Genomic DNA, 288,358 nt, shown 5'->3' with positions numbered 1-288,358 from the left:
TGAGAAGAACATGCAGCCAAGAATACTTTATCTGGCAAGTCAGTCATTTAGAATGGATGGAAAGATGCAGAGCTTCCAAGAGTGGCAGAAACTGAAAGAATATGTGAACACTAAGCCAGCCCTGCAAGAAATATTAAGGAGGGAGAAAAGAGGAGAAAGACCCCAAGAGTGATATAGAACAGAAATTTACAGACAAAATCTATAGAAACAAGGACTTCACAGGCAACATGATGACAATAAGTTCATATCTTTCAATAATCACTCTCAATGTGAACAGCCTAAATGCTCCCATAAAATGGCACAGGGTTGCAGATTGGGTAAAAAGACAGGACCCATCCATATGCTGTCTACAAGAGACTCAGTATGAACTTAAAGATACATCCAGACTGAAAGTGAAGGGATGGAGATCCATCCTCCATGTCAACTGACCTCAAAAGAAAGCTGGGGTACTAATTCTCATATCAGACAAATTAGATTTTAAGCTAAAGACTATAGTTAGAGACACAGAAGGACACTATATCATTCTTAAAGGGTCTATCCAACAAGAAGATCTAACAATTGTAAATATCTATGCCCCCAACATGGGAACAGCCAACTACATATCCTTTCATTCATCTCCAAATCTCACAGAAGACATAGTTTTTTTGTTGCAAAAGCAAATCCTGCCTCATGATAAATTTTGCTTCCACACACCCTCTTTCCCTCTTTTGGCATCTGTAATATAAACATAGCAAGAAATAAAGGGGTGAAAGAATGCTTTAAATGTTTAAAAACTTGGGTGTATTTCTGCATCCTAAGATTATACATCAGGGGAAATTTGCTATTGTACTTGGAAGGAATGGGACTGTAACATGCTTGCAAGACTGGCAAGCTCCCACAGCCATTCAACTTACAAGTTTAGAAGGGTGAACTTGAAACAAAGGGGCAGAATAAATGTTCTGTAAAACTAAATAACAGGAACTTTTAGTTTTCCTCTTGGCATACTGAGGAATAGAATGTCAGTGTTCTGGAATCCATGGGAAAATGAAGATGAGATAGCAACAAGTGGCTGACCAGGGCTTGGGAAAGATATGATTGTGATAGAGTTCCCTGTGGAAAAAAACAACTGAAGAACTGAGGAACACTGAGATCTGTTACCCAGTTTAAAGCTGTTTCCTATTCTGTGTAATAATGCCCTTCTAACATGCCCAAACCTGAGCAATTGTCTGCTACAAGCCAGTGTTGTGTTTGTGAAGAATGAAGGAAGAAGGCTGTGTTTCCTCTTGGGATAAAGCAGTATAGAAAGAAGGCAAACAATCAGGAAGCCAAGATGACCAGTTCTGATCAGGAAATAAAGGAGGAAGAGGTGACAACAACCGAAAGAATGTTAGCTTGCTCTACCCTGGGAATTCTTGCAAATACTGAGATTACAAGGGATAAATAGTGTGGCCTTTTGATTGCTGAATTCTTCATTATTACAAAATGTTCCCTTATATATTTATTTATGTAAGAAGTGTTATAAGAAGTATATCTTTTTTTAAAAATGAGTTTATCATTTGTCTTTGAAATGAAATATTTACTCTATATTTATTATAATTACTGATATATTTGGATGTATTTGTACTATCTTGCTTTATTTTTCTTTATTTTGTGCCTCCATTAATGCTTTATTTTTCTTTCTTTTCTTGCTTCTTTTGGATTAATCCATTTTAAAAAATTATTAAATTTTCCCCTAGAGGTCAGGCACTATAACTTGTCTCATCAGTATAGTAAGACTGAAAAAAACTACAGCTTTGCTCTTAAGAGGCTTTATGATTTTTCTTTTTCTTTTTTTTTTTTTTTTTTTTTTTGCCTCTGCCCCATGCAACTACATAATTTGGCAAATGTTTTGAGGAGAAAACTCTTTGTATGTCAGGCTCAGTTCTCCACTCCCCTCTTTTCACTGAGTTCTTGGCCCTTTAGCACTCTGATTTTGTCTCTCGAGTTCCATAAGACAACCAAAGGCTTTGCTGATTCCTCTATCTCCTAGCCATAACCTTCTGCTTAAAGTTCAGATTCCCTGCATCCTGCACAGACAATTGGCAAATTCCACTGGAGAAAAAGCAGCTATAACTACCAGCTCATCTTTCCTGGGAATGTTGACTTCTCATCTTCAGTGTTTCAACTGCTTTCTCCTACCTTTAAACATTTTTGGGGGGTACATTATCTGTCCTTTCTGGTTATTCTCAGTGGCAACAGTGGACTGCCACAAGCTACTTCATTGCATCATAAGTGGATGTCCCTAACTATTTAAGTTAAATACAAATGAAAGCATGGCTTTCTTTAGGAGGACTAGATATCATTTGGGCTTTATTCAAGTGACCATAGAATTTATTATCCAAACCATAAAACCTTTAAAAATGGAAAAAGTATTATTAATAATTAGGTCAGAGTAATAGATGAACACTGAGATATGGTCACCCTAATGATTCACTGGTTCTTTGGGCTGCATTTATGACTTTTTAAAAAGATTTTATTATTTATTTATTTATTTATTTATTTATTTATTTATTTGATAGAGAGAGAGAGACTGGGAGCACAAGCAGGGGGAGCAACAGGCAGAGCGAGAGGGAGAAGCAGACTCCCCATTGAACAGAGAGCCTGATGAGGGGCTCAATCCCAGGACCCTGGGATCATGACGTGAACTGAAGGCAGATGCTTAACAGACTGAACCATCCAGGTGCCCCTGCACTTACGACTTTTATATAGTTTTTTTCCTTCTCTATTCCTTCTCAAATATTAAATCTGCCCTACCAGCTACCTCCTTTCAAGGTAGATGTGTGGTATATGCAAGATCTGGTGATGTTATTTTGTTTCTAAAAACAGAAAGAAAGCTAAAACTTAGGGTGTGCTTTAAATAGACTTTAAAAAGTTAAACTGTAAAGGACATACTTTAGGCAGAGGAAGTCGTCCCCAAATAGTAAGTCTGAGATTCAAGTGGAATTGAAGAACAAAAGATATAATAAATATGGAAGGAATGCTAAACAAATATTAACTGTAAATGATAATAACAATATCTTGTAATGTTAAGAAAAATAAGCCAGAACTAAATACATAAGAACTATAGCCCATAGGTCTGGAAGTTAATGATAAGAATGAGAGTTTGTAAAGTCCATGTGTTGATCGGGGAGGGGATAAAAATATTGTTGAATTTTAGGTTCTGATGCTTTTTTTCAAAATTTTATTTAAATTCTAGTTAGCTAACATACAATGCAATATTGGTTTCAGGAGAATTCAGTGATTTATCGCTTACATATAACACCTAGTGTTTATCATAACAAGTGCCTTCCTTAATACCCATCACCCATCTAGCACATCTCCCACCTACCTCACTCCATCAGTTTGTTCTCTATGGTTAAGAGTATCTTATGGTTTGTTTCCCTTCTCTTCCCCCCCCCAATATGTTCTTAAATTCCATATATGAGTGAAGTCATATGGTATTTGTAATTCTCTGACTGACTTATTTCACTTAGCATAATACACTCTAGCTCCATCCACATCATTGCGAATGACAAGATTTCATTCTTTTTTTTTTTTTTTTTTTTTAAACTTTTTGAGGAGATGGATATATTTATTGCCTTGCTTGTAGTGATAGTTTCACAGGCATATTCATGTCTAAATTAGTCAAATTATATATATATTAAATATGTGCAGTTTTGTATGTCAAGTATATCTCAATAAAGCTGTTTTTATTTTTTTTTTTATTTTTTTTTTTTTGCTGTTGAAAATTCTTTTTTTTTTTTTTTTTTTTTAATTTTTTTTATTCTTATGTTAATCCCCTTACATTACAACATTAGTTTTAGATGAAGTGTTCCATGATTCATTGTTTGTGCACAACACCCAGTGCTCCATGCAGAATGTGCCCTCCTAAATACCCACCACCAGGCTAACCCATCCTCCCACCCCCCTCCCCTCTAGAACCCTGTTTGTTTTTCAGAGTCCATCGTCTCTCATGGTTCGTCTACCCCTCCGATTTCCCCCGCTTCATTCTTCCCCTCCCGCTACCTTCTTCTTCTTCTTCTTTTTTTTTTTTTTCTTAACATATATTGCATTATTTGTTTCAGAGGTACAGATCTGAGATTCAACAGTCTTGCACAATTCACAGCGCTTACCAGAGCACATACACTCCCCAGTGTCTATCACCCAGTCCCCCCATCCCTCCCACCCCACCCCCCACTCCAACAACACTCAGTTTGTTTCCTGCGATTAAGAATTCCTCATATCAGTGAGATCATATGATACATGTCTTTCTCTGTTTGACTTATTTCACTCAACATAATACCCTCCAGTTCCATCCACGTCGTTGCAAATGGCAAGATCTCATTCCTTTTGATGGCTGCATAATATTCCATTGTATATATATACCACATCTTCTTTATCCATTCATCTGTCGATGGACATCTTGGCTCTTTCCACAGTTTGGCTATTGTGGACATTGCTGCTATAAACATCGGGGTGCACGTAGCCCTTCGGATCCCTACTTTTGTATCTTTGGGGTAAATACCCAGTAGTGCAATTGCTGGATCATATGGTAGCTCTATTTTCAACTTTTTGAGGAACCTCCATACAGTTTTCCAGAGTGGCTGCACCAGCTTGCATTCCCACCAACAGTGTAGGAGGGTTCCCCTTTCTCCGCATCCCCGCCAACATCTGTCGTTTCCTGACTTGTTAATTTTAGCCATTCTGACTGGTGTGAGGTGATATCTCATTGAGGTTTTGATTTGGATTTCCCTGATGCCGAGCGATATTGAGCACTTTTTCATGTGTCTGTTGGCCATTTGGATGTCTTCTTTGGAAAAATGTCTGTTCATGTCTTCTGCCCATTTCTTAATTGGATTCTTTGTTCTTTGGGTGTTGAGTTTGATGAGTTCTTTATAGATTTTGGATACTAGCCCTTTATCTGATATGTCATTTGCAAATATCTTCTCCCATTCTGTCGGTTGTCTTTTGGTTTTGTTAACTGTTTCCTTTGCTTTGCAAAAGCTTCTTATCTTGATGAAGTCCCAATAGTTCATTTTTGCCCTTGCTTCCCTTGCCTTTGGCGATGTTTCTAGGAAGAAGTTGCTTCGGCTGAGGTCAAAGAGGTTGTTGCCTGTGTTCTCCTTTAGGATTTTGATGGACTCCTGTCTCACATTGAGGTCTTTCAACCATTTGGAGTCTATTTTTGTGTGTGGTGTAAGGAAGTGGTCCAGTTTCATTCTTCTGCATGTGTCTATCCAATTTTCCCAACACCATTTGTTGAAGAGACTGTCTTTGTTCCATTGGACATTCTTTCCCGCTTTGTCGAAGATTAGTTGACCATAGAGTTGAGGGTCCATTTCTGGGCTCTCTATTCTGTTCCATTGATCGATGTGTCTGTTTTTGTGCCAGTACCATGCTGTCTTGATGATGACAGCTTTGTAATAGAGCTTGAAGTCCGGAATTGTGATGCCACCGGCTTTGCTTTTCTTTTTCAATATTCCTCTGGCTATGCGGGGTCTTTTCTGGTTCCATACAAATTTTAGGATTATTTGTTCCATTTCTTTGAAAAAAGTGGATGGTATTTTGATGGGGATTGCATTGAATGTGTAGATTGCTCTAGGTAGCATTGACATCTTCACAATATTTGTTCTTCCAATCCATGAGCATGGAACGTTTTTCCATTTCTTTGTGTCTTCCTCAATTTCTTTCATGAGTATTTTATAGTTTTCTGAGTACAGATCCTTTGTCTCTTTGGTTAGATTTATTCCTAGGTATCTTATGGTTTTGGGTGCAATTGTAAATGGGATCGACTCCTTAATTTCTCTTTCTTCTGTCTTGTTGTTGGTGTATAGGAATGCCACTGACTTCTGTGCATTGATTTTATATCCTGCCACTTTACTGAATTCCTGTATGAGTTCTAGCAGTTTTGGGGTGGAGTCTTTTGGGTTTTCCACATAAAGTATCATATCATCTGCAAAGAGTGAGAGTTTGACTTCTTCTTTGCCAATTTGGATGCCTTTGATTTCTTTTTGTTGTCTGATTGCTGTGGCTAGGACTTCCAATACTATGTTGAATAGCAGTGGTGATAGTGGACATCCCTGCCGCGTTCCTGACCTTAGGGGGAAAGCTCTCAGTTTTTCCCCATTGAGAATAATATTTGCTGTAGGTTTTTCATAGATGGCTTTTATGATATTGAGGTATGTACCCTCTATCCCTATACTCTGAAGAGTTTTGATCAAGAAAGGATGCTGTACTTTGTCAAAAGCTTTTTCGGCATCTATCGAGAGGATCATATGATTCTTGTTCTTTCCTTTGTTAATGTACTGTATCACATTGATTGATTTGCGGATGTTGAACCAACCTTGCAGCCCAGGGATAAATCGCACTTGGTCATGGTGAATAATCCTTTTAATGTACTGTTGGATCCTATTGGCTAGTATTTTGGTGAGAATTTTTGCATCCATGTTCATCAGGGATATTGGTCTGTAATTCTCCTTTTTGATGGGGTCTTTGTCTGGTTTGGGGATCAAGGTAATGCTGGCCTCATAAAATGAGTTTGGAAGTTTTCCTTCCGTTTCAATTTTTTGGAACAGTTTCAGAAGAATAGGTATTAATTCTTCTTGAAATGTTTGGTAGAATTCCCCTGGGAAGCCATCTGGCCCTGGGCTTTTGTTTTTTGGGAGATTTTTGATGACTGCTTCAATTTCCTTAGTGGTTATAGGTCTGTTCAGGTTTTCTATTTCATCCTGGTTCAGTTTGGGTAGTTGATACAGCTCTAGGAATGCATCCATCTCTTCCAGGTTATCTAATTTGCTGGCATAGAGTTGCTCATAATATGTTCTTATAATTGTTTGTATTTCTTTGGTGTTGGTTGTGATCTCTCCTCTTTCATTCATGATTTTGTTGATTTGGGTCATTTCTCTTCTCTTTTTGATAAGTCTGGCCAGGGGTTTATCAATCTTGTTAATTCTTTCAAAGAACCAGCTCCTAGTTTCGTTGATCTGTTCTACTGTTCTTTTAGTTTCTATTTCATTGATTTCTGCTCTGATCTTTATGATTTCTCTTCTCCTGCTGGGTTTAGGCTTTATTTGCTGTTCTTTCTCCAGCTCCTTTAGGTGTAGGGTTAGGTTGTGTACTTGAGACCTTTCTTGTTTCTTGAGAAAGGCTTGTATTGCTATATACTTTCCTCTTAGGACTGCCTTTGCTGCATCCCAAAGATTTTGAACAGTTGTGTTTTCATTTTCATTAGTTTCCATGTATTTTTTTAATTCTTCTTTAATTTCCTGGTTGACCCATTCATTCTTCAGTAGGATGCTCTTTAGCCTCCATGTATTTGAGTTCTTTCCGACTTTCCTCTTGGGATTGAGTTCTAGTTTCAAAGCATTGTGGTCTGAAAATAGGCAGGGAATGATCCCAATCTTTTGGTACCGGTTGAGACCTGATTTATGACCTAGGATGTGGTCGATTCTGGAGAATGTTCCATGGGCAGTAGAGAAGAATGTGTATTCCGTTGCTTTGGGGTGGAATGTTCTGAATATGTCTGTGAAGTCCATTTGGTCCAGTGTGTCATTTAAAGTCTTTATTTCCTTGTTGATCTTTTGCTTAGATGATCTGTCCATTTCAGTGAGGGGGATATTAAAGTCCCCCACTATTATTGTATTGTTGTTGATGTGTTTCTTTGCTTTTGTTATTAATTGCCTTATATAATTGGCTGCTCCCATGTTAGGGGCATAGATATTTACAATTGTTAGATCTTCTTGTTGGATAGATCCTTTAAGTATGATATAGTGTCCTTCCTCATCTCTTATTACAGTCTTTGGTTTAAAATCTAATTTGTCTGATATAAGGATTGCCACCCCAGCTTTCTTTTGGTGTCCATTAGCATGGTAAATGGTTTTCCACCCCCTCACTTTCAATCTGGGGGTGTCTTTGGGTCTAAAATGAGTCTCTTGCAGACAGCATATCGATGGATCTTGTTTTTTAATCCAGTCTGTTAGCCTGTGTCTTTTGATTGGGGCATTTAGCCCATTTACATTCAAGGTAACTATTGAAAGATAGGAATTTAGTGCCATTGTATTGCCTGTAAGGTGACTGTTACCATATATTGTCTGTGTTCCTTTCTGGTCTATGTTGCTTTTAGGGTCTCTCTTTGCTTAGAGGACCCCTTTCAAGATTTCCTGTAGGGCTGGTTTTGTGTTTGCAAATTCCTTTAGTTTTTTTTTGTCCTGGAAACTTTTTATCTCTCCTTCAATTTTCAATGACAGCCTAGCTGGATAGAGTATTCTTGGCTGCATATTTTTCTCATTTAGTGCTCTGAATATATCCTGCCAGTCCTTTCTGGCCTGCCAGGTCTCTGTGGATAGGTCTGTTGCCAATCTAATGTTTCTACCATTGTAGGTTACATATCTCTTCTCCCGAGCTGCTTTCAGGATTTTCTCTTTGTCTGTGAGACTTGTAAGTTTTACTATTAGATGTCGGGGAGTTGACCTATTTTTATTGATTTTGAGAGGGGTTCTCTGTGCTTCCTGGATTTTCATGCCTGTTTCTTTCCCCAAATTAGGGAAGTTCTCTGCTATAATTTGCTCCATTATACCTTCTGCCCCCCTCTCTCTTTCTTCTTCTTCTGGGATCCCAATTATTCTAATGTTGTTTCGTCTTATGGTATCACTTATCTCTCGAATTCTGCCCTCATGATCCAGTAGTTGTTTATCTCTCTTTTTCTCAGCTTCTTTATTTTCCAGCATTTCATCTTCTATATTACTGATTCTCTCTTCTGCCTCATTTATTCTAGCAGTTAGTGCCCCCATTTTTGATTGCACCTCATTAATAGCCTTTTTGATTTCTACTTGGTTGGATTTTAGCTCTTTTACTTCTCCAGAAAGAGTTTCTCTAATAACTTCCATATTTTTTTCAAGCCCAGCTAGTATCTTTAAAGTGATGATTCTGAACTCTAGATCTGACATCGTACTAATGTCCGTATTGAGTAGGTCCCTGGCAGTCGGTACTGCCTCTTGTTCTTTTTGTTGAGGTGATTTTTTCCGTCTCGTCATTTTGTGCAGAGGAGAATAGATTAATGAGAGAACAAAATGCTAGCAGAGTAACCACGTCCCCAGAAAATATACTCTAAACAAATCAGAAAAGACCTGAAGCAGTGGGATAAGAAGGGGAAAGAGAGAAAAAAAAAAAAAGAAAAAAAAAGAAAAAGATAAAGATAAAAACAACAACAAACAAAACAAAAGAACAACAACAAAAGAAAAACCAGAATGTGATCAAATATGATCTATATGGTATATAGATCAGTGCCACACACTAGATTTGGGGTGTGTTTTGGTCTTTTAAAAGAAAGTGTCTCCCAAAATTTTAAAGAAAGAAAAACTTATATATGTACAAAAATAAGGGTTGATATGATGAAGGGATGGAAAATGACTGTAAAAATGGAAATTATAAAAAATTTTATAAAAGGAATTGATAAGAAGTTGTTTGAAAAAAGAAAGAGGATTTAAAAAAAGAAAAAAGAAAAAGAAAAAAAAAGGGAGAGGATGTGATCAGGCAGGGGAATAGAGAACACCATATACTAGAGATTTAGGGTATATTTTAATCTGTTAGAAGAAACTATCTCAAAATTTTAAAGAGAGAACAACTTATATATATAAGCCAAAAATATGAGTAACTACTATGAAGGGATAGAATATGACTCTAAAAATGAAAAATAAAAATGTTTTTTTTAAAAAAAGGGATTGATAAGATGTTGTTTGAAAAAGGGAAAAAGAAAAATTCAAAAAGAAATAAAAAGACAAAAAGACAGTTAAAAAAAAAAATTAACTTTAAAAGACTAAGGAATCATGGTAAAAAAGCCGTGAATTCTATGTGCAGTAGTCCCTTAGCGCTGGAGTTCTGCTGTTCTCATTGATCGGTAAACTTGGTCTTGGCTGGCTGTTCTCGCTGATCTTCTGGGGAGGGGCCTGTTGCCGTGGTTTCCAAATGTCTCTGCCGGAGGTGGAATAGCCCCGCCCTTGCCCCCTCCCGGCTAAGTAATCTGCTCGGGTTTGCTCTCCGGGGCTTTTGTTCCCTGCGAGCTTTCCGTACAGCTTTGGAGGCGGAGAGTGAAAATGGCGGCCTCCCAATCTCCGCCCCGGAGGAGCCGAGAACTCGGGCCCGCTCCTCAGTGAGCCCCCAGAGAAAAGCCGTCAGTCACTCCCGTCTCCCCGGTCTGCAGCTGCACTCCGTGCTCAACCGGCCTGTGACCACGCGTTTCTATCTCTGGCACCGGACCCGGTCTGGAGTCTCCAAACCCAGCAGATCCCTGCGGTGCACTCCCGCGCGGCTCCTCCCGGGGGAGGAAGGTGAGTCTCCCCGGATCGGCCGCTTGTTGGGTCCCTGCTGGAGGAGCAGGGGCCTGACTGGGCCGCGGATCGCGGTTAATGGCAACCCCAGCTGAGAGCCCGCGCCTGGGCTCCGCCTCTGCAGCCGGCTTCCCTGCTCCGTTACCTGGGAGCTCTGCCACACTCAGGCACCCCCGGTCTTTCTGTGACCCCGAGGGTCCTGAGACCACACTGTCCCGGAGGGTTCCACCCCCCGCTGAGCCACCAGAGTGACGTCCCTCGGCGGAGCTGACTTTTAAAAGTTCCGATTTTGTGCTCCGTGGTTCTATCACTTGCCAGAAGCGGCCGACGGAGGCCCCTCCCCCGCCGTCTATCCTCCCGAATATCGCCTCGGATTCACTTCTCCGCACGTCCTACCTTCCAGAAAGTGGTCGCTTTTCTGCTGAGACAGTTGTTGCTCTTCTTTTCTTCGATCTCCTGTTGAGTTTGTAGGTGTTCAGAATGGTTTGATCCCTATCCAGCTGAATTCCTGAGAGGAGACGAAATCCAGGTCTCCTACTCCTCCGCCATCTTGCTCCGCCCCTCGATTTCATTCTTTCTGATGGCTGAGTAATATTTCATCACATCTTCTTTATCCATTCATCAGTCAATGAACATTTGGGCTCTTCCTATAGTTTGGCTATTGTTGACAATGCTGCTATAAACATCAGGATGCATGTACCCCTTTGAATAAGTATCCTTTGGGTAAATTAGCAGTAGGTAATTGCTGGATCATAGTTGGTTCTGATACCTTAAGGCTATGTATTACATTTTCCAGGAAGATTTTCAAAATATTAGATATTGGGCACATAACTAACTTCCAAACTATTAGAAGAGAAAAATAAAATGAGAAAAAAAAGTAGTCTATATACTGTACAATAGAAATCAAGAAAGGAGAGAGAGCAAAACATAGGAAAGGCAGGACAAAGTACAGCAGATTTAACACAAAAATATCAATTATTTTAATACATGAATCAAAAACTCCAAAGAACTTATATTAGTAGACTTGAAAAGATCTATCTATGCTGTTTTTAAGAGACATATACAAAAATCTATAAATTGAAATTAAAGTATAGGAAAATATAAGAAAGTATATGAGGCAAATCCTGATCATTAGAAAGCTAATATTACTTTGTGTATGCTATGTTTTAAGGTAAAAAGTATACCCAAATAAGGTTATTGAATAATGACAAAACCCTGGGAATGGGGAGAAATGAATTTCCAGAGTTGCCACATTATAATATTTAACATGTCCACTTTTCTATACAAATATGAGACACAAAATGAAAAAACACATGGCCCACTCACAGATAAAAAGAAAATTAGAGAAACCATCCTTTACAAAGACTTTAAATCAACTGTCTTAAATATGTTCAAAGAGCTAAAGAAAACCGGGATAATGATGTCATACCAAAGAGAGAATATCAATACAGAGAAAGAAATTATGAAAAGGAACCAACTAGAAATTCTGGAGTTGAAAAGTATAACTGAGGTGAAAAATTCACTAGAGGAGTTTAGTAGTAGATTTGAGCAGTGAAAAGGAACATGATCAATTTAGATTGTTCAGTCTGAGGACCAAAAAGAGAAAAAAAAAAAAAACAGAACAAGAATGAGCAGAGTCTAAAAGACCCGTGAGACACCATCAAGCATACCAACATATGCATAGTAGAAGTCTCAGAGGGTAAGAAGAGAGAAAAAGGGACAGAGAAAATATTTGAAAAAATAATGGTTAAATATGTCATTAAGTTTGGTGAAAGACAAGCATCTATACATCTATGTGCAGATACTTGCTCTTAAATGTAGTTAATCCCAAAGAATCCATAAAAAACTCCCAAAACAATTAGAGCTAATAAATGAATGTAGCAAAGTTGCAACAAAGTTCTCTGTCACAACATCAGTCATAAAAATCAGTTGTATTTCTATACAATAGTAGTGAATCAAAAAAAAATCAAGAAAACAATTCCATTTACAATAATGTCAAAAAGAATAAAATACTTTGGGATAAATTTGACTAAGGAAGTGTAAAAATTGTACACTGAAAACTACAAAACATCATTGAAAGGAATTAAAGACCTAGATGTCCCATATTCATGAATCAAAGGGCTTAATATTAAGATGGCAATACTCCCCAGATTTATCTACAGAGTCAATACAATCCCTTTCAGAATTCTAGGTGGCTCCTTGGTAGAAATTGACAAACTGATTTTAAAGTCTATATAGAACTGCAAAAGACCCAGAGTAGCCAAAGTAATCGTGAAAAAGAAGAACAAAATTGGAGGACTCATACTTCCTGGTTTCAAAACTTACTACAAACCTAAAATAATCAAGAGTGTGGCACTAGCATAAAGCTATACATATAGAACAATGGAATAGAATAGAACCCAGAAGTAATTCCTCACATATATAATCAAATGGGTTTTGACAAGAGTGCCAAGGCCATTCAGTGGGGGAAAGGAATAGTCTTTCTCAGATTATGTTGTGACAAAGGGATATCTTCATTGAGTAAACTGAAGTTGGACGCTGCCTCATACCATATACACAGTACAGCCAAATGGATTAAAGACCTAAATGTGAGGATTAAAACTATAAAAACCTTAGACAAAAATATAGGGATAAATCTTCATGACCTTATAGTAGATTTTTAGATTAGTCCTTGTGTAACATGAGACAGAAATATTTATTGTAATAATGTGAAGTTGTTGATTATGCAGCATTACTCAGTGAATGCTTATTAGAAGACTGAAAGCAGTGGAGCCAAGTGGGATAGCCCACAGAGTCAGCCTCTGTGGTCACAGAGCAGGGATGTAGGATGTCAAGTGTGGGCCTGAAAGTCATCCAGCCAAAAAGACTAGGGGTTTTCCTTCTTTAGGCTTTTGCCTTCATCATTTATCTCTCTCTGAGGGCCAGGAAACTAGCCTGAGTCAGAGCTGGTGGCATGATCCTTGAGACAGTGTGTTTCCTCCCAGACTGATAATAACAGGTTTCCTGGAGGAAGCCTCTTAATAGTGCCTCATTTTTCTTTGTACCTGCTGTGCTCAGCACTTGCTTATGGGAGATTTAATGAAAGATATAGGTGTTAACCCAGTGCATGTAGAAACAATTATTTGTGACCCACTAGTTTCATAGGATCATTTTACACAATTTTCCTCTTCCTCTGCCAACCCATATAGATCCTCTGGGATTAATCTCTTTAAAATTTTAAAATTTTTAATTTGAAAAGGCTTTCTTCACCAGAGTGTGGTATGATGACTTGAACAATGTGCTACTCAGATATTTACTATAAATGCTTTCTCTTGAGTCTCCAGCTCTAAGACTTCCTATTCTCCTAGTCTAATTTTACAGAATCCAGGTCAGTCTTCCTTTAGTGAAAAACAATAGAAACCAAATATTCTGGGTTCAGTTAGAAGAATCTAAAGTTGAATCCTGACAACCTGAATCAGGTATCACTTATTATTTTCCACAATATTCTCTTGACTTGAAGCTATTGTTAGGTAATCTGACTCTGCATAGGGGCTCAAAGATATAATTGTAGGAGTGGTAAAATGTATATAATTACAGGTGTGTCCTCTTGAAAGACATTTTAACAAATGAATGTGGCAGCTTTTATGTCTCATTGTTATTGCTGCTGGGCATTCCTGCTCCCATTGGTACTTTAATGATGTGCAGTGTTTGGTTTCCATTCTATCCATATGCTGCTGTGAGCTCCTTGATGAGGCTCATTATACTCAAATATGTTTTCTCCCTGCCTAACTTAGGGCCTGGTACACAGGAAGACTCAATAAGTGTTTTCTGAATGAATGATCTCCCCAGATTGTAATAGTAAGACTAATTGCTAAGTGTACTGATTGCATACTCTGAGTCATGTGCTATGCTAAACACCTTAGATGAACTATCTCATTTAAATCCACAATGACTCAATGAGGTTAATACTGTTTATCCTCATTTTACTGATTTATAACCAATGTTTTGTGATGTTAAATGACTTTCTCAAGTCAGTCTTTAAAATATATCTAGAATTTGATCACTTGTCACCACTTCACTGCTCCTCACCTGGTCCAAGTCACCATAATTTCTTACCTGGATGCAGTGTTCCCTAAATATCGATTAGCTCAAGGTGACTTATAGTGCTGTAATGGTCTTTTATGTCTTCACAGAACTTTTCATCTATCTAATTCTAATCAGTTGTCAAAAAAGGAGTGTAAAATCTACAACCATATTATGGAATTGTCTACTTCTCTCTTTAATTCTGTCAATTTTGACATCATATACTTAGAAACTCTGTTATTAGGTACAGGGATATTCATTATTTTTTTAAGATTTATTTATTTATTTAGAGAGAGAGCAAGAGTGAGCTCAAGTGGGAGGATAGGCAGAGGGAGAGGGAGAGATTCCAACTCAGAGATCTATCTCACAACCCTGAGATCATGACCTAATCCAAAATCAAGAGTCGCATGCTTAACTGACTGAGCCACACAGATGCCCCTCATTTCCGTTTTGTCTTCCTTTTACTATTTTGAAACGTCCCTCTGTTATTCCTCATAATATCTTACCCTCAAGTTTATTTGATATTAATAGACCTACTGCAGTCTGTTCTTGTGGAAAAATAATCAGACTGGCGAGAAACCAAGTGACACTCGGAGAAGTAGGAGAACTCGGGTTTATTTTAAGCTGGTGGACCCAGAGAAGCTCACACTAGAAATTCTGGGTCCTGGGCAGCGGGGTTATAGAGCTTTTTATAGGGGGGTGCAGGAGGTCAGGTTCCAAGGGCTGTGCTGACTGCTGGTAGGTGGGTTTAAACTGGGGGAGCAGGGGGCTGCTTTAGGTGAAAGCCTGTTTACAGAAGCAGAAACAGCTGGTTATCTCTCGTTCCCAGCAGGGCTTTGGTTATCTCTAGCTTGCTGTTAGTAACTTCCCATCTACTGGGGCCTGTTGGCCTGGGCCTGCTCCGGGTAATTTTCCTCTTCATTCTTACTGTTTTTATATCTTTTTCATCCACTTGCGTTCAAGCTATCTGTGTCTTTATATTGAAAGTACATCTCTTGTAGACAGCATATTGTTGGATTTCTCTTTTTATTCCATTCTGACAACCTCTGCCTTTTAATTTGAGTATTTAGTCTGTTAACACTTTATGTAATTATTGATATGATTGAATTCAGGTCTACCTTTCTACTATTTGTTTCACTTTGACTCCTATGTTTTTTATTTATCTCTTTCCTCTTTCTTATTTTCTTTTGGATTAATTGAATATATTTTAGAATTCCATTTTAATTTACCTACTGGCTTTTTACTTTATTTTATTTTTTAAGTTCTGAGTTTATTAGTCCTCTCATGAAAAATCTGCATAATCACTACAGATAAAGTCACTGCAGGGTCTTCATGCCTTCTGTTGTCCAATCTCCAGCTCACTGCTAGACACTGTATTTCTTTTTGCCAGCACCTCCATTAGCTTTTGCAACCCCCTGACTTTCTTCGTTCTCTTCTTGTGTTCCTTTCACTTTTTCTTGAGGTCTTTTCCTGCTCATACAGGCCATGTCTTGCAATTCTATATTTAGGTTTATTTTTCTTGGAATAATCCAAGGAATCATAAATCATGCCAAAGCCAGTTTTCTTGCCACCACCAAAATGGGTTCTGAATCCAAATACAAAGATGACGTCTGGTGTGATCTTATACATTTTGGTTAGTTTTTCCAGAATTTCAATCTTACTTTCTGTTGTCTTTCCGGAGTGAAGACCATTGATGACCATTTGTTTCTGCTGAAGTAGTCAGTTGGTCATGAACTTCCTGGTCCAAATAGTTGCCATGTCATTCACGATGGTGGCTGAGCTTCAAGCATCCAGGGAAGAAAAGAGTTACCTACTTACTGGCTTTTTAGCTATACTTCTTGTTTTTGTTTTTGTTTGCATTCTTTAGGCTTTTCTGGGGATTTCAGTTCACATCCCTAGCTTTTAGCAGTCTGCTTTGAATTAATTTTGTACCACTTCACATAAAATGTGGAAACCTTGTAAGTATACAGGTACATTTACCACTCCCTCATGCTATAGTTATCATATATATAGCATCTACATATTCCCTACAATACAATTTTATAGTTTTTGGTCTAAATAGTTATGTGAATTTTAAAGAAATTAAGGAGAAAACAGTCTTTTGTATTTATATACATCATCTTTTTTTTTCCTTCCTGAAGATCTGAATTTCCATCTACTATTATTTCTCTTCAGACTGAAGAACTTACTTCAGCATTATTTATTTATTTATTTATTTTACTGCAGATGTGGTGGTGATGAATTCTCTTAGTCTTCTGTTATCTGAAAATCATATTTCACATATTTTAGTTGGATATAGAATTCTGAGTTAACAGTTCCCCACCCCTGCCCAACCAGTGCTTTAAAGACATCATTTTACTGTCTTCTGGCCCCCAATTCTTATTATGAGAAAGCAGCTGTCATTTATATTGTTGTTACCCTATATACAAAGTGTCATTTTTCTCTGGTTGCTTTCAAACATTTTTCTTTCATTTTATTGGCTTGACTATGATGTAAATGGGAAGTGTTTTTTTTCCTACTTATGTATCCTTTATAGACTTCACTAGGCTTTTAAAATTTGTGAATCTATGTCTTATGCTAAATTTGGGAATTTTGGCCATTTTCCCCTCTCAATTCTCTCCACTCCTTTCAGATATCCAATCACATACATGTTAGAACTTTTGATATTGTCCCATTGTCCTACAAGGCTCTGTTAACTAAAAAAAATTTTTTTTCTATGCTCTTCAAATTGGATAATTTCCATTGCTCTATTTTCAAGTCCATTGCTTCTTTTCTCTGCTATTCTAGTCTGTTCTAAGCCCAACGAGTGAATTTTTTATTTCAGCTATTTTGTTTTTCAGTTTGAGAAATCCAGTTCAGCTTGTAAAATATAGTCTCATTTCTTCTGCTGGAATTTCCCATCTTTTTATTAATTGTGAGTATATTTCCCTTTATATCACTGAGCACAGCTTTAATATAAGCTTCAAAATAATTGTCAGCTAATTCCAACATCAGGGCAATCCTAGATGATTTTTTTCTGTTGATATTTTCTCTTATAAATTAATCATATTTTCCCTGTTTTGTTGAATGTTGTATAATTTTGGATTACATCCTCAATATTGTGAATGATATATTGTAGGAGCTTTGGAATCTGAATATTCCTATGAAGAATATTGAGTTTTAAAAGAATATAGTTAACTTTCCCTCTTCAATGGGTGTAGATCAAATTTTAGTTCAGTTCTTGTAGCCTTAACTGATCTGCTTTGAGTCTTTCCCCAATATGCATGTTCAAGGGTCAGTCAGAGATTTGGGCAAATTTTATACCCAGAATTTTGGATTTTCACTTTTTGGCTTTCTTCTTTCTGGGATCTCCTCTCTCACTTTCCAGTGGATATGTTGCCTTAAACTCAAACCTTCTTTTCTGTTTCTTAAGACAGTAAGACTTTGGTTTTCTATTGGAGTGTTAGCTACTGCACATAGCTAAAATCCACACTAACAAAAGGGGAAATTGACTTTTGTTCTCTTCGGCCAGTGTTGACCCCCTACAGTTCATGATTCAATTTCCTTCAAGTATTTGTACTTATATTTTGTTCAGAGTTGATAGTTAACTACAAGAGTATTGGCTTGGTAATTGACCTTATTGGGAGTGGTTCTTTGCTTTCCATTGCTATTTTTTTGGTTAATCTTTTATTGTAAAATAAAACACAGATACAGAAAACCACCCAAAATAAATGTATAGCTGAATGAATCATTATAAAGTGAATACCCTTGTAACAGTCTCCCAGGTTAAGAAACAGAATCCTGTCACTCACCTCAGAAGCCCCTTCCATTTGCCCCATCCTATTACAATTCTGGCACTCCTCTCATAATTAACAACTACCTTGACCTTTATAGCAATCATTTTCTTGCACTTTTTATTTTTGTCTTCCAAATATTCATTTCTAGACACCATAGTCTAGAAATTTTAAAGTATTTTTCATGTATTGGTTCTCCCTTGATTTCTTACAATGAATCTATTAAATTCTGGGTGTTTAACCTGTAGTGTTTCTTTCCCTTTTTACCCCTTGAGCTATCACAGCTTAACATAATATATAACTTACTCATTGATCCTGTTCATTTCCTCATTCTCCTACTTAAATATAAACCCCATGAGTATATGGGGTTTTGTGTGTTTTGTTTACTATTTTATTCTCAGTACCTAGGCCCAGAGTAGGCACTCAATAACTATTTGTTGAATGAAAGAATGAGAAGCATAATTTTTGCATTGTGTTGCTTTCTTTCCTCATATTCTCAATACTGAATACTTAAGATCTGAAAATTACTCTGGCAACATTGTTATTCCTGTATATTACTTAAAGAAAATGTCCCTTCTCTGGAAAAAGTTACAAGTTGTAATAGCCTCTCTTCTTTTTACAACTCAATGCACTTATTCAATCAATAAATATTTACTGAACACCTATGAATATATAGAACATGAATATATAGACACTAGTCTATACACAGAACATACATCAGTAAAAGTGACAGAAAAAGCCCCTGACCATGGGGAGCTTATATTCTAGTGAGGGAGAAATAATATAAGCAAATAAACAAATAGATGTATCATGTATCAGGTTGTGGTAAATGCTATAATGAAAAATAAAGCTGGATAAGAGCACAGATTATGTCAAAGCCTGCTATTTTAGAAAGAGTGATCAGGGAAGCCTTCTTTAGGTAAGTAGCATTTATTTATTTATTTATTTATTTATTTATTTATTTATTTATTTATTATGTTAAATTAGCCAACATATAATACATATTTGGTTTTTGGTATAGTATTCAATGATTCATTAGTTGTGTATAACACTCAGTGCTCATCACCACAGGTACCCTCCTTAATACCCATCACCCTATAAGTAACATTTAAACAGAGATTTTAATTGCATGAGGAGAAATTTGCTTATATATCTGGGAGAAAATCTCATATCCATTATTTCAAAAAGGAAGGCAGGTTATATGGCACAGATGGGTGTGGGAAGATATGAAAGGTCTCTTTTATTTTCTTCAAGGGAAAACAAGAAAGGTCATGGAAAAGAGTGAGGAAGGTAAAGAAGTTGTTCAATATTAATAGAATAGAATAGAAGAAATACTGGATAATCTCACTTCATTAGGGGGTCTTACATTTAAAGTGAGACCTATAGCTAGCTGACTGTTTTTCTTGGACTATTGTCTAGGATGATGATGATGATGATAATATGGCTGAAATAAGACATAGGAGATTTTGTGGGTGGGATAGTCTGATAGCATGTGTTTCTTTTTTTCATTTTTTTAAAATTCAAGGAGCCAACATATAGTATGTCATTAGTTTCAGATGTAGAGTTCAATAATTCATCAGTTGTGTATAATACCCAGTGCTCATCACATCACATGCCCTCCTTAATGCCCATCACCGAATTACCCCATGCCCCCACCCACCTCCCCTCCAGCAACCCTCACTTTCTTTCCTATAGTTAAGAGTCTCTCATGGTTTGTCTCCCTCTCTGATGATTTCCCATTCAGTTTTCCCTCCCTTCCCCAATGACCCCTGCACTGTTTCTTATATTCCACATATGAGTGAAACCATATAATTGTCTTTCTCTGATTGACTTATTTCACCCAGCATAATACGTTTAAGGTGTAGAATTTAGTGATTCATCACTTCATACAACAACCAGTGCTCATCACAAGTGCCCTCCTTAACACCCATCACCCATTTAACCCATCCCCCCACCAACCTCCTCTCCAGCAACCCTCAGTTTATATTCTATACTTAAGAGTCTGCTTTATGGGAGGAGGAGGCAAGATGGTGAAGGAGTAGAGGACCAACCCCATTTCAACAGGTCCCCTGGATTTAGCTGGATATCTACCAAACCATTCTGAACACCCACAAAATCAGCCTGAGATATAAGAAGATAAGCAGAAAAACACTGCCTGTCTCGAAGTAGGAAGGGCAGAATCATGAATCTGCGGGGAGATATCAGAAGATAAACAGATGGGGGAGGGAGTATTCATTCATAAGCTGGCTCCTGGAGTGCAGAAGTGTCTTGTGCCAGGGACAGGGCAAAAACTCACAGAGCAGTAGCAGCAGGGAAAGGGCTTTAGAGCAGTGCTCAGGCAGGATCCAGGAGTTGCAGGCACGTATTTGTGCATGCATGAGACCCCAGGAGCCTGTCGCAGCTTGCAATTTCAGAAGCACAAAGAGCAGGGACATACCCAGGCCCCTGGGAGGACCTTTGAGAGAGTCACTGGGTGCACACCGTGGGTGGCTGCGGTTTTCAGTGGTGCATAGAGAAATGGAGTCTGTGTGTTCTGGAGGGTTTAGTGAAGAGAACAGACTGCAAGTTCTCTGCTCTGTAACAGAGGTTTGGGTGTGGCCATTTTTGTTCTGACCCTCAGAAGAGGCACGGAAAGCCACCAGAGAACAAAAGCTCAAAAAACCGGTTTCCATGGAGCCCAGCCTCCCCCCACCCCCCGACAGGGGGCAGGGCAACTCTGCCCAAGCAGGGTTGCCTGAGAAACAGCATGGCAGGCCCCTCCCCCAGAAGACAGGCTGGAAGAACAAAAAGACAACAACCCCCTATGGTCCCCATAAGACTGTAAAATCACAACACCAGGAGAAAATATTATATTGAGCTCCAGGCGTTGCCTCACAGCTTGTTTATTTTTCAGATACAACTCTCTTATTCTTTTTACTCTTTCTCTTATGCTTCTTCTATGTTTTTTCTTTTTACCTTTTTCTCATTTCAACTAGATGTTTAATATATCAACCTATATTTCACAGTAGCTTTTTAACTTGTACTTTTTCACACCTATACTTTTTTATAGATATAAGCTTCAATGTAGTCCTTTTTTCCTTATTCAATATTACCTTTATATATATACAAGTTTTATATTCCCTGTAATTTTGGGAAGTAGCGTCCTCTAACAAACAGAACAAAATACACCCAGGAGCAACTGAAACACCCTACTTTGTCCACACTGAGGGATTATACCCCCCTTCCCCTCACCCCTCCCTTTTTTAAATTTTTTTTAAGATTTTATTTATTTATTTGACAGAGAGAGACACCATGAGAGAGGGAACACAGCAGGGGTAGCGGGAGAGGGAGAAGCAGGCTTCCTGTGGAGCAGGGAGCCCAGTGTAGGGCTTGATCCCAGGACCCTCAAATCTCGACCTGAGCCAAAAGCAGATGCTTAACAACTGAGCCACCAGGCGCCCCCCCCTTTTTAATTTTTAATTTTTTTCTAATTTTTTTAAATTTTATTCTTGTGTTTCGTTTTGGCTTTGTTTTTTTGGCAGTGGCTTCCAACTCTCTGGGTTTTCCTAGGGTGCATTCTACTTGGGTCATGGTTGATATTTTGGACTCTGTTCATTCCCTCAACCAGCACTCAACAGAATGACTAGGAGAAGGAACTCCCAACAAAGAAAAGAACAAGAGAATATGGCCTCTACCACAGACTTAATGGATATGGATATAAGCAAGATGTCAGAGATAGACTTCAGGGTAGCAATTATGAAGTCAATAGCTAGGCTTCAGAAAACCATTGGTGACAGTATAGAATCTCTAAGGGCAGAAATGAGATCCAATCAGGTCAAACTTAAAAATGCTATGAATGAGATGTAGTCTAAACTGGATACTCTAACAGCTAGGGTAAATGAGGCAAAAGAAAAAATTAGTGATCTAGAAGATAAGCTGATAGAAAGAAAGAGAGCTGAGGAGGATAGGGATAAACAACTAAAAGCCCATTAGACCAGACTTAGAGAGATCAATGATGCCATGAAACATTCCAATGTCAGATTATTGGGATCCCCGAGAGGGTGAAAGAGTGAGAGGACTAGAAGGTACATTTGAGCAAATCATGGCTTAGAACTTCCCTAATATGGGGAAGGAAACAAGCATTCATGTTCAAGAGGCAGAGATGACCCCTCCCAAGATCAATAAAAATAGATCAATACCCAAGCATGTAATAGTAAAACTTGCATATCTTAGAACCAAGGAAGCTATACTGAGAGCAGCTAGGGGGAAAATATTTCTTTCATACAGAGGGAGGAACATCAGAATAACATCAGACATATCCACAGAGACCTGGCAAGCCAGAAAGGGCTGGCAAGACATATTCAGGGTACTAAATGAGAAGAACATGCAGTTAAGGATGCTTTATCCAGCAAGGCTGTCATTCAGAATGGATGGAGAGATGAGGAGCTTCCAGGACCAACTGAAACTGAAAGAATATGTGACCACCAAGCTGGCCCTGCAATAAATATTAAGGTGGATTCTATAAAAGAAGACAGACCCCCAAGAGGAACATAGAACAGAAATTCACAGAAACAATCTATAGAAACAGGGGCTTTACAGGCAATATGATGGCACTAAATTCATATCTTTCAATAGCCATCATCAGGGAACAATCTAAATGCTCCCATTAAATGACACAGGGTTGCAGATTGGATAAAAAGACAGGACCCATCCATATGCTTCTACAAGAGACTCATTTTGACCTCCAGATTGAAAGTGAGGGGATGGGGAACCATTTATCATGCCAACAGACCTCAAAAGAAAGCAGGGGTAGTGATTCTCATATCAGACAAATTAGATTTTAAACAATAGACTGTAGTAAGAGATCTAGAGGGACACTATATCATACTTAAAGGGTCTATCCAACAAGAAGATCTAACAATTGTAAATATCTATGCCCCCAACATGGGAGCAGCCAACTACATAAGCCAATTGTTAACCAAAATAATCATATTGATAATAATACATTAATAGTAGGAGACCTCAACACTCCACTCTCAGCAATGGACAAATCATCTAAACAGAAGATCAACAAAGAAACAAGAGCTTTGAATGACACATTGAACCAGATGGACCTCATAGATATATACAGAACATTCCACCATAAAACAACAGAATACTCATTCTTCTCAAGTGCACATGGAACTTTCTCCAGAATAGAGCACATACTGGGTCACAAATCAGGTCTCAGCTGATACCAAAAGATTAATATTATTCCCTGCATATTTTCAGACCACAATGTGGTTATCTGGAACTCAATCACAAGAAAATATTTGGAAGGAATTCAAGCACTTGGAAGTTAAAAAGCATCCTGTGAAAGAATGATTGGGTCAACCAGGAAATTAAAGAAGAACTTAAGCAATTCATGGAAACCAATAAGAACAAAAACACATTGGTCCAAAACCTATGGGATACTGCATTATCAACAATAGCCAAATTATGGAAAGATCCCAAATGTCCATTGACTGATGAATGGATAAAGAAGATGTGATATATATATATAATGGAATATTACTCAGCCAAAAAAAAAAGAATGAAATTTTGCCCTTTGGATGACATGGATGGAACTAGACAGGATTATACTATGTGAAATTAGTCAGAGAAAGACAAATACCATATTATTTCACTCATATGTGGAATTGAAGAAAGAAAACAGAGAGAATCAAACCATAAAACAGACTCTTTTTTTTTTATGGCCAGTTAGCCACCATATAGTACATCATTAGTTTTTGATGTAGTGATCAATGATTCAATAGTTGCATATAACAACCAGTGCTCGTCACAACACGTGCCTTCCTTAATACCCATCACCTGGCTACCCCATCCTCCCACCTCCCTCCACTATGAAACCCTCAAATTGTTTCCCAGGGTCCAGAGTCTCTCATGGTTTGTCTCCCTCTCTGATTTCCCCCCCTTCAGTTTTTCCTCCCTTTCCTTATGGTCCTCCGTGCTATTCTGTGAGTTCCACATGTGAGTGAAACCATAAGATAATTGTCTTACTCTGCTTGACTTATTTCACTTAGCATAAGCCCCTACAGTTGTATCCATGTTGATGCAAATGGTGGGTATTCATCCTTTCTGATGGCTGAGTAATATCCCATTGTACATATGTACTATAACTTCTTTATCCATTCATCTGTTGAAGGACATCTCAGCTCCTTCCACAGTTTGGCTATTGCGGACATTGCTGCTATGAACATTGGGGTGCATGTGGCCCTTCTTTTCACTACGTCTATATCTTTGGGGTAAATACCCAGTAGTCCAATTGCTGGGTTGTAGAGTAGCTCTATTTTAACTTTTTGAGGAACCTCCACACTGTTTTCCAATGTGGCTGGACCAGCTTGCATTCCCACCAACAGTGTAAGAGGGTTTCCCTTTCTCCACATCCTTGCCAACATTTGTTGTGTACTGCCTTGTTAATTTTTGCCATTCTAACTGGTGTAAGGTGGTATCTCATTGTGGTTTTGACTTGTATTTCCCTGATGGCTAGTGATGTTGAACATCTTTTCATGTGTCTGTTAAACATTTGTGTGTCTTCTTTGGTGAAGTGTCTGTGCAGGTCTTCTGCCCATGCCAATTTTTTACTGGATTTTTTGTTTTTTAGGTGTTGAGTTTGAGAAGGTCTTTGTAGATCTTGGATACCAGCCCTTTATGTGTAATGTCATTTGCAATATCTTCTCCCCTTCTGTGGGTTGCCTCTTAGTTTTGTTGACTGTTTCCTTGCTGTGCAGAAGCTTTTTATCTTGATGAAGTCCCAAAAGTTCATTTTTGCTTTTGTTTCCTTTGCCTTTGGAGATGTGTCTTGAAAGAAGTTCCTGTGGCTGATGTCGATGAGGTTACTGCCTATGGCCTCCTCTAGGATTTTGAAGGATTCCTGTCTCACATTGAGGTCTTTCATCCATTTTAAGTTTATCTTTGTGTATGGTATAAGAGAATGGTCTAGTTTCATTTTTCTGCATGCGGTTGTCCAGTTTTCCCAGAACCATTTATTGAAGAGACTGTCTTTTTTCCACTGGATATTCTTTCCTGTCTCATTGAAAAATAGTTGACCATAGAGTTGAGGGCCCATTTCTGGGGATTCTATTCTGTTCCATTGATCTATGTGTTTGTTTTTGTGCCAGTACCATGCTGTCTTGATGATTATGGCTTTGTAATATAGCTTGAGGTCAGGCATTGTGATAACTCCAGCTTTGGTTTTCTTCTTCAACATTCCTTTGGCTATTCTGTCTTTTCTGGTTCCATACAAATTTTAGGATTGTCTTTCCAGCTCTGTGAAAAAAATGTCAATGGTATTTTGATAGGGATTGCATTGAAAGTGTAAATTGCTCTTGGTAGCATAGACATTTTAATTATGTTTATTCTTCCAGTCCATGCTGAGGGACTGTTTTTCCAATTCTTTGTGTCTTCCTCAATTTCTTTTGTAAGTGTTCTGTAGTTTCTATAGTATAGACCTTTTACCTCTTTGGTTAGGTTTATTCCTAGGTATCTAATGGTTTTTAGAGCTGTTGTAAATGGAATTGATTCCTTAATTTCTCTTTCTTCCATCACATTGTTAATGTATAGAAATGCAACTAATTTTTGTGCATCGATGTTGTATCCTGCCACATTGCTGAATTGCTGTATGAGTTCTAACTTGGGGTTTAAGTCTTTTGTGTTTTCCACATAGAGTATCATGTCATCTGTGAAGAGAGAGAGTTTGGCTTCTTCTTTGTCAATTTGAAAGCCTTTTATTTATTTTTGTTGTCTGATTTCTGAGGCTAGGACTTCTAGTACTATGCTGAACAATACTGGTGAGAGTGGGCATCCTTTTCATGTTCCTGACCTTAAGGGAAAAGCTCTCAGCTTTTCCCCACTGAGAATGATATTCACTGTGGTCTTTTCATAGATGGCTTTTATCCCTGTACTTTGAAGAGTTTTAATCAGGAAAGGATTTTGTATAATAAAGATTAGAGCAGAAATCAATGAAATAGAAACCAGAAAAAGAGTAGAACAGATCAATGAAACTAGAAGCTGGTTCTTTGAAAGAATTAATAAGATTGATAAAACTGCTGGCCAGACTTTATTCAAAAGAAAAGGGAAAGGACCCAAATTAATAAAACCATGAATGAAATGGGAGAAATCACTACTAACACCAAAACAGTTATTAAAAAATATTACCAGCAACTCCATGCCAACAAATTTAGCAATCTAGAAGAAATGGACACATTCCTGGAAACTTATAAACTACCAGCCTGAAACAGGAAGAAATAGACAGTCTAAATAGACCAATAACCAGCAAGGAAATTGAAGCAATAATCAAAAACCTCCCAAAAAACAAGAGTCCAGGGCCAGATGGCTTCCCAGGGGAATTCTACCAAACATTTAAAGAAGAAATAATACCTATTCTACTGAAGCTGTTTCAAAAAATAGAAATAGAAGGAAAACTTCCAAACTCATTCTCTGAGGCCAACATTACCCTGATCCCAAAACCAGACAAAGACACCATCAAAAAGGAGAAGTACAGACCAATATCCCTGATGAACATGGTTGCCAAAATACTCAAAAGATTCTAGCCAATAGCATCCAATGGTACATTAAAGGGATTATTCACCAGGACCAGGTGGGATTTATTACTGGGTTGCACAGGTGGTTCAGCATTCAGAAATCAAAAAACGTGATAGAGCACATCAATAAAAGGAAAGACAAGAACCATATGATCCTCTCAATTGATGCAGAGAAAGCATTTGACAAAATATGGCATCCATTCCTGATTTTATTTATTTATTTATATTTATTTATTTGACAGAGAGACAGAGGGAGAGAGAGGGAGGGAGATGGCACAAGCAGGGGAGTGGCAGGCAGAGGGAGAAGCAGGCTCCCTGCCGAGCAAGGAGCCCAGTGCGGGACCAAATCCCAGGACCCTGGAATCATGACCTGAGCCAAAGGCAGAGGCTTGACTGACTGAGCCACCCAGGCGCCCATGAGTGATCTTTTGTGTAAATCCACTTACATAAAAGGTCTAGAATAGGCAACTCCATAGAGACAAAAGTTAGATTGGTGGTTTCCAGGTTCTGGAATGGGATGAGGGAAGAGTGACTACTAATTGGTACTAGGTTTCATTTGCGATCATGAAAATGTTCTAAAACTAAGTGTAGTGATAGTCCCATAACTATGAATATATCATAAACCATTGATTTTTACACTTTTGGGGTGCAAATTATATGTATGTGCATATATTTCAATAAAGCTATTAGTTTAAAAAATCTGGTGGTTAAAAACAATAATAGCAACCCCTCAAAAGGTCTGATTTCTTAAGTTAATGGCCAGTGTTGTTTTTCCTCTTCCATTCCTCTTGGCCTAGGTCCTGTGGAGGGACTTTTCAGCATCATTTGTCATTGCATTCAAAGAACAGTGGGAGCCAAAGTTATTTTCTGGCTATCTTTTCATCCCTTAAATAGTCAAGTTTATTCTTCAAGCTCTCCAAAAGTAGTGATTCTATAATAATCCTTAATAATCATTATTGTAAAATTAAAATATTTACCTTAAATCCTTCTGCTGTACATGCTGGAAATTTAGACCTCTTATTACAACTCTCTTTTTAAGGAAAAATAGTGTCTGCTAATCAAACTCAGGAAGGACATACATCCTTGAACAATTTGGAGGTTAGGAGCACCAATTTTCTGTGCAGTCAAAAATCCATGTATTACTTTTCACTTTCCCCAAACTGAACTACTAATAACCTACTGTTGAAAGGCAGCTTTACCAATGACATAAACAGTTGATTCATACATATTTTTATGTTACATGTATTATATACAATAAAGTAAGCTAGAGAAAGGAAAATGTTATTAAGAAAATCATAAGGAAAGAAAATATATTTATAGCACTCTAGTGTATTTATTTAAAAAAAAAAACCCATAAACAAATGGACCCATGTAGTTCTAACCCATGTTATTCAAGTGTTACCTGTATTTCAATAGTTTTCAATACTATCAATAGATATTTTGGAGAAACTGGAAAGAACAGTGGACTGAATATCAGGAGATGTGTTTTTTAGGTCAGTTCCTCTTGCTAGGACAGAGGGGAACAATCACTTCATTTTATGTGCATTCTTCAGGAGTAGGACTTTTTGATCATTTTTAGTTGTGTAAGTTGTGAATATTATGATGAAAATATGTTGGAAGGTGTATGTGAAAGCAAGGGCCTGTTTATTCAATACTAGACTGAAACATCAGTGGTTGGGCTCAAAGAGTGGCATATTTTTATGTAGGGGTGACCCCACCAGCCAATGGCACAGGCCCACAAATGGTCTAGCTTCATTCTTTAGCCCCACCCTTAGAGGCTAAAGGCTCTTGCCAAGACCATCCCAGAAGACAGGCAATAGATAGCAACTTTTTGGAGCCTCCCTCCCAGATATAAGGAATCTGGTTACATTTCTGCTGCCAAATCTATGTGAGACTAGGAGTAAGTATGTTCCTCCTCCTCTGAGCTTAGATTTTTTCATCTAAAAAATAAGAGGGTTGAAGGAGAGAATCTTTAGAGCATTATTGAATACTAGTATCCTATAATTCTATTCTAGCCTAAACATCTTTAATTGCTAATCTTTTCTCATGAACGCTCTGTCATGATCTTTTAGTCACCTGTTCATCTCTTTTGGATTAATTCAAATACTTCACTCTAGGGATCGAGTGATCCAAAGGACTAAAGGGGCCCTTATGAAAAGACATATTTTCTCTGTTAACATCTATGTGACTCTTCAAATAATAGGAATGTGAAATTTCTGTAGATAGGTCAAAAAATAATTGATTCAATCTTCCAAATGAAATTATGCAAATATCCACAATAGGATCTGTAGCCAATTTTCCTTTTCCAGATGAATATCTTATTCCCATACTAATGTAGGAACATCATTTTTCTGAGTACAGGTCTATATTTATGATTTGAATTAGGTTGTTATGAAATGAAAGTTTAAAATTTTTTTGCATTATATTTTTCTTCTGAGAAGCATCTTTTCTGAGAATCCCACTTAACACTCCATGTCAGCAACTACTTAATTTCCTCTCCATATCTGACTTCCTCTTATAATCCATTTCTACTGTATCCTAGTTCCTGAGATAAGTTTGAAGCAAAACCTCTGGAATGTGTCTATGCTTGTGCACACAAACCATGCTCAAACAAGTGCTGGGAGAGGGATACATAGGAAACTTAAGTTTGCTGAGTGCCTATTAAATACAAGGAACTTTATGGGGCGCCTGGGTGGCTCAGTCGGTTAAGCGCTGCTTTCAGCTCAGGTCATGATCCCAGGGTCCTGGGATTGAACCCCGCATAGGGCCCCCTGCTCAGCAGGGAGTCTGCTTCTCCCTCTGCCCCTCACCCTGTCCTCATGCTCTCTCTCTCAAATAAATAAATAAAATCTTTAAAAAAAGTACAAGGTACTTTACATACATTATATCGTTATATATGCAACATTATATCATTTAATCTGCATAATGTCCCTATGAATGATCCTGTCATCTCCATTTTACAGATAAGGAAGCTGAGGCATGGTTAAGTTACTTGTCCAAAATAACACTGCTAAATAGGTGGTGGAGCCAGGTTTAAACACAGGTCTGTCTGACTGCACTATACCTTACCAATTATACTCATTTGTTAATATTCCTTCCAAAAGTTTAATATGAAATCACTCTGTTATTGGTCAGTGTGCAGTCAGAAAGGCAAAATTGCTCCAGGCATTTCAAATGGAATAAAATCCAAAAGGGCCAAAGGGGACCAGTGATGATACCCAAAGCTCACAAGAGCTGTACTGCTGACTCCCCTCTGTGGTTGCTAGAAAATCTAGTTTGCAGATTTCCAGCACCCTGCAATATAGAAAATGCTGAAGGACAAGAATGAAACTAAAAATCGGTTTTCCCAGGGAGTAGTATCACAGTATTGACTCCCATCATCCCTTTAGTTTTAGAGCCTCTTTTCTCATAAACTGTGTTTTGATTTAGTGTCATGGCTGAGAAACTGAGTTTCTCTGACTTAAGCAGAAAAGGGATTTATTGGAAGGATATTAGATGACTCACAGAATTTAAGGGAAACCTGTAGAATCCAGTTTAGCAAACAACAGGATCTGGGAACCAGGAACTGGTGTGGGTAGGGTGAATGTAGGGGCTCTGCAAGGTACTCCTGCTTAAGAGGAATTCACTCTATTTTTAATTTTTAAATCTCCACTGAAGATTCAAAGTCCAAGGGAAGAGAATCAAATTGGGCAATCTTAAAAAGGATGGCAACTTCACTGGGAAAAGATATTTTCCTAAAGTAAAATAGTGATCTGTCATTCAAAGATATAGAAATAGTTTGGGGGCAGAAAACAAACCAAACATACAAACCAACAAACAAAACCAGCTATCTTTGCAGTTTCTATTGCCAGGTACTATCTCTATGTCTTCCTTCCACCCTGAGTCAATTCTGGATTTCTCTGGGATAATAGTATCTCTTCCTCCTCCCTGAGAATTGCAGCCCCATCTCTAAATGGAATTTTTTTCCTTAGGAAGTTTTGCTTGAATGCAAAGAAGTTTTAATGAACTTTTAACTCCTTTCTTTGACCTGATTAACTTTTCTTGGAATTTTCTGCATCCAGGACAGCTCCCCAAGTGAACCACACAAGTTCATGGTCCCTTCCAATTTCCCTGAGAAGTGAATAAAAAGTCACAACATTATCTTCCCACCCTGTCTCCTTCTTTCCCTTATTTTTTCCTCTCAGGGAATATTTTCTGGGCCCACTCCATTCTCCTCACTGGTCTAAGCTCCATAATAAATATCATGACTGCCATTCATTGGGCACATTACACATTAAATGAGATAATATAGATAAATTGAAGCACCCAGGGGGCTTTATACATATTACTTAATTTAATCCAAACCAGAACTCCAGTGAAGTTCTCATCACAGAAAAATTAAGGCTCAGAGAGGTTAAGTAACTAATCCAAGGTTGCTTATCTGGTTAGTAGAAAAGCTCCTATTTGAACCCATTTCTGCTTGATTCCAAAACCTCTATTCTTTCCATAGAATTGTGGGATCTCTACTGCCTCCCAAAATGGGGAGACAAGAGATGGAAGAGAGATCAGAGAGTCTAGTCAGGCTTCTTGCCAGGTCTTTATTTTGAAAGAGCATTTTAGATAAGACAAAGGGATGTGACAACATAAATAAAACTAGAAAATCAGGAAATCCCCATCTTTATCAGATTGTTTTAATCTCAACCTTTTAGGATGAGTTATACACCGTGACCCCCATATTTATGGCTACTTGGGAATTTAGGTTTCTACTTGATTCAGTTTGACAATAGAAAACGTAAAAAGAACATTTTAAAGTTTTAAGAAATTATTCTGCAATTTTATGTAGAGGCATGATGCCTCTTCCGTGTAAAGGGCCTAGTCAGGTTTGGTTTAGAGATAGTACCCTTTGATGTTTAGGAGAGATAATCTGTGAACCAAAAGAAAGAATCCTTTACACAATTGATATAAATATACAAACATTATTTCAAGGAATATACCATCTACAATTATGATGACAGATGTAGTTTGCAAGAGTGTTCACATATACTGAGTATCTACAATGTTCCAAGCTCTGTCATGGGTGCTTTAATGTATCTATATCTTCTCATTTAACACAGGATATTATGAAGAAAATGCTATTATTATCCCTGTTTTCAAATAAAGAAAAACTCAGAGTTGAACTCTAAATTTTAGGTGTTCCCTTGCGGTTTGGAGAAGCCCAAAAGGAAGGGAGGTTGGTATTGTGTGATTCCATGAGAAGGTAAGAGAAGAGATAACTTGGTTGGTCCACCATCCTCCAGCTTGGCAGTGGTTGGGAAATGGAGAGAGGGCAATGTGGAGACCAAAGGAGAGTAGGATGATGGGGCTAACTCTAAATTTTGGTTCTCCATTATAACCTGCTATCTCTCTGTTTTATTGAGTAAGTTTAAGAAGGGTTTCAATAGCGTAACAGGACCTATATTATTAGAGACTTATGTAGAGACCTCAAAAGGTGACCTTTAAGAAGAGACTATCGTGGGCCTTAATCTCAGGCCATCTTTTCTTCACATAGTATATATTCTCCCAGGGCCATTTTATCCATGTCTGTAATTACCTTTTATAAATCAATGACTCTCAAATCTATGTCACAATCCAGACCTTTCCCCTAAATTCCTTTTCACATATCCAACTGTCTTCTGAACATCTCACTTGGATGACCCAAATGGAAGTGTTCCCCGTACTCTGCTCCGACTCCTTGTTTCATGTTCCAATGAATGGGAACACCATCCACTCACTTGTCCAAATAAGAAACCTAGACAGCGTTCCTGGCTTCTTATTTTTTCTCACTTTTCTCCACTCCTCCTAACACAAATATAATCAATAGTCAAACTTATCAACTATCTACCAATTATCTCTGGAATCACATATTTCTCTCTGCCAGGAGTTCAAATGACCTGGAGAAAGCTGAGCTTTCAGGTGTTGGAGTAGCTGGTTAAAAATGAGCCAAAATCTGGGGGGCAGAGCAAGATAGCGGAGGAGTAGGAGACCTGGATTTCGTCAGGTCCCAGGAATTCAGCTGGATAGGGATCAAACCATTCTGAACACCTACAAACTCAACAGGAGATCAAAGAAAAGAATAGCAACAACTCTCTCATCAGAAAAGTGACCACTTTCTGGAAGGTAGGATGTGCGGAGAAGTGAATCCGAGGTGATATTCGGGAGGATAGACGGCGTGGGGAGAGGGCCTCCGTCGTCAGCTTCTGGCAAGTGATAGAGCCCTGGAGCACAAAATCAGACCTTTTAAAAGGTGGCTCTGCTGAGGGACGTCGCTCCAGTGACTAAGTGGGGGGTGGAACCCTCGCGGGACAGTGTGGTCTCAGGACCCTCAGGGTCACAGAAAGACCAGGGGTGCCTGAGTGCAGCAGAGCTCCTAGGTATTGGAGAGGGGAAGTTGGATGCAGAGATGGAGCCGAGAAGTGGGCTCTCAGCTTGAGGTTGCCATAAACCGTGATCCGTGGCACAGTCAGGCCCCTGCTCCTCCAGCAGGGACCCAACAAGTGGCAGATCTGGGGAGATTCCCCTTCCTCCCCCAGGAAAAGCAGCACAGGAGTGCACCGCAGGGATCTGCTGGGTTTCAAGACTCCACACGGGGTCGTGCTCCAGAGATAGAAATGTTCGGTCACAGGCCAGGTGAGCACGGAGTGCAGCCGGAGACTGGGGAGACAGGAGTGATTGACTGCTTTTCTCTGGGGGGGGGCTGAGTTCTCAGCTACTCCCAGGTGGAGATTTGGGAGGCTGTCATTTCCGCTCTCGGCCTCCAAAGCCAAGGAGAAAGCTTGCAGGGAACAAAAGCTCCCGAGAGCAAACCCGAGCAGATTACTTAGCCCGGACTGGCAAGGGCGGGGCAATTCCACCTCCGGCAAAGACATTTGGGAACCACACGACAGGCCCGTCCCCCAGAAGATCAGCAAGAACCACCAGCCAAGACCAAGTTTATGGATCAATGAGAACTGCAGAACTCCAGCGCTAGGGGAATACTGCACATAGAATTCATGGCTTTTTTCCCATGATTCTTTAGTCTTTCAAAGTTAAATTTTTTTAACTGTCTTTTTTTTTTAATTTTTCTTTTTCCCTTTTTCAACAAACATCTTATTAATCCCTTTTTAAAAAACATTATTTTTCATTTTTAGAGTCATATTCTATCCCTTCATAGTAGTTACCTATATTTTTGGCATATGTATATAAGTTGTTCTCTCTTTAAAATTTTGAGATAAGAGTTTCTTCTAACAGATCAAAATATACCCTAACTCTCTAGTGTATGGCTTTGTTCTAGTCTCTTGCCTGATCACATTCTCTCCCTTTTTTTTTTCTTTTTTTAAAATCCTCTTCTTTCTTTTTTAAAACAAGTTCTTATTAATTCCTTTTATAAAATCTTTTATAATTTTCATCTTTACAGTCATATTCCATCCCTTCATCATATCAACCCTTATTTTTGTACATATATAAGTTTTTCTTTCTTTAAAATTTTGGGAGGCACGGGGTGGGGGAGCAAGATGGCAGAGGAGTAGGAGACCTGGATTTCGTCTCCTCTCAGGAATTCAGCTGGATAGGGACCAAACCATTCTGAACACCTACAAACTCAACAGGAGATCCAAGAAAAGAATAGCAACAACTCTCTCATCAGAAAAGCGACCACTTTCTGGAAGGTAGGACGTGCGGAGAAGTGAATCCGAGGCGATATTCGGGAGGATAGAAGGCGGGGGAGGGGCCTCCGTCGGCCGCTGCTGGCAAGTGATAGAACCACGGAGCACAAAATTGGAACTTTTAAAAGTCTGCTCTGCTGAGGGACGTCAATCTGGTGGCTAAGCGGGGGGTGGAACCCTCCGAGACAGTGTGGTCTCAGGACCCTTGGGGTCACAGAAAGACCAGAGGTGCCTGAGTGTGGCAGAGCTCCCAGGTAACGGAGCAGGGAAGCCGCCTGCAGAGGCGCAGCCCAGGCGCGGGCTCTCAGCTCGGGGTTGCCATAAACCGTGATCCGCGGCACAGTCGGGCCACTGCTCCTCCAGCAGGGACCCAACAAGCAGCAGATCCGGGGAGACTCACCTTCCTCCCCCAGGAGGAGCGCAGGAGTGCACCGCAGGGATCTGCTGGGTTTGGAGACTCCACCTGGGGTCGGGTGCCAGAGATACAAACATGTGGTCATAAGCTGGGTGAGCACAGAGTGTGGCCGGAGACTGGGGAGATGGGAGTGACTGACGGCTTTTCTCTGAGGGCTCACTGAGGAGCGGGGCCCCGAGTTCTCGGTTCCTCTGGGGCAGAGATTGGGAGGCTGCCATTTTCACTCTCCGCCTCCAAAGCTGTAAGGAAAGCTCGCAGGGAACAAAAGCTCTGGAGAGCAAACCTGAGCAGATTACTTAGCCGGGAGGGGGCAAGGGCGGGGCAATTCCGCCTCCGGCAAAGACATTTGGAAACCAGGGCAACAGGCCCCTCCCCAGAAGATCAGCGAGAACAGCCATCCAAGACCAAGTTTACCGATCAATGAGAATGGCAGAACTCCAGCGCTAGGGGAATACTGCACATAGAATTCATGGCTTTTTTACCATGATTCTTTAGTCTTTCAAAGTTAATTTTTTTTAACTGTCTTTTGTTCTTTTCTTTTTTTTTTAATTTTTCTTTTTCCCTTTTTCAAGCAACATCTTATCAATCCCTTTTTTTAGAAAACATTTTTATTTTTCATTTTTAGAGTCATATTCTATCCCTTCATAGTAGTTACCCGTATTTTTGGCATATATATATAAGTTGTTCTCTCTTTAAAATTTTGAGATAGTTTCTTCTAACAGATTAAAATATACCCTAAATCTCTAGTATATGGTTTTTTCTACTCCCCTGCCTGATCACATTCTCTCCCTTTTTTTTCCTTTTTTCTTTTTTTAAATCCTCTTTTTTTTTCAAACAACTTCTTATCAATTCCTTTTATAAAATTTTTTATAATTTCCATCTTTACAGTCATATTCCATCCCTTCATCATATCAACCCTTATTTTTGTACATATATAAGTTTTTCTTTCTTTAAAATTTTGGGAGGCACTTTCTTCTAAAAGACCAAAATACACCCCAAATCTAGTGTGTGGCACTGATCTATATACCAGCCTGATCATATTTGATCACAATCTGGGTTTTGTTGTTGTTGTTGTTTTGTTTTGTTTGTTTTGTTTGTTTTTATCTTTATCTTTTTCTTTTTTTTCCTTTTCTTTTTTCTCTCTTTCCGTTTCTTTTTCCACTGCTTCTGGTCTTTTCTGATTTGTTTAGAGTATATTTTCTGGGGACATTGTTACTCTGCTAGCATTTTGTTCTCTCATTAATCTATTCTCCTCTGCACAAAATGACAAGACGGAAATCACCTCAACAAAAAGAACAAGAGGAAGTACCGACTGCCAGGGACCTACTCAATACGGACATTAGTACGATGTCAGGTCTAGAGTTCAGAATCATCACTTTAAAGATACTAGCTGGGCTTGAAAAAAGCATGGAAGTTATTAGAGAAACCCTTTCTGGAGAAATAAAAGAACTAAAATCTAACCAAGTCGAAATCAAAAAGGCTATTAATGAGGTGCAATAAAAAATGGGGGCGCTAACTGCTAGGATAAATGAGGCAGAAGAGAGAATCAGTGATATAGAAGACCAAATGATGGAAAATAAAGAAGCTGAGAAAAAGAGAGAGAAACAACTACTGGATCACGAGAGCAGAATTCGAGAAATAAGCGATACCATAAGACGAAACAACATTAGAATAATTGGGATCCCAGAAGAAGAAGAAAGAGAGAGAGGGGCAGAAGGTATAATGGAGCAAATTATAGCAGAGAACTTCCCTAATTTGGGGCAGGAAACAGGCATCAAAATCCAGGAAGCACAGAGAATGCCTCTCAAAATCAATAAAAATAAGTCAACACCCCGACATCTAATAGTAAAACTTACGAGTCTCATAGACAAAGAGAAAATCCTGAAAGCAGCTCGGGAGAAGAGATATGTAACCTACAATGGTAAAAACATTAGATTGGCAACAGACCTATCCACAGAGACCTGGCAGGCCAGAAAGGACTGGCAGGATATATTCAGAGCACTAAATGAGAAAAATATGCAGCCAAGAATACTATATCCAGCTAGGCTGTCATTGAAAATTGAAGGAGAGATAAAAAGCTTCCAGGACAAACAAAAACTAAAGGAATTTGCAAACACAAAACCAGCCCTACAGGAAATCTTGAAAGGGGTCCTCTAAGCAAAGAGAGACCCTAAAAGCAACATAGACCGGAAAGGAACACAGACAATATACCGTAACAGTCACCTTACAGGCAATACAGTGGCACTAAATTCATATCTTTCAATAGTTACCCTGAATGTAAATGGGCTAAATGCCCAATCAAAAGACACAGGCCATCAGACTGGATTAAAAAACAAGACCCATTGATATGCTGTCTGCAAGAGACTCATTTTAGACCCAAAGACACCCCCAGATTGAAAGTGAGGGGGTGAAAAACCATCTACCATGCTAATGGACACCAAAAGAAAGCTGGGGTGGCAATCCTTATATCAGACAAATTAGATTTTAAACCAAAGACTGTAATAAGAGATGAGGAAGGACACTATATCCTCCTTAAAGGTTCTATCCAACAAGAAGATCTAACAATTGTAAATATCTATGCCCCTAACATGGGAGCAGCCAATTATATAAGGCAATTAATAACAAAAGCAAAGAAACACATCGACAACAATACAATAATAGTGGGGGACTTTAACACCCCCCTCACTGAAATGGACAGATCGTCTAAGCAAAAGATCAACAAGGAAATAAAGACTTTAAATGACACACTGGACCAAATGGACTTCACAGACATATTCAGAACATTCCATTCCAAAGCAACGGAATACACATTCTTCTCTAGTTCTCATGGAACATTCTGCAGAATAGATCACATCCTAGATCATAAATCAGGTCTCAACCGGTACCAAAAGATTGGGATCATTCCCTGCATATTTTCAGACCACAATGCTTTGAAACTAGAACTCGATCACAAGAAGAAAGTCAGAAAGAACTCAAATACATGGAGGCTAAAGAGCATCCTACTAAAGAATGAATGGGTCAACCAGGAAATTAAAGAAGAATTTAAAAAATTCATGGAAACCAATGAAATTGAAAACACAACTGTTCAAAATCTTTGGGATGCAGCAAAGGCAGTCCTAAGAGGAAAGTATATAGCAATACAAGCCTTTTTCAAGAAACAAGAAAGGTCTCAAGTACACAACCTAACCCTACACCTAAAGGAGCTGGAGAAAGAACAGCAAGTAAAGCCTCAACCCAGCAGGACAAGAGAAATAATAAAGGTCAGAGAAGAAATCAATGAAATAGAAACCAGAAGAACAGTAGAACAGATCAACGAAACTAGGAGCTGGTTCTTTGAAAGAATTAACAAATTGATAAACCCCTGGCCAGACTTATCAAAAAGAAAAGAGAAATGACCCAAATAAGCAAAATCATGAATGAAAGAGGAGAGATCACAACCAACACCAAAGAAATACAAACAATGATAAGAACATATTATGAGCAACTTTATGCCAGCAAATTAGATAACCTGGAAGAAATGGATGCATTCCTAGAGATGTATCAACTACCAAAACTGAACCAGGAAGAAATAGAGAACCTGAGCAGATGTATAAGCACTAAGGAAATTGAGGCAGTCATCAAAAATCTCCCAAAAAACAAAAGCCCAGGGCCAGCTGGCTTCCCAGGGGAATTCTATCAAACATTTAAAGAAGAATTAATACCTATTCTTCTGAAACTCTTCCATAAAAGAGAAATGGAAGGACAACTTCCAACCTATTTTAAGAGGCCAACATTACCTTGATCCCAAAACCAAAGACCCCATCAAAAAGGAAAACTATAGACCAATATCCCTGATGAACATGGATGCAAAAATTCTCACCAAAATACTAGCCAATAGGATCCAACAGTACATTAAAAGGATTATTCACCACGACCAAGTGGGATTTATCCCTGGGCTGCAAGGTTGGTTCAACAACCGCGAATCAATCAATGTGATACAATACATTAACAAAAGAAAGAACAAGAACCATATGATCCTCTCAATAGAAGCAGAAAAAGCATTTGACCAAGTACAGCATCCTTTCTTGATCAAAACTCTTCAGAGTATAGCCATAGAGGGTACATACCTCAATATCATAAAAGCCATCTATGTCTGTGTCCAGTCCTGGGCATATGCCCTCCTTCTCCCCAGGGGCACGTTGCCCATCTGGCTTGACTCTGGCGAATGGCATGGACTTCTAAAACCTCAAAATTTGGCTCCAGTGTTTGTAAAAACTTGCAATATATTGTTAGTTCCTCTCAATTCCCCAAACAATGGTTTGTGCCAACCCAACGTGCTGCTCTCTCCCTCTCTCTCTCTCTCAGTCCTCTTGATGTGGGAAAAAAAAGGCAAAAGAAATGTAGCTTAAATTAAAATTTCCTTACAGCTTTCAGCCCACTGATAGATACCTAAGACTTGCAGAAAATGACCTTCCTCAAGGACCTCATGGTTGCCTTAGTGCCTTACTGTTTAAAAGTAAACTTACCTTGGCAGCAGCTGGCCCCTCAAGGTCCTGAAAGCCTTGCTTCCAGATTCCTTGGATACTTGTGATGTCCCTAACCCCTACTGATTAAAAAGTATACAGTGAGTTACTCCTTACAATCCCAGTATAGTTCTTTCTGCCCATAGGTTCTGTCCCATGAGTAAAGAAGAAGTTAAGGTATAGGCAGGCCCCTGACTCCTTTGACTGGGCTCTGAAACTATTCCTGGCAGGTGGAGATGCTGAGACAGAACTGAAACTGAACAAGACATAAGAGAACAAACCAAGACAGCACAAGAATCTCAAGGCCACAAGCTTCCCAGTCAGTTCTCAATAAAAGACTGCCACTAAAAGCCCTCAGTGGTGACCCATTGAGGATCCCTCTCACTCTAGAGAGCTTTTTTCCTTTCCTTTCTGCTCTCACCTTCACTTAATAAATTTTCACTTCACTTCACCCCCTTTTTTGTTTTCCTTTGACTGCATAGTAATTTCAAAGTTCCTGTCTTCTTTCTCACATATTCTTCCTTTTGCTTGATCCATTCTTTTGCTGATGTTCTCTATTTTATTTTTAATTTTATTCATTATATTCCTCAGCTCTAGAATTTTTGTTTGTTTGGACTTTTAGGGTTTCTATGTCTTTGTTAAACGTCTCATCTTATTTGTGTATTTTTTTATTTCATTGAATTGTCTTCCTGTGGTTTCTTGTAGCTTATTAAATTCTTGAAATAGCTATTTTTAATTCTTTAAATTGCAGACTTCCATGTCTTTGGGGTTGGTACCTGGAAGATTATTGTGATCCTTTGGCGATGTCAGGTTTCTTTAATTTCTCGTGTTGCATTGCTGTCTTTGCATTTGAAGTAGCAGTCACCTTCTCCATCTTTACTAACTGCCTTCAAGTGAGAAACACCTTTCTTTAACCCTGCTGGGGATTCTGAGGCTTTCTCAAACTTTCTATGGATACAACTGCTCCATGTTTCTTGCTCCCTCTTGTGGCAGCATTTAAAGTTTATATAACTTCTTTCCATCAGGCTGAGTGCTGATAGCCTCTCTTTTGTGTTCCCAAAGGTGGCACTAATGCTCAAATTTGTGGTCTCTGCCTAGTCCTCAAATTCAGGCCAGCTTTCCCCCACATGCTCACCAGTTATCTGTCAAAGCTTATTCCCACCACTGCTATCAGGAGTGCCCACAGGGTGCTGGTCATGGGGTAGGGTAGTCAAGGCTCATGAGATGCTGGGGATGCCTCTAGGCTAGTTGGGGGCATCCACAGGTGTGGCGTTCTCAGTGGCTCATAAGCAGGTTTCTTGATGGGGTCTATGATGCAGTTAGGATCTGTGCCCCCTTAATGCCCCCTGAGAGTCTTATCTGTCACTCTCCCAGTCTCTTCCCACCCCTAGGTTTTTTTCTCATGATTTAGTACTCTGGATGGGTGAGGGAGAAGTGAACGCCTTTTGCAGTGTCCTGCACAACTGGGGAAGTAAGTATGCACATGCTCTCCCTTTCTCCCACAGGATAAATCACAGGTTGAGAAAGATCTTTCCTGACCCTTTTCTGGGCTGTGTTGCCTGGGGGAAGGGGTGATGTGGGTAAAGTCAAGTTATTTCTCTTACTCAATCCAGTATGTCCAAACCCATATATATATATGGGTTTGTTATATATGTATAAAAATATAATATATTTTTATATACATATATAATATTTATATATATAAAATATATTTATATATTTGTTATATTTGTATTTGTTATATGTGTGTATATATATATATATATATATTTTTTTTTTTTTTTTCCTCCTTCAGCAATGTGCTAGAATTTCTCCTCTGGAAACCTGGACATTCACAAAGTCTCTTTCACCTGTGGGCGATTGTCTAAGACAAAGTTTTTCAGGGGGCCCCAGACAGTGGCTAAGATGGGCTGGAGCAGGTTCATGGGCCACTGCAGAGAACACAGACAGGACTTAGGTTTGTATATCTATTGCTCAATACACATGTGGGTGAGACTCCTTCTGGGTCTCTTGTCATATGGCACTTGATCCCACAGTTTTCATAAAAGCACCTTTGTCTGTGGGCAAATGCCAAATTATTATTGTTGAGTGGGGGGACAAAAACAAGTGATGTCTTATTATTCTACCATGATGCTGATGTTATTCTCTTTGAGCTACTTTGCATTTGGTTTTACAATACAGCTTAGTATACAAAGAAGCCCTCTGTAAGGACAACTCTGTTAAGAAAAAAAAAAGAAATATAGATTTGGACATAGATATTGATATAAATAAACATTTCTCTGAGAATTTTTGTAGACAAGAGAAAAGCTGATGAAAAGTGTCAGTGCTAGAAACCTTGTAAATGGGAATGAAGGAGAGATGGAGATAACAGGGCCTAAGTGAGTAAGTCTTTATCATTCCCCCCCGCCCCCCCTACACACAGCTGCTTAAGGAAAACTGGTCTTGCTTGAAGGGAGAAAATGGATTGCAGAAGAAATATATATATATATATATATATTTTAGAGAGAGCAAGAACATGAGTGGGGATGGGAGGAGGGGCAGAGGGAGAGGGTGAGAGAAGCCCAAGCAGGCTCCACTTCTAGTGTGAAGCCTGCTGTGGGGCTGAATCTAAACCAAAATCAAGAGTCAGATGCTGGGCGCCTGGGTGGCTCAGATGGTTAAGCGTCTGCCTTCGGCTCATGCCCTCTCATGCTGTTTCTCTCTCGCTCGCTCTCTAAAAAAATAAATAAAATGTTTTTTAAAAAAAAAGAGTCAGATGCTTAACGGACTGAGCCTCCCAGGCACCCCAAGAAGTACAATTTTTTTTTTAAGATTTTATTTATTTATTTGACAGAGAGATAGAGAGAGAACACAAGTAGGCAGAGTGGCAGGCAGAGGGAGAGGGAGAAGCAGACTCCCTGCTGAGCAGGGAGCTGGATGTGGGGCTTGATCCCAGAACCCCAGGATCATGACCTGAGCCAAAGGCAGCTTAACCGACTGAGCCCCAAGAAGTACAATTTTTTAATCTATGATTTATTCCACCTCTTCAGTTTGCCTAGGTCAGTGATTCTTGGTAAACCTGATTTTATGACTAATTTTATACTAATATAGATGAGATAGAGTAGAGGAAGGGGCAGGCCAATACTATGATGCAAGCAATAATTTATTACTTTTCCCAGAAAAGATTATTTTATTGCCAATTTAATTTCTGTTAAGCCCAATCCCTGCCTCAGGAAGCCAGCATGAGACAAGATTTTTGAAATAAAGTTTATCCTCAACATTCTTTTCTGCCATTTCTCTGCTCCTTCCTCTTTTTTAGGCAGCCATTGCCGTCAGGCTGCTTCCTGGCTATGAGGTCACCACACACAGACATTTCCTCCTGTCCTAAACCAAGTCTTCCCACCTCAATTGCCCCATGCATTTGACACATACTCCTTGAGGGCATTGTCACCAAGAGGGTCCAGAGGATACAGAAGGACATGGAAGACAGAGTTCATAGGTTAGTTATGAAGATGTATAATGTTCTGTGTTCCAATATGATCCATTAATCTATGTTATGATATAAATGACACCATACCCTACCCTCTAAGGAGTATTTGCATTTTAAAAGGATCTCCAGGGATGCAAAACTCATCACTCATCAAAAGGATGATTCCCCTGATAGTGGAAATTTTAATAGGCCACAAGCTAATGAAAGAGATATGCTGGGGTCAGAAGTTATATTTCAAACCACACCACAAAGAGAACTGTTTACCCCAAGTCAGACTGACAAGTGGCCTCCACAGAATGTAAAATTCTTGATAAAAATGTACTTACTAGCTAAATAGATAAAAAGAAAGGCAGATTGATAATAAATAAGTGAGCAGATGGTCTTGGAAGTTTACTGATGATGACTTACATGACATCTTGGCACATATTTAATATAAATCATTACTAACAGGTATTGGAAAACTGACAAGGCAAACAAGGAATACTGAAGCTATTGTGGAAATAGATATTGAAGAAAGCAGCTATCACTGCTAGGGATGTAGAATAAAGAGAAGCATTTGGAAATTAAATCTAAGAAGCTTGAAGAAAGAGACTCTTCAGGCTAATACTCAGACCTCTGAAGAGGGGCTGCTGCTCAGCAGCTAGTGGAGCTCCAGGTGTTTGGAAGAGGGACCAGAGAGCAAGACAGACCTCTAAGAAAGGGACATGAGCTACTTGGGGCTGATGTCTCTGGAGTGGTGCAGTGGAGCTGGTTCTAGGATTATTGGGATCATTGCAAACTAGGATCAACTGTGGTTAGTGGAAGTCACTGCACTCAAGGTGAAGAGCTTTGTTGGGGTGATGAGAGAGGAATGGGAAAGAGACAGGAAGGAGCCAGGTTCTTCTGCTTCCTCCAGCCTTCCAGTCTCCTTCCAGCACCCACTATTGACTGGGCCTAACAGGGGGGCCAGCAGGCAAAGGAATAATGGGATTTGTAGAATTCCAGCCCCAGCTTCATAAAGGTGAACAGAGGATGGGTTTGAAGCTAAGAGATATTGGTTTAATTGTCTACACACATATTATCTTAGATGTTAGTGTTTTCCACTTCTGTTTTACAGGAATATCCTTTGCTTTTAAGTAAGTGATTTAAATTTTAAAATTATATTTTTAATTATACTTTTTAAAAGTTAATTCTGACTGACATAAGAATTCAGTTTGTCAGTCATCATCTTTTCATGTGGAAATTAAACCTTCATTGATTGAGAAAATATATCCACTTATAAGGAAATGTCTTTTCCTCAAGGAAAGTAAATATCATGTCTAAGGGGTTTTCACTTCATCATAAGATTTGGAAGAGATCTTTTTTTCCCCCAGAGGGACATGAGCAGGATTTGAATTGTATAATAAAAATATGGAAGTTCTCAAAAATAGACAATCAAAGCACTCAGAACATATCAAAGCAAAGTTTCAAAAGGAAATGTCTCTGCCAGAAAGTTTTGAGGACTCCTGTGTACATATTCAGGTCTGGGAGATAAATATATTTGTATTTATATATTGTAAAACATTCCTTCAACAACATAGGTAACAGTATCAACAAAAACCTACTGAGGTTACCACATGTTGGGCACTTCTCTAAGTACTTAGCACAATTTAACACATCTAATCCTAGAAAGCATCTTTATTATACAGGCTAATTAACTTGCCCAGGGTCACACAGTTAGTGACACAGCCAGAATTTGAATTCTGAAGTCTGGTTCCAGGACCCATACATTTTATTTCTAAAAATTGTGGTCCTAAATCTAAAGCTATAAAGCTATCAAATGTCTATTCTTAAAGAAAGAGTTATAAGAATAAAGAAAACTCGCCAAGGAACAACACTGCCACAATTAACCATTTAGTGAAAGAATCATATTCAGTCCCTCTCTCAGTCATACACCATCTAACTAGAGGACACTGAGAGGTGGACTCAGAACTCTAAAGTGGGTTCTGTGTAGTGGGCTGGTGCCACCATCTGGTTTCTACAATAACACTGCAGGAAACTGGGAACAGGAACACTAGGCATAGGAACATCCAGTACAAGCCTAAACTGTGGGGAGAATACTCGCAAGTCATACCATGACATGGAGACAACAAAACTCATATAAAACTCAATAAAAACTTATTACAAATCATTATCTCTAAAACATTACACAGAGCAAAAAAAATAGACTAAAAGAAGTACATATTTTGTGGTCCCATTTATATGGAACTTTAGAAAAGGCAAATCGAATCTGTACTAATAGTACATCAGTGGTTGCCTGGGCCTGGATTTATTGACTGAGAAAGAGTACAAGGGAACTTTTGAAGTGATGAAATTGTTCTATATCTTGATTATAATGGTAGTTACATGAGCATAATGATTTGTCAAAACTCAGAACTATGCACTGAGAATAGATACATTTTACTCTACGTGTATCAATAAAGTTGATAAGAAAACATTGCTGCACATTATTCCCAGAGAAGGGAGTTTATTCATTCAATGAATATTTATTGAGTGCTTACTATGTCCTAGTTCTCTTCTGTAAGTTTTATATCATCAGTGAACAAAACAGATGAAGATCCCTGTCATCATGGAACTTACATTCTAACAAGGGACAAGAGAAAAGAAACACAAATTGGGGGTTGGGGGGGGGAGAAAGCCTGAATGGTTCAAAATTGAGCATTTAGCAATACTAACTCTAATTAAAAAATTGTTAAGTTGTGACCTTGGGTAAAATACCTAACTCATTCACTCAATAAATATTTAATGAGAACCTATCATGTGCAAAAGCTTTTTTATCTTGATGAAGTCCCAATAGTTCATTTTTGCTTTTGTTTCCCTTGCCTTTGGAGACATGTCTTGAAAGAAGTTGCCATGGCTGATGTTGATGAGGTTACTGCCTAGCTCTCCTCTAGAATTTTGAAGGATTCCTGTCTCACATTGAGGTCTTTTATCCATTTTGTTTATCTTCATGTATGGTGTAAGAGAATGGTCTAGTTTCATTCTTCTGCATGTGGTCATCCAGTTTCCCAGAACCATTTATTGAAGAGACTGTCTTTTTTCCATTGGATATTCTTTCCTGTCTTGTTGAGGAATAGTTGACCATAGAGTTGAGGGTCCATTTCTGGGTTTTCTTTTCTGTTCCATTGATCTATGTGTCTGTTTTTGTGCCAAGACCATGCTGTCTTGATGATTACAGCTTTGTAATATAGCTTGAGGTCAGGCATTGTGATGCCCCTGGCTTTGGTTTTCTTCTTCAACATTCCTCTGGCTATTCTGGGTCTTTTCTGGTTCCATACAAATTTTAGCAGCAATGTCCACAATAGCCAAACTGTGGGAGGGGTTGAGATGTCCTTCAACAGATGAATGAATAAAGAAGATGTGGTTTATATATACAATGGAATATTACTCAGCCATCAGAAAGGATGAATACTTACCATTTACATTGACATGCATGGAACTGGAGGGGATTATGCTAAGTGAAATAAGTCAAGCAGAGAAAGGCAATTCTCATATGGTTTCACTAATATGTGGAATATAAGGAATAGCACAGAGGACCAAAGGGGAAGGGAGGGAAAACTACATGGGAAGAAATCAGAGAGGGAGACAAACCATGAGAGACTCTTGACTATGGAAAACAAATTGAGGGTTTGTGGAGGGGATGTGGGTGGCAGGATGGGGTAATTGGCTGGTGGGCATTAAGGAGGGCACGTGATGTAACGAGCACTGGGTGTTATATGCAACTGATGAATCATTGAACACTACATCAAAAACTAATGATGTCTATATGTTGGCTAATTGAACATAATAAATTAAAAAAATAAAAAATAAATAATTAAAAAGGAAAAAGGAACCTATCAGTATCAGACATTTCTAAGAGCAACCACAATTACAAAAATTATAAGATATAATCCTTATTCAAAAAGGGTTTCCAGAGAACTATGTATGAACTGACAGTTGAATTCCAGCATAATAAGGGCTGTGACAGCTGTAAGTACAAGAATGCTCTAGGACCTGCAACTGAATCTTAGGTTAGGGAAAGCTTTTTAGAGGAAGTGACTCCTAACCTAAAGCTAAACAATGATCACCACATCAAAAACTAATGATGTATTGTATGGTGACTAACATAACATAATAAAATTTAAAAAAATAAAATGAAAAATAAAGCTAAACAATGAGTAGACGTCACAGGTAAAAGAGGAGGGGGAAACCATCAGGTAGGGGAACAGCTTATGCAAAGACTCACTGAAGATGAAGGTTATGGCTTATTCTGGAAACTGAAAGGGAATCAGTGTGATTGTAGTGGGAGAGCTGTAAAGATGAGCGTTAGAACAAAAGAAAGAGAAGAGTCAACACCTGCTTGAAGAACTTCCAAGAATCTTGGAAATCCTATAGAAGAGGTTGGACATTTTCCTGGAGGCTGAGAGAAATGATTGAAGGGTTTTCAGCAGAGAAAATATATACAAAGATTTATACTTTTTAAAAAAGTAAGCTTTCGGGCGCCTGGGTGGCTCAGTTGGTTAAGCGACTGCCTTCGGCTCAGGTCATGATCCTGGAGTCCCTGGATCGAGTCCCGCATCGGGCTCCCTGCTCGGCAGGGAGTCTGCTTCTCCCACTGACACTCCCCCCTCTCATGTGCTCTCTCTCATTCTCTCTCTCTCAAATAAATAAATAAATAAAATCTTTTAAAAATAAAAAAATAAAATAAATAAATAAAAAAGTAAGCTTTCTGTAATACCAACAAGTATTGGTATATAGTCCCACCACCTAGACAAGCCCTAATGATATACTAGTGGTTACAAATAATATATGGTTTAAAAATGGTTAAAAAATTCAAACTATATAGATTTATATAAAGTGAAAAATTAAACATCATTACCAAATTGTTAGAGTAAGAGAATTTTAGAGATACATCAATTCAACTATAAAGTATTTGGATTGAGATACAAACAAGTTAAGCATAAAAAAGATACTTCTGCATATCTGGGGAAATTTGAGCCCTAGAATTGAAAATTTGATGATATTAAGGATATAATATTTAATAAATTAATTTTTTAGATGTGATAGTTATTTTGTTTTAAAAAAGAGCCCTTATACCTAAGAGCTGTGTTTTTTTTAATTAATAAACTTTACTTCTTAGAGCAGTTTCATGTTCATAGCAAAATTGAGCCGAAAATACAGAAATTTCCCATATACCCCCTGTTCCCACACATGGAGTCTCCTTCACTATCAACATCCTTGGTTGCACTAAAATGGTACATTTGTTACAATTGATGAACCTCCTTTAGTACATCATTATCACCCCAAATCCATAGTTTACATTAGGGTTTACTCTTGGTGTTGTACATTCTTTGGTTTTGATAAGTATATAATGACATGTATACATCATTATAATATCATAGAGAATAGTTTCAGTGCTCAAAAAATTCTCTGTGCTCTGCCTATTCTTTCCTCCCTCTCCTCAATCCCCTAGAAACCACCAATATTTTCACTATTTCCATAGTTTTTCTTTTTCCAGAATGTAATAACTTGTAATCATACAGTATGTAGCCTTTTCAGATCCATTTTATCACTTATTAATATGCATTTCAGTTTCCTATATGTCTTTGTCAAAATTTTAGTTCCGTAGACTTAACATACAGTGTTATATCAGTTTCAGGTGTACAATATAGTGATTCAAAAATCATTGCCCAGTGCTCCTCACAATAAGCACCCTCCTTAATCCCCATCACCTGTTTCATCCATCTCTCCCCACCCACTTCTTCCCTGGTAACCATCAGTTTGCTCTCTGCAGTTAAGAGTCTGTTTCTTGGTTTCTCTCTCTCTCTTTCTTTTTTCCTTTTCTTGGTATGTTTTATTAAATTCCACATATGAGGGGCACCTGGGTGGCTCAGTCATTAAGCGTCTGCCTTCGGCTCAGGTCATGATCCCAGGGTCCTGGGATCGAGCCCCGCATCAGGCTCCCTGCTCGGCGGGAAGCCTGCTTCTCCCTCTCCCACTCCCCCTGCTTGTGTTCCCTCTCTCGCTGTATCTCTCTCTGTCAAATAAATAAAAATCTTTAAAAAAAAATAAATTCCACATATGAGTGAAATCATATGGTATTTGTTTTTCTCTTACTGACTTATTTCACTTAGTATAATACTCCTTAGCTCCATCCACATCATTGCAAATGGCAATTTTCATTCTTTTTATGGCTGAATAATATTCCACTGTGTATACATACCACATCATCTTTATCTATTCATCTGTCTATAGACACTTAGGTTGCTTCCATAATTTGGATATTGTAAATACTGCTGCTATAAACATAGGGGTGCATTTATCCCTTTGAATTAGTGTTCTTATATTTTGGAGGTATATACTCCAAAGTAGTGTGATTACTGGGTCATAGGGTAGTTCTGTTTTTAAAATATGAGAAACCTCTGTACAGTACTGTATTTTGCACAGTGGCTGCACCAGTTTGCATTCCCACCAACACTGCAAGAGGGTTCCTTTCTCTCCATATCTCACCAACACTTGTTGTTTCTTGTGTTGTTGATTTTAGCCATTCTGACAGGTGTGAAGTGATATCTCATTGTAGTTTTGATTTTCATTTCCCTGATGATCAGTGATGTTGAGGATCTTTTCATGTGTTTGTTGGCCATCTTGATGTCTCCTTTGGAGAAATTCTGTTCATTTCTTCTGCCAATTTTTAAATTGGATTATTTGGGGGTTTTGGGTGTTGAGTTTGAAAAGTTCTTTATAGATCTTGGATCTTTATCTGTAATGTCATTTGCAAATATCTTCTCCCATTCTGTTGGTTGTCTTTTAGTTTTGTTGACTGTTTGCTGTGCAGAAAATTTTACCTTGATGGAGTCTCAACAGTTCCTTTTCACTTTTGTTCCCCTTACCTTTAGAGACATGTCTACCAAGAAGTTGCTGTGGCCGATGTCAAAGAGGTTACTACCTGTGTTCTCCTCCAGAATTTTGATAGATTCCCATCTTACATTTAGGTCTTTCATCCATTTTGAGTTTAGCTTTGTGTATGTTATAAGAAAATGGTCCAGTTTCGTTCTTCTACATGGGGCTATCCAATTGTCCCAACACCTTTTATTGAAGAGACTATCTTTTTTTCCATTGAATAGTCTTTCCTGCTTTGTCAAAGATTAGTTGACCATACATAGAGTTGAGGGTCTATTTCTGTTGTTCTCTTTTCTGTTCCATTGATCTATGTGTCTGTTTTTGAGCCACTACCATACTGTCAAGCTTTGTAATAGAGCTTGAAGTCTGGGATTGTGATGCCACCAGTTTTTGGTTTTCTTTTTCGTCATTCCTTTGGCTATTCAGGGTCTTTTCTGGTTCCATACAAATTTTAAGATTATTTGTTCCAGTTCTGTAAAAAAGCTGACTGTATTTTGATAGGGATTGCATGGAATGTGTAGATTGCTTTGGGTAGCATAGAAATTTTAACAATATTTATTCTTTCATGAGTGTTCTATCATTTTTAGAGTACAGATCCTTTGCCTTTTTGGTTAGGTACCTCTTTATTCCTAGGTATCTTATGGGTTTTGGTGCAATTGTAAATGGGATCAATTCCTTAATTTCTCTTTCTTCTATCTCATTGTTATTGTATAGAAATGCAAGTGATTTCTGTGCATTAATTTTGTATCCTGTCACGTTGCTGAATTGCTGTATGAATTCTAGAAATTTTGGGGTGGAGTCGTTTGGATTTTCCACATAAAGTATCAAGTCATCTGCGAAGAGAGAGTTTGACTTCTTTGCCAATTTGGATGCCTTTTATTTCTTTTTGTTGTCTGATTGCTGAAGCTAGGACTTCTAGGACTATGTAGAACAACAGTGGTGATAATGGACATCCCTGTCATGTTTCTGACCTTAGGGGAAAAGCTCTCAGTTTTTCCCCATTGAGAATGATATTTGCTGTGGGCTTTTCATATATAGCTTTTATGCTATTAGGTATAAGCTCTTTATCCCTACACTGTGGAGAATTTTAATCAAGAAAGGATGCTGTATTTTGTCAAATGCTTTTTCTGCATCAATTGAGAGGATCTTATGGTTCTTGTCCTGTCTTTTATTAATGTATTGTATCACTTTGGTTGATTTGTGGATTTTGAACCACCCTTGCATCCCAGGAATAAATCCCACCTGCTTGTGGTGGATAATCCTTTTAATGTACTGTTGGATCCTATTGGCTAGGATCATGTTGGGTATTTTGGCATCCATGTTCATCAGGGATATCGATCTGTAATTCTCCTTTATGGTGAGGTCTTTGTTTGGTTTTGGGATCAAGGTAATGCTGGCCTCATAAAAATGGTTTGGAAGTTTTCCTTCCATTTCTCTTTTTTGAAACAGCTTCAGTAGACTAGGCATTAGGTTTTTTTTTTTAATGTTTGGTAGAATTCCTCTGGGAAGCCATTCAGACCTGGACCCTTGCTTGTTGGGAGATTTTTGATTACTGCTTCAATTTCCTTACTGGTTATGGGTCTTTCAGGTTTACTATTTCTTCCTGTTTCTGTTTTGGTAGTTTATAAGTTTCTAGGAATGCATCCATTTCTCCCAGATTGCCTAATCTGTTGGCATATAGGAGCTCATAATATGTTCTTAAAATTGTTTGTATTTCCTTGGTGTTGGTTGTGATTTCTCCCCTTTCATTCATGATTTTATTAAATTGGATCCTTTCTCTTTCCTTTTGATTAGTCTGGCCAGGGGCTAATCAATTTTATTAATTCTTTCACAGAACCAGCTTCTAGTTTCATTGACCTGTTCTACTGTTCTTTTGGTTTCTATTTCATTGGTTTCTGTTCTTATCTTTATTATTTCTTTTCTCTGGATAGATTTAGGCTTTATTTGGTGTTATTTCTCCAACTCCTTTAGGTGTAAGGTTAGCTTGTGTATTTGAGACTTTTACAATTTCTTGAGAAAGGCTTGTATTGCTATGTACTTCCCTCTTAGAACCTCCTTTGTTGCATCCCAAAGGGTTTGAACAGTTGTGTTTTCTTTTTGTTTCCATGAATTTTTAAAATTCTTCTTTAGTTTCCTGATTGACCCATTGATTTTCTTTTTCAAATATTTTATTTTATTTTATTTAAGATTTTATTTATTTATTTGAGAGAGAGAGAATGAGAGAGAGCACATGAGAAGGGGGAGGGTCAGTGGGAGAAGCAGACTCCCTGCCAAGCAGGGAGCCGGATGCGGGACTCAATCCAGGGACTCCAGGATCATGACCTGAGCCGAAGGCAGTTGCTTAGCCAACTGAGCCACCCAGGTGCCCCAAATATTTTATTTATGTATTTGAGAGAGAGAGAGAGACAGAGAGTTCACAAGCAGGGGGGAGTGATAGAGGATGAGGGAGAAGCAGCTCCCTGCCAAGCAAGGAGCCCAGTGTGGGGCTCAATCCCAGGACCCAGGGACCATGACCTGAGCTGAAGACAGACACTTAACCTACTGAGCCACCTAGGTGCCCCAGACCCATTCATTTTTTAGTAGGATGCTATTTAACCTCCAAATATTTGAGTTCTCTCCAACTTTCCTCTTGTGATGGAGTTCAAGTTTCAAAGCACTGTGGTCTGCAAATAGGCAGGGAATATTCACAATCTTTTGGTACCAGTTGAAACCTGATTTGTGACCCAGTCTGTGATCTATTCTGGAGAATGTTCCATGTGCACTCCAGAAGAATGTGTATTCTGTTGCTCTAGGATGGAATACTCTATATATCTATGAAGTCCATCTGGTCCAGTGTGTCATTCAAAGCCCTTGTTTCCTTGTTGATCTGCTTAGATGATCTGTCCATTGCTCTTAGTGGGGTGTTAAAGTCTCCTACTATTATTGTATTAGTGTCACTGTGTTTCTTTAATTTTGTTATTAATTGGTTTATATAATTGGCTGCTCCCAAGTTAAGAGCATAAATATTTACAATTGTTAGATCTTCTTGTCAGATAGACCTTTTCAGTATGATATAGTGTTATCTGCATCTCTTATTACAGTCTCTGGTTTACAATCTAATTTGTCTGATATAAGGATTGCTACACCAGCTTTCTCTTCATGTCCATTAGCATGATAAACTGTTCTCCACCCCCTTTACTTTCAATCTGGAGGTGTCTTTGGGTCTAAAATGAGTCCTTTGTAGACGGCATATAGATGAGTCTTGCTTTTTTATCCAATCTGATACCCTCTGTCTTTTGATTGGAACATTTAGCCCATTTACATTCAGAGTAACTATTGAAAGGCATGAATTAATACCATTATATTATCTGTAAAGTCCCCGTTTCTGTAGATTGTCTCTGTTTCTTCTGGTCTATGTTACCCTTGGGCTTTCTCTTTGCTTACAGGATCAACGTTAATATTTCTTGCAGGGCTAGTTTAATAATCACAAATTCTTTTTTTTTTTTTTTAAGATTTTATTTATTTATTCATTAGAGACAGAGAGAGAGAGGCAGAGGGAGAAGCAGGCTCCCAAGGAGCAGGGAGCCTGATGCGGGACTCGATCCCAGGACCCTGAGATCATGACCTGAGCCGAAGGCAGACGCTTAACCATCTGAGCCACCCAGGCGCCCTATGATCACAAATTCTTTTAGTTTCTGTTTGTCTTGGAAGCTATTTATCTCTCCTTCCATTGTGAATGACAGCCTGGCTGGATAAAGTATTCTTGGCTGCATGTTTTTCTAGTATCCTGAATATATCATGCCAGCCCTTTCTGGCCTGTCAGGTCTCTGTGGATAGTTCTGCTGACAGTCTAATGTTCCTACCCTTGTACATTAAGGACCTGTTGTCTCAAGGTGCTTTTAGGATTTTCTCTTTGCCTCTGAAATTTGCAAGCTTCAGTAGTATATGTTGAGGTGTTGATCTATTTTTATTGATTTTGAGGGAGTTCTCTGTGCCTCCTGGATTTGAATGCCTCTTTCCTTCTCCAGATTAAGGAAGTTCTCAGCTATGGTTTGCTCCAATATACCTTCTGTCCCTCTCTCTCTCTTTCTTCTTCCACTAGGACCCCAATAATTCTAATATGTTTCACTTTATGGTATCATTGATATCTCGAAGTCTCCCGTCATGGTCCATTAGTTGTTTTTCTGTCCTTTCCTCAGCTTCCTTCCTTTCCATCATTTTGTCTTCTATGTCACTGATTCTCTCTTCTGCCTCATTTAACCTAGCTGTTAGAGCATCCATTTTAGACTGCATCTCAGTTAAAGCATTTTTAAATTCAGCCTGATTAGATTTTATTTCTGCACTCAGAGATTCTCTAGTGTCTTTTATGCTTTTTTCAAGCCTACCTACTAGCTTCATAATAATTACTCTGAATTCTAGGTCTGGCATTTTATTTATATCCATATCAATTAAATCTATGGCAGAGAGAATTACCTCTGGTTCTTTCTTTTGTTGTGAATTTCTCCTTCTACTCATTTTAATGAGAGAAGAATAGGTGAATGAGAGAACAAATCAAAAATATCAACCACAACCCCAGCAAAATACACACTAGAGAAATCTGACAGCTCAGAAACCAAAAAAGAAAAGAAAAGAAAGGGAAAAAAGAGAATATAATCTCACAAGTGGACAAAACAGAGAGATCCACTTGGTCCTGGGTGCATTTTGGTCCATTTATTAAGAGACACTAAATCCTAAAATTGTAAAAAAGAAAAACTTGGGGGGGGGAGGCAAAATGGCAGAAGAGTAGGGGACCTCATTTCATCTGGTCCCTCAAATTTAGCTGGATATCTATCAAACCATTCTGAACACACACGAATTCAGTCTGAGATGTAAGAAAATATATCTGGAACTCTACAAGCAGAAAAATGACTGCTTTTTGCAAGGTGCTGAATTGAAACTGCAGGAAATATCAGAAGATAACTGGCAGGGGTAGGGAGCCTCCATAACCCAGCTACCAGAATGTGTTTAAACACCAGAGCACAAAATCAGAACCCTTAGAAATTTGCTCCAGTGAGAGACATCCCTTTCTGAAAGGGGCACAGGAGATGAAAAAAGCAGAATTCTAGGTGGGTCACTGTGGTCTCAGGATCCCAGGAAACACAAAAAGAATGATAGAATGCCCAAGCATTCTTGGGCATGGAGCAGGGAAACTGGTTATGGTCAGGGAGCCCAGCAGGGACTCTCAGACCCAATGGTCATTAACCATGAGCCAGGCTGGTAGGGAGATAGCTCTTTGCCTGAGCACCCTGAGAAATACTGGAACATGCAAGCCACTTACCATACCCTGGGAAGGATGAAACAGGTGCCCTCATGGCTGGGCAACAATTCTGAGGGCAGCGTTGGCCCTGGAAAGGACAGTAGGACAGCACCCAGCCATGACCTGGGAGCAGCGGAGCAGGGTGTGTGCTGGAGCCCACAACTGCTCACAATTGCAAAGACACAAAGTACAGCAACATTAGGGGCCCCCTGAGACTCCCCTGGGGAGAATTGCAATGGGGGTGAACTATGGGAGTCTGGGAGTTTGGTGCACACAAAAGTGAAGTTTTGACCAGAAGGATTTATTGAAGAAGGCAGGCCGAGATCTTGCAGCTCTGGGCTGGAAATCCCAGGATGGCCATTTTGCTCTGACTCTGAAGAGGCACAGAAAGCTGCTAAGGAACAAAAGGCACACAGAGGACCAATTCACATTGAGGCCATCCCCCTGAGAAGGGGTGGGGCAACCCTGCCCAGGAAAGACACCTGATAAGCAGAACAGCAGGTACTGCCCCCAGAAGACAGACTTGAAAAAAAGGTGAATGACATCTTATGGATCCCACAAGAGTGTAAAACCCCAGCACCAGGGGAAAATAGTATAATGAGCTCCAGGTGTTTCTTTATGACTCATTTATCCTTCAGTCTAAAGTGTTCCATTTATTTTTATTTATTTTTTCTTTTTTTACCTTTTTCCCATTTCAAGTAGATTCTTATTTTACCAATTTATGTTTTTAAGTTGCTTTCTAACTTTCATTTTTTCACATCTACATTTTATAGATTTTTGCCTCATTCTAGTCTTTTTTCCACTCTATTTAATTTTATTTTTGTATATATATAAGTTTTACTTTCTTTGTGATTTTGGGATGCAGTGGTTTCTAACACAGAGACCAAAATTCAATCAGGAACAAAAAGATCACCCTGCTTTGTCCACCTTGTGAAATTATAGTCTCTCTTCCCCGCCCCCCCCCCCCCTTTTTTTTTTACTGTTTTGGTTCATCTTGGCTTTGTTTGCTTCTCTGTGGTGTCTTCTGACCACTTCAGATTTTTTCTAGGGTGCATTTTGCTTGGGTCATGGTTGACATTTTGGGCTCTGTTTATTCACTCACCCATCCTTCCCTGGAAAGAATGACTAGAAGGAGGAACTCACAACAAAAGAAAGAACCAGAGGAAATAATTTCTGCCACAGAGCTAATTGATATGGATATAAGTAAGATATCAGAGATGGAATTCAGGATAGCAATTAAAAAGTTAATAGCTAGGCTTGAAAAAAGCATAAATGACAATACAGAATCCCTAAGGGCAGAAATGAGATCTATTCAAGTTGAACTTAAAAATGTTATGAATGAGATGCAGTCTAAATTGGATGTTCTAACAGCTAGGGTCATGAGGCAGAAGAGAGAATAAGTGATCTAGAGGATAGGCTGTTGGAAAGGAAGGAAGTTGAGGAAAAGTGAGAAAGACAACTAATTGTCCATGAAGAAAGGCTTCAAGAATTTAATGATGCAGTGGAAAGAACGAATGTCAGAAAAACCAGGAGGGGGTGGGAAGAGGGAGAGGGCTAGAAGGTATATTTGAGCAAATCATGGCTGAGAACTTCCCTAATCTGGGGAAGGAAAGCAAGCATTCATGTCCAAGAGGTAGAGAGGACCCCTCCCCAAATCAATAAAAATAGATCAACAGCCCAACATATAATAGTGAAGCTTGCAAATCTCAGAGCCAAAGAAGCTATCCTGAGAGCAACTAGGGAGAGCAGATTCCTTACTTATGGAGGCAGGAACCTCAGAATAACATTGGACCTATCCACAGAAACCTGGCAGGCCAGAAAGGGCTGGCAAGATATATTCAGGGTACTAAATGAGAAGAACATGCAGCAAAGAATACTTTACCCAGCAAGGCTGTCATTCAGAATGGAAGGAGAGATAAAGAGCTTCCAGGACAGACAGAAACTGAAAGAATATGTGACCACCAAGCCAGCCCTGCAAGAAATATTAAGGGGGGTTCTGTAAGGGAAGAGATACCCCAAGAGTCACATAGACCAGAAAGTAAAAGAGACAATCTATAGAAACAGGGACTTTGCATGCAATACAATGGCACTAAATTCATATCTTTCAATACTTACTCTGAATGTAAATGGACTGAAAGCTCCAACCAAAAGACACAGGTTATCAGATAGGATAAAAAAGCAGAACCCAGGGCGCCTGGGTGGCTCAGTTGTTAAGCATCAGCCTTCGGCTCAGGTCACAATCCCAGGGCCCTGGGATTGGAGCCCTGCATCGGGCTCCCTGCTCAGCGGGAAAGCCTGCTTCTCCCTCTCCCACTCCCCCTGCTTGTGTTCCCTCTCTTGCTGTGTCTCTCTCCCTGTCAATAAATAAATAAAATCCTTAAAAAATAAAAACAGAATCCATCCATATGCTATCCACAAGAGACTCATTTTGAACCTAAAGACACCTCCAGACTGAAAGTGAGGGAATGGAGAACAATTTATCATGCTAGTTGACCTCAAAAGAAAGCTGGGGTAGCAATCCTCATATCATGCAAATTAGGTTTTAAACCAAAGACTGTAGTAAGAGATGTAGAGGGACACTATGTATGTCACACTTAAAGGGTCTATCCAACAAGAAGATCTAACAACTGTAAATATCTATGCCCCCAACGTGGGAGAAACCAATTATATAAACCAATTAATAACCAAAGTAAAGAAATGTATGGGACTTCCACACTCCACTCACTGCAATGGACAGATCACCTAAGCAGAAGATCAACAAAGAAACAAGGGCTTTGCATGGCACACTGGACCAGATGGACTTCAAGGATATATACAGGAACATTCCGTCCTAAAAGAACAGAATACTCATTCTTCTCAAGTGCACATGCAACTTTCTCCGGAATAGATCACATACTGGGTCACAAATCAGGTGTCAACCGATACCAAAAGATTGAGCTTATTCTCTGCATGTTATCAGACCACAATGCTTTGAAACTGGAACTCAATCACAAGAAGAAATTTGGAAGGAACTCAAACACTTGGAGGTTAAAGAACATCCTGCTAAAGAATGAATGGGTCAACCAAGAAATTAAGAAGAACTCAAACAATTCATGCAAACTAGTGAAAATGAAAACACATTGATTCAAAACTTATGGGATCCTGCAAAGGCATTCCTAAGTGGGAAGTACATAGCAGTCTAAGCCAATCTGAAAAAATTAGAACAATCCCAAATGCACAAGCTAACCTTACACCTAAAGGACCTGGGGAAAGAACAGCAAATAAAGCCTAAACCAAGCAGAAGAAAAGAAATAATAAAGATTCAAGTAGATATCAATGAAATAGAAACCAGAAGTAGAGTAGAACAGATCAATGAAACTAGAAGCTGATTCTTTGAAAGAATTAATAAGATCGATAAACCTCTGGCCAGACATATCAAAAAAAAAAAAAGAGAGAGAGAAAGGACTCAAATTAATAAAATCATGAATGAAGGGGGAGAGATCTCAACCAATATCAAGGAAATACAGGCAGTTGTTAGAACATATTATGAGCAATTATATGCCAAAAAATTGGGCAATCTGGAAGAAATGGATGCATTCCTGGAAATTTATACACTACCAAGACTGAAATAGGAAGTGGTAGAACATCTGAACAGACCAATAATCAGCAAGGAAATTGAAGCAGTAAATCCAAAAGCTCCCAATAAACAAGAGTCCAGGGCCAGATGGCTTCTCAGGGGAATTCTACCAAACAGTTAAAGAGGAAATTATACCCATTCTACTGAAGCTGTTTCAAAAAAGAGAAATGAAAGGAAAACTTCCAAATTTGTTCTATGAGGCCAGCATTACCCTGATCCCCAAACCAGGCAAAGACTCTACCAAAAAGGAGAATTACAGACCAATATCCCTGATGAACATGGATGCCAAAATACTCACCAAGATCCTAGCTAATAGGATCCAACAGTACATTAAAGGGGTTATTCACCACGAGCAGGTGGGATTTATTCCTGGGATGTAAGGGCATTTCAACATTCACAAATCAAACAACATGATAGAGCACATTAATAAAAGAAAAGTCAAGAACCATATGACCCTCTTAATTGATGTAGAAAAAGCATTTGACAAAAAGAGCATCCATTCTTGATTAAAATTATCCACAGTGTAGAGATAGAGGGAACATATCTCAATATCATAAAAGCCATCTATGAAAAGCCCACAGCAAATATCATTCTCAATGGGGAAAAACTGAGAGCTTTTCCCCTAATTTGAGGAAAACAACAAGGATGCCCACACTCAGTGCTTTGTTCAACATAGTACTAGAAGTCTAGCCTCATCCACCAGAAAACAAAATGAAATAAAAGGCATCTAAACTGGCAGAGAAGAGGTCAAACTCTCTCTCTTCGCAGATGACATGCTTCTTTATGTGCAATACCTAAAAGACTCCATTCCCAAATTACTAGAACTCTTACAACAATTCAACAACGTGGCAGAATATAACAACAATGCACAGAATTCAGTTGCATTTCTATATACTGACAATGTGACTAAAGAAAGAGAAATTAAGGAATTGATCCCATTTACAATTGTACCAAAAACTGTTAAGATACCTATGAATAAACCTAACCAAAGAATAAAGGATCTGTACTCTAGAAACTAGAGAACATTTATCAGAGAAATTGAGGAAGTCACAAAGAGGTGGAAAAGCATTCCATGCTCATGGAGGGAAGAATAAACATTGTTAAAATGTCTATGATATCCAGATCAATCTACACATTCAATGCAATCCCTATCAAAATACCATTGACATCTTTCACAGAGTTGGAACAAACAATCCTAAAATTTGTATGGGACCAGAAAAGACCCCAAAACACCAGAGGATTGTTGGAAAATAAAACTAAAGCTGGGGGCACCACAATGCCTGACTTCGAGCTATATTACAAAGCTGTGATCATCAAGAAAGTATGGTACTGGCACAAAAACAGGCACATAGATCAGTGGAACAGAATAGAGAGCCCAGAAATGGGCCCTCAAGTCTATGGTCAATTAATTTTCAACAAAGCAGGAAAGAATATGCAATGGAAAAAAGACAGTCTCTTCAGTAAATGGTGCTGGGAAATTGGACAGCCACATGCAGAAGAATGAAACTGGACAATTCTCTTACACCCTATATAATGATAAACTCAAAATGGATGAAAGACCTCAATGTGAGACAAGAATCCATCAAAATTCTAGAGGAGAACATAGGCAGTAACCTCCTCGACCTTGGTCACAGAAACTTCTTCCAAGACATGTCTCTAAAGGCAAGGGAAGCAAAAGCAAAAATGAACTATTGGGACGTCATCAAGATAAAAATCTTCTGCACAACAAAGGAAACAGTGAACAAAACTAAAAGGCAACATATGCAATGGGAGAAGATATTTGCAAATGATATTACAGATAAAGGGCTGGTATCCAAGATCTATCAAGAACTTCTCAAACTCAACACCCAAAAAACAAATAATCAAGTCAAGAAATGGGCAGAAGACACGAGCAGACACTTCTCCAAAGAAGACATACAAATGGGCAATCAACACATGAAGAAATGCTCAACATCACTTGCCATCAGCATAATACAAATCAAAACCTCAATGAGATACCACCTTATACCAGTTAGAATGGCCAAAAATAAGAAGACATGGAACAACAAGTGTTCGTGAGGATGCAGAGAAAGGGGAACCCTTTTACACTGTTGGTGGGATTGCAAGCTGGTGCAGCCACTCTGGAAAACAGTATGGAGGTTCCTTAAGATGTTAAAAATAGAGCTACCTTACAACTGAGCAACTGCACTACTGGGTATTTACCCCAGTGATATAGATGTAGTGGAGAAAGGGGCACCTGCACCCAAATGTTCCTAACAGCAATGTCCACAATAGCCAAAATGTGGAAGGAGCTGAGATGTCCTTCAGTAGCTGAATGGATAAAGAAGATGTGGTTCATGTATACAATGGAATATTACTCAGCCATCAGAAAGGATGAATACCTACCATTTGTATCGACATGGATGGAACTGGAGGGGATTATGCTAGTGAAATAAGTCAAGCTGAGAACAATTCTCATATGGTTTCACTCATGTGGAATTTAAGGAATAGCACAGAGGACCATAGGGGAAGGGAGGGAAAACTGGAGGGGAAGAAATCAGAGAGGGAGACAAACCATGAGAGACTCTGGACTCTGGGTATCAAACTGAGGGTTGCAGAAGGTAGGGGGTTAGGGGTGGAGTAACTCGGTGATAGGCATTAAGGAGGGCACGTGGTGTGATGAGCACTGGGTGTTATAAGCAACTAATGAATCATTGAACACTCCATCGAGAACTAATGATGTACTAACTGAACTTAATAATAAAAAAATGGGCAAAAGAGGTGCACCTGGCTGGCTCAATCAGTAGAGCATATGACTCTTGATCTCAGAGTCATGAGTTCATGCACCTTGTTGGGCATAGAGATTACTTAATAATAGAAATAAAAATGGGAAAAATTTGAATAAATAACTCACCAAAGAAGATATACAACTGGCAAATAAGCCCATGAATAGATGCTCAACTGTGTTTGGTCTTAGGAAAATGCAAGCTAAAATCACAGTAAGATTCCACTGCATACTCACTGGAATCACTAAAATTTAAAAGACTGACAATCCCTTCTGATGGCTGAGTAATAGTCCATTGTATATATGAACCACATCTTCTTTATCTATTCCCCACCAACAGTGTAAGAGGTTTTCCCTTTCTCCGCCATTTGCATCAACATGGATGGAACTGGAGGGGATTATGCTAAGTGAAATTAAGTCAAGCTGAGAAAGACAATTATTGTATGGTTTCACTCATATGTGGAACATAGGAATAGCACGGAGGACCACAGGGGAAGGGAGGGAAAATTGAATGGGAAGAAATCAGAGAGGGAGACAAACCATGAGAGACTCTGTTCTCCAGGAAACAAACTGAAGGTTACAGAAGTGGTGGGGGTGAGGGGATAGGGTAACTGGGTGATGGGTGTTAAGGAAGGCACATGTGGTGATGAGCACCGGGTGTTATGCGCAACTAATGAATTGTTGAACACTACATCAAAAACTAATGATGTACTCTATGTTGGCTATTTGAAAATAATAATAAAAAATAAAAAATAAATAAAAGACCGACAATCCCAAGTGCTGACAATGATGTCAGCAACTGGCACTTTAATATGTTGTTCTTTAAATACAAAATAGTACAACTAATTTGAAGAGCAGTTGGCAGTTTTTTATAAACCTACACTTACCATTAAACCAAACCATTCCACTCCTAGTACTTTCAAGAGAAATGAAAACATATTTTCACAAAAACATCTTGCTCTCATATGTTCATAGGAGCTTTATTCATAATAGCCTAAAATTTGGAATAATCCAAATGTCTCTCAGTTGGTGAATGCACAAATTGTGGTAAATTCATATGATGGAATAAAAAGAAACAAATATGTAACAGAATGGATGAGTGTCAGAAGCATTGTGCTAAGAGAAAGCAAGCAGTGAGACACAAAAAGCCACATACTAAATGATTCTATTTCTCTGAAATTCTGGAAGAGATAAATCCATAGCAACAGAAATCAGATCAATAGTGACTTGGAGCCAGGAGTGGGGAAAGGAGATTTTCTACTGAGGGACCCAAGGGAACTTTCTGGGGTAATGAAAATGTTCTATATATAATTGTGGTCATGGTTACTGGACTGTAATCTAATTATACAATTATAATTGGTGAATTTTATTGCATATAAATTATATCTCAATAACCTGATTTAAAATAAAAATGCTTCATATGTGGTGCAGTATACTTCTTATTGTATCACTTAATGCCTGGTATACGAGTCAAGGTCCAGTTGGTAAAACAAATCACACTAAGTACTTCAAGAGGAAATTTTATTTAATGGATTGATTACGCAGGTGTGGGAGATTTGTAAGAGTAAATAAATAGCACTGAGGTAATCAAAAGATGATAGCTGAAGACTGTTAACATTTCTATAATTGAGGGAACAAAATGGAACTGGTATTTTTAAGCTCAGAGGAGGGATCTCCCAGAGCTGAGGGTGGAACCTCTGAGGAAGGGGTGCCCCCAGACTACTGGTAGTATTTCTGCAGAGATGAGAGAGATTAGATTTTTTGAGGGTTGCATGAGAGAGGAAACCGTTGCCACCAGGAGGAGGGGCCACTCTGGGACAATCCAGACAAGAAAAGGAAAAACAGGAAGGATTAATCCCTTTTCCATCCTTTTTTAATCCTCCAAATCTCTAGTGGCTCCTCTTGGTGAAATCATCAGGGACTCAGGTATGGAAAGAGAATATTTTTTTCCAGAGCCTAACCTCAGGATCAGAGAACAAATTACAGGAAGTATGGATGTGGAGCTAAAAGACAATAGGTAAATGACACCTCTGGTTTATCCCACTTTTAATAATATTAAGATTAATCAGTAATTTCAGGTGGTTTCAGCTTAATCTCTCTATTATTAAATTCCCAATCATTGTTTCATTTAATGGTTTTAACATCCATTGTTTATTATTACCTAGATTCATGATTTCATTTAGGGTTACAACACAGAAATTCTCTGATTTTAGCATTCTTTGTGCACTCATTAGCTGGAATTCTGTAAAGAAAAATGTACTCTCATGAACTATTTGGTTATCCTAAAATACAGTTTGTACAGGAAAGACAGGAAAAATCTTGATTATTTATCTCTATCAATTTCATAGTTGGTGACCTAGCAACCTCCAAAAATGATCAGTGAGTTAGTGGCTTTTGTTAGTATTAGAAACTCATCACTTTTGTTTATATACTTGATGTTTTTAAATCCATTATAGGCATTATTCTTTTTGACATTCAGATTGTCCCGTCTTAGGCCAGTGGAAGACTTCCTGGTATTTTTTGTTTCTTGTATTTTTATTCTGGATTATTCTTGTAAAAATGTCAAATATGTCCAATTTAATTCTGTCCCCCTCATTTGACTCTAAATCTATCAGATCTTGGAAGAAATTTGCAACTTATTTTGCACTTTTCCCACTCAGTAATTTGCTAATAAATACTTGAATTGTCTGGTATTGAGCTACCTTATGCAAACATTCTTAAATGACATTTCAACAGCGAAAACAATTTTAAAAGCCAATTTTAATCATAAAATTTAATAAAGGTTTTCAACTCTAATCAAATCTGCAGGTCCAGTCTTGAAATCTTGGCTATTATATGTGTTCCTGGGGTGGGGGTGGGGGAAGGAAATAACAGTGCAAAAAGTAAATAGAAGAGAATTATACAATATAGAGAGGAAGTACTTTAATATTTTAAGTCAGTGTGTGTTTTTCTTTTTTTTTTTTTAAGTTTTATTTATTTATTTATTTGAGAGAGAGAGAATGAGAGACAGAGAGCATGAGAGGGAGGAGGGTCAGAGGGAAAAGCAGACTCCCTGCTGAGCAGGGAGCCCAATGCGGGACTCGATCCCGGGACTCCAGGATCATGACCTGAGCCGAAGGCAGTCGCTTAACCAACTGAGCCACCCAGGCGCCTCGTCAGTGTGTGTTTTTCTAAAACAAAAGATCATAAATAATTTTCCTAAAATGGATTCAGTTTAGCTCCTACTGTTGAAATGATGACTGTCACTATAACATGTGGGAGCAACTAGAAGAACTAAATATAGATTCTAGGACTCACTTTTTAGGGAAGACTCTTTTTCCTTTAGAAAGAGTTAGCAGTCTTTTGGTCCACATTAACACTGCTATTTATCCATATATAGGTAAATAAATAGATAAATTGCAGTATTCCAGCCAGATGCCCAGACTCACTAGGGGAAATTTCTTAAGCTTCTCCTTCTCCTCTGAGTGCCACTGACACTTTTTCTTAAAACCTCTCGAATATTTACCCTCTTTTTTCCCCTTCCATTGTTGTTATGGTTTAGACTTTCAGCTTAACTGAACTATGTTATTGGCCTCCTATTTGCCTCCAATCTTCACACTATTATCAAAGTAATCTTTTTGTAAATTGATTATATCGCAGTCCTTGATTAAAATCCTTAAACAGCTTGATGCCTGTTATAGAAAAAAAATCCACATTTCTTAACACGGAATATAAGACCCTTCGTGATTTGGCCTTATTTAATTTTCTGTCTTCCTCCTTCCTGACTCCTGTGGCATCTCAGGCCCCCTCAAGTCCTGTCCTCAATGCTCCAGCAATTCTGAAATACTGGCAGAACTCTTACCACACTAGGCTCTAATGTCTCTTTACCCTTGAACAAAGCCGTTCCCTCTATTTAGAAAAACTTCTCCTTTTTTCAAATAGTTAATGAAGATTCGTCCTTCAAAAGTCAGCCCTGGGGTGCCTGGGTGGCTCAGTCAGTTAAGCGTCTGCCTTCGGCTCAGGTCATGATCCCAGGGTTCTGGGATAGAGTTCCACATTGGGTTCTCTGCTCAGCGGGGAGCCTGCCTCTCCCTCTGCCTGCCACTCCCCCTGCTTATGCTCTCTCTCTCTCTGTCAAATAAGTAAATAAAAATCTTTAAAAAAAAAAGTCAGTCCTGATCTCACCTTCTCTAGGAGCCTTACCTTATCTCCCTCATACCCAGAGTAGATTAGCTGCCTCCACAACCCCATTTGTTTCCATGGCAGACTTACTATCACCACAGTGATAACTATGCTATGTGACATTTATTGTCTCTCATGAGCATCCTCACATATTTAATCTTTACCCCCAGCAGCCAACACCATGCTTGAGTTTACCCCCAATGAATGTTTGCTGAGAGAATGAATGGTTACATAATGTTAGCCCAGCATTTTCCAAACATTTTTTCAAAGTGGTTGTACCAATTTACTTATACTACTACCAAAAATATAACTGAGTTCCCTGTTGCTCCACATCCTCAGCAACCATTGCTATTGTCAAACTTTTAAATTTAAAACATTGTGGTAGGTCTGTGGTGCTATCTTATTCTAGTTTTTAATAAGTCTTCAATATACTAATAGATACAGTGTTAGGAGAAGCCTCCTCTCCTTCCCCTGAACCTCGTATAATCATTAACATTTCCTGAAATAGCAAATGCAAGGCCCTTCAGTTAAGCTTATTTAAGAAACAGTAGGAAAACCAGTGATCTGGAGCAATATGCAAAACTGTAGTCAAGATCTTGGAATCAGAACCAGAACTGATCTAATCAGTGTTTCTCAAATTTTCGTATTTATATGAAAACCCAGTGTGTTTGTTAAAATTAAACATTCTCAGGTTGCATTCCCAGAAATTCTGATTCATTATTTTAGACCCTGGGTCCTAATACCTAAGTCCACAGAATGAGAAACTGTTTAGAGAGTAATGCTTTTTCCTAAATGAGTATAGTATTGCATATTACAATGTAATTTATGAGACTGTTTTGTCTATCATCTGGTTAATCCTAAAGCTGGATTTTCTATCTTTGTTGGTATATGCAGTAACATTTTACAAAATTAAAATTTAAGCCCACTTGGAGAAGTTTAAGACAGACTTTGCAATAAGTGAAGACCTCTGATCATGTTGCAAAACCAAGAGTAATTATGGGGAATTGGTATGGTGAAAGATCATTGGTGTTGCTTTCAGAAGAAGTGGATTTGAGACTCAGCTGTGTCATCTCAGGCAGATCACTTAACCTCCCCGAGTTTCTAGTACTTACCTAAAATTAGTATTATACCAAGCCCACCAAATTTGTCAAACCTGATTAAGGTTAAAAATGAGAGTGGCAAAGTGCTAACACAAAAGTAAGATTTAATCATTGTTAGAGGAATGATCATTGTTTTTGATTGCACACCTGCTTGAATTTAAAGAAATAATACTTAGCTTCAGGGATATTTGTTTCTTGGAATAATTTCAGCATTTTCCTTCTAAAAGGAAAACTGTAAAAGCATTTTACAGTTTAGGTTACATGCAAAGAAAACCTTGAGTGACATGATCAAGGATACAAAATTAATTTACAAATAAGACTAGGATTCAAGTCTTCTGATTACTAGCCCAGGTCACTTTCCACTATGCTTTACTTAGTTGTCTTTCTCATTCTTTATTATAGTCCACAGACAAGGTGATTTTGACACACCAGAATTTGAGCACCACTGTTTTTGCTGCATTACATGTGGTAGTGGGATGATAATCAGTGTCTTTACCTTTTATTGCACTTATTTGATAAACAGATTTATTGAGATATTATTATTCACATGCCATACAATTCACCAATCTCAGTTGTACAATGCAGTGGTTTTTAGTATAATTAGAATTGTGCAACCGTCACCACAATTAATTTTAGAACATTTCATCACTCCAAGAGAAACTATCTGACAAGTCGTTTTTTTTTTAAGATTATTTATTTATTTATTTGACAGAGAGAGAGACAGCGAGAGAGGGAACACAAGAAGGGGGAGTGGGAGAGGGAGCAGAAGGGGGAGTGGGAGTGGGAGAAGCAGGCTTCCCGCAGAGCAGGGAGCCCAGTAAGGGGCTCAATCCCAGGATCCTGGAATCATGACCTGAGCCAAAGGCAGAAGCTTAACGACTGAGCCACCCAGGCGCCCCACTGACAGCAGTCATTTTACATTCTCTCCTTCCCACTGCCTCTGGCAACCACTAATCTACTTTCTGTATAGATTTGCCTTTTCAAGACCTTTACTATAAATTTTGCCATTTGTAATGATGTGGATGGAACTAGAGGGTATAATGCTAAGCAATTAAGTCAGTCAGAAAAAGAAATACCATATGATTTTGCTTATTTGTGGAATTTAAGAAACAGAACAGATGAACGTGGGAGAGCACAAAAAGAGAGAGAGAGAAGTAAACCATAAAAAAGACTATTATACAGAACAAAAGGAGCGTTGATGGAGGGAGGTGGACAGGAGATGGGCTAGATGGGTGATGGGTATTAAGCAGGGCACTTCTGATGAATACTGAGTGTCGCATCTAAATGATGCATCACTAAATTCTACTTCTGAAACTAATATTACACTATCTGTTAACTAACTAGAATTTAAATAAAAACTTGAAAAAAATTAATAAAATGAAATTGCTCGAGGGGAAAATAAAAAGACCTTTACTATAAACGAAATCATACAATATGTGGCCTTTTGTGGCTGGCTTCTTTCACCTGGCGGGTTTTCAAGATGTAATTATCGTTTAAAATTATCAGGGTAACAAAAGTTTAGAAATAAAGGGTGGGAAATCATCCATACTCCCATTCTAATACAGTCACTAACATAATTTTCTTTCTTTTTTTTCTTTCTCTGCAGGTGCTTTTTTTTTAATCGGATTGGAAAACAAATGGAGGATGCCCCTCACCCCCACCATAACCTACCTATCCCCAGACACCCAGCTGCCCACCCCTTCCAGGGCACAGCCAAACCACCGGGCCAGCGGAGGATAAGCGGCCCCTCCCATCCCCGCTGGCGCCTCGCTTACGTCACTGTTTCTAGGCGCAGTCCCCCTCCCTCCTTCCCGGTCGCGATTCCTTTGACATAGCGCGATGGCGGCGGCTGGGTCTGCAGGGGTACCGGCCGCTGTGTCGGGAAAGCAAGAGTTTTATCAGCTTCTGAAGAACCTGATCAATCCAAGCTGTATGGTGCGGAGACAGGCAGAGGAAATCTATGAAAATATCCCAGGTCTGTGTAAGACTACATTCCTCTTAGATGCTGTCAGAAATAGAAGAGCAGGTTATGAGGTGAGACAAATGGCTGCCGCACTGCTACGACGGCTTTTGTCCTCTGGGTTTGAGGAAGTCTATCCAAATCTGCCTTCTGGTGTTCAGAGGGACGTCAAGATTGAACTTATACTGGCTGTTAAGTTAGAAACACATGCTAGCATGAGGAAAAAACTTTGTGATATTTTTGCAGTGCTGGCCAGGAATTTGATAGATGAGGATGGCACTAATCACTGGCCCGAAGGTCTGAAATTCCTTATTGATTCTATCTACTCTAAAAATGTAGTTCTATGGGAAGTTGCACTTCATGTTTTCTGGCACTTCCCTGGGATTTTTGGGAACCAAGAGCGGCATGATTTGGATATCATCAAACGGTTGTTGGACCAGTGCATTCAAGATCAAGAACATCCAGCAATCAGGACATTGTCTGCTAGAGCTGCAGCTGCATTTGTACTTGCTAATGAGAATAATATTGCTCTTTTCAAAGACTTTGCAGACTTGCTTCCTGGAATCTTACAGGCTGTGAATGACTCATGCTACCAGGATGATGATTCAGTGCTAGAATCCCTTGTTGAGATTGCAGATACTGTACCTAAATATCTGGGTCCTTATTTAGAAGATACTCTGCAGTTGAGTCTGAAGTTATGTGGAGACTCTAGACTTAGTAATCTGCAACGCCAGCTGGCCCTTGAAATAATAGTGACCTTGTCTGAAACTGCAACCCCAATGTTGAAAAAACATACAAATATAATTGCACAGGCAGTTCCTCATATATTAGCAATGATGGTTGATCTACAAGATGATGAGGACTGGGTAAATGCTGATGAAATGGAAGAAGATGATTTTGACAGCAATGCAGTTGCTGCTGAGAGTGCACTAGACAGACTGGCTTGTGGGCTCGGTGGAAAACTTGTTTTACCAATGACTAAGGAGCACATCATGCAGATGCTTCAGAGCCCTGACTGGAAATATCGACATGCTGGATTAATGGCCTTATCTGCCATTGGAGAAGGATGCCATCAGCAAATGGAATCAATTCTAGATGAAACAGTTAACTCTGTTTTGCTTTTTCTTCAGGATCCTCACCCAAGAGTGAGGGCTGCAGCATGTACTACGCTTGGACAGATGGCTACAGATTTTGCACCTAACTTCCAAAAGAAATTCCATGAAACAGTGATTGCAGCTCTGTTGCGTACCATGGAAAATCAAGGTAATCAGCGTGTGCAATCACATGCGGCTTCTGCACTTATTATTTTTATTGAAGACTGCCCCAAAGCATTGCTAGTTCTGTATTTGGATAGTATGGTGAGAAATCTACATTCCATCTTGGTGATTAAACTTCAAGAGTTGATTCGGAATGGAACTAAATTGGCCTTGGAACAGCTTGTGACGACCATTGCCTCAGTTGCAGATACAATAGAAGAAAAATTTGTTCCATATTATGATATATTTATGCCATCACTAAAGCACATTGTTGAGCTTGCTGTTCAAAAGGAACTCAAGCTTCTGAAAGGAAAAACTATTGAATGCATTAGCCATGTTGGTCTTGCTGTTGGGAAGGAAAAATTTATGCAAGATGCATCAAATGTGATGCAGCTATTGTTAAAGACACAATCAGACTTAAGTAATATGGAAGATGATGACCCTCAGACATCTTACATGGTTTCAGCATGGGCTAGAATGTGTAAAATTCTTGGAAATGATTTTCAACAGTACCTTCCACTAGTTATTGAGCCTCTTATTAAGACTGCTTCAGCTAAACCTGATGTTGCTCTCTTAGACACACAAGATGTGGAAAATATGAGTGATGATGATGGATGGCAATTTGTAAATCTTGGAGACCAACAAAGTTTTGGAATTAAGACTTCAGGACTTGAAGCAAAAGCAACTGCTTGCCAGATGTTGGTTTACTATGCTAAGGAGTTAAGGGAAGGATTTGTGGAATATACAGAACAAGTTGTAAAGCTTATGGTTCCTTTATTGAAATTTTATTTCCATGACAGTGTCCGAGTGGCAGCAGCAGAGTCTATGCCTTTTCTCCTGGAATGTGCAAGAATTCATGGCCCAGAGTATCTTGCACAGATGTGGCAATTCATATGTGATCCCTTAATCAAGGCTATTGGGACTGAACCTGATACAGATGTACTCTCAGAAATAATGAATTCTTTTGCAAAGTCCATTGAAGTAATGGGAGATGGGTGCCTTACTGATGAACACTTGGAAGAACTAGGGGAAATATTGAAAGCAAAACTTGAAGGGCACTTTAAAAACCAAGAATTGAGACAGGTTAAAAGACAGGAAGAAAACTATGATCAACAGGTTGAAATGTCTCTGCAAGATGAGGATGAATGTGATGTTTATATTCTGACCAAAGTATCAGATATTTTGCACTCATTATTTAGTACTTATAAGGAAAAGATTTTACCATGGTTTGAACAGCTGCTTCCATTAATTGTAAATCTGATTTGTTCGAGTAGGCCATGGCCAGACAGACAATGGGGATTGTGCATTTTTGATGATATTATAGAGCACTGCAGTCCAACCTCATTTAAATATGTAGAATATTTTCGGTGGCCAATGCTACTAAATATGCGAGACAATAACCCTGAAGTCAGGCAAGCTGCTGCTTATGGCCTGGGTGTTATGGCACAGTTTGGTGGAGATGATTATCATTCTTTATGTTCAGAAGCTGTTCCACTGCTGGTAAAAGTTATTAAGTGTGCAAATTCCAAAACCAAAAAAAATGTCATTGCTACAGAGAACTGTATCTCAGCAGTAGGGAAGATTTTGAGGTTTAAGCCTAACTGTGTAAATGTAGATGAAGTTCTTCCACATTGGTTATCATGGCTTCCACTACATGAGGATAAAGAGGAAGCTATTCAGACTTTGAGTTTTCTCTGTGACTTAGTTGAAAGTAAACATCCAGTTGTACTTGGTCCAAATAATTCCAATCTTCCCAAAATCATCAGTATAATTGCAGAAGGAAAAATTAATGAGACTATTAACTATGAAGATCCTTGTGCCAAACGCCTAGCTAATGTTGTGCGTCAGGTACAGACTTCTGAAGAGTTATGGTTGGAATGCATAGCCCAACTTGATGATGAGCAGCAGGAAGCTTTACAGGAGTTGTTAAATTTTGCTTGATGCAGTTAATGTCACTTGAACATCTTTTACCATAAAAGTAATTCCAAATAACTATTGTGATTATATTCCATTATAATTGAGAGAACTGTTCTTTCCCTGACAGTTAATATTTCTTCCCTATATGTTTTTCCAGTACTAGTGTTCTAGCCTTGTGTTCACCTTGCATGTTTTATCTCTTAAACACAGAACTTGGTGATAACTGTGCTTCCGTTGTCTTAGAATGTTTGTCACCTTTTCCCTAGTTGATGTGAAGTATATAAATTTTTGCTACTTGTCTGAATTATTGATGCTGGGCAAACAATATACTTGTGTCAAGATGTCATGCTGCCTATCACAAGTTGCTGAGAGCTAACAAAGATAGGAGAACTTCCAGGACAAATATCTTTGGAATTGTGGATGAAAAATAGTGGCAAGCTTATTCCTCTTTGATAATATAGTATTAATATTATGTGTTTGAACGGAATATTGCATTGTGTATGTATGCCATTTCCCCCCTGCAAAGCAGCCCAACAAAAAGAGAAACCCTGGTTCGAAATGGGGCTTAAATAGATTTATTTCAAAGAAGTTCTTAATAGATTCTATAGTAGCACTGAAGAGTATTCTATTATGAAAATGAAAGGGAAGCAAAATTAATTTTATCTTTAAACATGAAAAATAACAGCGTTGAGACCAATCATTTAGCAGATGTGCATTTTAAGAAAACAGTTCTATAAATCTAGAGTTAATTTTATTAATTTTATTAATTGGAAAGTTGATCTTTAATGTCAAGCTTTTTGTAGGGTAGAAAAAAGCTTTCTAGTCAGCAAATCATTGATCCAAAATTTAAGAACAAATATATCTGTCATTTCCTGGGGTTATTGTTGAGTACTGTGTATGTAAAGTATTTAGCAAATATTTAAGAACAAGTGTTTAATAAATGGTACCTGTTAGTGCTGTTGTTTGTACCTCTACTGTGTTTTTTATGGTTTAGAATTCCTTTTACATTGGAATTTTCCTGATTCACTCCCAGCCAGTTCAGAAGAACAGACCATCTAGGCTGCTGTGGACAGAGATATGAAGTTGAGATTTTAGATATGGAATTCCTATCCATTACCTGCAATGATTTATTATTAATAAGGGAAAAAAGGAAAGGACATTAAGTATGGTATAGTCACAGTTTTACTTAAGATGAATAAAAATATACATGAATAAATAGAAAAATCCTACCACAAAATATTAATAGAAGTTTTCTCTGGGTGGTGGGATTAAATGGCATTTTTTCTTCTCACTAATCTATATTTTATAATTTACCTACAACCAACATATTTCTTGTATAATAGTTTTTTTTTTTTTTAATTTAAGGACCCAATCGTACTTTCGTAATAGCTAAGATCACAATCATCTTGGCCTCTCCATGACCTATAGCTGATGTTCCTTCAACTCATACCTATTTATCTTAATATCCCTTCTAGAAGCCCTTGATGAAATTTCTAGCAATTCCCTACACTCTTGTTCACGAGGAACTGGAAATTCTGCCAGATGACTTGGAATTAGGCACCATAGAGAATTTTGAAGTATGACAGACCTAGATTTGAATTTTGGCAAACTACTTTCTTAACCTAAGCATCAGTTTCTACATCTGTAAAATAGGCATAATAATACCTAGGATTGTTGTGAGAATTAAAGGAGATAATATAAAGTGCTTGGTGGCACAGGGTTCAATAAATGCAATCTATATTATCAGAGTCATGAAATAGGGTTGGTGGCTAAAGATGAAGAGGGGATATTTGCTGGAGGGGAGGGTAGGTCCAGATTCTTGGGCTTTGTCAAAGGAAATGAGGGATGTCCAGTTAGACACATTTTTCCTTGCCAGTTGCTGAAATTAGACTGGTTCCTGGCTTTGTTCCTGTGAGGTACATCTAAGGGATCTGAGGAGAAAGAGAATGTTGTAAATGCCTAATAAGTTACAAATGTCTGATGAAAGGAGACCTTGAAAACTGGATAATGGATGTGTATGTGTTCCCATTTAACTATTACCTAATACTGCTATTTAACTTACTGCCCCCCCCAAGCTTTGAAGTTTTGACTTTTATCAGTGCTCTAAAGGTTCATAATAATCAAGAATTAAATATCCCAACCATTTGGTTAGATGGCTTGTATTTTTAAAATGCTTGATTTCTAGGACGGTAATTGCAGGTTTCAAGCTAGAACATTCTGTGTTAAGTAGAATGATATGTGCATCTTTCTTACAGAACATGAGAAAATAATAGCTGCTTTATGGAACCATTAGCTCCTTTCTCCCCACTTACTTTAAGCAATAATTAAAGTGAACGAGTCCACTTTTTAGACATTCTTTAAACTAATTTTTAAATGTGTAGTGACATTTTAAGGCTAACAACTATTCAATGCTTTTCAGCTTAGACTTGAATTATTTGAAGATTGTTTTTAATCCCAAGGATTTTTAATAAGGTTCCATTCCCTTTATTTGTCCTTAGCAGTTCTCAAGAACCGAGGTGGAAATACGTTAATTTTAATGCATAACATGAGACTACTTAAAATAGGAATTGATCTTAAGAACCGGGGACCGGAGTTTTAGAAATTTGAGTTCTACAAATTATATTTTTCTTTTTGCATGTGAACGTATGTTTCAGTTGGTTGAGTCCTTGAACCTCCTTTCTAAACTTTTCCAAATTCTAGTTTTATATTAAAAAGCCGGCAGTCACAAAGGGGAAGGTGGGTGCAGAGAAGAAAATTTATAACAAGAAGGATCTACATTTTGTGCCTTCTCACTATTCATTTGCCATTAATGAGGGTTATCTAGCAAGCTCCTTCAGAATTAATCTTAGTTTTTAGGGCTAATTAGGATCTCGCAAAAGAACCTCCAGTAGACGCTTTTAAATGCTCTTCGGCCTCTCTGGCATTGGCGAGTAAGTTGCGCAGGCGCCTTGCTTCCGTCTCCACTCCGCCCTTTAACAGCCATCTACAAGCTGATGACATCATTGAGCCGCGCAACCTACCAGGCCTCGGGGCCCGTGGCGGAGCCAAAGTCTATGCTTTCGCGTAGCTGAGCGGAACGCAAAAGAGGTGGGTGGGGCTGTCCTACCACGCATGCGCACCGTGGATGGCGACGGTGTCTTTCTTTGCCTCTTTCCACAGCTCGCTTCAGAGCCTGGGGGTAGCTTGAGTGCCCTCCCCCTTCTGTCCCTGCCCCTCCCCTTCCTCTCCCCGCCCCCGGCCCAGCGGGACTTCTAACTGACAGTTGTCGCCGGGCCAGTCCGCGCGCCGCCTCCTCCTGCCCGGGTACCCCGCAGGTAGAGAGGGGCGGGAGCGGGTGTGAGGAAGAGGAGGAGCGCCAGACGCCGCAGCCCAGTGCTGCGGCCCCCTCTGGGGCGGCAAGAGAAGAATCCCCACTTCCTCTTCGCCCTCTCCCAGCACCCCCACAGCCGGCCCGGAGGGGGTGGGGCGCCGAGGCCGCGGCAGCCAGGCCCGGCCAGGCCTGGCCTGGCCGGTGAAGAGCCGGCAGGCAGGCGGCCGGGCGGCCGGGCGGGGCGCGGAGGGGTGAGGCAAAGGAGGGCCTGGCGCGCGCCGCCGCCGGGGGGAGGGGAGAGGAGGGCACCTAAGCTCTCCTCTTCTCTCCCCCCTCCCTCGCGAGCCATGTAACCCCGCCCCGCCGGCTGCGAGCTCGAGACCCCCGCGCGTAGCGAGCGGAGCGGGCGGCTGAGAGTGAAGCCTGATGCGGCTGGTGCTGCGCGGCACGGCCGAGCCCTGAGGAAGCGGCCCGCGCTCACGCGTCCCCCTGCCCCTCGAGCGGCCGCTCCACACGGCCCAACCTGATCCTGCCGGGGCCATGAGCGTGCCCGAGACGCCGGGGGAGATGGAGCCGGCCGGGGAGGAGGAGTGGCAGCCACCGGCGCCCGAGGAAGAGGACGAGGAGGAGATGGCAGCGGCGGTCCCGGCCTCAGGGCCGGCCCAAGGGAGGAGTTCCTCCTCGCGGGAGGATGAGAATTACCAGGAGGAGGAGGAGGAGGAACAGGAGATGGTGGTCGGGGGCGGAGGCTGCAAGGAGCAGGAGCTGACCTATGAGCTGCAGCAGGGCTACCGCATCCTGGGCGAGTTCCTGCAGGAGAAGCACCGGGGCCTCACCGCCCCCTTCCTGCAGCCCTTGGGGGGCGTTGCCACCGGGGAGGATGAAGTGGCCGAGGGGCCGCGCAGCGGGGGCCGGGGCTGTCGCGGCCTCCCGCCACAGCTCGGGCAGGGCATGTGTCTGCTGAAGATGGAGGAGAAGTTCGCCAGCGGCCAGTATGGGGGCATAACCGAGTTCGTGGCGGACTTCAGGTTGATGTTGGAGACGTGCTACCGCCTGCATGGGGTGGACCACTGGATTTCCAAACAGGGCCAGAAGCTGGAGATGATGCTGGAGCAAAAGTTGGCGCTTCTGTCTCGGTAAGTGAACCCCGTCCCCTGTGGGACTGATGGAGTGACACAAACAGCCTCGCACGTGTCCGAAGATGGGTTGGGCCAGGGGCCGGGGGGCGTAGCTGATAGGTGCTGAGTTGGTGCTGGAGAACCCGGGGAGGAGGAGCAGCCTTGCATGGGGGCCCGCAAGGGTGTGGTGGATGTGGGCACCCACCTGAAAAGCTGAAGGGGAGCTGAGTCCTGAGCGCCGAAGAACAGGTAAAGTTTGTAGATATAAAGTAAAATGATGCCCATGGGAAGAATTACGGGGATAGGGTAGAGGAAAAGTTTTAGCGGGATGGAAGATGGACCACAACTTTTAGACAGTTTTAACATGACATTAAAAAAAAGTTTTTAGGATGAAATATCGTGAGAAAAATGTGTTTGGCTCATGTGAAAAGGTCGTTTCAAACCAAAAAAATTATTGTTTCACTACCCATGTTGGCCATCGTAAATTTATGGATTGTTTTTAAATGATTAATAATTACTCTGGCATGTTCCTGATCTTTTCTGAGATCTCAGCTTTGTGTGAGCTGACTGAATTTTTGCGATAATAGTGGATGCATCAACACAAAATTTTGAAAACGTTTAGATATTTGTGTTTATTCTATTAGAGATCATAGTCAATTCAGATGGCATTGTGCTCTTGGTATACTATACCCATATATTCAGAGTCAGTTATTTTTCTTTAGTGAGAGGAAGTAATGTAACACAAGAGTTACTAAAATAAACAGATTTATAATCATATATTTGATGTGAGCCAAATTAATTTCTCAAGTGAAATTCTTTAGGAATAGAAAAATAATTGAATGTTGGAAATGGTAGTTGAAGTGGAATACTAGTTTGATTTTTTAAGAGCTGAGTGAACTTGAACACGTCACTTTACCTTTTTGGCTTCGTTTCCTCATCTGTAAAATGGGGATAATAATAATACCTCTTGGTGTTACTGTAGGATTAAATGAGTTAATAAATGTAAAGTCAACAGTGTCGGTTCCATAATTAGTCTGATATAAATTATAACCGTTACAGTATTAGTAATAGTTGAATAAAAATATTTTCCTCATATCTGAAATTGGGCATTATACTAAGTGCTTTTATGAATAGCACCTGAGAAGTTTTAAGTTTTTGCTCCTTGATTTATAATGGTAATTTAAAAATAATGTGTACACTGGCTTCCCATTTATTTTCAAGACTACCAGTGACTTCTTTCACTGAAAACAGTAGTTAACATAGAGCTTGACTCATTAGGGGGCTCATCCCTTCTTGAATCTTTCATAAAGTAGAGTTATTTTGTAATAGTTATTCACAGGTTTACTTTTAATACTTTATTTAGTGATATTTTGTGTAGTGTGTTTATTATTCTTGTCTCCACAGAGTCATTATAGTTATGACTCATAAAAAACAATCCATTCACATGTCATTATTTTTAAGTAGTAAAGTATACTCCAAATTGATGTCACAAGATTTTAGATCTGGAAGGTACCACAGAATTCATCTAGTCCAAGCATCCAGTTTTATAGATGTGGAAATAGGGATTTAGAATGGGATGAGAGAATGGTTGCATGAAAGTGCTAAGGAGTATAGTAGTGGTTTGGATGAATTACAGGTGTTTTCAGAAGCATTATGTGTATAAGAAATACTTCTTGAGTCCTACAAAAAAGCAGGGACATTATTTCTGTTCTTCATAAAGTTAATTTCTGAATGCTTAGAATGATTCCTGGTGGCTAATGCTCAGAATACTGTATTCCCATATGATCTAATAGCATCCATATTTAGAAATTAAAGATAGTCTTGCATTTTACTAGCAAAAAATAATATGATAGGCTCAGATAGTTTTGAGTCCCTTGCTTTTACTGTATTTGATGTATGTAAACATCTTGTAAATAATAGGTTTGCCAGATCACACTTGTAGGTATTAAGAATTCATTTCTTTTTCTGCAATAGCCTAAAATCTGAGTTATTACTAAATAAATACTTGGGCATAACTTTGAGAAAAGCGTTGGTTATAACTGTTTGGTATACAATTAAGATACATAGAGATACATGTTCCAGAACAAGATTCCATAGACTGGCCACATGAGTATGATTTTCTGCAGTTGACTCAAATACCTTATTTATAAATACGTATTATGTGGTATTTTAGTAATAAAAAAATCACCTAGATATAATTTAAGTTTTCTTTTGTTTTATATATATTTGTAATAAATTAATTCTTAGTTTTAGATTATTGTAAAGAGAACTTTACAGCTGTTCCAATACTGCTGAGCTTTTATAAGTATTTTATGAGCAAGAAATGAGGTACATTAGAGAAGATGCCACATTATCATAGAGTAGCCCAATGGCATTAGTACCTTGGACTGTGGACACAGTGTTTAATTTGAATATCAGTCCAGTCATTTGTACTATGAGAGTGTTAGGCTAGATTAGTTGATTGTACAAATATGTGAGTATCTGCCAAAGTTAGACATTCAAGTCCCTGAGATAAAAAAATAAGTCCATTACCCCTAAGTGGTTTATAGTTGAGTAGGGAAACAGAAACTTAAAAAGATAATGATTCTATAGTGGACATATAAACAGGTACAAGGGGAACTTAAGAGGGAGACCTAAGTCTGAAGGTGGGGAGATCGTAAGTGAAAGGAGGAAATGAGAAGGGGTAAAGAGATTAGGTAAAAGATGTCATAAAGAAGTTTATACTTGAACTTCTTGATTATTGAAGGAGGTGAAGATTGCTGCTGGATATTTTTTGGAGGTTTTGCTCAACTCCAGTGAATGCAAGGTATGAAACAGCATAGTGTTTCCGGGAACTACAGGTACTTCTGTTTGGCTACAGTGTGGTCTCCAGAGTAGTGTTTGCACCATGGCAGGTATGCAGGATGATTGATTGGGGTGAGGGAAGAAAATATTACAACTTCAGTATACTCTTTTTTTTTTTTTTTTTTAATTCTTTATAAATCTCTATTTTTGGTTTGCTTTTTGTGGTGTATACAATAGCATTGCATGTATAAAGTCTATGAATTTATAAATATAATTTTATTGTATATAAATATATAATAGCAATATGTTTTATATGTATAATAGTTGTGATAGAACTATGACTAAGACTTAGGAAACATATCTATTCTCAAAGTTATATTTTAGAAGGGATCTCACTCATTTATTTGAAGCAACTGAGAAATAGCAATTAGCATTAGAAATACGGAGAAGCTCATCTAAGTGAAAAGGAATAAAAAATAATAGGAAGTTATGTGCAGAGCTGTAGAAACTGTCAAATATGAATAAGAATTTTTGACTCCTCCACATTTTAAATAATGTTATATTTGAAAGCTTTTAAATTTTAAAATATTGTTGAAAGCTTTAAGAATACTGCTTTGAAGCCAGAAAATGGCTTTTCATAGTTTAAAAGATTGTAGCTGTCAAAGAGTTATCACCTGTGACCCCAACAGAGCTGAACTTAAATTTTTAATTTTAGCCATTTAAAATAATGTTTTGGCAAAACAAGCAAAGGAAAAAAAGAGACAAACCAAGAAACAGACTCTTAACTGTACAGAATAAACTGATAGTTACTAGAGGAGAGGGAAGTGGAGGGGAATGGGTTAAATAGGTGATGGGGATTAAAAAGGATACTTAAGATTAGTACTAAGCAATGTAGAATTGTTGAATCACTATATTGTACATCTGATCCTAATAGAATACTGTATGTTAACTATACTGGAATTAAAATTAGAAACTTAATAAAAAATGTTTTGGTGAAAATCATCTGTAACATTTCCTTGTTAAAATTATTTTTGATTTCTGAACTGACATGTTGTTAAAGGGTACATGTAATGGGCTTAAAAAAATGCTTTCTTAAAATACAGCTGAAGGTTATTTAGTTTTGTGATTGCTTTTTTGGCAGAATGTCTTTCTTGGGGATGAGAGTACAACAGCGTCATCATGAAGCCTCAAAAATGTAAAAACACTAGTGGCTTCCAAATACAAGTACTGAAATACAAATAAATTTTACAGACCAATTTTAATCACTTTCTAAGTTAAATTTTGAATTTTTTTGACTTATTTCCAGTTAAGATCAAAATCCAGAAATTAATTGGGAATTTAGACAGAATGCTTCTTTCTCCCTAGTAGTCTGACTTCCCCCATCTCTACTGGATTCTGTAATTCTATCTTCTTAATGTAAATCTTTAAAAATTGGGGACCTTTGGTAACAGAATTTGGATTTACCTCTTGTTCAGTACTATAGAATGTTAGACCTTGATACTCCATGTAGTTCTGTTTATTGTAGTTGCCATTCTAAAAAAATAGTTCTGTTAAAGAAGAGTCAGAAAATGTTTAGGTGCACTGATGAAAGAATGAAGGATTTCAATTAACAAGACATTTATTGAGCACCTGCTTTGTGTTAGAATGTGTTTATAATAAAAGGTAAGTATGTTAAAACTGATTCTCTAACTTGTGCCATTGTCAGACATCTGGAAGTCATGGTACTATTTGTAGAACATTGAGAAATACTGATAAATTTTGTTTAATTATATCATATGATTTTTTTGTTGGGGGTCCAAAAAGCTTAAAACAAATTGTGGGAGGAAATCCTTAATTGAAGATATTCTATCTAGTACATTAGCTTTTTTTCTTCTACAAATGGGGAGAACATAATCACTTTTGGATTTTTGATGATACATCTTGGTTCACTCATGAAATAACTGTTTCAAGGGTGTATAGTTTGAAGACTACTCTGATGAGCTTTATAATAGAGTGTTAGGGGAGTACACAGGAGGGATAACTACTGGGGAAGTGGGGAGCTATGATTGAAAAATATTAGATTTTATTCCAGAGGTCATCATTTTGGAGGGTGGGTAGCATATTGATATGTGGAATTGAGTTCATTAAACAGTTATTTGCCTATTCTATGATAGTAGGTGGTAGGTAAAGACCTGTAGGTACAGTGATAAACATGACTTCATCTCTTACTTCAAGGTAGTAGGTAAATTGAACAATTGAAGGTATGGAGGTAGGAGAGTACAGAATATTCCAGAGGAATAGTTTATACTCAGCAGATGGAGTGTAGGATGATGAGGGTTTATAGTGTCAGATAAGTCTAGAAAGATAGGCTGGGGTAATTAAGGAGGACCTAGAATGCTTGCTAAGGAATTTAGAATGTAAGCAGTGTAGATCCATTACAGGTTTTAGCTAAGGGAGTGACATGATTTTACTAGTATTTTGAGGGTTGAAGGCTAAAATGGAAAGAGATGAAGAAAGGAAACTAGTTAAAAGGTTATTGAGTTAATCCATCATGAGATGATAAGCAATAGGAATGAAAAAGTGGATGAGGATATAAAAGAGGTAAATTCAGGAGGTAAAAGTGGTCAAATGGCAAGCTCTTGGATGTGGCGTATGAAGGAGAGGATGATGTACAAAATGAACTTGAGCGCAGGTGATGGTGATGCTTAGAGAACATGAGGCATTCGTTTGAAGATATGCAACTGAGAGTTATTAGAAGGCTGCCAATAGAGCTCAGCAGTGTGACTAGGGTTAAATTAGAGATATTTAATTAGGAATTAATCTGTAGAAGGATGATGGTTGAAGAAATGGGAATGAGATTGCTGAAGACAGAGTCTTCTAGTGAAAGGGGACCAAAGGCAGAACTTTGTGTGAGGATTGACTGTCTTCAAACTGGAAAGACAAAACATTAAAGATGATTAAAATCTGTATAATGTGTGCTAAAAGCTGAAATAATTAAGGAGAGGCAATTAATAAAACTGAAGAGAGTTCGTCTGGAATAAGTAAAAGGTATTTTATGGAATATAGTAAATTACTTTATTAATAAAGTATTAAAGTATAAAGTAAAAAGTATTTAAAAAAACTATTATTTTAGGAGATTTGTTCCACTTGTTAATTTGAGAATGATTTAGATTTAATACAGTAAAAATGTCCTAATAGATTCAAATATGTTTTACCTTATTGCAATAAGAAATTGTAAATAAATACAATTCTCATTGTATTTATTTGTGCCCTTGTATTTATTTTTATTTCTAAGGAAAAAAACTAGAGCGGGGGCATGTTTCAGAGAGATTGGGTCCCTTCCATAGTTGAATTTTAACTTTCAGATCATTTCTAGGCTATCTTCATAAAATTAGAGGTGCCCATAACAAATAATAGCCGTTTTCATTTCCAAGGAACTTGCATAGTAATATGAATCTTTAAAATACTTGAGGCTCTTCTTTTAATTGGGAAAGACTAATAAAAAACCGAATGGTAGTATTATCTATCACCATGCCCTTTGTTTTATCATCTTCCACTTGGGACCTGTGAGTGTTCTTAATTGTGCTTAAAAGTTAGTATATTAAGTATGTTCACTTTGAAAAAAGACTTAGAACACCAACAAAGTGTTAATAGTGGTTATTGTTAAGTAGCAAGATTCTGGGTATTTTTCATTTTCTTCTTTTAACTTTTCTGTATGTCCTAGATTTTTTACAGTAAACATATTACTTTCTGGTTAAAAAAGATTTTATTTAAAGGAAATTAGTATTTACGACTTTGAATAAACTGTATAGGTAAGAAATTGTATTAAAAATTTGTATCACCAAAGTTGTAAGATAGTATATTTAGGTAAATTGTCATAACTGGGTAGTGGAACTGTGGGTGTTTTTAATTTTCCCTTCCACTCCTAATTTCTTTTGTTTATGATGACCGTGAATTACTGTTGTTATTTTTGTGGTACCATTCAAAATATAAAATATATAGATTTTGTAGGTGCACTTTTAAGGACTTGGAATAATTAATGGTAAGAACTCATCCCAACACTTTATATTTAAAGCTTTGAGTACAGCCATCTATCTGAAAATAACTTCACAAAAATAACTCTTCTGATAGCTCTTTTATATTTCTTTAAGTGTTTTAATATGTCTGGAAATTCCCACTTGTTCATTTCTGTGTAGCCATCCTATTATAAGATAAAAAGATAATACAATTGATTATAAACCTCTTGCTACAATTTTGTAAGTACTTTACTAATACTGCTCTTCTGTGAGTACTTTACTGATAATTGATTTTATGTTTATAAACTGCTTTTCAATTTCAATCTTAACAAATATACTAAGGAACCCTAAAATTCTGCTAACTGTATACTTCCCTGTGAATTCAGGGGCTTTTCTCATGTTTGTTCTAAAAATAAGAACAGAGGCTGCTTCATTTGCTTTGAAGGATAGAAACAGACCATCTGAAAAACTTACTACATAGAAATGTTTTCTCATAGAAACAGTTATAAATATAGATTGTTTCCATGATAGCCTATAAGCTTAATTTTTATTTTATTTTATTTATTTATTTATTTATTTATTTATTTATTTATTTTAAAGATTTTATTTATTTATTTGACAGAGAGACACAGCGAGAGAGGGAACACAAGCAGGGAGAGTGGGAGAGGGAGAAGCAGGCTTCCCGTGGAGTAGGGAGCCCAATGTGGGGCTCAATCCCAGGACCCTGGGATCATGACCTGAGCCGAAGGCAGACACTTAATGACTGAGCCACCCGAGGTGCCCCTATTTATTTATTTTTTTAAGATTTTATTTATTTATTTGAGAGAGAGAGGAAAAGCACAAGCAGGGGGAGTAGCAGAGGGAGAGGGAGAAGTAGGCTCCTGGCTGAGCGGGGAGCCCAATGCAGGGATCAGTCTCAGGACCCTGGTATCATGACCTGAGCTGAAGGCAGATGCTTAACTGACTGAGCCACCCAGGCACCCCTAAGCTTAATTTTTTAAAATCTGATTTACTATAATTGGAAGATAAAAATATTAGAATATAATCAATATACAGAATTGAAGATATATTTTGTATTTGTCTTGAATACTTGTGCTTGAGGAAAAGCAGGTTTAAATTTGACTCTTCCTACATATAAACTCATTTCCTGATTTGCTCACTTTCTTCTCTGATGCTGTCTTATTTACAAGTCTTTCCTAAGCATCATATCTAAGGTAATATTCCTCTCCCTGGTCATTCATTATCTATCCCCCTTAACCTCCTTGTTTTTCTTCATAGCATTTATTTTATTTTATTTTATTTTTTTAAGATTTTATTTATTTATTTGAGAGAGAGACTGAGAGAGAGAGAGAGCATGAGAGGGGGGAGGGTTGGGAGGGTCAGAGGGAGAAGCAGACTCCCTGCCGAGCAGGGAGCCCGATGCGGGACTTGATCCAGGGACTCCAGGATCATGACCTGAGCCGAAGGCAGTTGCCTAACCAACTGAGCCACCCAGGCGCCCCTTCATAGCATTTATTGCAACCTAACATATATGATTTAATTACATATATCTTTTTTCAGATTTTTTAATTTAAATTCAATTTAGTTAACATAGGCTATTACTAGTTTCATGGGTAATTACGTATATCTTTTTCTCCTCTCTTGCTAGAGTGTAAAATCTCTGAGGACAGGGACTTTTTCTGCTGCCATTTGACTTCTGTAAATGTTGACTTGCAGTTAAGCAGTACATGGTTATAAATTCTAAAGGTCGTTTTTAAAGGCTTTGGGGACCTATCTCTCAAAGGGTGTTTCCTAGATCCCCAACATTAGAATGGTGTTAAAAAGCAGATTCCCTAGCTCCAGAATAGCATATTTAAATCTGTTAACTTAGAATCTCAGAGTGGAGATAAGAAATCTACCTTTTTAGTAAGCTCCCTAAATGATTTTTATGCACAATAAAGTTTGAGGACTGTTGCTTCAGGATATAGTAACACTGTGTCATGTTTTGATTTCTCCTCAGAATTTAGAGTTTTTATTGAGATATTTAGCACTGCTTTTACACAACCTTTATTTGCATTGCAGTTTGGGTTGGTTATAGTTGAAATGAAGGGAAGGCAGGAGAGAAGTGAGAGGAGAGTCCCATACTCATGTTTTCATGTGGAATAGTTTGCAGAACTAACTGGTAAAAAGTGAGTGTGTTGGGGATGGGGTGAGGAGATGATATTAGGTGTATTACTCCTCTGAAGAAGAACAGAGAGACTTTGAAAGTCATGAGTTTGTCGCAGAATATTACACAAAGCAATTTCTATTTTTAGATTTTTTTACATTGTTTTAAAACCTTTTATTAGAGTATTTCTAATATGCATGAAAGCAAAACAATATTTGAACCCTCACATGCCTATTACTCATTCCCCTATAATATTTATTCATAGCTGGTTCTACCCCATCCATACTTTCCGTATACCTCCCTTCTATATTATTTTGAAGTAAGTCATTGACAACAGATTTTTCTGTAAATGCTTCAGTTTGTAACTCTGAGAGATGAGAACTCTTTCATTTAAAATGTAACTACAGTACCATAAAAAAACAAATTTCTTAATAACAAAAATCCACTGTTCACATTTCCAATTGTTTCAAAAATTACAATTTTTAAATTTTTATATTGTTTGAACATGATCCAAATAAGTCCACACATAGTGATTGGTTCATATGTCTCTTAATTTATAGATTCCTCTTTCTTACTTCTCTCTCTCCTTCTCTCCCACTCCTGCACTTCATTCTTGCATTTATTTTGTTGAAGAAACTAGGTTATTTGGAGTCTTCTAGTCTTGGGTTTTACTGATAGCGTTCCATTCTTTTGTCCTCTGTATTTCCTGTAAATTGGTAGTTCTGGAAGCTCTATCAAATTTAGAATCAATGTTTTTTGGAGGCGAGGGTCAAGAGGTAATCTATGAGTTTATCAGTGTCTAGTTTTGCCTTTTAAATCAATTATGAATTATTAGATTTAGCATGATGGCATAATGTAATTTTGCTGAATTTGTTAAAGGAGTAATGAGTAGTGATTTTATAAGGTTTTTGGGGTTTTTTTCTTCAGTTAAAATTTGTCTATTGAACTTTATATAAGTAATTTTTTCTCAGTTTCTTCCTCTAGTGGAGTTTAGAACATGAAAGTAATTTCCAGAGCAAACTACTTTATATATAATTGGAGAAAATTGATTTTAACTTAGAATTATATTAAAGGATTAATTCTAGGAGTACTTCCTTTTACTACATTGGGCTAATATTATGATATGTTAATATAAAGTAACATCAATATTTTTATTATTCTCATCTGTTTGCATCCATTTAAACCTGTTTGTATGATCTTATATATCAGCTTTGGACATGAATGCTATTCTTTGTGTTTCTCATTTGATCTTAGGGAGCAATTGCTCTGCACTATATCAGATAAAGTATTATATTAGTTGACCTTGTATCCTTTTGGTTAATTTTTAAATTTTGTGTTTCTCCTTTTGTAATTCAGTATGAGTTCCAAGTCTTTATAAAATTTGAAATTTTTTAACTGGAATTCTGCACACCCCCCTCCCTCCATACAGTATACAAAAGAGTATGTGTGTTTGTGTGGATATTTTAGTTTTTCTAGGGAGGTGTATATTTTAGTTTTTCTGAAGCCTGATACAGAATTAATTGCTTTTTTCCCTGTACTTTGTGATTCTTAGTTTTGCATCTGTTTATAGCATGTAAGAAAATTATGTTAGGGTGTATCTGGCTCTCTATCTTATTGTGCTTTCCAAGAGGGCAGAAAATATGTTTTATCTACCATTGCATCTTCAGGGTCTAGGGCATACATAATAGTTGTTTAGTAATTCTTGAATTAATGAAATAGATGAGCATATGAAAAAAAGATCGAATGAAATACTCCGTTACATCAAGTCAAAATTCCTGCTTGTTTTTATTTTTATTTTTTATTATTATTATTTTTTAAGATTTTATTTATTTATTTGAGAGAGAGAGAATGAGAGAGAGCACATGAGAGGGGGTAGGGTCAGAGGGAGAAGCAGACTCCCCGCCGAGCAGGGAGCCCGATGCGGGACTCGATCCCGGGACTCCAGGATCATGACCTGAGCCGAAGGCAGTCGCTTAACCAACTGAGCCACCCAGGCGCCCTCCTGCTTGTTTTTAAAGACACAACACAGTTGTCATCTCAAGAAAACTTCTTTGCCCATCTCTTCCTTCCTCTTCTTTTCAGCATGGGTTAGGTGTACTTCTCTATTCTTACAGGATACACCTTTCAGATTCATATGGTTTGTATTGAAGTTCTTGAATACCATGATATTGAAGTTGTCTGTTTGCATATATATATTTGACTCATTAAATTTTAAGATTGTCTTACACATTTTTGTATAGCTAGAAGTTGGCTCTTCAAGTGCGGAGAAGCTCAATAGATAATGGTTAAGTTTAATGCAGATAACCATATCTTCCCTTAAAGGATGGATACAGTATTTAAAAGCATAATAGAAAGTAGTGTGTGGTTTATGTAATAAGACAGTTAATTATATTCAGCATGTATTTACATTGCTTGTTATTTGATAAGGCACGGTAGAGGGATTCAAAGATGAATATGGAAAGATAGGAATTGATAAACTAAGTTGATGTAAAGGTCATTCAGGCAACAAGAATAGAATATTCAAAAGTGCAAAGGCAAAAAAACCACTGTATATAGCTAAAGAGTAGTTTGGCTAGAGTGTAGTCATATATAGAAAAGTAGTGACCGGTGTTACGGGGCGGGGAGCAGATCATGGAGCCAGATCACATAGGGCCTAATATGCTATGCTAATAAAGAGTTTGATATTCCAAATTAGTTATTAAAAGCTTTTAAGCTAGAGAATTACAAGGGACATTTATATGACATGAATTAGAAAAGAAAATTTATATCAATTTGATCTTTTTCTGTACCTTTATTTTCAGCTTCTCTTAATTTTAATTTTGCATTTGACTTTATTTCTCTTAAGTCGCAGATTTGGTGGAGGATTATATAGAAATATATCTGGAAAAAATTGTTTTACATTAAGCAGAAATCCAAGAGTAATGCTAGAAAGAAGAGAAAGACAGCACTCTTTTTGCCAAATAATTTAGATAAGATGCTATATTTAAATATCTGAATAATGTTAGGTTGGACGTGGGTGGTTTCTTTAATTGAATAATTTCAGTCTTCTCCCACTTCACAAGAGAAAAAAAAATTATGTACAATACAGAATTCTACCAATTTAAGTTATTCTATCTACCAAGATATTTTTAACAATTTTGTTTGCCAGTAAGCAAAGAAAAAAAAAGAATATGGCAAATATAATTAATAAATTGCAAACACATATTGACAGTATTAGCTGGTTATGGTTATTTTGACAATTTGGTTTTTATACCAAATCTGTATGTATAATGTAATTATAAGAACATAATCACAAATAACAGTTTAAATAAAAGACTTTAAGAAACAATTAAATATGACAATATTCATGATGATCCACAGAATACTGAACAAGTGGGAGAACCATTGATATCCTCCAGTTTATCTGAATCCCTGATTATGGTGCAATTGCCAGTACTTTAGTAATTTCCTCTAATTACTAATTCCACGATAGGGAATTTGGTTGGTGGTGAGATTTAAGCCAAAGGTTATTAGTTATATTTAAGTCTTATTTTAAAACAGGTATCATGGCGGGTGCCTGGGTGGCTCAGTCGGTTAAGCATCTGCCTTTGGCTCAGGTCATGATCCCAGGGTCCTGGGATGGAGCCCCACATCAGGCTCCCTGCTCAGAGGGGAGCCTACTTCTCCCTTTCCCTCCGCCTGCCATTCCCCCTGCTTGTGTGCTCTCTCTCTCTCTCTCTCCCCCTCCCTCTTTGTCCAGTAAATAATCTTAAAAAAAAAACAAGTATCATGGCAAGAATGTATAGACTATAGAATAACTGAGATCTATTTTAATTTTTTAATAGCAGTTAAATCTTTTTTCTACTAATTAAAATTTATTAATTTCTTTCCATATGATATAAATCTGCCTAACATGCTCTTTGAAGAAGATTTGGATAAAATAGAAAATTGTCAGAAAATTAAAATAAAAAACCACCCATCCCATCAGACAGAGATAATCATTTGGTAGCATTCTTATCTACATCATATATATTATTTACTCACACATTAAATTTCAATACAAAATTTGGATTTGCCATATCTACAGTTTTATATCCCTCTTATCACCTATTAGATTTGATTTTACTTGTTAATCAAATGTTACATGTGAATGTTGTTACATATGAGACTACACTAACAGGATAACAACAGTAAGATCTTGTAATGTGGTTTTTGGTTTGGTTTGGTTTGGTTTTTGACCCTGTAGTTTTTTCTTCTAAACAATTTTTTTTTTGCCATATAGATTAGCTGTCTTTTGTTTTGTTTGGCTACCAACAGAAAATGACAGACCACCTTCAGTAAATTTAGCCTAACTCGTTAACAAGTAGGTTAAAGCCATCAGAAATATATTTTTAAGATCTATTCTTACTATAAATCTCACAAACTCCCCATGGCATCACTGATGGCTTCTTAATAGTAGAGGAGCAAGGGACAGGTGAGAGGAGACATTTTTTTAGTGTATGTATTACCTACATACAGTAAAATTTTTGCCACCAGATGTACATATTTTTTAAATTAATAAACTACTAAAACATACACTAATCACTGTATAGCTAAACAAAGTCCATGTATAGTCTAGTTATACTTACTTAAGAAACTACTGCTGTTACTATTTTCTTTTCTTCAACTGGGTGTCTAATAGCCATCTCAAATTTTAACATGTGCAAAACTGAACTTGTAGTTTGTTTTGTTTTGCTTTTCTAAGCCTATTCTTACCTTCTGAATAAATTACTCCACTGTCTACCAAGTTGTTCTGGCCAAAAAACTAGCTTTTTTCATTGATTCTTCCTTTTCATTTATTTCTCATATTAAGCATATTAACCAGTTGTGAGCCCTCTTCCTTAAAAGTATATTTTAACTCTTGCCTATCTCTCTCCTCTGTTTCTCACTACTTAATTACAAGTATTATCATCTCTTGCCTGGAATACTGTTGTAGTTTCCTGACATTTGTTTTCTTTATTCTGCTTTTTCCTCCTAGAGTCGCATTTTCTACTTAGCAGCCAGAGTGAACTTTTAAAAATGTACATACATTAAGAGAAATCATTATCCTGCTTAAAGTGCTTCATTGGCACTTAAGCTATAGTAAGGAGTTTGGCTTACCATTTTATGTACCTGAAAAGCCATTTCTCACCTTAGAGCCTTGATACTTGTTCTTTTTTTGAATCTAGAAAACTCTATCCCCAAGATTTTTTTGGTTTGTGGGTTTGTTTTTGTCATGGCTGGCTCCTCCTATCAGTTCCTCAGAGAAATTTTTGACTGTCTTTCCCAGAGCTTGTAGTGTGTAACTTATAGTTAGAACTGATGTTTGTATATATGTAGTTGTTTACTCACTTTTTGTATCTTACTCATTTTGTGTATTTTCGGTGAGGATAGGAATCTTGCCTGTGTTGATCTTGTTAACAGTTGTTGCCAACACCAAACCCAGTACCTATAAGTAATTAATATTGAATGAAGGAATAAATGAATGAGTGAACAAATGAATGGATCTGTTTGGAATTTGTTTTGATCAAGGAGTAAGGTTGAAATCCACCTTTATTTTTTTTCACATTCAGCCAGTTGTTGCAGCATTATTTTTTTCCATTGTTTTGTTATACCATTTTTATAATACATTAAATTCTTGGTATGTTTGGATTGATTTTTTTTTAAAGTTTTTATTTAAATTCCAGTTAACATACAGTGTAATATTAGTTTCAGGTGTACAATATAGTAATTCAACACTTCCATACATCACCTGGTGCTCATTACAAGTGTACTCCTTAATCCCTATCACCTATTCAATCCATCCTCCCTGCCCATCTCCTCTCTGATACCATCAGTTTGTTCTCTACAGTGAAGAGTCTGTTTCTTGGTTTGCTTCTCTTTTTTTTCTCTTTGCTTGCTTGTATTGTTTCTTAAATCCCACATATGAGTGAAATCATACGGTATTTGTCTTTTTTTGGCTTAGTTCGCTTGGCATAATACTATCTCCATATATGTTTGTGCAAATGGCAAGATTTCATTCTTTTTTATGTCTGAGTAATATTCCCCTGTATGTATATCCCACATCAGTTCATTCATCAGTTGATGGACACTTGGACTATTTCCGTAATTTGGCTATTGTAGATGATGCTGGTATAAACATAGGGGTGTGTGTATCCTTTTGAATTAGTATTTTTGTATTCTTTGGGTAAATCCGTAGTAGTGTAATTGCTGGGTTGTAGGGTAGTTCTATTTTTAACTTTTTGAGGAACCTCCATACTGTTTTCTAGAGTGGCTACACCAGTTTGCTTTCCCACCAACAGTGCAAGAGGGTTCCCCTTTCTCCACATTCTCGCCAACACTCATTGTTTCTTGTGTTGTTGATTTTAGCCATTTTGACAAGTGTGAGGTGATCTCTGATTGTAGTTTATGATTTGTATTTCCCTGATGATCAGTGACATTGAGCTTATAAAACAACACCCATAAAACGATTAATCCAATTAAAAATAGGCAGATGTCATGAATAGACATTTTTCCAAAGAGAGCTTTTTGCCTAAGGTCAGGAAGAAGACATGGATGTCTAACTCTTAACTCTCAGGACTTCTTTTTATTTTGTTTTGTTTTGTTTTGTTTGTCACCATACGGTATATCTCTCTCAGGACTTCTATTCAACATAGTACTGGAAGTCCTAGCCACAGCAATCAGACAATGAAAAGAAATTAAAGGAATTCAGATCAGCAAGGAATAAGTCAAACTTTCACTATTTGCAGATAAATGATACTACATATAGAAAACCCAAAAGACTCACTGAAAAACTACTAGAACTGATAGACCAATTCAGTAAAGTCACAGGACACAAAATCAACATACAGAAATCTGTTGCATTTCTATATGCCAGTAATGCAGCAGCAGAAAGAGAAATTAAGGCATCAGTTCCATTTACCATTTCACCAAAAACCATAAGATACCTAGGAATAAACCTAACCAAAGAAGTAAAAACCTGTACTCTGCAAACTATAAAACAATGGTGAAAGAAAGTGGAGATGAACATTCAGGCTCATGGATTGGAAGTACAAATACTGTTAAAATGTCTATACTACCCAAAACTATCTACAGATTCAGCGCAATCCCTATCAAAATAACACTGACATTTTTCACAGAGCTGGAACAAAGAATCCTAAAATTTGTATGGAATGACAAAAGACCTTGAATAGCCAAAGCAACCTTGAAAAAGAAAAGGAATGCTGGAGGCATCACAATTCTGGATTTCAAGTTATATCAGAAAGCTATAGTGATCAAAACAGTATGGTACTGTCATGAAAGTAAACACATAGATCAAACAGAACAGACTAGGCAACCCAGAAAGGGACCCAAACTTACATGGTCAATTAATCCTCGATAAAGCAGGAAAGAATATCCAGTGGGAAAAAGTGCAATCTCTTCAACAAATGGTGTTGGGAAAACTGGACAGCAACATGCAAAAGAATGAAGCTGGACCACTTTCTTATACCATATGCAAAACTAAATCTAAATTCAAAATACCTAAATGTAAGATCTTAGACATCAGCTGTAGCAACTTTTTCCTGGATATGTCTCTTCAGGCAAATGAAACAAAAGCAAAAATACACTTTTGGGACTATATCAAAATAAAAAGCTCTGCACAGCAAAGAAACTTCATCAATAAAACTGAAAGGCAACCTACAGAATGGGAGAAGATATTTGGAAATGAAATATCTGATAAAAGGTCTGTATCAGAAATATATAAAAAATTTATGAAACTTGACACCAAAAAAATAAATAATGCAGTTTAAAAACTGGGGAAGACATGAGCAGACATTTCTCCAAAGAAGACATCAAGATGGCCAACAGACACATGAAAAGATGCTCAACATCACCAATCATCAGGGAAATACGAATCAAAACTATGATGAGATATCTCATACCTGTCAGAATGGCTAAAATCAGTAATGCAAGAAAGTGTTGGTGAGGATGTGTAAATAAAGGAACACTTGTGCACTGTTGATGGGAATGCAAACTGGTGCAGCCACTCTGGAAAACAGTATGGAGTTTCCTCAAAAAGTTAAAAATATAATGACTGTGATCCAGTAATTGCACTATTGGGTATTTACCCAAAGACTACAAGAACACTAATTCAAAGGGATACATGCATCCCGATGTTTATACTAGTATTATCTACAATAGCCAAATTATGGAAGAAACCCAACTATCCATCAACTGAAGGATGGATAAATAAATAGTGGTATAGATCTACAATGGAATATTATTCAGCCATAAAAACGAATGAAATCTTGTCATTTGCAATGACATGGATGAAGCTAGAGAGTACAATGGTAAGCAAAATAAGTCAGAAAAAGATAAATACTGTGATTTCACTCATGTGGAATTTAAGAAACAAAACAAGCAAAGGGAAAAAAAAAGACAAACTAAGAAACAGAGTCTTAACTATAGAGAAGAAACTGATGGTTATCATGAGGAATGGGGGTGGGGGAATGGGTGAAACATGTGATGGGGATTATAGAGTGCACTTATGATAATGAGCACTGAGTAATATATGGAATTGTTGAATCACTATTTTGTACACCTGAAACTAATAGAATAGTGTATGTTAACTAGAGTGGAATTCAAATAAAATACTTAATAAAAATATTATTTGGAGTTTAGGAGATCATTTGGGACTTGTGATTTCAGTAGTGTAAGTGCAAGCAAATGCCAGATTGGGGTGTGGATGAAACATGAAATGGGCCAGGAATTTAGATGTCACTCCTTACAAGGGGAATTTTTTTTTTATTTAAAGATTTTATTTATTTATTTATTATTTATTTATTTATTTATTTATTTTTTAAGATTTTATTTATTTGACAGACACAGCGAGATAGGGAACACAAGCAGGGGGAGCGGGAGAGGGAGAAGCAGGCCTCCCGGGGAGCAGGGAGCCCGATGCGGGGCTCGATCCCAGGACCCTGGGATCATGACCTGAGCTGAAGGCAGACGCTTAACGACTGAGCCACCCAGGCGCCCCTATTAATTTTATTTTAGAGAGCGCGCATGTGCAAGCGGGGAGTGCCAGTGAGGGAGAGAATCTCAGTCTTGGGGCTCCATCTCGTACCCTGAGATCATGACCTGAGCTAAAACCAAGCCTCAGAAAATTAAAAATAGAGCTACTCTATGACCCAGCAATTGCACTACTGGGTATTTACCCCAAAGACACAGATGTAGTGAAAAGAAGGGCCATATGCACCCCAGTGTTCATAGCAGCAATGTCTGCAATAGCCAAACTGTGGAAAGAGCTGAGATGCCCTTCAACAGATGAATGGATAAAGAAGATGTGGTCCATATATACAATGAAATATTACTCAGCCATCAGAAAGGATGAATACCCAACTTTTACATCAGCATGGATGGGACTGGAGGAAATTATGCTAAGTGAAATAAGTCAAGCAGAGAATGTCAATTATCATATGGTTTCACTTACTTGTGGATCATAAAGAATAGCATAGAGGGCATTAGGAGAAGGAAGGGAAAAATGAAGGGGGGGAATCGGAGGGAGAGATGAACCATGAGAGACTATGGACTCTGAGAAACAAACTGAGGGTTTTACAGGGGAGGGGGCTGGGGTGATTGGTTAGCCCGGTGATGGGTATTAAGGAGGGCACGTACTGCATGGAGCACTGGGTGGTATATGAAAACAGTGAATCGTGGATCACTACATCAAAAACTAATGATGTGTTTTATGGTGACTAATATAACATAATAAAATAAAATTTAAAAAAATAAAACCAAGAGTCTGATGCTTAACTGACTGAGCCACCTAGGGTTATGGTTTGTTTTTAAGATAAACTTTTACATGTTTGTATGATAAAGACAACTAGCATGTAGAGGTTGAAATTGCAGAAGATAATAAATGAAATATGAATTCTGAAAACCAGTGGTGGGATTAGCTTTTGGTAAGAGAATGAGAAGCACATTTTTCACTGCAGTTTAAAGTAGCATTTAGATAATTTTGTTCTGTGAGAAACAGGAAATGGGAGCTCTTCCATAAAACAACTCATGGAGTTCTTCCATAAAAACTACCAGTTTTTCTGGGCACCTGGGTGGCTGAGTTGGTTAAGTGTCTGACTCTTGATATCAGTTCAGGTCTTGATCTCAGGGTTGTGAGTTCAAGCCCTGCGTTGAGCTCCATGCGGGGTGTGGAGCCTAATTAAAGGAAAAAAAAAAAAAACACAAGCACAAGTGGTGGGGAAAGTCAGCTACTAAGTTATGATGGGTAGTGGGGTGAAGTGTTTGAATAATGATTATGTTTTGAAATTGCTGTTGTGGAGTACCATTGAGAGAATTGACCTCCTTTAAAAAGTCCTCTGAGGAATTCTTAATCTCAGGAAACAAACTGAGGGTTGCTGGAGTGGTGGAAGGTGGGAGGGGCTAGGTGATAGACATTGGCGAGGGTATGTGCTATGGTGAGCGCTGTGAATTGTGTAAGACTGATGAACCACAGACCTGTACCTCTGAAACAAATAATACATTATATGTTTTTAAAAAAAAAAAAAAAAAGGAAGGGAAAAATGAAGGGGGTGGAATTGGAGGGGAGACGAGCCCTGAGAGACTATGGACTCTGAGAAACAAACTGAGGGTTCTAGAGGGGAGGGGTCAGGGGGATGGGTTAGCCTGGTGATGGGTATTAAAGAGGGTACGTATTGAATGGAGCACTGGGTGTTATATGCAAACAATGAATCATGGAACACTACATCAAAAACTAATGATGTAATGTATGGTGATTAACAGATCATAATAAAAACAACAACAAAAAGTCCTCTTAGATGGGGTTGAACTCAGTTTAGGTTACATAGGCAACAGTACAAGGTGGTGATTTTTCCTGCCATATTTAGTGGTGGAGGTATTAGGAATGAAAGTTTTTGGCTGAGATGCAAGAAAGAAATGGAATGCCTGAGACAGATAATTGGTCAAGAGAGAAGAGAGATAAGAGAAATTTCAATTTCATCATGGGTCCCAACTCCTTGTCTATGTGAATAGCTAGAAGAGACTGAATTTTGTTAGAGCAAATGAAGCAATCAAATAAGGGATTGGAGGTTTGGATGACGGCGGTGAGTTAAAAATGTTGGAGGGGTAGGAGGGGCTGCCTAGGTGGCACAGATGGTTAAGCGTGGGACTCTTGGTTTTGGTGAGGTTGTGATCTCGGGGCTGTGAGATGGAGCCTCGTGTGGCCTCTGAGCTCAGTGCGGAGTCTGCTTGAGACTCTCCCTCTGCCCCTTCCCCCACGCTTAATCTCTTTCTCTAAAATAAATAATCTTTTTTAAAAAAATGCAGAGGGAATAAGTAACAACTGGGAGAATAGAACGTAAAGAATATCAAGTGAGAAATAAATTTCAGTCTGATAAATGCAAAAATACTTTTTGTAGGCATGAAGACTTTTTTTTTCTGAAATTTTTTTTGGGTATTTGATACAGCTGAATCTGAGAGCAGTGGTTTCCAAACTTTTGTGATCTGTTTTCCCAAACATAAAGTATTTTGAATATGTGCCCTCAATGTATCTATATTTATTTATCATTTAATCATATTCTATACCTATTAGTTTTATTTATTGTAAAATGTTATAATCTACTTAAACACGAGATAAGCGTATTTTAAAAATAAGTTTTAACATTAACGATACAAAACATTAGTGTGGGTGAGGGCATTGTGATACTTCATTCGTTTTGAAAATCTTGCTTTAATACTTCGCTATAGAGCTATTTGAAAGGTTTGTTTTAAGTTTATTTTGGTACTTGGTTTTAATGACTTGTAATTCAGAGCTCATAAAGATGCATAAATCCAGATGGAAGGGCATTGTAAACTGGGCTGACTACATCGTGATGTTTATCAAACAGGCAAAAAAAAATTTTTTTTAGAGATTTATTTTAAATAATATTTGAGTGAGAGCATGCAAGGGAGAGAGAGAGTGCATGAGCAGGGTGAGGGGCAGCAGACTCCCCACTGAGCAGGGAGCCCAATGTGGGGCTCAATGTGGGGGGCTCAATCCCAGGACCCTGAGATCATGACCTGAGCCAAAGGCAGATGCTTAACTGACTGAGCCACCCAGGCGCCCCTCAAAACAGGTAAAAATTTTTGTTGAAATTCACCAGTAAGAGTTGTCTTCCCTAATTTCAATTAGTTGCTCTTGAAGACTGATATGAAGGTTCTATTTTGCTGGATAATTTTCATTTACTCCTCCAAATCTACTCTCCACCTTTGTGCAATGTGCTCTGTGCCCTAGGAGGTTGATTTCTAGGGACTGCATCAACTGGTCTGCCTTGTGTTCTGGCTTCTGATTGGGTTCGGTCAGGGGGAGGCACTGACAGGAGGACAGTTGGGATATTCTAACAGTTTTTTCTTTGCTGGGCTACAGATTGTCAGTAACTGTGCTCCTTCATTCTGTGACCCCCTTTATAATTATAGCTTTCTTTGTTCCAGTAACTATCCCTTCTCTTTCCCCTTTTGGGCATAGAGTGATGACAGCTCCCTAGCTAGCCCAAGAGTGCTTCACTGTCCCTTTCTAGTTTTCCTTTAACCCTGGCTACACATTTGTGAATAGTCTCTTCATTAAACATCACCTTCTTTTTAGTTATCTTGCTGGGATCCTGAGGGCTGTAGTTGCACTTAAAATTTTTTTAAGTAAATGGGTTAAAAAAAAAGACTGAAACTCTTCATTTAGAATATTTTTAAACAGATTAGATAAATGTTTCCAAGTTTTAATTGTGCAGATATAATTTTTATAGGTGAACATTTATATTGTTTTGATAACAAAAACAAAAAAATCACATAATGGAAACCTTTTCAAACATCTGTTTTTAGTGGGGGGGGCGGTGTTAGTGCATATATTAACCATAAATAAAGCTTTATATCAATTCACTTTTTCTTTACTACTTACTCTAATAATTTGAAACAGAATTAAGCCTATGAATTCTGAAATTTGGAATGTATTAACACAGAAAAGACCTTTCGTGCTTTTTTTTTTTTTAAGAAAAAGGATAACTAAAACTCAACCAGTCAGCTGTAACTATTGCTTAGCTTTTGCTTATAGTTAGCAATCTGTTACTTTCAAACTGTTGTCAGACTGATTTTATAAAATAATTTTCTGAGTAGGCAGGGAAAAAAGCTTGAATTTTAGAAAGGGAGTTATTTTAGTGTATTTTATTGTTTATTGATTATCTGACAATTCTTATTTGGAGGTGAGACTTACTTATTTTTATCTTTTTGCATTTTATTCTCTGATACATAAAGCCCAACTAGTTAGTAACACATGTTATAGAGAAAATCGATGACTGGAATTTTTCAGCCTAAATTTTATGTATGTAAAGTTAAAATGAAAAATAAATAGCTTGGTCTGTATCCTTACAAATATCGCTCTCTCTCGCGCGCGCGTGTTTGTGTGTGTGTGTGTGTGTGTGTTTGAGGCTCTGAAGTTACATCCATTAACAAAACAAAATCCTTATCTTCCTGGAGCTCTCATTCTGGTGAGACCAAACAAATAGATAATTATACAATATAATTTAGTGATAAACTGGAAGAAAAAGAAGTGGGTAAGGGAACAAAGAGTGATAGGGGATCCTTTACTAGTATGATGGTCAGGGAAATCCTATCAGGTATGCTGGCATTTGAACAGATTTGGATGAAGTGATAATGCCTAGCCGTACAGATATTGGGGGGAAGAGTTCCTTATATGAGGACAAGGATGATCAAGGGCAAAGTTGATGTTGGTGTGACTGAGAATAATACAAAGACTTTAGTGGCCAGAACACAAGGAGCTATGATGAGCAAAGTAGTAGAAAATGAGGTCTGGAGAGGTAGATACTTTGGATTTTAAGTGTAACTAAAAGGCTCTGGAGGAGACAGAGCAGGGGAATGATATGATCTGATTACTGTTAAAAGAATGCTGCAAGGAGATCAGAATAGAAGCCAGGATGCCTGTCATGAAGAGATTGCAGTAGTCTAGGTGAGAGTTTGCACTTGTACACAAATACACATACTACTTGGTGCCATATGTATGTTTACATATACATATACTTATATATAATTACTTTTGGGTTAAAAGATATATTCAGAAACTTTTACATTCAGCAGTGTAATATGGACGTCTTTTACAGTGAGCACATACAGACTTCCTAATTCCTTTTGATGGATGGATGTTATTCCATGTTGTGGTATACATTGTTTAATCTATGTATAAAAGGGCATTTATGTTTACAGGTTTTTTTTTTTAAATAACAATACTCTGTGTGTGTGTGAGAGAGAGAGAGATTGCTCACAGTTGTGGAGATATGTCTTTAGGGTAAATTCCTAGGGCCATGATGGGTCAAAGGATATGCGCACATTAAATCTTAATGATTATTACCAAATTGACTTCCAAAAATGCTGTGCCTATTTTACATATCCAATAATGTTTTGTGAAAATTTTTCTTTTCTAGATTTTCCCCAACACTGAGTGTAATCTTTACACTTTTTAATCTTTACACCTTGAAATGAAAGAGACATCATAGTTTTCCTTCTTGTATTTTAATTATGAATGATAAATATCAAAGTATATACATTTTTTTTTGGATGAGTAATAAAGGATACTAATTTCTGTTTGGTCTTTATTCTGAGAAATACTGTTTAAAAAAGTAGTTTATATAACTTCATCTTCTCTACTTGTAAGAGGAAATTAAAAGATAAAATTTAGTGTCTTACTTGCTTACATAATAATTTAGCCATGTGACTTACTATTTCCCTCAACTTTTATCCCTAGTGCTCTGCACATACTGTGACCTTTGAGATGTCATCACGTTTCAATGCGATATTGTTCATTAATGTTCTCTTCCATCAGTATTGATGAGGAAGTAATTAAAATTATAGAACTAGTTAGTTCACCAGTAAAATGAACCCAGGTATACCCATTCAGTATCTGTTATTGCCAGTCATTTTATTATCTTTTGGCCCACATTCTTTTTGGCCTAATTAGCCATCATACAGATCTATGCTATTATGCATAAAATAATCACAGCCTGAACAGTATGGTTAGATTAGCCCAAATTCTTCAGGATTACTTGAAAACTAATTTAAAAGTTCATGCCCTACTTAAAGCTGAATCAGTTACAACATTATCTCCTTATAACAAAGAAAACATAATAGTGCCATAGTTCAGTAGAATCTTGCTCCAGATGGCCTGAGACTAAGATTGTTATAAAAGTTCTTAGAGTAATTATGAACAAAGTCCAGGATGGAAAGGCATTTGATTGTATTTCATACCATAAAAGTTTGTCTTATTGAACCGTAGCCTATTTTGTATTAAAGAAAGCCTATAGGAAAGCAGGAAAATTTGATTACAGGGTCAACTTTTAATTTACATAAAATTCATCCAGCATATTGAATGCTTATATGGCGTATTGACTTGATTTTGTCATTGTAGAAACATGTTTAAACCTCCAGAGGCTCTGGCATATTTTACAGAGGTAGAAGAGCAGATATTTTCCCTAATGCTTTTTATAATTAGCCTTTTTTTTTTTTTTTTCAGATAAAAGTTCAGAAGTCAGGTTTTAATTTAGACTTAAAAACTTGATAAGATTAATGTTTCTTTTTCCAGTGTAAATGGTTTTAATCAATTATTTCAAATTCATTAAGGGGATTTATAGGTAATCAAACTGCTGAGAAACTTTTTTTAAATCAGTATTTTCAAGTATTAGATTAGTATCTTAGTGCATTAATAGAATATTATAGGGTAGGGAGACATTTGTGTGACATTGAAAAGGGAATCTTGATTCCTAGATTCTTTTTATACGTTAGTCAGGTTTCCAAATTTGCACTTCTATATCATAGTACTTAATATATTGTAATGTTTCATTTGTTTATAATTTCTTTAAGTGTTCATGTACCATGAATTTTCTCTTCCCAAATGTTTTTGTAGTAGTGTGCATTTTCCTATACCAACGATAGGTAGTATGAAATATATGAAGAAATGTAAAAATAAGCTGCATTTAATTTTACAAATAATAAACTTTTTTTTTCCATTAAAGAGATAGTGTTTTAATCCTTAATTTTAATGTGAAAGACTCATATATTTCTTTTTTCTTTAATTTATTTATTTGACAGAAAGAGGGAGCATGAGCAGGGGGACGGACAGAGAGAGAGGTAGAGGGAAGAGCAGACTCCCTGCTGAGTGGGGAGCCTGACCTGGGGCTTGATCCCAGGATCCCAAGATCATGACTTGAGCTGAAGTTAAATGCCCAACCGACTGAGCCACCCAGACACCCCAAGATTTATATATTTTTTAAATGTAGGGAAGGGCCTGTCATTCAGACTGATTTTATGATATGGGTAAGGAAAATTAGAAATTAATGTAGGGCAGATAAAATTCTGGAGCATAGCTAAGTAAGGTTTAACTATATACTTTTTATATAGTTAGCAAAAGAGATTATTCTTAAGATGCTGGTTAAGAGGGTTTATTGCTTACCCAGAAGATTTGACCTTATGAATTGACTTATTCTTCTCCAAGGCACTTGAGAGAAAAGACAACGATAGCAGTTACATCTAGAGGCTATTATGGATTGGAGGATGAGAAGGGAACTGCATGTACCTCAACAAGGCGTCGGTCAACACCACGAAGTTTGGCAGGCTTGACAAGTGGAGTTTTTGAATCTATAATGGTTCAAGTTTTGAGACAGGAAGAACAGCTGAGAGCAAAAGAAGAAAAAAGGTAAATGTTAAAAAAAAAAGTCATTTTCAAATTTCTAGGAACTACTTTTCAAAGAGTAGCTGTATAATTTTTGTATGCCTATATCAAAATTTGGGCCCATTTTAGTAGTGTTATAAAATGCATTGTCACTCAAGTTTGAATTCATAATGAAACATCACAGTGAAATTTGTTTAAAAATGCAGTTTTAAATTTCAAACCAAATTACTTTGAAGCTAAACACAAATTTTTACAAAAGATTTCAGAATGCTTTCTAGATTTCTAGAAGTATTATCAAATGAATTGTAAATGAAAATAGAAGTATTATCAAATTTTAAGTTAGAAGAGTTTTATATAGATTTGTATAGCTTTAGAATAGATTCACAGACCTTTAAAGTTAGGAGAAACTCCAGAGATTATGTAGTTCAAAATGACACATAGGTTCACCTCTGCCAGTTCCTCCATTGGTATTAATTTTCTGGATAACTCACCCTACCCTGGGCTCATCAGGAAAGAATGTTGTGCTTAATTAGTGTTACCTTCCTAGGGCCTGGGAGCATAGATTAATGGCATTTGTATAACATTTTATTTATAACAAAAGAGAGAGGTGATTACTCAAAAAAGACTGGTGATTTTCATAATAAATCAAATCTCAAACTCAAACTCTATTAGGAGTGATTGCTGATGTAATAGGGAACTGCTAATGCTTCTCAGAGACAATTTATAATATGTCTTTGTTACTTTCATAGTAGTAAATTTAGCTTGCTTTGATGTTTGTATGATTAAAACTCAACCTTGAGACTTCCTCCTACCATACTTTTTATTCTAGTGATTAATTCAGAACCCACTGTGAAATACTTTTTTTTTCCTTCTACAAAACCTTATAGAGCTATTCCTGCTAAAGGAAAGGGGATTTTATGAAAAGGGATAAAGATTAATCTGACAGTAGTATATAATAGATTGGAATGGAGAGAAAATGAAGAAAAGGAAGGCCTGTATGAAAACTTATAGTAGTCTAGATCTTCACTACTGATGACCAGAAATAGGGAGAGAGAGGTCAGATTGTTCTGGGAACAAGTAACAAGACTAAGTACTTCCTTGATACTAAGGAGTAACAAAGGAAGAGACAAAGATAAGTCAGGACATAGTTGTAATAATAGTTATAGCATCAATAAGAAGATAAAAAAGAATGGTTAACATTTATTGAACATGATTATTTGCCAAGTTTAGCTCAAAGTACCTTATATGTATTTAACATTTATCCTGAAGCACAGAGAGATTAATTAACTTGCCCAAGGTCAGGCAATTTTTGAGTGGTAGTCAAGATTTAAAGGCGGGCATTTTGGCTCTAGAGCTTGTGCTCCTAACTAACATGCTGTCCTTTTGACTTATAAAATTATGGAACTAAGAAAGAAAACAGAAGAGCCTGAATCCATGCTATGAGGAAAGATCAATGAACTCGTTTTAGTAAGTTGTTTAAAGTTGATGAGGGAAACATTTAAGCATCCAAGTAGGAATGGATAGTAGGAAACTAGAAATCTAACGGAATCTTTTTCTTTTCTTCAATTTTACATGTTTGTGTGTCCATGTGTTTAATGTCAAATAAACATAGGTGAATAAGATATGGGCAAAAATCCACCCTAAATGTCTTAGTGACTATGATAATTTCATGGAGTAATATGAATTAAACTTTCTCTTTGGGTTTAGTGTTAACTTTTAATTTTTAAATTATAAATATTTTAAACATGAAGCAAAGAATAAAATTGTAATAAAAGTCTCAACGTACTCACTACTCAGCAATTTTTAAAGAAATTAACATATTTAAAACAGGATTCCCTAGATTTCTCTATTGTCCCCAGAAGAAACCACTATCCTCACTTTCTCATTCCCACGCATCTTATTATTGAATTTTAAGAATTCTGTTGTATATTATGGATGCCAGTACTTTGTCAGATATATATGTATTGCAAATATTTTCTCCTGGTCTTTTGCCTGACTTTTCATTTTCAGTGTTTTTTAAGAAATATAACATTTTAACTTCAGGTTTATTCTTTGTTTTAATGTTTTGTGCTTTTTATGACCTAAGAAATCTTAACTTACCCAAGATTATGAATTTTCTCCCTTTTTTCCCAGAAATTTCTAAATTTTGTTCTATTTATTTATTAATTTAGAGAGGGAGAGAGAGAGTGGGGGCAGAGGGAGAGGAGAGAGAGAATCCTAAACAGGTGGTGTGCGCAACACAGAGCCCACATGGGCTTGATCTCACAACCCTGAGATCATGACCTGAGCCAAAATCAAGAGTTGGACACATAACTGACTGAGCCACCCAGGCACTCCTCTAAATTTTATTTTTTATGGTTAGGTCTGTGATTCATTTGAAGTTAATTTTTGTGTGTGGTTTGAAGTAAAGGTGAAAGTTTATTTTTTCCATATAGACAGTCCGTTGTCCCGGTATCATTTGTTGAAAAAAACCTGTTCTTTCCCTACTAAATTAGATTTGCATCTTTATTGAAAGTCAGTTGAACATATCATATATTTATGAGTCTGTTTCATTTATCTATAGGTCTGTCCTTAGGCTAATAATACATTGATTTGATTACTATAGCTTTATAGTAAGCTTTGAAATTTGGTAATATGAGTCTTCCAGCTTTGTGTTTTGTTTTTTGTTTTCAAAATTGTTAGGCTATACTAGCATCTTCACATATCTGTGTGATTTAGATCGTATTATAAACACCCACAAAAAAAAAATCTGAGGAAATTTTGATTGAAATTGCATGGAATATATCAATCAGTTTCTGGATAATTGTAAATTCCTTTCAGTCCATTTTTTACTTTTCATTGATTACATTTTCCATATATTTGGTTAACTGTACCCATACATATTTTCATGTTTTTGATGCAACTGTAAGTCATTTTTTAAATTCAATTTACAATTTTTTCTTGCTAATACATAGAAATACAATTAATTTTAGTGTAGAGACCTTTGTCTCTATACTCTGAGTTCTGATTTTGCTTCATGTGGTTTGAAAGTCTGCTATTGCATGTGTATGTGTGTATTTATTTATTTTCTATTGTTATGTTAATCACCATACATTACATCATTAGTTTTTGATGTAGTGTTCCATAATTCATTGTTTGTGCACAATACCCAGTGCTCCATGCAGAATGTGCCCTCTTTAATACCCATCACCAGGCTAACCCATCCTCCCACCCCCCTCCCCTCTAGAACCCTCAGTTTGTTTTTCAGAGTCCATCCATCGTCTCTCATGGTTCGTCTCCCCCTCCGATCTCCCCCCCTTCATTCTTCCCATCCTGCTATCTTCTTTTTTTTTTTCTTAACATATATTGCATTATTTGTTTCAGAGGTACAGATCTGTGATTCAACAGTCTTGCACAATTCACAGTGCTCACCATAGCACATACCCTCCCCAGTGTCTATCAACCAGCCACCCCATCCCTCCCACCCCACCCTCCACTCCAGCAACCCTCAGTTTGTTTCCTGAGATTAAGAATTCCTCATGTCAGTGAGGTCATATGATACGTCTTTCTCTGATTGACTTATTTCGCTCAGCATAACAGCCTCCAGTTCTATCCACGTCGTTGCAAATGGCAAGATCTCATTCTTTTTGATGGCTGCATACTATTCCATTGTGTGTGTGTGTGTGTGTGTGTGTGTGTGTATATATATATATACACACACACACACACACCACTTCTTCTTTATCTATTCATCTGTCAGTGGACATCTTGGCTCTTTCCACAGTTTGGCTACTATGGACATTGCTGCTATAAACATCGGGGTACACGTACCCCTTCGGATCCCTAATCTTTGGGGTAAATACCCAGGAGTGCAGTTGCTGGGTCAGAGGGTATCTCTATTTTCAACTTTTTGAGGAACCTCCATACTGTTTTCCAGAGTGGTTGCACCAGCTTGCATTCCCACCAACAGTGTAGGAGGGTTCCCCTTTCTCCACATCCCCGCCAAAATCTGTCGTTTCCTGACTTGTTAACTTTAGCCATTCTGACTGGTGTGATGTGGTATCTCATTGAGGTTTTGCTTTGGATTTCCCTGATTCCGAGCGCTGTTGAGCACTTTTTCATGTGTCTGTTGGCCATTTGGATGTCTTTGGAAAAATGTCTGTACATGTGTTCTGCCCATTTCTTGATTGGATTCTTTGTTCTTTGGGTGTTGAGTTTGATAAATTCTTTATAGATTTTGGATACTAGCCCTTTATCTGATATGTCATTTGCAAATATCTTCTCCCATTCTGTCAGTTGTCTTTTGGTTTTGTTGACTGTTTCTTTTGCTGTGCAAAAGCTTTTTATCTTGATGAAGTCCCAATAGTTCATTTTTGACTGTTTCTTTTGCTGTGCAAAAGCTTTTTGTCTTGATGAAGTCCCAGTAGTTCAGTTTTGCCCAAAGGCTTCCCTTGCCTTTGGCGATGTTTCTAGGAAGAAATTGCTGCGGCTGAGGTCGAAGAGGTGGCTGCCTGTGTTCTCCTTTAGGATGTTAATGGACTCCTGTGTCACATTTAGGTCTTTCAACGATTTTGAGTCTATTTTTGCGTGTGGTGTAAGGAAATGGCCCAGTTTCATCCTTCTGCACGTGGCTGTCCAATTTTCCCAACACCATTTGTTGAAGGGGCTGTCTTTTTGCATTGAATATTATTTCCTGCTTTGTCAAAGATTAGTTGACCATAGAGTTGAGGGTCCATTTCTGGGCTCTCTATTCTGTTCCATTGATCTATGTGTCTGTTTTTTTGCCAGTACCATACTGTCTTGATGATGACAGCTTTGTAATAGAGCTGAGGTCCGGAATTGTGATGCTGCCAGCTTTGCTTTTCTTTTGCAACATTCCTCTGGCTATTCGGGGTCTTTTCAGGTTCCATACAAATTTTAGGATTGTTTGGTCCATTTCTTTAAAAAAGTGGATAGTATTTTGATGGGGATTGCATTGAATGTAATCTTCACAATATTCTTCCAATCCATGAGCATGGAATGTTTTTCCATTTCTTTGTGTCTTGCTCAATTTCTTTCATGAGTATTTTACAGTTTTCTGAGTACAGATCCTTTGCCTCTTTGGTTAGATTTATTCCTAGGCATCATGTGGTTTTGGGTGCAATTGTAAATGGGATTGACTCCTTAATTTCTCTTTCTTCTGTCTTGTTGTTGGTGTATAGGAATGCCACTGATTTCTGTGCATTGATTTTATATCCTGCCACTTTACTGAATTCCTGTATGAGTTCTAGCAGTTTTGAGGTGGAGTCTTTTGGGTTTTGCACATAAAGTATCATATCATGTGCAAAGAGTGAGAGTTTGACTTCTTTGCTGATTTGGATGCCTTTTATTTCTTTTTGTTGTCTGATTGCTGTGGCTAGGACTTTTAATACTATGTTGAATAGCAGTGGTGATATTGGACATCCCTGCTGCGTTCCTGACCTTAGGGGGAAAGCTCTCAGTTTTTCCCCATTGAGAATGATATTCACTGTAGGTTTTTAATACATGGCTTTTATGATATTGAGGTATGGACCCTCTGTCCCTACACTCTGAAGAGGTTTGATCAAGAAAGGATGCTGTACTTTGTCAAATGCTTTTTCTGCATCTATTGAGAGGATCATATGATTCTTGTTCTTTCTTTTGTTAATGTACTGTAACACGTTGATTGATTTGGGGATGTTGAACCAACCTTGCAGCCCAGGGCTAAATCCCACTTGGTCGTGGTGAATAATCCTTTTAATGTACTGTTGGATCCTATTGGCTAGTATTTTGGGGAGAATTTTTGCATCCATGTTCATCAAGGATATTGGTCTTTAATTCTCCTTTTTGCTGGGGTCTTTGTCTGGTTTGGGGATCAAGGTAATGGTTGCCTCATAAAACGAGTTTGGAAGTTTTCCTTCTATTTCTAATTTTTGGAACAGTTTCAGAAGAATAGGTATTCATTCTTCTTGAAATGTTTGGTAGAATTCCTTTGGGAAGCCATCTGGCCCTGGGCTCTTGTTTGTTGGGAGATTTTTGATGACTGCTTCAATTTCCTTAGTGGTATAGGTCTGTTCAGGTTTTCTATTTCTTCCTGGTTCAGTTTTGGTAGTTGATACATCTCTAGGAATGCATCCATTTCTTCCAGGTTATCTAATTTGCTGGCATAGAGTTGCTCATAATATGTTCTTTTAATTGTTTGTAGTTCTTTGGTGTTGGTTGTGATCTCTCCTCTTTCGTTCATGATATCATTTATTTGAGACCTTTCTCTTTTCTTTTTGAGAAGTCTGACCAGGGGTTTATCAATCTTTTTACTTCTTTCAAAGAACCAGCTCCTAGTTTTCTTGATCTGTTCTACTGTTCTTTTGGTTTCAATTTCATTGATTTCTGCTCTGATCTTTATTATTCTCTTCTCCTGCTGGGTTTAGGCTTTATTTGCTGTACTTACTTCAGCTCCTTTAGGTGTAGGGTTAGGTTGTGTACTTGAGACCTTTCTTGTTTCTTGAGAAAGGCTTGTATTGCTATATACTTTCCTCTTAGGACTGCCTTTGCTGCATCCCAAGGATTGAACAGTTGTGTTTTCATTTTCATTGGTTTCCATGAATTTTTTTAATTCTTCTTTAATTTCCTGGTTGACCCATTCATTCTTTAGTAGGATGCTCTTTAGCCTCCATGTATTTGAGTTCTTTCCGACTTTCGTCTTGTGATTGAGTTCTAGTTTCAAAGTATTGTGGTCTGAAAATAGGCAGGGAATGATCCCAATCTTTTGGTACAGGTTGAGACCTGATTTATGACTAGGATGTGATCGATTCTGGAAAATGTTCCATGGGCACTAGAGAAGAATGTGTATTCCGTTGCTTTGTGGTGGAATGTTCTGAATATGTCTGTGAAGTCCATTTTATCCAGTGTGTCATTTAAAGTCTTTATTTCCTTGTTGATCTTTTGCTTAGATGATCTGTCCATTTCAGTGAGGGGAGTGTTAAAATCCCCCACTATTATTGTATTGTTGTCAATGTGTTTCTTTGATTTTGTTATTAATTGCCTCATATAATTGGCTGCTCCCATGTTAGGGGCATAGATATTTACAGTTGTTAGGTCTTGTTGGCTAGACCCTTTAAGTAGGATATAGTGTCCTTCCTCATCTCTTATTACAGTCTTTGGTTTAAAATCTAATTTGTGTGATATAAGGATTGCCACCCCAGGTTTCTTTTGGTGTCCATTAGCATGGTAAATGGTTTTCCACCCCCTCACTTTCAATCTGGGGGTGTCTGGGTCTAAAATGAGTCTCTTGCAGACAGCATATCAATGGGTCTTGTTTTTTAATCCAATCTGATAGCCTGTGTCTTTTGATTGGGGCATTTAGCCCATTTTGCATGTGTATGTATTTAATGATGCTTATGGTTTTTTGATGCATTGTCATCCTTCTGATTATGAGTGTCTCTTTTTATCCCTGATAATATTTCTGACATTGTTTAATATTGCATTTTATCTCAACTGTTGGCTTATGAGCTATCATTATTTGAATTTTTTTTTTAGTGGCTTCTCTAGGTTTTACAAGTTGTGCTTAACTCATTTAACTTCAAATGTTATACTATTTCACAGTGTACTACTGTTTACCTCTTCTCATACTTTGTGCTGTTGTTGTCATTTTACTTCTACAATGTGTTGTAAACCCCAATAGTCTGTTTTTGTATGTGCTTTAAATAGTTATCTTTTGAAGAAATTTAAGAATGAGTAGAAAAATGTATTTTTTTTTTATTTGAGAGAGAAGGGGCATGGGGAGGGGCAGAGGGAAAGGGAGAAGCAGACTCCCCACTGAGCAAGGAGCTTGATGGGGGGCTCGATCCTAGGACCTTGAGATAACGACCTGAGCCAAAGATGCTTAACCAGCTGAGCCACCCAGGCACCCGAGAGAAATGTATTTTAAATTTATCTGTACATTTACTCATCCCAACAGTCTGCCTTCCTTTGTATTGATCCATGACTCCATCTGGTGTTATTTTTCTACTGCCTAAAAAACTTCCTTTAGCATTTCTAATAATATAGGTCTTTCAGAACTTTTATTTTTTGCTTTGAAAAAAGTTTTACTTTTCCTTACATTTTGAAGGAGAAAAATCTAGGTTGATTTTATTTTTTCCCCCCATCAATAATTAAAGCATGGCATAGCTTAATCATAATTTTTTTAAAGTTTTAATTTAAATTCCAGTTACACATACAGTGTAATATTAGTTTCAGGTGTACAATATAGTGATTGAACACTTTCATACATCACCCAGCGCTCATCACAACAAGTGCACTCCTAATCCCCATCACCTATTTAACCCACCCCCACTTCACCTCCCTTCTAGTAACTATCAGTTTGTTCTCTGTAGTTGACAGTCTGTTTCTTGGTTTGTCTCTCTCTCTCTTTTTCTTTTCCCTTTGCTTGTTAGTTTTGTTTCTTAAATTCCACATATGAGTAAAATCATAAGGTATTTGTCTTTTTTTGACTGACTTCGTTTACCATAATACTGTCTAGCTCTATCCATGTCCTTGTGAATGGCAAGATTTCTTTCTTATTTATGTCTGAGCAATAATCCCTTGTATGTATACCCCACATCTTAATCCATAAATTAGTCAGTGGACACTTAGGCGCTGTTTCCATAATTTGGCTAGTGTAGATAATGCTGGTATAAACATCAGTGTGCATGTATCCCTTTGAATTAATTAGTATTTTTGTATACTTTGGGTAAATACCTACTAGAATAATTGCTGGATCATAGGGTATTCCTATTTTTAACTTTTTGAGGAACCTCCATACTGTTTTCCAGAGTGTCTGCACCAGTTTGCATTCCCATCAACAGTGCAAGAGGGTTCCCTTTTCTCCACATCCTTACCAAAACCCGTTGTTTCTTGTGTTGTTGATTTTAGTCATTCTGACAGGTGTGAGGTGATATCTCATTGTAGTTTTGATTTGCATTTCCCTAATGATCAGATGCTGAGCATCTTTTCATGTGTCTGTTGGCCATCTTGATGTCTTCTTTGGAAAAATGTCTTACTCATGTCTTCTGCCTATTTTTTAAATTGGATTATTTGTTTTTTGGGTGTTGAGTTTCATAAGTGCTTTATATATTTTGGATACTAACCCTTTATTAGCTATGTTGTTTCCAAATATCTTCTCCCATTCTGTAGGTTGCCTTTCAGTTTTGTTGATGGTTTCCTTCACTGTTCAGAGCTTTTTATTTTGAGGTAATCCTAACAGTATATTTTTCCTTTTGTTTACTTTTCCTCAGGAGACATATCTAGAAAGAAGTTGCTATGGCTGATGTCAAAGACGTTACTGCCTGTGTTCTCTACTAGCAGTTTTATGGTTTCAGATCTTACATTTAGGTATTTTGAATTTAGATTTAGTTTTGCATATGGTATAAGAAAGTGGTCCAGCTTCATTCTTTTGCATGTTGCTGTCCAGTTTTCCCAACACCATTTGTTGAAGAGATTGCACTTTTTCCCACTGGATATTCTTTCCTGCTTTATCGAGGATTAATTGACCATGTAAGTTTGGGTCCCTTTCTGGGTTGCCTAGTCTGTTCTGTTTGATCTATGTGTTTACTTTCATGACAGTACCATACTGTTTTGATCACTATAGCTTTCTGATATAACTTGAAATCCAGAATTGTGATGCCTCCAGCATTCCTTTTCTTTTTCAAGGTTGCTTTGGCTATTCAAGGTCTTTTGTCATTCCATACAAATTTTAGGATTCTTTGTTCCAGCTCTGTGAAAAATGTCAGTGTTATTTTGATAGGGATTGCGCTGAATCTGTAGATAGTTTTGGGTAGTATAGACATTTTTAACAATATTTGTACTTCCAATCCATGAGCCTGAATGTCTCTCCATCTCTTTGTGTCATCTCCACTTTCTTTCACCATTGTTTTATAGTTTGCAGAGTACAGGTTTTTACTTCTTTGGTTAGGTTTATTCCTAGGTATCTTATGGTTTTTGGTGCAATGGTAAATGGAACTGATGCCTTAATTTCTCTTTCTGCTGCTGCATTACTGGCATATAGAAATGCAACAGATTTCTGTATGTTGATTTTGTGTCCTGTGACTTTACTGAATTGGTCTATCAGTTCTAGTAGTTTTTCAGTGAGTCTTTTGGGTTTTCTATATGTAGTATCATTTATCTGCAAATAGTGAAAGTTTGACTTATTCCTTGCTGATCTGAATTCCTTTAATTTCTTTTCATTGTCTGATTGCTGTGGCTAGGACTTCCAGTACTATGTTGAATAGAAGTGGTGAGATTGGACATCCCTGTCTTGTTCCTGAGAGTAGAGGAAAAGTTCTCCATTTTTCCGCAGTTAGGATGATATTAGCTGTGGGCTTTTCATGTATAGCCTTTGTTATGTTGGGTATGTTCCCTCTAAACTTACTTTATTGAGGTCTTTTTATCATGAATGGATGTTGTACTTTGTCAAATGCTTTTTCTACATCTATTGAAATGATCATATGGTTCTTATTCTTTGTTTTATTGGTGTGTTGTATGAAGTTGATTGACTTGTGAATATAGAACCACCCTTGCAACCCTGGAATATATCCCACTTGATCATGGTGGATGATTTTTTAAATGTATTGTTGAATTTGGTTCAGTAGTATTTTGTTGATAATTTTTACATCTGCCTTCATCAACGATATTGGCTTGTAGTTCTCTTTTTTAATGATACCTATCTGGTTTTGGAATCAGGGTAATGCCTCAGAGAATGAATTTGAAAGTTTTCCTTCCTTCCTTCTCTTTTTGGAATTGTTTGAGAAGAATAGGTATTAACTCTTCTTTAAATGTTCGGTAGAATTCCCTCTGGAAGCCATCTGGCCCTGGACTTTTGTTTATTGGGACTTGTTTCAGTAATGATTCGATTTCTTTGCTGGCTACTGGTCTATTCAAGCTTTCTCTTTCTTCCTGTTTCACTTTTCGTAGTTTATACATTTCTAGGAATTTATCCACTTCTGTTTTTGTCTAATTTGTTGGCATATAGTTTTTCATAACATTTTCTTAGAATTGTATTTCTCTGTTGTTGGTTGTTATATCTCCTCTCTCATTGGTGATTTTATTTATTTGGGTCCTTTCACTTTTCTTTTTGATAAGTCTGGCTAGAGGTTTATCAGTTTTATTAATTTTTGCAAAGAAGCATCTCCTGGTTTTATAGATCCATTCAATTTTTTTTTTTTTTTTAGTTTCTATACTATTTATTTCTGCCCTAATCTTTATTATTTTCCTTTCTTCTGCTGGCTTTAGGCTTCATTTGTTGTTCTTTTTATAGCTCCTTTCAGTGTAAGGTTAGGTTGTTTGGGATTTTTCCTTCTTCTTGAGGTAGACCTGTATTGCTATATATATATATATATATATACTTTTCTCTTAGGACTGCTTTTGTTGCATCCGAATGATTCTGGACTTTTCTGTTTTGATTTTCATTTATTTCCATGTATTTTTTTTTTCTTTGATGTCCTTGTTGACCCATTCATTGTTTAGTAACATGTTGTTTAACCTCCATGTATTTGTGGTCTCTCTAGATTTTTTTTTATTAACATATAATGTATTATTTGTTTCAGGGGTACAGACCTGTGATTCATCAGTCTTACACAATTAACGGCACTCACCATAGCACGTACCCGCCCCAGTGGCCATCACCCAGCCACCCCATCCTCCCACCCCATCCCTTCCAGCAACCCTCTCAGTTTGTTTCCTGAGATTAAGAGTCCCTTATGGTTTGTCTCCCTCCCTGGTTTCATCTTGTTTTATTTCTCCCTCCCTTCCCCTATGATCCTCTGTCTTGTTTCTCAAATTCCTCACATCAGTGAGATCATATGATAATTGTCTTTCTCTGATTGACTTATTTCGCTTAGCATGATACCCTGTAGTTCCATCTATGCAAATGGCCAGATTTCATTTTTTTTGATGGCTGCATATACTCCATTGTACCACATCTTCTTTATCCATTCATCTCTTGGTAGACATCTGGCCTCTTTCCATAGTTTGGCTATTGTGGACATTGCTGCTATAAATATTGGGGTGCACGTGCCCCTTCGGATCACTACATTTGTGTCTTTGGAGTAAATAGCCAGTAGGGCAATTGCTGGGTCATAGGGTAACTCTATTTTTAACTTTTCGAGGAGCCTCCATACTGTTTTCCAGAGTGGCTGCACCAGCTTGCATTCCCACCAACAGTGTAGTAGGATGCTTTCTCCACATCCTTGCCAACATCTGTCATTTCCTTACATGTTAATTTTAGCCATTCTGACTGGTGTGAAGTGGTATCTAATTGAGGTTTTGATTTGTATTTCCCTGATGCTGAGTGATGTTGAACACTTCTTTATGTGTCTGTTGGCCATTTGGATGTCTTCTTTGCAGAAATGTCTGTTCATGACTACTGCCCATTTCTTGATTGCATTAATTATTCTCTGGGTGTTGAGTTTGATAAGTTTCTTCACAAATTTTGGATACTAGCCCTTTATCTGATATTTCATTTGTAAGTATCTTTTCCCGTTTTGTTGGATGTCTTTTGGTTTTGTTGACTGTTTCCTTTGCTGTGCAAAGGCTTTTAATCTTGATAAAGTCCCAGTAGTTCATTTTTGCCCTTGCTTCCCTTGCCTTTGGTGATGTTTCCAGGAAGAAGTTGCTGCAGCTGAGATCGAAGATGTTGCTGCCTGTGTTCTCCTCTAGGATTTTGATGGACTCCTGTCTCACATTTAGGTCTTTCATCCATTTTGAGTCTTTGTTTGTGTGTGGTGTAAGGAAATGGTCCAGTTTCATTCTTCTTCATGTGGCTGTCCAATTTTCCCAACACCATTTGTTGAAGAGCCTGTCTTTTTTCCATCGGACGTTCTTTCCTGCTTATCGAAGATTAGTTGACCATAGAGTTGAGGGTCCATTTCTGGGTTCTCTATTCTGTTGCATTGATCGATGTGTCTGTTTTTGTGCCAGTACCATCCTGTCTTGATGACTACAGCTTTGTAATAGAGCTTGAAGTCTGCGACTGTGATGACACCAGCTTTGGTTTTCTTTTACAACATTTCTCTATTTCCCTGAAGATCAGGAACACGTCAAGGATGCCCACTCTCGCCACTGTTGTTCAACATAGTACTAGAAGTCCTAACAACAGCAATCAGACAACAACAAGAAATAAAAGGTATTCAAATTGGCAAAGAAGAAGTCAAACTCTCTCTCTTCGCAGATGACATGATACTTTATGTGGAAAATACAAAAGACTCCACCCCCAAATTACTAGAATGCATATAGCAATTCAGTAATGTGGCAAGAAACAAAATCAGTGCACAGAAATCAATTTGCTTTCTTACACACTAACAATGCAACTGTAGAAAAAGAAATTAGAGAAACAATTCCATTTACAATAGCACCAAAAACCATAAGATACTTCGGAATAAACCTAACCAAAGAGGTAAAGGATCTATACTCTAGGAATGACAGAACACTCATGAAAAAATTGAAGAAAGCACAAAAAGATGGAAAACATCCCATTCTCATGGATTAGAAGAATAAACATTGTTAAAATTTCTATGCTACCCAGAGCAGTCTATATCTTCAGTGCCATCTGGATCAAAATTCCAATGACATTTTTCAAAGTGCTGGAAGAAACAATCCTAAAATTTTTATGGAATCAGAAAAGACTCCGATTCGCCAAGGAAATGAAAAAGAAAAACAAAGCTTGGGGCATCACGTTGCCTGATTTCAAACCATATTACAGAGCTGTGATCATCAAGACAGCATACTACTGGCACAAAAACAGACATATAGACCAATGGAAGAGAATAGACAGCCCAGATATGGACCCTCAACTCTATTGTCAAATAATCTTATACAAAGCAGGAAAAAATGCAAATGCAATGGAAAAAAGTCTTTTCAATAAATGGTGCTGGGAAAATGGGGTAGATATATACAGAAGAATGAAACTCGACCATTCTCTAACACCATACACAAAGATAAACTCAAAATGGATGAAAGACCTTCAGTGTGAGACAGGAATCCATCTTCTAGAGGAGAACACAGGCAGTAACCTCTTCGACCTCAGCTGCAGCAACTTCTGTTAAGATACATCTCCAAAGGCAAGTGAAACAAAGGCAAAAATGAACTTTTGGGACTTCATCAAGATAAAGAGCTTCTGCACAGCAAAGGAAACAGTCAACAAAAGAAGGAGGCAGATATTTACAAATGACACTACAGATAAAGAGCTGGTATCCAAGATCTATAAAGAACTTCTCAAACTCAACCCCCCCCCCCCCAAAAAAATAATCAAGTCCAAAAATGGGCAGAAGACATGAACAGACACTTCTCCAAAGAAGACAGAAATGGCTAACAGACACAGGAAAAAATGTTCATCATCATTAGCCATCAGTGAAAATCAAATTAAAACCACATTGAGATACCACCTTACACCAATTAGAATGCCAAAAATAGGGCAAGAAAAAACAAATGTTGGAGAGGTTGTGGAGAAAGGGGAACCCTCTTACACTGTTGGTGGGAATGCAAGTTGGTACAGCCACTTGGGAAAACAGTGTGGAAGTTCCTCAAGAAATTAAAAATAGAACTACCCTATGACCCAGCAATTGCACTCCTGGGTATTTATCCTAACAACCCAGATGTAGTGAAAAGAAGGGTGATATGCACCCCAATGTTCATAGCAGCAATGTCCACAATAGCCAAACTTTGGAAAGAGCCAAGATGCCCTTCAACAGACGAATAGATAAAGAAGATGTGGTCCATATATACAATGGCATATTACTCAGCCATCAGAAAGGATGAATACCCAGCTTTTGCATCAACATGGATGGGACTGGAGGAGATTATGCTAAGTGAAATAAGTCAACCAGAGAAAGTCAGTTGTCATATGGTTTCACTTATTTGTGGAACATAAGGAATAGCATGGAGGACATTAGGAGAAGGAAGGGAAAAATGAAGGGGGGAAATCGGAGGGGGAGACGAAACATGAGAGACTCTGAGAAACAAACTGCGGGTTTTAGAGAGGTGAGGGGTGGGGGGGATGGGTTAACCCAGTGATGGGTATTAAGGAGGGTATGTATTACATGGAGCATTAGGTATTATAAGCAAACAATAAATCATGAAACACTACATCAAAAACTAATGATGTACTGTATGGTGACTAACATAACATAATAAAATGAAATTTAAATAAAAAGCAAAAATGAACTTTTGGGACTTCTTCAAGATAAAAAGCTTCTGTACAGCAAAGGAAACAGTCAACAAAAACAAAGAGGCAACCCACAGAATGGGAGAAGATTTTTGCAAATGACACTACAAACCAAGGGCTGATATCCAGGATCTATAAAGAACTTCTCAAACTCAACACCCAAAAAACAAATAATCAAGTCAAAAAATGGGCAGAAGACATGAACAGAATTCTCTGAAGAAGACATACAAACAGCTACCAGACACATGAAAAAAAATTCATCATTAGCCATCAGTGAAATTCAAATCAAAACCACATTGAGATACCACCTTACACCAGTTAGAATGGCAAAAATTGACAAGGAAGAAACAATAAATGTTGGAGAGGTTGTGGAGAAAGGGGAACCCTCTTACACTGTTGGTGGGAATGTGAGTTGGTACAGCTACTTTGGAAAACAGTGTAGAGTTTCCTCAAAAAATTAAAAATAGAGCTACCCTATGACCCAGCAATTGCACTCCTGGGTATTTATCCCAAAGACACAGATGTAGTGAAAAGAAGGGCCATATACACCCCAGTGTTCATAGCAGCAATGTCTGCAATAGCCAAACTGTGGAAAGAGCCAAGATGCCCTTCAACAGTTGAACAGATAAGGAAGATGTGGTCCATATATACAATGGCATGTTACTCAGCCATCAGAAAGGATGAATACCCAACTTTTACATCAACATGGATGGGACTGGAGGAGATTATGCTAAGTGAATTAAGTCAAGCAGAGAAAGTCAATTATCATATGGTTTCACTTATTTGTGGAACATAAGGAATAGCATGGAGACATTAGGAGAAGGAAGAGAAAAATGAAGGGAGGAAATAGGAGGGGGAGACGAACCATGAGAGACTATGGACTCTTGAGAAATAACTGAGGGTTCTAGAGGGGAGGCGAGGTGCGGGGATGGGTTATCCTGGTGATGGATATTGAAGAGGGCAGGTACTGCATGTAGCACTGGGTGTTATACGAAAACAATGAATCATGGAACACTAAGTTGAAAACTAACGATGTACTGTATGGTGACAAAATAAAATTAAAAAACGAAAGTAAAACCATTCCTCTGGGTATTCGGGGTCTTTTCTGTTTTCATAGAAATTTTAGGATTATTTGTTCCATTTCTTTGAAAAAAGTTGATGGAATTTTTATAAGGATTGCATTGAATGTGTAGATTGCTTTTGGCAGCATAGACATTTAACAATGTTTATTCTTCCAATCCATGAGCATGGAAAGTTTTTCCATCTTTTTGTGTCTTCAATTTCTTTCATAAGTGCTGTAGTTTCTAGAGTATAGATCCTTTACCTCTTTGGTTAGGTTTATTTCTAGGTATCTTATGGTCTTTGGTGCTATTGTAAATGGAATTGATTCCTTAATTTCTCTTTCTTCAGTCATTGTTAGTGTATAGAAATGCCACTGATTTCTGTACATTGATTTTCTATCCTTCCACATTGCTGAATTGTTGTATGAGTTCTAGTAACTTGGGGGTGGAGTCTTTTGTGTTTTCCACATAAGGTATCATATCATCTGCAAAGAGTGAGAGTTTGACTTCATCTTTGCTGGTTGGGAGGCCTTTTATTTCTTTTTGTTTTCTGATTGCTGAGGCTAGGACTTCTACTATTATGTTGAATAGCAGTGGTGATAGCGGACATCCCTGTTGTGTTCCTCACCTTAGGGGTAAAGCTCTCAGTTTTCCCCCATTGAGCATGATATTGGCTGTGGGTTTTTCATAGATGGCTTTTATGCCTGGTCCAGTGTGTCATTCAATATCATAAACTATCCCTACACTGTGAAGAGTTTTCATCAAAAAAGGATGCTGTACTTTGTGAAATCCTTTTTCTGTATCTATTGAGAGTATCATACAGTTCTTGTTCTTTCTTTTATTAATGTATTGTATCACATTGATTGATTTGCGGTTGTTGAACCAACCTTGCAGCCTAGGAATAAATTCCACTTGATCGTGGTGTATAATCCTTTCAATGTACTGTTGGATCCTATTGGCTAGTATTTTAGTGAGGATTTTTGCATCCATGTTCATCAAGGATATTGGTCTGTAATTCTCCTTTTTGATGGGGTCTTTAACTGGTTTAGGGATCAAGGTAATGCTGGCCCCAAAAATGACTTTGGAAGTTTTCCTTCCATTTCTGTTTTTTGGAACAGTTTCCGAAGAATTGGTATTAATTCTTTAAATATTTGGTAGAATTGCTCTGGGAAGCCATCTGGCCCTGGGCTCTTGTTTGTTGTGAGATTTTTGATGACTGCTTCAATTTCCTTACTGTTTATGGGTCTGTTCAGGTTTTCTATTTCTTCCTGATTGCATCCATTTCTTCCATATTGTCTAATTTGCTGGCATATAGCTGCTCATAATATGTTCTTATAATTGTTTGTAGTTCTTTGGTGTTGGTTGTGATCTCTCTGCTTTCTTTCATGATTTATATGGGTCCTCTTTTCTTTTTGATAAGTCCGGCCAGGGGGTTATCGGTCTTATTAATTTTCTCAAGGAACCAGCTCCTAGTTTCGTTGATCTGTTCTAGTGTTCTTTTGGTTTCTATTTGATTGATTTCTACTCTGATGTTTATTATTTCTCTTCTGCTGGTTTTAGGCTTTATTTGCTGTTCTTTCTCCAGCTCCTTTAGGTGTAGAGTAGGTTGTGTATTTGAGACCTTTCTTGTTGCTTGAGAAAGACTTGTATTTCTATATACTTTCCTCTTAGGACTGCCTTTGCTCCTCCCAAAGATTTTGAGCAGTTATGTTTTCATTTTCATTTTTTTCCATGAATTTTTTTAAATTCTTTGATTTCCTGGTTGACCCATTCATTCTTAAATAGGATGCTCTTTAGCCTCCATGTATTTGAGTTCTTTCCAACTTTCCTCTTGTGATTGAGTTTGAGTTTCAAAGCACTGTGGTCCAAAAGTATGCAGGGAATGATCCCAGCGTTTTGGTACCAGTTGATACCTGATTTGTGACCCAGGATGTGATATATTTTGGAGAATGTTCCATGTGCACTAGGGAAGAATGTGTATTCTCTTGCTTTGGGATGGAATGTTCTGAATATGTCTGTGAAGTCCATCTGGTCCGGTGTGTCATTCAAAGCCCTTCTTGTTGTTCTGCCTAGATGATCTGTCCATTTCAGTGAAAGGGGTGTCAAAGTCCTTGAATTTGTTATTAATTGGCTTATATAATTGGCTGCTCCCATGTTGGGGGCATAAATATTTACAATTGTTAGATCTTGTTGCTGGATAGATCCTTTAAGTACGATATATATAGTGTCCTTCCTCATCTCTTATTATAGTCTTTGCTTTAAAATCTAATTTGTCTGATATAAGGATTGCCACCCCAGCTTTCTTTTGATGTCCCTTAGCATGATAAATGGTTTTTCTCCCCCTCACTTTCAATCTGGAGGTGTTTTGGGTCTAAAAATGAGTCTCTTGCAGACAGCTTATTGATGGGTCTTGTTTTGTTATCCAATCTGATACCCTGTGTCTTTTGATTGGGCCATTTTGCCCTTTTACATTCAGGGTAACTATTGAAAGATATTAATTTAGTGGCACTGTATTGCCTGTAAGGTGACTGTGACTGTATATTGTCTGTGTTCCTTTCTGGCCTATGTTCCTTTTAGGCTCTCTCTTTCTTAGATGGCCCCTTTCAATATTTCTTGTAGTGCTGGTTTGGTGTTCTCAAATTCTTTTAGTTTTTGTTTGTCCTGGAAGCTTTTTATCTCTCCCTCTATTTTCAATGACAGCCTAGCTGAATATAGTATTCTTGGCTGCATATTTTTCTCATTTAGTGTTCTGAGTATATCATGCCAGTCCTTTCTGGCCTGCCAGGTCTCTGTGGATAGGTCTGTTGCCAATCTAATGTTTCTGTCATTGTAGGTTACAGACCTCTTCTCCCGAGCTGCTTTCAGGATTTTCTCTTTATCTCTGAAATTTGCAAACTTTGCTATTATATATCAAGCTGTTTACCTATTTGTATTGTTTTTGAGGGTGTTTATTTGTGCCTCCTGCACTTGAATTCCTGTTTTCTTCACCAGGTTAGGGACGTTCTCAGCAGTAGTTTGCTCAAATATACCTTCTGCCCCTCTCTCTTTCCTCTTTCTGTGGGACCCTAATTATTCTAATATTGTTTTGCTTTATTCTATCATTTACCTGTCAGATTCTCCCCTCGTGATCCAGTAGTTGTTTATCTTTCTTTTTCTAACTTTCTTTATTCTCCACCATTTTGTCTTTTACATCACTGATTTTCTCTTATGCTTCATTTATCCTAGTAGTTAGAGCCTCCCATTTTGATTGCATCTCAGTAATAGCCTTTTTGTTTTCCACTTGATTGGATTTTAGTTCTTTTATTTCTACAGTAAGGGGTTCTTTAGTGTCTTTTATGCTTTTTTAAGCCTAGGTAGTACCTTTATAATCATTATTCTGAATTCTAGTGTTGATGTCTTACTTACTATTCATATTAAGTCCTTGGCAGCTAATACTGCCTCTTGTTCTCTTTTCTGGGGTGAATTTCTATCTTTTCATTCTGTCCAGAGAATAATAGATGACTGAGAGAACATACAAAAATAGCAACTATGACCCCAGCAAAATATACACTAAGTAAATGAGAAGAAGTCAGAAACCAAAGAAGAACAAAAAGCAATAAAACAGAGAATATAGTCAAACAGGTGGACAGAAAAGAGCAATACATTAGGTTCTGGGTGTATTTTGGTCTGTTAGAGGAAACTAGATCCCAAAATTGTAAAGATATACATACATACATACTCAAAAATTGAAATTGAATATAATGAAAGGAATCCAAAAATGAATAAAAAATATATAAAATGTAAGTATAAAATTGAGAACTATAAAAGACTTAAAAAAAAAAAGAGTCAATAAAATAAGAAAGTAGTTGAAAAGAGAAAAAAGAAATGAAACTGAAAGACTAAGGAATCATGAGAGAAAACCCCAAATTCTATATACTATTTTCCCCTAGTGCTGGAGTTTTGCAGTTCTTTATGATTGGTAAACTTAGTATTAGCTGGATGGTCCTGCTGATCTTCAGGGGGAGGGGTCTGTTGTGCGGATTCTGAGGTGTCTTTGCGGAGGTGGAATTGCTCCCTCCTTGCAAAGGGCCCGGGTTTAGTGGAAGTGGCTTTGAATTGCTCTTTGTGGCTTTTGTGCCCTGAAGGCTCTCCGTACCATTAGAGGATGAAAATGGCTGTGATCTGTTCTCCAACCCTGGAGCCAAAAATTCGCGCACACACCCCCACACACACTTTTCAGGGAGCCCTTACAGAAAAGCAGTCAATTACTCTTGTCTCTCTGGTTTCTGTCTGCACTCTGTGTTCACCCAGCCCGTGACTGAGCATTTTTATCTCAGGCACGTGACCTCGATTTGAGTCTCTAAACTTTACAGGCTCCTGTGTTGGGCACCCATGCTGCTCCTCCCAGGGCAGGGAGGGGGGTCTCACTTTGGTTTTACCTCTTGCTGGGCCTCTGCTTGGAGAGCAGTAGCCCAATCCTGCCATGGTTTGCAGTTTATGGCAACGCCATGCTGAATGCCCACTCCTGAGCTCACTGTTTGCAGCCGTCTTCCTTGCTTTCATGCTTGGGAACTCTGATGCACTCAGGTACCCCTGTTTTTTGTGACCCAGGGGATCCTGACACCACACTGTCCTACTAGGATTCTGCCCTGCTTTGCCACCGGAGCACCTTTCAGTCAGGGGCATCCCTCACCAGAGCAGATTTCCACAAGCAGGGGGAGTGGGAGAGGGAGAAGCAGGCCTCCCATGGAGCAGGGAGTCCGATGTGGGGCCCGATCCCAGGACCCCGGGATCACGACACAAGCCGAAGGCAGACGCTCAATGACTGAGCCACCCAGGCACCCCCGTAGCAGATTTCTAAAAGTTCTGATTTTGTGCTCTGCTTCTGTATCACTTTCCATTAGCCAGCTTAGGGAGGCTCCTCGGATTCACTTCTCTGCACCTCCTACTTTGCAAAAAGTGGTTGCTTTTCTATTTGTAGAATTGCAGCAATTCTTTTCTTGGCTCTCCAGTTGAGTTTGCTAGTGTTCAGAATGATTTGATAGCTACCTAGCTGAATTCCAGGCCCCAGACAAATTAGGGTTCCCTACTCCTCTGCCATTTTCCTCCTCCTCCTTTTTTTTTTTTAAGTTGAAACTTATGGCGTAAAAAGTGAGAAGATAAATTTTACATACTGTTAAGTAGGTTAAAAACAGCTTTTATATCAGGAATTCAAGTTGGCAGCAACGTGAACAATTTAGTGCAGATTTTCATATGGTAGTACTTCAGTTGTCTCATGGGCATTTGATAATTTTTAGCTGATCACTTGGGAAGATATAAACATAAAAATAAATTATTTTTGAAACTTTTGTAAGTTTCACAGTTAGTCTCTGTTTTGTGATCTATTCCAGTTAAAGAAGAGAAGGGAGTCTCCATTCTGTATTTTAATTTTTATACAGTCGGTGGTTTCTCTTTCTTGTATAATATATGCCATAAAAATTATGGTCTCTCAAATCACATTGCAAAAATCCAAAATCTTGGCATTCCTCTGTTACTTTCTTTCTTTATTTGGACAGCATTGGAAGCCAATGCAAAGGAGATGACAGATTATATGTGTTGAACAGAAAGGAATAAAGATTGAGTAAAGCTTAGTAGTCCGGCCATCTTCAGGTAAATGGAGATAGGACAGTAGACAGTCTTGGAACTGATCAGTGAAAGAGAGCTACAGCCCAAAATTTTGGGAAAATTGAGTGAAAGGGCTGGTATAGTCCTTCAGTCAGTCAAGATCATTGCATTCTGGTTATAATGGCGACCTTGAACCGGTAGGGGAAGATTAAATTACATTTCATATACCTTATTTATTAAGCATGAATGTTATATAATACATTTTAGATAGGTATTTTTTAAAAAATGAAATTGGTTAAAATTGGAAGTTAGCTCTTCTCAAGGAAATTTCTGTTAATTTGTTATAACATGTTAATCATATAATTAGGTGGCAGTTTGGATTATTAAAGTCTATTATAGCTCTATTAAAAATATTGGACCTGTTCACCATTCTTTTTTTGCAAAACTGTTTGGATTCCAGAAATAGTGTGTATGTTTTTTATCCTCTTGTTTCAAATATTTTTATAAGCTTAGTGGTATTTTATTGATTTGGAAATCACTGGAGTTAAAAATATTTTCTACATTTTTTTGTGAAATAAAAACTATGACTTATGAATAAGTGACTTATTTTCAGATTCTTTGCACCATAAATTAACAATGAATTAATGCAGTAGACATTCATTATTTGTGACCACCCAACATTTTGGATAGTTTCCCTCCATTTTGGCAATTTCCTATATTACAAGTCCTGACTTCCCAATATAGATGCCAGAAAATATATATTCTCATTCCCACTCACAGCTAAGATAGAGGCATATGACCAGTCATACACTTTCACACTTGAAATTGTGTGGGAGCAACATGAGTTGGCAATCTTGGGCAGGGGAATGTATCTTTTGGCAAAGATGATGGTAGGAGCTTCTGGTTTTCTAGGTTCTTAGTATTAGAGGTGTCAAATAGTGGTGGCAGTCTAGTTTTTCCTGTAGAAGCTCTCAAAATATGGTTGGGATTCATATTTTCATACCTTCTCTAAGTTTGGATCCTTGGCCCTTAATAGGGCTTTTGTAAACTTCTGCTCATCGTTAAGTAGATTCCTTTTCTGCTTTAGCCAGAAGTGATTCTTTTGTTGGCAGCTAAGTAGGAAGCTTGACTGAACACCTAATATGAATGGTTGGTTTTCCAAACATAATATTATTTATTATTTATTTTAGAAAGTATAAATAAATGCCTTACTTTCCTTTTTCATGCCATCAATTTGCATACATTGTATTGTTTCCTTAATTGATAGATTATTTTGGATTAAAGCATCTATATATTTTTTTACTAGATTGTAACTTCTTAAAGAATGGGGTCCATGCTTTCATCTCTTTGTGTCCTCACACATGGTAAGCATTCAATAAACATTTATAAAACTAGTAAATTTAAGATACTTTATTTTTTAATAAAGTTAGGATACTTTAAAACATTTTTTTTTTTGTAAAGCTGTTTACTTATTAGCAATGTTCCTGCTAAGTTATACATGACTGAAATAACCTTGGGTGTAGCTTCTGTTATTATTTCACACAGGTAAACACTCTGTAAGCCAATAAAGAAGAACATCAAAAATGAGAGCCTGTCCAGGCAAAAAAAAATTTTAGACCACCTTTTTTGTTCATTTGGTGTTGTTTACCTTTGCTTTTCTTTTTAATTAGCCAGTGTGGTTTCTGTAACTATCCTCAGACAGTCTTTTAGCATCTCCCCGACACTGAAGGCTTAATTTTTTTTTTACATTTTTTTCAGCTTTACTGAAGTATAATTGACAAAATTGTAAGATATTTAAAGTATATAATGTGCTGATTTGATATATGTAAACATTGTGAAAAGAGCACAAACTTTTAATAGCTATATTGGAGTGAAGGGATAATGTTTTGAACTAACATTTTAGAAGAATGCACTACTGGATCTGACTTTAGTATTGTACTTTTGGACACATTTTTAAATTGAAAATAACTTTGAAAGCTGGTAAATTTTATCTGTCCTTGTCAGCAAAATGTGGTTTGCTTCAGCATTTCATAATACAGCATTAAAATAAATTTTTAGTTATATTTTAAGTGTTTGACAAAGGTTTTAAAAATTAGTAGATTGTAAACATTAACTCTAGAGCTCTTCAATAAGCTCCCATTTCCTGTATACCGCACTATTAAGGATCAGGAGAGAGACTCACAGTTCTAGTTCTAAGGAACTATTCTGTGGCGTGCTGGCCTATACTAACTGGACTTTGTTTCTCTATCTCATGTCTTTTCAGTACTCATTCCATCAAAAGATAAAATTTATAGGGAACAGAAGTGTGAGTAGCAGCCCTTGAGTAACTGCAGGCAATCCCCACAATTGGCAGTATCATACCCCAACTATGTCAAAATTGTCATATCATACCCCAACTACGTCATATTGCAGGCACTTGAGCCAGTAGAATGTGTATATTACACCATTGCCTAATTTTCTTCTTCTTCCAAGAGTAAGCCAATTGATGCTCCGTTTGGTGCTACCAATGGCAAACTATGTATTTCTGGCACTTACACTAATCCAGTATATGCCTGAGGAAGTTTTCCTACCCTTCTATGTCCTTAGTGTCCCTATCGATAAGTTGAATAAGTAATTTCAGAAATTACTGTATCACTAACCTGTATTGGCCAAAGGTTGCCTATCTCTATTTTAGGTAAAAATAAGTTCATAAAAGTGTTTTGATCTTTTCCAATTTCCCCTTTGATTTTCTTTCTCAAGCACTAAGTTGTTATTCTTTCACTTCTGCAGAAACATAATTGATTGTGACAAGGTTGAGCAAAATCAGTTTTAATGCTAAGAGTATTAGATGAATCTGCATTTTGATAGGTTGATATTCCAACAGATACAGTTTTCTATGCCAAACTTTTAAACGAACTCTGAGTTATAGTCCATGAGAAATAATTCAAAAACCTTTTCAGTAGTCAAGAGCAGAATATTAAAGAAGAAATGACACTCTTCTCAGCATCTAGAGTGTAGAGAAACTTGTTTTCATGGTAAGAAACACAGTATCTATAAATTTAATATAAACAGGCTCTTTAATAGTACCTGGTGTATATTCTTTAGCTTTCGAAAAGTTGATTTGAGAATTTTTTTTCATTTTACAAGCTTTTTAGTTTAAAAGTCAGATAGTACCCTTAAGGCTTCTATGAAAGACAGCAGCCTTCAGCTCAACTTCGAGGCCATGAGTCAGAAACATGCTCCTTTAACTTTTAGGTATTTCTTCTAGTAATTATTTCCACATTTCTAACTACATGCTTATATTGCTATTTCTTTTTTTTTCTTTCTTTTATTTTTTAAAAGATTTTTATTTATTTATTGAGAGAGAATGATAGAGAGCATGAGAGGGGGGAGAGGCAGAGGGAGAAGCAGACTCCCTGCTGAGCAGGGAGCCCAATGTGGAACTCAATCCCAGGACTCCAGGATCATGACCTGAGCTAAAGGCAGTTGCTTAAGCAACTGAGCCACCCAGGCGCCCTATATTGCTATTTCTTGATATTTCACTTTGGCATTATCTGTTGACATCCATGTGGAAGATGAAAATTTAGTTCTCTTACAACTAACATTTCTACTGATTTGGAAGTTACATGTTCTATGTCTGTTCTTAATTTTGATCTCTTCTACTTCATCAGTCTTAAATATTACTGTTGAATAATAATTTAGCTCTTTAAGCTCTGTCTCATTTTTTATCCCCAAACTAGACATTATTACTATTTTTTGTGATATAATATTTATTTACCCACATGATTAACAGTTGATTTGTTCTCTAATCCTTACATCTTAGAACTTCTTTCTGTGATCATTTTTCTCTTCCTGAAATATATACTATAGAAGTATTTTCTCTATATCTTTAAATTGGGATAGTTTCTATTACTGTCTTCCAAGTTCACTAATCTTTTCTTCTGCCGTGTGTAATTTGCCATTAGTACCACTGGGTAAATTTTCATCTCAGACATAATAGTTTCGTCTTACAGAGTTTGATTGGTGTCTATTTTATATCTTCTATGTCTCTACTTAATTTGTTGACTATATGGATTATGGTTTCAATAACTACTCTAATGGTCTTCTTTGTTAATTCTAACATTTGTTTCATTTCTGGACCAGTTTTGGTGGATCGATTTTTCTTCTCATATGGATCATGTGTTTCTGCTTCATTGCATGCCTGTCAGTTTTGATTTAGATGCTAAACATTTTTTTATCTTGGAGGGTGCTAGATATTTTTATTCCTATATTTTATTCCTATAAATCTTCTTGAGCTTTTTTCTAGAATGCAGTTAAATTACTTGGAAACAGATTTTGGAATTTTTAGGGTTTGTTATCTGGGTCCAGAGGAATGCTCAATTTAGGGCTAATTATTCTCTACTGCCAAGCATTCTATTAGATGTTCCATGAATTGTGAGTTCTTTGAGTATGGCTGCTGGAAATAGCTACTGTTTTCTAATCTTTTGGATGTTTCCCTCCTACCCAGCCTTGGCTTGTTTCCTTATATGCATGCACTAGTTAGTGCTTTGAATGTTCAAGGGGGGGACCCTCTGTACATCTTTGGTATTCTCACTTTATTCAGCTCTCTCTCCTCTTTGGTATTATGCCCTGCAGACTCTAGGTTCCTTGATATCTCTGAACTCTTGGCCCTTCTCAACTCCTGGCGTTTGCTGGGCTATGCCTGGGTTTTCCCTCCCTGCATCATGACTTGGAAACTCTCTGCAGGCAATAAACTGCCACAGTTGTTGGGCTCACCTTGTCTGTTTCCCATTTCTCAGAGGTCACGGTCCTTTGCTTGATGCTTAGGTTCCTGAAAACTGTTCTTTTATCTATTTTGTCAGAATTTTTTTGGTTTGTTAGGTGGAAGAGTAAATCTGATTCCTTATTACTTCATCTTAGGTGCAAGCAGAAGACACTTTAGAAGTTTTTACTTTAGTTAGAAGCAGTTTTGCTTTTTTCATCTAATTGAAAAGGACATTAATTCATCCTCATTCATGAATGATACTGCTTCTGGTTTACTTTGTTGCTATTCAAAAATCTTTCAACTCTTTTGTTATTTCTGTATATGTAATCTTTATTTTTCCTTCTCTGCTTGTAGGATTTTCTTTTTGCCTTTGATAATTTATTGTTTTATTATGATGTACCCAAGTATGGCTTTCTTAATTTATTTTCTTGGGCTTCCTGAATTGAGGATTTGTGTCCTTCATTAATTCTGGGAAATAGCCATTATGTCTTCAAATAGTGCCATCATCACTGTTGTCCTACCCCTCTTCTGTATTCTTATTTTCTAAAACTCCAGTTGGTTGTTAGATTGTCTGTCTTCCATTGGTCTTTAAACTCTCTTTTTCCTCTCTTCCATACATTTTGTACTTTTATCTTTTTGAACTGAGTTCTTTGAAATTTCCTCAGCTCTGCCTTTTCCTATGTACAGTTAACTATTTAAGCTATTCATTGAGTATTTTATTTTTGTGTTTATACTTTTTTATTTCAAAAAGTTCCTTTGTTTCATTTTCAAATTTCCCTAGACAAAATCTGAATTTAAAAGATGGTTCTTTGAAATTCTCTGATAATTTCTTGTTGCTTATTTTAATTCCTACTTTTACTTCTTTAAGTAAAGGAGCAAGGAGCCCAATGCAGGACTTGATCCTAGGACCTTGGGATCATGACCTGAGCTGAAGGCAGATGCTTAACTGACTGAGCCACCCAGGCATCTCTCATTCACTGAAGTTTTTACATTTCTTTTTCTCTTATTTTTCAATTATCTTTTTTCGTTTTTCTTTTTTTTATTATGTTAGTCACCATACAGTACATCATTAGTTTTTGATGTAGTGATCCATGATTCATTGTTTGCGTATAACATCCCAGTGCTCCATGCAATACATGATTTTTTTTTTTTTAAGATTTTTTATTTTTATTAGAGTACAAGCAGGGGGAGCAGCAGGTAGAGGGAGAGGGAGAAGCAGGCTCCCCGCTCAGCAGGGAGCCTGATGTGGGACTCAATCCCAGGACCCCGGAATCACGACCTGGGCCAAAGGCAGCGGCCTAATCGACTGAGCCACCCAGGCGCCCCGGTTTTTTTTAAATAGGCTCCACGCCCAGTGTGGAGCTCAGTATGGGACTTGAACTCATGATCCTGAGATCAAGACCTGAGCTGAGATGAAGTGTCAGATGCTTAACTGACTGAGCCACCTGAGTGGCCCTCATTCACTGAAAGTTTTGAGGTGAATTTTTTTTTTAAGACTTTATGTATTTATCAGAAAGAGAGAGCACAGCAGGGGGAGTGGTAGGCAGAGGGAGAAGCAGGCTCGCTGATGAGCAAGGAGCCCAATGTGAGACATAATCCCAGGACCTTGAGATCATGACCTGAGCTGAAGGCAGACACTTAACTAACTGAGCCACCCAGGCCTCTCTTGAGGTGAATTCTTGAAGTGCAGGCTTTAGGATCCCAATTTCTCTGTGAAGGGAAGATTTTAAATTAGGTTTCTTTAAGAGAGAAACATTCAGATTTTCATTCTTCTGTCAGTTTTGTTACTTTGTGTTTTTCAGAACACTTGGCTATTTCATTTAAATTGTCTCCTGGCCAAAGACCCAACTTTTGAATTTGATGATTTTTCTCTTGTATATTTGTTTTCTGTCTTAATGGTTTCTACTCTATTACTTCCTTCTTTCAACTTTGGGGGTTTGATTTGCTGTCCTTTTTTTCCCCTCTAATGAACATTTGATTTTCAACTTTTCTAAATGTATATTCCTGTGTGTGTGTGTGCGTGCGTGTGCAAGAATGTTCATACTAACATTATTTGAAATAGCCAAAAACTGAAAACAAGACGGATGTTCATCATTAGATGAATGGATAAATGTATGGTCGTATGTTCATAAAAAGAAATACTACTCAGCAATCAAAAGAAACACACCTCTATTATATGCAACATGATATCTTGAATTTCATCTAAATGGGATAATACAGTGTATACTGTGGTTTCTTTTGCTCAACATAATGATTTTGAGATCTCTACAGAGATAGCTAAAGTTAGTTTGCAACAGTTCATAACAGCCAATTGTGTATATCTCTTCCCAACCCTACATTCAGTAATGTTACACTGGTAGCTGGAAATGGCCTGTGGTGGCAGTATTTATACAATGGAAATTAACAAATGCTACACAAACTAGATTTTATTTTGTTTTATTTTTAGATAATCAAAAAAATTAATATTTTACTTCAGGTTTTTTTATTTCCTTTCTTTTGTTATGTTATGTTAGTCACCATACAGTACATCATTAGTTTTGATGCGGTGTTCCATTTTTCAGTGTTTGCACATAACACCCAGTGCTCCATGCAATATATACCCTCCTTAATACCCATCACTGGGCTACCCCATCCACCCATCCCTCTCCCCTCTAAAACTGTTTTTTTCTCAGAGTCCATAGTCTGTCATGCTTTGTCTCCCCCTCCAATTTCCCCCTGTTCATTTTTCCCTTCCTTCTCCTAATATCCTCTATGCTATTCCTTATGTTCCACAAATAAGTGAAACCATACGATAATTGACTTTTTCTGCTTGACTTAATTCACTTAGCATAATCTCCTCCAGTCCCATCCATGTTGATGCAAAAGTTGGGTATTCATCCTTTCTGGCTGAGTAATACTCCTTTGTATATATGGACCACATCTTCTTTGTCCATTCGTCTCTTGAAAGGCATCTTGGCTTTTTCCACAGTTTGGCTATTGTGGACATTGCTGCTATGAACATTGGGGTGCATATGGCCCTTCTTTTCACTACATCTGTGTCTTTGGGGTCAATACCCAGGAGTGCAATTGCTGGGTCATAGGGTAGCTCTATTTTTAATTTTCTGAGGCCAAAAACACCTCCACACTGTTTTCCAAAGTGGCTGTACCAACTTGCATTCCCACCAGCAGTGTAAGAGGGTTCCCCTTTCTCCACAACCTCTCCAGCATTTGTTGTTTCTTGCCTTCTCAATTTTTGCCTACTGGTATAAGGTAGAATCTCAATGTGGTTTCAATTTGAATTTCCCTGAGGGCTAATGATGAACATTTTTCCATGTGCCTGTTAGCCATTTGTATGTCTTCTTTGGAGAAGTGTCTGTTCCTGTCTTCTGCCCATTTTCTGACTTGATTATTTGTTTTTTGGGTGTTGAGTTTGAGAAGTTCTTTATAGATCTTGGATACCAGCCCTTTATCTGTAGTGTCATGTGCAAAAATCTTCTCCCATTCAGTGGGTCGCCTCTTGGTTTTGTTGACTGTTGCGTCTGCTATGGAGAAGCTTTTTATCTTGATGAAGTCCCCAAAGTTCATTTTCACTTTTGTTTCCCTTGCCTTTGGAGATGTGTCTTGAAAGAAGTTGCTTCAGCTGAGGTCGAAGACGTTACTGCCTGTGTTCTCCTCTAGGATTTTGAAGGATTCCTGTCTCACATTGAGGTCTTTCATCCATTTTGAGTTTATCTTTGTGTATGGCGTAAGAGAATGGTCAAGTTTCATTCTTCTGTATATATCTGCCCCATTTTCCCAGCACCATTTATTGAAGAGACTTTTTTTCCATTGCATATTCTTTCCTGCTTTGTCGAAGATTAGTTGACCATAGAATCGAGGGTCCATATCTGGGCTCTCTGTTCCTTTCCATTGGTCTATGTGTCTGTTTATGTGTCAGTACCATGCTGTTTTGGTGATCACAGCTTTTTTTTTTAAATTTTTTTTTTTTTTTTTAAGATTTTTTTATTTATTTGCAAGAGAGAGAATGAGAGACAGAGAGCATGAGAGGGAGGAGGGTCAGAGGGAGAAGCAGACTCCCCGCTGAGCAGGGAGCCCGATGCGGGACTCGATCCCGGGACTCCAGGATCATGACCTGAGCCGAAGGCAGTTGCTCAACCAACTGAGCCACCCAGGCGCCCCACAGCTTTTTAATATAGCTTGAAATCAGGCAACATGATGCCCCCAGCTTTGTTTCTCTTTTTCAACATTTCCTTGGCGATACAGGGTCTTTTCTGATTCCATACAAATTTTCAGATTGTTTGTTCCAACACTTTGAAAAATGCCATTGGTATTTTGATTGGGATGGCATTGAAGGTATAGATAGCTCTGGGCAGCATAGACATTTTAACAATGTTTATTCTTCCAATCCATGAGCATGGAATGTTTTTGCATCTTTTTGTGTCTCCTTCAATTTCTTTCATGAGTGTTCTGTAGTTCCTAGAGTATAGATTCTTTACCTCTTTGGTTAGGTTTATTCCAAGGTATCTTATGGTTTTTGGTGCTCTTGTAAATGGAATCTATGGTTTCTCTAATTTCTCTTTCTACAGTTACATTGTTGGTGTGTAAGGAAATAGCTGATTTCTGTGCATTGATTTTGTATCCTGCCACATTACTGAATTGCTGTATGAGTTCTAATAATTTGGGGGTGGAGTCTTTTGGATTTTCCACATAAAGTATCATATCATCTGCGAAGAGAGAGAGTTTCACTTCTTCTTTGTCAAATTGCATACAACCTCTTTTTGTTGTCTGATTGCTGTTGCTAGGTCTTCTAGTACTATGTTGAACAGTAGTGGCGAGAGTGGGCATCCTTGACGTGTTCCTGATCTTAAGGGAAAGGCTCTCAGCTTTTCCCCATTGAGAATGATATTCGCTTGGGTTTTTCATAAATTTATTTTATGAACTTGAGGAATGTTCCCTCTATCCCTATACTCTGAAGAGTTTTAATCAGGAAAGCATGCTGTATTTTGTCGAATGCTTTTTCTGCATCAATTGAGAGGACCATATGGTTCTTCTCCCTCCTCTTATTAATGTGTTCTATCACACTGATTGATTTGCGAATGTTGAACCACCCTTGCATCCCGGGGATAAATCCCACTTGGTCGTGGTGGATGATCCTTTTAATGTACTGTTGGATCCTATTAGCTAGGAGCTTTTTGAGAATTTTGGAATCCATATTCATCAGGGATATTGGTCTGAAATTCTCCTTTTTGATAAAGTCATTGCCTGGTTTGAGGATCAAGGTAATTTTGGCCTCATAGAATGAGTCTGGAAGCTCTCCTCTTTCTATTTTTTGAAACAACTTAAGGAGAACAGTTATTATTTTTTCTTTGAATGTTTGATAGAATTCCCCAGGGAATCCATCAAACAGGCCCTGGACTCTCATTTTTTGGGAGGTTTTTGATCTCTGCTTCAATCTCATTACCAGTTATTGGTCGATTCAGGTTGTCAGTTTCTTCCTGTTTCAGCGTTGGTAGTTAATAGGTTTCCCGGAAGGCATCCATTTCTTCCAGATTGCTTAATTTATTGGCATATAGTTGTTGATAATAATTTCTGATAATTGTTTCTGTTTCCTTGGTGTTAGTCGTGATCTCTCCCCTTTCATTCTTAATTTTATTAATTTGGGTTCTTTTTTCTTTTGGATAAGTCTGGCCAGTGGTTTAGCGATTTTATTAATTCTTTCAAAGAACCAGTGTCTAGCTTCGTTGATCTGTTCTATTGTATTTCTGGTTTCTAATTCATTGATCTCTGCTCTAATCTTAATTATTTCTCTTCTGATGCATGGCTTAGGCATCATTTGTTGTTTTTTCTCAAATTCTATAAGGTGTAAAGTTAGTTGGTGAATTTGGGATTTTTCTGTTTTTTTGAGTGAGGCTTGGATGGCTATGTATTTCCCCCTTAGGACCACCTTTGCAGTCTCCCATAGGTTTTGGACCGATGTGTTTTCATTCTCATTGGTTTCTGTGAATTGTTTTAAGTTCTTCTTTGATTTCCTGGTTAACCCAAACATTCTTCAGCAGAGTGGTCTTTAGCTTCCAAGTGTTTGAATTTTTCCAAATTTTTTCTTGTGATTGAGTTCCAAGAACTCAATTAAAGCATTCTGGTCTGAGAATATGCAAGGAATAATGTCAGTCTTTTGAATTGGTTGAGACCTGATTTGTGACCCAGTATGTGGTCTATTCTGGAGAAAATATGTTCGAGAAAAACGTATTTTGAAGAATGTATTCTGCTGTTTTAGGGTGGAATGTTCTGTATATATCTGTGAGGTCCATCTGGTCCAATGTGTGATTCAAAGCTCTTGTTTCTTTGTTGATTTTCTGCTTAGGTGATCTGTCTATTGCTGAGAGTGGAGTATTGAGGGCTCCTACAATTAACGTATTATTGTCAGTATGACTCTTTATTTTGGTTAACAGTTGGCTTATGTAGTTGGCTGCTCCTATGTTGGGGGCGTAGATATTTAAATTTTTAGATCTTATTGTTGGATAGACCCTTTAAGAATGATATAGTGTCCTTCTGTGTCTCTAACTACAGTCTTTAGCTTAAAATCTAATTTGTCTCATATGAGAATTGCTACCCCAGCTTTCTTTTGAGGTCCGTTGGCATGAAAGATGGTTCTCCATCCCTTCACGTTCAGTCTGGATGTATCTTTAGGTTCAAAATGAGTCTCTTGTAGACAGCATATGGATGAGTCCTGTCTTTTTATCCAGTCTGCAACCCTGTGCCGTTTTATGGGAGCATCTAGGCCGTTCACATTGAGAGTGATTATTGAAAGATAGGATTTTATTGTCGTCATGTTGCCTGTGAAGTCCTTGTTCTTCTAGATTGTCTCTGTAAATTTCTGTTGTATATCACTCTTGTGGTCTTTCTCCTTTTATAGAACTCCCCTTAATATTTCTTACAGGGCCGTCTTAGTGGTCACATATTCTTTCAGTTTCTGGCAGTCCTGGAAGCTCTGTATCTCTGTATGTCTCCATCCATTCTAAATGACAGCCTTGCCAGATAAAGTATTCTTGGCTCCATGTTCTACTCATTTAGTACCCTGAATATGTCTTGCTAGCCCTTTCTGGCTTGCCAGGTCTCTGTGGATAGGTTTGATGTTTTTCTGATGTTCCGCCCTCTGTACGTAAGAACTCTCTTCCCTTTAACTGCCCTTAAGATGGTTTCCTTGGTTCTAAGATTTGTGTGTTTTACTATTACATGCCAGGGCATTGGTTTGTTTTCCTTGATCTTGGGAGGGGTCATCTCTGCCTCTAGGACACAAATGGTTGTTTCATTCCCCAGGTTAGGGAAGTTCTCAGCTACAATTTGCTCAGATATATCTTTAGTCCTTCCTCTGTTTCCACCCTGTCATGGATCCCGGTAATTCTGACACTGGAACGTTTCATGGCATGACTTATTTCTTTCTGTTTTTTTTTCTTATTTTATCTTCACTTATTTTCTTTCTGGATTTTGAGCTGTTTTTTCCAGACCTCCTCCTGTTCCTTCTTTTCTATCAGTTTGTCTTCTAGATCACTAATACATTCTTCTGCCTTGTTTACCCTAGCTGTTAGAGTATCTAGATTAGATTGGACCTCATTGATAGCAGTTTTAAAGTTCTGCCAGATCAGCTCTCATTTCTGCCCTTAGAGACTATGTTGCCATTAATCTTTTTGTCCATCCTATCCATTGTCTTCATAACTGTTTCGTTGAAGTCTATTTCTGACATCTTGCTTATATCCATATCCATTTGTTCTGTGGCAGAAGTCACAGTCTCTGAATCTTTCCTATTTTGAGAGTTCCTCCTCCTAGTCATTTTGTTGAGGGGTGGTTGAGGGTATGTACAGAGTCCAAATTATTGACCACAATCGAAGCAGGATGCACCTATTTTATAGGGACCTTAGGGTTGTTGGCCTCTTGTTCTCCCAGCCTGTCTTCTGGGGGAGAAGCCTGCCATGCTGTTATTTAGGCAACCCTGTTTGGGCAGAGTTGCCCTGCCCCACCTGTGTGGGTGGGATTGGGTCAGTGAAAACTGTTTTTTGGGGGGCTTTTGTTCTCTGGCCGCTTTCCCTGGCGGCTTTCTGCATCTCTTCTGAGAGTCAGAGCAGAAATAACCGTTTCCAGACCTCTGCCTCAGAACAGAGAGATTGCAGTCTGTTCTTCAGTGGGCTTTCCAGGCCACACTGTCTCTGTTTCTGTCTTTGCTGCTAAAACTGCAGCATCTTGGGTTGTGTGCCCCACAGCAGCACTCCAGCCCTCGCTTACAGCACCAGGCACGTCTCTGCCCTTTGTGCTTCAAAAACCACCAGCCACCCTCAGTTTGCACCTGGGTGCTTCCCTAAAGTCCTTTCCCCTCTGCTACTGTTGTGCGAGTCTGTGCCCTGTCCCCAGCATATGACGCTTTCGCACTCCGGTGGTGCAGGATCCTGGAGGCTCCCTCCCCCTTCTGTTTATCTTACTATATATGCCCGCAGAATCATGGTTCCCTGCTTCATACCTTGAAACCAACCTCCAGGGATATTCTGTTTGTAGAGATCCAGATATATCTTCTTACATCTCAGGCTGATATTGTGGGTGTTCAGAGTGGTCTGGTAGGTATCCAGCTCAGTTCAGGGGACCGGTTGAAATAGGGTCCCCTACTCCTCCACCATCTTTGTCCAAGCCTAGTTTTGTATTTTTTTTTAAAGATTTTATTTATTTATTTGATAGACAGTGGGAGAGGGAACACAAGCAGGGGGAGTGGGAGAGGGAGAAGCAGGCTTCTCGCTGACCAGAGAGCCCAATGCGGGACTCGATCCCATGACCCTGGGATCATGACCTGAGCCTAAGGCAGACACTTAACGACTGACCACTCAGGCACCCCAAAGCCCAGTTTTTCAAATTATAAAAGATGCAGAAATCCTAAATCATCTACTAGTTTACCCTTGGATGTTTGCACATTCAAGTCATCACTAAAAATATAATAACTCATGATTGAACAAGTACCTTTTACCTACTGGACTTACAGTCCATACAAACCCTCAGCTCAGCCAACCTGCCTATCTGGAATGAGTGGCTGGTTTGACACTACCATGCTCCTAAAGACACAAATGCTTCAGACACTAGTTCCTAATTGTGAGAGCCAGTCCTTTTAGAAGCGACTTTTTTATTATGCCATTGGGACTCCCAGTGGAAATTTTTTGTTGATGAAAGAAATCAATTCCCACACTCATCCCCTACTACTTTGCCTTATTTGCTTTCTCTTTGATAGTTTCCTTTTTTCAATTTTATTTTATGTCAAGTCAATTAATTAACATATAGTGTATTATCAGTTTCAGAGATAGAGGTCAGTCTTTCATCAGTTGCATGTAACACCCAGTGCTCCTTACATCATGTGCCCTACTTAATGCTTATTACCCCGTTACCCCATCACTCAATTCACCTCCCCTCCAGCAACCCTCAGTCTGTTTCCTGTGGTTAAAGAGTCTCTCATGGTTTGTCTCCCTCTCTAATTTTGTCTTATTATATTTTTCCCTCCCTTCCCCTGTGATCCTGTTTTGTTTCTTAAATTTCATATACGAATGAAATCATATGATTGTCTTACTCTGATTGACTTACTTTGCTTAGCATAATACTCTCTAGTTCCATCCATGTCATTGCAAATGTAGATTTCATTTTTTTTGAGGATTGAGTAATATTCCACTATATAAATATGTAACACATCTTTATCCATTCATCCTGTCGATGGACATTTGGGTTTTTTTCCATGCTTTGCCTATTATGGATAATGTTGCTATGAACATTGGGGTGCAGGTGTCCTTCAGATCACTATGTTTGTATCCTTTCGGTAAATACCTAGTAGTGCAATTGCTGGGCCATAGGATACCTCTATTTATAACTTTTTGTGGAAACTCCATATTGTTTTCCAGAGTGGCTGTACCAGGTTTCATTCCCACCAGCAGTGTAAGTGGGTTCCCCTTTCTCTACATCCTCGCCACCATTTGTTTCCTGACTTGTTAATTTTAGCCGTTCTACCTGGTGTTCTACCTGGCATATCATTATGGTTTTGATTGTATTTCCCTGATGCCAAGTGCTGTTGAGCATTTTTGCATGTGTCTGTTGGCCATTTAGATGTCTTCTTTGGAGGAGTATCTGTTAATGTCTTCTCCTCATTTCTTGACTGAATCATTTTTTTGGGGGGTGTTGAGTTTGATAAGTTTTTAATAGATTTTCGATTCTAGCTCTTTATCTCATAAGACATTTGAAAAGATCTTCTCTCATTCTGTCCATTATTTTGGTTTTCTTGGCTGTTTCCTTTGCTCTGTAAAAGCTTTTTATCTTGATGAAGTCACAATACTTCATTTTTACCTTTGTTTCCCTTGCCATTGGAGACGTATCTAACAAGAAGCTCCTGTGGGTGAGGTCAAAGAGGTTGCTCCTTTGTTCTCCTCTAGGATTTTGATGGATTCCTCTCTCACATTTCTATCTTTCATCCATTTTTGAGTTTATTTTTGTGTATAGTTTAAGAAAATGGTCCAGTTTCATTTTTCTGTATGTGGCTGTCCAATTTTCCCAACACCATTTGTTGAAGGGGCTGTCTTTTTGCATTGAATATTACTTCCTGTTTTGTTGAAGATTAGTTGACCATAGAATTGAGGGTCCATTTCTGGGTTCTCTGTTCTGTTCCATTGATCTGTGTGTCTGTTTTTGTCCCAGTATCATACTGTCTTGATGATGACAGCTTTGTCATAGAGCTGGAAGTCCGGAATTGTGATGCCATCAGCTTTGCTTTTCTTTTTCAACATTCTTTGACTATTCAGGAACTTTCTCTTTCCGTACAAATTTTAAGATTTTTTTTGTTCCAGCTCCATTAAAAAAAGTTGGTATTTTGATAAGGACTCCACTAAATGATGTATAGATTGCTCTAGGTAACATAGACATTTTAACAATATTTATTTTTCGAATACATGAGCATGGAATGTTTTTCCATTTCTTTGTCTTTCTCAATTTATTTATTTATTTTATTCTGTTATGTTAATTGCCATACATTACATCATTAGTTTTTGATGTAGTGTTCCATGATTCATTGTTTGCGTATAACACCCAGTGCTCCATTGAGTACGTGCCCTCTGTAATACCCATCACCAGGCTACCCCATCCCCCCACCTCCCTCCCTTCCAGAACCCTCAGTTTGTTTCTCTGACTCCCTAGTCTCTCATGGTTCATTTCCCCCTTGGATTCCCTCCCACCCTTCATTTTACCCTTCCTGCTATCTTCTTTTTCCTTTTCTTAGCATATAATGTATTATTTGTTTCAGAGGTACAAATCTGTGATTCAACAGTCTTGCACAGTTCTCAGCACTCACCAAGCACATACCATCCCCAATGTCTATCATCCAGCCACCCCATCTGTCCCAACCCCCACCACTCCAGCAACCCTCAGTTTGTTTCCTCAGATTAAGAATTCGTCATATCAGTGAGGTCGTCATATGATACATGTCTTTCTCTGATTGACTTATGTCACTCAGCATAATACCCTCCAGTTCCAACCACGTTGTTGCAAATGGCAAGATTTCATTCCTTTTGACGGCTGCTTAGTATTCCATTGTATATATATACCACATCTTCTTTATGCATTCATCTGTCGGACGTCTTGGCTCTTTCCATAGTTTGGCTATTGTGGATATTGCTGCTATATACATCAGGGTGTACATACCCGTTCGGATCCCTACATTTGTATCGCTGGGGTAAATACCCAGTAGTGCAATTGCTGGGTCATAAGGTAGCTCTACTTTCAATTTTTGAGGAACCTCCATACTGTTTTCCAGAGTGGCTGCACCAGCTTGCATTTCCACCAACAGTATAGGAGGGTTCCCCTTTCTCCGAATCCCTGCCAACATCTGTCATTTCCTGACTTGTTAATTTTAGCCATTCTGACTGGTGAGAGATGGTATCTCATTGAGGTTTTGATTTGGATTTCCCTGATGCCAAGCAATGTTGAACACTTTTTCATGTGTCTGTTGGCCGTTTGGATGTCTTCTTTGGAAAAATGTCTGTTCCTGTCTCCTGCCCATTTCTTGATTGGATCATTTGTTCTTTGGGTATTGAGTTTGATAAGTTCTTTATAGATTTTGGATACTAGCCCTTTATCTGATATGTCATTTGCAAATATCTTCTCCCATCCTGTCGGTTGCCTTTTGGTTTTATTGGCTGTTTCTTTTGCTCTCCAAAAGCTTTTTATCTTGATGAAGTCCCAATAGTTCATTTTTGCCCTTGCTTCGCTTGCCTTTGGCGATATTTCTAGGAAGAAATTGCTGCGGCTGAGGTCGAATAGGTGGCTGCCTGTGTTCTCCTTTAGGATTTTGATGGACTCCTGTCTCACATTGAGGTCTTTCAACCATTTTGAGTCTACTTTTGTGTGTGGTGTAAGGAAATGGTCCAGTTTCATCCTTCTGCATGTGGCTGTCCAATTTCCCCAACACCATTTGTTGAAGAGACTGTCTTTTTTCCATTGGACATTCTTTCCTACTTTGTCAAAGATTATTTGACCATAGAGGTGAGGGTCCATTTCTGGGCTCTCTGTTATGTTCCATTGATCGTTGTGTCTGCTTTTGTGCCAGTATCATACTGTCTTGATGATTACAGCTTTGTAATAGAGCTTGAAGTCTGGAATTGTGATGCCACCAGCTTGGCTTTTCTTTTTCAATATTCCTCTGGCTATTTGTGGTCTTTCTTGGTTGCATACAAATTTTAGGATTATTTATTCCATTTCTTTGAAAAAGGTGGATGGTATTTTGATAGGGATTGCATTAAATGTGTAGATCGCACTAGGTAGCATTGACATCTCACAATATTTGTTCTTCCAATCCATGAGCATGGAACGTTTTTCCATTTCTTTGTGTCTTCCTCAATTTCTTTCATGAGTACTTTATAGCTTTCTGAGTACAGATTCTTTACCTCTGGTTAGATTTATTCCTAGGTATCTTATGGTTTTGAGTGCAATTGTAAATGGAATGGACTCCTTAATTTCTCTTTCTTCTGTCTTGTTGGTGTTTAGGAATGCCACTGATTTCTATGCATTGATTTTATATCCTGCCACTTTACTGAATTCTTGTATGAGTTCTAGCAGTTTTGGGGTGGTGTCTTTTGGGTTTTCCACATAAAGTATCATATCATCTGCAAAGAGTGAGAGTTTGACTTCTTTGCCGACTCAGATGCCTTTTATTTCTTTTTGTTGTCTGATTGCTGTGGCTAGGACTTGTAATACTATTTTGAATAGCAGTGGTGTTAGTGGACTTCCCTGCCGTGTTCCTGACCTTAGGGGGAAAGCTCTCAGTTTTTCCCCATTAAGAATGATATTCGCTATGGGTTTTTCATAGATGGCTTTTATGATATTGAGGTATGTACCCTCTATGCCTATACTCTGAAGAGTTTTGATCAAGAAAGAATGCTGTACTTTGTTAAATGCCTTTTCTGCATCTACTGAGAGGATCATATGGTTCTTGTTCTTTCTTTTATTAATGTATTGTATCACATTGATTTGCAGTTGTTGAACCAACCTTGCAGCCCAGGGATAAATCCCATTTGGTCGTGGTGAATAATCCTTTTAATGTACTGTTGGATCCTATTGGCTAGTATTTTGGGGAGAATTTTTGCATCCGTGTTCATCAAGGATATTGGTCTGTAACTCTCCTTTTTGATGGGGTCTTTGTCTGGTTTATGGATGAAAGTAATGGTGGCCTCATAAAACGAGTTTGGAAGTTTTCCCTCCATTTCTATTTTTTGGAACAGTTTCAGAATAGGTATTCTTCTTGAAATGTTTGGTAGAATTCTCCTGGGAAGCCATCTGGCCCTGGGCTCTTGTTTGTTGGGAGAGTTTTGAGGACTGCTTCAATTTCCTTAGTGTGTATAGGTCTGTTCAGGTTTTCTATTTCTTCCTGGTTCATTTTGGGTAGTTGATACATCTCTAGGAATGCATCCATTTCTTCCAGATTTTCTAATTTGCTGGCCTGTAGTTGCTCATAATATGTTCTTATCATTGTTTGTATTTCTTTGGTGTTGGTTGTGATCTCTCCTCTTTCATTTATGATTTTGTTGGTATGGGTTATTTCTCTTTTCTTTTTGAGAAGTATGGCCAGGGGTTTATCAATCTTTTTACTTCTTTCAAAGAACCAGCTCCTAGTTTCGTTGATCTGTTCTACTGTTCTTTTGGTTTCGATCTCATTGATTTCTGCTCTGATCTTTATTATTTCTCTTCTCCTGCTGGGTTTAGGCTTTATTTGCTGTTCTTTCCTCAGCTCCTTTAGGTGTAGGATTAGGTTATCTCTTTGAGACCTTTCTTAGTACGTGAGAAAGACTTGTATTGCTGTCCGCTTTCTTCTTAGAACTGCCTTTGCTGCATCCCAAAGATTTTGAACAGTTGTGTTTTCATTTTCATTTGTTTCCATGAATTTTTTTTTAATTCTTCTTTAATTTCCTGGTTGACCCATTCATTCTTCAGTAGCGTGCTCTTCGCCTCTATGTATTTGAGTTCTTTCCGACTTTCGTCTTGTGATTGAGGGTTTTTTTAATTAAATTTTTTTTTATTCTTATGTTAATCCCCATACATTACATCATTACTTCTAGATGAAGTGTTCCATGATTCATTGTTTGTGCATAACACCCAGTGCTCCATGCAGAATGTGCCCTCCTCAGTACCCACCACCAGGCTAACCCATCCTCCCACCCCCTCCCCTCTAGAACCCTCAGTTTGTTTTTCAGAGTCCATTCTCTCTCATGGTTTGTCTACCCCTCCGATTTCCCCCACTTCATTCTTCCCCTCCCGCTACCTTCTTCTTTTTTTTCATAACATATATTGCATTATTTGTTTCAGAGGTACAGATCTGAGATTCAACAGTCTTGCACAATTCACAGCGCTTACCAGAGCACAAACCCTCCCCAGTGTCTATCACCCAGTCACCCCATCCCTCCCACCCCACCCCCCACTCCAACAACACTCAGTTTGTTTCCTGTGATTAAGAATTCCTCATATTAGTGAGATCATATGATACATGTCTTTCTCTGTTTGACTTATTTCACTCAAAATAATACCCTCCAGTTCCATCCACGTCGTTGCAAATGGCAAGATCTCATTCCTTTTGATGGCTGCATAATATTCCATTGTATATATATACCACATCTTTTTTGTACAGTCATCTGTCGATGGACATCTTGGCTCTTTCCACAGTTTGTCTATTGTGGAAATTGCTGCTATAAACATCGGGGTGCACGTACCCCTTCGGATCCCTACTTTTGTATCTTTGGGGTAAATACCCACTAATGCAATTACTGGATCGTAGGGTAGCTCTATTTTCAACTTTGAGGAACCTCCATACTGTTTTCCAGAGTGGCTGCACCAGCTTGCATTCCCACCAACAGTGTAGGAGGGTTCCCCTTTCTCCGCATCCCCAACATCTGTCGTTTCCTGACTTGTTAATTTTAGCCATTCTGACTGGTGTGAGGTGGTATCTTATTGAGGTTTTGATTTGGATTTCCCTGATGCCGAGCGATATTGAGCACTTTTTCATGTGTCTGTTGGCCATTTGGATGTCTTCTTTGGAAAAATGCCTGTTCATGTCTTCTGCCCATTTCTTGATTGGATTCTTTGTTCTTTGGGTGTTGAGTTTGATGAGTTCTTTATAGATTTTGGATACTAGCCCTTTATCTGATATGTCATTTGCAAATATCTTCTCCCATTCTGTTGGTTGTCTTTTGGTTTTGTGGACTGTTTGCTTTGCAAAAGCTTTTTATCTTGATGAAGTCCCAATAGTTCATTTTTGCCCTTGCTTCCCTTGCCTTTGGCGATGTTTCTAGGAAGAAGTTGCTTCCGCTGAGGTCAAAGAGGTTGCTGCCTGTGTTCTCCTTTAGGATTTGGATGGACTCCTGTCTCACATTGAGGTCTTTCAACCACTTGGAGTCTATTTTTGTGTGTGGTGTAAGGAAATGGTCCAGTTTCATTCTTCTGCATATGGCTGTCCAACACCATTTGTTGAAGAGACTGTCTTTGTTCCATTGGACGTTGTTTCCTGCTTGTCGAAGATGAGTTGACCATTGAGTTGAGGGTCCATTTCTGGGCTCTCTATTCTGTTCCTTTGATCTATGTGTCTGTTTTTGTGCCAGTACCATGCTGTCTTGATGATGACAGCTTTGTAATAGAGCTGGAAGTCCGGAATTGTGATGCCGCCAGCTTTGCTTTTCTTTTTCAACATTCCTCTGGCTATGCGGGGTCTTTTCTGGTTCCATACAAATTTTAGGATTCTTTGTTCCATTTCTTTGAAAAAAGTGGATGGTATTTTGATGGGGATTGCATTGAATGTGTAGATTACTCTAGGTAGCATTGACATCTTCACAATATTTGTTCTTCCAATCCATGCGCATGGAACGTTTTTCCATTTCTTTGTGTCTTCCTCAATTTCTTTCATGAGTATTTTATAGTTTTCTGAGTACAGATCCTTTGTCTCTTTGGTTAGATGTATTCCTAGGTATCTTATGGTTTTGGGTGCAATTGTAAATGGGATCGACTCCTTAATTTCTCCTTTTCTGTCTTGTTGTTGGTGTATAGGAATGCCACTGACTTCTGTGCATTGATTTTATATCCTGCCACTTTACTGAAATCCTGTATGAGTTCTAGCAGTTTTGGGGTGGAGTCTTTTGGGTTTTCCACATAAAGTATCATATCATCTGCAAAGAGTGAGAGTTTGACTTCTTCTTTGCCAATTTGGATGCCTTTGATTTCTTTTTGTTGTCTGATTGCTGTGGCTAGGACTTCCAATACTATGTTGAATAGCAGTGGTGAGAGTGGACATTCCTGCCGTGTTCCTGACCTTAGGGGGAAAGCTCTCAGTTTTTCCCCATTGAGAATAATATTTGCTGTAGGTTTTTCATAGATGGCGTTTATGATATTGAGGTATTTACCCTCTATCCCTATACTCTGAAGAGTTTTGATCAAGAAAGTATGCTGTACTTTGTCAAAAGCTTTTTCTGCATCTGTTGAGAGGACCATATCATTCTTCTTCTTTCTTTTGTTAATGTATTTTATCACATTGATTGATTTGCAGATGGTGAACCAACCTTGCAGCCCAGGGATAAATCCCACTTGGTCATGGTGAATAATCCTTTTAATGTACTGTTGGATCCTATTGGCTAGTATTTTGGGGAGAATTTTTGTATCCATGTTCATCAGGGATATTGGTCTGTAATTCTCCTTTTTGATGGGGTCTTTGTCTGGTTTTGGGATCAAGGTAATGCTGGCCTCATAAAATGAGTTTGGAAGTTTTCCTTCCGTTTTTATTTTTTGGAACAGTTTCAGAAGAATAGGTATTAATTCTTCTTGAAATGTTTGGTAGAATTCCCCTGGGAAGCCATCTGGCCCTGGGCTTTTGTTTTTTGGGAGATTTTTGATGACTGCTTCAATTTCCTTAGTGGTTATAGGTTTGTTCAGGTTTTCTATTTCTTCCTGGTTCAGTTTTGGTAGTTGATACATCTCTAGGAATGCATCCATCTCTTCCAGGTTATCTAATTTGCTGGCATAGAGATGCTCATAATATGTTCTTATATTTGTTTGTATTTCTTTGGTTTTGGTTGTGATCTCTCCTCTTTCATTCATGATTTCGTTGATTTGGGTCATTTCTCTTTTCTTTCTGATAAATCTGGCCAGGGGTTTATCAATCATGTTAATTCTTTCAAAGAACCAACTCCTAGTTTCGTTGATCTGTTCTACTGTTCTTTTAGTTTCTATTTCATTGATTTCTGCTCTGATCTTTATTATTTCTCTTCTCCTGCTGGGTTTAGGCTTTATTTGCTGTTCTTTCTCCAACTCCTTTAGGTGTAGGGTTAGGTTGTGTACTTGAGACCTTTCTTGTTTCTTGAAAAAGACTTGTATTGCTATATACTTTCCTCTTAGGACTGCCTTTGCTGCATCCCAAGGATTGAACAGTTGTGTTTTCATTTTCATTGGTTTCCATGTATTTTTTTAATTCTTTAATTTCCTGGTTGACCCATTCATTCTTTAGTAGGATGCTCTTTAGCCTCCATGTATTTAAGTTCTTTCTGACTTTCGTCTTGTGATTGAGTTCTAGTTTCAAAGCATTGTGGTCTGCAAATAGGCAGGGAATGATCCCAATCTTTTGGTACCGGTTGAGACCTGATTTATGACCTAGGATGTGATCGATTCTGGAGAATGTTCCATGGGCACTAGAGAAGAATGTGTATTCCGTTGCTTTGTGGTGGAATGTTCTGAATATGTCTGTGAAGTCCATTTGGTCCAGTGTGTCATTTAAAGTCTTTATTTCCTTGTTGATCTTTTGCTTAGATGATCTGTCCATTTCAGTGAAGGGGATGTTAAAGTCCCCCACTATTATTGTATTGTTGTCGATGTGTTTCTTTGCTTTTCTTATTAATTGCCTTATATAATTGGCTCCTCCCATGTTAGGGGCATAGATATTTACAATTGTTAGATCTTCTTGTTGGATATGCCCTTAAGTAGGATATAGTGTCCTTCCTCATCTCTTATTACAGTCTTTGGTTTAAAATCTAATTTGTCTGATACAAGGATTGTCACCCCAGCTTTCTTTTGGTGTCCATTAGCATGGTAAATGGTTTTCCACCCCCTCACTTTCAATCTGGGGGTGTCTTTGGTTCTAAAATGAGTCTCTTGCAGACAGCATATCGATGGGTCTTGTTTTTTAATCCAGTGATGGCCTGTGTCTTTTGATTGGGGCATTTAGCCCATTTACATTCAGGGTAACTATTTAAAGGTAGGAATTTAGTGCCATTGTCTTGCCTGTAAGGTGACTGTTACCGTATATTGTCTGTGTTCCTTTTTGGTCTATGTTGGTTTTAGGCTCTCTCTTTGCTTAGAGGACCCCTTTCAAGATTTCCTGTAGGGCTGGTTTTGTGTTTGCAAATTCCTTTAGTTTTTGTTTGTCCTGGAAGCTTTTTATCTCTCCTTCAATTTTCAATGACAGCCTAGCTGGATATAGTATTCTTGGCTGCATATTTTTCTCATTTAGTGCTCTGAATATATCCTGCCAGTCCTTTCTCGCCTGCCAGGTCTCTGTGGATAGGTCTGTTGCCAATCTAATGTTTCTACCCTTGTAGGTTACATATCTCTTCTCCCGAGCTGCTTTCAGGATTTTCTCTTTGTCTATGAGACTCATAAGTTTTACTATTAGATGTTGGGGTGTTGACCTATTTTTAGTGATTTTGAGAGGGGTTCTCTTTGCCTCCTGGTTTTTGATGCCTTCTTCCTTCCCAAAATTAGGGAAGTTATCTGCTATAATTTGCTCCATTATACCTTCTGGCCCTCTCTCTCTTTCTTCTTCTTCTGGGATCCCAATTATTCTAATGTTGTTTCGTCTTATGGTATTACTTATCTCTCGAATTCTGCCGTCCTGATCCAGTAGTTGTTTATCTCTCTTTTTCTCCGCTTCTTTATTTTCCATCATTTCATCTTCTATATTACTGATTCTCTCTTCTGCCTCATTTATACTAGCACTTAGCGCCCCCATTTTTGATTGCACCTCATTATTAGCCTTTTTGATTTCTACTTGGTTGGATTTTAGCTCTTTTACTTCTCCAGAAAGGGTTTCTCTAATAACGTCCATATTTTTTTCAAGCCCAACTAGTGTCTTTAAAGTGATGATTCTGAACTCTAGATCTGACATCGTACTAATGTCCGTATTGATTAGGTCCCTGGTAGTCGGTACTAGCTCTTGTTCTTTTTGTTGAGGTGGTTTTTTTCCGTCTTGTCATTTTGTGCAGAGGAGAATAGATTAATGAGAGAACAAAATGCTAGCCAAGTAACCACGTCCCCAGAAAATATACTCTAAACAAATCAGAAAAGACCTGAAGCAGTGGGATAAGAAAGGTAAAGAGAGAAAAAAGAAAAAGATAAAGATAAAAACAAAGACAAACAAAACAAAACAACAACAAAAAAACCAGAAAGTGATCAAATGTGATCAGGCTGGTATATCGATCAGTGCCTCACACTAGATTTAGGGTGTATTTTGGTATTTTAGAAGAAAGTGCCTCCCAAAATTTTAAAGATAGAAAAACTTATATATGTACAAAAATAAGGGTTGATATGATGAATGGATGGAATATGACTGTAAAAATGAAAATTATAAAAAATTTTATAAAAGGAATTGATAAGTTGTTTGAAAAAAGAAAGAAGAGGATTTAAAAAAAGAAAAAAGATAAAGAGAAAAAAAAGGGAGAGGATATGATCAAGCAGGGGAATAGAAAACACCATATACTAGAGATTTAGGGTATATTTTAATGTGTTAGAAGACACTATCTCAAAATTTTAAAGAGAGAACAACTTATATATATAAGCCAAAAATATGGGTAACTACTATGAAGGGATAGAATATGACTCTAAAAATGAAAAATAAAAATGTTTTTTTTAAAAAAAGGGATTGATAAGATGTTTGAAAAAGGGAAAAAGAAAAATTCAAAAAGAAAAAGACAAAAAGTTAAAAAAAATTAACTTTAAAAGACTAAAGAATCATGGTAAAAAAAGCCGTGAATTCTGTGTGCAGTAGTCCCCTCGCACTGGAGTTCTGCCGTTCTCATTGATCGGTAAAGTTGGTCTTGGCTGGCTGTTCTCGCTCATCTTCGGGGGAGGGGCCTGTTGCCGTGGTTTCCAAATGTCTCTGTCGGAGGCGGAATTGCCCCGCCCTTGCCCCCTCCCGGCTAAGTAATCTGCTCAGGTTTGCTCTCCGGGGCTTTTGTTCCCTACGAGCTTTCCCTACAGCTTTGGAGGCGGAGAGCGAAAATGGTGGCCTCCCAATCTCCGCCCCGGAGGAGCCGAGAACTCGGGGCCCCGCTCCTCAGTGAGCCCCGAGAGAAAAGCCGTCAGTCACTTCCATCTCTGCGGTCTCCGGCCACACTCCCTGCTCACCCGGCCTGTGACCGCGCGTTTCTATCTCTGGCACCCGACCCCGGGTCGAGTCTCCAAACCCAGCATATCCCTGCGGTGCACTCCCTTGCGGCTCCTCCCGGGGGATGAAGCCGAGTCTCCCTGGATCTGCCGCTTGTTGGGTGCCTGCTGGAGGAGCAGGGGCCCCACTGTGCCGCAGATCACAGTTTATGGCAACCGCGAGCTGAGAGCCCGCGCCTGGGCTCCGCCTCTGCAGCCGGCTTCCCTTCTCCGTTACCTGGGAGCTCTGCCGCACTCAGGCACCCCCGGTCTTTCTGTGACCCCGAGGGTCCTGAGTCCACACTGTCTCGGAGGGTTCCACCCCCCGCTTAGCCACCAGAGTGACGTCCCTCGGCGGAGCAGACTTTCCGATTTTGTGCTCCGCGGCTCTATCACTTGCCAGAAGCGGCTGACGGAAGCCCCTCCCCGTCGTCTATCCTCCCAAATATCGCCTCGGATTCACTTCTCCGCACGTCCTACCTTCCAGAAAGTGGTCGCTTTTCTGATGAGAGAGTTGTTGCTCTTCTTTTCTTCAGTCTCCTGTTGGGTTTGTAGGTGTTCAGAATGGTTTGATCCCTATCCAGCTGAATTCCTGAGAGGAGACGAAATCCAGGTCTCCTACTCCTCCGCCATCTTGCTCCGTCCCCCTTTGATTGAGTTCTAGTTTCAAACCATTGTGGTGTGAAAATAGGCAGGGAATGATCCCAATCTTTTGGTACCCGTTGAGACCTGATTTATGACCTAGGATGTGATTGATTCTGGGGAATGTTTCATGGGCACTAGAGAAGAGTGTGTATTCTGTTGCTTTGGGATGGAATGTTCTGAATATATCTGTGAAGTCCATTTGGTCCAGTGTGTCATTTCAAGTCTTTATTTCCTTGTTCATCTTTTGTTTAGATAATCTGTCCTTTCAGTGAGGGGGTTGTTAAAGTCCCCCTCTATTATTGTATTGTTGTCGATGCGTTTCTTTGTTTTTGTTATTAATTGCCTTATATAATTGGTTGCTCCCATGTTAGGGGCATAGGTATTTATAATTGTTAGATCTTCTTGTTGGATATGCCCTTAAGTAGGATATAGTGTCCTTCCTCATCTCTTATTATAGTCTTTGGCTTAAAATCTAATTTGTGTGATATAAGGATTGCCACCCCAGCTTTCTTTTGGTGTCCATTAGCATGGTAAATGGTTTTCCACCCTCTCACTTTCAATATGTGGGTGTCTTTGGGTTTAAAATGAGTCTCTTGCAGACAGCATTTCGATGGGTCTTATTTTTTAATCCAATATGATAGCCTGTGTCTTTTGATTGGGGCATTTAGCCCATTGACATTCAGGGTAACTATTGAAAGTTAGGAATTTAGTGCCATTGTATTGCCTTTAAGGTGACTGTTACTGTATATTTTCTGTGTTCCTGTCTGGTCTGTGTTACTTTATGTTCCTTTTGCTTACAGGACCCCTCTCAAAATTTTTTGTAGGGCTGGTTTCGTGTTTGCTGATTTCTTCAGTTTTTGTTTTCCTGAAGCTTTTTATCTCTCCTTCTATTTTCAGTGACAGCCTAGTGGGATATAATATTCTTGGCTGCATATTTTTCTCATTTAGTGCTCTGAAGATATCATGCCAGTCTTTTCTGGCCTGCCAGGTCTCTGTGGATAGGTCTGTTGCCAATCTAATATTTCTACCATTGTAGGTTACAGATCTCTTCTCCCGAGCTGCTTTCAGATTTTCTCTTTGTCTCTGAGACTTGTAAGTTTTACTATTAGATATCGGGGTATTGACCCATTTTTATTGATTTTGAGGGGGGTTCTCTGTGCCTCCTGGATTTTGATGCCTGTTTCCTTCACCAAATTAGGGAAGTTCCTGCTTTAATTTGCTCCAATATACCTTCGGCCCCCCTCTCTCTTTTTTCTTCTTCTGGGATCCCAGTTATTCTAATATTGGTTCATTTTATGGTATCACTTATCTCTCGAATTCTGCCCCCGTGATCCAGTAGTTGTTTCTCTCTTTTTCTCAGCTTCTTTATTTTCCATCGTTTTTTTTTTTCTATATCACTGATTCCCTCTTCTACCTCTTTTATCCTAGCAGTTAGAGCCTCCATATTTTATTGCACCTCATTCATAGCTTTTTGATTTCGACTTGGTTAGATTTTAGTTCTTTTATTTCTCCAGAAAGGGTTTCTTTAATATCTTCCATGCTTTTTTCAAGCCCAGCTAGTACCTTTAAAATCGTCATTCTGATCTCTGGTTCCGACATCATACTAATGTCTGTATTGATCAGGTCCCTGGCAGTCGGTACTTCTTCTTGTTCTTTTTGTTGAGGTGATTTTTTCCGTCTTGTCATTTTGTCCAGAGGAGAATAGATGAATGAGAGAACAAAATGCTAACAGGGTAACAACTGTGACCCCAGAAAAATATACACTAAACAAATCAGAAGCGACCTGAAACTGGGGGGAAAGAAAGAGACAAGGAAAAAAAAAAAGAAAAGATAACAAACAAACCCCCCAAAAACCAGAATATGATTAGATATGATCAGGCTGGTGCATAGATCAGTGCCACACAGTAGATTTTGGGCGTATTTTGGCCTGTTAGAAGAAAGTGCCTCCCTAAAATTTAAATAAAGAAAAGCTTATATATATACAAAAATGAGGGTAAATATGATGAAGGTATGGAATATGACTCTAAAGATGAAAGGTATAAGAAATTTTATAACAGGAATTGATAAGAAGTTGGTTGAAAAATGAAAGAAGAGGATTTAAAAGAAAAAAAGAGAGAATGTGATCAGGCAGGAGACTAGAACAAAACAACACACGAGATTTAGGGTATATTTTGGTGTGTTAGAAGAAACTGTATCCCAAAATTTTAAAGAGAGAACAAGTAATATGTATATACCAAAAATAAGGTTTAACTACTATGAAGGGATAGAATATGACTGTGAAAATGAAAATAAAAAATATTTTTTAAAAAATGGATTGATAAGATGTTGGTTGAAAAAGGGAAAATGACAAATTCAAAAAATAAGTAAACGAAAAATAAGAAAATTAAAAAAATTAACTTTGAAAGAGTAAAGAATCATGGGAAGAAAGCCATGAATTCTATTTGCAGTATTCCCCTAGTGCTGGAGTTCTGCTGTTGTCATTCATCAGTAAACTTGTTCTTGGCTGGCTGTTCTTGCTGATCTTCTGGGGGAGGGGCCGGTTGCCGTGGTTCTCAAATATCTTTGCTGGAGGCGGAATTACCCTGCCCTTTCTGGGTCGGGCTAAGTAATCTGCTTGGGTTTGCTCTGGGAGCTTTTTTCCCCTGCAAGCTTTCCGTACAGCTTTGGAAGACGAGAGTGAAAATCTCAGCCTCCCAATCTCCGCCTTGGAGGAGCCGAGAACTAGGGCCCCACTCCTCAGTTAGGCCCCAGAGAATAGCAGTCAATCAGTCCCGTCTCCCTGATCTCCAGCCACACTCCGTGCTCACCTGGCTTGTGACCAAGCATTTCTGTCCCTGGCACACGACCCCGTGTGGAGTCTCCAAACCCAGCAGATTCCTGCGGTGTGCTCCTGTGCCTCTCCTCCCCGGGAAGGAAAGAGAGTCTCCCCAATTTGCCCCTTGTTGGGTCCCTGCTGGAAGAGCAGTGGCCCGACTGTGCCGCGGATCATGGTTTATGGGAACCCCCAGCTGAGAGCCCACTCCTCGGCTCTGTCTCTGCAGCCAGCTTCCCCACTCCGATACCTGTGACCTCTGCCACACTCAGGCATCCCCGGTCTTTCTGTGACCCCGAGGGTCCTGAGACCACACTCTCCCAGCGAGGGTTCTACCCCCCACGTTAGCCACTGGAGTGACGTCCCTCAGCAGAGCCGACTTCTAAAATTTACGATTTTGTGCTCTGCTGCTCTATCATTTGCCAGTAGGGGCTGACAGAGGCCCCCACCACCGTCTGTCTTCCTGAATATCGCCTCAGATTCACTTCTCCACCCGTCCTACCTTCCAGAAGGTGGTCGCTTTTTTGTTCAGAGAGTTGTTGCTGTTCTTTTCTTCGATCTCCTTTTGAGTTCGTAGGTGTTCAGAATGGTTTGATCCCTATCTAGCTGAATTTCTGGAACCAGACAAAATTTAGGTCTCCTACTCCCCTGTCTTGCTCTTCCCATCTTTCTCAATTTCTTTTACAAGTGTTCTATAGTTTTCAGAGTGCACATGCTTTACCTCTTTGATTAGATTTATTCCCAGGTATCTTACGGTTTTTGGTGCAATTGTAAATGGGGTCGAGTCCTTAATTTCTCTTTCTTCTGTCTCTTTGTTAGTGTATAGAAATGCAAGTGATTTCTGTGTGTTGATTTTATATTCTGCCACATTCCTGAATTGCTGTATGAGTTCTACCAATTTTTTGGTGGAGACTTTGGGTTTTCCACATAAAGTATCATGCCATCTGAGAAGAGTGAGAGTTTGACTTTGCTGATTTGGATGACTTTTATTTCTTCTCATTGTCTGATTGCTGAGCTAGGACTTCTAGTACTATGTTGACCAACAGTGATGATAGTGGACATCCCTGCCGTTTTCCTGACCTTAGGGGAATAGCTCTCAGTTTTTTTCTGTTGAGGATTATCCTCACTGTGGTCTTTTCATATATGACTTTTATGGTATTGGGGTATGTTCCCTGTATTCCTACACTGTAGAGAGTTTTAGTCAAGAAAGGATGCTGTATTTTGTCAAATGGTTTTTCTGCATCAATTGAGAGGATCACATGATTCTCTTCTTTTAATAATGTAGTGTATCATATTGTTTGATTTGCAGATATTGAATTTCCCTTGCAGCCCAGGAAAAAATCCCATTTGGTCTTGGTGAATGGTCCTTTTAATGTACTGTTGGTTTCTATTGGCTAGTATTTTGGTGAGAGTTTTGGCATCCGTGTTCTTCAGGGATACTGGTCTCTAATTTTCCTTTTTGGTAAGGTCTTTGTCTCATTTTGGGATCAAGGTAATGCTGTCCTCATAAAATGAGTTTGGAAGTTTTCCTTCCATTTCTATTTTTTGTAAGAGCTTCAGAGGAATAGGTATTAGTTCTTCTTTAATAGTTTGGTAGAATTCACCTGGGAAACCATCCAGTCCTGGAATCTTGTTTGTTGGGAGGTGTTTGATTATTGCTTCTATTTCCTTAGTGGTTATTGGTCTGTTCAGATTGTCTGTTTCTTCCTTTTTCAGTTCTGGTAGTTTATAAATTTCCAGGAATGCATCCTTTTCTTCCAGATTGCCTAATTTGTTTTCATATAGTTTCTCATACTATGTTATAATTGTTTGTATTTCTTCAGTGTTGCATGTGATCTCTTTTTCTTTTTAATTTTTTAATTTCAATGCAGTTAGCAAACATATAGTACATTAGCTTAAGATGAACAATCTTTGAGTTGTGTATAATACTCAGTGCTCATCACATCACATCTCCTCTTTCATTTATGATTTTATTTATTTGCATCCTTTCTCTTTTCTTTTTCATAAGTCTGGCTAGGGGGTTATCAATCTTATTAATTCTTTCAAAGACCCAGCTCCTGTTTTCTTTGATCTGTTCTACTGTTCTTTTGGTTTCTATTTCATTGATTGCTCTTCTAATCTTTATTAATTCTCTTCTCCTGCTGGATTTTGGCTTTATTTGCTGTTCTCTCTCCAGCTCCTTTAGGTGGAAGGTTACGTTATGTATTTGAGACTTGTTTCTTGAGAAAGGCTTTTATTGCTATATACTTCCCTCTTAGGACCACCTTTGCTGAATCCCAAAGGTTCTGAATAGTTGTGTTTTCATTTCATTTGCTTCCGTGAATTTTTTAAATTCTTTAATTTCCTGGTTGACCCATTCATTCTTTGATAGGATGCTCTTTAATCTCCAGGTATTTGTGTTCCTTCCTAATTTCCTCCTGTCATTAAGTTCATGTTTCAAAGCATTGTGGTCTTACAGTATGCAGGGAATAGTTCCATTCTTTTTGTGCCAGTTGAGATCTGATTTGTGACCCGGTATATAGAATCACTATATGATCTCTTCTGGAGAATGTTCCATGTGCACTCGAGAAGAATGTGTATTCTGTTGCTTTATGATGGAATGCCCTGAAAATATGTGTGAAGTCCATCTGTTCCAATGTGTCATTCAAAGCCCTTTTTTCCTTGTTGATCTTCTGCTTAGATGATCTGACCATTGAAGTGAGTGGTGTTAATGTCCCCTACTATTATTGTATTATTACCAATGTGTTTCTGTAATTTTGTCATTAACTGGTTTATATAATTGGCTGTTCCCAAGTTAGGGGCATAAATACTTATAATTGTTAGATCTTCTTGTTGGTTAGCTTCTATAATTATGATACAGTGTACCTCTTCATCTTTTATTACAGTTTTTGGTTTACTATCCCACCTTTTTTTTTTTTAGGATTTTATTTTTTTTTGACAGGGAGATAGCACAAGTAGGCAGAGAGGCAGGCAGACGGAGAGGGAGAAGCAGGCTCCCCGCTGAGCAGGGAGCCCGACATGGGGCTCGATCCCAGGACCGTGGGATTATGACCTGAGCCAAAGGCAGCCACTTAACTGACTGTGCCACCCAGGCACCCCGCTATCCCAACTTTTTTTAATGTCCCTTAGCATGATAAATGGTTCTCCACCTCAATCTGGAGGTGTCTTTGGGTATAAAATTAGTCTCTTGTAGACAGCATATTAATGAGTCTTGTTTTTTTATCCAGTCTGATACCCTGGGTCTTTTGATTGGAGCATTTAGCCCATTTTCACTCAGAGCAACTCTTAAAGATTATTTTATTGCCATTGTATTACCTGTAAAATCACTGTTTCTTTATATTTTCTGTTTCTTTCTGGTCGTTGTTACTTTTGGGCTCTCTCTTTGCTTACAGGATCCCCTTTAATATTTCTTGCTGGGCTCGTTTAGTAATCACAAATTCTTTTAGTTTCTGTTAGTCCTGGAATCTCTGTATTTCTCCTTCTATTTTGAATGACAGCCTTGTTGGATAAAGTATTCTTGGCTGCATATTTTCCTCATGTAGAACTCTGAATATATCATGCCAGTCTTTTCTGCCCTGTCAGGTCTCCATTGGATAGGTCTGCTACTGGCTGTATGTTTCTACCCCTTTAGGTTACAGACCTCTTGTTGTGAGCTGCTTTCAGAATTTTCTCTTTATCTCTGAAATTTGCAAGCTTCACAATTACATGTTGAGGTGTTAACTTATTTTTTTTTTTTTTGGTGTTAACTTATTTTTATTGATTTTGAGAGGGGTGTTCTCTGTGCCTCCTCGACTTGAATGTCTGTTTCCTTCCCCAGATTAAGAACTTCTCGCCATAATCTGTTTATATAAATCTTTTGCCGCTTCTCTCTTTCCTTTTCTTGCAACCCCAATTATTCTAATATCGTTTTGCTTAATGGTATTGCTGATATCTTGAATTCTCCCCCTTGTGATCCAGTAGTTGTTTCTCTCTCTTTTTCTCATCTTCCTAATTCTTCATCATTTTGTCTTTTATTTTTTTTTTAAGATTTTATTTATTTATTTGAGACAGAGAGAATGAGAGAGAGAGAGCACATGAGAGGGGGGAGGGTCAGAGGCAGAAGCAGGCACCCTGCCGAGCAGGGAGCCCGATGCGGGACTCGATCCAGGGACTCCAGGATCATGACCTGAGCCGTAGGCAGTCGCTTAACCAACTGAGCCACCCAGGCGCCCCATTTTGTCTTTTATATCACTGGCTCTCTTCTGTCTCATTCATCCTAACAGTTAGAGCCTCCCTTTTTTATTGCGTTTCAGTAATATCCTTTTTTATTTTGACCTGATTAGATTTTAGTTCTTTTGTTTCTCCAGGAAGGGATTCTCTAGTGTCTTCTGTGCTTTTTTCAAGCCCAGCTACCATCTTTATAATTGTTGTTTTGAGTTCTGTTTCTGGCATCTTACTTATAACCATTATGATTAAATCCCTGGAAGTGAGTACTGCCTGTTTTGGGGTGTGAGTTCTTCTGTCTTATGTAAAGAAAAGAATAAGTCCAAGAGAGGGAAAATACAAAAATATCAACAACAACAGAAAAATATATACTACACAAATCAGGAGATTACAGAAACTAAAAAGAAAAGAAAATGAGAAAAAAATCAAACAAGAAGTTGAAGAGAAGAGAATAATAAACTAGATACTGGGTGTATTTTGGTCTGTTTGTTAGAGGAAACTGGAGCCCAAAATAGGAAAGAAGGAAAAACTTACACATATATGTGTGTGTGTGTGTGTATGCACATATGTATATATACACACACATACAAAAATGAAGTTGAATACAATGAAAAGAAGCTAAAAATGGAAAATACATATATAAGCCATAAGTGTAAAAATGAAAATAAAGACTTAAAAGACTTAAAAATAATTGATAAAATAAGTAAATAGCTGATAAGGAAAATAAAATATAAACTAAAAACTAAAGGATTATAAGAAAAAAACTATATAGTTCTTTTGCTATATAGTTCTTTTCCCTTGAGCTGGAATTTTACAACTCTGTATGATTGATAAACTTGGTATTAGTAGGATGTTCCTGCTGGCCTTCTGGAGGGGGGTCCTGTTGTGCTGATTTTCAGTTGTCTTTGCCCAAGTGGAATTGCACTACTTTTGCCAGGGGGCCAGGTCCAGTGTTTGCAGCTCCAGAGATGGTGTGGGGGATGAAATTGGCAGCATCCTAATCTCTAGCCCAGGAGTTAACAGTTTATGCCCCCCACTCTTCAGTGAGCCCTAACAGAAAAGTTGTCAATCACTCTTGTCTCACCTGGTTTCCCTCCAAACTCTGTGTTCACCCAGCCTGTTACTGAGCATTTTTATCTCAGGCACAGGACCATCTTTTGAGTCCCCAAACTTTGCAGACTCTTCTGGCCCTCACCCGTGCCACTCCTCCTGAGGGAGGGAGGGGGGTCTCGCAGGGTTTCTGCCTCTTGCTGTTCTCCTGCTTGGAGAGTGGTTGCACATCCATGCCATGGTTCATGGTTTATGGCAATATCGAGCAGAATGTTGCACCTGGGCTTGCTGCTTGCAGCTGGTTTCTCTGCTCCAATACCTGAGAACTCTGACACCCTCAGGCACCCTGATTCTTTTTGTGATCCCAGGGATCCTGAGACCGTGCTGAGCCTCCTGAGCACCTTTCAGGTAAACTAAAAATTCTGATTTTGTGCTCTGCTGCTTGTAACACTTTCCAGTAAGTGGCTTACGGAGGCTCCCTTCCCCCACGGTTTATTTTCTGATATATCGCCTCAGATTCACATCTCTGCACCTCCTACCTTTCAAAAAGTGGTCGCTTTTCTATTTGCAGAATTGCAGCAATCCTTTTCTCAGATCTCCCATTGATTTTGCTGGTGTTCAGAATGATTTCATAACTATCTAGCTGATTTTCTGGGACCAGGTGAAATTAGGATCCCCTACTCTGCCATCTTATCTCTCTCCTAAATGTACATTCTTTTAAAAAAAATACTCATTGATGTATTGATGACATACAGTGGTATATTAGTTTCACGTGAATGACATAATGATTCGATAATTCTGTACATTACTCAGTGTTTATCATGATAAATGTAGTCACCATTTGTCACCATACAATGTTTTTACAGCATTATTGACTATTCTATGCTGTACTTTTCATCTTTGGCTTACTTACTTTATAACTGGAAGATTTTCCTCTTAATTCCTTTCAGCTCTTTTCTCATCTTTCCACTCCACTCCCTCTCCTTTCAAACACCAATTAATTTTCTTTATTTATGAGTTCTGTTTCTGTTTTTGTGTCTGTTCTTTTGTTTTTTTTAGATTCCACATGTAAGTGAAATCATATGATATTTGTCTTTCTTTGTCAGACTTACTTCACTTAGGTCAGACCCTCTAGATCTGTCCATGTTGTTGCAAATGGCAAGATCTCATTCTTTTTTTATGGCTTAGTAATATTCCTTTGTGTGCATTATTTCCTATCCATTCATCTATCAGTTTCTACTTCAGTTCCTTTTATATGTTGGCTATTGTAAATAATGCTACAACAAAAATAGTGTGCACATATCTTTTCAAATTAGTGTTTTCATTTTCTTTGGATAAATACCTAGTAGTGGAGTTACTGGATCATGATACATTTCTATTTTAATTTTCTGAGGAGCCTCCATACTGTTTTCCACAGTGGTTGTACCAGTTTACATTCCCACCAACACCATTTATTCAAAAGACTATCTTTTCCTCATTGTATATTCTTGCCTTCTTTGTTGTTGATTAATTGACTGTATAAGTGTAGGTTTATTTCTGGGCTCTCTTGTTCCATTGATCTATGTGTCTGTTTTTGTGCCAGTGTCATATTGTTTTGGTTACTATGGCTTTATAGTATAGTATGAAATTATGAGTCCTGATTCCTCCCGCTTTGTTCCTTCTCAAGAGTACTTGGTTATTTGGGACCTTTTGTGGTTCCATACAACTTTTAGAATTATTTGTTTTAGTCCTCTGAAAAATACTATTTGTATTTTCTTTTTTTTTTTTTTTTAAAGATTTTATTTATTTATTCATGAGAGACAGAGAGAGAGAGGCAGAGGGAGAAGCAGGCTCCCAAGGAGCAGGAAGCCCAATGAGGGACTCGATCCCAGGACCCTGAGATCATGACCTGAGCCGAAGGCAGACGCTTAACCATCTGAGCCACCCAGGCGCCCACTATTTGTATTTTCTTGACAAAGCTTCCATTGAATCTATAGATTGCTTTGAGTAGTGTGGACGTTTTAACAATATTAATTATTGAAACCCATGAGCATTGTATATCTTTCTATTTGTGTTGTCTTCAGTTTCTTTTATCAATTTCTTAAACTTTTTAGAGTATAAGTCTTTCACTTCCTTGGATAAGTTTATTTCTAGGTATTTTTTTGGTACAGTTGTAAATGGGTTTTTTTTTTTTAATTTCTGTTTTTGCTATTTTATTATTAGTGTATAGAAATGCAACAGGTTTCTGTATATTAATTTTGTATCTTGAAACTTTACTGAATTCACTTATTCTAATAGTTTGTGGTGGAGTCTTTTCGGTTTCCTATATATATTATTACTTCAACTGCAAATAGTAACAGTTACTTTTTCCTTACCAATTTGGATGCCTTTTAGTTTTTTCTCTTGTTTGATTGCTGTGGCTGGGACTTCCAGTAGTATGTTGAATAAAAGTGGTAAAAGTGAACATTCTTGCCTTGTTCCTGGTCTTAAAGGGAAAGCTTTCCATTTTTTCACCATTGATTATGATGTTAGGTGTGAGGGTTTCTTTCTTTTTTTTTTTTTTTATGGCCTTTATTATGTTGAGGTATTTTCTCTCTAAACCCACTTCATTGAGAGGTTTTTTTTTTTTAATCATGAATGGATGTTATAATTTGTCAAATGCTTTTTGTGCATCTATCAAGAGCATTATATGATTTTTATCCTTCTTGTTAATGTAATGTATATCACATTGATTTGCAAATATTAAACCATCCTTGAATTCTTGAAATAAATCCCACTTGTTCATGGTGAACAATCCTTTTTATTTTTTATTTTTTTATTGATGAATTTGGTTCCCTAATATTTTGTTGACATTTTCCCATCTGAATTTGTCAGGGATATTGGCCTATAGTTTTCATTCTTTGTAGTGGTTTTGGTTTGGTATCAGGGTAATGAGGGCCTCATAGAAAGAATTTTTAAGTTTTCCTTTCTCTTCTATTTTTTGGGATAGTTTGAAAAGAATGGGTATTAACTCTTCTTTAGATGTTTGGTAGAGGATGTGGATGTAAGAGGGGAACCCTCTTACACTGTTGGTGGGAATGCAAGCTGGTACAGCCACTCTGGAAAACAGTATGGAGTTTCCTCAAGACATTAAAAATAGAGCTTTCCTATGACCCAGCAATTGCACTAGTAGGTATTTACCTCAAAGATACAGATGTAGTGAAAAGAAGGGGCACATGCACTCCAATGATCATAGCAGCAATGTCCACAATAGCCCAACTGTGGAAGGAGCCGAGATGTCCTTCAGCAGATGAATGGATAAAGAAGATGTGGTTCATATACACAATGGAATATTATTCAGCCACCAGAAAGGATGAATACCTACCATTTGTATCGACATGGATGGAACTGGACAGGATTATGCTAAGTGAAATAAGTCAAGCAGAGAAAAACAGTTCTCATATTGTTTCACTCATATGTGGAACATAAGGAAAAGCGTGGAGGATCATAGGGGAAGGGCGGGAAAACTAAATGGGAAGAAAGCAGAGAGGGAGACAAACCATGAGAAACTATGGACTCCGGGAAACAAACTGAGGGTTGCAGATGGGACGGGGGGTGGGGAGATGGGGTAACAGGGTGATGGGTATTAAAGAGGGCACATGTCGTGATGAGCACTGGGTATCATACATAACTAATGAATCGTTGAATACTACATCAAAATTTAATGATGTACTGTATGTTGGCTGATTGAACATAATTAAAATTAAAAAACTGAAAAAAAAATGTCTCTTTCGCTGCCTTAAAAAAAAAAATGGTAGAATTCATTTGTGAATCCATTGGGTGTTGGACTTTTGTTTCTTGGGAGTTTTTTTATTACTGATTCAGTTTCATTACTTGTAATCAGTCTGTGCAGATTTTCTATTTCTTCCTGATGCAGTTTTGGAAGATTGTTTTTGGGAATTCATCTATTTCTTCTAGGTTGTCCAGTTTGTTGACATATAATTTTTCATAGTATACTCATACAATTCTTTGAGCTTCTGTGGTATCAGTTATTTTTTCTCTCTCATTTCTGATTTTACTTATTTAAGTCTGCTTTTTTTTTCTTGATAAACCTGGCTAAAGGTTTATCAATTTTATCTTTTAAAGAATTAGCTCCTGGTTTCATTGATCTTTTCTTTAGTGTCCATTTCATTTATTTCCACTCTAATCTTTATTTCCTTCTTACTACTAACTTTGGTCTTTGTCCTTCTTTTTCTAATTCCTTTAGGTATAAGCTTAGATTGTTTATTTGAGATTTTTCTTGTTTCTTGAGGTAGGTCTGTATTGCTTTAAAATTCCCTCTTAGTTTGGGTTTTTCTGCATCCCAAAGATTTGGGACCATTGTACTTCCATTTCCATTTGCTTCCATGTATTTTATTATTTCTTCTTTTGATTTTTTTTCAAAGACCCATTAGTTGTTTAGGAGCATATTATTTAACCCTATGTGATTGTGTTTTTTCTGGTTTTCTTTTCCTTATAATTGATGTTGGAAGGGATGTCTGCTATGATTTCATTCTTCTTAAATTTATTGAGACTTGTTTTGTGGGCTAACATTTGATCTGTCCTGGAGAATGTTCCATGTGCACTAGAAAAGAATTCATTTCTATTTTAGGATGGAATGTTCTGTATATATCTGTTAGGTCCATCTGATCTAATGTGTCATTCAAAGCCATTGTTTCTTTGTTGATTTTCTATCTGGATGATCTATCCATTGATATAAGTGGAGTGTTAAAGTCCCCCTATTATTATTGTATTACTCTCAATTTCTCTCTTTACATCTGTTAATATTTCTTTTATGTATTTAGGTCATCTGGTGTTGAGTGCATAGATATTAACTGAACAGTTGTTATATCCTGTTGTTGGATTGATATCTTTAATATTATGTAATATCCTTATGTCTTGTGCTACAGTGCTTGTTTTAAACTGATTTATCTGATATAAGTATTGCTACTTTTTCTTCCATTTACATGTATTATCTTTTTTCATCCTTTCACTTTCAGTCTATATGTACCCTTAGGTCTGCAGTAAGCCTCTTGTAGGCAGTCGTATAGACAGGTCTTGTTTTTTTACCCATCTAGTTATCCTATGTTTTTTGATTAGAGCATTTAGTCTGTTTACATTAAATGTAATTATTGATGTGTATTTACTTATTGCCATTTTGTTAATTATTTTCTGGTTGTTTTTGTAGTTCTTCTGTTGCTTTTTTATTCTCTTGTTCTCTTCCCTTACAGTTTCAGTGGCTTTCTTTAGTGTTGTGCTTGAATTCCTTTCTCTTTATCTTTTTGTATGTCTATTACAGGTTTTTGTTTTGTGGTTGCCATTGGGTTCATATATAACATCCTGTGTATATAGCAATCTATATGAATTTGGTCATTTAAGTTCAAGCACATTCCAAAAGCACTACATTTTTATTCATCCCTCCATGTTTTATGTATATGACGTCATATATTACATCTTTTTAGTTTGTGTATCCCTTGACTAATTTCTAGGTATAATTGATTTTTCTACTTTTGTATTTTAATCTCTGTACTGGCTTTATAAGTGATTAATCTACTACCTTTACTATATGTTTGCTTTTACCATTGAAATGTTTTCCTTTCGTAGTTTTCTTTTCTAATTATGGCCTTTTCTTTCCATTTAAAGAATTCCATTTAAAGAATTCCATTTAAACATTTCTTATAACACTGTTGTAGTAATGATGAATTCCTTTAACTTTTGTTTGTTTAGGAAACTTCTTATCTCTCTTTCTATTCTGAATGATAACCTTGTTGGATAGTTATTCTTGGTTGTAGGTTTTTCCCTTTCAGCACTTTGAATATATTGTGCTACTTTCTTCTGACCTGCAGTTTCTGCTGAAATAGCCTTATGAGTTTCCCTTGCATGTAATTGTTTTACTTCTGCTGCTATTAAGAGTCTCTCTTTATCATTAATTTTTGCCATATTAATTATTATGTTTTTGGTGTGGACCTCTTTAGGTTCATCTTGTTTGGCCTCTTTGATTCCTGGACCTGGATGTCTGTTTTCTTTCCCAGATTAGGGAAGTTTTCAGCTATTATTTCTTCAATAAGTTTTCTGCCCCCTTTTTTCTCTCTTCTCCTTCTGGGATCCCTGTAATGTGAATGTAACATTTGATGATATCAAAGAGGTCTCTTAACCTGCTCTCATTTTTTTTTTTTTTGGTTATTTGTTTTGACTTTTAATTTTTCTGTTTAATTTGATTGCATTCTATTACCCTGTCTTCCAGGTTACTGATCTGTTCTGCATCCTCTGACTTGCTCTTGATGCCTTCTAGTGTATTTTTTTTTAATATTTTTTATTTTATTTATTAGAGAGAGAGAGCATGAGAAGGGGGAGGGTCAGAGGGAGAAGCAGACTCCCAGCAGAGCAGGGAGCCTGATATGGGACTCGATCCTGGGACTCCAGGATCATGACCTGAGCCGAAGGCAGTCGCTTAACCGACTGAGCCACCCAGGCGCCCTTCTAGTGTATTTTTCATTTCATTTATTGTAGTGTTCATCTCTGACTGGTTCTTCTTTACATTTTCTATCTCATTGTTGAAGTTCTCATTGAGTTCATCCACTTTTTTCTCAAGTCTAGTGAGTATCTTTATGATTATTACTTTGAACTTTATTAGGCATTTTGCTTATATCTGTTCTGTTTAGCTGTTTTTCTGTGATTTTTGTCTTATTCTTTCATTTGGTACGTATTACTCTGTGTCCTCATTTTGTTTAACTCTGTGTTTGTGTCTGTGTACTAAGTAAGTCAGCTGCACTTCCTGGTTTTGTAAGAAGTGGCCTCCTGTAGTGACGCCTTGCTGGCTCAGTCAGAAGAGCGTGCAACTTTTGATCTTGGGGTTGTGAGTTTGAGCCCCATGTTAGGCGTAGAGATTACTTAAATAAATAAATAAACAAAAAAATTAAAAAAGAAGTGGCTTCCTGTAGAGGTCCTGAGGTGCCTTGTAACACAATCCCCCCTAGTTGCCAGAACTAGGCGCTCCAGGGTGTTCCTGTGTGGGGTGCATGCACCCTCCAGTTGTGGCTGAGCCATGATTGCTGTGAGTGCAGGGATGGGTGCATGGGGCCTCAGCCTAGCTGGCTGCAGTTAGCCTCTGCTCAGCTTACAGGCATATTGAAGGTCAGGGCTTGCTCACTGTATAGCCAGCTAAGAGCCCTGGCTGCAGAAACTATGGGCACACTGGCATGTAGGGTTATCTCTCTCCCACACATCCCTCACCCCCATCCAGGGAGTCAGTTTGGAGTGTTATCAGTTCCAAGTGGGACTGCCTGATGGTATGGCAGGGAAGGGGCTGTTTTGGAGGTTTGCCCTCTCATGTAGGCAGGTTGGGTGGGATGGGTCTACAGGGTAGTGCCAGGGCAAGGTCCGTGGTGCTAGCAGGATTGATGAAGATAGCACTGCCTCTCTAACTGCATGTGGCTATTTGCACTGAACTCACAGCAATCATGGTTCAGCCACAACTGGAGGGTGCATGCACCCCACACAGGGGACACCCCTGGAGCACCTAGTTCTGGTGACTAGGGGGGATTGTGTTACAGGGCACCTCAGGACCTCTTTTCTTACCTGGGAGAGGGTAAGAAAAATGGTGCTTGTTAGCACTTTTATCCCTGGAGGAATTTGTGTATCCTTGCCCTTCTGGTTTACTAAGATTAGTAAATAAATCTTCCCAGGCACTTTTCAAAATGCTACTTCTGTGCTGTGTCTTACAAGGACCAAGCTATTTAGCATGTTGGCTCTTTAGGGGCACAGACATGGTTTCCTATCACCTTCTTGCTCTCCTGGAGTTATAAACCCTGTCGATTTTTAAAGCTCCTGGAGTTAAGCCCACTGATTTCAAAGCCAGATATTATGGAGACTTGTCTTTCCTGTGTGGGTCCCCAGGGCCAGGGTGTGTGACTGATCCCCTCACTCCTCTGTGCTTGTGATGTCCCTCCCATTTGTGGTTAGTTTCGCCAGGGCTTTGGTTCCTGATTGCATGTCTGCCCCTCCTACCCTTTTTCAATAGGTGGCCTTCTCTCTGACTACCTATAGAAGGTCTGTTCAGCCAGTCTTCATGTCATTTTCAGTGAGTTGCATGAGTTAGTTAGATGGAGTTGTTGCCTTGGTGTCCATAGGACGAGGTGAGCTCAGGATCCTCCTGCTCCAGCATCTTAAAAATACATTCTTCATCTATAAATTTCCTTCAAAATAGTGCTTTGGCTGCATCCCACCATTTTTTATTATTGTATTATTTTTTCTTCCATGTTTCCATCTCTGCTAATCCGAATGTTATAAAGTCTATTATTTTAGTAGTTACTCTAGAAATTTTCACATTCATTGTTTACTTATCAAAGCCTAAAATCAATCAGTATTTTTACCCTCTTCCTGATTAATGCAAAGACCTTGGAATACTTTTAACTTTGTTTTTTGCCCAGTTTATTTCCCATTGTTGTAATGTATTTTAATTCTATCTTCTTTTTAAAGTCCACAAAGTGGTCTCCAGGATGGCTCAATCAGTTAAGCATCTACGTTCGGCTCATGTCTTGATCCCAGGGTCCGGGGATCAAGCCCCATGTCGGTCTCTCTGCTTAGTGGGAAGTGTACTTCTCCCTCTCCCTATCTCTCAGCCCCCTCCCCTCTCGGTTGTCCTTTCTCTCGCTCTCAAATAAATTTAAAAAATATTAAAAAAATAATAAAGTCCACAAAGCATTTTTATCATTATTTTATGCCATGACTTATAGATTATATAACACCACTTTTTTACTCTTTTCCTGTCTCTGATCTTAAGGCAAAGATGACTGTCCTTTCATCTGAAGTATATCCTTTAGAATTTCCTTTAGGTAGGGTTCTATTTATCACAAATACTGAGTTTTTGTTTGTCTGAAATATTTTTATCTTCATTTTTGAAAGGTGTTTTTGCTCTGAATGGAAACTTACATTGATTGTTATTTTTTAAGTATGTTAACTATATTCTTGTCTGTTGGCCTGCACTGTTGCTGTTGAGGAGTTAACTGTAAATCTTTTTTCTTTTAATTTTTGTATTTTTCATATCTAGAAGTTCTCTTTAGTTCCTTTTTACAACTGCTTTGTTGTTTTTTATAGTCTTTTTTTAACCCATGTTTTCAGTTTCTTTTCACTAAGCATTGTATTTTGTATGTTCTATAATTCCTATATCTGTAGTTTTGAGGGACCAGATTTTTTCCCTGGCCCTCATATTACCTTATTTCTCTTTATATTTTGTTAATCTTTGACTGAACTAAGCTTTTGTCACTGTATCAGTGGGAATTTTTTAAGATCTAGGTATAAGGTACATTTCCTTAGAGATTTGATTTTTTTTTCTGTTTGAGTACCAGACAACAAATTTGGCATGAGACTACATTAAACTTGTTTCTTAGTGTGATGTTTTTCCAGTCACCCAGAAATGTGAATGTGAGCAATAAATCCAACTGAGAGTCAGCTTGTAGTTACAAATTCTTAGGAGAGATTTTTTTTTTTTTTTCCATCTGCCACTTCTATTATGAAGACAATTTTTCTTACAGCCCCCCAGTTGGGGACAAGGGAAGGGACTGTTGTTTCTGGCACACCCTTCTGCTGATTGTGTGGGCTTTCAGAGTCCAAGCTTTGTATTTAGGAAGCCAGACTCTACCAGCCCACCAGTATCTCCATTTAGTAAAAGATTTAGTCTTCAAAACTGTAAGCACATTTGAAAAAAATTTTGAATTTTATGAAAAATACCTAACATTATTTGTTCAAATATGATCAATATACATAAATGACAAATCACAAATGAAAGGTTTTTTTAATTGTTTAAAATGAACCAGGACTACTTGATCAGATAATTTGTTGTATCTGTAATATCAAAGTAGTTATAGTGTGATCCCTCAGCCAAAAATATAAAAGTAGGCTTTTTCCATAAAAGAGAAAGTTCCGATATTGGCAAAGAGGTGTTCTTACTATATATTTGTTTCGCAGATTACAATGTGATAGTACAGACAAATAGCCAGTGTCAGACATCATGCCTCAGTTTTCATTTAGAGCCCAGGAATTAGTCATATATCAGTACTTTAATACACCTTTTCTAGAGAAACAGTTCTCTAGAAAAATCACGAGTAAGATAAATTATTATATTTTCCCTCCTTTGTTGTTATTCTTATTTCAACTTTCCAAACCTTGTATGGTTTTTTTTGGGGGGGGGTGCAGCTTTATTGAAATATAATTGATAAACCATACAAGTCACCTATTTTAAAGTGTAAAATTCAGTTGCTTTTGGTATATTCACAAACTTGTTCAACCATGACTACAGTCAATGTTAGAACATTCATCACTGGAAGAAGAAAGACTGTTAAGAGTCATTCTCAAAACAAAACAAAACAAAACAAAACAAAAAAAGTCATTCTCCGTTTCCCCCAAGCTTTCCAATGCTAAGAAACCATGAATCTACTTTCTGTCTCTATAGATTTCTGGACATTTTTGTATAAATTGTATTATACAAATGTAGTCTTTTCTGGACACCTTCTTTCACTTAGTAACATAGTATCAAGTTTTATCAATGTTGTAGCATATATCAACACTTTTTTTTAATTGCGAAATAATACTCTATTGTACAGATATGCCACGTTTTATTTACTCATTGAGCAGGTGATGGACAATTGCAGTGTTTCTGTTATTGGCTATTGTAAGTAATGCTGCTATGAACATTCATGTACAGGTTTTTGTGGGGATATATCTTTTCATTTCTCTTGGATATGTACCTAGAGGTAGAATTGCAGGATCATGTGGTAACTCTAGGTTTAACTTTCTGAGGAACTGCTAGACATTTCCAGTTTCTCCACCTTTATACTAATACTTTTTTTTTTCATTTTTTTTATTATGTTATGTTAATCACCATACATTACATCATTAGTTTTTGATGTGGTCCATGATCATTGTTTGCATATAACACCCAATGCTCCATGCAGAATGTGCCCTCTTTAATACCCATCACCAGGCTAACCCATCTCCCACGCCCTTCCACTCTAGAACCCTCAGTTTGTTTTTCAGGGTCCATAGTCTCTCATGATACGTCTCACCCTCCGATTTGCCCCACTTCATTCTTTCCCTCCTGCTATCTTTTTCTTCTTTTTTTTTTTTAACGTATTATTTGCTTAAGAGGTACAGATCTATGATTCAGCAGTCTTGCACACTTCACAGTGCTCACCATAGCACATACCGTCCCCAGTGTCTATCACCCAGCCACCCCATCCCTCCCACTCCCACCACTACAGCAACCCTCACTTTGTTTCCTGAGATTAAGAATTCCTCATATCAGTGAGGTCATATGATACATGTCTTTCTCTGATTGACTTATTTCGCTCAGCATAATACCCTCCAGTTCTGTCCACGTCGTTGCAAATGGCAACATTTCATTCTTTTTGATGGCTGCATAATATTCCATTCCACATCTTCTTTATCCATTCATCTGTTGATGGACATCTTGGCTCTTTCCACAGTTTGGCTACTGTGGACATTGCTGCTATAAACATCGGGGTGCACGTACCCCTTCGGATCCCTTCATTTGTATCTTTGGGGTAAATACCCACTAGTGCAATTGCTGGATCGTATGGTGGCGCTATTTTCAACTTTTTGAGGAACCTCCATACTGTTTTCCAGAGTGGCTGCACCAACTTGCATTCCCACCAAGAGTGTAGGAGGGTTCCCCTTTCTCCAAATCCCTGCCAACATCTGTCATTTCCTGACTTGTTAATTTTAGCCATTCTGACTGGTGTGAGGTGATATCTCATTGAGGTTTTGATTTGGATTTCCCTGATGCCGAGTGATGTTGAGCACCTTTTCATATGTCTGTTGGCCATTTGGATGTCTTCTTTGGAAAAATGTCTGTTCATGTCTCCTGCCCATTTCTTGATTGGATCATTTGTTCTTTGGGTGTTGAGTTTGATAAGTTCTTTATAGATTTTGGATACTAGCCCTTTATCTGATATGTCATTTGCAAATATCTTCTCCCATTCTGTCAGTTGCCTTTTGGTTTTGTTGGCTGTTTCTTTTGCTGTGCAAAAGCTTTTTATCTTGATGAGGTTCCAATAGTTCATTTTTGCCCTTGCTTCCCTTGCTTTTGGCGATGTTTCTAGGAAGAAGTTGCTGCAGCTGAGGTCGAAGAGGTTGCTGCCTGTGTTCTCCTTTAGGATTTGGATGGACTCCTGTCTCACATTGAGGTCTTTCAACCATTTTGAGTCTACTTTTGTCTGTGGTGTAAGGAAATGGTCCAGTTTCATTCTTGTGCATGTGGCTGTCCAATTTTCCCAACACCATTTGTTGAAGAGACTGTCTTTTTTCCATTGGACATTCTTTCCTGCTTTGTCAAAGATTAGTTGACCATAGAGTTGAGAGTCCATTTCTGGGCTCTCTATTCTGTTCCATTGATCGATGTGTCTGTTTTTGTGCCAGTACCATGCTGTCTTGATGATGACAGCTTTGTAATACAGCTTGAAGTCCTGAATTATGATGCCATCAGCTTGGCTTTTCTTTTCCAATATTCCTCTGGCTATTCGGGGTCTTTTCTGGTTCCATACAAATTTTAGGATTATTTGTTCCATTTCTTTGAAAAAAGTGGATGGTATTTTGATGGGGATTGCATTGAATGTGTAGATTGCTCTAGGTAGAATTGACATCTTCATAATATTTATTCTTCCAATCCATGAGCATGGAACGTTTTTCCATTTCTTTGTGTCTTCCTCCATTTCTTTCTTGAGTATTTTATAGTTTTCTGAGTATAGATCCTTTGCCTCTTTGGTTAGATTTATTCCTAGGTATCTTATGGTTTTGGGTGCAAATGTAATTGGGATCGACTCCTTAGGTTCTCTTTCTTCTGTCTTGTTGGTGTGCAGGAATGCCACTCATTTCTGTGCATTGATTTTATATCCTGCCACTTTACTGAATTCCTGTATGAGTTCCAGCAGTTTTGGGGTGGAATCTTTTGGGTTTTCCACTTAAAGTATCATAACATCTGCAAAGAGTGAGAGTTTGACTTCTTTGCCAATTTGGATGCATTTTATTTCTTTTTGTTGTCTGATTGCTGTGGCTAGGACTTCTAATACTATGTTGAATAGCAGTGGTGTTAGTGGACATCTCTGCCGTGTTCCTGACCTTAGGGGGAGAGTTCTCAGTTTTTCCCCATTGAGAATGATATTCGCTGTGGGTTTTTCATAGATGACTTTTATGATATTGAGGTATGTAACCTCTATGCCTATACTCTGAAGAGTTTTGATCAAGAAAGGATGCTGTACTTTGTCAAATGCTTTTTCTGCATCTATTGAGAGAATCATATGGTTCTTGTTCTTTCTTTGATTAATGTATCACATTAATATCGGGTTGTTGAACCAACCTTGCCAGACTAGGGCTAAATCCCACTTGGATGTGGTGAATAATCCTTTTAATGTATTGTTGGATCCTATTGGCTAGTATTTTGGTGAGAATTTTTGCATCCATGTTCATCAGGGATATTGGTCTGTAATTCTCCTTTTTGATGGGGTCTTATTCTGGTTTTGGGATCAAGTAATGGTGGCCTCATAAAACGAGTTTGGAAGTTTTCCTTCTATTTCTAATTTTTGGAACAGTTTCAGAAGAATAGGTATTCATTCTTCTTGAAATGTTTGATAGAATTCCCCTGGGAAGCCATCTGGCCCTGGGCTCTTGTTTGTTGGGAGAGTTTTGAGGACTGCTTCAATTTCCTTAGTGTGTATAGGTCTGTTCAGGTTTTCTATTTCTTCCTGGTTCAGTTTTGGTAGTTGATACATCTCTAGGAATGCATCCATTTCTTCCAGATTATCTGATTTGCTGGCATAGAGTTGCTCATAATATGTTCTTATCATTGTTTGTATTTCTTTGGTGTTGGTTGTGATCTCTCCTCTTTCATTCATGATTTTGTTGATTTGGGTCCTTTCTCTTTTCTTTTTGAGAAGTCTGGCCAGGGGTTTATCAATCTTGTTACTTCTTTCAAAGAACCAGCCCCTAGTTTTGTTGATCTGTTCTACTGTTCTTTTGGTTTCGATTTCATTGATTTCTGCTCTGATATTTATTATTCTCTTCTCCTGCTGGGTTTAGGCTTTATTTGCTGTTCTCCAGCTCCTTTAGGTGTAGGGTTAGGTTGTGTACTTGAGACCTTTCTTGTTTCTTGAGAAAGATTTTTATTGCTATATACTTTCCTCTTAGGACTGCCTTTGCTGCATCCCAAGGATTTTAAACAGTTGTGTTTTCATTTTCATTGGTTTCCATGAATTTTTTTAATTCTTCTTTAATTTCCTGGTTGACCTATTCATTCTTTAGTAGGATGCTCTTTAGCCTCCATGTATTTGAGTTCTTTCCGACTTTCGTCTTGTGATTGAGTTCTAGTTTCAAAGCATTGTGGTCTGAAAATAGGCAAGGAATGATCTCAATCTTTTCGTACCGGTTGAGACCTGATTTATGACTAGGATGTGATCGATTCTGGAGAATGTTCCATGGGCACTAGAGAAGAATGTGTATTCTGTTGCTTTGGGATGGAATGTTCTGAATATATCTGTTAAGTCCATTTGGTCCAGTGTGTCATTTAACATCTTTATTTCCTTGTTGATCTTTTGCTTAGATGATCTGTCCATTTCAATGAGGGGGGTGTTAAAGTCCCCTGCTATTATTGTATTGTTGTCAATGTGTTTCTTTGCTTTTGTTATTAATTGCCTTATATAATTGTTTGCTCCTATGTTAGGGGCATAGATATTTGCAATTGTTAGATCTTTTTGTTGGATAGACCCTTTAAGCACAATATAGTGTCCTTCATCATCTCTTATTACAGTCTTTGGCTTAAACTCTAATTTGTCTAATATAAGGATTGCCATCCCAGCTTTCTTTTGGTGTCCATTAGCATGGTAAATGGTTTTCCATCCCTTCACTTTCAATCTGGGGGTGTCTTTGGGTCTAAAATGAGTCTCTTGCAGACAGCATATCAATGGGTCTTTTCTTTTTATCCCATCTGATAGCCTGTGTCTTTTGATTAGGGCATTTAGCCCATTTACATTCAGGGTAACTATTGAAAGATATGAATTTAGTGCCATTGTCTTGCCTGTAAGGTGACGATTACTTTATTGTCTGTGTTCTTTCTGGTCTTTGTTTCTTTTAGGCTCTCTCTATGCTTAGAGGACCCCTTTCAAAATTTCTTGTAGGGCTGGTTTCGTGTTTGCAAATTCCTTTAGTTTTTGTTTGTCCTGGAGAGTTTTTGTCTCTCCTTCTATTTTCAATGACAGCCTAGCTGGATACAGTATTCTTGGCTGCATATTTTTCTCATTTAGTGCTCTGAATATATCCTGCCAGTCCTTTCTGGCCTGCCAGGTCTCTGTGGATAGGTCTGTTGCCAGTCTAATGTTTCTACTATTGTAGGTTACATATCTCTTCTCCTGAGATGCTTTCAGTATTTTTCTTTGTCTCTCAGACTCGTATGTTTTACTATTAGATGTCGGGGTGTTGACCTATTTTTATTGATTTTGAGGGGGTTCTCTGTGCCTCCTGGATTTTGATGCCTGTTTCCTTCCCCAAATTAGGGAAGTTCTCTGCTCTAATTTGCTCCAATATACCTTCTGCCTCTCTTTCTCTTTCTTCTTCTTCTGGGATCCCAATTATTCTAATGTTGTTTCGTCTTATGGTATCGCTTATCTCTTGAATTCTGGTCTTGTGATCCAGTAGTTTCTCTCTCTTTTTCTCAGCTTCATTTTCCATAATTTGGTCTTCTATATCGCTAATTCTCTCTTCTGCCTCATATATCCTAGGAGTTAGTGCCCCCATTTTTTATTGCACCTGGCAATAAATTTAGGTCCCTGGCAGTCGGTACTTCCTCTTGTTCTTTTTGTTGAGGTGATTTTTTCCATCTTGTCATTTTCTCCATAGGAGAATAGATTAATGAGAGAACAAAATGCTAACGGGGTACCAACGTCCCCAGAAAATATACTCTAAACAAATCAGAAAAGCCCTGAAACCGGGGGAAAAGAAAGGGAAAGAAAGAAAAAGATAAAAACAAAAATAAAACAAAACCAAAAAAAACCCGAATATGATCAAATATGATCAGGGTGGTGCATAGATCAATGCCACACACTAGATTTGGGGTGTATTTTGGTCTGTTAGAGGAAAGTTCCTCCCAAAAGTTTAAAGAAAGAAAAATTTATGTATATGCAAAAATAAAGGTTAATATGATGAAGGGATGGAATATGACTATAAAGATGAAAAGCATAAAAGATTTTATAAAAGGAATTGATAAGTTGTTTGAAAAAAGGAAGAAGAGGATTTAAAAAAAAAAAGGAGAGAATGTGATCAGGCAGGAAACTAGAACAAAGCCATACAGTAGAGATTTAGGGTATATTTTGATCTGTTAGAAGAAACTGTATCTCAACATTTTAAAGAGAGAACAACTTATATATATATGCCAAAAATAGGAGGGCGCCTGGGTGGCTCAGTCGTTAAGTGTCTGCCTTTGGCTCAGGTCATGATCCCAGGTTTCTGGGATCGAGTCCTGCATCGGGCTCCCTGCTCAGCGGGGAGCCTGCTTCTCCCTCTCCCTGTGCTCCTGCTTGTGTCCCCTCTCTCGCTGTGTCTCTCTCTGTCAAATAAATAAAATCTTAAAAAAAAAAACAGGAACAAAAACAAAAATAGGAGTAACTACTATGAAAGGATAGAATATGACTGTAAATATAAAAATAAAAATGTTTTTTAAAAAAGGGATTGATAAGATGTTGGTTGAAAAAGGGAAAAAAAAATTTACAAAAAAAAAAGTTAAAAAAAATTCACTTTGAATGACTAAAGAATCATGGTAAAAAAGCCCTGAATTCTATGTGTAGTATTCCCCTAGCGCTGGAGTTCTGCCGTTCTCATTGATCCATAAACTTGGTCTTGGCTGGCGGTTCTTGCTGATCTTCTGGGGGCTGGGCCTGTTGCCGTTTGTCCCAAATGTCTTTGTTGGAGGCGGAATTGCCCCGCCCTTCCTGGGCCCTACCCTTGCCTTCCGGGCTAAGTAATCTGCTCGGGTTTGTTCTCTGGAGCTTTTGTTCCTGCAAGCTTTCCGTACAGCTTTGGAGGGCGAGAGTGAAAATGACAGCCTCCCAGTCTCCGCCCCAGAGGAGCCGAGAACTTGGGGGCCCACTCCTCAGTGCGCCCCCAGAGAAGAGCAGTCAGTCACTTCCGTCTCCCCGGTCTCTGGCCACACTCCATGTTCACCCGGCCTGTGACCGAGCATTTCTATCTCTGGCACCCTACCCCGTGTGGAGTCTCCAAACCCAGCAGCTCCCTGCGGTGCCCTCCCGCCCCGCTCCTCCCGGGGGAGAAAGGGGAGTCTCCCTGGATCTGCCGCTTGTTGGGTCCCTTCTGGAAGAGCAGTGGCCCAACGGTGCCGCTGATCACGGTTTATGGCAACCCCGAGCTGAGAGCCCGCGCCTGGGCTCCATCTCTGCAGCTGTCTTCCCCAGTCCGATACCTGGGAGCTCTGCCACACTCAGGCACCCCTGGTCTTTCTGTGAGCCCAAGGGTCCTCAGACCACACTGTCCTCCCGCTAGGGTTCCACCCCCTGCTTAGCCACTGGAGTGACGTCCCTCAGTGGAGTCGACTTCTAAAAGTTCCGATTTTGTGCTCCTCCGCTCTATCATTTGCCAGAAGCGGCCACTGGAGGCCCCCTCCTCTGCCGTCTATCCTCCCGAATATCGCCTCTGATTCACTTCTCCGCACGTCCTATCTTCCAGAAAGTGGTCGCTTTTTTGTTCAGAGAGTTGTTGCTATTCTTTTCTTCGATCTCCTGTTTAGTTCGTAGGTGTTCAGAATGGTTTGATCCCTATCCAGCTGAATTCCTGGGACCAGACGAAATCCATGTCTCCTACTCCTCCGCCATCTTGCTCCGCCCCCTGTTACCAATACTTCTTTTCTCTCATTATAGTCATCTTAGTGGGTATGAATAGCTATCTTATAGTGGCTTTGATTTACATTTCTCTAATGGATAATAATGTTGAACATTATTTTCATGTGCTTATTGTTCATTTGTATATCTTCTTTGGAGAAATGTCAATTCAGATCCTTTATGCATTCTTGTTTTTATTATAATTTTAAAAATTTTTTTATTTATATTCATTTTAATTAACATATATTGTATTATTAGTTTCAAAGTAGAATTTAGTGATTCATCAGTTGCATACAACACCCAATGCTCTTTACTTCAAGTGCCCTCCTTAATGCCCATCCCCCAGTTACCCCATCCTCCCACCCCCTTCCCTTCCAGCAACCCTGTTTGTTCCCTATAGTTAAGTCTCCCTTAACTTATGGTTTGCTTCCCTCTCTGTTTTTATCTTATTTTATTTTTCCTTCCCTTCCCCTATGTTCATCTATTTTGTTTCCTAAATTCCACACGCGTGAAATCATATGGCATTTTTCTTTCTCTGACTTATTTTGCTTAGCATAATACCCTCTAATTCCATCCATGTCATTGCAAATGGCAAGATTTCATTATTTTTGATTTCTGAGTAATACTTCATCTGTCAGTCTATCTATTTATCATCTATCTGTCTCACATGTTCTTTACCATTCATCTGTTGATCGGCATCTAGGCTCTTTCCATAGTTTGGCTATTGTGGACATTGCTGCTATAAACATTGGGGTGCCCCTTCAAGTCACTATGTTTGTATCCTTTGGATAAATTCCTAGTAGTGCAGTTGCTGGGTTTAGGGTAGTTCTATTTCTAATAATACAACTTCTTTATAATTTAGTTTTTCTTATATGGTTAAAAGTTAACACTGACCAGTTAATACTGACAAACACAATCTTAGTATAACTTTCTAAGAGTGGAATTATGGAGTCAAAGGATGTAAATATCTTTATAGCTCTTATATGACATCACATTACTTTTAGAAAGTAAACTGTGCTTTTGTTTAGTAAATATGCTTAAAAATTTTTTTCATTTACTTTGAAATTTATACAATCATAAGTTGAAGAATTTTATTTTGGGTGGCAGTAATTTCAGTGATAAAACCCAGGGTCAATTTATATGTGTATTTCATCGTCTGAAGAAAAATAATGGTACATCTAATGGGACACTTTGTACTGATGCTGAAAACTAGAACAGTTTTGTTAACTAAAGATTAATATGACACCAAAAACTTGGTATTTTATGGTATATTCTATTTTAATAATAGTATAATTTGTTAAATTTTCTTTAGGCTTCGAGAGCAGGAAAGAAAAGAAGCAGAAGAAGCTAGTCAAAAGGAAATAGAAGAATGGGAAAGAAAACTACTGGCTCAAGCAGCTCCAACATGTATGGAGACCATGTGGGAAATTCCAGCTATTGGGCATTTTCTTTGTTTAGCCCAGCAAATTCTAAATTTGCCAGAAATAGTCTTTTATGAATTGGAACGTTGTCTTCTGATGCCTCAGTGTAATGCTTTTCTTTCTAAAATAATGACTTCTCTGTTAAGTCCTCCTCATCGCAGACCTACCTTACATCGAAGACCTACTTTGCCTTATAGGACCTGGGAAGCAGCACTGAGACAGAAAGTACAGCAGTGGTATACTGCTGTAGGGCAGACTGAAAATCCTGATAACTGTGCTGAAAAGCTTGGGTTATGTCCTCAGTTTTTTAAAGTTCTTGGAGAAGTTAATCCATTGGAAGAAAAACCTTTTCATGAACTGCCTTTTTACCAAAAAGTGTGGTTACTTAAGGGTCTCTGTGACTTTGTGTATGAAACACAAAAAGAAGTTCAAGATGCTGTACTTGGACAGCCTATTCATGAATGCAGGGAAGTTATCCTTGGTTATGATTATTTAGAGAATGCTTATGTGCATTTTCCACAGTTCTGTGGTGCAGATGTACGGATTTATAAACAGAGACCTTTTCAGGCCCCAGAATTTCCAGTTCCACCCATTAAAATACAAAGAGTACCTCGGATTAAACTGGAGAAATTGAAGTGTCACTATGTTAGTACAAGTAATGGAGAACATAGGTGTAGTAGAGGCCTGCCCTCTGGCTTCAAGAAAGAGCAGGAACTTAATTTTGATGCAACTTGGGGTTCTGCTAAAATGAACCTGGATAATCATGACATCTCTGTTGAAATGGATGTGAAATCCAGCTATGAAATTAGAATTCGCAGGCCCTGTGAAATTAAAAAAACTGATTGTTATAAAGAAAATTTAGAGGAACCAGGCAGTCCAGGGGAAGTTACTGGCTTTGGAGAGCCTCTTAGTCCAGGTGAAATAAGGTTTATAGAAAATCAAGAAAAATATGGTGAAGCTTCCAGAGTAAAGCCTGAACCCAGTCCATTAAAAGAAAATGCTCTAAAATCCTGCCAAATACATGTAAATGGAAGTCACAGTGATCATCCAGAAATTAACTGCCACAAAGTTGTAAGGGACATTCTATTAGAGCAGAGTCACAAGAAAATCAAACTAACTAAAATGAGGGCAAAAAAGAAGAAAAAGAAAAAAAAGAAACTGAAGGATGTTTTAAATGAAAACTTACAGAGAAAGCGTGAAAGTCTTCATTCTCTGGCATTCAAATCTTACAAACCTGAGATCCAGAATAAGTTATTGATCATCAAAAAGAAAGCAAAACACAAGAAGCACAAATCTGGTAAGCTAACACAAATGGGTGAGGATTACATTTAAGCACACTTCATGTTCTTCCAGTTAGGCATCATGGAAGGCTCTGACGTCATGACAGAATGGAAAGTGTGTGTGTGTGTGTGCATGTGTGTGTTTAAGGGGTCAAGTTTTATATTCTTTCACATGATTAAAACCCAGAGCAGAAGAGGTTTGGTATACTAACAAAAAATACTGGTGCAGTATATTTTAATTTAATTTTCAGTTGCAAATCTTTGGACATTATGTTTTTACATTTCTCTGGACCAATTTCTCCATAAGTAATGGTTCCTATCATTTATGAGAAGTGTTTTTTTTCCCCAGGCTAAGAGCAGTACAGTGTAATGGAAAAAGCACTGATATCAGGAGATATCATTCCCAGTACTATATAAAGTGCATAGCAACTTAAACCAAGGCAAGTCAGATTATCTTTCTGGGTTTCAGTTTTTTCCCACATCATATATTTTTTAGCACTGTGTTTTCAGTATATATTTTCATATCCAGTAAAAATGTTGTGAATTACAAGGAAAAAAATTACATCAACTAAGAGGACATTAAGCATATTTTTGTAAGAGGATTTGTACATTTGTCTTACATCAAATTTAAATACTCCGTGTAATTAAACAATAACAAAAATCCTATAAATAAAGTCTTCAATGGTTGGTTGTTCTTTCATTATTCAGGTGTTTTTGCTTTTCCTATTTGCCTTTTAGTCAGTTTATGTCTTGTTTGTCAAGAAGATAGGTGAGATAAAAGCAGATGATGAACTCCATTTATTAAAAAGTTATAAAAGTTGCCTGTTTGGGAAAAACTTGAATTGTTTACTAAAATGAGTTGTGGTTTATTGTGATTATTTGTGGATTTCAGTTTTTTATCTTTCCTCAGTAAAAAAGATAGCTAAAATTTGACAATAATTTGATAATGAGTTGGCAAATGAGGGAGTGAATTTTGTTTAGCTGATATAGTCACTGTTACACCATAATTAAATAAATACAATTAAATATATTTTAAAATGTATATAATGTATTGTTGATAAGGAGGCATAGAATTTACTGTTAAGAACAGGCAGGGCGCCTGGGTGGCTCAGTTGGTTGAGCGACTGCCTTCGGCTCAGGTCATGATCCTGGAGTCCCGGGATCGAGTCCCGCATCGGGCTCCCTGCTCGGCGGGGAGTCTGCTTCTCCCTCTCCTGCTCTCTGTCTCTCATTCTCTCTCTCTCAAATAAATAAAATCTTAAAAAAAAAAAAAAAAAAAGAACAGGCATAATTTGTTAAACTGAGAATTACAAAGTGGTCTACATTGACCCAGGTGATGAAAAACTACAGTTTTTTAAAGTAACTTTCAGAAATAAGCCTTTTAACTTTTATAATAACCCATTAGGCTATATAAATTTAGTTTGATTGATTTGGCAAGTTCTCTTTGAATTGTTAGCCTCTAAAATATTAAATAATAGTTTTAAACTGGAATTATTTTTCCAGTTCTAAAGTGTGCAGTACTGTTCTATTAGTATCACCTGAAACCTTTTATTAAGTGTTTATTCATGACCTACTATTCATGTGTTCAAAGGTAATTATGACTTAATGGGGGTAGATACTGATGTAGCTCCTATACAGACTATACCAATAGCAGAGTAAAAATATTAACTGCTAAGCATTGGATTAAAAGGAATTTCTATTGTAAGCAATTAAAGTGTTGCTACATTTTTTTAAATGGAAGATCAGAGTATTTGTAGATCAGAGAGAAAATCTGTGGGAGTTTCATGTCCAGTTTTAGATGAGTGAATGAAAAAAACTCAGAAGCAAATTCAGCAGGTACCTGTGTACCCTGTATTTAGGTGGGTACAGAAAGCTTACAGGCATGAAATAAAATGCACTTGCCTGTATACTTTCTAATTTTATCTTCAGAGATTTTAGAAAGTTAGTCTTTAGTAACGAAAATTCTTGAATCTGGCAAACACAGTTTCTTTCTCTCTTATTAGTACTGGGTAAGCCCATTCTCTTTCTTTATCAGATACTAAACTCCTTTCTGTTATAACAGTGTTACATAAAATGTTATAACAACAAAACACAATTTGTTTTACATCATTTTCAGTACACTTGTCTTTCTGAGGCTTTGCCCTGGGCTCTGTTATTAGTTATAAGACATTATGGCTTTATATAGTCAGTTTTGGGCATACCCTAATCCAGTTTCCTCTTTCTACTCTTTTTAAAAGTGAGCTCCATGGTGACAACTTTGGAAAATGTGGAAATGCTCCTCTGATAGATTCACATTGTGCATTAGTACAAGTCCACAATGCATTTTAAAACACTCTTAGATATGTTTTGGAATTCAGAAATTATCAGATTATAGAAGGCTATTATGATGTATATGTTTAGAAAGTAACATCCCCTGTTAAGTTGGGGTAGCCCCTAAGTAAACACATAATTTCTACAGAAAAATGTGTGAATGGTCAGATTAAATGAGATGAAGACTATAAAGAACCTCAGAACAGTTCATGTCAGGTTTTGCTACCATATAAATTATTTTTAAAACTTTAGTTTTGAGAACCTTTTAGATTTCAGAATCGTGGATAGGTTATTCTGGACCTGTGTTTTAAGGACTCTGGGAAAAGGAACTGTTTAGTTTTGTTTAACCTAGTATTTTTCAAGTTTATTTGAACACACAGCTTTTCTTCAAGTAATAACATTCTTGTGCAATATGCTTTGGGATAAGGTATGCCATCCACGAACCTCCATTTAGAATGAACTAAATTCTACCTGTGGTTAATATCCATCTTATGTTGATTACTACAGGCTTTAATTTTTGGTGGAATCTCTAAATTTAGTAGCTGGGAGATAATTTTTAGTAGAAGGTACAAAGACAAATTGAGAATGATTTGATAATTTTAGAGCACTATGAGGCAGTTTTGCAACTTTAAAGCATTTTTACCTTTTTCAGAGTTTTCTTTCTGGTTCTTAATTTTTTAATTCATTTTTATTTAGTTATTTAAGCCTGTTTTTTTAAATTTACATTTTTAAAAGATTTTATTTTTTAATTTTTTTTATTATGGTATGTGAATCACCATACATTACATTATTAGTTTTTGATGTAGTGTTCCATGATTCATTGTTTGCATATAACACCCAGTGCTCCATTCAATACATGCCCTCTTTAATACCCATCACCAGGCTAACCCATCCCTCCACCCCTCTCCCCTCTAGAACCCTCAGTTTGTTTCTCAGAGTCCATAGTCTCTCATGGTTTGTCTCCCCCTCCAATTTGCCCCCCTTCATTTTTCCCTTCCTACTATCTTCTTTTTTTTAACATATAATGTATTTATTTCAGAGGTACAGGTCTGTGATTCAACAGTCTTACCCAATTCTCAGCACTCACCATAGCATATACCCTCCCCAGTGTCTATCACCCAGCTACCCCATCCGTCCCACCCCCCAACACTCCAGCAACCCTCAGTTTGTTTCCTGAGATTAAGAATTCCTCATATCAGTGAGGTCGTCATGATACATGTCTTTCTCTGATTGACTTATTTTGCTCGCATGATATCCTCCAGTTCCATCCACATCGTTGTAAATGGCAAGATTTCATTCCTTTTGATGGCTGCATAATATTCCATTGTATATATATACCACATCTTCTTTATCCATTCATCTGTCAGTGGACATCTTGGCTCTTTCCATAGTTTGGCTACTGTGGACATTGCTGCTAGAAACATCGGGGTGCACGTACCCCTTCAGATCCCTTCATTTGTATCTTTGGGGTAAATACCCAGTAGTGCAATTGCTGGGTCATATGGTAACTATTTTCAACTTTTTGAGGAACCTCCATACTGTTTTCCAGAATTATTTAAGCCTGTTTCTTACTCTTAGAAACATTATAGAATAGGAAAACATTGGAATATTCCCTGTTGTGCCTGCTTATTAAGCACAGATACTTCTTTTTAATAAAATTATTTATAATGGTTGCATTTATTTCTAGATTATTTGGATGATTGTCTCTCCTCTAATAACTTTTTTTTTTTAAGATTATTTATTTATTTATTTGACAGAGAGAGAGACAGAGAGACAGAGAGAGAGGGAACACAAGCAGGGGGAGTGAGAGAGGGAGAAGCAGGCTTCCTGCCAAGCAGGGAGCCCGATGTGGGGCTCTATCCAAGGACCTTGGGATCATGTCCTGAGACAAAGGCAGACGCTTAATGACTGCACCCAGACACCCCTATTTAATAACATTGTTGAGGACAGAAGTTAGCATAGTGACCAACACATTGTTTAGGAATCTATTGAATATCAAGTAAATGAACACACATAATGTGGTTACTCAGATATAACTAAGATTAACCCCTTAATATGCGTCTTTTATGTCCCTCTAAAACATTTATATTTTTGAATAGGGTTGGACTAATACCATTTTACAATCTATTTATTTCCACATAACAATATACCATGAATATCTTTGTGTGATAGATTTCTGCAGTATCATTTTAAATGACTGCATGGGATTCTGTTATGTGTATTTTGTAGTTATTTAACCAACTATTGGTCATTTTGGTTGTTTTCAATAATATTCTGTTATAGATTGTGTAGAGGAGGTAGAGTTGGCTGAAATAAAGTAGATTTTAAAAGGTAGAGGACTTTTTATAAAACCTGAAAAAATAGGCAAAAATGATTAAAGATACATTAATTTTTAGAAAAAGCTTATGGTATTTTAAGTTATTCATTTCAACCAATTTAGTTTGGAGGGTTTTTCCCCATCCTCACATGGTCATTATTTTTAATGAAATCATTTTGTGGTAGCTCCTCTAGACTGATTAAAATAAATAAGACAAGTGGTGTCATTCTTTCATAAGTGAATAAACTAAGGCTCAAAAGTGGTAAATAATTTGTTTTAATAATTGTTAAGTATATAATTAAAACAGAATAAAAGGTCAAATGGAGGGTAAATCAGTGTGTGCTATAAAGTCTCAGAAGGTTTCACAGAGGATAAAGGACTTTGAAGAATAATGGGGATTGAATAGATGAAAAATGGTTACAATGTGAGCAAAAGCATGGGGGTATAATTAAGCTGGTGTCACTGGAAAAAACACAGAGAAAAACTTAAGGAAAAAGTTGCAAAGTTGAGGTTTTAGAAATGTTTGAATGATGAGAATATGCCAGTTTTGGGTGATCTCTTTCTGGGCAGGTGGTGCTATTTTAAATAATTGAACTAGGCACCCAGTGCAAGGAAATCAGCTTAAAGTAAGACATAATGTATAAAAAGCAATAAGCTCCTTTATAGGGAATAACTAAGACAGCAGTGTAATCTACAATATTTGATCACATTCTGGCCCATTACTGTAAAAGAATTTACAGTTTTTTGTTGATAAGATTATAGAACCTAACTATGTATATCTTTATGGGGAAAATTTTTAGAGGACCAACTCAAGATGCCAAGATACAAGAGAATAAAAGGATTGATAGAACACCTTGTCCTTTAATTTTAATGCGTTGTACTCTTTCCCCTCCAGAAGCTGATACTCATAATGCTAACTGTATGCCAGGCACTATTCTAAGCCTTCATACATATTTTCTCATTTAATTTCCATAAAAACTTCATTAAATGATATTGTTCCCCAATATATGGATTTTATAGATTTAAAAAACTGAGGCACAAAGAGGTTTATTAACTCGTCCAAGGTCACACAGCTAATAAGTGGCAGGATTAGGAGAAAGGATCTTACAGGGTAGTTACACCACCATTAAAAAGCTATAAAAAGAAACCGGCAGAGTTTAGATGAAGGGGTTGAAGGTAAGTTTAGGAAGAGGAAATTTCTAAATCCAGATAAAGAATGCTTATATGACTTTTCTAGCACATTGACAGAAGAAAATAATGTTTCGAGAGAGTTGTTGCAATAACTAGTAAATTTTGACAACTGATTTAGTATTTAAGCTAAAGGGAAAAAAATAGTCGTTATTGAATTATATGACAGTGTTAAAAAAATTACTAGTATGATGAGAAATTTGCTTATAGGCAAGAAGAATAGAAGGAAAATCAGTTGTTTTGTTAAGGTCAAATTGGTTACTTAGAGATACAACACTCCAGAAACTTGTATAGAATATATTTGCTCAAGACATGCACACTAAGTAAATAAAAAGTCAAATTTAGACTCCATTTCTGTGACTTCACATTCCAGATACTTCCCAGATTCACTATTTAATAATACAAATGCCCTTGGCATTTTATTTTTAACAGTGATTAATGTCTTAGTATCCATTCACTTACTATGATTCCTAAAATGAAAGCACCGAGAAAATAGTGAATGTGTTAGGATAATTTTTTTTTAAGATTTATTTATTTATTTTAGGTGGGGGGAATCTCCAGCAGACTCCGCACTTAGCGCGGAGCCCAACTCGGGGTTCAATCTCATGACCCCAAAACCATGACCTGAGCTGAAATCAAGAGTTAGTTGTTTAACTGACTGAGCAACACAGGCGCCCCTTAGGATAATTTTTGAATGTGGGAAGGTCAAATCTAGGAGGGCTTTGAAATGGAAGTTTGAATAGTTCAAGGGGCCAAAAGTGAAGATAGGCAAGGAAAGCAGGTGAAGGAGAAGGGTAAAGATGAGGAATAAGAAACTGAGGAAAGAGGAGTTGGTTTGGGGATGATAATCATTATTTTTCTAGTTAAGAGATTTATCTCCACATTCTGGAAGACTATAGAGTTCTGTGCCTAAGTTATAATGTAAAATATATTTTTAGTTACATTGTTTTTCTCTCAAGTTGGGCTTCCTTTACTACAGCGATTCTCAACATAGTTTTAAAAAAGCTTCCTTAGGCTGCACTAATTACTAAGTTTTAGTAGTTAAGTTTTTCTTATCTATTTTCCAGGTACAAATTGACACTCACTTTTTGCCCATGTCTATGTTTTAGGCCCAAGAATTATGTTGAATTATATTCTTCATATGCTTTAAGTGACTTCTGACTTTAGTACACTCCTAGATCTGAGAATTGTATTCTGTTTTATGGGACCAGGTAACTTAGGGCAGTGGGGGTAAAGACCTGGAGTATGATCAAGCATGTGTTAGAGGAACAGAAGCCCACTGGGGGGCAGTATGTAACTTGCCCTGTATATATCTTGCCCTGGAACAAAAACAAATTACCAAATAAAGACTGTGGTTTTGTAGTATCCCATGCTCCATTTTAAAAGTAGTATCATAAAAAGGAAGAGCCAATTTTTACTGAAGAATACAGGAAAATTTGTGTTCAAATTGTTATGAGGGTATAGACTGAAGATACTAATAGTACATGCAAATCTTCTAATCCTAATCAAAAGGGATGCTCTGAAATCAATCAGAATCAGATTACATTCCTGCAGGTTTGAAAGAATACAATATTTTATCATAAAAAAGAGCACAGGTTTGAAGTGTGACAGATCTAGTGCAAATAACTGTTTCAGTGCATATTAGCTACAAGTCCTCCATCAATTTATTTATGTATTGCTATCCTGTTTATCTGTGAAAAATGAGGTAATACCTACCTTGCTGTAGTCATTAAAAGATTAATTGGAATACCAAATGCATAGTACTTAACATGGTGACTGGCATGTGGTAGGAGTCAATAAATGTAACCATGATTTTCGAGAGGTAGAATTACATAATGGAAAGAACTTGGACTTTGGAGTTAGAATCCCTGGTTATGGTGCTTACTTACAGTGTAACACTTGAGTAAGTTAAGTAATCTTTTTGATCTTCAGTTATTCCACATTAAAATGAGGTATTGCCTACCTTGGAGGGTTGTTTTGAGATTAACTGAGGTAATTCGTATAAATTATCTTGCTAACTGTCTGATATATAGTAGAGTCTCAATAAATGTTAGTGGTCTTACTACCATTCCTAGTCATGTGAAACTCTTTGGTAAAATGTGTAAATTATTTAAAGTTGTTGTCAGTGTTTTCTTTATTTAAAAAAAAAAAAAGACTCAGATGGACCCTAAGAATTATAAGCCATTACCCACTTTCCTTTTCCTATTTCCAGACTGGTGAAATTTCTTTGAAAAGTAAGATTCTTCTCTTTAAGGATCATTTCTCATAACTTTTGTATGAAAAATGCTGTAAATACAAAATGAATAATGTGATGTCTGTTGTCAACAATTCAACCTAGTAAGAATGAGAAACATAAACAGATCATTATAATACTGTATGATAAGTGCTTATACTAATATACATACAAAGTAGAGTGTCGCACAGAGGACATATGGGCAAGAACTAAGAAAAGGAGTAAGTTAATAAAAGAATTTGAAGAAGGTTAAAAGGTAATACTTATGTTAGACCCTTATCATCATGGCTTAGCTAAGGGAAATAATAACAGTTAACATTTATCACTTAACCATGTTCCTAACAGTGGTCTAAGCTCTTTACATGTTTTCATTTCTTTAATTTTCACAAAGAAATTAGGTAATATCATTATCCCTGTTTTATAGATAAAGAAACTACACAAGGAAATAAAGCAATTTGCAGTTAGTAGGTGATTAAAACTGGTATTCAAACCCAGTAGTTTAGTTCCAAAACTCAAGCTTAAAACCACTACAGAATACTACTTCCATTTACTTAATCACATTTAAGTATCCTAATGACATGGGGAAAGGAAATACTCAGTAACCACTTCAGCTGCTTAATCCATTAAAATAAGAGTGACTTCTAGAGTTAACTGAAAATTTAGTACCTGAGTTTAGTGCCTATGTGGCAACAGTGTGAAATTTATTGGGAATATCAAGGGTGACCTCTATTGTGCTTATGAATACCAAATTAAGTGATTTTTAAAAAGCTAATTAGAGCAGTGCTGTGGGTAGGGGGATAAGGAAGGATTTCAGATCTCCTTCAAATTGTTTTGATAGCTTTCCCAGACTTAGGGCCATTAAATCTTTTCCTATGAACTTTAAAAAATGGTAAAGATAGTTTACAGAGGAAAGGCATTCTTCTGTCCAAATTCATGAGACCCCTTGAGAGGTACCTATTGTACCCAGGTTCGAAATCAATTACTCTAGCTATATTATAGGGATACCAAGAATTTAATCATTTCTCCCTGAATATTGGTTAAGTAGACCACCCACTTACCTATTTTTGTAGAAGTTTAGTTGTCGTTTAGATTCTGTGTAAGCACAGAAACAAATAACAGTGATGAGGAATATGGATATGTTAGGTTATTTTAATTAAAAGTAAATGTCAGATGACAACAGGTTGATACTTACTAGAACAAGACAGTAAAATCCATGTGAACCTCAGCAACGCAAAATTTGCAGTAGTTCAAGCATAGTATACATGCATTTTTACTGAGTCAAAAGTTAGAAATAATCAAATTACAGTTCTGTGATATGGTTAAAAAAGAATACAGGAGAAAATACAATTAATTGGAATTATGCCTAATGTTGCAATCAAATGACTGTTTGCATGGAAGATCATATCTGTATAGGAACATATTTAGAAAGGAGCAATAGGGATTATGTTGAGCAGAGTTACATTGTGTACTCATTTTCCCTTCTGAAAAAATAGTAACTTTTAAGCTGATTTTAGCTTAATAATGATTGTGAACTAAAATTAACTTTTAAGTGTTTCTGATTATTTTTTTATTCCCTTACATAGATTTTGCAGCTCCAGGAGGACAGGATTTCCATTTTATAATTCTTTGTTGTCCCCATAAGTTGTACAGTGCCCTGTATCTCATGTTTGTTGAATAATTAACAACCAGTTTATTAACTGATTTTGCTAAGTGCAAGTGGAAACAAAACATACTTTAAGATGTTCCTTTCTAAAAATAGAGATTATGTGCATGTGTGTATCTCTTTTGTCATGTTAAATACACAGAATAGATATACTTCAATATGTGATATGAATTGGATTTCTTTAAGAATGTGGATTTTCCTCAGTATTTTCTGATTGTACAAATGACTAGATGCACTTTTTAAAGGAAGATTTTTACTTTGTTTTAAAACTGGTTATTGAATACTTCAGAGGCAGCCCATTAAGTGAGTGCAGAGCTAAGGGATAGAAAAACCTTGTTTCCTAAGCTGCTGAGAGGATCTTTACATTAGGTTGGCCTTTAGACCATAGTCTTCAGAGTATAGTTTTATGCAAGTTCCTGACTATGGAAGTCATTGTTTAAAGGTAAGATTTTTTTTTTTCTTATGTAATCTCATTTTAAGTTGTGAATTAGATTTTAACTGAGCAGTAGTAATGTAACTTTTTTTTTTTTTGCCAAATCTTATTATAATAAATTCTGATTCCATTCAACTCATTGCAGATTTTGATAGTTTGGTTCATATGTAAAGAAACCCGCGTTTGTTAATAATGTCTGTTACAGGTAGTTATAGTTTAATGTTTGCTTTTACTGGGGTTTGTTTTGATTCATCATTTTTATTTGACTCACTAGCAGCCATCTGTTAGTTATATTTTAACTTTCAAGGTTCTGTGTAATTTGGTTTTTGTTAATGAAGTGCTATAAACAGTATTGTGAAGTTTTTCTCTTTTAATCTTGAAAGGAAAAAAATCCATATCTAAAAAAGCAATCACAAAGAAGAGGAAAACTGTCACAAAGTCACCTACTGTACCAGAATTCCAGGTAAATGTTTCAATTTTGTCTCAACATTTTTTAGTTTATTTGTTTTAGTGTTTATATTGTTCCTAAAGAGATTGGCTAAATTCCGGTGTAACACACATACTTTCAGTGAAATGTTTCCATCTGTGACTTTTTTCCCTTCAAGTGCAAGGCATAGCTAAGATTGAATCTAATGTTTCAAAATTTTTTACCTTTGTTTTTGTCTTTTGATAGCCAAAAATCTCTGTTTTTTTATATGCTATACTGCTTTGTAGAAGTAGTTTAATAGAATATATATTATATATTAGTAAATATACATTTATATAACATAATATATGAAAGTAAATGTGTACATGAAAGTCTTCCAAGAACAAATCATAATTTGTAAATAATTTGTAAATAAGCAATTTATTTTCATTTATTTGGGCACTGTAGAAATGGTAGACTTAACTTAAAACACGAATCTTTTAACTCTTAGCTATATACGAACTTCAGAGAGAGTATTAAGTAACATTTAATTGAATGGTCTTTAAACATTTCTGCAAAAAGAAAAAAGTATACTTACTGCCATATTATGTGAAGAGCGTTTCATTTGTAGCTGGTACTAGAATAAGCAGAGAATCTCACTTTAAATAATACTTTTATTTTCTATTTTATAAAAGATATGTTTTCTTCAAATGATCCTTTTAAAAAAATTTCTTTGTATTACTGTGTCCAATCCAGTTTCAAAAGTTTTATAATACTTAATTTCCAAAAAATAAGTGATGTTAAAATGAATTTTTGTCAGTCTCAAGTCAAGAAGAAAATAGAGTAATAACTATGAAAATATTGATAATGTATAATGTGAGTTTAATATATATATTCAAAAATGTAGACACATCTATTTTTCAGTAAAAATCTTATTTTTGGAAGTGTTTTTATGGAAGTTACTAGGTGGTAAATTTAATATTTTTAAATGAGCCATGAAAGAAAATAGACATATTTTCTTTTAGTATTTTAGGATAGAATATTTTTAATGACATTCTTAGAATGAATTACAAATACTTTTACAAAATCATTTTATATAATATAACCTTGGTTACAGGATATTTAGTGGAAAATGTGTGTTTACTGTTTTACTTGGAGGACTTTCTAATCATTGCTTATACCTCTTATTCGGTACTTTAGTAGTATATTGTCATTCTGTCACTGATATCAAAGCCTTTTGCTATTTTTCCCATTCACTTTCCCCCTCAAATCCCTTAAAATTCCCCGGGAATGTAAATCTCAGAACAGATCTGGCCTGCTGTTGATATTTGTCTCCATTCCTATTTTAGTAGATGAACTTTCATATGTAATAAGTGGCATAGACAGTGTTTTTAAAATGGCAAATGGTATTCGTTAGTGAGGCATGAAATTAATCTAGTGGATTACATGACCAGCATTCCTTTTTTAAGCTAACAGTTAAAATAGAAAAGAAATTATGAGTGTGTCAGATATAGTAAGGATAATATCGTCTCATGAAACTTTGGTTTTGATCTTTTGTTTATTGTACTGGCATGCAGTGTAAAATACATTTTTGACCATGGGTCATGAGCAAAAAAGTTAGAAAGGCACAGTACTAAGTGATGCTTTATCAGTTACGGACCATTTGCTTACCACTCTCAGAAACTTAAGGTGAAAGTATGAATTTAGCCAAATTGAACTGTTTAAAATAAATAAAAATCCCTTCCTAGTTCTTAAGGTGTCCTAGAATGTGTGTGTGTGTGTGTGTGTGTGTGTGTGTGTGTGTGTGTGTGTGTGTGGCTAGGATGGGGAATAGGCTTATGAGAACTGCGATTCTTACGCCTAGTTTATAACATGAATAACATGATATTACTCATAAAGAAAATTGACAGCTGTCTCCCAGGAAATAGGTCATTTGCTTCAAATAAGCAAAGAACAGCAGATAAGACAATATTAGTCACTAGTAAACTTTGTTGTTACAGACAAAACCTATAGTTTCACCTTTCAAAATAACTTTATATATAGTTTCTTTCATTATTTGGAAGTTCCCCACATGTAAGAAACTATTATATAATAAAGAAGCAAGGTTTATTTCCTTCCCAAAAGCTCTAGCAATATGTCATTTAGCACCTCAGATTCTGCAAATTATTCCTTTTTTTTTTTTTTAGAGAGGGAAAGAGAGAGGCGGGGGAGGAGCAGAGGGAGAGGGAGAGAGAGTCTCCATGCCCAGCTTGGAACCTGATGTGCAGCTCGATCTCACAACCCTGAGATCATGACCTGAGCTGAAACCAAGAGTTGGACACTTAACTGACTGAGCCACCCAAGCACCCCTGTAAATTATTCATTTTATCCAAGTTCTTTAAATATCACATTTCTAGTATTAGAAATAAAAATACTTTATAGAAAAGTTTAGCTGGAAGATTTGCAATAGGTGCAAAAAATTAGGAAATATTTTTATTTTTAGTATTTAGCATGTTGGTGATTTAAGCTTGTATATCATATTTAACAATTACTTACGACTTTGTTAAATTGACTAAATTATTTTTTACCAGTTTTGTAATATAAGAAAGACTATATATATCTAAAATATCTTATTGCTGAAAATAGTGAAGCTGTTGGTGGATAGATATTAGATCCCTTTTGCAAAACCTGACTTATTTGCCAAAGGACTAGTCCATCTTTAAATTGACTTAAACATGTGAAGAGGGAAATGTGTTGAGGGATTAAATTGTGAAGTTTATTTTTTATTAAGTCCCAATGAATAAAAAAAGGAAATCCTGTTTTGACCTCGACTACTTTTTAATGTGGCAATGTTTTTGTTGGCTTTTTTCTTTTTAAATTTTTTTAAAGATTTTATTTATTTGACAGAGACAGCAAGAGCAGGAACACAAGCAGGGGGAGTGGGAGAGGGAGAAGCAGGCTTCCTGGCAAGCAAGGAGCCTGATGCGGGGCTTGATCTCAGGACCCTGGGATCATGACCTGAGCCAAAGGCAGACGCTTAATGACTGAGCCACCCAGGCACCCCCGACTTTTTTTTAAAGCTAGAAATTAACCTTGTCTGCCTATTGGCTTCGGGAGGAATCCGTGTTTACTTACATGTACACCTAATATCTATACCTCAGTTTAGAAAATAATTATCCCACCTTTATTTAAGGTATACACTATAGATATTCAAATGGTGGATTGGATTTATTTTTGTATGTTATTGTAAAGGGACTAACCATATCTGTGCCACTTGTTCCAAGAGTTATGTCAGTGGTTCTCAAACTTTAGGTAGTATAAAAATAATGTGATGCCTTTATTAAAAATGAAAATTCCTGGGTTTTATTTTCCAAGATTTCATCCTTGATTCAGTGGGTCTAGGTGGTACCAGTAATGGGCATAGTGGTTAAGCATATGGATTCTGGGACCAAGCTACATTGGTTCTAGTGCCAGCTTTACCACTAACTGTATTCTTAAGCCCTTTGTGCCTCCAATTCCTCCTCTGTATAGTCGGGTAATAATAGTACCTACTTCATAGGGTGTTGTAAGGATTAAATGATAGAGCTTACTATTTTATTTATTCTTATTTATTTTTTTCAAATAAGCAGGCCAGATGCTTCAGACATAAGTAGTGTTATGAGTAGGAAAATCAATTAAGAACTGGCTTAAAAGCATCTATTATTGACCTTAACCACTTTTTTCAGCTACTTAAGACCTTGAAATAATCTTGAATTTGGTCATATTTCATAAATCATGAAATGTCATGATTAAGCCTACAATAATTTGAAAAGTGAAAAACCAAGTAATATTTGCATCATTGTATTAATCAGAGGGAAAACTTATGCTTAGCCCTAGTGTAGTGTTATGGTGGTTATATAGTTGGCATATAGGGGAACTTAGATTTTTTTTATTTAGCAATAGGTGCAAAAAATTAGGAAATATTTTTATTTTTAGTATTTAGCATGTTGGTGATTTAAGCTTGTATATCATATTTAACAATTACTTATGACTTTGTTAAATTGACTAAATTATTTTTTACCAGTTTTGTAATATAAGAAAGACTATATATATATAAATATTATATATATTATATTTATATAATAAATATAATATCATTTTTCTTAATAAACTTAATTTTTGCCAGAACACCTTTTTTTAAAATTTAATATTTGAAAGAGAAATCTAGTATTATGTGAATTGTCTTTTTGTACACAATTGTAACAAAGTCTTAGAAAGTATTTTTAAAACTTAGTGTGTTTCAGTAAGTAAAGTCTCAGATCAGTTTTTAAAATAATGTAAGAGCCTTGGGGCGCCTGGGTGGCTCAGTCAGTTAAGCGGCTGCCTTCAGTTCGGGTCATGGTCCCAGGGTCCTGGGATCGAGCCCCGCATCAGGCTCCCTGCTCGGCAAGAACCCTGCTTCTCCCTCTCCCACTCCCCCTGCTTGTGTTCCCTCTCTTGCTGTGTCTCTCTCTGTCAAATAAATAAATAAAATATTTTTAAAAAATAAAATAAAATAATGTAAGAGCCTTAGTTACCATGACTTTGCTTTTCATTGGTAACCAAGATCTTTGAATGTAATGCATTCTTGCTACTGTTGCATACCTGTGACTTATTCTAAAGGCTGCTTTGCAGAGGAAATCCAGAATCCAGCTGCTAAGACTTACATAGTAGTATTGTTTTCAAACATAAGTATAAACTCACAGATCCTTAACATACCTCTGAAAAAAAACTGTATTTCTCCATTTAACCAGTGGGGAAACTAAAGGATATGAATTAAAGTAACAAATTGAGACCCTCAGTGTAACAAATTGAGTCCAAAATTAAAGTTGGAGTTCGACTGCTTCACTGTGTTAAGGACCTTTTGATTATATTATTTTGAATTGCTACCTCTTAATGTAAATATTTTCAGCTTCAGCTTTTTCATTTCTAACAGTATGGGTTTTACTTCCCTCTTAAAACTCTTTCAATTTTCAAATGTTGTGCATTGAAAGAAACATATCTCGTTAATAAATATATATATCTTGTTAATCAGACTTATTTTTCACATCACACAATGATATCCTATTTGCAGGTTTTGAAGCAGTCATTGTCCTTGGTATGGTGATTATAAGAAATGAGAAGGAATTTTCCTGTCCTCATAGTTTTAAGATGTTAATATAATTTTAGTTTAAATACAATATGAAATTTGAATTTATGCCATGAATTTAATATTCTGCTTACAATTTTTATAATAAAGTGTAGGTTTGTTGTATTAGCATGGTGATGAATGAGAGATCCAGTTTGTTTGGAGCGATTCATTTTAACTTCTGCATTGTTTTCCCTTTGCTTTTTCATGTAATTTACTATATTGCTTTAGTTTTGTATGCTACCTTATGTCCTTTTTGGAACAAATAAAGTAATTGTTTCTCAGATCTATTGAGTATAAACCCAAAGGGCACAATTTATAGTGTGAAGTAATGATAAAGTAAGGAATGATTTATTTTGCAGTTTTTCTGAGATGTGGTCATTGAATTCTTTTGATCTCAACACAACCTTCCCTCTCCCTCTATATATACACATTCCTGCTTCATGAGTTGAAGAGAGGGCCTTTTAATATTTACCATTGAATAGAAATGAAAGTTTAGGTATAAAATAAATTCTAAAACTATAATACATGTTCTATTGTTATTAGATTTTTTGTTTTGTTTAGAAAGACCCCTTAAAGAATATGTTATATCAGGAGGTGGATGAGTCCTATGTTATCTGGTCTCCTCTACCAGTGTGTCATCTTAGGTTACTTTACCTCTGTTAGTTTTAATTAGTTTGTATATGAATTGGAGAGATATCTTTTTAGTCCAAAAATTACATATTTTTAGTACTTCTCAGCTCTAAGATTTATGATTTTGTGGCGCTGTCATGGGTTGCCTCAAGTGAAATGTTAACTTGAGGGAGAGAGTGAAGCCTTCAAGAGGTTTTCCTGGGGGATAAAACTCTTTTTGTAATTTCTGCAGTATAACTGAAAACCTCTCATGAGTGTTAGCAGTGTGATCTAACTGTAATCCGACCTGCTGTGTAGCTTTCCTTTTTCACCCCTGTAGGCCCTGAGCCTCAGATATGTTTTTCAAATTCAAGGTAATAAGAAGGAGGTTTTAATAAGTTGTTTTGCTTTGTTAAAAAAAAAAATGCTTCTGTTCTCCTTATGTAAATGAACTTTATTATAGGATTGATTCTGTTTTTAAAAGATTTGAAGTTGAGTCGAGTTTGAAGGCCACACATATGCCTTACTATGTAAAAGAGAAGGAATAGAAGGTATATTGGCATGAATCAGATTGTTTTCTCTTTCAGTATTAGTAACACAATTAGAATGATGTTCCTACACAAGAATTTTCTCAGAGCTTAACTTGGCTCTATATTTTGATTATCTGTATTAGGTATATCTATTTGTACAGAGTATAGAAAGAGATTGTAAATTGTTATGTAGCTATTCATTTTAAGAGAAATTCAAAGTAAATATTGCTAAAAATATTTCACCCTCAAATTCAACAAAATTTACGTCTAAGAGTCATGTCATTTAAGGAATACTTATCATTGTGCATTTAATTCAGCATTTTATCCCCTATTTGGAAATTAGTCTTTTTGAATCTTCATCTTCCTTAGCTACATAGTACCAGAATGTTTCAGAGCCATGTAGATTTGGAATTCATAATCATTTAGTACCTTACTGTTTAAAAGTATGATCTGCAGCCCATACCTGGGAACTTGTTAGAAATACAGAATCTCAGGTCCCACCTCAGACCTACTAAATCAAAAACTCCATTTTAACAAGATTCCCAGGTGATTCTTATGCACATTAAAGTTTGAGAAGCACTGATTTACTTACTAACTAGGTAAGCCACATCAAAGTACTGTTTTATATAGCTCTTAAGTTGTGGAAATAATTGAGTCTGACTTCAGAACTGTGTTACCTCTTCCTTTAAATAGAATATAAATATTTATTGATCCCATGAATTGAAAGATTTTAAGTGTCTTAGTGTGTCTAGCTAGTTGCAGTATGTTTTCATTGTTACTGTAAGTTTCTACAAACTATATATGCAAAATGTACCCTTATTCCTTGTATAATGAGACATCTAAGATGCAAGTGAAAATTCCTCTGAGCTTTGCCATATGTGCAAATGAGAAATCTGTGCTGTGATATTTAGTGCACCAAGTTAAGTGAAAAGGCATGTAAACATCTGCAAGTTCTGGGGCAAATTTGACACAGTGGTCAAAATAGCAGATTATACAATGGAAGTTTAGTTCCCGCTGAGTACTTACTAAAAATCTGATATGGGGCCAATAAGATAGAAGATGAAGAGATTACCAAGTTCTAGAGGGATTCACATAGTTGTCCAGTCCACTGCCTATCAGCATTTCTTCCATAACTCTAGATCTGGCAAATGGGTATGTGTAGTTTATAATAAATATCAGCAGCACTGTCCTACTACATCATTATGTACTATTTTCTACTCTGGAATTATTTAATTTGGGTTACTTAAATGCATATTTTCTCTGCATTGTCAGTTCTTTGAGTTTGAAGTTATGTAGACATTTCTAATAATAATTGTTAATACTAATTATATCTGTGATCATTTTTTCTTAGCCTATTAGATTGAACCATATCGCCATTTATGTAGATCAAAGGCATAGCAGTGATTTCATATGGTATAACTTAATAAAGGAAATTTAAAGGAGTCCTACTTTCCCATTTTTGTCACAGTAGTCACTAGGAATGATCTTGTTGTAACCCCCTTTTCTTTTGTTGTTTTTGTTTTCTTTTACATGAAATACGCCTTTTAGGAAAACAATACCCTTACACAAAGATTAATGAGTGTAACAAACATGGGCTGATAAAATCTTATGGTGAATTAATAGCTTTATAAATGTATTTTTTTTAAATTATCACAGTATAAACATTACAGGACTTTCATTAATGTAAAACTTCCTCTTTATGTGCTTGTAGTTTTGTTTTAGAAACCTGTTTCTTTTTCATTATAGATTTTTTAAAATAGCTTAAATTATTTTAGGAAAAAAGTTCAACATATTGGGAAAAACTATAATTTTATAAGAACTAAAATGTAGTTATTAATATTTTGTTGTTGCTGACACTTCACTGTTTAAAGCTTTAGTAGTTAAGACAAACTAGTTTGATTATTCATAACTAAAACCCAATTATTTTGGCCATTTGCCAACATTACCAAAGTGAAGTAAAATGAACTGCATAATTATGAAAGGAAATAGATGCTATCTGTGAAGATGGTTTTATTAAAGACTACTAAGATCATATTAAGAATGTGTACTTAATTTCATTTATTCTTTGACTATATTACAGACAGTGGAAATCCTTCTTTCTTAGCAATATAATTAGTTTAATCATATAGTTAGCAAACCAAATCAAAGGTATAATGACAGGGATGCATTTATTCACCAACTAGGAGACTGCCTGATGAAGCATTTCTTAAAGGTGATTTAGTAACCTGTGAAATCTAGGGTGAGTTTCCAGATCTTTGTCATTCTGGGCTGAAAGTTAATAATGTTAAGAAAGTACCTGGATTATAAAGCAAGCTGAGAACAGGGAGTTGTGGTATGAAACCACCAATGTTGAAATTTCAGCTATTTTTATCCTAAGCCTGAAGTTCATACATTATAAAAATAGTATCTTTTAAAATATAAATTTGTGGGGCTCTCTTTGCTTTTTGCTCTTACAAATACAAATAATTGTGAATTTAGTGTATGTTAAAACTTCTGTTACCACATTTTGGGTGTTTTATATTATGTGTTATCAAGCTGTGTTTTTGTGTTTTATTTTAGCTTATTTGCACTAATCTTGATGAACTCAGGGAATTAATCACAAAAATCGAGAATGAACTCAAAGATCTGGAAAACAGTAGAAAAAAATCGGTAGGTGTTGATCCAAAAGTTCTATCTATTATTGTCAGCATTAAAATTTATTCCTGCTTTTTTCTAAACCTTTTTTTTTTTAAATCTTGTTCTCCTGGAATACATAAAAATTTGCAATGAAAAATAGAAACATTGTTCCTTTTATTTCTCCTGTGTGGTCTAGTTTTCATTTTTCATAGACAAAAATGCTACCAAGGCAAGTAAATTAATTTTGTTTGCCTGGTTTATATCGGGTATAGTTTTAGGTATTTCCCAATATACTGGTTGGTTGTTTTCTGACTGGTAGTTTTTTGGGTAATGCTTACCTTGCAGATATTCTTAATTAATAATTATATGCTTTTAATGGAAGTTTATTGCTTAGTAAAATAAAAATTTTAATTAACTGTGACATAAATAACAGATATAAATTGTTTAGTCCTGCCCCAGATGTTTTTGATACATGCTTAAGAGTATGTCTTTTTAAAACAGCTTTATCAGCTGAAGGTCTTTTTTAAACGTTCACTATATATTCTAAATTCACAATTCTACCTTCATTTTTTATTCTTGAGAGAATAGAGTATAAAGGTATTACATTTATTCATTCAACACTTGTTAAAACACTCAGTTATGTTATTTATTAAATCAAGTAATACTTGTTTAACTGACATTAAGTGATATTACAGATTCAAAACACAATTGTACACCAGTAAATAAATGGGGAAGACTTTAAGCACTGAAGAAAATCAATCATTATTTTTAAAATCCCTTTGTTTTATGCCTTAGGAATGCCGTGAAGCCACTCAGTTTTAGGTCTTTGCTCAGAACCTATTAATCTAGAATTATGTATAAAATAAGGATAGTGATACAGCAAGCCTCATATCAGCCGATTTGTAGTAGTCATTTTATATATATGCTGTCTAGAAAAGACGTATTGGTAGCACTCTGAAGGGAAGAGACTTAAGTGCCATAAAAGTACAACCTTCTGAGCTTATTTAATATAGGCATAAAACAACCTTAAGCATTTCAGAAATTTCATGTGATATCTTGAAAATATCGATATAATCTAAGAGATAGAATAATGTTCATAGTGGTAACCATTAATAAGAAAACATATTGAACTATACAATCCGAGAATGTAGAAAACTGTATATTTTTAGATATATTTCCATTAAAAATGGTTTAGACCCTTATTAGATTCTTATATATTCATATGTATATATATGTGTGTGTGTGTGTATGTATACACTTGTGTTTGTGTGTGTGTGTGTACACATATGCACTTTGGTATATGGGCAGTTACTTGATGTGGAACACCAGGTGTTGTTTTAAAATTTACCTCTGTGATGTATTTCTCAAAAAACATTTATATTAGAATATTTTCTCCTCAACAAAGCTATTTTTAATATATTTGATGTTATCGGTCTCCTTGCTCGGTGGGGAGCCTGCTTCTTCTGACCCTTCCCCCTCTCATGCTCTCTCTCTCTCACTCTCTCTCAAATAAATAAAATAAAATCTTTAAAGTGTATATATATATTTGATGTTATATGCTCATAAAGGACTGATTCTGTCCTTTAATAGGAAGGATAGTCTTTTAATCAGGGCATTATTTATAATTTTTGCAGAAGCTGTTTATTTTTAATGAGTTGTCTGTTCTTCATGAGTCTAAATAGAATTTTGTTAAGTAAATTTGCTAATTGTTTTTTATGCTGCAGTTAAACATAATGTATGCATCTTAACTTGTTCCCATATTATAAATTAGGGTTTTATTTGTTTCTAATGAATAGTTTTATGCATAATGTACTCAATAGCATGCATTGTAAAAGAAAAAGACTTCTTCAAGGATCCAAGAGTTTTTCTGTAAAGCCTTCCACCTCACTTCCGTTAATGATACAAGGTATATGCATATTGCCTTCCTTTACAGAAACGAGTAGAAAGGTAAAAGAAAACATAGATTACAAATACTTGACACTGTAGTCTTTGAAGGCATGTTTATAAGAAAATTTTCGGTTACATACAGAGTTTAATTGATTAAATTTTGTGACTATAAATTTTTAACTTGTCCATGACTCCTAGAATTTGCATATTAGTTTTTTCTTTTTAAGATTTTATTTATTTATTTGAGAGAGCGAGCTCGAGTGAGTGGAGAAGCAAAGGGAGAGGAACAAGCAGACTCTGTGCTGAGTGTAGAGCCCAACACAGGGTTTGATCCCAGGATGCTGAGATCATGACCTGAGCCGAAACCAGGAGTTGACACTCAGCTGACTGAGCCACCCAGGAGCCATGCATATTAGTTTTAAAATATTTTCTGCTCGGGCGCCTGGGTGGCTCAAGATGGTTGGGCGTCTGCCTTCGGCTCAGGTCATGATCCCAGCGTCCTGGGATCGAGTCCCGCATCGGGCTCCCTGCTCCTTGGGAGCCTGCTTCTCCCTCTGCCTCTCTCTCTCTCTCTCTCTGTCTCTCATGAATAAATAAATAAAATCTTTAAAAAAATAAAAATAATAAAAAAATAAAATAAAATAAAATATTTTCTGCTCTTCAAGAAATAGAAATTCTTGGGACTGTACTTAGTAGGGATAATCTTAATGGGATTACTAACATACAAGCTATTTCCCTTTAAACTGCCTAAAAGGTTTTTTCATGAATAGCTTATAATGGCCACAAGCATAATGGTAGCAATAGACAGTAAATGTTTACATTTTAGTATCATTCCTTATTTTTCTACAGAAGCTAATACTGATTATGATAGATGTTAGTTGTAGAAATTAACTTTATTGGATGTTTATAGTAATATTAAATAGTAGTTTATTTGTCTGCCATCATTTGGGAATAAGGTGTTTCACTTAACTGAATTTTCTAGATAACTGAAACCTGACTTTAAGAGTAAATTTCTTTTTCTTTTTTTAAATTTCTTATTTAATCATTTAATGACAAACTTCTGTGCCTCCTTTTACTATATTGAACAAAATTTTAACCCTTTTTTTGATGACTCAGGGATCATTATGAACGTCCATAATTATACCGATATCCTAAAAATGTATTGATATCAGTAACTCTAATTAAACATTTACCAAAAGACCTTTATGCTATATATTTTGAAGGTGTTTGTATCTTTGCTTTTGTTCTCTCTCCTCATTGTCAACCTATTGTTTTTTGTGTTTGTCCATGTACTTGCCCTAGCTTATATACTGTGGATTACAAAACAACTAACAATATTTATAAGAATTAGACTCATAGTAAGGACCTGAGAGACTTTCTTAATAATTAAATGCATGAACTTGGTGATAGTGATAGCCATTTTGACTGATTCATTGCCTGTGGGCTTCCTTCACTATTGCCAGACAAATAGAGTATTAATTTTGATCTTCAGAAGAAGCTATCACTGTCAAAACTAAAATAGTATTTAGAGTCAAAGCAATTCTGTTGCTTATCATCAACTTTTATATGTATAATAATGGCTCCAATAACAAAGAGGATGTATTCCATATAGACATTTGGTTGTCAAGAATGCCATTGCTGAAGACAGAAATATTTATGTGGTAGAGGATTTAACATGAATACATGCAAGCACCTCACTTCTTCAGAAGATTTCTCTGCAGGGCCTTTCTAGATAGTTTTCCCTACCATAGCAACAAGGAAGAATTATCCCACTTCTTCACCCCATGTCAACATGTCATTATAAAAGCTTTCCTAACCTCTTAGAGGTTTTGCCATTGAGCTACTCATTGTATTAGAAGATTTACGGTCTTTTAAAATCTAGATTGTTTACTTATTCTTGCAAGGAAACTAATTCCATTTATAGTTAATAATATAAGGATAGAAAAATGCTTTAGTTTTCTTGAGTTTGTTTTAGCACACTTAGTACCATTACTTCATGTAGGGATTTATTCAAAAAAGGCTCAACATCCTTTAGATCCTGCAGTGTTATACCTAATTATCTACCTGAGATTTGTTTAAAGTGAGACATCTGGTTGAGATAAATAGAAGTATATAGTTTGGCAGTTTTTAAATTTTGTCTTTCTCATTATCATTCAGACCATAGGATTTTTGAGTAAGCTGAAGGAGAAATCACAATAACATTTTTATTTTTGTGGTTTTAGTGAAGAGATAAAATTTGCATTTTGCCTAATTATTTGAAAAATGTATTTTTAAATTGAGGAAATGTATTAGTTTTCCAGAAAGATAGAACTAAGATACTGATAAATTTGCCTGATCCTATTGTATTTGAAATTTATTAGACATTATTACTCTCTAAATAATCAAAATTAGAAAATTTTGCCAGGCTTATAACGGAAGTGTTGTATTTCTGAGTTTTTCATGTGACCCGTTTTTTCTTCATATCTACCTATTTCCTTGTGTTTTATGTCCTAATTTAGATTTTCAAAGAGATTTCAACCTATTTTTCTTTAATAAGGAAAGATCCATATAGAAATTGGGTATAAGGAAAAATGTGAACAATTTGGCAAAAAAAAAAAAATTTTATTTATAAGAAAAGAAACTTTGCCTGGATGATATAATGATAAATGGTAGTCTTATCAATATAGAGAAACTAAAATTTAAAATATAAGACCTTTTTTTTTTCTTTTCTAATATATCTTTTGGCAGTTAAATAACTCAACACTTAGGATAAATATCATAGTCAGTATGTAAAAAAAGTTATAAAACTGCCTTACTCTTTGATCTTATAATCCTGTTTGGAATTTAATTTTTATTTTCCTCATTTCATGCCCCCTTCTCCCCAAAAAAAGCAATTTACACAGTGGTGTGTTCAGCACACTACCTCTAATAGTGGAAATTTGGAAAAAGCCTGTATGTCCAACAGTGGGGAGATTACTAACCAAACATTATTAACACAGTGGTATACCATGTAACTAGTAAAATAAAATATTTGTAGATCATTGTTATTATATGGAAGTATTTGTAAAATGTTAAATTTTTTAAATACACAAAATAAGATGTGCCTAATGATTACAATATATAAAAAGACTTATTAAAGAATTGGAAAGGAATTTCAAGTAATGAATAAAGTTAATCTTTATTATGTTCTTAAGATAATTTAAATTTATCATACAATAATAATATTTCTCTTGCCTAACCAAAGGCTGTACATTAGCAAGACCAACAGAGAAATCAGAAGCTTGGATCAGATGGTGACACCCCATTTTTTGGTCACAGAGTTCTGTATAAGCCACTAGTTATGAATCAGGGATGATCCCTCCCCTTCTCCCAAGGAGATTTGGTAATGTCTGAAGACATTTTTGGTTATTGAAGAGGTGGTACTGGCACTTAATGGATAGAGGCCAGCAATGCTGCCAAAATATCCTACATTACAGTGATCCTATAATGCAAATGATTACCCCCCCCCCCCGCAACAAAAAATTGTCTAGCCTCAAATGTCAGTTGTGTGGAAATTGCAAAACCCTAGCATAAGCCTGTATTTGCTAAGGGCCCCTATTCTCTCACCATATTTAAAGTTTTTTAAAAATTAAAACACGCTTTTGGAAGGCCTGCACAATAGATAAAATAAGCTTCTTTACCTATCTTAGTTACAGATTCAAGTCTTATTCATAAGGCAAGTATTTCCTCAGTGTATTCTGTGTGTTATGTGTAGTACCAAGAACTTGGTAGGGATCTGAAATTAAAACAAAGTCCTTATCCTCAAAGAATTCACTAAAGAGCTTAAGATTTTATCCCCAACCCTGGGGATAATTTTTTTTAATTTTAATCTAGGTGAGTTGGGCTAGCTTCTTTCCTTTTATAAAAGACTTACTCTTTTCTTTTCAATGAAAGCAGCGTTCAGAAGTCAACAAACACTCCAGACACTTGCTCACTTCCCTTAGTTACATGTTTATATGTTTGGGAATAGGGTGGAGGCGTAGGTAGCATTGCATTTTATGAAGAATCAAATGGTAACTGACATGCCCAAAATAATAGAAAAAAAAGCTAGATGACAGGAAATGTGAACCAGAGCAATATATGACTGGTAAGACAAAGCTTCAATCAGTTAATCACTGAATTATCTAAGAGTGCATTATCCACATTTATTTATGGTAAATCTTATTCCTTGGGTATTTTTTAACATTTAATAACTACTCAGCTAAGTACTGGATTTTAACCCTTGTTAATAGTGCTCAGTGTTTCTACTTAACTACAATTTGGCATAGTTGAATCCCATTAGGGAAACTTTCATAAAAAGAATTATTTGAGGGTCACCCTGGGTGGCTCAGTCAGTTAAGCGGCTGCCTTTGGCTCAGGTCATGATCCCAGTTCCTGGGATTGAGCCCTGCCAGCCCTGCCTCTGGCTCCCTGCTCAGCGGGGAGTCTGCTTCTCCCTCTCCCTCTGCTCCTCTCCACCAGCCCCTCCCCCGCTTGTGCTCGCTCTCTCTCTCTCTCAAATATATAAATAAATTTTTTTTAAAAAAGAAAGAAATATAGATCATAAAGTTGAACAGTGCTTGAGAGTCACTGTATTAAAATGTAACACAATAACTTGTTCATAATGATGACTCAAATCATCGAGAGTTAAGTTTTATTCATCATGTGTTCAGGAAATCTGGAAGACATATTTCTCTCAATTTAAAAAAAAAAATTGCATCTAAAGAGAAAACCTCAGTTAACTAAGAAATTTACTTATGTAGTTTGAATACTTTCTATGGGCCCACTCTGTGCTAGGCTTTGTGATAGAGCCTGAGAAAGTGAAAATAAGTAGGATACTGTCCTTGCTCCCAATCTTCATGTCACTTACATGGAATTTTTGTGCTCCAGTGATACCAAACATAGCATTACTTAGTGATTCAGATTGTGCAGTGAATTGCTTGGGAACCCACCTTTCTGATATATCAGGTATAGAGTTGATCAAATGTCAATTTATTTGCTACCACCAATTTACAGAAAAGGGTCAAATTCAAATACTTAGCCAGGGGCACCTGGGTGGCTCAGTCAGTTAAGCAGCTGCCTTCAGCTCAGGTCATGATCCTTGGGGTCCTGGGATCAAGCCCCACATCAAGCTTCCTGCTCAGTGGGGAGTCTGCCTCTCCCTCTCCCTCTGCCTGCCACTCCCCCTGCTTATGCATGTGCTTTCTCTCTCTCTGTGTGTCAAATAAATAAAATCTTAAAAAAAAATCAAATACTTAGCCAGTGGTTAATTTCCATTTCAGGATTCTTTCTTCTTCGTAAATGAAAGTGGTTGTATACCATTAGTACATATATATATATATATATATATATATGTGTGTGTATATATATATAGTTAGATTTTCTTCCCCAGTAGTAGTAACTACCTTACTAGGAATATGATCTGTCATCCACTTTTTTTTTATTGTTCTTTTTTTTTATGTTATGTTAATCACCATACATTACATCATTAGTTTTTGATGTAGTGTTCCATGATTCATTGTTTGTGTATAACACCCAGTGCTCCATGCAGAACGTGCCCTCTTTAATACCCATCACCAGGCTAACCCATCCCCCCACCCCTCTCCCCTCTAGAACCCTCAGTTTGTTTCTCAGAGTCCATAGTTTCTCATGGTTCGTCTCCCCCTCTGATTCCCCCCCTTCATTTTTCCCTTCCTACTATCTTCTTTTTTTTTTTTAACATATAATGTCATCCACTTTTTCCTCTCTACAGAGCTAAATGACATCAAAATTTGCAATAAATTCTAATAATTGATATAGTTGTATGTTTTCTAGTTAAATGCTAATTTAGAAATATAATGGAAATGTTCAGTGTGGGATGCCTAAAGTACAGATGATTTCCTTTTCTATTAAATTAATCTCAAGTGAAAATGGATGAGAGAAAATACTAGCATGTGATAGTTCATATTAGAACCTCTGGCACTGGTAAAGTCACTTTTAACTTTTCCCATGTTATTATGTATACATTTCACTATACTGTCAAACTAGCACTTTTTCAAGGGACTGTATACCAACAAAATGAATGTAATGTTTTACCCCTAAAACTGAATATGCAGGAATATATGAGTATGGTGATAGTTTCTTTAGGTAAGCAAGAAAAAAAGTGAATACTACTTTTTCATTTAATATTATTTAGACTAAGGAGAATGTCAAATAATTGGTTTACTAATATACTTAATTATAGTTGATTTGTGCTGTATTTTTATACATGTGAGTTTAAATTATTTACAAGCTATCTTCAAATACTGCTAGTGATTTTAAATGAGACATCTTTGTGTATCAATCTGTGTGACTTTTCTCAAAGTTATTTTCATTTTGTTTGAAAAGTGAGATACATTGTTATATAATCCCTTTTCCACAATGAGATTTATGTGACAAGAGTCAAGCCCGTAACAAAAATATTTTGTTATATGATCCAGTTTCTATGAGCTAACATTTATAAGTAAAAGTGTATAAAAAATGGCATTGATACTTTTGTTATATACATCTTGTTTTTGTACTGTTCTTAATAAAAATGTTTTTACTATCTCCACAGTAATGGTGCTAACCCTCTCAATTTATAAAAGCATTCTTTGTATATTTATATATGATTTTATTTTTCTTCATAGAGCTGTGGGTAGCTATTTTGTTTACATATAACGTTATAAGAAAATCTATATAAGTAACAGGATGGTTTGTGTAAATAAGTTACTTTCACCTAAGTTTAACATTCAAAGCATCTAAATTTATTAAAATGTATGAAATATGTCCATGATGATAAGACATGTAAGAAACCTGGAATTTATTTGTTTTCCTTTTTTTCTTCCTTTTAGGTGTCCAATGTCTCCAGCATCAGTAGATTGCCAACTCCCTGTCCTTGCAACACCCCAGCCAGCATTATGCTAGTTCTGTCATACCCATCCCCGATTACTGCAGCAGAATGGAATCGTTCTTTAGTTGTAAGGTAAGTTTCCCTCCCCACTCATTTCACACGCATAGACTCAGCTTTTCATTTTACAATATTGTGTAGTTTTGTAAGTTTTTTTAAACTTTCTTTTTCCATATGGTTCCTTAGGTCATTAATGTATCATATTCAAAAACTTATAAAACTGCATAATATAATAAAAGACTTCTCTTGTGACCATAGACCAGCTTCTTTTTGTAGTAATCCCTAGGAGGTTATAAAACCTGCATTGTTTGACATTTGGGGCATCTCATGGAAAGGGAGCTGGCAATCTGCAGCTGCTGTGGACATTGGATGAGAAAGTATTGAAAGGTAAGCTTCAGATTTAGACCATATTGTATGCCTTTGGTTCCATCATATATGCTTGAATTCATACTTTACATTAAACTTTATAGTAAATTCATAAAAGAAAAACACTACTCCCCTCTTCTTTAAAGTGACCTGCAGTAAATGTTTGCATTATTAAGTTCACATAATACATTGGGATTATCTTAGAAGATAATTTTTATCCCTGAAAATAGTGAGAATTCTAATATCGAATGAGATATTAAAAGAAAATACTATTAAATGAAAACAGTTCGTTTATCCCCATTTTCACATACTTGTTAGTAAAGCAAAGCTATTGCTAACTTTTATCTTATTAAATATATTTTTTTGAGAAGTGGTTATAACACTGTTCCACAAATGGCCTGTTACTAATCCTTCTACCTGCTGTCTTTGATTCTATATTGATCACTACAGGTAAAGATTATAAGAGCTTTCTGACTTTTATTATATCCATATTCTTTCCTATGTATTTGAAGAGTGGGGAATGTGCTGTGTTCCTTGTTTTTTAATTCACTTTTAAACTTTAGAACACTATAATTTTAAGTACTATTTTAATTAAACAAATGAAAATAAGTTTTGATAGATTTTAATTTTTGCATTACAGAGACACCTACATATAAAGATAAGTACTTAACGCAACACAATCTTTTGTTCTTTAGGAATTGTCTGTGTATAGACCAATTGGGACAGCATTATATAGTGGCAGGAGAGTTAGATTTTAACATTCAAAAGACTAGAATTCTAACTGAAAATCTGCTTCTATCTACAAGTACTTCCCTGTGATTCACTGAGCCAATTTCCTTCTGTAAAATTATGTTCTTTTCATTCCCGTTAGCTTTAATAATTTTATCCTAGAAGAAACACAGTAGTTACTCTTTTTCCTTTCTGTGTATATAAATAAAGTTAATAAATCAAAAAAGCTAATGTTAGCTTTTAGTTAATGAATTGATTTAAATTCAGGAAATAATTTGATTTTACATATATTTTTACATTAGACCCACGTTAAGGCAGATCATTGGCATCTCTAACTTCTTTTAAAAATTCATAACTTTTTTTCTGTTTACACCAGTCTCATTGTATACTGTGACACTCCAAGACCACCACTAGGTAGAAGGGGACATGTTTTAATTCCATTTGGGTTGTATTGACCAAAGAAGATGGTAAATGAAATAGGCAGTATGAGTTTCTTTTTTACTGTCAAGTGGATAAACACTTTACCTAAAATACCAGTCCCAGAGCAGTGATTCTGAACTTCTTAAAAATGTATGTCCCCTTTTGGTAAACATAAAAACTGTGGACACACATACCCCATGACAGGATATAGTGATATCCTTCATTGAGGTCATTGTATTCTTTATATGTATCTTCTAGTTTTTATCAGTCTTTACTTTCTGTAATTTCTGTTATAAGAATAATAGACTTTTTGTTTTCCAAACACAAAATGATTAAATATGCATTTTAAAATAATGAAATGCTATACCATCACTACCCAAGTTGAGAATATACAGTATAAAGAAAGGGAAGAAGTCAAAAAACATTATAAAGTTAGAAGGCCATAGACATTTTCAAACAGGTTAGCGGATAAGACAGACATACAGGAAAGTTAGAAATCTATTCTCTGATTAATATTTATGACCCCTTCTCTGTATATAGTTGGCTAGTTAAGTAATATATTTTCTGGGCATTGGATTAATTAAAATTTAGTAATCAAAATAAAATCATAAGATAAAAATCTAATCTTTTTAAAACTCTTTTCTACGAAAATCAATGCAGTAATTTAGTAGAAAAACAAACACAGCTGACAGATGTCTTGAAATAATGACATTCAGCTACACAGACTCCTCTTCCTGTGCCTCAGTCTACCCAGTCCCAAGGTCTGATAATACTGCTAGTCCTTCTGCATTCCCCACACCATCACCACTACACTAATCCAGATAGCAGCCATACTGCCCAGGTTAATTCTGTATCTGCCATTCTTCCCCTATAACCCTCAGTTACAAAGAATTCAGCATGCCTAGTGCTCTCTAGTCTTTTAACACTTTTCCAATTAATTATACTACAGAGGTGATGTAATTAATTACTCATACCTTTCCTCTTTCTGCTTTCTTTAGCTGAGGAAAAGTTTATTCTCACCATTTCATTTTTGAGCCAGGTAGTAATTGAAAAGTAGAGAAATAATGTTGATGTGCCCCGTTAAAGGAAAAAAAAAATCTCTTATTACCTTTTTTTTTTTTTTTAACTGGAACAGAATGCTACCTCATTCCGCACATGATTTTAGGTTGACTGTCATCTGCCTTTTCATCTTCCTCCCTTAGCTGTCCCTAGAGGAAAATATTATTTATTGTTTAATAGTTTTATTTTCATGGGTTAGAATAAGCACTTTATACTATCACCTAGTTTTTTGGGGAGGGTGGGAAATAAACTTTTGAGATATAACTTACTGTTAAGTTGGGTCCTTTGAGAAAGCATTTGACAAGAGGGAAGGTCTGTCTAGGTTATTATATGAAATAATTACTTTCCTTGAAATTTTTTTCACAATATTATCATTTGTCATGCCGTTAAGAAGACACAAGAATTAGTCATTGAGCCTAGGTTCCATATTCATTACGTGCACATACACATATACTTCCACATCTTCCTACTCTTCAAATAAACAATTTAAAAACCTCAGAGGTAGAAATGTAGTCATTTATTTCTACATGCATAAACGTTTTGTTGGTTTAAAGCACAAAATGTTGGGGGAGTAGAAACTATATTATTAATCATTTATGTTTGTGGCTAAAATTTCACATTACATAGATAAAATTTCACATTTCAGTGAATGACATGTTGAAAGTTTTAGATATATGTAAAATTGGAAAATTTATGCGCAGATTTAAAATACATTTTGCGGGGCGCCTGTGTGGCTCAGTCATTAAGCATCTGCCTTCAGCTCAGGTCATGACCCCAGGGTCCTGGGATCGAGCCCTGTATCGGGCTCCCTGCTTTGTGGGAAACCTGCTTCTCCCTCTCCCATTCCCCTTGCTTGTGTTCCCTCTCTCGCTGTGTCTGTCTGTGTCAAATAAATAAAATCTTTAAAAAAATAAAATACATTTTGCTCTAGGGAGTAGTTTTTTTTTTTCCATTTTTTCTTTTGTTTTTGGCGGAAGTGGTTTTATTTTTCTGACTTAATGTTCTACACATGTGCAAATTAACTGAACAGTTGCTATGAGATGAAGTCTAATTTTTGCATGTTAAATGTGACCCACAATATATATAGTTGTGTGTTTTTTGTTATAAAAGAAAAAAAATGAGTGGGCTAAATGGTATGTGAATTATATCTCAAAAAAAAAAAATACAACATGGTTATATAACAGTAAATGAAGATGGTGGTGATGTTGATATATCATTGTGGGGAAAGGGGGAGTTGGCTACCTAAAGATAAAACTTCTATAAACTTATTGTTCCTATGGTATTTGAATAATTTTATGGGTACTGAAGTATATTTTTATTAGAGGTTTTTATAACATGTCAGATTGAATTATGTGATACAGCTTTTAAGAGGTAATGTAGTTCTAAGAACTTCTAGTTCTAAGAAAGACTTCAGCATCAGGTCTAGGTTCAGGTCATAGGACCTTAAGTCATTTAATCTCTCTGAGCCTTAGTTTTATCATTTGTTAAGTGAGACTAAAATGCACATACATTAGAGAGTTTTCATAACTGCTTGAGTAATGTATGCTCTCATGCTCACACAACCCTTCTTTCCTCCCCTCTTCCTTACCTTCCTCCCTCCTCTTCCCTCCCTCCCTCCCCCCCTCTAGATACAGATCTATGAATGAAATACTTAGTATAATACTTAGCAAATAGAGAGGGGTATCAGTAATTATTAACACTTACTGTAGGTATAGAATTATATTATTGAAAATTATGACCATTTATCTGCTTGTTTGTGCTGGAAACATTTTTAAGTACAATAATTGTAAAATTTCCTAAGGAAGTTTGTTAAGACTGCTTTTGGATATAACAATCCTTTTTTTCTCTTTTTCTCCACTCTTTGGGATGATTACAAAAACTTTACAGAAGTGAGCCATATCAGTTACATATTTAGTGAATTTATATATATGTTTGTATTTTTACATGTATTTATTAAAATATTTATAATTGACCCAATTAAAAACTTTAAAAATTTTTGTCTCCTTATTTGATTAAATAGGTTTTAGATTTCTCCTATAGACTTGCGAATCTTTAAAATATTACAAATAAGATTTATTACAGGATATTTTTCCCCTTTACAGCCTTCTAAAGAAGACGTATTCATTTGATGGGTATTGGCATTTCATCTTGTGTTTACTCAGAAAATAAGGCTTGACATTCACTTTTAGATTAAATCTAAAGGATTTACTTGAACATTGTGTTTTTAGGGCAAATGGTATCATCGGAGGCAAGCTGTAAAAGAATTGCATGGAACGTTGATACGCCTTTTAAATGAATTGCTGCCATGGGAACCAAAGTTGATGAAAGCTTTTCAAAGAAACCGGTAATTTGAACTTTATAATCTGTTTTACCTATTTTAGGGCTCTTAATTTATAATTATGGAAAGATATCCTGGAATCATTTTGTAATTTTCCCTTGATTTATAATTCAGGAGATATTTTTGAGTCCCTACTGTGTTCAAGGCACTTTCTAAGCCCTGAAAAAGTAGGGTTGATTAAATAAAACCCTATTTGTGGCTTATATTCCTTTTCTTTTTTCCCATTGTGGTAAAATGGACAAACAAAATTTGCCCTCTTAACCAGTTTTAAGTGTATAGTTCATTGGTATTAAATACATTCATAATGATTGTTATTACCCCATCTATCTCCTGAACTCTTCATCTTGTAAAATTGAAACTCTTTATCTATTAAATAACTCCCCATTCTCCTTCTTCCCAGCCCCTGGCCATCACCATTCTACTTTCTGTCTATATGATTTTACTACTCTTACGTACCTTGTATAATATATAATATTTATGGTTTTGTGACTGCCTTATTTCACTTAGCATATTTTAAGGGTTCATCCATATTGTAACATATGTCAGAATTTCCTTCCTTTTCAAGGCTCTGTGGTATTTCATTGTATGCATATACCACATTTTGCTTATTCATTCATCTGCCAGTGGACACATGGGTGGTTTTCGTGTTTTAGCTATTACGAATAATGTTGCTGTGAACATGGGTGTGCAGATATCTCTTCAGGACTGCTTTCAGTTCTTTTTTTTTTTTTTTTTAAAGATTTTATTTATTTATTTGAGAGAGAGAATGAGATAGAGAGAGCATGAGAGGGGGGAGGGTCAGAGGGAGAAGCAGACTCCCTGCTGAGCAGGGAGCCCGATGCGGGACTCGATCCCGGGACTCCAGGATCGTGACCTGAGCCGAAGGCAGTCGCTTAACCAACTGAGCCACCCAGGCGCCCAGGACTGCTTTCAGTTCTTTTGGTTTATACTTTGAAGTGGAATTTCTGGATCATATGGTAATTCTATTTTTAATTTTTTAAAGAACCACCATAGTCTTTTCCACAGTGTCTGTACAATTATCCATTCCCACCAACAAGATCCCAATTTCTTCACCTCCTCACCAACATTTGTTATTTTGTTGTTTTTTTTATAGTAGCCATCCTAATGAATACTAGGTGGTATATTGTTGTACTTTTGATTTGTATTTGCCTAATGATAAATGATATTGTGTATCTTCTCATATGCTTATTGGTTATTTATATATCTTTGGAGAAATGACTGTTCAAGTTTTTTGCCCATTTTTGAATCAGTTTGTTGATTTTTTTTTTTTTTTTTTTTTTTAGGAGTTCTCTGTATATTCCGGCTACTCCAATCCCTTATTTGCAAATATTTTCTTCCATTCTATGTGTTACCTTTCTGTTTTGTTGATAGTGCCCTTGATGAACAATTTTTAAAATTTTCCATGAAGTCCAGTTTCTTTATTTTTTATTGTAGCTTATGCCTTTAGTGTCGTCCCAAGAAATCATTAGTAAGTTTAGTAGTAAGTTTTGAAACCAAGAAGTGTGAACATTCCAGCTTTGTTTTTATTTTTCAAGATCATTTTAGCTACTTGAGGTCCTTTGAGATGCCATATGAATTTTAGGATAGGTTTTTCTATTCCATAACAAATATCATTAGGATTTTGATAGAGATTGCAGTGAATCTGTAGAGCACTTTGGGTAGTATTGACATCCTCGAAATATTAAGTCTTCCAATCCATGAATATGGGATGTGTTTTCATTTATTTAGTCATCTTTAATTACTCTCCAGTGTTTTGTAGTTTTCACTGTACAAGTCCTTCACATCCTTGATTAATTCCAAAGTATTTTATTCTTTTTGATGCTTTAAAAATGGAATTGTTTCAAGTTGCTTTTCAGATTGATTGTTGTCACTATAGAAATGCAACTGATTCTTGTGTGTTGCCTTTGTATCCTGCTACTTGCTGAACTCATTTATTCTAACAATTTTTTGTGTGGAATCTTTAAGATTTTCTACATATAAGATTATGTCATCTGTAAAAAGAGATTATTTTTTTCTTTCCAGTTTGGATGCGTTTTCTTTTTTCTTGCCTAATGCTTGGTCTAGAACTTTCAGTATAATGTTGAATAGAAGTAGCAAAAGTGAGCATCCTTGCCTTGTTCCCAAACTTAGAAGGAAAAGGTTTCAGTCTTTCACCATTGAGTGTGATGTTCACTATGGGTTTTTCTTGTGTGGCTTTCTTATGTTGAGATAGTTTCCTTCTATTCCTAGTTTGTTGAGTATTTTTATCATGAAAGGATATGGAATTTTGTCATGCTTTTTCTGCAGTTGAGATAATCATGTGGTTTCTTCACTTTATTATGTTAATGTAGTATATGACATTAATCAATTTTCATATGTTGGACTATCCTTTATTCCAGGTATAAATCTCATTTGGTCATGGTGTATAATCCTTTCAGTATGCTGCAGAATTTGATTTGCTTATATTTTGTTGACCCACTCTGGCATCTTGCCATGCTCCCCCAGATCAGTATCTCTTATCTTATGGGAAGATGGCAGAGTGGGTAGACCCTAAGCTCACACTGTCCCATGTTTACAACTAGATATCATCCACATCCAAGTCAATAAACCAGAGAGCAGTCTGAAGACTGGCAGAACAAACTCTACAATTAAATATAGAGAAGAAGCTGCATCTGAAAGGTTAGGAAGGTCAGAAAGGCAGAGGGAGGCTGCCCGCAGGAGGGAGGGAGCTGTGCATGCGGAGAGGACAGAGAAACAGGCACTTGTACCAAGGAACTCATATGGGAAAGGCTAATCCCCATAATGTTTGGCTTTAAAAACCAGAGGGGCTGAATTCTATGAGTTTGTAAAACCAGTGGAAATTGGAGCTTGTAGCTTTAAAAGTCTGCTGATTCAGCACTGGGTGAGCCAGGGGGGAAAGTGATAGCTGGGTTGCTGCCCTTAAAGAGACAGCAGCCTATGCGGAGAGGCAACATAAAATAGGCAGTTTACACAACGCCATGGGCAAACAGGAGACAGATTTGTTCATACTGATTTCAGAGCATGTTGGAGTTCTCTGAAAATGAAGGAACTGGCAGGCACCATTTTCCTCCCCCAAGCCCCAGCATAACCATAAACTCCCTGGGAGAAGAGGCTGCACAGATATTTGTAGCCTGGACCCAGGGCTCAGGGCAAATTTTGTTAAAGCTGCCTATGTGCCCCTCCCAGACTCTTGGGTGTATACCTGATGGGGTTTTGGAATATAGGTGAGATTCAGTGGGGTGGAGTCCGGAGCCAAGGACCAAGAAAGAATTCTTGAGACGTCTTTGGTGCAAAATGGTGGTTTATTAAAGCACAGGGACAGGACCTATGGGCAGAAAGAGCTGCTGCCGCGGGGTTGTGAGGGGTGGCTGATTATATACTATGGGGTTGGGGGAGGTAAGGAAAAAAGGAGGTTTCAAAAGGATTTTCATATGTTAAAGAAGACTCAACAGGATACCAGAGGCCTTGCCATTGTCAAGTTAAAGTTTTTCCCTCTAGCAAGGCATTAACATGAAAATAGTTGGAAACTTCCTGGAGGAACATTATACTCTGCCTGCTTCAAGTATCTGTCAATGGGCTGCAGATTATAAGGATATTTAATTGTATCTACATTTCCTTCTGGAAGCTAGGTTATTGATAGAAATGAGTTCTTGTAGATTGCTAAGACATTTGTAAACTGAGGGAGACTCCGGTCTTGCAGGATTGTGATCTCTATAGGTTAACTGTTTTTCCTTTCCTTAGCTTTAGGGCAGCCAGGAGTACCTGAGGAATGTCACATATATCCCATGGGTGTTGGGGGTCGTGGGGTGTCAGTTTCTGCTTTGTCCTTAGCTTGCCTTCTGTTCCCTCATCATACTTGCTGCTGCGGGTCATGCCCAGCCATTGTCATACACTCTCCCAACAGCTTCACATCCCCAGCAGCCATAGCATTTGGGGAGATCTGGCATAAGACTAGTGGCCCAAGGCAATTTAGCTAACACCAATAACCCATTCCCAAGTTCCCTGGTGGGCATGTGCCCCTCAGAACTTGTCTGCCTGAGTCTCACTAACACCATAGAGTAAGCACATCCCACAACAGGTAGAGGGTCAGTGCAAATGACTGCACTGAAAGGAAAAGTGACTCAGACACAACAGCAGGATGTAAGCAACACACATAGGATACTCTCCTGAAGTGCCAGGTTCTGGTAAACAGGGGACACTGTACTGCAGGGGACTCTAGGACCTCCTCTTCATGAAGTCACTTTTTTCAAGAGCAGATGACATAGCTGACTTTCTTAACAGAGAGAAACAGACACAGAGAGCCAGACAAAATGAGACAAATTTATCCCAGATGAAAGAACAGGACAAGGCCACAGCCAGAGATTTAAGCCAAACAAATATAAGGAACATGCCTGATATCTCGAGAATTTAAAGCAATGATCATAAGGATGCTCGCTAGAATTGAGAAAAGAGTGGAAGACATGAGTGAGACCCTTAACACAGAGTTAAGGAATAACATAGAGGGGCAACTGACTGGCTCAGTTAGTAGAGCATGAGACTCTTGATCTTGGGCATTTGAGCACCACATTGGGTATACAGATTAATTAAAAATAAAATCTTAAAAAGAAAAGGAATAACATAGCATAGATAAAGGGCTCAGTAAACAAAATGAGAAATACACTTGATGGAAGGTAGAAGGATGAAAGAAGCAGAGGAATAAATTAGTGACCTTGAAGACAGAGCAATGGAAAGCAATCAAGCTGAACAAAAGAAAGAAAAAAGAATTACACAAAACAAGAATAGACTTAGGGAACTCAGTGACTCCATCAAACATACTAACATTTGTATTATAGGAGTCCCAGAAGAAGAGAGAGAAAAGGGGACAGAAAATTTATTTGAAGAAATAATAGCTGACTTCCCCAACCTGGGGAAGGAAGCAGATAACCAGATCCAGGAAGCACAAAGAACTCCCATCAAAATCAACAAAAGCAGAACCACGTTAAGACATATTGTAATTAAATTGGCAAAATACAGTAATAAAGAAAAAAATCTTTAGGACTCATACAAGAATTCAGTAAAGTGGCAGGATATAAAGTCAATGCACAAAAATCAGTTGCATTTCTATACAACAACAACAAGACAGAAGAAAAATTAAGGAGTCGATCCCAATTACATTTGCACCCAAAACCATAAGATACCTAGGAATAAATCTAACCAAAGAGGCAAAGAATCTGTACTCAGAAAACTAAAAAATACTCATGAAAGAAATTGAGGAAGACACAAAGAGATGGAAAAACGTTCCATGCTCATGGATTGGAAGAACAAATATTGTGAAGATGTCTATGCTACCTAGAGCAATCTACACATTTAATGCAATCCCTATAAAAATACCATCCACTTTTTTCAAAGAAATGGAACAAATAATCCTAAAATTTGTATGGAACCAGAAAAGGCCCCGACTAGCCAGAGGAATGTTGAAAAAGAAAAGCAAAGCCGGTGGCATCACAGTCCCAGACTTCAAGCTTTATTGCAAAGCTGTTATCATCAAGACAGGTTGGTACTGGCACAAAAACAGACACATTGATGGAACAGAATAGAGAGCCCAGAAATGGACTCTCAACTCTATGGTCAACTCATCTTTGACAAAGCAGGAAAGAATGTCCAATGGAAAAAAGACAGTCTCTTCAACAAATGGTGTTGGGAAAATTGGATTGCCACATGCAGAAGAATGAAACTGGACCATTTCCTTACACCACACACAAAAATAGACTCAAAATGGATGAAAGACCTAAATGTGAGACAGGAATTCATCAAAATCCTAAAGGAGAACACAGGCAGCTACCTCTTCGACCTCAGCCACAGCGACTTCTTCCTAGACACATCGCCAAAGGCAAGGGAAGCAAGGGCAGAAATGAACTATTGGGACCTCATCAAGATAAAAAGCTTTTGGAGAGCAAAAGAAACAGTCAACAAAACCAAAAGACAACTGACAGAATGGGAAAAGATATTTGCAAATGTCTTATCAGATAAAGGACTAGAATCCAAAATCTATAAAGAACTTATGAAACTCAACACCCAAGGAACACATAATCCAGTCAAGAAATGGGCAGAAGACATGAACAGACATTTTTCCAAAGAAGATATTCAAATGGCCAACAGACATGAAAAAGTGCTCAACATCACTAGGCATCAGGAAAATAGAAATCAAAACCACAATGAGATACCACCTCACACCAGTCAGAATGGCTAAAATTAACAAGTCTGTAAACGACAGATGTTGGCGGGGATGCGGAGAAAGGGGAACCCTCTTGCACTGTTGGTGGGAAGACAAGCTGGTGCAGCTACTCTGGAAAACAGTGGGAGGTTCCTCAAAAAGTTGAAAATAGAGCTACCCTACGACCCAGCAATTGCACTACTGGGTATTTACTCCAAAGATACAGTAATCCGAAGGGGCATGTGCACCCCAATGTTTATAGCAGCAATGTCCACAATAGCCAAACTGTGGAAAGAGCTCAGATGTCCATTGACAGATGGATAAAGAAGATGTGGTATATATATACAATGGAATATTATGCAGCCACCAAAAAAATGAAATCTTGCCTTTTGCAAAGATGTGGATGGAACTAGAGGGTATTCTAAGCGAAATAAGCCAGTCAGAGAAAGGCAATTATCATATGATCTCACTTATATGTGGAATTTCAGAGACAAGGTAGAGGATCATAGGGGAAGAAAGGAAAAAATAAAACAAGAAGAAACCAGAGAGGGAGACAAACCATAAGAGACTCTTAATCTCAGGAAACAGACTGAGGATTACTGTAGTGGAGGGGGGTGGGAGGGATGGGGTGGCTGGGTGATGGACATTGGGGAGGTTATGTGTTGTAGGGAGCACTGTGTATTGTGTAAGACTGATGAATCACAGACCTGTACCCCTCAAACAAATAATACATCATATGTTAATAATAAAAATAATAATTAAAAAACAAAAGTTTAAAAATTTTAAAATAATATAAAAGCTAAGGCTAGGAGGAGATTTTTCAGCAGAAACTTTGCAAGCTACAGGGGAGCGGCATGATATATTCAAAGTGATAAATGGGAATAATCTGCAGCCAAGAAACTCTATCCAGCAAGGCTATCATTCAGAGTAGAAGGAGAGATAAAAAGTTACCCAGACATAAACTGAATGAGTTATTGACCACTAAATCAGCCCTGCAAGAAATATTAAAGGGGACTCTCTGAGTGGAAAGGAGAGACCAAAAGTGGCAGTATAAAGGAATGAAAACACAAAAGCAGTAAAAGTGAGTATTTCTGTAAAAAAAAAAATCAGTCAAGAAAAACACAAAAGAAAGAATATAAAATACAATAACAGAGGGGAAACGAATGGGTTCAAACTTAAATGACCGTCAACTTAGTATAGACTGCTATATGCATAAGAGATTATATACAACCCTAATGGTAAACATATATAAAAAGCCACTAATAAACATGCAAAGAATAAAAAGAAAGAAATCCAAATATAGCACTAAAGAAAATCAGCAAAACATGAAAGACAAAAAAAATCAGAAAAAAATCTTCAGAAACAACTACAAAACAAGTAATAAAATAACAATAAATACATACTATCAGTAATTACTTTGAATGTAAATGGATTGAATGCTCCAGTCAAAAGACAGAGAGTGACAGAATGGATAAAAAAACAAGATCCATCTATAGGCTGCCTACAAGAGACTCATTTCAAACCAGAAGACACCTGCAGACTGAAAGTGAGGAGATGAAGAAATATCTGTCATTCAAATCAATCTCAAAAGAAAGCTGGAGTGGTAATATATGGCACAAGCTAGGCTTTAAAACAAAGACTGTAAAAAATAAATAAATATAAATAAATAAAACAGACTGTAAAGAGACAAAGGAGGACACTATATGATGATAAAGGGAACAATCCAACAAGAAGATACAACTGTAAATATTTAGGCACCCATCATCGAAGCACCCAAATACGTAAAACAGTTAATAACATAAAGGATTAATTGATAATATGGTAATAGTAGGGGCCTTTAACACCCCACTTACATCAGTAGACAGATCATCTAAACAAAATCAACAAGGAAACAGTGGTTTTGAAGGACACACTGGACCAGATGGTATTTAACAGATATATTCAGAACATTCCATCCTAAAACAGCAGAATATACATTCTTTTCAAATGCATATGGAATGTTCTCCAGAATAGATCACGTATTAGCCCACAAAACAAACCTGAACAAACTCAAGAAGATCAAAATCCTACCATGTGTCTTTTCTGAACACAATGCTGTGAAAGTAGAAGGCAACCGTAAGAGAAAATCCTGAAAGACCAGTAATACGTAGAGGTTGAATAACATGCTACTAAACAATGAATGGGTCAACAAGGAAATCAAAGAAGAAATAAAAAAGTACATGGAAACAAATGAAAATGAAAACACAGCAGTCCAAACCTCTGGGATGCAGCAAAACCAGTTCTAAGAGGAAAGTTTATAGCAATATCGGCCTACCTCAGGAAGCAAGAAAAATCTCAAATAAACAACCTAACTTTACATCTAAGAAAGCAAGATTAAGAACAACAGTCAAAACCTAAAACCAGCAGAAGGAAGGATAGAATAAAGATTAGAACAGAAACAAATGATATAGAAACTAAAAAAAACAATAGAACAGATCAGCTGGTTCTTTGATCAAAAATCAATAAAATTGGTAAACATTTAGGCAGACTTATCAAGAAAAAGAAAGAACTCAAACAAAATCACAAATGAGAGAGGAGAAATAACAACCAATACCACAGATGTACACAGTTAGAATATTATGAAAAACTATATGCCAACAAATTGGACAACCTAGAAGAAACTCCTAGAAACCTATAAGCTACCAAAACTGAAACAGGAGGAAGTAGAAAATTTGAACAGGCTCATAACCAGCAGGAATTAAATGAGTAACCAAAAAATTCCCAACAAACAAAACTCCAGGACAAAATGGCTTCACAGGCGAATTAGACCAAATATTTAAAGAAGAGTTAATACCTATTCTACTTAAACTATTCCAAGACATAGAAAAGGAAGGAAAACTTCCAAATTCATTTTATGAGGCCAGCATTACCCTGATACTGAAACCACATAAAGATACCACTAAAAAAAGAGAACTACAGGCCAATATCCCTGATGAAAATAGATACAAAAATCCTGAACAAATACTAGCAAACCAAATTCAATAATACATCTAAAAAAATCATTCACCATGGATCAAGTGGAATGTATTCCTGGTTGCAGTGGTGGTTCAATATTTGCAATTCAATCACATCAGTAAGAGAAAGAGTAAGGACCATGTGATCTTTTCAATAGATGCAAAAAAGCATTTGACAAAGTACATCCATTCATGATAAAAACCTTCAACAAAGTAGGTTTAGAGGGAACGTACCTCAACATAATAAAGGCCATACATTAAAAACCCACAGCTGACATCATCCATTTTTTTTTAAAACATCATCCTTAATGGGGAAAAACTGAGAGCTTTTCCCCTAAGGTCAGGAACAAGGGAAGGAAGTCCCCTCTCACTACTTCTATTAAACATAGTACTGAAAGTCCTAGCCACAAAAGTCAGAAAACAAAAAAATAAAAGGCATCCAAATCAGCAAGGAAGAAGTAAAACTTTCACTATTTGCAGATGACATAATACTCTATATAGAAATCCAGAAAGATTGCACCAAAAGATTGCTAGACCTGATCCACAAATTTAGTAAAATCACAGGATACAAAATCAATGTACAGAAATCTGTTGCATTTCTATACACCAATAATGAAGCAGCCAAAAGGGAAATTAAAGAATCAATCCCATTTCTCTTTGCACCCAAAATAATAAGATACCTAGGAATAAGCCTAACCAAAGAGATAAAAGACCTGAACTGTGAAATCCATAAAACAGTGGTGAAAGAAATTGAAGAAGACACAAAGAAATGGAAAGACATTCCATGCTCAAGAATTTTTGATCAAAGAACCAAGAATTCCATGCTCAAATATTGTTAAAATGTCTGTACCACCCAAATTGGCAATCTACACATTTAATGCAATCCCTATCAAAATATCAACAGCATTTTTTTATAGACAGAGAACAGACAATCCTAAAAAAAAGATCCTAAATAGCCAAAGCAATCTTGAAAAAGGAAAGCAAAGCTGGGGGAGGCATCCCAATTTCAGACTTCAAGTTATATTACAGAGCTGTAGTAATCAAAACAATATTTATTGTACTGGCACAAAAAGAGACACGTAGATCAATGGAACAGATTAGAAAACCCAGAAATAAACACACAATTATATGGTCAGTTAATCTTCAACAAAGCAGGAAAGAATATCCAATGGGAAAAGGACTGTCTTCAATAAATGGTGTTGGGAAAACTAAACAGAAACATTCAAAAGAAAGAAACTGGACCCCTTTCTTACACCATACACAAAATTAAATTCAAAATGGATTAAAGACCTAAATATGAGACCTGAAACCATAAAAATTCTAGAGGAGGACACAGGCAGTAACTTCTTTGACATTGGCCATAGAAACATCTTTCTGGATAGGTCTCCTGAGCGAAGGAAAACAAAAGCAAAAATAAACTATTGGGGCTACATCAAAATAAAAAGCTTCTGCACAGGGAAGGAAACAATCAACAAAACTAAAAGGCAGCCTTCAGAATGGCAGAAAATATCAGCAAATGACATATCAGATAAAGGGATAGTATCCAAAATATATAAAGAGCTTACACAACCAACACCCAAAAAATAAATAATCCAGTTAAAAAATAGGCAGAAGACATGAACAAACATTTCTCCAAAGAAGACATCCAGATGGCAAATAGACACATGAAAAGATGCTCATCATCACTTATCAGAGAATTGGAAATCAAAACTACAGTGAGATATCACCTCACACCTGTCAGAATGGCTAAAATCAACAACATAAGAAAAACAGATGTTGGGTAGGATGTAAAGAAAGGGGAACCCTCTTACAGTGTTGGTGGGAATGCATACTGCTGCAGATACTGTGGAATACACTATGGAGGCTCCTCAAAAAATTAAAAATAAAACTACCTTATGACCGAGCAATGTCACTACCGGGTATTTACCCAAAGAATACAAGAACACTAATTCAAAGGTATACATGCACCCCTATGTTACAACAGCATTATTTATAATAGTGAAGATATGGAAGCTTTCCAAGTGTCCATTGATTGATGAATGGATAAAGTGGCATGCAAGCACATGCACCCGCACGCGCACACACACACACACGAATATTATTCAGCCATAAAGAATGAAATCTTGTCATTTGCAATGACATGAATGGAGCTAGAGAGTATAATGCTAATCGAAATAAGTCTATCAGAAAAATACCATATGATTTCACTCATATGTGGAATTTAAGAAACAAATCAAGCAAAGGGGAAAAAAGAGAGAAACCAAGAAACAGACTCTTAACTATAGAGAACAAACTGATGGTTATCAGAAAGGAGGAGGGTGGGGGATGGGTTAAATATGTGATGGCGATTAAGGAGTGAACTTCTGGTGATAAGCATCAGGGTGATGTATTGAATTGTTGAATCACTTCAAAATAATGTAACACCATGTTAACCAACAGGAATTAAAATATAAACCAAAAAATGATAAAGAAAAATAGAAAGATACTCATCTATAGTTTTCTTGTAGTGTCCTTGTCGGGCTTTGGCTTTAGCGTCATGCTAACCTCAAAGAAAAAATTAGGAAATGTGTGGGGCACCTGGGTGGCTCAGTCGTTAAGCGTCTGCCTTCGGTTCAGGTGGTCATGATCCCGGGGTCCTGGGATCAAGCCCCGCATCAGGCTCCCTGCTCTGCGGGGAAACCTGCTTCTCCCTCTCCCACTCCCCCTGCTTGTGTTCCCTCTCTCGCTGTGTCTCTCTCTGTCAAATAAAATCTTAAAAAAAAAAAAAAATTAGAAAGTGTGTCTTTCTTTTCAGTTTTTTTGGGAAAAGTTTGAAAAGAAATGGTATCAGTTCTTTAAATGTTTGGTAGAATTCACCAATGAATCCATCAGATCCAGGGCTGTTCTTTGTTGAGAGATTTTTTAATCATTGATTCATTCTCCTTTAATAGTTACAGGTGTATTCAGATTTTCTGTTTCTTTGTGACTTAATCCTGGTAGATTTTTGTTTTGAGGAATTTGTCTATATCATTTAGGCTATCCAATTTGGTGGCATACAGTTTTCATAGTACTCTTATAAATCTTTTTATTTTTATAGAATTAGTCATAATGGCTTCACTTTCATCTTTGATTTTCCTACTTTGAGTCTTTTTTTTTCTAAGTTCATCTAGCTAACGGCTTGTTAATTTTGTTGTTCCTTTCAAAGTAGGAACTTTTGATTTCATTGATTTCCTCTCTTGTTCTATTCTCTATTTTGTTGAACTCTGATCTAATCTTTATTATTTCCTTCCATTAGCTTTAGGTTTAATTTGTTATTCTAATTCCTGAAGTTACAAAGTTAGGTTGTTAATTTGAGATCTCTCTTGTTTTTTAGTGTAAGCATTTATTTGTAGCTCTAAATTTCTCTCTTAGCAGTGTTTTCACTGGGTCCTATTGTTTTGGTAGGTCATGTTTTCATATCCATTTATCTATAAGTATTTTCTAATTTTTCTTTTAATTTCTTCTTTGATCTATTGGTTGTTTAAGAGTGTGTTGTTTAATTTCCACAAATTTGTGAATTTTCCAGTTTTCCTTCTGTTGCTGATTTCTGACTTCATCTGTGGCTTGCATTCTTGGAAGAAACGGATGAACTCAAAATGTCAGTTAGTGATAAGTGCTATGAAGAAAAATAAAGTAGGGTAAGGAGAATAGGAAATGTCTGGTTTGGATGGGATGAGGATTGCTCTCTTACTAGGGTGTCAGGGAAAGCTCCCCTGATAAGTTGATATTCAAGCAGAGACCTGAAACAAAGAAGGGAGAGAGCCATGTGGATATCTGAAGGAAAAGAAGGTGTGGAAGCCCTAAGATTGGCATCATGTTTGGCACTTAGAGGAAATACAAAGAGACAAGTGTAACCAGAGCTGAGTGAGTGAGGAGAAAGTGCCAAGAGTCAAGAATCAGAGAAGTATAACTTGGGAATCATAGCCAGGTCATGTATGTTTTAAGGACTTTTGTTTTTACTCTAAGATGAGATAAACATTGAAGGATTTTAAGCACAGAAGGGACATGATCTGGCTTATCTTTTAAAGCACTCACATTGCCTGTCTTGTTGAGATTAGTGTAGTGGGACAACAGGGAAATCAGTTACAAAAAGCAATAATCCATCTTTTTTTTTTTTTTCTTAACATATATTGCATTATTTGTTTCAGAGGTACAGATCTGAAGGGGGGGAAATCGGAGGGGTAGACGAACCATAAGAGACGATGGACTCTGAAAAACAAACAGGGTTCTAGAGGGGAGGGGGGTGGGAGGATGGGTTAGCCTGGTGATGGGTATTGAGGAGGGCACATTCTGCATGGAGCACTGGGTGTTATGCACAAACAATGAATCATGGAACACTACATCTAAAACTAATGATGTATGGGGATTAACATAAGAATAAAAAAATTTAAAAAAAAAACAATCAGGCAAAAAAAAATGATGGTGGCTTGGAACAGGGTAGTAGCTAGTTGTTGATTTGCAACCCTCTTAGGAGTTTCCCTGGTATAATCTGAAACTGGCATTTGTATTCAGAGGGCAAGGAGAGACGAAGGAAGAAGCAGGCCACTCCAGGTTTGTAGGTGACAGTTTGAACTTAAATTCAATGAGGCTTGTCTTGGGTGGCAGCAAGACAGATGGATCTCTGTACCTGCCCACCAGATCTTAAAAGTTTATATGAGAGGGGTGCCTGGGTGGCTCAGTTGGTTAAGTGACTGCCTTCAGCTCAGGTCATGATCCCAGGGTCCTGGGATCGAGTCCCGCATCGGGCTCCCTGCTCTGCGGGGAGCCTGCTTCTCCCTCTCCCACTCCCCCTGCTTGTGTTCCCTCTCTCGCTGTGTCTCTCTCTGTCAAATAAATAAATAAAATCTAAAAAAAAAAAAAAAAAGTTTATATGAGAAGCCTTAACTGGATGCAGCCACATATATTATACAGGTGTTTTCAACATCACATCACTATCTCAAGGCTGTGTTCTTGGAGTAGCCTCTGGAAGCAGGAAAGGTAATCAGAACCTACATTCCAAGGGGAGGGAATGAGGAGCCTTTGAGTGCCTAGGTCCAGCTCATGGGTCAGTTGGCAGTAAACATCTTTTTGATGGTGTTGCCCAACAATAGCAACACAGATGGCAAGGAATGGTTGGATTCTGGATGTGACTTGAAAGTAGGATTGGCAGAATTTTCTTAAACATTGGATATAGAGTGTCCAAAAAAATGAAGGGTAAAAGGATGATGCCCAATATTTTTGTTCTAAATAACTGGAATTATGGAATTGTCATCAGTTTAAAAAAGGGAAACTAAAGGAGTAGCAGGTTTGCAGGGAAGGGATTCAAGAGTTTGGACTTCAACATGTGAAGTTTGATATGATATTTAGATATCCAGTTGGATTTATTGAATGGGCAGTTTGGTTTATGAGTCCCAGTTCAACGGAGTAAGCCAGACTGGAGGCATAAATTTAGGAGTTGTCAGACTGTAGATTATATTTAAGCTATGAGACTGGTAGAAATCACCTAGAATGTGAGCATAGAGAAGAAGAGAGGCTGAACCCTGGGGCATTCCAAGACTTAGAAATAGTGGAGAGGAGTAGGACTCAGCAGAAGAGACTGAGAAGGAATGTGTAGAGTCTATTCAAGAGAATTAGGGGAGAGGAATTGGGAGTTTTGTTACAAAGTTGAGCAGAGAAATAGGGCAGTAGCTGGAAGGACAAGTTGGAGTCAAGTTGGTTTCATTAGTGGAGAAATAGCATTCTGTATACTGGTAGGAATGAACTAATAGAGAGGCTAAAATGGACTCAGGAAAAGGAAGAGACATTTGGTAGAGTAATATCTGTGGATAGATGAGAGAGGATGCATAAAGAGAGGGATTAGCTTAGATAGGAAGACAGAATATGGGTACAAATGAAGGTCTTAAGTGGCAGATGAGATGTGAGCATATGAACAGGCTTGTCTGATTGCTTCTATTTTCCCTGAAAAGAAAAAATAGCTGAGAGCGAGAAGAGGGCTGAAAAGGAAGGAACTTCATACAACCCCCATGTAGATATTTCTAAAAGGAAATTAATTTTACAGTTATCCTATATGCCACACATACTAGGAGGTAACTACTATTATTATCCACATTGTAAGATGTAAACTGAAAGTTTAAGGAGCTTCCCCAGAGTCTCATAGCTCTTCAGTGGTGGCAGAGGTGAGACTTAAACTGTAGTATGCACAAATAGGAATTTGTAGTAAGTATAAATTGAAAAATATATTTTCAGATTTTTTTAAACAAAATAAACTAAAGTTTAGGGGTAGGATAGAGAAACTCAGTTGAAAGTAAAAGGATCTCTAAAATATTGTCATTTGGAAATGTTTCCATCTTTCCATAGTTTTATGGAAACATAGCCGTTGTGTTTTTATGTGAAAAGGGTCTCTGAAAGATCACTTTTCAACTTTCTCTATACTTAATTAAAAAAATATTTCTAGTGAGATCAAAATGTTTAGATATGATTACTCTCAGGATTAAATGATAGATTTTTTAAAAAAATTTGCTACTCTCTATATAAATCAAAAATAGGTACTGTTTCCTAAAATTTCTTGGTTAACTTTTTAAAAAACAACTTTTTTGAGTATAGGTGGCACATGATGCTATAGTAGTTTCAGGAGTACAACATAGTGATTGGACAAGTTTATACATAATGCTATGCTCACCCAAAGTGTAGCTGCCATCTGTCACCATACAACACTATTACAATATCATTGACTGTATTCCTTATGGTATACTTTTTACTCTTGTGACTTACTCATTCCCAAACTGGAAGCCTGTATCTCCAACTTCCTTCACGCATTTTGTCCATCCCCCACACCCCTTCCCCTCTGACAACCATCAGTTTGTTCTCTGTATTTATAAGGTTAGGCTCTGCTTTTTTGTTGTTGTATGTTTATTCACTTGGGTTTTTTTTAGATTTCATGAGTGAAATCATATGGTATTTTTCTTTCTCTAACTGACTTATAGCACTTAGCACAATATCCTCTGGATCTATCCATACTGTTGCAAATGGCATGATCTCATCCTTTCCCAAGGCTGCGTAATATTCCTCTGTGTGTGTGTGTGTGAGAGAGAGAGAGGGTGTGTGTGTGTGTGTGTCTATACACACACACATATACCATATCTCCCTTATCCATTTGTCTATCTATGGATACTTAGGTTGCTTCCAAATCTTGGCTATTATAAATAATGCTAACGGTGAACACAGGGGTGCATATATCCTTTAGAATTAGTGTTTTTCTTTGGGTAGATATCCAGTAGTGGAATTATCAGATCATATGGTATTTCTGTTTTTTACTTTTTTGAGAAACCTCCATACTGTTTTCCACAGTGGCTCTACCAATTTACATTCCCACCAACAGTGTACAAGCATTCATTTTTCTCCACATCCTTCCAACATGTGTTACTTCCTTTTTGATTTTTGCCATTCTGACAGGTGTAAGGTGATATCTCATTGTAGTTTTGATTTGTATTTCTCTGATGATGCTGAGCATCTTTTCATGTGTCTATTGGCCATCTGTAGGTCTTCTTTGGAAATATGTGTATTCAGGTCCTCTGCCCATTTTTTAATCAGATTGTTTGCTTTTTGGTGTTGAGTTGTTAAGTTCTTTATATATTTTGGTTAGTAGCCCTTTCTTGGATATATCATTACAAGTACCTTTTTCCATTCAGCCTTTTTATTTTGTTGATGGTTTCCTTTGCTGTGCAGAAGCTTTTTATATTTTTATAGTCCCAATAGTTTATTTTTGCTTTTGTTTCCCTTGTTTTAGAAAACGAGACAAATCTAGAAATAATGTTGCCATGCCAGTGTTAGAGAAATTACTGCCTGGTTCTAAGATTTTTGTAGTTTCAGGTCTCACATTTAGGTCTTTAATTATTTGGGGTTTATTTTGGTGTATGGTGTTAGAAAGCAGTCCAGTTTCATTCTTTTACATGTAGCTGTTCAGTTTTCCAGGCACCATTTATTGAAGAGACTTTTTCCCATTGAATAGCCTTGCCTTTTATGTCATAAATTAATTGACCCATGTAAGTGTGGGTTTATTTCTGGGGTCTTCATTCTCTTCCCTTGATCTGTGTGTCTAGTTTTGTTTAAGTAACGTACTATTTTGATTATTTCAGCTTTATAGTATATCTAGAAATCTGGAATTGTGATACCTACAACTTTCTTTTTGTTCCTCAAAATTGCTTGAGCAATTTGGGGTCTTTTGTAGTTCCATACAAATTTTAGTATTTTCCTCTAGTTTTGTGAAAAATGCTTTTGGTATTTTGATAGTGATTGCATTGAATCTGTAGATTGCTTTGGGCAGTATGAACATTTAACAGTATTAATTCTTCCAGTCGATGGGCATGGAATATCTTTCCATTTGTGTCATCTTTAATTTCTTTCATCGGTGTTCTATAATAGGTTTTCAGAGTACAGGTCTTTCACCTCTTTAAGTTTATTCCTGGGCATTTTATTCTCTTTGGTGCAATTGTAAATAGAATTGTTTTCTTAATTTCTCTTCCTGCTACTTTGTTATTAGTGTATGGAAATACTACCAATTTCTGGGTACTAATTTTGTATCCTGCAACTTTACTGAATTCATTTATTAGTTCTAGTAGTTTTTTGGTGGAGTGTTTAGAATTTGATTAACTTTTTTAAATGGCCTTTTTCACTATATTGTAATCGGTAATTATAAAACTATTTCAACTCTATTTCTGTTTGTGCAGCTAGAAAAAAGTTACCTTTCTCTCATTTAATAGGTCTATCAGCAGCCTTTAGAAAGACAAATTGGTGATGTGTTCGAACACTCTATTCTGAAATTTTATATATAATCTTTTTCAGTTTCTTATGCCTACCCACCCCCTGGGTTTTCTCTTTAAAGATAAATGTTGGCAAGACTGAGCAAAGCATCTTAGACACACTTGACATTAAAACATAGCTGTTTTTTTTTTTTTTTTTTTAGATTTTATTTATATATTTTACAGAGAGAGAGGGAGAACAAGTAGGGGGAGCAGCAGAGGGAGAGGGAGAAGCAGGCTCCCCGCTGAGCAGGAAACCTGATGCAGGGCTCGATCCCAGGAATCTGGGATCATGACCTGAGCCAAAGGCAGACGTTTAACACACTGAGCCACCCAGGCGCCCCTAAAATACAGCTTTTAGTGACTTTTTTTCTTTGAAATTTTATTTAAATCCTAGTTAGTTAACATACAGTGCAATATTGGTTTCAAGAGTAGAATTCAGTGGTTCATCACTTACAACACCCAGTGTTCATCATAACAAATGCCCTCCTTAACACCCATCACCCATCTAGCCCATCCTCCACCCACCTTCTGACATCAACCTCAGTTTGTTCTTTATCATTAAGAGTCTCGGGCGCCTGGGTGGCTCAGTCGGTTGAGCGACTGCCTTCGGCTCAGGTCATGATCCCGGAGTCCCGGGATCGAGTCCCGCATCGGGCTCCCTGCTCGGCGGGGAGTCTGCTTCTCTCCCTCTGACCCTCCCCCCTCTCATGTGCTCTCTCTCTCTCATTCTCTCTGTCAAATAATAAATAAAATCTTTAAAAAAAAAAAAAAAAGAGTCTCTTACGGTTTGTTCTCCTCTCTTGCTCTCTTCTTTCCCCACCCCCCATATGTTTATCTGTTTCATTTCTTAAATTCCACATATGAGTGAAGTCATAGGGTATTTGTCTTTCTCTGACTGACTTATCTCACTTAGCATAATACACTCTAGCTCCATCCACATTGTTGCAAATGGCAAGATTTCATTCTTTTTGATGGCTGAGTAATATTCCGTTCTGTATATATACCACATCTTCTTTATCCATTCATCAGTTAGTGGACATTTGCGCTCTTTCCATAGTTTGGCTATTGTTGATAATGTAGCCTTTAGTGACTTAATTGAAAGTATTTCAAGATATTGTTCAATAAAAGTTAGTTAAGCTTCCAAGAATTTAATACGTATGTATTGTTTGTTATGTCGGGCATTTTATTTCAGGAGCCGCCTAAAGAAAGACTATGATGATTTCAGAAGACAGCCTGATCATGATAAATTTACTAGAGAACTGTGGACTACTGAAGAAGGTGAAGGAGATCCTGGAAAAGAATCTCCTAAAGTAGAAATTAGTAAGTCTGTAGACTCCACAGAACTTCTAGATATCCTGGAGAAAGATCACTTTGATTCAGGTAGTTATGAAAACTTTTCTTTAAATCAACAACTAAAACCATAAAGAAAAGTTTTAGTATCTTTTGTTGAGGTAAAAGATAATCTGGTTAATGACATGTATTGATTAGGAAAATTTGGTATATTTTGAAGTGTCCTGTGTCCTTATAAAAGATTCCTTGGAGTCATTATCATATTTCTAGGAGTTTCTGGAGCCAGTGCCTGCCTCTGAACTGTAGGCATGTCTTTGCACATTATAGACCACACATCTTTGATCTATAATCCCTCTAAATTAGGTTCATCCTCTTCTTTTTATTATTACTATTTTGAAGCACTGTTTTTGATATTTGTTTTAAATGGAACTTGACAAGTCCCTAATACTGTGAAGATTTTTTTTATGAGAAATGACCAAGATTGATGGCCAAATGAGACCTCAGAGTGGACATATCATTCTAATAAGGAGGCTGGATTAGATTATCTGTAGTTCATTTCAATTTATCAGATTATGTTATTCTGTAAGTCTAGTTATTTTTTTTCTGTTCTAGTTAAATAACTTCCTTTCATTATATAAGAGGTTAGTGTGAAAAATCTGTGGTTAGAAAGTATTAACTTGTTGTTTTTCATGTCTTTAGTGCATTGAAAAAGAGTAGCCTCTCATCAACCCAGTTTGACCAGATATGAACATAAATTTTTTACTGTAGGAATGAATAATTAAACATCAGGAAAAGCTGAACATTTTTTATCCTTTAGAGTCTCTGAAACTAGATTAGAATTCCGGGCTTTAATTGCTGGTTTGAGTATCTATAAGAGATGTGAATTTTCCTTTGCATTTGTATTGGCAGCAGAATTAGTAGAGTTTGAACAAAAATAATTCTCTCATTAATACATAGTTGTTCTTTGGAATGGTTATGCTATCAAAATATCAAAGATCGCCTTACCTTAATTTCCAATTTTGAATCACCCTAAAGTAGATTTCTTAATAAGTTGCCAGTTCAGAGATTGACTTGCTTTTTTATAATTGGTCTTATCATTGCTATTCAGTTGCTGTTTTATTTAAACAAAATGCTTGCTTTTATAATTTTCAGATGATATGAAACTGTCAGAAGTAGATTTTCCCGTGGCCAGAAGCAAGTTGTTGAAAAAAGAATTGCCTTCTAAAGATGTTCCGAAGATACTGCCTAAAACACTTAAACGACCGTCTAAACAAACTAATTATCTGGATGATAGCACAAAAGAGCTTTCCCCAAGGAAGAAAGCAAAGTTAAGCACAAATGAGACAACAGTTGAGCATGTAGAAGGTGAGATGCAGATTGACTATTTGAATGAAGTAAGGCATACAGAGCCACTATTTCCAGAGTCACTTGCCTCAATGGATTCAACACCAGTATCTATTCTCCAGAAAGGGACCAAACCTATTCAGGCCTTGCTTGCAAAGAATATTGGGAACAAAGTGACCTTAACAAATCAACTGCCCCCTTCCACAGGTAGAAGTGCTCCTGCAGTGGATAAACCAGTTATATCTCCTCTAGAAGCAAGCCCCATAAAGCCAGCATTGACCTGCCACACCAGTACAAAAGGTCCTTTACAGATGGTATACAAAATGCCTTGTGGCCAGTGGTTGCCCATAGATCTCCAGAACAGCTCTGTGAAGATTCAGCTGCAACCTGTGCTAGATCCTAAAACAGGAGAAAAAATCATGCAGCAGGTTCTCATTCTGCCCAAGAATTTTGTGATTCAGCACAAGGAAGGGAAAGCAGTTGCAAAAGAAATACTGCCACTTCAACAGAAAGGTACAGGACAGCATTGTTCATCTTTCCCACAGACAGCAAATGTAAACTCTTCTTTAGCATCAGTTCTTGTCAGCTCAGCAGCAACTGTTTCTAACCAACTACCTAATAGGACAGTTACATCTTTGTCAAATGTGAGTAGTGGTAGGCCACAGCCTTTGTCACCTGTAACCTCCATAAGTAACTTATTACCACCTCCAGTTAAGACTAGCCAGAGTGAGTCAGGGAAAATCAAGAATGCAGTTTCAGCAGCCATATTCTCCCAGCCCATTGCTTCATCCACCATTTCCTCAACAGTTCAGCCTCTCTTATCAGCAACAACACTAAGTGGGTCTACAAATCCTGGTAGTTCCCTCAACTGTTTTGCACAACAAACTGCTGATTCTTCTGAAGCAAAGCAAGAACTGAAAACTGTGTGTATAAGAGATTCACAGTCAATTCTTGTTAGGACACGAGGTGGGAACACTGGAGTTGTAAAAGTACAGACCAGTCCAGATCAAAATTCACCCAATAGCTTATGTGCAAGTTCAGTTTTCACTTTTGCTCCTCATCTTCAGGCATTTCTGGTGCCCAGATCAACAACTTCATCATCCTCTGTTTTTTCACCAGCAGTTGGAATGACTACTACTTCTAGTCTCCCACCTTTTAGCCAAACACCATCTTCTGTTTCCATTCCATCTGGCTTTAATCCATCAGTGGGAAAGAACCTCAAGCTTACATTAGGCCAACCTTCCTGCAGTGGTAATTTGGGCCACATGATAGATAAAGCTTCACACATGCCTTCTCCCTTGAAGTCCTCTGTTTCTTCTGGCACTCTGCTACCATCAACAGCAAATAATTCAGTAAGTGTAATTAGCATATCAACAGGAAATTTTGGACAAACCAGTGCAAATGTTATTCATACTCCAAATAAACAGCAGCAAGTAGATTACTTCACAAAAAGTTTCCCTGTTACAAGATCAGAAGCAACAGCAGCAAGTGGAGATGTGATCAGTGGGACTGCAGTTCACAAACTTATGCTTGTTTCAGCTCCATCAGTTCTTTCTTCTGGCAGTGGAACTGCAATTAATGTGACACCTGCACCAACATCTACAGGTGTTTCTGCCCAGAAATTAGTTTTTATTAATGCTCCAATTCCTAGTGGCACTTCAACTCCAACTATTGTGGCAGAACCATTAAAACAAACTCTTCCTCCCCACTTGAATAAAACATATGTTAAGACTCCAGAACAATCCCAGATAGTACTAATTCCATCTACAGTGGGAGCACCAATAAAAATAAATTCATCACCAACTGTGTCTCAGATAAAAGATGTGAAAATTGGACTAAACATAGGTCAAGCAATTGTAAATAGTTCAGGAAGTGTGCCAGCTATACCATCAATTAACATATTGCAAAATGTAACTCCAAAAGGAGAAGAAAAAAGTACCAAGGGCTATGTCTTGCCTTTGTCAACAAGTGGTAATTCAATTCCAGTAAGCTCAAATTTTGTGAGTCAAAATATTACTCCTGTTAATGAATCAGTGGTTTCTGCAACAAGAGCAGTAAACATGTTTTCAGTAACAGGAGCACATGTGTCTTTGGGTTCTCTTTCAGTGACCTCAACCTCTGCTTCGGTTGGGACACGACCTCCTGTTTTAGTCAGTGGAAATGATACCTCTTCAAGAATTATGCCTATTTTGTCAAATAGACTTTGCACGTCAAATCTCGGAAACACTGTGGCTATATCAACTGTGAAAACAGGACATCTTGCATCATCTGTTCTGATTTCAACTACACAACCAACAGTGTCTCCTAAATGTTTAACATCAGCTTTGCAAATCCCCGTTACTGTTGCTTTGCCTACACCTGTGACTATATCCCCTAAAGTACTCAACACGGTTCCACAAGTGGCAACAGTATCAGGAGCCACACGTTCTATATCTCTTTCTAAAAGACAGTCTTGGACTTCTGTCCAGTTTCAGTCACCAGGGATTTCAACTACAGTGCCAACGAATATAAACACAAGTAAACCTCAGACTGAATTGCCACCCCTTTCACCAAGTCCAGGTAAAGTAATTAATATTTCCAGTTTTGCTTCTCTCTCAAACCAGCAGATGTCCCCTGCTTTAGTAAAATCAACCCCCAGTCACAGTTGTGCTCCAGGTGGTTCTTCCATTCACACTGCTACAGCACCATCAAATGTAAATAGCGTGATAGGGGGTCAGTTGAGTGAACCTTGTATTCAGCAAAAAATAGTCATCAACACCAGTACACCTTTGGCACCTGGCACTCAGATCATGATTAATGGAACCCGGTTTATTGTTCCACCACAAGGTCTTGGGCCTGGCAGCCATGTTCTTCTTATATCTAGTAATCCAAAATATGGACCTCCCTTAGTTCTTAACAGTGGCCAAGGCCTTCTGCCTACGTCAGTAGATAACCCTGCCCAGAAGATTACACTAGCATCAAATAATTCTTTAAGTGGGCAGCCTGTGAAACATTCTCTAAGAAGCTCTACAAAAATTGTAAACTCTCTTGGGAATGCCAGTCCTCTACCCACAGTACATACAACACCACAAATCATAAATGCAACTGCTAAAATTTCTGTCCCATCTCCCACACCAACAGTATCATTGACTTCAGTAATCAAGTCTCCTCCTGCTACTCTTTTGGCTAAGACATCTTTGGTTTCTGCCATTTGCTCTACTAATCCTCCATTGCCAAGTAGCACCTCAGTATTTCAGTTAGACACATCAGTCAAAAAACTGTTGGTTAGCCCAGAAGGAGCCATTTTGAATACCATAAATACTCCAGCATCTAAGGTTTCTTCTCTCTCTCCATCTCTATCTCAAATTGTCGTATCTGCCAGTCGAAATCCTGCCTCTGTCTTCCCTGCTTTTCACTCATCTGACTTAGAGAAGCCCGATACAGCTGCATCTTGAATTTAGACTAAATGAGCCAGTTTTTAAATAATGGGGCATTGTTTTGACTCCCATAAAAATTTTAACTTTATTATACTGTTGAAAACACACTATACATAGTTATGTGTATGTTTTAATATATCTTTTCATTAGCTTGCAACAAGGCTTTGTTTTCTTGGGGAGGAAAAGATCTATTCCATTTCACTCATTGATATGAGTATGTTTTCAAAGGTTGTTTAAAATAGACATTTAGGATTTACCTGTCTGTATTGCATAAATTGAACAAAGTCAAGTTTCACTAGTTTGGAGTAAGCTAACCTTTTGCACACTTGCATTGACATGTTTCTTCTTGAATTTGGACTATTGCAGCGTGTATCTACAATATGGTATTCTGTGTCATTAGTGAAATCTTGTTTTTGTTTCTGTAAAAATATAAATATATATATATATTTATGCATTGTGAAAATGCAGTCCATGATGTAAAATTGTACATATTCCTAAATCCCTAACAACCTGTACTAAACTATATGTACAAAGAACTATGCTGTCCTATTTATGTTTTGTTTACATAATGTATAGTTTTTTAAGTATTTTAGTAATTTTGGACCAGTGAACTGTTAGCAACAATGCAGAGGAATCTGCATGTAATAAATTGAGTTGCTGTATTTCTTTGAATACCATTTTTAAAGTGTGTTCTCATTCCTTTGAAAGAATACATTGTATAAAATGAAGACAGCCCTTTACAAAAAGGAATTAAGGCTGGAAAATTTGAATTAATGGCTAGCACTTGTACAGGTTTTACAGTTTACAAACTTTACTTGACATATTTAATTTTCACAGTACTCTTGAAAGGTTAAGTGATGTTATCCAAGGTCACCCACCTAGTGGGTGGTAGACCTGAGCTGGTAATGGTAGACCTGATGCTTTAAATCCTTTTTCCATGATTGTACATTACTTCTGTTATAAAATTTTACTCTAGATTTCATTGTTTTAAGTTTTTTCTCTTATTTCACCACCAAATTCTCCATTGACCAAAGTAAGTAATCTTCTTTCAGGCCAATGTATTTGGTCTGTGTTAATGCACCCCAGATATGTTTTATTAACTTTTAATTTTTAAATAATCTTAGATTCACAAGAAGTTGTGATTGTAGTGTGAAGAGGTTCTATGTACCCTTTATCTAAGTTTCCCTCTATCTATTTTTATCCTGAGGTGTTTATTCATAGTTGACTGATTTTCCAAAATGATAAAACATGATTTTCCTTTTTTAATTTAGAATAACAAATGAATTTGGACACCTTCAATTATTTATAAGTATTTTTTACTTTTGTTGTTATTGTTGTTGTTTTTCCCCAATTACAGAGAAGTTACTTATATTCCATTGTAAAGCAAACAGTTTTTATGGGTCAGCTTATTCTCAGGGTTTGACTTTGTGGTATTTCAGACCATGCCTCATTTTAAATAAAAGATAGATTTTATCATCACGATGAACATTGAGTAGTGTACAAAATTGCTAAAATCACTATAGTGTGCACCTGAAACTAATAGAACACTGTATGTTAACTATACTGGAATTAGAATTAAAACAAAGTAAGGCACAACATGGGGAATACATACACACAATGTGTAATTGCTTAGTTATAAATATTTAAAAAACAAAACAAAGCAAGAAGATAGATTTTATACTTAAAAGTCAAAAAAGTAAAAAGATTTTATATTTATTGCATCTTTATATCCATTATCTTATTTGGGATGCTGATTGTATATTCATCCACATTACATTTATAATGATGTTGTTAAACCTCATCACATGGAGTCTGGGTTTGAAAATGTTCGGGAAGGGGTGCCTGCGTGGCTCAGTTGTTAAGCATCTGCCTTCGGCTCAGGTCATGATCCCAGGGTCCTGGGATCGAGCCCCGCATCGGGCTCCCTGCTCTGCGGGGAAACCTGCTTCTCCCTCTCCCACTCCCCCTGCTTGTGTTCCCTCTCTTGCTGTGTCTCTCTGTCAAATGAATAAATAAAATCTTTAAAAGAAAAAAGAAGATGTTCGGAAAGAATAGACCTAAAGACTTCCTTTGAAACACGTTGAAATTTATTAGTTATCAAAGTGGAGAGGGTAGTGAGGGTGTTCCTGGAAAGTTGCTCAAGGCTCTCAAAAACCTATAGTTAATGTTCTAAAACAGTATCTTTGCCAATCTATATGCTCTACTATGTAGTCACCCTCCCTCTTTCCCTGTCCATTTAGATAGACCTTGAATTTCAAGGGGATGTGGGTGATGTTTGGAAATTCATTGCATTGTGCATAGGTGGTGCTCAATAAATGAATGTATTTACATACTCAACTTCTAAAGCAAAACAACCTGAAACTATTCATCTTTTGCCTGAAAAGAATTCTCTGAGCCATTTCCAGAAACTAATTTACTGAATTACTTATGGCTCAACTTTAATCCCAGTGAAGGACCTAAACTAATTATTAACCACTAATTCTTTTCTAACTCCTAAATCCAAAATCCTAATATGACCTTTGAAACTCTGTGTTCTGGTGAACCTTTTAGAATGAAGCCCCGGCCCCCACCCCCAGTCCCCTGAGGGCTTAAAAGGCTCTTCAGTCTATTCCTGCTTACCTCACCAGCTTCTTTTCAACTTAATCTTCCCTTGCCTATTGCACTCTAGTTTTCTTTCAGTTTCTAAAAAGTTCCATACAAATCAAGGTCTTCCTATATGTTCTCTTTGACTTAATGTTTCATTACAGGTCTCATTACATATGACATAACTCCCTCTCCTTACCATGCACAGCATCGAGATACCGCAGTCACGCATAGATTGAGGACGTAGATCAAGAAGGGCATAGTACTGTATTACTGTAACAAGATTATTTGTATGCAATTATTTAATGTCTGTCTTCCTTTTTAGAGAGATCTTGTCAATTGTCTTCATCATTGTCCCCTCAGCAACTGGCACCCAATAGACATTAAATATATAGTTGTTGAATAAATCAGTGAGAAATCTAGATAGCTTCTTACATGATTTAAGGTCTGGTTTACTTTTTAAAAGTAATACTCCATTCTTTACTAGAAATTTGACTAAATTAATGGATTTATATAATCAAAAGCCAAATTCTTTTTCCTTTGCTTTCAGCTTGGTAGGTCATGTGGGTTTCTGGGCCCTTGGCCAAAGAGTACAAAGTCAAATTCCTCAGTTCTTTGTATTCAGTGTTATCATTAAGTATTCTTTAACAGTTGTTTATAAAGGCATTCATGCAGAGGAAGAAAAGTCACTACAGTGCTACCTGAACAGCTTCATGGTCCGGGCATAGTATGTTTCTACACAAAATATAGAATTAGGACATTTGGATGTCAACTCATTTTAAATGCTAAGTTAAAACATGCTAAAGTAACATCTCTTTCTGATATGTTAGCTCTTTCCTCTCATTTCCTATATGGTTTTTCCTGGAAAAAAAAAAAAGCAATTCTCCTTTGTAGTAGTAAAAAAAAATTATATATAAAATACTAAGTGCTCTTTAGATCCCTGTTTCCATTTCAAGCCTCCAATTTTTTTGGTGCATTTAATAATTAATTGACATCAGTAATTTTATAATTAAAGCAGTGATGGCTAAAGCAGTACACGAAGATAAATGAAAACATTTACTTGACCCAGTATATCACATTGACTTAGTGAATTAAGAAATCTTTAATATTAAAAGCTTGAGAATGTAGCAAATTCTGAAAATGATCTAAGAAATTTGATGGAGTTATCCAAAATTACACTGTACTATACAATTTACTGTAAGTCATTCCCAAAGTTGTTTTGCTGTCACCTGAGCCTGAAGCCTCATTGTTGCTATAGTGCTGTCATCTGTCCCAGGTATTTTTACTAATTTATTCAACAAGCATTTATTATGCGTGCCATGGTGCTGGGCTTGTTAACGCAAATTTATTGACAAAGCTGAAGGGCATGGCATAGTTCAGGTTCTTATAGTTTAACTTGGGAACAAAGTCTGAGTGTAAGAAAATTTTGTAGTTGAGTAATATATGAAAAAGTACTAAAGAATCAAATGTATGTTTTTATGTTTGTAATCCTCTAATTTTTTTCCTCAATATCATTCTTAATAATCAATGTAAATGGAAAACACTGTCAATATAAGTTTCAAATTCAAAGAGGTGTAAATTCATTCTACACATCTGTTGAAAACCATGTAATAGAGAAGATGTAGGAACAACATAGATGAATAAGATCCCATCCCTGTCCTCAACACAAAACACAATAAAAGAATATAACAATAATTTAAAAGTAAAGGTCAGAACAATAAAGAACTCTTAGGAATTTAGCAGTGAGGTGATACAGGTTTCATATAAAAGGTGGCATTTGTGCTGGGACTAAAAGTATATTTAGAATTGGGCTTGCAAGGACTCAGTCTTAGAAAAGCACAAGGAAGTTAACAATACTGTATTGCATGTTCGAAAGTTGCTAGGAGTAGATCTTCAAAGTTCTCATCATAAGAAGAAAATTGTAGGGATGGTTAAGTGGCTGAGTCAGTTAAGTGTCTGCCTTCGGCTCAGGTCATGATCTCCGGGTCCTGGAATCAAGCCCTGATCAGGCTCCTTACTCATCAGGGAGCCTGCTTCTCCCTCTGCCTGCTTGCTCCCCCTGCTTGTGCTCTCTTTCTCTCTCTCTCACAAAATCTTAAAAAAAAAAAAAATTGTAACTGTGTGGGGACAGATGTTAACTAGACTTAATGTGGTCACTGCAAAACAAACGCTGAACGCTATTTTTGCTTTTCTCCATTTTTTTTTTTTTAAAGATTTTGTTTATTTGACAGAGAGAGCACAAAGCAGGTGGAACAGCAGGCAGAGGGAGAAGCAGTCTCCCTGCTGAGCAGAGAGCCTGATGCGGAGCTTGATCCCAGGACCCTGGGATCATGACCTGAGCTGAAGGCAGATGCTTAACCGACTGAACCACCCAGGAGCCCCTTTTCTCCATTTATTGTAAAAGCGAAAAACCTCTTTAGATTTCTTCCGGTTAGCAAAAACAGGTCTAATGGAGATCTTTTGTAAAAGTGAACTAGCATAATGCAAACTTTGGAAAATTTGGGCTAAATCTAATACAATATTACATGTAAATTATACCTCAATTTTAAAGAAAAGCTCAAGGAGCATTTAGGGAACAGAGCAATTGAATGGAGTATTAATGGTTAAGAGGGCCAAAGGGGAATAACTAAAAAATAGGTGAGTAGGGTGGTAAAGGACTGAAAAATACTCTGAAAGTAATTGGGATGCCACAGAAGCTTTCAAAGCAAAGGTATTAACATAAGATAGAGATCAATTAAATTACCTTGCAGTATTGCTATGAGGATTAGATGTGATAATTTATGTAATTTATGTAATACACAAAGCCTGCCACAAAGTAAATGTTTAATAAATAGCTGCTATCATTTACTTGACTAGAGACAAGCCAATTAGGAAGTTACTAGGTGGGTCAAGAAGGTAGTGTGAAGGGGTGCCTGGGTGGCTCAGTCGTTAAGCGTCTGCCTTCGGCTCAGGTCATGATCCCAGGGTCCTGGGATCAAGCCCCGCATCAGGCTCCCTGCTCCCCGGGAAAACTGCTTCTCCCTCTCCCACTTCCCCTGCTTGTATTCCCTCTCTCGCTCTCTCTCTGTCAAATAAATGAATAAAATCTTAAAAAAAAAAAAAAAAGCGTGAAGACCTCTTACCTGGCAGTGATGGTAGCAACAGAGAAGTGAGAAAAAGAGATAAAAACTATAGGTTTAACCCAATTTTCAAAAGTTTGCATTATGCTAGTTCACTTTTACAAAATATCTCCATTAGCACCTGTTTTTGCTAACCAAAAGAAATCCAAAGAGGTTTTTTGGCTTTTACAAAAAAATGGAGAGAAGCAAAAATAGCGGTCAGTGTTTGTTTTGCAGTGAGACTTTATAGAGGCAGCAGGCTCCCCAAGCAGTGAGGCACCACCAAGCTCCTTCCTTGGGAACTGTGTTCAGTGTCTCAGCATCAAGTTGCCATAGCTTTGACCTGTGTCTGTGAGCATCTGTGCTTTATCTCAATTTGCTTTGTATCTGTTAGCAAGATGTGTCCTAAGGTATCACAATAGCCTAAAAGGTTATTTTTGGGGTCTGGGACTACTAAAAAACTTTTCCATATAAATTAATGGTAATTATCTCCACTTTACACCGTGTCGGCTTACAAGTTTTCATAAGAACACTCTACTTTCAGATAGTGGAAGAAACCTGTATTTAGATTGAGAAGTATAGAGGAAGGATTTGTTTGTTGTTACTGTTTAAGGGAAAGACTTTGCATAAAACAAAAAACATTTTAGCAGCGAAGAATATCATCAACAAAGTATTATCTGCCCTAAATTAATCTATGAATCTAGTGCTAAACTAATAAAAAGACTAATAGGTTTAATTGGAGGGTGGCGTTTGATTTGGTTTGGGGTTTTGTTTTCGGTGGGTTTCTTGTTTTATATTGTTTTTTAAACCAAAATTCATTGAGATAAATATTGTTATTTTTATAGATTTCTTCTAATGTTAGTTCATAGCATATATAAATGGTGTTTATTGATTAAATGTTTTTCCGTGATCATGTAAAAATTCAATTATGGCTTAAGAGTAGACCATTTAGTTCAATCTAAATACAATACTTATTTGGATCTAATTCTAGAGGATCAAATGAAATGATCTAATCTCCAGAAGAATTTTATTAAAACCATCTAGATTGGCAAAACTATCTTAGGAATTATTCTAGAAAAACTTCTATTTGAGCATATATAACATCAAGTAAAAACAGTTAAACTAGAAAGAAATTGTTCTAAATTACTTTTAAAGAGAAAAGACAGATGTCCTGCTGTGGATGTCCTATAAACCTGAATCAAACCTGTGGTGACCCAGACACCTGATGGATGATCCCGGGGGTCTCCTGATACTCTCTAGCTGCTGCCCAGGAGTTCATTTGGAACAGTGGAGGCCACTTGGGAAGAGCTGGAATTTACACTTCTTGAGCCAAATTTTGTTTGTTGTGATTATTTTTCTGGCAAGCTTTCTCTCAGCCAAGCTGCTCTTTTCTCATGGGAGACAATCCAGCTTTGATAAAAGGAAGTATTTCTTTCTCTTTCTCAAGACCATCTCCCTGTAGGAGTCACCTGTTGTATATATGGCTTCATATACTTTGGGAAGTTTCTTCCAGATTTCTAAGCAGTAAATTCTCTTCTTGATGGATTTTCTGCAGATATGCGTTACATGTTCTTGCAGTTCAGCATTATTTGAAGTTGTAACTGAAGTTTTTTAATTTGAATTTCAAGCAGTATTTTTAGACTGCAAAGATTTTTGTTCATTTTGGAGACCCCTCACTTGAATTAAAAGTGATTGATTCATTTATTTTCCTTCACTTTTTAAGTTGTCCTTGTTTTTCTCCTTCAAGCCTTATTAAGAAAAAATTAACAGCATCAGTGTATTTCTTCAAATTGACTTCTAATTGGCAGTCCAGGGATTCTCAGTTTTCTGATTTTCTCTTTGTCTAATTCCAAGTTGCCATCATCCACATAATTGTCTCTAAAGAGAGCAAGCAAACTTCTCTTCAGTGTGGTTTTAGAGATTTTAACAGGCTCTTTTTATAATTTAAAGCCTCTTTTATTTGTGTTTTCAAATTGTCAAGCATTGTTTTCTGTTCCTTCATTCCCCACACTTTTCTTCCATTGCACAGCTTCTTAGAATAACAGTTTTAGGCTTTCTTAAAATTGAGTGTTTTTATCCAAACCAATCATGAGGGATGTTCTGAGGGATGTTCTTCTGAGATGCTCTTAAGATGTTTTGGCATCAGTCACTTGAGATTGAGGGGATTTTGCTGCATCTTCAAGTGACTGTGTCTGTCTTTAAAGTCAAGCCATGAAAATGAAAGTTTAGGGGACTCACTTCTGTTTTTTTTTCTCAAGTGATGGGTGGACCAGTCCAGATATTTATAAGTGCTACAAAATTCAGTGTTTATGATTTCAGAGGACTGGTCTTCACTGGAGGTGACTTGAGGGCTTCATTGGTTTGTGTAATCAGTCTAGTCTCTTCACCTACTTTAACCCCAGGCAGAATATCTTTGGGATGGATCTTCTTTTTTCTTTTTCTCCTTAAAGTATGTCTGCTCAGTTAACTGTAAAAAAAAGAAAAAAAAAAAAAAAAAAAAAACAAGGAGGCAGTACAGAATTTCCTGTGGAAACACATAGAGACTTGGGCCTTGTCTCAAGCATCAGACAACACTATCCGAAGGCTAGTGCAGAGCAGGAGGAGGAGGGAAGGCCAGGCTCTATAAAACAAAACTCTCTAACTGCTTACTGCACAAATAGTGTATAAGTGATATTATTTGTCCAGTACATTTGGTCAAGGAGAAAATGCTGACTGCAGCCACTCAGGCAACCCAAGCCATACGTTCTATAGATGTGGAGGATTGAGGCTTAGACTAGGACTTGTGATGAGGAAAGGAGCTGGCCAAATTCTGTTGAAGTTTACTTTAGAGTTCATTTATTAGTTAAAAAGGGAGAGGGCTTGTTTTAAGTGATAAGACTGGACAGAATAAGGAACTGTAGGGAGGTATTTCAGTACTTCAGTGACTTTTTTCAATGTGTATAAGTCTGTTTATTCAGTGTTTTTCCTCTTCAGTGCAATCTTGTCTTGGGTGGAAAATGAAGCAGTTATGCTACACTGGTGTTTCTGATGAAACAAGATGATTTTAGGTGGTTTACTGACTCAGCATTAAATAACACTGAGTCACATAGCAAGAAAGTAATTTCTTTCTCTTGCAAGAAAGCTCTTTGTTTCTTTCTAATTTCCCTCTTAAATAAAAAAGCAGGTCTCAGCCTTCCGTGATCATCAGTATCCTTCTAGGTCTGAATAAAAATACTTTTATTATCTTCTTTTTTATGGTTATCTTCTACTTATGGAAGATGATCCTGATTTTCCATTTAGGGTGGTGATAATTTAAGCCAAAAAAATTTTTAAATGAGTTGACTGAAAGACTAAATATTAGATAAATAATAGTATAGGTGATATGTAATTGTCAACAAAAAAATTTTAATGTTGTAATGCGCCATTCCACCATTCCACACCATTCTAGAATCTTTGATCCTTTATGATTACTTCTATATGTTTTTTTGAGAGGGCTTTGGCAGCCCAAAGAAGCTAAATTGCCATTGGAACATTTTAGGCAAGACATCAACCAAACTACCTTACACAACCTTCTGGTTTAACAAAAGCATTTTGTCATTAATTGTGATAGCATTGAGTCTTGAAGTGAAATGTAATTAAAACTGTATTTATTATATGTATTACTCAAGATATAGGATCTCTGCAATGTGTTATTTTAGCATCATGAAATTTTAGAACACGGACATTACTGACACTTTCCTAATCAAGATGAATCTGACTATAATTTGGTAAGTCAATCAGCTCTTCGTCTTAAACCTATAAAGGTATCCTTTGTGAGCACTTCATGGCACAGACTCATCTGCAACAATTCTGTTAAGAGTTCATGTTGGTCAAAAGGTTGCTTCTTCAAAAATCAGAATGGTAGTTTGTTAGGTATTAGCCAAATTTCAACTAAAAAGAAATTGAATGGTCCCAGAACACACACTTGAACTCTGTCTCAGAAAATAACACCATAAATTTATTAGAATTACTACTAGCACAAATAGTATCAGGCATTACAATGTTTATTGACTAAAGTTTTTTCCATTTTAAGATTTCTCATCATTCCCTCAATTAGTATTGCCAGGTGATGTACACTGTTTCTACAGTATTCTGAAGTAGAACATTAGATGTCCATATTAAATTCCAGCAAAAGTGTAAAGGAAATCATTTCATCATCTCTCAGCATTCTCACGGTGAATAAGGTGGTGGTGACTGTTCTACAGAGAGTTTCTCATAGGCAGGTGGAGCACTGGGAACCTGTGAGAATGAGAAAGGGAGAGTATGGGCTTGGCAACAATGCATAGGTTTCTGGGAGAGGGGTAAAGTTAGTGGTCAGCATCATATTTATACTACTTCTCTGGACTGAAACTTGTAAGTGCCCACATTTAATTCCCACCCAACAAGATAATCATTGTTAAATTTCACAAGTGTGTATGTTGAAACATTGGGGGGAGGGGAGGAGTAGAGAAAAATAGAGCTAACAGCCTTCCCCAAATCTCAAAAACTTATTTATACCTTCATTATCCTTATCGGTAGAAGTCCCAAGCCCTAACTGGTGAATTCTTGAACGCTGTTTAAAGTCACTAATATACATTACATTGATACCACATAAATAGATCCTTGTAGTTGTGTCTAAAGACCAGTGCTATTGTCAATACAGCACAACATTTAATGCTCACAACAATTCTAGGAGTATTTTCATTGTTTTCATGTTATATGTTGGAAAACTGAGTTACAGGGAAGTCAAGTTACTTGTCCAAGGTCATAAACTTCTCAGTAATTTGGCTCCAGAGTCTGTTCTTTAAACCATTATGATATACTGCATCTGTACCAATGCTGGCCAGTAGAAATAGAGTATAACACATACGTGGTTTTAAAGTTTCTAGTAGGTGCATTACAAAAATAAAAAGAAACGGGTAAAATTAATCTTCATAATATAGTTTATTTAATCCCACATATCAAAATATTATCATTTCAACATGTAATTGATATAAAAATCATTAATGAATTATTTATATTCTTTTCCTCATACCAAATCTGAAATCTGGTATGTATTAGAACATTTTAATTCAAATTACTCAATAGCCACATGTGGCCAGCAGCTACCCTGTTGGACTGAACAGCTTATACAATTAATCACAGATGCTTTTTTCCCCTCCCTTATATATATCTACATTCAGAAAAAGGCAAATATACTAAAGACATAAGACAAAAAGTATTGTATCCAGAATCAAGTTCTTCCTTTGGATCTTACATGTAGGGATTTCATCATTGATCCTGGAAAATCTGGGTATGAGAGGACACAATTTAAGAAAATCTCTGTGTGGGGGCGCCTGGGTGGGCTCAGTCGGTTAAGCGGCTGCCTTTGGCTCAGGTCATGATCCCAGGGTACTGGGATCGAGCCCCGCATCGGACTCCCTGCTTGGCGGAGAGCCTGCTTCTCCCTCTCCCTCTGTCTGCCGCTCTGCCTACTTGTGCTCTCTCTCTCTCTCTCTGTTAAATAAATAAAGAAAAAAAAAATCTCTGTGCGTCCCTGTTTTTTAATCTTTGTTATTGTTTATTTTTTATTATGATAAAATATACATAACAAAATTTACCATTTTAACCATTTTTAAATGTACAGTTTAGTAGCATCAAGTATTTTCACATTGCTCTTGCTCTTTAAATTGGAATAATTTTATTCCTTTGAGTTAAAAGCAGCCGTATAATAAACACTGAAATGCAGGATCTCAACCTACCACAGGTTCACAGTTATTCTCTTGAAACGGGAATTTGCTGTCCTGGTGACCAAACCTCTCAAATGGACATCTTCCTGTTAAGGTACTTTGAGTGCCAGCATGAATATTTTTGTCCTGAAATGTGAATGCATGAAGGTCAGTGGGTGAGAAAAAAAGAATTCAGTTCAGTAAGAAAAGAGAAGAAAGCTGAAGTTATTTTTAAGAATAGGTTTTAATCTTGGTTCTGCCATTTACCTGCAATGTGTCCTCAGGCTAGTCACTTTACCTCTCTGAATCCTATCTGTAATAATGAAGATAATACCACCTACCTTTCAAGAGTTGTAGGAATTAAAACTAAAGATAAAGCACTTAGTACAGTGCCTGACACCCATTAGTTAGTCATTGAATATTTCTGAAGGGAAGGAGAAAAAGAATTAATCTGAACAATGAACCTCAGAGAATGATCTTTTTAAAAGATTTTATCTCTTTGAGAGAGAGTGCATGAAGGGGGTTACGGGCAGAGGGAGAGGGAGAAGCAGACTCCTTGCTGAGCAGGGAGCCTGATGCAGGGCCTGACCCCAGAACCCTGAGATCATGACCTGAGCCAAAGGCAGACGCATAACTGACTGAGCTACAAAGGTGCCCCAGAACCTCAGAGAATGATTGCAAGTGGAGGTGATCAAATTAGTGAGGTATCTTAGGGCAAGCATAGGAGAAACTTGGCAGCAGGGACACACTGCCTATTTCTGCCTTTTCCATAATGACAGCAAAATATTTAAACACTACGAATGCATATGTTGTGGTAGAAATGTTGTGGTTGTAGCCTGAGCTTCCAAGTCAAGTTGCAACATGATAAGTCAATCCAAGGCTAAGTTATGCACCCTGAGTTATTGTGGGGAGGGGTGGGTGAAAGCTTAGTTTGGTGCTTTGCATAGGTTTAGGGGTGATATTCTCCATCCCTAGAACAGAATAACAACAGATTGTACAGGACAGAGACACATACCCTAGTGGGGACTTCAGGAGTTGTCCACCATGGTGAGGTGGAGTATTTCATCACTGACATAGTTTAAAATTGCTGGCACGTTGTGATAATAAAAAGACTAACTTTTAGTTTCTTTTATTATTATTGTTAAATTCTCCACAGTGGTGGTTCTCAAACTTTAGCATGCATCAGTATCACCTGAGGGCTTGTTAAACACAGATTGCTGGACCCACATCCAGAATTTCTGACACAATAGAGCTAGGGTGAGGCCCCTAATTTACATTTCTAACAAGTTCCCAGGTGATACTGTCAAAACTGCTGATCCAGGGCCACATGGAGAACCACTGCTCTGCACACAAAGCACCGCCTGCACCGGGGTGACCCAGCTATACTCGGATCCTTAGAAGGACTGGGCAGATAATGCATAGGGGTCAGAGGGGCCAAGTAGGGGCCATAGAAAAGGAGGCTGTGCAGATGCTGAGCAGCTCTTCAGCCTTTTCTGCAGATTGTGACTGATCATTGGGGTCTACTAGGTTGGAAGAGGGCATCAAGGTAGGTTTCTCAAGGAGAAGTGTTTGGAACATCAATGAGGTGAAGCCAGACATGGATTGGGCCTGATAACCACACAGTCTGCAGACTGTAAAGAAGTGGTTTTCCTTAACTCTAGTCTGAAATTATTATTGATGCTACCCCCCTGGAAGAATATATGCACAAGGGCCCTAATCTTGATGTAAGGATGCAGGAAGTTTCTGCATCTCTCCTCAACTCCCAGCAATATGCTGCAGGTAAGGTATTTAATGCATTTTCTCCCTTTACCTCAATTATCACTTCTACTCGTTTTCTTTTTTTTTTTTTTAAGATTTTATTTATATATTTGAGAGAGAGAGAGAGAGAAACAGCATGAGAGGGGAGAGGGTCAGAGGGAGAAGCAGGCTCCCCGCTGAGCCGGGAGCCCGATGTGGGACTCGATCCCAGGACTCCAGGACCATGACCTGAGCCGAAGGCAGTCGCTTAACCAACTGAGCCACCCAGGCGCCCCTCGTTTTCTTATTTATAAATTTCTCACCTGCCATAGGATAGGAGCATGATCTACTCCCCCAGCTCACTGCCAGTTCTCTGCATTTGCATTCAAACTTCAGCATGCATTTTAAAAGGCAGCCTCCTGGGTCTCACCTTGAGAGAGGGTCCCAGAATCTGCATTTTAGCAAGAGCTCCAGGAGATTTGAGTACAGGGGCTCCCGACCATGCATTGAGAAACACAACATATGAGAAATGAGTATAAACTGAGCTGTCAGCAGGGAATTCAAAATTCTTCTCCAAGAATCAAAAAGCATTATGTCCTAAACTTCTAAGTGAAAGGATAAAGTTGGTAAACACAAAAACAACTTTAATCCCCTTACAAATCATTTCCTGCTGAAACAAATTGCCTCAAAAAGCAGTCTTTCCGTTCAAAAGATGTTTTTCAGGGCTAAAGAGAATTGTGTCAGTGGAAACATTTTAAGAAATCTTAATTCCAACCAACTTTGCTACCGTTCAATGGCCAATTAAAGTGGGTGAGTAAATTTTTCAAAGCTTAAAACAGGTTGCTAAAGGTGGACTAACTCAGGTATCTGAAGCTTGCATTTATTGTCACATATCCTTTGGCTTACAAGTATTTTTTTAAGTAGGCTCCATACCCAGTGTAGAGCCCAATGTAGGGCTTGAACTCCTGACCCTGAGATCAAGAACTGAGCTGAGGTCAAAAGTCAGACACTGAACCAGCTGAGCCACCCAGGCACCCCTATGTGCTTCGGTTTTGAAATCAAAAGAATCCTCCTCATTGGGTGTGGAGCTAAACAAAATGAAAAAAAAAAATCTCCAAAGAGAGGCAGGGAGGTAATTAAGCAATTAAATGCAGTACTTAGTGTGCTATTGTACATAATTTTGCATAAATTTCTTAGACTACTGATTCTCAACCCAGCTTTTCAGGACATGTGAAAGTCTCAAAACAAAATTTTAATATTAATTTAAAAATAAATGACAGCATTTTTAGACGCTATGGGAACCAGAGAATTTAAACACAGCTCCATCTCGAGGGGGTGGAGCAAAATGGCAGAGGAGTAGGAGACTTGGATTTTGTCTGGTCCCAGGAATTCAGCTGGATAGGAATCAAACCATTCTGAACATCTACGAACTCAACAGGAGATCAAAGAAAAGAATAGCAGCAACTCTGAACAGAAAAGCGACCACTTTCTGGAAGGTAGGACGTGTGGAGAAGTGAATCCAAGGTGATATTCGGGAGGATAGATGGCAGGGGAGGGGCCTCTGTCGGCCACTTCTGGCAAGTGATAGAGCCACGGAGCACAAAATTGGAACTTTTAGAAGTCGGCACCGCTGAGGGATGACGCTCCAGGGGCTAAGCGGGGGGGGGGGGGGTGGGGACCCTCACGGGACAGTGTGGTCTCGGGGCCCTCAGGGTCACAGAAAGACCGGGGGGTGCCTGAGTGTGGCAGAGGTCCCAGGTATCGAAGCGGGGAAGCCAGCTGCAGAGAGGGAGCAGAGGAGCAGGCTCTCAGCTCCGGGTTGCCATAAACTGTGATCTGCGGTACAGTCGGGCCACTGCTCCTCCAGCAGGGACCCAACAAGCAGCAAATACGGAAAGACTCCCCTTCCTCCTCCGGGAGGAGCACGTGGGAGTGCACCGCAGGGATCTGCTGGGTTTGGAGACTCTGCACGGGGTCGTGTGCCAGAGATAGAAACGCTCAGCCACAGGCCGGGAGAGCACGGAATGCGGCGGAGAGCAGGGAGACGGGAGTGACTGCTTTTCTCTGGGGGCTCACTGAGGAGCGGGGCCCTGAGTTCTCCACTCCTCCAGGGCAGAGATTGGGAGGCCGCCATTTTCACTCTAGTCCGCCAAAACTGGACGGAAAGCTTGCAGGGAACAAAAGCTCCCAAGAGCAAACCCAAACAGATTACTTAGTCCGGACTGGCAAGGGCAGGGCAATTCCACCTCCGGCAAAGACATTTGGGAACCACAGCAACAGGCCCCTCCCCAGAAGATCAGCAAGAACAGCCAGCCAAGACCAAGTTTATGGATCAATGAGAACTGCAGAACTCCAGTGCTAGGGGAATAATGCAAATGGAATCCATGGCTTTTTTTACCATGAATTCTTTAGTCTTTCAAAGGGAATTTTTTTTCTTTAACTTTTTTTTTTAATTTTTCTTTTTCCCTTTTTCAACCAGCATTTTAACAATCCCTTTTAAAAACATTTTTATTTTTCGTTTCTAGAGTCATATTCTATCCCTTCATAGTAGTTACCCTTACTTTTGGCATATATATATATAAGTAGTTCTCTCTTTAAAATTTTGAGATACTTTCTTCTAACAGATCAAAATATACCCTAAATCTCTAGTGTGTGTCTTTGTTCTAGTCTCCTGTCTGATCACATTCTCTCCCTTTTTTTTCTTTTTTCTTTTTTTTTAAATCCTCTTCTTTCTTTTTTCAAACAACTTTTTATCTTGTCAATTCCTTTTATAAAATTTTTTATAATTTTCATCTTTAGAGTCATATTCCATCCCATCATTGAATCAACACATTTTTGTACATATATTTTTCTTTCTTTAAAATTTTGGAGGGCACATTCTTCTAACAGACCAAAATACACCCCAAATCTAGTGTGTGGTACTGATCTATGCACCAGCCTGATCATATTTGATTGTATTCTGTTTTTTTTTTGGTTTTGTTCTGTTTTTGTTTGTTTTTATCTTTTTCTTTTTCTTTTTCTTTCTTCTTCCTTTCCCTTTCTTTTACCCTGGCTTCAGGTCTTTTCTGATTTGTTTAGAGTATATTTTCTGGGGACGTTGTGACCCTGTTAGCATTTTGTTCTCTCATTCATCTATTCTCCTCTGGACAAAATGACAAGACGAAAAATTTACCTCAACAAAAAGAACAAGAGGTAGTACCGACTGCCAGGGACCTATTCAATATGGACATTAGTACAATGTCGGATCTAGAGTTCAGAATCATGATTTTAAAGATACTAGCTGGACTTGATAAAAGCATGGAAGTTATCAGAGAAACCCTTTCTGGAGAAATAAAAGAACTAAAATCTAACCAAGTCAAAATCAAAAAGGCTATTAATGAAGTACAATAAAAAATGGGGGCACTAACTGCTAGGATAAATGAGGCAGAAGAGAGAATCAGTGATATAGAAAACCAAATGATGGAAAATAAAGAAGCTGAGAAAAAGAGAGATAAACAACTACTGGATCATGAGGGCAGAATGCGAGAGATAAGCGATACCATAAGACGAAACAACATTAGAATAATTGGGATCCCAGAAGAAGAAGAAGGAGAGAGAGGGGCAGAAGGTATAATGGAGCAAATTATAGCAGAGAACTTCCCTAATTTGGGGAAGGAAACAGGCATCAAAATCCAGGAAGCACAGAGAACCCCTCTCAAAATCAATAAAAATAAGTCAACACCCCAACATCTAATAGTAAAACGTAGGAGTCTCATAGACAAAGAGAAAACCTGAAAGCAGCTCAGGACAAGAGATCTGTAACCTACAAGGGTAGAAACATTAGCTTGGCAAAGACCTATCCACAGAGACCTGGCAGGCCAGAAAGGACTGGCAGGATATATTCAGAGCACTAAACGAGAAAAATATGCAGCAAAGAATACTTTATCCAGCTAGGCTGTCATTGAAAATAGGAGAGATAAAAAGCTTCCAGGACAAACAAAAACTAAAGGAATTTGCAAACACAAAACCAGCCCTACAAGAAATATTGAAAGGGGTCCCCTAAACAAAGAGAGAGTCTAAAAGCAACATAGACCAGAAAGGAAGACAGACAATATACAGTAACAGTCACCTTAAAGGCAATACAATGGCACTAAATTCCTATCTTTCAGTAGTTACCCTGAATATAAATGGGCTAAATGCCCCAATCAAAAGACACAGGCTATCAGATTGGATAAAAAAAACAAGACCCATAGATATGCTGTCTGCAAGAGACTCATTTTAGACCCAAAGACACCCCCAGATTGAAAGTGAGGGGGTGGAAAACTATTTACCATGCTAATAGACACCAAAAGAAAGCTGGGGTGGCAATCCTTATATCAGACAAATTAGATTTTAAAACAAAGACTGTAATAGGAGATGACGAAGGACATTATATCCTACTTAAAGGGTCTATCCAACAAGAAGATCTAACAATTGTAGATATCTATGCCCCTAACATGGGAGCAGCCAATTATTTAAGACAATTAATAACAAAGGCAAAGAAACACATTGACAACAATACAATAATAATGGGGGACTTTAACACCCCCCTCACTGAAATGGACAGATCATCTAAGCAAAAGATCAACAAGGAAATAAAGACTTTAAATGACACACTGGACCAAATGGACTTCACAGACATATTCAGAACATTCCATCCCAAAGCAATGGAATACACATTCTTCTCTAGTGCCCATGGAACATTCTCTTTTTTTTTTTTTTAAGATTTTATTTATTTATTTGAGAGAGAGAGAATGAGAGACAGAGAGCATGAGAGGGAGGAGGGTCAGAGGGAGAAGCAGACTCCCCGCCGAGCAGGGAGCCCAATGCGGGACTCGATCCCGGGACTCCAGGATCATGACCCGAGCCGAAGGCAGTCGCTCAACCAACTGAGCCACCCAGGCGCCCCCCCATGGAACATTCTCCAGAATCGATCACATCCTAGATCACAAATCAGGTCTCAACTGGTACCAAATGATTGGGATCTTTCTCTGCACATTTTCAGAACACAGTGCTTTGAAACTAGAACTCAATCACAAGAGGGAAGTCGGAAAGAACTCAAATACATGGAGACTACAGAGCATCCTACTAAAGAGGGGCGCCTGGGTGGCTCAGTCGTTAAGCGTCTGCCTTCGGCTCAGGTCATGATCCCAGGGTCCTTGGATTGAGCCCTGCATCGGGCTCCCTGCTCTGTGGGAAGCCTGCTTCTCCCTCTCTCTCCACCCCTGCTTGTGTTCTCTCTCTCGCTGTGTCTCTCTGTCAAATAAATAAATAAAATCTTTAAAAAAAAAAAAGAGTATCCTAGCATCCTACTAAAGAATGAATGGGTCAACCAGGAAAATAAAGATTAATTTAAAAATTCATGGAAACCAATGAAAATGAAAACACAACTGTTCAAAATCTTGGGATACAGCAAAGGCAGTCCTAACAGGAAAGTATATAGCAATACAAGCCTTTCTCAAGAAACAAGAAAGGTCTCAGATACACAACCTAACCCTACACCTAAAGGAGCTAGAGAAACAACAGCAAATAAAGCCTAAACCCAGCAGGAGAAGAGAAATAATAAAGATCAGAGCAGAAATCAATGAAATAGAAACCAAAAGAACAGTAGAACAGATCAACAAAACTAGGAGCTGGTACTTTGAAAGAATTAACAAGATTGATAAACCCCTGGCCAGACTTCTCAAAAAGAAAAGAGAAAGGACCCAAATCAACGAAATCATGAATGAAAGAGGAGAGATCACAACCAACACCAAAGAAATACAAACAATTATAAGAACATATTATGAGCAACTCTATGCCAGCAAATTAGATAACCTGGAAGAAATGGATGCATTCCTAGAGATGTATCAACTACCAACCTGAACCAGGAAGAAATAGAAAATCTGAAAAGACCTATAACCACTAGGGAAATTGAAGCAGTCATCAAAAATCTCCCAACAAACAAAAGCCCAGGGCCAGATGGCTTCCCAGGGGAATTCTACCAAACATTTCAAGAAGAATGAATACATACTCCTCTGAAACTGTTCCAAAAAATAGAAATGGAAGGAAAACTTCCAAGCTCGTTTTACAAGGCCACCATTACCTTGAACCCAAAACCAGACAAAGACCGCATCAAAAAGGAGAATTACAGACCAATATCCTTGATGAACATGGATGCAAAAATTCTCACCAAAATACTAGCCAATAGGATCCAACAGTACATTAAAAGGATTATTCACCACGACCAAGTGGGATTTAGCCCTGGACTGCAAGTTGGTTCAACATCCCCAAATCAATCAAGGTGATACAATACATTAACAAAAGAAAGAACAAGAACCATATGATCCTCTCAATAGATGCAGAAAAATCATTTGACAAAGTACCACATCCTTTCTTGATCAAAACTCTTCAGAGTATAGGGATAGAGGGTACCTACCTCAATATCCTAAAAGCCATCTATGAAAACCCACAGCAAATATCATTCTCAATGGGGAAAAACTGAGAGCTTTCCCCCTAAGGTCAGGAATGTGGGAGGGATGTCCACTCTCACCACTGCTATTCAACATAATATTAGACGTCCTAACCACAGCAATCAGACAACAAAAAGAAATAAAAGGCTTCTGAATCAGCAAAGAAGAAGTCAAACTCTCACTCTTTGCAGATGATATGATACTTTATGTGGAAAACCCAAACGACTCCACCCCAAAACTGCTAGAACTCATACAGGAATTCAGTAAAGTGGCAGGATATAAAATCAACACACAGAAGTCAGTGGCATTCCTATTACACCAACAACAAGACAGAAGAAAGAGAAATTAAGGAGACGGTCCCATTTACAATTGCACTCAAAACCATAAGATACCTAGGAATAAATCTAACCAAAGAGGCAAAGGATCTGTACTCAGAAAACTATAAAATACTCATGAAAGAAATAGAGGAGGACACAAAGATGGAAAAACATTCCATGCTCATGGATTGGAAGAACAAATATTGTGAAGATGTCAATGCTACCTAGTGCCACCTACACATTCAATGCAATCCCCATCAAAATACCATCCACTATTTTCAAAGAAATGGAACAAATAATCCTAAAATTTGTATGGAACCAGAAAAGACCCCAAAGTGCCAGAGGAATGTTGAAAAAGAAAAGCAAAGCTGGTGGCATCACAATTCCGGACTTCCAGCTCTATGACAAAGCTGTCAGCATCAAGACAGTATGGTACTGGCACAAAAACAGAGACAGTGTTCAATGGAACAGAAGAGAGAACCCAGAAATGGACCCTCAACTCTATGGTCAACTAATCTTTGACAAAGCAGGAAAGAATGTCCAATGGAAAAAAGACAGTCTCTTCAACAAATGGTGTTGGGAAAATTGGACAGCCACATGCACAAGAATGAAACTGGACCATTTCCTTACACCACACACAAAAATAGACTCCAAATGGTTGAAAGACCTCAATGTGAGACAGGAGTCCATCAAAATCCTTAAGGAGAACACAGGCAGCTACCTCTTTGACCTCAGTCACAGCAACTTCTTCCTAGAAACATTGCCAAAGGCAAGGGAAGCACGGGCAAAAATGAACTATTGGGACTTCATCAAGATAAAAAGCTTTTGCAGAGCAAAAGAAACAGTCAACAAAACCAAAAGACAACCGACAGAATGGGAGAAGATATTTGCAAATGACATATCAGATAAAGGGCTAGTATCCAAAATCTATAAAGAACTTCTTAAACTCAACACCCAAAGAACGAATGATCCAATCAAGAAATGGGCAGAAGACATGTACAGACACTTTTCCAAAGAAGACATCCAAATGGCCAACAGACACATGAAAAAGTGCTCAACATCACTCGGCATCAGGGAAATCCGAATCAAAACTTCAATGAGATACCACCTCACACCAGTCAGAATGGCTAAAATTAACAAGTCAGGAAATGAGAGATGTTGGCGGGGATGTGGAGAAAGGGGAACCCTCCTACACTGTTGGTGGGCATGCAAGTTGGTGCAGCCACTCTGGAAAACAGTGTGGAAGTTCCTCAAAAAGTTGAAAATAGAGCTACCATATGATCCAGCAATTGCACTACTGGGTCTTTACCCCAAAGATACAAATGTAGGGATCTGAAGGTGTACGTGCATCCCAATGTTTATAGCAGCAATGTCCACAATAGCGAAACTGTGGAAAGAGCCAAGATGTCCATCAAAAGATGAATGGATAAAGAAATATATATATATATATATATATATATATATATATATATATATATATATATATATATATATATATATAGTGGAATATTATGCAGCCATCAAAAGGAATGAAATCTTGCCATTTGCAATGACGTGGATGGAACTGGAGGATGTTATGCTGAGTGAAATAAGTCAATCAGAGAAAGACATGTATCATATGACCTCACTGATATGAGGAATTCTTAATCTCAGGAAACAAACTGAGAGTTGCTGGAGTGGGGGTGGTGGGAGGCATGGGGTGGCTGGGTGATAGACATTGGGGACGGTATGTGCTATGGTGAGTGCTGTGAATTGTGCAAGACTGTTGAATCACAGATCTGCACCTCTGAAACAAATAATGCAATACTTGTTAAGGAAAAAAACAAAAGAAGAAGATAGCAGGAGGGGAAGAATGAAGTGGGGGAAATCGGAGGGGGAGACGAATGATGAGAGACCATGGACTCTGAAAAACAAACTGAGGGTCTAGAGGGGAGGGGCGTGGGAGGATGGGTTAGCCTGGTGATGGGTATTAAAGATGGCATGTTCTGCATGGATCACTGGGTGTTATGCACAAGCAATCAGTCATGGAACACTGCATCAAAGACTAATGATGTAATGTTTGGTGATTAACATAACAATAAAAAATTTAAAAATTAAACATAGCTCCATTTCATAATAATTCCCAAAACTCTGCAAAGCACCGATGTAGACCTAGAGGAATGGAGACGTGGTAGGTTGAACTTGAACCTTAGCAAAATGTTCACAGTGTCTGAGCTTATGACATTAAAGACTCTCTGTTATGGTTTAATTAAATTTAAGATGAGAGTATTGAAGCAGAAAGGAAAAAAAATCATTATATTTTAGTCTAGTACCATCAAGCTAGTAGTTGTGGACAGTTAGGAAATGGGTCCAACATACTGAGTTTGTAGAGCTTTTACTCCTTAAAAGACTAAATCATTGTTTTTGTATACAAACAGAATTAAAAATACAGAAGAAAATATATATTAAATAAAGACTGATACACATCATATTACATCACATGTGCCTAGGTGTAGAATAGAGCAAATGAGGCTCAGAGAAGTTAAAATCTAAGGTCACCAAGTAAGTCAATGACAGACAATGAAACCAAATCCTGATGCCAGGATTTGGGTGGCTGCTATGTGCCAGGCACTGGAGGTACAAAGATGAGTAAAAAATACTCTGTCCCAGTTCATAAATGGGGGAAAGAAAAAGGGTGGAAGAGGCAAAAAGTAAATAACCAATTACAAGACAATGTTAAATCCATGCTAGAGGTACAAATGGAATTCTGTGGCAGAGAGCAAAGTCCCTCCCTATCTGTGGGACAGCCACAGTGAAGTATCATATGAGCACAAGGTCCATCACTAAACTCCTAGCCCAAGGCCTTCCTATGGTACCTGACTTGGAATCTTACTCAGACTCAGCAACTTCTCCTTTCCACTAAATGTCAACATATTGGAGGGCTGCTGCTCAGTGGCTGTGTCAGCCCCCAAACTTGCTTTGTCTGTCATGATTTGTATTTGGGACATTGGCAAAATGGGTATTAGGAAAGGGACACACGGGACTGTCCAAGCTTCCTGGCAAGGAGAAGAAGTCAAAGCTATAGCTGTCACCTTCTTCTTCCTGTCTTCAGACTGCCAAGCTCCAAATCCCCACCCACACCAACCCTCCCCTCCATCACAGAAACTTTTGTCTAAATTGTTTGCTGAGTGAGGAAGGGGACTTTCCAACATCTTTTGCTAAGATAACTTTTTCCATTATGTATAAACTCAGAAGTTTCAGATGTGTCATAAAAAAAAGGAGAGAGGGAGGGGTGGAGGGAGAGAGAGAGGGAAAGAAAGAGGGAGGGAAAAAGAAAAAGGAGGGGAAAAGGCAGAGAGAAAAATTGCAACTCTTCTTTCATTCCATGCTCACTATAGAGAATACTTTTGGATGCTTAAGAGCTAAAGTCCTACCTGGCTTTGAAGTGAAACCTGTAGTTCTTATGGTTTAGAGACTCAATTGATGTTTCCCATTTGTGGAAGACCCTATGCCCTAAGACTGGACTGTGTAATTTGTTAGCTTCCTGCTCATTTGGGTAAAGAAGAAAAAATTGGGGAGAGGAAGAAAAGATGGCAGAGGAGTAGGGGGCCCTATTTCAATTGGTCCCTGGAATTGAGCTGGATATCTACCAGGCCACTCTGAGCACCTACAAAATCAGCCTGAGATGTAAAAAGATCTGGATCTCTACAAACAGAACATCGTAGGTGGTTAGTTTTGAGGTATGAAGCGGGGAGCCATGATTCTGCGGACAGATATGGGAGGATAAATGGCAGCAGGAGGGTGCCTGGCCGTGGGGATCCTACACCACCAGTGAGTGACAGCCTCGTTCACTGGGGACGGGGCACAGACTTGCAGACTGGTAGTGGTGGGGAAAGGACTTTAGGGCAGCCCCTGGGCGGAAAGCCAGAGCAGCGGGGTCACGCATGCGAACTGGGAGCAGCTGGCGGTTTTAGAATCACAAAGGGCAGAGACATGCTTTGACCTGGAGGCAGGACTGGGAGCACTGCGGAGGGGCGCACAACCCAGGATGCTGCAGTTTATAGCAGCACAGACAGAAATGGAGACAGTGTGGCCTGGAAGCTCACTGAAGAACAGACTGCAATCTCCCTGCTCTGAGGCAGAGGGTTGGAAACAGTCTCTTCTGCTCTGACTCTCGAAAGAGACACAGAAAGCCACCAGGGAAAGCCACCAGAGAACAAAAGCCCCCAAAAACTTATTCCCACTGAGCCCATCCCCCACCATGGGGGGGCAGGGCAACTCTGCCCAAACAGGGTTGCCTGAGTAACAGTAGGGCAGGCCTCTCCCCCAGAAGACAGGCTGGGAAAACAAGAGGCCAGCAAACCTAAGGTCCCAAGAAAACAGGAGCATCTTGCTTGGGTTCTGATCAATAATTTGGACTATGTACATTCCCTCAAACACCCATCAACAGAAGGACTAGGAGGAGGAACCCCCAAAATAGAAAAGACTCAGAGATTATGGCTTATGCTGCAGATTTACAAATGGATGCAGATATAACCAAGATGTCGGAGATGGAATTCAGGCCAGCAAATGTGAAGACAATAGCTAGAATGGAGAAATCAATTAATGGCAACATAGAGTCTCTAAGGGCAGAAATGAAAGGTGAATTGGCAGAACTTAAAAATGCTATCAATGAGATCCAATCCAATCTAGATAATCTAACAGCTGGGGTAAGGGAGGCAGAAGAAGGAATAAGCGACCTGGAAGACAATATAATAGATAAAAAGGGAAAAGAGGAGGCCAGGGAAAAACAACTCAGGGTCCATGAAAATAGAATCAGAGAAATAAGTGACACCATGAAGCATTCCAATGTCAGAATAATTGGAATCCCAGAGGGAGTGGAGAGAGACAACTAGAAGATGTATTTGAGCAAATTGTAACTGAGAAATTCCCAAATCTGGGGAATTAAACAAACATTCGCATCCTAGAGGCAGAGAGAACCCTTCCCAAGATCAAGGAAAACAGCCAACCCGCTGGAATGTAATAGTAAAACTCACAAATCTTAGAACCAAGGAAACCATCTTAAGGGCAGTTAGGGGGAAGAAATTCCTTATGTACAGAGGGAGGAACATCAGAATAACGTCAGACCTATCCACAGAGACCTAGAAAGCCAGAAAGGGCTGGCAAGACATATTCAGGGTACTAAATGAGAAGAACGTGTAGCCAAGAATACTTTATCCGGCAAGGCTTTCATTTAGAATGAATGGAGAGATGCAGAGCTCCCACGACTGGCAGAAACTGAAAGAATATGTGACCATTAAGCCGGCCCTGCAAGAAATATTAAGGGGGGTTCTAAAAAAGGATAAAGGCCCCAAGAGTGATATACAACAGAAATTTACAGGGACAATCTATAAAAACAACGTCTTCACAGGCAACATGATGACAATTAATTCATATCTTTCAATAATCACTCTCAACGTCAATGGCCTAAATGCTCCCATAAAATGGCACAGGATTGCAGATTGGATAAAAAGGACCCATCCATATGCTGCCTACAGGAGACTCATTTTGAACCTAAAGATACATCCAGACTGAAAGTGAAGGGATGGAGATCCATCTTCCATGCCAGTGGACCTCAAAAGAAAGCTGAGGTAGCAATTCTTATATCAGACAAATTAGATTCTAACTAAAGTCTGTAGTTAGAGACACAGAAGGACACTATATCTATCACTCTTCATTCAATCAATGTGATAGAACATATTTATAAGAGGAGGGAGAAGAATCATATGGTCTTCTCAATTGATGCAGAAAAAGCATTTGACAAAATGCAACATCCTTTCCTGATTAAAACTCTTCAGAGTATAGGGATAGAGGGAACATTCCTCAAGTTCATAAAAACCATCTATGAGAAACCCACAGCGAATATCATCCTCAATGGAGAAAAGCTGAGAGCCTTTCCCTTAAGATCAGGAACACGTCAAGGATGCCCACTCTCACCACTTTTGTTCAACATAGTACTAGAAGTCCTAGCAACAGCAATCAGACAACAAAAAGAAATAAATGGTATTCAAATTGGCAAAGAAGAAGTCAAACTCTCTCTTTTTGCAGATGACATGATACTTTATGCGGAAAACCAAAAGACTCCACCCCCAAATTACTAGAACTCATACAGCAATTCAGTAATGTGGCAGGATACAAAATCAATGCACAGAAATCAGTTCCTTTCTTATACACTAACAACGCAACTGTAGAAAGAGAAATCAGAGAAATGATTACATTTACAATAGCCCAAAAACCATAAGATATCTCAGAATAAACCTAACCAAAGAGGTAAAGCATCTATACTCTAGGAACTACAGAACACTCATGAAAGAAATTGAAGAAGACACAAAAAGATGGAAAAATATTCCATGCTCATGGATCAGAAGAATAAACATTGTTAAAATGTCTATGCTACCCAGAGCAATCTATACCTTCAGTGCTATCCCAATCCAAATTCCAATGACATTTTTCAAAATGCTGAAACAAACAATCCTAAAATTTGTATGGAATCAGAAAAGACCCCAAATCGCCAAGCAAATGTTGAAAAAGAAAAACAAAGCTGGGGGCATCACATTGCCCGATTTCAAGCTATATTCCAAAGCTGTGATCACCAAGACAGCATGGTACTGGCACAAAAACAGACACATAGATCAATGGAACAGAATAGAGAACCCAGATATGGACCCTCAGCTCTATGGTCAAATAATCTTTGACAAAGCAGGAAAAAAGATGCAATGGAAAAAAGACAGTCTTTTCAATAAATAGTGCTGGGAAAATTGGACAGCCACATGCAGAAGAATGAAACTCGACCACTCTCTAACACCATTCACAAAGATAAACTCAACGTGGATGAAAGACCTCAATGTGAGACAGGAATCCCTCAAAATCCTAGAGGAGAACATAGGCAGTAACCTCTTTGACATCGCCCACAGCAACTTCTTTCAAGATACATCTCCAAAAGCTAGTGAAACAAAAGCAAAAATGAACTTTTGGGACTTCATCAAGATAAAAAGCTTCTGCACAGCAAAGGAAACAGTCAACAAAACAAAGAGGCAACCCACAGAATGGGAGAAGATATTTGTAAATGACACTACAGATAAAGGGCTGGTATCCAAGATCTATACAGAACTTCTCAAACTCAACACCCGAAAAACAAATAAATAATCAAGTCAAAAAAAATGGGCAGAAGATATGAAAAGACCCTTCTGAAGAAGAAATACAAATGGCTAACAGACACATGAAAAAATATTCATCATCATTAGCCCTCAGGGAAATTCAAATCAAAACCACATTGAGATACCACCTTACACCAGTTAGAATGGCAAAAATGGGCAGGGAAAGAAACAACAAATGTTGGACAGGTTGTGGAGCAAGGGGAACCCTCTTACACTGTTGGTGGGAATGCAAGTTGGTACAGCCACTTTGGAAACAGTGTGGAGGTTCCTCAAATTTTAAAAATAGAGCTACCCTATGACCCAGCAATTGCACTCCTGGGTATTTACCCCAAAGACACAGATGTAGTGAATAGAAGGGCCATATGCACCCCAATGTTCATAGCAGCAATGTCTGCAATAGCCAAACTGTGGAAAGAGCTGAGATGCCCTTCAACAGATGAATGGATAAAGTAGTTGTGGTCCGTATATACAATGGAATATTACTCAGCCATCAGAAAGGATGAATTCCCAACTTTTACATCACAATGGATGGGACTGGAGGAGATTATGCTAAGTGAAATAAGTCAAGTAGAGAAAATCAATTATCATATGGTTTCACTTATTTGTGGAACATAAGGAATAGCATGAAGGACATTAGGAGAAGGAAGGGGAAAATGAAGGGGGGCAGAATCGGAGGGAGAGATGAACCATGAAAGACTATGGACTCTGAGAAACAAACAGGGTTTTGAGGGGGGGGATTGGTTAGCTCGTGATGGGTATTAAGGAGGGCACATACTGCATGGAGCACTGGGTGTTATACGAAAACAATGGATTGTGGATCACTACATCAAAACCTAATGATGTATTGTGTGGTGACTAACATAATATAATTAAAAAAAAAAAAGGAGAGAGGGAAACATACCATAAGAGACTCTTAATGACAGAGAACAAACTGAGGGTTGATGGAGAAAGGCGTGTGGGGACTGGGCTAGATGGGTAATGGGCATTAAGGAGGGCACTTTTTATGAGCACTGGATGTTGTATGTAATGATGAATCACTGAATTCTACTCCTAAAGCCAATATTGCATTGTATGTCAACTAACTAGAATATAAATAAAAATAAATAAATAAATAAATAAATAAATACATAAATAAATAATAAGTAAGTATAAAAAAGAAGAAGAAAAAATTCCATCAATACCATATTGGCCATCAAAAGAGAATGGACCCTCTTAAAAACCCAGTGGTCCTTTGTGCTGCTGAGGGGTGGACGGTTTCCTCATTGTAGTGATGGCTGGGTGGGCCCTAGGTATGCTAAGTTGCTTGGTATAACAGAGTTAGAACTTGGAACTCCCAGGGAACCTGGGAGGAAAGCGGTAAGGCAGAAAGGTGAGATAAGCAGGCCACTAAATGGAGGAACAGAACCATTGGGAATTCCCAGGAGGATTGGTAAGACCTGGAGCATCTCACATGCTGCTGTTTGCTGTGCAAAGAGGATCAGGACCCCTGCCCCTGTACCCCACAATTATCAGAGCTCAGCTACACACATAGTGAAGCACTCAAGTTTGCTGTGAGTGGAACCAAAGAGACAGGCCAAGTTTCTGGTTGAGGTTCATGCCAAGGCAGAAGTAAAGGAAGAACTGCAAGAAGTATGAAGTACAGAAAGACTCATCGGAACCAGAAATGAGAGCTAAAGGTGATCATGAGAATGTTATCCCACTCCCTAGAAATTCATAGGAAGAAGGGCAAGGGGGTCCTGGATCTGGAGGGATCCCAACAGTGGAAATTTTACTGACCCTCAAGCTTCTGTATCCACTTCGTCTTCTACAATACCAACAGCCAATGAGCAGCAAAATTCCCAGGATCACCATCAGGATGCCAATCCCTGCAGCCCTGGCCCAAGAAATAGACAAATCCATCTGGGTACAGAAACCTTGTTCTAGATTGTGAAGAAACATGCATCAATCTTCAATCTTCACAGGGACTTTGCCAGCCCAAAGCCACACATCCCATTCCCCAAGTAGTTTCCCACCCCACCCTGCACCACACTGACCACACACCAGGCCTCCAGCACCTATATCCAGGGACAGGAGCTTCTTTAGGAGCCTCACAGGTGTGTGCCCACACAAGTAGTGCTAACTGGCATGGCCTAAGCACCCAAGTTCCAGGCACAAGAGGTGCAGTAGCAACTGACCCGTATGTGAACAATGTATTTACAGAGACTGAATTATCTTTTCTTTTCATCAGGGCTAGTTTAAAATATTTTCTCCAACTATCATTTCACAAAAAGGATTAATAATTAACTTTGACTTAAGATCTACTGTAAGCTGGGTGCCATGATGAATATTCCACATGTATTAGATTATTTAATTCTCACAACAACCCTGTAAAGTAGGCACCACTTATCATCCCCATTTCCCAGATGAGGAAATAGATTCAGATGTTAAGTGTCTTCCTGATGGGCATACAGAGGTAGCACAAGATGGAGCCAGGACTTGAACTTGAGTTAGTCTCATTTGTGTTTGTGTCCTCTTTGTCTGAAACTCACCCCCTCACTCCTTGCCCATGACTAATATATCATGTTCAAAGACTCAGCATAACCCCTCCCAGGATGATGGCAACCCATTCTGGCTTCTCTCTGTGGTAATCGGCAGTGTGCTTACCTGTCTCTTTTAGGAAAGGAGCTCCCAAATGAGATTTTTGGTTCTGGGTTTGGTTTTTAATTTGTGTCCTTAATGCCTAGAAAAGGTCAGGTACACTGGGTGTTTCAAAAAATATTTCTTGAAGATGGATGGCTGGATGGATGGATGGACAGTTGGATGGGTGGCCAAACATATTAATAAAAAATGAACAAACTGCAAAATGAATGAGCCATTTAATGTCTTCTTTAAAATAACTATTTATAAATGTGTGGATTGGGGGCATGATGCTAGCCCCGACATCATTATTTTTTTCCATTTGCAGTTGGAACTGAAGATCTGAAATACCATCTTTAAAGATGCATCCTACTTTGTCCTAACAGCTTAATTCTCTGTTACTTTCACCTCTTGTGGGTCATTGACATTCTGGTGAAAATGAGGGGATCCACAACTTTCCACAGAGCAGGTTTTTTGGGGGGATGGAGAAAAGGTAATGAAGAGAAGGAGAGAGCATGTAAAGCAGCCACTGAGGGCTTAGAGCTGGCACATTCCAACTGAAGGGGTGGAAATAGGGCTTGTGGGATTTAGAGGTCTCCAAGACTATAACTATTGCATGGGGATTCCAGAGCCCAGCCTAGCTTTTGGGACATGTGTCTCATATTTACATTCAACTAGGCAAGCTTCTCTCCTCTCAGGCCTCTGCTTGCTCCAGGAATCCAGTTCAGGATCATTAAGGACCAAACCAGATGGGTCAGTCCTTTCTGCTTACTCTGTTATCACCTGACTGATCTGGAAAAGATATTTCAGAATGGAGCTGGGGATAGAGCCCTGAGGATGCTGAGATAAGAGGCCTGATCTCTCCAGCCTGCTTGGCTGCCAAGTCAGAGACGCCACCTGACATTTGGAGTCAGAGACTGCAGATATTCAGTAAGCACCTCCCAATTGGCCAGGCATGAATTATTAAAAGATATAGCACTAGGGCTCAGCCTTGGGGAGAACTGTCTGAGCTGAACCTAGAGCAAAGCTGTAGTGTCACTGAGACTGCTCTGCTCCTCAGCAGCAGGATGCAATCTGGACATCTAAGCCAGCCTTTTGAGCCATGTGTCCAGTGGCCCATGGGAATGATTAGTTACCACAAGGCCCTGGAAATAGGGCCTGAAGCTATGCTTTCCCTGTATAACACTATAAATTAGCTAACATCTGCCTGATTTTCCACATCACAGCTTGATCAAAGTGGAGAGTGCTGTGACTTGCTAAAGAAGGGCTCTGCAGAGCTGGGTGATTTATAGGAGATTGAGCAGCTGAAGGTGAATCAAGATATAGCTGAGGTTTCTCCTGGAGAGATCTTTGCCTTATACCACCTACCTGACCACCTCCTTCTCAAGGCAGCTCAGGCATCAAGTCTATCCTGTCCATCTCTAAACAGGATGGAAGACAGTGCTGGATAAAAACTCTGACCTAATTATGCTGCTCAGTCCATCCACTTTGTGGATCATGAAGCTGAGACCTACCAAGACTCATCATCATCACCACCACCTTAGCAGCTACTCTGTAATTCACTGAGCACTGATTTGTGCCAAGCATTGTGCCAAGCACCCCACATATAGGCTTTTATTTCATCCTCACAATAATCCTCTGAGGTTGATATGATGTTCATGTCACAGCTGGTATCCCCATGATTTTAAGCTGGTAAAATGCCCAAGGCTGTACAACTGGTAAGTGGCAGAACCAGCATTCACGGTGACTAGCCTAAGATACTCAACTGGTGCCTTTCCTGCTATATCATCCTTTCCTGAAATGAAGCTGTCACAAGGAGCATTCAGTGGGCTCTTGTGACTGAGGGCAGCTGATTCAATTCCTAGAATGCTTGTGCTTCAATTCCACCCACCAATTCTGTTCATCCCCTTAGACATCCTGACACAGACAGAGCTCTGTTCCAGTTTTTTATGCACAGTCACATTGCATTCACACACATACCCAATGACTGACAGAGTGGAAAATATCAGGATATAGCCAGACACACCAAAAGAACTCACTACCCAGCTGGGCAGGACTCTCCAGAGTGTCACCAAATGCCTCCTGCAGTAGAGTCACCTGAGATGCATGTTAAAGTGCAGACTCTGAGCCCTACCCCCAGACCTACCAAATCAGCCTCTCTGGAAGCAAGGCCTGGGAAACTGCATTTTACAAGCTCCATGAGTGACTTATGCCCTCTTGACTGAGAGAACTTCTCAACCTCTTTTTACTGAGGTTTCACAGAGATACAGTTTGTTGAATCATCATAAAGGAGCTGAAACAACATCCTACCTAACATCATGTGTACCCTAAACATACCCCAAAGAGTATATTTTTGCTCCTGGGACATTTTTTCAGAAGATCTCCCAATCCCCGTTCCCAGCTGACCATGCAGAGATGTTAGAAAATCCCAGTAGGGTCTTCTGAGGAAATGCTCCCCGCCTAAATTCTTCCTCAGTGCCTTTAATGGGTTCTACATCTTGCTTGCCCCTGCTAGTTCACTCTAGTAAAGATTTTTCAATAGTTCCTTCCCAAGGGAGAGCAAGTTTGCAGGAAGTTCTGACCAGACCACTTAAGACATGGTCCAATAAAAACCTGGTACCTCGTTTGTTCCATTGGAGTCTCCACTCAGAGGGTGGAACCAGATTTAGAGCACCACACTCTTGGGTACTCTAGTACATGCAGATGTACTACAGCACTTACATTTGCTAAAATTATTCTTGAGCCTAATTCTGCACTATACTGTAAGATTTTTTCAAAGGTAAGGATGGCATCTCAGACTGACTATACATTGCTTAGCACTTAAAAATGCTGACTCATATAACTACTTATTTAAAATTAATTCATACTATTAAACACCTTTCCTTAGGATAAAATTATGATGCAGAAGTTATGACCAACATCTTCACCCTAGGGTCAGTCTGCAGGTGGAGTTGCACATACCTGCCCTACATTCTCACTAGCTCTTTGGCAACTCACCTTTGTTCTGTCTGCAAACCATCTCCAGGAGCCTGAGTGGAGTAGACAGAACAAGGCTTGAGTAAAGAGTCACTTTGCTCCAGACAGATGTTTTCTAGCTGGGGAACCTACAGCAAATGCCTAATAACTGAGAATACAGACACACACACAAAAAAGCCAAGATCCAACTTGTTATCATTCCTATCTCCTTGCCTGTATGGCTTCAGAAGCCTGAGCCCCTTATAGGACCATGGGGTCCCCTCACCACATTACCAGGGATTTTACTCTCTGGAGAAATGAACACTAGGCACAAACATGTGCCTGTGGAAATCATCAGGATGTGTCATCAAACGGTGAACTGAAAACCCCACTGGGTTCAGTTTTGAACTTACTCTTCAGCTGTGATGTAGGAGTGGTTGTGCCCCTTCTTGGGGTAACCAAGGATGAAGTGAGCCTCTTCTCTTGGCATCTTGTGGGGACAGGCCACAGGACACCTAATAGCAGGGGCACACAGGCATCATTTAACACATTCAGAACATCCTCACTCAGCATTTCATAAATAGCCGCAAAGACATTCTCTCCAGGTGAACATTAATGATAGCTGGGACCCTCTGGCTTCTCTCTGTGAAAGGATTTGTACTTGCTTTTTTCATTGATATCAAGTGGAAATTGCTCAGGTTTCTAACTGCTTCCACCAACTGAAAATTAATTTCAAAGAAGAAACTACAAACAAAAGCAAAAAACTGAAATTGAGTTATTATTGGGGTGGGGTGCTCTTCATTTGCTTTCAATTTGACTCTATACCACAAACGTAGAGAAACAAAATACATTTTTTAAATATGACATTTTATTATTACTATTATTATTATTATTTTTAGAGAGGTGGGGGAGAGGAGCAGAGAGAGAGGGAGAGCGAGAATTTTAAGCAGGCTCCATGCCCAGCATGGAGCCTAATGTGGGGTTTGATCTCACCACCCTGAGATCATGACCTGAGCTGAAATCAAGAATCAGATGCTTAACAAACTGAGCCACCCAGGTACCCCCATAAAATGCATTTTTATTCATTCCTTACTTTCCCTGGCACAAGACTGGTTAATAAAAGGAGTTATTTCTCACCAAAGATATTAATTTGATATCAATCTTTGGCCATATAGACAGTTAGATAACATATGAGTATGTGGCTGAGCACAGCATCCTCCAAGTCTACCTTCCAACAAAGGAAATGCCTGGGCTTCTCCATGTTCATTCACCCTACTCAAAACAAGATGAGGACTCCCATAACCTGACTTTGTCTAATGATTTGTTTTCCCTCCCACTGAAATGAATTTTTGTTTCTCCCTCATTCAAGTCTCATGACTAGGGCTTAAATATGTATGTATGTATGTATATATATACATACACACATATGCACAGAACATATATATTATAATACAAAATTTTAAACCATAATACAAACAAATAGACAAAAAGTTCATGAACTGCAGAGGTCATGATTAAAGTGTGCTGGTTGGAAACCAACAATGATTTGTTTCTCTTCTCTCCTTGCCATTGTGTATTTTTCTTCCCTCTGGTTCTCATGAATTTCAAAGGTCTGATAATAGAGTTATATTAATGAGCCTGTTTAAAATAGTAGGAGAGAAGTGGGAGAACAGAGTGGGGAATTTGCCACATGAACCCTTTCCATTGGGGCATTTTGTGTGTAACTTTTCCTTCCCAGTTGTAAAAAAGAAATTATAGTTGAACTCACTGATCATCTCAGGTGAATAATGTAGGGGTGAGCCCTGTGTTCAAAATTACAGATACAAAACTCAATTCTGTGTTAAATTGTTTTTGTAAATCTATGTAAACCTGGCAAACAGTGTAGGGACAACAAATGTACCTCATCCCAAACCAAGAGAGGCAGTCTTTCAAGTGACAGGAGAATACACAAGCAGAATCACAAGCAGGATGCAGCCTGAATAACTGCTTTTCCTTGTTCTCTGCTTTTCTTCTTGGCAGTCTAGGAACAGGATTTAGGAGGAGACTTCATGAGCCCTCAGAAGCTGGAGACTTACATTGAGGAGAAATTTTGCTGACAGCCAAGCGTCAGGGAAGCAATGAGGGAGGGCAGAGGAGCCCACCAGAATCCCCCAAACCCTGTTTTCTTGGACAACAACAATGGGCAAGAAGGCCATGCTCTTACCTTTCTGGATGGGACTGTTCTGTCTGCTGGCTGGCCCTGTGTGTGAAGATTGCTTCTCTGGCTCTTAATCTTTTAAATTGCTTTTCCTTGTCTCCAGTCCCATGTTAGTCATGAGTCTGGACTTCTGACAGGGTCATCTGTGATTACTTAATGGGCATGAAAGAAACCACCTTCATTCCTCTCCTCAAAAAGTCGTTGTTTATTGTGGCCTCTATTTTCCCCAATCTCAGAATTTCCTCCCTGGGAAGGCATTTATTTTAAGTATTGGTCCCTCCTCCATAGGGTAGCCAGATAAAATATAGCAAGCCCAGTTATTTTTTATTTCAGATAAACAATGAATACTTTTTTAGTATAACTACATCCCCTGCAATACTTTTTAGTATAATTATGTCCCACTTACTAGATGGGACATATTTTTATTTAAAAAAATATTCGTGAGATGGCTGGGTGGTTCAGTCAGTTAAGCATCTGCCTTCAGCTTAAGTCATGATCTCAGGGTTCTGAGATCAAGCCCTGTGTTGGGCTTCCTGCTCAGCAGGAAGTCTGCTTCTCCCTCTTCCTATGCCCCTCCCCACCCCCTGCTCATGCTCTCTCTTGCTCTCAAATAAATAAAATTCTTTTTTAAAAAAGTATTTGTATTTTATCTGAAATTCAAATGTAACCTAGCACCCTATATATACCCTCCCTCATGTTAAAGAGCCTTTAGTCTCAGACCTGGAGACCATCTAGTCCCACCCTCTCCTGATCAAGAAGAGGAAATAGAAGATCCCTAAAGCCTCCTAAAAACTTCCTAATGTTAGGAGTGATTTGAACAGTTAGGTAAGGCCAGGGTCCCCAACAAGAAAATATGGAGTCAGGACAGCTAAAATAAAATAGCGCTGACATCCTGTTTTGCAGCTTACCACCACACTGACATTTTGCTTTGCAACCTTCGCAGAAATGACTTCTGCAAAACATCCTAAAATAAGACAACCACAAAAACATTTGTCAATATCACGGGCAAGTCTGGTCTACCAGACTTCGAAGCAGCGTGACCAAGAACCACAGGCGCTAAGGGGACACAAAATCCTGTAACACTAAGCTCCCTGATTTCTCTGTGACATTATTCAGAAATAACTGTCCCCTGGGGAGAGTGGGTTTTGTGCATTTGCAAGAGGCAGACAAAATCTTCTCTTTGACGGTAGATATGACCTACCTAAAGTCTAACTGAAACCAGGGCTGATTTGACCTGACAAAATAATCTACCCTGAGAGTCAACTGTGTATATAGCCCAGAAGCATTTCAGTGGGCCAGAACAGTGCTCACCAGCTCTCTGTAACTGTTATGGACAAACAAACAAAACAAAACATGACCAGAATAAAGGAATGTGACAGTTCTCATCAGCTGAGGACTTAGATTAAATAACTACTCATAGTTTTTGGTACGATTGTAAATGGGATTGATTCCTTAATTTCTCTTTCTTCTGTCTTATTGTTAGTGTATAGAAATGCAACTGATTTCTGTGCATTGACTTTATATCCAGCCGCGTTGCTGAATTCCTGTATGAATTCTAGCAATTCTGGGGTGGAGTCTTTGGGTTTTCCACATAAAGTATCATGTCATCTGAGAAGAGTGAGAGTTTGACTTCCTTGCCAATTTGAATGACTTGGCATTCAAGTCATTGAATTGACTTGCTATGTTGACCAACAGTGGTGAGAGTGGACATCCCTGTCATGTTCCTGGCCTTAGGGGAAAAGTTCTCAATTTTTCTCCATTGAAAATGATATTTGCTGTGGGCTTTCCATATATGGCTTCTATGGTATTGAGATATGTTCCCTCTATCCCTACACTGTGGAGAGTTTTAATCAAAAAAGGATGCTGTATTTTGTCAAATGCTTTTTCTGCATCTATGGAGAAGATCATAGGGTTCTTGTGCTTTCTTTTGTTAATGTGATGTATCACATTTATTGATTTGTGTTGAACCACAAATCATGTTGATTTGTTGAACCACCCTTGCGGCCCAGGAATAAATCCCACTTGGTTGTGGTGAGTAATCCTTTCAATGTATTGTTGGATCCTATTGACTAGTGTCTTGGTGAGAATTTTTGCATCCATGTTCATCAGGGATATTGGTCTGTAGTTCTCCTTTTTGATGGGGTCTTTGTCTGGTTTTGGGATCAAGGTAATGGTGGCCTTATAGAATGAATTTGGAGGTCTTCCTTCCATTCTATTTTTTGAAACAGCTTCAGAAGAATAGGCATTAGTTCCTCTTTGAATGATTGGTAGAATTCCCCTGAGAAGCCATCTGGGCCTGGACTCTTGTTTGTTGAGATTTTTTATTACTGCTTCAATTTCCTTGCTGGTTATGGGTCTGTTCAGGCTTTCTATTTCTTCCTGTTTCAGTTTGCACCCATTTCTTCCAGATTGCATAATTTGTTGGCATATAGTTGCTCATAATATATTCTTAAAATTGTTCGTATTTCCCCAGTGTTGCACATGATCTCTCCTAATTCATTCATGATTTTATTAAATTGGGTACTTTCTCTTTTCTTTTTGTTAAGTCTGGCTAGGGGTTTATCAATCTTACTAATTCTTTCAAAGAATCAGCTCCTAGTTTCATTGATCTTTTCTACTGTTCTCTTGGTTTCTGTTTCATTGATTTCTGCTCTAGTCTTTATTATCTCTTGTTTCCTGCTTGGTTTAGGCTTTATTTGCTATTCTTTCTCCAGCTTCTTCAGGTATAAGGTTAGTTTGTGTATTTGAGACCTTTCTTGGTTCTTGAGAAAGGCTAGTATTGCTGTATACTTCCCTCTTAGGACTGCCTTTGCTGCATCCCAAAGGTTGTGAACACTGGTGTTTTCATTTTCATTTCCATGAATTTTAAAAATTTTTTCTTTAATTTCCTGGTTGACCAATTCATTCTTTAATAGGATGCTCTTTAACCTCCATGTATTTGTGTTCCTTCCTAATTTCCTCTTGTCACTGAGTTCAAGTTTCAAAGCATTGTGGTCTGGAATTGAACATTAGAATAATTCCAATCTTTTGGTACCAGTTGAAACCTGATTTGTGATCCAGTATATAGACCCACTATGTGATCTATTCTGGAGAATGTTCCATGTGCACTTGAGAAGAATGTGCATTCTGTTGCTTTAAAATGAATGCTCTGAATATATGTGTGAAGTCCATCTGGTCCAGTGTGTCATTCAAAGCCCTCGTTTCCTTGTTGATCTTCTGCTTAGATGATCTGTCCATTGAAGTGAGTGGGGTGTTAAAGTCCCCAACTATTATTATATTATTACCAATGTGTTTCTTTAATTTTGTTATTAATTGGTTTATATAATTGGCTGCTCCCCTGTTAGGGGCATAAGTATTTACAATTGTTAGATCTTCTTGTTGGAGAGACAGTTTATGATATAGTGTCCTTCCTCATCTCTTATTACAGTCTCTTGTTTAAAATCTAATTTTAAGGATTGCTACCTCAGCTTTCTTTTGATGTCCATTAGCATGATAAATGGTTCTCCACCCCCTCACTTTCAATCTGGAGCTGTCTTCGGATATAAAATGAGTCTCTTGCAGACAGCATATCGATGGGTCTTGCTTTTTTTTTTTTTTAAGATTTTATTTATTTATTTGACAGAGAGAGACACAGCGAGAGAGGGATCACAAGCAGGGGGAGTGGGAGAGGGAGAAGCAGGCCTCCCGCAGTGAGGAGCCCGATGCGGGGCTTGATCCCAGGACCCTGGGATCATGACCTGAGCCAAAGACAGACGCTTAACGACTGAGCCACGCAGGCGCCCCGATGGGTCTTGCTTTTTTATCCAATCTGATACCCTGTGTCTTTTGTTTGGAATATTTACCCATTTACATTCAGAGTAACTATTAAAGATATGAATTTGGTGCCATTGTATTACCTGTATTGTCACTGTTTCTGTATATTGTCTCTGTTCCCTACAGGTCTATTTCACTTTGGGGCTTTCTCTTCACTTAAAGGATCCCCTTTAATATTTCTTGCAGGGTTGGTTTAGTGATCACAAATTCTTTTCGTTTCTGTTTATCTTGGAAGCTTTTTATCTCTCCTTCTATTTTGAATGACAGCCTTACTGGATGAATTTTTCTTGGCTGCATATTTTCCTCATTTAGCACCCTGAATATATCCTGCCAGTTCTTTCTGCCCTGTCAGGTCTCTGTGGATAGATCTGGGGCCAGCTTTATGTGCCTACCCTTTTAGGTTATGGACCTCTTGTCCTGAACTGCTTTCAGGATTTTCTCTTTGTCTCTGGGAGATTTGCAAGTTTTGCTATTATATGATGGGGTGTTGACCTATATTATTAATTTTGAGGGGGGTTCTCTGTGCCTTCTGGACTTGAATGCCTGTTTCCTTCCCCAGATTAGGGAAGTTCTCCACTATAATTTGCTCCAATATAACTTCTGCCCCCCTCTCTCTTTGCTCTTCTGAGATCCCAGTTATTCTAATATTGTGTGGCTCTATGGTATCACTTATCTCTCAAATTCTCCCCTCTTGATCCAGTAGTTATTTATCTCAGCTTCTTTATTCTCCATCAGTTTGTCTTCTATATCACTAATTCTATCTTCTGCCTCATTTATCTTAGCAGTTAGTCTCCATTTTTATTTGTATGTTATTAATAGCCTTTTTGATTTCAACTTGATTAGATTTTAGTTGTTTTATTTCTCCAGAAAGGGATTCTGTAGTGTCTTCTATGCTTTTTTCAAGCTCAGCTATTATCTTTATAATTGTTATTCTGAACTCTAGTTCTGACATCTAACTTATATCCATACTGATTAGGTCCCTGGCAGTCAGTACTGCCTCTTTTTCTCTTTTTTGAGGTGAGTTTTTCTGTCTTGTCATTCTGTTCAGAGAAGTATAGATGGATGAGAAAACAAAATACTAAAATGGGAACAGTGACCCCTGAGAAATATACACTAAACAAATCAGAAGAGACCCAAAACTGAGAAAAAAAAATTTTTTTAAAGAGAGAATATAATCAGACAGGTGAACAGAATAGAGCAATACACAGGATCCTGTGTGTATTTTGGTCTGTTTGTTAGAAAACTAGATCCCAAAATTGTAAAGACAGAAAAACTTGTATATGTACAAAAATAAAATTAAATACAATGAAAGAATAGAATGTAACTGTAAGAATGAAAATTTAAAAAAAAAAGAATACAAACAGAATATGAACAGTTCAGAACAATACAGTATATCCTGGGTGTATTTTGTTCTGTTTGTTACAAGAAACTGCATCTCAAAATTGTAAAGAAAGAAAAACATATATATACAAAAATAAAATTAAATACAATGAAAGGATAGAATGCAACTGTAAAGATGAAAATTTAAAAAGACTTTAAAAAGAGTTGGTAAAATAAATTGGTTGTAAAGGAAAAAGAAAAAAATCTAAAATTGAAAGACTGAAGAATCATGAGAAAAAACCATGAACTCTATATACTATTTTTCCCTAGCATTGGAGTTTTGAAGTTCTGTGTGATCAGTAAACTTGGTCCTAGCTGGATGCTCTTGCTGATCTTCTGGGGGAGTGGCCTGTTGGGCTGATTCTCAGGTGTCTTTGCCCCGGGCAGAATTGCACCACCCTTGCCATGGGGCCACGCTAAGTAAGAGGGTCCGGATTGTTCTATGTGGCTTTTGTTCCCTGAGGGCTTTTCCTACAGCTTTAGAGGATGAGAATGAAAATGGTGGCCTCCTAATCTCCAGCCCCAGAGCTGAAAGCTCATGGCCACCACTCCTCAGTGTGCCCTCAGGGAAAAGCAGTCAATAACTCCTGTCTCTGTGGTCTGTTTGCACTCCATGCTCACCCAGCCTGTGACTGAGCATTTCTATCTCAGGCATGTGACCCTGTTTCGAGTCTCCAAACCATGCAGACTCCTGCAGCATGCACCCATACTGCTCCTCTTGGGGGGAAGAAAGCAGGGGTCTCACTGAGATTCTGCTGTTTGCTGGGTCCCTGGTCAGAGAGCTGTCTTCTGACTGTGCTGCAGTTTGTGGTTATGAAAACACCAAGCTGAAAGCCCACTCCTGGGCTTGCTGATTGCAACTGGTTTCCCTGCTTTGATGCCTTGGAACTCTGCCACTCTCAGGCACCCCCATTCTTTCTGTGACCCCAGGGATCCTGAGACTGCACTGTTCCACCTAGGATTCTGCCCTGCTCAACACCTGAGCATCTTTCAGGAAGGGACGTCCCTCACAGGAACAGATTCTAAAAGTTCCAATTTTGTGCTCTGCTGCTATATCACCTTCCAATAGCCAGCTTATGCAGTCTCCCCCCACCCCCCGTGGTTTATCTTCTGATATATCACCTCAGATTCACTTCTCCACACCTCCTACCTTGCAGAAAGTGGTTGCTTTTCTATGTGTAGAGTTGCACCTATTCTTTTCTTAGATCTTTGGTTGAGTTTATAGGTGTTCAGAATGATTTGATAGCTATTTAGCTGAATTCCTGGGACCAAACAAAACTAAGGTCTCCTACTCCTCTGCTGTGTTGGAAAGTCAACCACCCTATGTCTTTTGTTTGGAACATTTAGTCTATTTACACTCAAAGTAATTATTGGTAGATATGTATTTATTGTCATTTTGTTACGTACTTATTGGTTGTTTTTGTAGTTTTTCTCTGATCCTTTCCGCTCTTTCTCTCTTTCATGGTTTCATGGTTTGCTGGTTTTTTCTAGTGATATGCTTTGATTCCTTAATCCCTATTTTTGGAATACCTCTTACCATTTTTTTATTTGTGGCTACCATTCAGTTTATATATAACATCTTCTGCAAATAGCAGTCTACATTAAGCTGATGGTCACTTAATTTTGAACTCATTCTTTACTTCTTTTTCCTCCACGTTTCAGATATTTGACATCATAATTTGCATCCTTTTATTTTGTGCTTCTCTTGACTGATTTTTATAGATATACTTTTTTTTCCCCTTTGTGATTCCTATTTTTCTTACTCTTGCTTACAGTTTTCATTTTCCATCACAGAGTCCCCCCTAAATTGCTTGTAGGGCTGGTTTAGTGATCATTAATTCTTTTAACTTCTGTTTGCCTGGGAAACTCTTTTTTTTTTTAAGATTTTATTTATTTATCTGACAGAGAGTTAGAGAGAGAGCACAAGCAGGCAGAGTGGCAGGCAGAGGGAGAGGGAAAAGCAGGCTCTCTGCTGAGCAAGGAGCCTGATGTGGAACTCGATCCCAGGATGCTGGGATCATGACCGGAGCCAAAGGCAGACGATTAACTGACTGAGCCACCCAGGCGCCCTGTCTGGGAAACTCTTTATCCCTCCTTCTATTCTGAATAATAGCCTTGCTGGACAGAATATTCTTGGCCACCGTCTTCCCTTTCAGAACTGTTAATATATCATGACACTTTCTTCTGGCCTACAAAATTTCTGATGAAAAATCAGCTGATAGCCTAATGAAATTTTCTTTGTATGTAACTGTCTTCTTTTCTCTTGCAACTTTTAAAATTCTTTATCACTATTTTTTTTGCCTATTTATTTATTTATTTGCCATTTTAATTACTATGTGTGTTGGTGTGGACCTCTTTGGGTTGAATTTTTGAGGGATCTCTGTGCCTCCTGAATCTGGATCTCTGTTTCCCTTTCCAGGTTCAAGAAGTTGTCAGCTATTATTTCTTAAATATGTTTCTGCCCTCCCTTCTCTCTTTTTTCCTTCTGAGATCCCTATAATGTGAATGTTACTACATTTGATGGAGTGAGTTCTCTTAAGTCTATTCTCATTATGCAGTGTTCTTTTTTTGTTTTGTTTTGTCTTTTCCTTGTTCAGCTTGATTGTTTTCCATTACTGTATCCTCAAGGTCATTGACACATTCCTCTGTTTCCTATAACCTACTATTTATTCCATCTATTGTATTTTTAATTTCATTTATTGAGTCCTTCATCTCTGATATGTTATTTTTCATCTCTTTGTCAAGGGTCTCATTGTTGTCTCCACCCTTTTCTGAAGTCCAGTGAGTATCTTTATGATCATTACTTTAAATTCTGTATCAGAATTTATTTCAGTTTCACTTAAATCTCCTGCTGTGATTTTGTTCTGTTCTTTGATTTGGAGTATGGACCTCTGTTTTCTCATTTTGTCTCCCTCTCTGTGTCTGTTTCTCTGTGTTAGGAAAGTCAGCTACAGCTACATTTTCTGCTCTTGAAAGTATTGGCTTTATGAAGAAGAGGTCTTGTATTGCCCTGCAGTGCAGTCCCCCATTCACCAGAATGCAGCACTTCAGGAGAGTCTCCTATTTGTGTTGCTTATATCCTGCTATTGTGTCTGAGTCTTTTTCTTTCAGTCTAGATGCCTTCACTGACTGTGTATCTGTTGTGGGCTATGCTTGCTCTCTGTAGTATTAGTGCAACCCAGGCAGATGGGCTCTGAAGGCACATGACTGCAGGAGGGCTCAGGGGCAGGGCAGCAGTGTTAGCAAAATTTGGGCTGTGCTGGTAGTCCTAGGCTGGATCCCCTGAAGCATGTGGCTGCCTGGAGTGCAGCATGTGGAGGTGGAGGCATTGACTCTGAGGGTGGGAGAGGCATCTGTGTACCTGGTGGCTGGGCAGAGTGTGTTTGTTCAGTGTTACAAAAATTTGTGCTAAACCCAGGGCTGAGGCCAGCAACTTGGAGTGGGCATGGCACACTGCTAGCAGGTTCGGTAGCAAGTGTCTGTACAGTCCTGCAGTTGGCCCTGTGTTATGCTGTGGGACAGGGTAGGAAAATGGTGCCTGCCCAGCTCCTTTGTTCCTGGAAGTCTCCCAACATGCTCCAAAATCAGTATAAACATATCTTCCTCCCATTCCCCCCAGATATTGTGCAAGCTGTCACTTCTCTGTTGCCTCTCAGCAGGCTGTTGTCTCTCTAAGGGCAGGGACCAGCTATCACTCACCTCTGACTCACCCAATGCTGAGTCAGCTGACTTTTAAAGCTCCAGGCTCCATGTCCTGCTGGTTATACAAACTCAGGGAATTCAGTCCCTCTGGTTTTCAATACCAAATATTAAGGGGATTCATCTTTGCTGAGTGGGCTTCCTGGTGTGAGGGACCATTTCTTTCCCCTGTCCATGCCAGCAGTTCCCTCACTCCTGCAGGCAGCCCCTAACCACTGTTCCTGCCCTTCCTAACCTCTCAGATGTGGCTTCTTCTCTACATTTAGTTGTGGAGTTTGTTCTTCTAATCTTTGGATCACTCTCTGGTTTATTTACATGGATGTGAGTGAGATCTAGTTGTAAACATGGGATAGATTGAGCTTAGGGTCCTCCTAGGCTGCCATCTTTCCAAGCTCTCCAACCCGGATTTCTTTTTTTTTTTAAGATTTTATTTTTATTTACTTGAGAGAGAGAACACACGTGTGTGAGCAGGGGGGAGAGGCAGAGGGAGAGAATCTCAAATAGACTCCATGCTGAGTACAGAGCCCAAAGTGGGGCTTGATCTCATGACCCTGAGATCATGACCTGAGCCAAAACCAAGAGTTGGACACTTAAATGACTGAGGCACCCAGGCACCCAACACTGATTTCTTTTGAAAAGAAATCCCCACATAGCATTTTTTTTTGTTACGATAAGAAATAATCCAGTTGACTTGAGTTATCATCTGAAGGAGAGAGCCCAGCTTGGTTTTTTGTTTTTGTTTTTTTTTTTTTTAGAATAAAAGTAGTCCTTGTTTTTCAAAACCTCACATTTCACCACTTGGCTTTTACAAAACATCTACATTAGTACCTTTTTTTGGTAACTGAAAGAAACTCAGAGATTTTTGCTTTTATGAAAAAAAGTGAAAATAGCATTCAGCTTTTGTTTTGCAGTGAGACTTTATAGAAGACCAGGGCTTTGGGGGTTGGGGTTGAATTTGACCAAAAGAACAGCAGATTTCCTTTTGCCAATTATTGTGCATATAGGTTTGTGCAGCCTTTGGGGGATCAAAAGAATCCAGCTCAGCTAGAGTCTCAAGGGGACAATACCTGAGAGCATCTGGCTATGGTGGGATCAGGGAACTGCACCCCAGAAATCAGGTTCTTGGTGTGTTTTTTGATATTTCTTTACATTTTTCTAGAGGTGCTCATTGAAGTCTTTTAAATATTGCAGTCAGTATCAGCTCTACCAGGAGAAACTAAAGGGTTTTAATGAGGCATCAGAACCACCCTGGAGTCAATAGCAGAATGTAAGCTGAGAGAATCCCAAGAAGAGGGAAAAAAACCAGAAGAGAGACAGGGACTCTGGATCCAACCATCTCTCTCATCCAGTGTTTCCTTCCAAGTCTAAATTTCAGGAGTTTTTTGTTTGTTTGTTTTGTTTTGTTTTGTTTTTTGTTTGTTTAGAATATGTTATTGGACTAACAATGTTGGAAATTACTGAGCTAAATAAATTTAAACAGATTTCCTCATTATAATTCTTCTAACATCCTTAATATACTAATGCACTTTATAAATCTTCAAGGAAAGACAATTGCCAGCGGAGTTTCTCAAACTGTTTTGTCATGGTGTAAGATTTCACTAACACTGGTGCTACAAGGAACAATGCCCTTTGAGCCATGTCACAATGAAGAGCCATTATAGATACAGTTTCTTGTGTGGTTGGTCTTTTTTCTTTAAGTATTTGACAAACAGCCTGCAACGCAGTTCCTTTCCACAAAAGGTCAGTCCAGTCCTTAGTTGTATATTAAATGTATTGTATTCTTACTGTGTGCCAGAAACTGAGTGAAGCGATTAACTGATTATCTCATTTCCTCCTTGAATCTCCACAGCAGCACTGTCAAGTGGGTATTGTTAATACCTCCACTTAAGAGAGGAGGAGAAGACTGAGGGCTATGAAGTTTGGATAACTTAATCAAGGTTACTAGATACTAAGTGGCAGAATGGAGATGACCAAACTCCCATTCTTTTTTTTTTTTTCAATTCAATTAGCCAATATATAGTACATCATTAGTTTTTGATGTAGTGTTCAATGATTCATTAGTTGCATATATATATATATAACACCCAGTGCTCAACACATCACATGCCCTCCTTAATGTCCATCCCCAGTTACCCATCCCCCCACCCACCTCCATTCCTCAGTTTGTTTCCCTGAATCAAGAATCTTTTATGGTTTGTCTCTGTCTCTGATTTCTTCCCATTCAGTTTTTCCTCCCTTCCCCTATGATCCTGTGAGCTATTCCTTATATTCCACATATGAGTGAAACCAAATGATAATTGTCTTTCTCTGATTGACTTATTTCACTTAGCATAACACCCTCCAGTTCCATCCATGTCAATGAAAATGGTAGGTATTCATCCTTTCTGATGGCTAAGTAATATTCCATTGTATATATGAACCACATCTTCTTTATCTATTCACTGTTAAAGGACATCTCATCTCAGCTCCTTCCAGTTTGGCTATTGTGAACATTGCTGCTATGAACATTGGGGTGCATGTGTCCCCTTCATTTCACTACATCTGTATCTTTGGGGAAAATAACCAGTAGTGCAATTGCTCTATTTTTAACTTCTTGAGGAACCTCGATCCTGTTTTCCAGAGTGCTATACCAGCTTGCATTCCCACCAGCAGTGTAAGAGACTTCCCCTTTCTCCACATCCTCACCAATATTTGTTGTTCCCTGACTTGTTAATTTTAGCCATTCTAACTGGTGTAAGGTGGTATCCTATTGTGGTTTTGATTTGTATTTCCCTGATGGCAAGTGATGTGGAGTATTTTTTCATGTGTCTGTTGGCCATTTGTATGTCTTCTTTGGAGAAGTATCTGTTCATGTCTTCTGCCCATTTTGTGACTGGATTATTTGCTTTTTGGGTGTTGAGTTGCATAAGTTCTTTATAGATCTTGGATACCAGCCCTTTATCTGTTACATCATTTGCAAATATCTTCTCCCATTCCATGGGTAGACTTTCAGTTTTATTGACTGTTTCCTTTGCTGTGCAGAAGCTTTTTTTTTTTTTAAGATTTTATTTATTTATTTGAGAGAGAGAAAATGAAAGACAGAGAGCATGAGAGGGAGGGGGATCAGAGGGAGAAGAAGACTCCCTGCCGAGCAGGGAGCCCGATGCGGGACTCGATCCTGGGACTCCAGGATCATGACCTGAGCTGAAGGCAGTCGCTTAACCAACTGAGCCACCCAGGCGCCCCCTGTGCAGAAGCTTTTTATCTTGATGAAGTCCCAATGGTTCATTTTTGCTTTTGTTTCCTTTGCCTTTAGAGATGTGTCTTGCAAGAATTTGCTACAGCTGAGGTCGAAGAGGTTACTGCCTATGTTCTCCTCTAGAATTTTGATGGATTCCTGTCTCACATTGAGGTCTTTCATTTTGAGCCTATTTTTGTGTGTGATGTAAGGAAATGGTCCAGTTTCATTCTTCTGCATGTGGCTGTCCAGTATTCCCAGCACCGTTTATTGAAGAGACTCTCTTTTTTCCATTGGACTTTCTTTCCTGCTTTGTCAAAGATTAGTTGACCATAGAGTTGAAGGTCCATTTCTGGGCTCTCTTTTCTGTTCCATTGATCCATGTGTCTGTTTTTGTGCCAATACCATGCTGTCTTGATGATCACAGTTTGTAATAGAGCTTGAAGTCAGGCATTGTGATGCCACCAGCTTTGTTTTTCTTTTTCAACATTCCTCTTGCTATTTGGGGTCTTTGCTGGTTCCATACAAATTTTAGGATTGTTTGTTCCATTTCTGTGAAAAAAGTTGATGGTATTTTGATAAGGATTACATTGAATGTGTAGATTGCTCTGGGCAGCATAGACATTTTAACAATGTTAATTTTCTAATCTATGAGCATGGAATACTTTTCCATCTCTTTGTGTCTTCCTCAATTTCTTTCATAAGTGTTCTGTAGTTTCTAGAGTACAGATCCTTTACCATGGTGCCTCACCTAGGAGAAAACTGCTCAGGAATTAAACACGGTCCAGCATAAGACAGCTTTAAGACTTGTTACTCTTCCCCAGATTTAGTTATTTATTTAGAACATGTGTTCAGGAATGCTCTATGTTGATTTCCTTGGCCTTCTCAAGGGCAGGGACTGTGTCTTGTTCACCTTTGCAATATCAGTTGCTGGCATGAAGTAGGAGCTTTACAGCTATTTCTTTTCTTTTCTTTTCTTTTTAATTATGTTGTTAGTCACTATACAATACATCATTAGTTTTTGATGTGGTGATCCACGATCCACTGTTTTCGTATAACACCCAGTGCTCCATGCAGTATGTGCCCTCCTTAATACCCATCACCAGGCTAACCAATCCCCCCACCCCCTCCCCTCTAAAACCCTGTTTGTTTCTCAGAGTCCATAGACTTTCATGGTTCATCTCTCCCTCCGATTCCCCCCCTTCATTTTTCCCTTCCTTCTCCTAATGTCCTCCATGCTATTCCTTATGTTCCACAAATAAGTGAAACCATATGATAATTGATTTTCTCTGCTTGACTTATTTCGCTTAGCATAATCTCCTCCAGTCCCATCCATTGTGATGTAAAAGTTGGGAATTCATCCTTTCTGATGGCTGAGTAATATTCCATTGTATATATGGACCACATCTTCTTTATCCATTCATCTGTTGAAGGGCATCTCGGCTCTTTCCACAGTTTGGCTATTGCGGACATTGCTGCTATGAACATTGGGGTGCATATGGCCCTTCTTTTCACTACATCTGTGTCTTTGGGGTAAATACCCAGGAGTGCAATTGCTGGGTCATAGGGTAGCTCTATTTTTAAAATTTGAGGAATCTCCACACTGTTTTCCAAAGTGGCTGTACCAACTTGCATTCCCACCAACAGTGTAAGAAGGTTCCCCTTGCTCCACAACCTCTCCAACATTTGTTGTTTCTTTCCCTGTCAATTTTTGCCATTCTAACTGGTGTAAGGTAGTATCTCAATGTGGTTTTAATTTGAATTTCACGGATGGCTAATGATGAGGAACATTTTTCCTTTGTTAGCCATTTGTATGTTTTCTTCAGAGAAGTGTCTTTTCATGTCTTCTGCCCATTTTTTGACTTGATTATTTGTTTTTTGGGTGAGTTTGAGAAGTTCTTTATAGATATTGGATACCAGCCCTTTATCTGTAGTGTCATTTGCGAATATTTTCTCCCATTCTTTACAGCTATTTCTTTAATGCATGAATAAAATAATAAATGAATGAAGAGATGGATTTACAACTGACCCTGGGATGGTACATATTTCCTAACAGAGACATTGCCCAAATTCTTTCATCCAGTCAATAAATATTTGTTAAACACCCACCATATGCCAAAGACTGAATTCAGTAGTCACCAAAAAATTTGAGTTGCTTTTGCCCTTTCTGAATCTCTAATGCTCTCTGTCATGTGAGAATTATGTGACATGTGAGAAGTATGACCTTCTCAGACTGGGACAGTGTGAGGCATATACTCTTTTCCTGTATGAATTCATCAGGAGTATAAATCCATATTGGTTGATCAGGGAGGGGGTTATTGTGCAATGATTAAGAGTTGAAAGGATAATGCCTCCAATGAAATAATTGCATGAACACCCAAAGGCTGGGAGACACAGAAGGTATGTAATCAATGTTTAATAGAAAAATGCATGCAGATACACAGGATTGAGTCAAGTTCTGGGCCCCAAAGCCAGAAAGGGAGTGACCACTTTCTTAGCAGCTTGTCAAGGTCACTATGTGTTAGACACCCTGCCCAGGCCCATGGCATGGCCACTTTGTGCTCTTCAGGGGGTACTTACTGGAATGTTGGGTGCTAGCAATAGAATCCACTTCACCCCAAGAGTCTCTACTTGGGTCTTTCCCATGAGAGATAATATGAATACAGTGGCAAAATAGGAGTCAGGGGTTCAGGTCCTAACTTTGCAGTTTATTAGCCATGTGACTTTGGATAAGTTATCCTATCTTTCTGAGCCTCGGTTTGCTCAACTGTAAAATGGAGATAATTTTAATATTTAGGATTATTCTTATTTATCTAAGTTCTTCCAGGTTGCAAAGAGAGACCCACAGGTAGCCTCAGATGAGGCAGAGAAGTTATTGTTAAGAAGGGCAGGAAATTTCCAAGGCTGAGCTGGGAACTGCTTCATGGAGGTCTGGAGCAAGCCCCATATTTTTAAAGAGATTACTGAAGCTATGGTGACTTGGCAGCAAAGGCACCCACTACTTCTGCTGATACTTCTTGTTACCACCTTATCACCTTTACACAGGTAAATGATCTGACTGGGCTGGTTTGTCACTATCCAGAACAGAGCACCCCCATTGAGCAATCATTGCAGTAGGCCACCTCATGTCCATAGGTCTTTTTGGCTCAGGAAGTGTTCCCTGGTCCTTCCAGTCAGAGTCATGGCACTTGAGGAATAGCAGTCATCTGGAAAGAACAGCTTAAGTCCAGTTTGGCTTCTAGTGTGTATTAGTTTCTTAGTGATGCTCTAACAAAGTAACAGAAGCTGAGAGGCTTCAAAAACAGAAGTTCATTATTTCGCAGTTCTGGAGGCTGTTTGAAATCAAGACATCAGCGAGGCCATGCTCCCTGGAAACATGTAGGGGAGAATCCTTCCTTGCTTATTCCACCTTCAGTGTCAGACAGTCCTTGGAATTCCTTGACTTGTAGATGCATCATTTCAGTCTCTGCCTCCATTGTCACAGGTCTGTCCGCTTTGTGTCTCTATCTTCACATGGTGATGTCCTGTCTGTGTGTCTATGTCTTCTTGTAAAGACATCAGTCATTATAAGGACACCAGTCATTAAAGGCTCACCATACCACCTATTGGAATAGGACCTCATCTTAACTAATTGCATCTACAACCCTATTTCCAACTAAGGTCATATTCTGAAGTACAAGTGATTAAAACTTCAACTTATCTCTTTGGGGACACAATTCAACTCATAACAAAGCTTTACAGACTGCCCAGCATCTACAAAGCAGGATTGTAGTGAATGTTGTGTAGGATTATATACACCATGGTGTCACATAAAATAAAATTGTTTTCAGTAGTCTCAAAGTGTAGTCCTTAACAAGCAGCAGCAATAGCTCCTGGGGACTGGCTAGAAAAACACATTGTCAGTCTTCTCCCAGACCTACTGAATCAGGAACCCTGGGGGTGGGACCTAGCAATCTGTTTTAACAAGCTCTTCAGGTGATTATAACACAAACTAAACTTTGAGAACCATTTGCTTTATTCAATTCTCTGGCCTGGACAGAAGTGCAGGCTGCTGAAGAAAAGCCCCCCAAAACCCATGCCAACTGGGAAGCCTACATACAGCTTCTCAGGTAAACCATCTGAACAGCCTCAGATCTGGGCCTTCTAGTCTTTAGAGACTAAAAATGACCTTTAGGCTGCCCCTCCCTGGCCTTGGGTTAGTCCATCCCAGGATGGCCTGCTGACACTCTCATGTGTTAGGCCAGTCCTGGTCTGCTAAGACTACCTCTGTGAGAACATTCTTGATCTCACAGTCTGGGGGTAGTAGCTCTAAGGACCCTGCCCTTCCACCAGACATCCAGCCCAGCTCTGCCTACTCCTCGCTACTTATGCAGAAAAAGTGGGCTGTGTCTAAATGAATTTAAAGTGATGAATGGTCTCTTCCTAGAGCAGAGGCAGAGATGGAGAGGTGAAGTGGCCTGATCAGGTCACACAAAGATCTATGGCAGAGATCTAGCACCCAGCACTCCTAGCACCAACTCGAGTTTTTTCCATTAGTGTTGCAAATCCTATCTCTGGCATTGGATTTGTTGATTCTGTGACATAAGCAGGCAAGTACCTAAACTAACATATTGGTTCTCAACTAAGCAGGCCCACTGTCTTTGATGGAAGATGACCAGAGGGAGACACTGTTTTCCAAAGTGGCTGTACCAACTTGCAATCCCACCAACAATGTAAGAGGGTTCCCCTTTTTCCACAACCTCTCCAACATTTGTTGTTTCTTGCCTTGTCTATTTTTGCCATTCTAACTGGTGTAAGGTGGTATCTCAATGTTCCAAAGTATCTTAAGGTTTTGGATGCTATTATAAGTGGAATCGTTTCTCTAATTTCTCTTTCTACAGTTGCATTGTTAGTGTATAAGAAAGCAACTGATTTCTGTGCATTGATTTTGTAACCTGCCACATTACTAAATTGCTGTATGAGTTTTAGTAATTTGGGAGTGGAGTCTTTTGGATTTTCCACATAAAGTATCATGTCATCTGTGAAGAGAGAGAGTTTGACTTCTTCTTTGCCAATTTGAATACCTTTTATTTCTTTTTGTTGTCTGATTGTTGTTGTAAGACTTCTAGTACTATGTTGAACAATAGTGGTGAGAGTGGGCATCCTTGTCGTGTTCCTGATCTTAAGGGAAAGGCTCTCAGCTCTTCCCCATTGAGGTTGATATTCGCTGTGGGGTTTTCATAGATGGATTTTATGAACTTGAGGAATGTTCCCTCTATCCTTATACTGTGAAGAGTTTTAACCAGGAAAGGATGCTATATTTTGTCAAATGCTTTTTCTGCATCAATTGAGAGGACCATATGGTTCTTCTCTTGCCTCTTATTAATGTGTTCTATCACATTGGTTGATTTACAAATGTTGAACCGCCCTTGCATTCTGGGGATAAATCCCACTTGGTCGTGGTAGATGATCCTTTTAATGTACTGTTGGATCCTATTAACTAGGATTTTGTTGAGGATTTTGGAATCCATATTCATCAGGGATATGGGTCTGAAATTCTCCTTTTTGATGGGGTCTTTGCCTGGTTTGGGGATTAAAGTAATGTTGGCCTCATCAAATGAGTCTGGAACCTTTCCTTCTGTTTCTATTCTTTGAAACAGCTTCAGGAGAATAGGTATTATT

At 37.8% G+C, this 288,358-nt stretch overlaps 3 protein-coding genes across 9 annotated transcripts; 2 read left to right on the top strand and 1 right to left on the bottom strand.

Moving 5' to 3' along the window:
- Window positions 1-68,370: 68,370 nt before the first annotated feature.
- On the top strand, window positions 68,371-72,661 carry RANBP6 (RAN binding protein 6). Of its 3 annotated transcripts, XR_010407739.1 has the most exons (3): window positions 68,371-68,550; window positions 69,666-69,798; window positions 70,592-70,725. XR_010407739.1 is itself a non-coding variant. In XM_064579547.1 (2 exons), exons 1-2 carry the CDS (start codon window positions 68,415-68,417, stop codon window positions 71,730-71,732), a joined length of 2,262 nt encoding a protein of 753 aa, XP_064435617.1. In that variant the 5' UTR covers window positions 68,382-68,414; the 3' UTR covers window positions 71,733-72,661. The 3 variants fall into 3 exon arrangements, 2 of the variants coding, with proteins under 2 accessions (XP_045738347.1, XP_064435617.1); XM_064579547.1 differs by having other exon boundaries at window positions 68,382-68,609; window positions 69,666-72,661; XM_045882391.3 differs by having other exon boundaries at window positions 68,378-72,661.
- A 1,877-nt stretch (window positions 72,662-74,538) lies between these two features.
- Window positions 74,539-236,407, top strand: BRD10 (bromodomain containing 10). Of its 5 annotated transcripts, none has more exons than XM_064579543.1 (8): window positions 74,543-76,154; window positions 101,581-101,781; window positions 177,156-178,561; window positions 189,072-189,151; window positions 197,921-198,010; window positions 211,571-211,686; window positions 230,878-231,005; window positions 232,128-236,407. In XM_064579543.1, the coding sequence occupies exons 1-8, from the start codon at window positions 75,559-75,561 to the stop codon at window positions 235,751-235,753; spliced, it is 6,243 nt and encodes a 2,080-aa protein (XP_064435613.1). In that variant the 5' UTR covers window positions 74,543-75,558; the 3' UTR covers window positions 235,754-236,407. The 5 variants fall into 5 exon arrangements, with proteins under 5 accessions (XP_054365183.1, XP_064435613.1, XP_064435614.1 ...); XM_064579542.1 differs by having other exon boundaries at window positions 74,545-76,154; window positions 230,878-231,065; XM_064579545.1 differs by lacking the exon at window positions 74,543-76,154 and adding an exon at window positions 76,174-76,385 and having other exon boundaries at window positions 230,878-231,065.
- Window positions 236,408-245,604: 9,197 nt separating this feature from the next.
- On the bottom strand, window positions 245,605-268,881 carry MLANA (melan-A). Its single transcript, XM_045881942.1, has 4 exons — window positions 268,805-268,881; window positions 264,597-264,693; window positions 247,155-247,268; window positions 245,605-245,673 (listed from the first exon to the last, which is right to left on the bottom strand). The coding sequence occupies exons 1-4, from the start codon at window positions 268,879-268,881 to the stop codon at window positions 245,605-245,607; spliced, it is 357 nt and encodes a 118-aa protein (XP_045737898.1).
- Between the last annotated feature and the right edge of the window lie 19,477 nt (window positions 268,882-288,358).

This window comes from Mirounga angustirostris, unplaced genomic scaffold (genome assembly GCF_029215605.1).
Source record: "Mirounga angustirostris isolate CCGP_5_RB_7025 unplaced genomic scaffold, mMirAng1.0.hap1 SCAF_15, whole genome shotgun sequence".
NCBI lineage: Eukaryota > Metazoa > Chordata > Mammalia > Carnivora > Phocidae > Mirounga > Mirounga angustirostris.
Note: the sequence above shows the minus strand (reverse complement) of the source record. Positions and strands in the feature narration are given on the sequence as shown.

Excerpts from the sequence above, each read along its gene's own strand:
- BRD10 (XM_064579542.1), top strand. The coding sequence starts at position 75,559 with ATGAGCGTGCCCGAGACGCCGGGGGAGATGGAGCCGGCCGGGGAGGAG. Across the intron at positions 76,155-101,580 it reads AAGTTGGCGCTTCTGTCTCG|GCACTTGAGAGAAAAGACAA; the intron begins GTAAGTGAACCC and ends TTCTTCTCCAAG. Across the intron at positions 178,562-189,071 it reads ACACAAGAAGCACAAATCTG|GAAAAAAATCCATATCTAAA; the intron begins GTAAGCTAACAC and ends TAATCTTGAAAG.
- MLANA (XM_045881942.1), bottom strand. The coding sequence starts at position 268,881 with ATGCCAAGAGAAGAGGCTCACTTCATCCTTGGTTACCCCAAGAAGGGG. Across the intron at positions 264,694-268,804 it reads TCCTACATCACAGCTGAAGA|GGCTGCAGGGATTGGCATCC; the intron begins GTAAGTTCAAAA and ends TTCTTGGGCCAG. Across the intron at positions 245,674-247,154 it reads AGAATAACTGTGAACCTGTG|GTTCCCAGTGCTCCACCTGC; the intron begins GTAGGTTGAGAT and ends TCATTCTCACAG.
- RANBP6 (XM_045882391.3), top strand. The coding sequence starts at position 68,415 with ATGGCGGCGGCTGGGTCTGCAGGGGTACCGGCCGCTGTGTCGGGAAAG.